Raw genomic sequence first — 288,358 nt, 5'->3', positions numbered from 1 at the left:
CCCAGCATTTACTGGGCTATGAGATGGCAAGGGAAGCTGAGAAAGACCAATCTGAGAGGTCAAAGAAAAACCCAAATGTAGAAAGAAGACCAAAAGCCAAAATGACAAAGTATTTCCATAAAGAGGGAGTGGTGAAGAGAACCGAACAAATTGAGTTGAATTTGGTAACACTGAGGTCATAGCTCATATAAGTAAATTAGCAAGCACTGTTTTGATGAAGCGATCAATGTGGATGGATTGGAGTGGGTTGAAGAGTTGGAGTTGAGAAATTGGAGATGTTGAGTAAAAGAAACCTTTCTCAAGAGTTTGGATTTGAAGGGGATAGAATACAGAATTAGGAAGTGCAAGTAAGGGAAGGTTGGGACAAATATGATTAAGAAAACTCAAAGGTGATGGGAAGTATCCAAGTGAGAGGAAGAGAGCTTTATATCCAAGAGAGATAGATGGCATAAGAAAAACTAAGACGCTTCAGAAAACAGGAAGTAATAGGATCTACATATATCTATATCTATATCTATATCTTTATGTATTCATGTTGCTCAAACCTATATGTCTATATATCCTTTTTTCCCATGAACTATTGAAACAATACATAATTGGTTGCAAGGAATACAATGCCCCACCAACAGAGTATTAAACAATAAAGACATTTAATTAATGTGCATAATACACAGCTTGGAAGTTGACAGTTTCAGAGTTCTTTCAGTGGCTCACATATATCACCAAACACCTGGGCTTGGTTCTTTCTATATCTTCCATTCTGCCTCTTCAGTGTGTCAGTGATATGTCTTTTCATGGTATCCAGGTGTCTGGCACAGCTCTAAATCTCTCATCCTCATTCAAAAGCATCCAGAGCAGAAAAGCAATTGAGGGAGACATGATTAACTAAAGAGCGCTCTATATCTGCCACTCTTTTTATTAGAAAGAAATCTTAACCTCAAGCCATCAACAGACTTCCCCTATATCTCATTGGCCAGAACTAGGTCCCATGACTACCTCTAAACCAATTGCTGGCAAAGGGAAATGAGATTTCCATGATTGGCGTGGATCCATCCTTCTTCATTCCTGGGACTGGGCACATTGCCACCCAAAAACATCAGAGCAAGAAAGAATGTGGACTAAGTCTGAACTGAAACCTCCAAGAGTGGCTACCATCAAGAATATTTGCCTCAGTAGCTATATTAATTGGTTCATGTTTGTGTGTGTATGTGTAATAATAAAATGAGTTCATAATATTGAAAATCTGCATAATAGTGAATGATGAATAAAGTCAAACTAAAATAATGTGCAGTCCCATTAATCCCCAAATAAACAACGATAATTAACTTTTAGCATAGAAACTTCGAGAATTTTTCTTTTTTCTTTTTTTAAAGTATTTTTCCCTCTCTCAAAATTGGGATCACACTCTGTGTATGACATAATCTATTTTTTTCACATGAAGCATATTTTTTGAAATGAGATGTTAGAATTGTAAACTAGATCTTCCTAAATTGTGCATTTCTTTTATGTTTATGGTTGTTCCATATTCTAGCAGTATATGAGCATGCTCATTCCTACATATCCTTGAAACAGTTTATATATTAATCCTTGAAATCTTTGATAGTATCATGAGAGAAAAGTGATGGATTTATACTTTTTGTTTTAGGTGAAAAAAACATTCAATTAATACATTTACTATTTGAATTCTTTGTTCTTTTCTTTTGCTTATTTTTCCTTATTCATTTGTGTGAATCCCTGTATATACTTAAGGACACTGATTCTTTGACATACATATTTCAAGGTTTTTTTTTCCTTCTGATGATTTGGGAGATATGCAGAAATACTTAATTTTTAAATAAATTCATGAGATCTTTCTCTTTTGGTTTCTGAGGCAGTACGCATAGATTTTAGTATCTGGGTCTTGGGATCAGACAGACTAGGACTTGAATCCTGGCTCTTTCCGTGATCTGACTGCAAAGACCCTTGAGAAAATGACTCAACTTTTTTTTATAAATAGGTTCCACACCCAGCTTGGAGCCCAAAGTAGGGCTCAATATCACCACCCTGAGATCAAGACCTTAGCTGAACTCAAGAGTTGGATGCTTAACTGACTGAGCCACCCAGGCGCTCCCCCAAAGGACTTAACTTTTCAGATACCTTGTTTCTCTACCTATAAAATGGAGATAATGTCTTCTTCAAAAGACCATTATGCAAAGTATATGCAAATCATGTACAAAGAGTTTAGTCCAGTGACTGGCACATTAATGATTGATTCATTTTCATTATTGTTATAATAATTAATATTATGATTATGATTGTAAAGGATCTTCCCTGTCAAATTTTTAAAAAAGATTTTCTTTATTTATTCATGAGACACACACAGAGAGAGAGAAGCAGAGACACGGGCAGAGGGAGAAGCAGGCTCCAGGCAGGGATCTTGATGTGGGACTCCATCCCGGGACTCCAGGATCACGCCCTGGGCTGAAGGCAGGCGCTAAACCGCTGAGCCACCCAGAGATCCCCTTCCCTGTCAAATTTTATTATACACATGGATTTTCTTGTCTTTAAATGCAAAAATGAAAACAAATCTTTATTTAAAACATAATGAGAACACCGAAACAGTTTCACATAAATTAAAATTTGAGTAATACAAATTCAAGGACTATTTTGGGGGATTTTGAAGTTTTGTAGAAATATAACCTACTGAAAGTTTATTTCTTTTAAGCATAGGCTCTATTTAATGGTTGAGAGTTATTTTGTGGAGTTATTTTTTCTTTATACAACCATTCCACCTTTCTCTATTTTCAGTGAATCAAATGAATTATTGACTATGGAAGAAGTCAAATAGATATTTTTCATATTCACGTTTGGTCTGATGGTGTTAATTAAAAGATAACCTTGAAGGGGCCCCTGGCTGGCTCAGTCTGTAGAGCATATGACTCCTGATGTCGAGGTCATGAGTTTCAGCCCCATGTTGGCTGTAGAGATTACTTAAAAAGAAAATCTTAAAAAAAGGTTAATTATTATGGGGCAGCCCAGGTGGTTCAGCGGTTTAGTGCTCCCTTCAGCCCAGGGCCTGATCCTGGAGGCTGGGGATCGAGTCCCACATCAGGCTCCCTGCCTGGAGCCTGCTTCTCCCTCTACCTGTGTCTCTGCCTCCCTCTCTCTCTCTCTCTGTGGCTCTCATGAATAAATACATAAAATCTTTAAATAAATTTTTAAAAATCTTTTTTAAAAAGATTTTTTAAAATCTTTAATTTTAAAGATTTCATGAACACAGTAAGAAACTATAGTGCCCTTGTCAGTGTTTTCCTCCCATTTGAGTTAACATTCAGAGGGATGGCCATGTTCTTAAGGTAGATAACCACAAACTGAGTTACTGATCTTGTCATGGATGATGAAGAGTTATATATATATCCCATATATATATGTTTTTATTAATTTTAAAACATTTTATTTATTTGATACAGAGAGAGAGAGTGTGTGCACAAGCAGGGGGAGGTGCGGAAGGAGAGAAAGAAGCAGACTCCTCACTGAGCAGGGAGCCTGAATGTAGTAGGGCTCAGTCCCAGGACCTTGGGATCATGACCAGCCAAAGGCAGACACCCAACTGATCCAGCCACCCAGGTGCCCTATATATTTAATTCTAAAGTGCTGACTGGTGATGTGATGATAACAGAAATCATTGCTTTGAGAATGCTGACTATCTAACAAGTTCTTCTGCTGGATGAAGCTGTGGTTCATGGTGACACAGACAGGGTGGGAGTGTCCCAGAATCCTGTGTTCCTTAGACAGGAAGTGTGGCATGGAGGTTAGAGCAGGGCTCCAGACTGCCTACATGTGCATTCCAGCTGTGCTGCTTAGTAGCTCTGTGACCTGAGGCAAGTTAACTAACTTTTCTGTACCTTGGTTTCTTTGTTTGTATGATCAGGATAAGAGTAATACCTAGGCACCTAAAGGTATTGTGAAGATGCCATGACTTAATAGCTTTCAAGCACTTAGAACAGTACCTGACATAGTGAGCAGTCAAGAAATATTATTCTTATGCTCCTGTCCTCTACTACACAACTTCTGTCTCACCCTGTGGCATTTACCTTTAAATTCTAATATTGAATACAGCTATAGAAATACTTGGAATTTGTTGATTGTCTTTATGGAGAGGAAATCCCAGGATCTTTCAAGGTTTCATGCTTCAACCTGAATAGAGAAGCAGGATGCAGATGGAAGGTAAGGAGAGCATTTGCTCTGCATCAAGATGCAAGATGTCACTGCTAGTGCTTCTCTCTCTCTCTAATGAAGAAAGGCACTCTTTTATTTAGTATACTAAATACAATCTATTTCAGGCATTCATAAGATAACATTAAAATCCATTTATGATATCCGTGGGCTATTGTGTTATGCAGGTATCTGTTGGCATATTTCTTTGTATAACTGAATAATGAAGCACTCATTCAATTTGCAGACTTGCAGTACCGTGTATTTAGAGATTAGCTTAATGTTTCATCAGTGTTTGTTATGAAAAGGACAGATAATGGAAAGATTGCCCTGCTGTCTCATAGCAGAAGACTCTCCAGTGATAGCTGAATGAGGTACAAGCTCATTTGGAAATTCAGGTAATTTTCTTCTCCTTTCTTTTCTTTTTAAGATTTTTATTTATTTATTTGACAGAGAAAGAGAGAGAGAGAGCACAAGCAGCAGGAGAGGGAGAAGCAGACTCCCCACTGAACAGGGAGCCTGACTAAGGGCTCCATACCAGGACCCCGGGATCATGACCTGAGACAAAGGCAGATGCTTCACCAACTGAGCTACCCAGGCGCCATTTTCTCCTTTCTTACTTCCCCTTTCCATGAGAGTTTCTTCCATTTCTTTTGAGCTAACTATGGCACAGAGGTGCAGGAAATTATCATTAACCATGGAATTAAAATTTCTGGCCTCAATTACAGTCTTCCAGAATTAAACAACAGCCCATTAACTAGAGAACTATCTACAGAACCAGCCCCAAGAACATCAAGCACTGACATTGTTCCTGTTTTGAAGATGCTTTTAACACAGGGAGGAAGTTGAAATCTTAAAGGTAATGCAGAATACTTGCTAATAACCTCAGTATTGAAGCAAGAGAAAAAAATTCAACAGCAGTCAGCCTTTCTTAAGGAAAATGCCAATTTCTTGGTGACTTGAAAAATAATCCTTAGGTTTAATAAAGTTCAACCTTTCTTTTTTTTTCTCAATTCATTATACTTCAGGTAAAATTCTTTTAAAGACTCTAGCTACACAGTGCATTTAGAACCAGATTTAAAATAATAGCACCCTAGATTTGTGTAGATCAACCTGGTGTCTATGAGCACTCACCACTTGAGAAAATGTAGCCTCATTGGCAAAGGCAATGAGCACCAAGTGTCTTAGGGCCCCATTGTAGGTTTAGCAGTACTAATGTTCACCCTCATTCAAAGGCAATGTGACCTGTTTTTTAAAAAAAGATTTTATTTATTTATTCATGAGAGACACAGAGAGAGAGGCAGAGACACAGGCAGAGGGAGAAGTAGGCTCCATGCAGGGAGCCCAATGTGGGACTCGATCCCGGGACTCCAGGATCATGCCCTGGGCCAAAGGCAGCCGCTCAACCACTGAGCCACCCACGCATCCCAATATGACCTTTTTTACTCAGATGTAAAGGGAAGGATGTGGCCTGGCTGTTCCTCCAAGTGGCCCCTTCAGCATGTGGCCTCTTCCTGAATGGAGAATGAATCCTATCCCAAGATGGTTGTGAGGGTGAAATGGATCAATCCATGTGTGAGCCTATTGTTCGCTGCTACTAGTGCTAACTTGTCTTATTCACATTCTTTTTTTATTGTAGTGAAATATACATGATGTAAAATTTTACCATTTTAACTATTCAATTTTTACCATTTTATGTGTGTCTTCCAGTGGTGTTGACTACATTCACATTTTTGTTTGCTTTTTTACTTTATAGATTCTATTTATTTATTTTCTTTGCAAGGGGGCTGGTAGGGGCAGAGGGAGAGAATCTCAAGCAGACTCTCTTCTGAGTGCAGAGCCTGATTCAAGGCTCAATCTCACAACCCTGAGATCATAACCTGAGCCAAAACCAAAGGTCAGATGCTTAACCGACTGTGCCACCCAGGCACCCCAACTACACTGACATTGTTGAGAAACCATCACCACTGCCCATCTCCATAACTTTTTCATCTTCCTAAAAGAAACTCCATACCCATTGAACAATAACTTCCCATTCTTCCCTCTCCCCAGCCCCTACCAACCACCATTTGGCTTTTAGTCTCTATAAATTTGCTTATTTTTAGGAACCTCATATAAATAGAATCCTACCATATTTGTCCTTTTGTGTCTAGCTTCTTTAATGGAGTATAATATTTTCAAGGTTCATCCACATTGTAACATGCATTAGAATTTCTTTCCTTTTTAAGGCTGAATTCTATTCCATTGCATGTGTGTACTGTATTTTGTTTATTCATTCACCTGTTCATGGACATTTGGATTAAATTCTGAAAAGGTTGCATACAGATGACTGGGTCCTCTGGAGTAAAGCTCTCAATCTTGGTAGATTGTATTTGCTTGTAATTCTTCCTTCCTTCCCCACTATTATCATGGTCCACTATGAGTGCAGTATATTTCACCACCCCATTGATGTTGGGCTTTACCATGTGACTTGCTTTGGCCAAGGAAATGTGTATGGAAGTTTCAGTGTGCCTTTCTGAACCAAGGCCTTAAGAGGTATTTCATATTTCTGTTGGCCATCTTGGGCTTCTGCCATTGTCATAAAAACAAAACAAAACAAAACAAAACGCAATGCAAAACCATGACCTGTAAAATCACTGATCCCTTAAGTAAGAGACACATGGAATAGACCTGAACTAACTCACAGCCTGGAACTAAGGCCAGGCAATCCCAGCAAAGTCCCTCACGACTACAGATAATCCACAGACCTGTGAGTCAGAAATATAGGATTATTGTTTTAAGCCACTGAGTTTGGGATGCTTACATAGATTTATTTCAGCAATAGGTGACTAATGCAGGTCTTAGTGAGAGAAGTGGGAAGCTTCTCTCCCATAACTCCAGGGCTCACTGTAGGTTGTGGGTGGGTAGAAATCTCCCCAGGAAAATTTCTTCCTGCTCTTGACCCAGCTTGGGTCAACCTGGCTCTTCTCTGCCCTCAGAGGCAAATGTGACACTTTGGGATAGATGGGTCCTGGAACCCCCAGTTCTTTCCTTGATGTTTTAATAAATGGAGTCCTGTCTGTTTTTTTTTCCATTACTGAGGCTCTGGTGAAGAGGGTAATCAGCCTATTTAGATTTCAGGGCAGACCTTTTCATTGGCTTCCACTCCTCCAAGGGCTCTACTCCTCCACTTCTCCTGAGCTGAATATTCATCATATGTGAGGCTCTTTTCAGCTTTGTTCTGTATTCTCCATCCTTCAGCTCATGGTCTTCAGGTTTGTCTTTTCTTTAAAATGACTTTGCCTTTAAGGCCACTATTAAGAGGTTGGTGGACCACCTGGATGGCTCAGCAGTTGAGTGTCTGCTTTCAGCTCAGGGTGTGATCCCAGGGTCCTGGGATCAAGTCCCACATTGGGCTCCCCACAGGGAGCCTGCTTCTCCTTCTGTCTATGTCTCTGCCTCTCTCTCTGCATATTTCATGAATAAATAAGTAAATAAAGATGTTGGTTGACCAAAGCCATCCAAAGTATCAACTACGGGACATTTTGAGGTGATGTCTGGCAGAGGATAAAATTGCCTTCTATTGCTCCATGACTACTGCTTACATGGGCCTGGGTCATGACTCCCAATTATGTATTGAACAGGTAGACCAAACTCATTGCTTGGAAAACATTTCAGATTAAATAAACATAGGTAATTCCAAATATAAGCTTTGTAGGCTAGAGCTTATTTATTATTATTATTTTGGGAAAAATGAGTTGCTAATCCTATTAGTTTAAAAATTTTACACACTTTCCTCATTCTTGCCCCAAGGTCTTTTCCTTCCTCCTCTTGCTATCTCTGCCAACTTTTCTAGTCCCATTGGCATGCAAATGTATTGTTCCTGAAATATTGGCCACCAGAGACATGAATTATGAATTGATTTGAACAGTTGATAGTATGGTATAGAAAACACCATCATATATACCGATAAAAATAGACTCTGCTTATAACTAAAGAGTTCAGGGGCAAGGTTTGAGTTTTATTATAAATAAAACTTCCTTTGGGTTTTTACCTAAAAATTTTGATCGGCTCCCTTTAAATAAACTAAAAGACAATATTTTAGTGCTTTTGTTAAAAAACAATCACTCTAATACTGTCTAAAAGAGAACTGAAAATATGCAAAATTTTCCATAGGAGTTAGGAAGCCTATCCCTGAAAGTTTTGCTTTACCTGGGTTCTGATGACTTTATCTGGTAACATTAGGTTGACTGACATTGTGTTTTTAGAGATTGCCTGTCTGTGTTGTGTTAAGGGTGAAATAAGTTCAACATTAGTATCCATTTTTCTTGAGACAAGGGAGAGAAAAGAAAGTGACATCACCTTTTGGTGACATCATGCAAAAATCAACTTTCATTTTGAATTGGTTCTTGAAAAAGCCTGCCTTCACTTAGAAGAATCTTAGAAAAAAAAAACTATGAGTAACATTGTATAAAAAGCAAGTTGAGAAATTCAGGACCAGAATATGGTGTTACTCAATGTGCAAATGTGGTTTGTTTAAAGGACTCTGTTGTTTAGGACACACACACACACACACACACACACACACCCCATTGCGCTGCAAAGTGTATGTTGCCTTTAGTACTTTGCAGCTTCTGACAGTTGATGCTTCAGTTTTATAGGAACTTCCAAGGGCTTAGTTTGGGGTAAATAATAATCATTTAGTGCATTAATCTTACATTCTAAAAAAAAATGCCATTTTGTTTCCTAGGGACAAGACTGTCAAATCAAATTTACTCATGGACTAATCTCCCTTCATGAAAATCCTGGTGGGCTAAAGACCCTAAAACTGAAACAATACAAAAAAACACACCAACTGAAGCAAAGCTGTTTACAATGAGGTTGTGTCATTGAATGACGACCTTCTGCAGGTTAAAGCTGGCCCACAGGCTCAATGTTTGACATTTATACTCTAGAATATTTCAGGTTTACTTCCAATAATCAAGGTAACACTGTTCCTAGGCTTTTAGACATGGAAGGGATTTTGAGAGCCCATTTATTGACAATGTAGAATAATCCTTTTCTTTGCATTGGGAACTTTTGTATATTTGCGATACAGAGGACAATATGGATCCTGTTTGACAACACTTTTGGAGAAAAAGCAAAAAGAAATAAATTTAAAGTGGAGCATAAGAAATTTAAGGTGGATATGAAGAAGTTGCTGATAGAACAAGCAAAACACATGAGAAACAGCTACCAGTGTTGGCTCGCGAATCTCTCTCATTTTGTGGTTGCCTATTTGTGCATGCAGTTTGTTAATGCATATTATGTAATCATAATTTTTGCATTTTCTTTTTCTGTTTATTCAGATTAAGCCAATTCATGGTGATGTAGACTGAAGAGGGCATAATGGTGAGCAAAAAGTTAATCTGGGTGAATGTAACTTGATCCAATGATTGGACCTGGCCCTTAGCCTTGTCAGACATAGTTCTAACACAAGGGAGTTGATTAAAAATAAACCACAAGAGACCAATATGTAAATGGAATGCCAACATATTACATTCCAGTGGGAAATATTCTCCTGCCGTGAGCAGAATGATCCTATCCTCCACCCAAGATACTCACCACCTAGAATCTGAACCAAATGTAGTGGGAAATGTTGGCTGTCATCTTGATATCCACCCTCTCCTTTTCCATTCCTAAATAAATCTCTTTTATCCACGTGTCATTGGCTCCCACACATAGCCCCTATGCCTCAGGGGGAGCTGGTTGAGACCAGATCTTGGGGTTCTGATTAGTCTAATCTTGTTCTTTCTGCCCTAGTTTGCAGATAGTCTGGCCCGAATCAATTTGGTTCAATGAGAAACGAAAAGAATTTTTCTGAGACTTTTTGGAAATGCAAGTGTCTTGTTAAGAAGCCTAGCTACAGGAAGCCAGCCTCTTGTTGTATATAAATGAGCAGACATTTAGCCTTAGTTGCTATAGGGGGCACCCCAAAGACATGAAGTGAATTGGCCTTTAGGATGAAGCTGACAGAGTTGGTGTCAAAATGGAAAGATGGAATTAATCTGTGTCATTGGTGAACATGAAGTGAATTGGCCTTTAGGATGAAGCTGACAGAGTTGGTGTCAAAATGGAAAGATGGAATTAATCTGTGTCATTGGTGAACTCCTTGGTCAGTTAACCTTAAAGCCTCTTCTACAGCTGGAACTTAGTTTTGGTTGCCAATATACTTAATCATTGTTACAGATAGTTTGGCTTAAGTTTTCAATTTTATGCAGCTTAAAAACCCTAACAGTTACAGAGCTTGTTACTAGAAGTGAGCTCCATCAAGAAACAAATTCTAAAAAAAGAAAAGAAAAGAAAAGAAAAGAAAAGAAAAGAAAAGAAAAGAAAAGAAAAGAAAAGAAACAAATTGTAAGCTATGGAATTGGCTGAGTGGAAGAGGTAAGTCAGAAGGAAGCCTGAGGTTTTTTTTTTTTCTATCATTGACATGCCAGAGAAACATTTGTCATTTTCTAATTAAATAACACACCTTCCATATCTGTAGTATGAAAGGATTTGGTAGAAAAATTTCAGGGAATTGATTACTTCTTGCATCTTCCAATAAGATCTTAGAAGAATAAAATAAGACTCCGTGCTCAACTCAGATGTTGCCATTGGAAGAAAACTGGGTTTCTTTTAGAGAGAAACACAGTGAGATGCTAGATTGGTTGACTCAGGAACTCCCTTCTCAACCCACAGTTGGGGCAACTGCCAAGAAGTGCCTGCTTATCCCAGCAGAGCCATAGGCAACTCACAGCATGAAATAAATACATACAATTTTGTTGTGTTTGGGGCTTGTGTGTTACACAGAATTATTGTAGTAATAGCTGACTAATATAGTGGGAATAAGAGATGAAGGAGAAGAAGCAGTTACTTAGATTCTGAAAAAGATACAGATTACCCCCACATTACTTTTGAGAATAGATGCAGCCCAAACATATTGGGGCTGTGGTGAGAGGAAGTAAGTTTGAGTTTTTAGGGAGCATTTTCCATTTTTATGAGAAGGAGGAGCTATAATTGCCTTGGAGTACCCATCGAGTTCTTTAGATATCCATTTGGATGACCAAACAATGAAATGGATTGCAGTGGAAGCAGGAGAGGAGAGAAATGGGAGGCTTCTGAGCTGTCTCTGTCTTTGCTAACAGTGCCAACAACCAGAAGAAGGAGGGGTTGTCTTTAGAAATGACATATGGCTAGGTAGGTTTTGAAAAATTAAAAATGGAAAAAACAATTTCTAGCGTTTCCAGCTTATTAAGGCATAAAAACAAGAACCAATTTGCAAAGATGTGGGCAGCAGCAGAATGGATAGTGGAGGCTGATTAGGTATGTTTGCTCAGGGCAACTCATTAAAAGCACTCGACTACAGCACTGAAACTGCTATAATTTCCACTGCCTCCCACCATTACCACTCTCTCAGCTTCAGAGGGAAAGTCAGTTTATTCTTCAAAAAGGCCCACTCCTGAAGTGTGTCATTCCCTTTTCTTGCTTTGTAGAAACACACCGGGATCATTCAACTGCTTTTGGATGGGGTGCATAGCAATGCCTCTCTTTAGCATTGAAGCAGCAGATTACAGGTTGACATTGCACTTCTACCCCTGATACTTCTCGGCCTTCATCTCTCTTCTAGTCAACAACATACCATTACAGATGAGGTAAGACACCATGTGCTCATTCTTTGTGTGTATTTAAAATGTGGATTCAGCAAGTTCATCTCTTCTCTTTGCTTTGGCAATGAGGAAGAGAAGACTGCTTTGATCTTCAAAAATTATGACTGTAAATAATGCCTATTCAAATATTGGCTCAAGATTAAAACAGTGATTGCTTTTGAGTAGCTTTTAGACTCTTTCATTTCCAAAGCCCCCTTTCTTCTGTCTTTGGATGTGTTAGATGCTGACCAAGTTCAAATTTCCACATTGTATCTATGTATCTGAAGTGTGTTTGATCACAAATGCTGGGTAAATATTTTAGGTTTTAGGTTTTTTGCTTATCATGAAAGTAATGCACGCTTATTATAAAGGTGTACTGTACACAGAAAAAGTGTAAATAAGGAAAAATTAAAAATCGGTAAACATACCACTCAGAAATACTGCTAGCATCTATATCTATATAGTTTTATAAATATGTGTATATGTAAATCTTATATATGTATATAAATTTTTGATGTAAATTATTCATTATATTAGCTATACAGTTTTGAATTTTCCTTTTTTAAATTAGCTATCATCCTGTGAACTAGATGGTGCTCCATTCAGTGTGTCTGTTGCATTCATGGTGAGATTTATAATTTTTGCTATGGGTGCTTTGTGTAAAGAGCTTTTTTACAGCCCAGGATTTTCACTCTGGCTTCCTACTATGTGGAGACATGCTCTCCGATATGTGTGAATGAGGATCTTGCATTTGCTACTCTTGCCAGAGAGAATGACAAGTCCAGTACCGCAGTTTTAGGTTTAGCTCCAAGATTGATGTGTCTTTGGCCTTAATCTTAAATGCTAGGTAGTCAGGCTTCCAACATGATTTAATCCCATGCCATCATGTGCAGAACATGGTACTAATTATTTTACAGCTTTTGGGGGATGTAGAAAGACACAGCCCTCAAGTGACCAGCAGTTCATAAAACAGTTGCTGAGAACAGAATGGGTTATGGTGGCATCTGGCACTGGTTGGTTTTGGGGTGAAATGAATAGAGGAGAGTGGCCAAACTCTAGGGTTCATCCTTAGAGCAAGAAATGCTGCACTCACAGGCACAGAGGCCAGAAAGGTCTTTACAAATGTAAGGAATGTCAAGCAGTTTCGCTTGGCAACAGCAGAGGAGCCATGCAGGAGAGAACAGACTGGAGGCTGATTTGTTTGGAGGGCGTGGAGACAGAGCAGACAACCCTGACTTGACAACACAGTTGGGAAGGATCCCCAGTAGGTTTCTTAGCAGGGGAGTGACATAAAGATGAGGACATTCAAAGCAGATTATTTTATTGCCTGGGTGGATCTACAGCTCCCATTATCCAGTGGGATCATTCTCAGAGCACGCTTGCTAGGTTTCTGCCCTGTCGGAGTCTGGCCATTGAAGTTGTGTGCAGCTTGTGCAACCAGGATCACATTCTGTCCCACTGGGAAGGTCCAAAGTGGGCCAATTCTGGCCCCTTGAAACAATGAGTTCTCACTGCTGTCTGTGTACAGAACTAAAAAGAATAATTTATTGGCATTGTGGGTAATTTTCAGAGACTGCCAACAGAATGTATTAAACTAACTGGATTGTAGGAGAGGACAAGGGGGATTCTTCTCCAATTACAAACCCAACTTGAGAGGGAGCACCTGTCTCACTTTACTCTCTAAAACTAGCATAAATTTTTACCGTACACAATTCATGCTCCTGCTCCCATACATTTCTGGTGGGATGCTCCTGTGAAGGAGAGCTTGGTCATTTCTAACAAAATTTACATATGCATTTACTCTTTGAATTATTAATCTCACTTCTACAAATCCATCCCAAAGATAGAATGGCAAAAACCATAGGAAGACATATCCCAGGTTATTCATTGCAATGCATTGCAGCAAAGGTTGGAAACAACCTACATTCCATCAATGGGAGATTGAAAAGTTGTCATACATCTATGCAAAGGAGTACTATGTGGCTATAAAAAGGAAAGAGTTATATTGCTATGCATTGCTGGGAGTAGTGTCCAGCACATATTATTACGTGGAAAAAAGCAAAGTGGAGTAAACTGTATATGTCTATTTAAGAAAGGGGTTTTAATATATATGATTCATATATATCATACATATATTTACTTTTATAAAAAGGAAGGATAAGCCTAAAGCTAAACATTTTAAGAAAGAGGTTACCAATGGGGAAGGAGTCAGGAAATAAGGAATCAAGATGAAAGGGAAGGGATAGAAGTGGGACTTCAGGGCAGCCCGGGTGGCTCGGTGGTTTAGCACCGCCTTCGGCCTAGGGCCTGATCCTGGAGACCCGGGACCAAGTCCCACATCAGGCTCCCTGCATGGAGCCTGCTTCTCCCTCTGCCTGTGTCTCTACCTCTCTCTCTCTGTGTGTCTCTCATGAATAAATAAATAAAATTAAAAAAAGAAGTGGGACTTCTCTGAATATACCTTGTTTTGTAGATTTGAATTTGGAAACACATAATTATTTTATGCAATTATAATACAAAATTAAATTTAAAAAGCAATCCCTAACAAAAAAAGAAACCAATGGGGAGCATCAGAAACAAACTATGTAACACGTTTTTGGATAACTATGGAGAGGAACTGTTCTGTGTGATTGCAATTAAACACAGTAATTTGACTTGACTTCCTAGACAGATCTATGCAAAGGTCAGAAAGAACTGTAAAAAGATCTCAGCCATGTTGGTGGTATAATTTTGACGTTGTTGCATGTGAGTGTGGGATAAAGTAAATGAATATTTCTGTTGGTGGTGTTTGGAATCAGTATTTTTAAAAAAGATTTTACTTATTTATTAGTGAGAAGGAGAGAGAGACAGAGAGAGACAGAGACACAGGTAGAGGGCGAAGCAGGCTCCCTGTAGGGAGCCCGATGTGGGACTCGATCCCGGGTCTCCAGGATCATGCCCTGGGCTGAAGATGGTGCTAAACCACTGAACCACCCAGGCTGCCCATGGAATAGTATTTTTGACATGAAAAGGAGATACAAACATAGTATGGATGAGATTAAGTAAAAACTTTGTATTTTTGAATTTGAAATGGAAATATTAGTATAATCTCATGTTGTTTTTATCTTTAAAAATATATTTTCTAATTTTGAATACTGAAAAGATCTAAAAACTATGACCAGCCCATTAGTGATGAACATCCTTGGTGTCCAGGTTATGGTCTTGAAGTGCCATCTTCCATTAATAGAAACTGGGCTCCTTGGAAAAATAGCGGATACCAGAACTGTGGTAGGAAATGTACAAGATAAGCCCAGTACATCCTGTTATACTAGGAATCAAGGAACCTTTCAATGACCATTGTGGGCTTCTTGAAAGGACACAAAAGCCACTTGAAGAGGGACAATGTGATCATCAATAAAAATTACAGTTGCGATAGATCAAAACATTTATGTGTTTAATCCATGTGACCATTCTGACTCAAAAAAAAATAAAGGTCACTTTGTCACCTTTGTATCTTGTTTGGATATATTAGAGACACAACAGATATTTTGAAAACTAGAACATAATGAGGAAAAAGTCCTGCTTTTGTCTTCTCTTCTCTACACGAGAGGCACTTTGTGATAATCAAATCATTGATAAGACCAAATTCTTCCTCAGAGAAGCATATTAGCTAGTAATTGAAGGGGGAATGATAGAATTATAGCACTACTATTTTGCAACCTCTAATGAAATACTGACAGTGATCATTAATGACTACTAACAATGCAAAAAGAGAGAACACCAGCCTTTTCTGGTCTTCTAATGGATGATCACAACACCACCTATTAGGAATTATTGCCAAAGAATTGAAACTGAATATCATCAAGACTTCAGTTTTAATTACCAATTTACAGGAAATACAGGGGACAGAAGAACATTTGCAGGAAATATTGGGGACAGGAAATCAACATCATAAGATACAGTGAGTAAAATCTAGACTGTGGAAATTAATATGCGACCCATGACTTAGTAATTCAACAGAAAAATTGCAAGAAAGAAAGACTGGAGAACTAAAAGATTTAAAAGATGTAAACCAATTACTTCATATAGATCTCATTTGGGTTCTGGTTCCATTAATGTATTGCAAAAATACAAATATGAGACAACCAGAGAAATTTGAATATTGATTGTATGAGGATATTAAGAAATTATTGTTAATTTTCACACATGATATTGGCATTATCTTTTCTTCAGTTAAACACTGAGATATTTGCAGATGGCAGGATAAAAAAGTCTTGAGTGTGCCTGGGTGGTTTAGTTGGTTAAACATCTGACTCTTGGTTTAGGCTCAGGTCATGGTCTCATGGGTCATGAGATTAAGGCCCACATCAGGCTCTGCACTCAGAGTCTGCTTGAGATTCTCTGCCTCTCCCTTTGCCCCTCCCCTCCACTCACATACTTGCTCACTTTTTCTCTCTCAAAAATAAATAAATAAATCTTCCCCCCAAATCTTGGATTTGTTTCAGTATAAGAGAATACCATGTGGGGCACCTCAGTGGTTCAGTTGGTTAAGTATCTGCCTTAGGCTCAGGTCATGATCCTGGAGTCCCAGGATAGAGCCCCTCATCAAAGTCCATGCTCAGCATGTAGTCTCCTTCTCCCTCTGCCCCTCACCTCCTTTGCACTCTCTCACGTGTTTTCTCTCTCAAATAAACAAATAAAATCTTTTAAGAAAAAGAGAGTATCATGAAATGGAGAGGACAGTGAAGGAGGCAGGGTATGAAACAAGATAGACCATGGCTTATTTTTTAAAAAAATTTTTATTGGAGTTCAATTTGCCAACATATAGCATAACACCCAGTGCTCATCCCACCAAGTGCCCCCGTTAGTGCCCATCACCCAGTCACCCCAAACCCCTGCCCACCTCCTCTTCCACTACCCCTTGTTCATTTCCCAGAGTTAAGTGTCTCTCATGCGTTGTCACCCTCAATGATATTTTCACTCATATTCTCTCCTTTCCCTTTATTCCCTTTCACTAATTTGTATATTCCCCAAATGAATGAGACCATATAATGTTTGTCCTTTTCCAATTGACTTATTTCACTCAGCATAATACCCTCTAGGTCCATCCTCATTGAAGCAAATGGTGGATATTTGTTGTTTCTAATGGCTGAGTAATATTCCATTGTATACATAGACCACATCTTCTTTATCCATTCATCTTTTGATGGACACCGAGGCTCCTTCCACAGTTTGGCTATTGTGGACATTGCTGCTATAAACATCGGGGTGCAGGTGTCTCAGCATTTCACTGCATCTGTACCTTTGGGGTAAATCCCCAGCAGTGCAATTGCTGGGTCGTAGAGCAGATCTATTTTAAACTCTCTGAGGAACCTCCACACAATTTTCCAGAGTGGCTGTAACAGTTCACATTCCCACCAACAGTGCAAGAGGGTTCCCCTTTCTCCGCATCCTCTCCAACATTTGTTGTTTCCTGTGTTGTTAATTTTCCCCATTCTCACTGGTGTGAGGTGGGATCTCATTGTGGTTTTGATTTCTATTTCCCTGATGGCAAGTGATGCAGAACATTTTCTCCTGTGCTTGAGGCCATGTTTATGTCTTCCTCTGTGAGATTTCTCTTCATGTCTTTTGCCCATTTCATGATTGGATTGTTTGTTTCTTTGGTGTTGAGTTTAAGAAGTTCTTTATAGATCTTGGAAACTAGCCCTTTCTCTGATACGTCATTTGCAAATATCTTCTCCCATTCTGTAGGTTGTCTTTGAGTTTTGTTGACTGTATCCTTTGCTGTGCAAAAGCTTCTTATCTTGATGAAGTCCCAGTAGTTCATTTTTGTTTTTGTTTCTTTTGCCTTCGTGGATGGATCTTGCAAGAAGTTACTGTGGCCGAGTTCAAAAAGGGTGTTGCCTGTGTTCCCCTCTAGAATTTTGATGGAATCTTGTCTCACATTTAGATCTTTCATCCATTTTGAGTTTATCTTTGTGTATGGTGAAAGAGAGTGGTCTAGTTTCATTCTTCTGCACGTGGCTGTCCAATTTCCCCAGCACCATTTATTGAAGAGACTGTCTTTCTTCCAGTGGATAGTCTTTCCTCCTTTATTGAATATTAGTTGGCCATAAAGTTCAGGGTCCACTTCTGGATTCTCTATTCTGTTCCATTGATCTATGTGTCTGTTTTTGTGCCAGTACCACACTGTCTTGATGATCACAGCTTTGTAGTATAACGTTAAATATGGCATTGTGATGGCCCTCGGTCTGGTATTCTTTTTTTAATATTCCTGTGGCTATTCAGGGTCTTTTCTGATTCCACACAAATCTTAAGATGATTTGTTCCAACTCTCTGAAGAAAGTCCATGGTAGGGGATCCTTGGGTGGCTCAGTGGTTTAGCGCCTGCCTTTGGCGCAGGGCGTGATCCTGGAGGCCGGGATCGAGTCCGCGTCGGGCTCCCGGCATGGAGCCTGCTTCTCCCTCCTCCTGTGTCTCTGCCTCTCTCTCTCTCTCTATGTCTATCCAAAATAAATAAATAAATAAATAAATAAATAAATAAATAAATAAATAAATCTTAAAAAAAAAAAAGAAAGTCCATGGTATTTTGATAGGGATTGCATTAAATGTGTAAATTGCCCTGGGTAACATTGACATTTTCATACCATTAATTCTTCCAATCCATGAGCATGGATTATTTTTCCATCTCTTTGTGTCTTCCTCAATTTCTTTCAGAAGTCTTCTGTAGTTTTTAGGGTATAGATCCTTTACCTCTTTGGTTAGGTTTATTCCTAGGTATCTTATGCTTTTGGGTGCAACTGTAAATGGGATTGACTCCTTAATTTCTCTTTCTTCAGTCTCATTGTTAGGGTATAGAAATGCCACCGATTTCTGGGCATTGGTTTTGTATCCTGCCACACTGCCGAATTGCTGTATGAGTTCTAGCAATATTGGGGTGGAGTCTTTGGGTTTTCTACTACAGGATCATGTCATCTGCAAAGAGGGAGAGTTTGACTTCCTCTTTGCCAATTTGAATGCCTTTTATTTCTTTTTGTTGCCTGATTGCTGAGGTGAGGACTTCTAGTACTACGTTGAATAGAGGTGGTGAGGGTGGACATCCCTGTCTTGTTCCTGATCTTAGGGGAAAGGCTCCCGGTGTTTCCCCATTGAGAATGATATTTGCTGTGGACTTTTCGTAGATGGCTTTGAGGATGCTGGGGAATTTTCCCTCTATCCCTACACTCTGAAGAGTTTTGATCAGGAATGGATGCTGTCTTTTGTCAAATGCTTTCTCTGCATCTAAAGAGAGGATCATATGGTTCTTGGTTTTTCTCTTGCTGATATGATGAATCACATTGTTTTACGAGTGTTGAACCAGCCTTGCATCCCGGGGATAAATCCCACTTGGTCATGGTGAATAATCTTCTTAATGTATTGTTGGATCCTATTGGCCAGTATGTTGTTGAGAATTTTTGCATCTGTGTTCATCAGGGATATTGGTCTATAATTCTCCTTTTTGGTGGCATCTTTGTCTGGTTTTGGAATTAAGGTGATGCTGGCCTCATAGAACAGGTTGGAAATACTCCATCTCTTTCTATCTTTCCAAACAGCTTTAGTAGAATAGGTATGGTTTCTTCTTTAAACGTTTGATAGAATTCTCCTGGGATGTCATCTGGCCCTGGACTTTTGTGTCTTGGGAGGTTTTTGATGACTGTTTCAATTTCCTCCCTGGTTATCAGCCTGTTCAGGTTTTCTATTTCTTCCTGTTCCATTTTTGGTAGTTTGTGGTTTTCCAGAAATGCGTCCATTTCTTCTAGATTGCCTAATTTATTGGCATATAGCTGTTCATAATACATTTTTAAAATCGTTTGTGTTTCCTTGGTATTGGTGGTGATCTCTCCTTATTCATGATTTTATTAATTTGAGTCTTTTCTCTCTTCTTTTTAATAAGGCTGGCTAATGGTTTATTTATCTTATTAATTCTTTCAAAGAACCAACTCCTGGTTTTGTTGATCTGTTCTACAGTTCTTCTGGTCTCTATTTCATTGAGTTCTGCTCCAATCTTTATTAATTCTTTTCTTCTGCTGGATGCAGGATCTATTTGCTGTTTTTTCTCCAGCTCCTTTAGGTGCAAGGTTAGCTTTTGTATTTGAGTTCTTTCCAGTTTTTGGATGGATGCTTGTATTGCAATGTATTTCCCCCTCAGGATTGCTTTTGCTGTATCCCAAATATTTTGAATGGTTGTATCTTCATTTTCATTAGTTCCCATGAATCTTTTAAATTCTTCTCTAATTTCCTGGTTGACCCTTTCATCTTTTAGCAGGATGGTCCTTAACCTCCACGTGTTTGAAATCCTTCCAAACTTCTTCTTGTGATTTAGTTCTATTTTCAAAGCATTGTGGTCTGAACATATGTAAGGGATGATCCCAATCTTTTGGTAGCAGTTGAGACCTGATTTGTGACCCAGTATGTGGTCTATTCTGGAGAAAGTTCCATGTGCACTTGAGAAGAATGTGTATTCAGTTGCGTTTGATCATAAAGTTCTGTTGGTTATTAATTGATTGATATACTTGGCAGCTCCCACATTAGGGGCACAAATATTCATGATTGTTAGGTCCTCTTGTTGGATAGATCCTTTAAGTATGATATAGTGTCCCTCTTCATCTCTTACTACAGACTTTGAGATAAACTTTAATTTATCTGATATGAGGATGGCTACCCCTGCTTTCTTTTGAGGACCATTTGAATGGTAAATGGTTCTCCAACATTTTATTTTAAGGCTGTAGGTGTCCTTATGTCTAAAATGAGTCTCTTGTAGACAGCAAATAGATGTAGACCATGACTTATTAATTCAAGTTTGGTGATGTGATGACTACAGGCATCATGGAATCACAATAAGCAGGTTTAATTATCTCAAGCAAATATAAAAAAAACAGGACACAGAGGCAAAAAGCACTGTGCATTTCTTCAGAGTTTGCAAATCTGCTTCAAAGTTCACTAGTAATCTTTAAGGATTCTAAGACTCTTATGATATCAAAAATACAGTTTATTTCATTTTTTGGCTCTATTAGAGTAATCAACCAGAACTGAGAACTTCCATAAAATATTTGAATTTTACCTCAGTATTTAGTGATGAATTAGACAATCCTGAATATATGGACTTGCTAGTAAAGGTGACATTTCTAATTGCAATATTTATGCATAAGTCATCTCTAATATTGGAGTACACTGTTGACAGTAGTCTAGGTTTTAGGTAGGTATATCTCCTGCAGACTGTGTTCTTTATTTCTTGGTAAGACTTGCTGGGTGTTAGCACAAACACTGCTCATTTGTTATCTTTTACTAAGCAAAACTTTTCTTTACAGACAGCACAAAAGTCTACTCTTATCCCTGACCTTCTTGGGACCTTTGTCCCCATCAGCAATCTTTTCCTTGACTGCCTTACTGTCATCTCAGAAAGAATCTACCAATCCCCTTATTTCTTCTGAAGTGCTTCTCTCTTGACAAAGCCTAGCACTTGACGACCTCAGTCCCAGGAAATATTCTTTGTGTTTGTCTTTCTTTGCCTATGACTGCAGGTCATCTGGGGGAACTGTTTACAGTTTCAGATATCACCAGGCACTACTGAAAAGGAAGAAAACTAAAACTCTCTTTCCTTTGAACTCTGTGGAGATATAGATATTTTAAACTCTGGAAGACAGGAAAGGTGAGCCTCATTGAAACCTTTTACCTTCATTGTCATAGTGGTTTCTACTTTTCATTCTTCTTTCAGGGTGGCTGCTGAATTGATTTAAATAGTGTCCAATTCGAGTATAATTTATGGTAAGTAGCGTCTGACTTATTTTTAGAATTTTATTAAATAGATGAGTAAAAATCACCAGAGCTTACTTGAGAGTTAGATAGTTTTTAATTCAATTTGATAATTTGTGCAACTAATAGATAAATCTATGCTGCCTTCCAAACAGAGATTAATTGAATTAATTTTGATAACCTTGTTCTTCAGACTTCTTTGTTATGTGCAAGCACAGTAATAATAGACATTAATAATGCCTTGGATTTGTAAAGCATTGCCATATTCAAACCATCTACATTGATGTTATCTCATTTTAGAAGGGGGCAAAGTGAATATTTGAGAAATTAAGAAATTTTGATCCAAAAATGTCAGAAGACTTAAAAAGCTAGTAACAGCCCAGAGTCAAGGAATGCTCTTTCTACATCTCCCTTCCCACTTCAACCCTCACAAAGAAAAGCAGTATGTAGGCTTGATCTCTACTTCTTAAAGAATCAGCTTTTGGTGTTATTGGTTTTATTTTTTTTTTTAGTTTGGGAATACACCCATTTATTATCTCACTGTTCTTGTGGAGTTTGGACACAGCTTATTTGACTACTCTGCTCAGGCACAGAGTTGTGGCCTCATCTGATGCTTGGTAATCTGTTACAAGCTCATTCAGCTTGCAGACAGTTCCTCGCAGCTGTAGAGTTCATAGAAGCTTCCATCTTCTTTGAGTACAGTAAGAAACTATCTCTGTAGTGGTGCCACTCCTCTTCCTCCTCTTCCTCCTTCTTCTATGAACTCCCTTAATTATATCAGGCCCACTCCAAATAATCTCCTTTTCTACTAATGCAAAATCAACTGATTAGTGATTTAATTACAGGAGTGAAATCCTACACCCATGGGGAGGAAGCTATATAGGGCATGGGGATGAGCTATATAGGGCTAATCTTGGGGCCATCTTAGAACTCTGCCAACCACAACCTGCATACTGAAAACTTCAAAAACATTGCTGTGAGAAATTTAGAAATAACTAAATAAATGGAGAGGCATCCTCTGTTCATTGGTTGGAAGGCTCAATGTTGGTAAGATATCAATTCTTTCCAAATTTATTTGTGGATTTCAGTGTGATTCAAATTAAAATCCTAGTAGGATTTTTGTAGTTGTTGATAAGCTGGTTCTAAAATTCAAATAGAAATGTAGAGGTCCTAGAATAGCCAAAACTTTGGAAAAGATTTAAGTTGGGGTACTAACACTACTGAATTTCAAGACTTATCATAAGATGACAATTACCAAGTCAATGTGGTACTGACATAAAGATAGACAAATGGATTAGTAGAACAGAATAGTGATTCGGGAAATGAACCAGGATATCTATAGACAACTACTTTTTTTAAAAAAAAGATTTATTTATTTATTTATTCATGATAGATCTAGAAAGAGAAAGAGAGAGGCAGAGACACAGGCAGAGGGAGAAGCAGGCTCCGTGCCGGGAGCCCGATGCGGGACTCGATGCCGGGACTCCAGGACCGCGCCCTGGGCCAAAGGCAGGCGCCAAACCGCTGAGCCACCCAGGGATCCCCCAGACAACTACTCTTTATGTTAATCTTCGTTAATCCCTTTTCTAATGCTCTTCTTTTCTTTATGCAATGTTTCTGACCTATATAATTTTCCTTCTTTATAAAGAATTCCTTAACATTTCTTGCAAGGGATTTTTCTCTATTTTGTTTTTCGTTTCACTAATTTCTGATTAGTGATTTTTCTCTATTTTGTTTTTCGTTTCACTAATTTCTGATCTTACATTTATTGTTTCCTTCCTTCTGTTGCTTTGGATTTAATTCTTTTTCTTGTTTCTTAAGCTTGAAGCTTGGATCATTAATTTGAGACCCATCTCCTTATAAACATTTTAATGTTGTAAATTTCCTTGTAAACACTGCTTCAGCTGCATGCCACACATTTTGATATGTCATATTTTATTTTCTTTCAATTCAAAATATTTTCTACCCATGAGTTATTTTGAAGTGTATCATTTATGTGGTTATTCACTTCTAGTTCAATTCCATTTTGATCAGGCAACATACTTTGTACAATTTCACTTGATTATATTTTGTTAAGCTTTGTTTTTTGATCCAAGATGTGGTCTATGTTGATGAATGTTCCATGTGCACTTGAAAATAATGTGTATTTTACTGTTGTTGGATGAAGTGTCCTATAAATGTCAATTAGGTTATGTTGAATGATGGCACTGTTCAGGTCTTCTATATCTATATTAGCCATCTTGGGCTGCTATAACAAAATATCATGGATCAGGTGGCTTAAACAACAGAAATTTATTTCTCACAGTTCTGGAGGCTATAAAGTCCAAAATCAAGATGCCACCTGATTTAGTTCCTGGTGAGGAAGGGCTCTCTTCCTGACTTGTAGGTGTCCCCTTTCTCATTGTGTGCTCATATGGCCTTTCCTTAGTGTATTTGGAGAGAGACAGAGAGAGAGAGCTTTCTCTTTCTCTCTTTCCCTTTTTATAGGGCCTTTGATGGTGTTAGGACTCCATCCTTATGAACTCATTTAACCTTAGTTACTTCCTGAAATAGTCACGTTGGGAATTAGGGCTTCAACACATAGATTTTGGGGGTATAGAATTCAGTCCCTAGCAACATCCTTGCTAATTCTATCTATTACCAAGAGAGAAATGTTGAAACCTCTAACTGTAACTGAGAATTTGTTTATTTCCCCATTCTGATATGTTTTTGCTTCATGTATTTGAAACTGTCTTAATAGTCCATTCAATTTAGGACTGTCAGTTGGTGAACTGACTGTCTTATAATAAGGCAACACCCCCTTTAGCCTTTTTCTGAAGTCTTTTTTTTTTATTAATGTAATTACTTCAACTTTCTTTTGATTACTTCACACAGTATATCTGGTACTTTGTTCCCTCTGTGTTTTGTTTTGTTTTGTTTTTTGCTCCTCTGTTTCCCCTTTCCTGTCTGCCTCCTTTGGCATCATTTGAATTCCCTTAGTATTCTATTTTATGTATTTTATGGCTATATATGTTTGTATTAATTTTTATGATTGTTCTGGGGTATAGAGCCATTCAACTTAGAGCTAATATCTCACTACTTTAAGTAGAATTTAGAAGTCTCATATCCACATATGTCTCCTTAGCTTTCCTTTTTATGTTGTAGTTGTCATATGTATCAAGTCTACATGTGTTGAAAACTCTACCAGACTTTGTTGTAGTGTTTGCTTTTACAGTCAAATACACTTTAAAGAATATAAGAAAAATAAGATCTTATAATTACCTTGATATTTATGATTGTCGTTGCTCTAATTTCTGAAGTTCTAAGTTTTACCCATGTATCATTTCTCTTCTAAAAAACTTCCTTTAACATTTCTTTTAGAGCAGATCTGCTGACAATGAATTCTCTTAGTTTTTCTTCATCTGAGCCTCTTTTTATTTGGCCTTCATTTTGAAGGATATATTTGTTTTGAATAGAATTCTGGGTTGACATCTTTTTCTTTCAGTACTTTAAAATGTTCCACTGTCTTAGAGCCTTAGTGTTTCTGATGAGAAATCTGTTGTAATTCAAATAATTGTTGTCCTATATGCATTGCATCATTTTTTTTTTCTGGCTGCTTTCAGGACTTTTTCTTTGTTTTTGGTTCTCAAAAGTTTTGGTATTATGTCTCTAGTGTGATTTTCTTTTTATTTTTTAAAATCCTGTTTAGGGTCTGATGAACTTCTTGATTCTGTAAATTTATATATTTTATCTAACTTTTAACATTTTAGGAAATTTTTTCTGCACCAATTTCTTTATTACCATCTTTTGAAACTCATTGACACAGATGTTTTGATATTGTCCCATATGTTTCTGAGTCTCTGCTCACCCTTTAAAATCTTTTTCTTTCTGTCCTTTAAATTGGATAATTTCTATTGACTCCTCTTCAAGTTCTCTTCTTCGTTTGTCTTTATTCTGTTATTGCACTCTATTGATGAATTTTTTAAGATATTGTATTTTCTGTTCTAAAGTTTCCATATATCTGTTGTCAATTTCTATTTTTCCATTCACATTAAATATGTTTTATCTTTTCATCAGGAAGTATAGTTATAAAGAGCTCCCTTAAGGTGTCTGATAATTTCAACATCTGAATCATTTTGGGGTGGACTTTCATTGGTTATCATTTTCCTTTGAAATGAGCCATATCTTCCTACTTATTTTTTTTAAAAGATTATTTATTTATTTATTCATGAGATATGCAGAGAGAGGCAGAGACATAGGCAGAGGGAGAAGCAGGCTCCCTATGGGGAGCCCAAGGAGGGACTCAAACCCAGGACCCCAGGATCACGACCTGTGCCCAAGGCAGATGCTCAACCACTGAACCACCCAGGTATCCCTCTTCCTACCTATTTATATATTGAGTAATTTTGGGAAATATCCTGGACATTTTTTTTTAATTTTTATTTATTTATGATAGTCACACAGAGAGAGAGAGGCAGAGACACAGGCAGAGGGAGAAGCAGGCTCCATGCACTGGGAGCCTGATGTGGGATTCGATCCCGGGTCTCCAGGATCGCACCCTGGGCCAAAGGCAGGCGCCAAACCGCTGCGCCACCCAGGGATCCCCATGGACATTTTGATATTATGTAGTGAAACTGAATCTTAGACTCGTCTAGAAAATGCTGATGTATGCATCTCTCTCTCTCTCTCTCTCTCTCTCTGTGTGTGTGTGTCCCCTGTGCGAGTTAATAGAGAGAGTTAAGAAATCCTCTTCTCCAGCCTTCTCCAGCTCCCTTTTCTGTGGGATTCTTCTATCTCATACCACTCCCTCCATCAGCTTGCAGAGATTACTTTTCTTGATCCTACAGCTAGAAAGATGGTGTTTTTCTTGGAGGGTTTATTGCCTGCACAACCATTGCTATCACTCCTAATGGGTGCCCATATTTGGTTCAAAACCAAGAGAGAAAATATGGAAAGACAACCTTGGGAAACTCACCCCCTCTATGGGTCACTTCTTAGATTCCTCTCCCCAATCTGCCTGCTTTAGTTTACTTTTCAGAATCCTTAGATAGTTGCTTTTTGTCTTACAGTTAGGGTTTTTAGTTACAGTTACCATCAATAGGCTTATTCCATCTTGACTAGGACTGGAAGTCTCTCCCACTTCACTTTTAAGAAGAAATGGAGGCTTCCTATTTGCTATAGATAGAATCTCTTGCCAGATTCTAGACCAAATACAAGCCCTTAAAACAAGTGATGATAGTCCTGTGTCCACTAGGAGGCAGCACTACCAAGCCCTGCTTGCGGGGCCTCTGCAGCCTCAAGAACATGGGTGTACTCTTGGCTGCCTGTAGCTTTAAATTTCCACAAAGAGAAACACTGGGGCCTCAAGCTCCCCTTCTGCACTCTACTCCATTCTTACATTTTCCTTGTGGGTTCTGGGTGGCTGGGGTGTTTGCTAATTGCAAGTTAGCTCATTCTAGGTCTGCCACCAGTGCTGTTTCCTTGTCCCCCTTGTAGTCCATAGCAGTTACCACACTCAGTGCTTGCTCAGCTGGCCATAGTTGCTTGGGTAGAAGTCTTTTCTCCCTGGTAGTGTTTACAATTTTTTCTGTAGACTCTCAAAACTGACTCTTTCAATATTTCAAAGCCTTTTCTCTTCTTTTCTCTACATATTAGGTTGGAAACTGGGAGTCATTAGCTTCTGCTCATCAAATTATTTCTGGCTCTTCAATTTCTTAGCACTTAGTAGGGTTGTTTTCTTGGCTCTCTTGTAGTTGGGTCAGGTCACATGATTAATTTTCTTAAAAACTGAGTGATACTTATCACTTCCAGGCTGGAACATTGAACTGCCGATGTGTGACCTCCTAGAGTTCTGTTTTCCTCATCAAAGTGATTGATCATGGTCTAAGTTGTATCTCCTCCATCAGTCTGGGTCTCAGAGTGAGAGCCACATGGGACGAGCCACCTGAACACCTACAATAGCCATGTAGTATGAGTGAGCATGAGTGAGGAATAGACTTTTGTTATTTTAAGCCACTGAGATTTGGGTGTTATTTGTTAATGAACCATTACTTAGCCTAGCCTAACTGATACAGAAACTGTGTGAGAGGGACTACTGAACATCATACTAAAAAGCATTCTTTCTTACTCACTTCAGGTAGGAGTCTCAGGGCAGAGACTTGTCATCTTGAATTGGTCCTAGTTAACTGTAAGTTCTTTGTCAATCCAGGCATTCCTCTTAGAACCCTAAGCCGTCTCTGTCTTGCTGGAGTTTAAATCTTAGTTTCCAGAAACTGACTGCCAGTCTTGAGGTTTATACCCAACTTTCATTCCATGAGACCAAGTGGGTCTTCATGCAACTAGAGCAAGTTACAGCCTACCATTGAAATCTGGAATTCAAGAGATGGGCTATAATTTATACTCCCCTCTCTCTTCCATTCTACACTGAAGTTGTTTACTTCTTTTTCTTTCCTTTACTTCAGCTATCTTTTTACATTCTTTTTTATTACAATTTTCTTATCTCCCTTTTACAATTTCTCACACGAAGACATCTGGTTACTTATTGTTATATTCCTTATTTAGATTAGTCTTGGTGTTATCACTTCAGGACCCGTTAACAGTTTTATTAAAGTTGATTCTGTGGCCCATGGTCCTTGCCTAATTCTTGCATCCCAGCCTAAAGAAGCAATATATTAAATCACCTGGAACAGAAACATATATACAGAAAGTATGCTACATGGCCATAACAGATAACTCTTATATAGCACTTATGTATCACTTATCATGTATGTACTTTTTACCTCATTAGGATCTATTAACTCATTCACAGCTTGTGAAAGTTCCATATACATACATGGGTATTATAATCTCTATTTTACAGATGAAGTAACAGGCACAGAGGGTTATATGACTTGCTCAAGTCACATAGCTAATAAATGACAGAGCCAGAATTAGAAATCAGTCAATCTGACTCCAGAGTCTATGTTTTAGCCATTAAATTCTCTTGCTTCTGCATATACACAAAAATTGTTTTAAGCCACAAGTCAGTAAATCATGATTCTCAGGCCATTTATGATTTACTGCATGTTTATGTAAATAAAGTTTTATTGGAACACAGTCATGTCCATTTGTTTAATATCATCTATGACAACTTTCAAGTGATAAGGGCAGAGTTGAGTATTTGTGACAGAGATTGCTTATCCCCCAACACCTGAAATATTTAGTATCTGATCTCTGTTTTAGAGAACGAAGAGGGATGTTCCACACGAAGTGTTCCTGGCAAAGGGAATGACACGCAGGAAAGCATGAGGTATCAATTGTAGAGTTTTTCTTCACCTGCTCCATAAATTTTTTAAGAGAAGAGACTAGCTTCTCATCATGGTGAGAATACCGCAAGTGCTCAATAAATTCTCATTGAAAATATTTATCCAGTTTACTCACATTGTTACAACACTCATAAATGTATTAATGACTGCTGTACTTATTTTTTATGTTTCCTGACATTATTGGTATGGCCCTATGGGGCAGGAACATGAGAAGGTAATGAGTAGTCCAGTGAACTGAGTATATTATGAATTCACATTACAGTAATTTAAATTACATTTATTCATCAAAGTATTTGTTGATAAGTGGTATAATTTGTTCTCAAATGTGGATTGTAATAGAAAATAATGCTAATGAATCTGATGAAATACCAAAATAAAATATTTGCCTGTGAATTTCTGCTGGTAGTGGTAAGGGAGTTAGAACATGTACACATGTGCACAACTGTGCACAAACATGCATGCACACACTCATGAAACCTCACCCTTCCCAACATCACACCCACAAACACATTTTAATAATTAGTGTTTTATTTAAGCCTTTTCCAAAAATGAACACTTTACTAAAATATAACTTAAAATAGAAATAAGATCAAATGGCTCTACCATAATGTGTTTCTTGCCTTAGAACTGAGGCAGATCATTAGAGGGACTCACATTGCTTATTCAGTTCTCACAGTTGTTTATTGTTTGCAGCAGTAGAAAGGAATAGTTTTGTGTCATAATAACTTCATAAGGCTTTGACACTTAGTAAAAGGGGAAACTGTTGCCTGAAAGAATTTTTTAATACAGAAGGAAATGATTGCATGTAATAAAATTTTTTTTAAATTTCATGTATATGTTAGATTGAAGTTTATAGGTAGAAAAGTGTTTGATCTCTCTGCTTGATAGATTATGCTTTTTTCTTTATCTGATGAATAAAATAGTGCTTCCCTTTGTACCTATTTCTACTGAATACCTGAGATAAATGATTCATTACATAAAATCTTAGGGTAATAAGATTCAAATAGATAAGCCCACAGTTCTTTAATTATTATCTATTTAGGACACTCTAATTTAGAGAGTAGAATATCTTGTTTATATAATATGACAGAACCAGCATTAGAAACCAGGCAATCTGACTCCAGAGTCTATATTTTAGCCATTAAATTCTCTTGCTTCTGCATATACACAAAGAGTTTTAAGCCACAAATCAGTAAATCATGATTCTCAGGCCACTTATGATTTACTGCATGTTTATGTAAATAAAGTTTTATTGGAACATGGTCATGTCCATTTGTTTAATATCATCTATGACAGCTTTCAAGTGATAAGGGTGGAGTTGAGTATTTGTGAGAGATTGTCACATAATATGAAAAAGTATTTATATAATATGCAAAAATTATTATCTAATATGTATGAATATACTAATTAATTAATATGAATGAGTAGAAAAACAACCTACTAATTGAAAAAAAGTTGTTTTTAATGTCCTAAGGATGTAGTAGCTTTTTTGTGTGTGTTTCAACACTACCGGGTCATTCCTCTCAATGGTGGTATCTAATAATCTGAGACTTCTTACACAAGCACCTTCATCATTTTCAGACGTATATGATACCTCAAACTATATTTTGTTTGTCCATACAGGTAATACTTTACAAAAATTTAAATGGGGCATCTGTAAGAAACACTGTGACCTCTCCCCCAGGTATTGAATTCTTGTTTACTTACTGTAGCTTAATTAATTTCATATGCTAGATTTGTCTATTTTTTAAGATAGACATTTCTTTTAGGTTACTATAAAGCAAATTAATGGGATGTATATTTTTCTTTTGGGTATAAAATAGAAGCTGGAAAACCTAAAATTTTTTAGGGAACAGAACAATTCATGCCACCACTTACTACTTTATCAGTCAATATGAATGTATTAAGCACCTACTATTTGCACTGGCATTGTGATAGGCCTGGGATCAGAGAAATAGAAGACACAGGAACTTACTGTCTACTTAAGAGACATGTAGATACCTGTACAGTGATAATAAAACATGATAAATGCTATCAAAGAGGTAATGTACTTATTGTAGGGCTTCAGACTAGGAGGTCTACTATACAATTAAAGTACAATATATTAGATAGAATGAAACAATTAATAAAAAAATCAAATAATTGGAAATTAGAAAACTCCTTCCTAAATAATTAATGAGTCAAAGAAAAAATAAAAATTTAATTAAAAATTAAAATATTAAATTGAAATAAAACTAAAAATTAGAAAAAAATGCTCAAGTTAGAAATGCAAGATTGAGGATTAATGAATCATATATCCAGCCCAAGAAGTTTTTAATAAGAACAGAGGTATAAGTCCAGAGGAAATACAAGTAAGGGAAGAAAAAGGACAAAAATAAAACTTTTAAAAATAGGAATCAAAGACACAAGAGTAAGCATTATCAACCAGTAGCTGGTTCTTTGAGAAGACTGGTATAATAGAGAAGTCTCTGGCAATACTGGTCAAGAGAAAAGAAGCCACAAGGAAGTATCTGTAAGAATGAAAAAAGGGGAAAACACATCAATAATGCAGAGACTGAAATATAAAAGAACATTATGAAAAACTTTATGCCAATGATTTTGAAAACCTAGACATGAGAAATTTCTAAGAATCTATCTTACCAAGACTAATTCAATACAAAATTTAAAAACCTGACTGAGATGATAAAATTAAAGGAACTGAATCAGTAAGTAAAAATCTACCTTTACTCCATGCACAAAGATATTTGACCAAAATTGTTTTACAGACAAAATACTCAAAGACCTTATCTCATACAAATGGATCTAGGATATAGAAAAACAAGCTACATACTCCATAATTTTTTTCATTAGCTTAATCAAGCTAAACAAACCCAACTTGGCCAAATTAGCCTCATGAAATGAGGGAATGAAAAGAGAGCTTAACATTAGCAGCTCTATTAATGTATAGGTTGAGCCGTATAAATTGCCCTTTTCATCATCACAAAACAGTCATATTTTGGCAGTTTCATATGACTCAATCTAATAATTCCCCATGCTAGTAGACTAAAGAAGAAAGACAACTTGATAATCTTAGCAGATTAAGAAATAAAGCTTAGGTTAAACATTAAACTTAGTGGTGAAGCATCATAAGCATTTTCTCTGAAATCAAGAAGGAGACAAACAGCCATTTTTGGCTTCTATTGGGCATTGTATCAATATAAATGGATTGGAAGTATAAATAAAAGACACACATTGCACAATGTATATTTTTCTATGTAAATAACCCAAGAGAATCCACAAATTATGCAAAGATTAATTCAACCATGTGCCTTAAAATGAGATCATCAGGCAAAAACTGAGTTTTTACAAACCAAAAATAAATGACCTACAAAAAAAAGGATGACAAACATAAAAGATCTAAGAGGAAAAAAAACTAACAAAAATACATAATTTTTTTTGAGAAAATGACAAACTCTTTAATGTAGGTCATCTTAATTGCTTGAGATGACCAAAACAAATGGAAAGCTATAGATAATACTACTTGGCATTTTAAAGATATTTATTATGTCCAAGATAATTGATATATTCAATGCCATTCATTTTTTTAAGTAATCTCTACACCCATTGTGGGACTCAAACTTACAATTCTGAGATCAAGAATCAGACGCTCTACCTACTGAGCAAGCCAAGCCAAGGACCCCAGATTCAATGCCATTCAAAGAGAATAGAGAGGTTTCTAAAAAGATTTTTAGTTAGTTATTTTAGAAGAAGAAAGTGAGTGAGCAAGCAGGGGGTGGGGCAGAGGAAGAGGGAAAGAGAATCTCAAGCAGACTCCCCACTGATCACAGAGCCCTACCCCATCCATCCCAGGACGCTGAGATCATGACCTGAGCCGAAATCAAGAGTTGGATGCTTAACCCACTGAGCTATCCATGAGCCCCAAATAGAATGGATAATTTTCATAGAAATTTACAACTTAGTTGTCAAATTTATGTAGAATTTTTAAAAAGAGGCCAAGAAGAGTCAAAACAGTGTTAGGAAGAAATAATTGGAGGACTTGCTGTATCAGATAACATGATTTATTAAAAGTGAAAGTAATTAAGATAACATGGTATTGTTTTGGAAATATACACATAGACCAGTGAAACAAACTGACAAGTGCAGAAATAGCTTCCTTGTATACAGGGACTTGATACATGATGGAAGTGGCAGCACAGGTCAGTGGCACTGTATTAATTTCCTAGGGCTCTTGTAAAAAACTACCACAAACTTGATGGCTTAAAACAACAGAAGACTGGGATGTCTGGGTGGTTCAGTGGTTGAGTGTCTGCCTTCAGCTCTGGGCATGATCCCAGGGTTCTGGGATCAAGTCCCGTATCAGGCTCCCTGCAGGGAGCCTGCTCCTCCCTCTGCTTATGTCTCTGCCTCTCTCTCTGTGCCTCTCATGAATAAATAAATACATCTTTAAAAAAAAGAAAAAAACCAGAAGATTAATCTCACAGTTCTGGAGACCAGCAGTTTGAAATCAAGGTGTTTGGCAGGGCTTTGCTCCCTCTGAAGACTCTGAGAGTCTTTCCTTGCTTCTTCCAGCTTCTGGTGGCTCCAGGTCTTTGGCTTGTGGTAGCATAACGTCAGTCTTTGCTTTCATCTTCACATGGCTTTCCTCTGGCGTGTCTGTATCTTCTCTTCTTGTAAGAAGACCTGTCATTGAATTTAGGGTCCACCAGCTAATCTAGAATGATCTCATCTCCAGATCCTGCACTTAATAACATCTGCAAGGACCTTTTTGCAAAATAAGGTCACATTCTCAGGTACTAGAGGTTAGGACTTGGACATATTTTGGGAGGGGGCACAGTTTAACCCACTACAAGGGGTAAAGGAGAGACAGTTCAATAAATATTGCTAAGGTAATTGGTGTTCATGTAGAAGAAAACCTGTATTCCTAAATCACACCATATCCAAACCAAACCTCTATGTGGCTAAAACACCCAAATGTGAAAAGGTGAATTTTAAATTGGGAAGAAAATATGTAGAATTTTCTTATGATCCGTGTAGAAAATGAATTTTCAAAAAAGGTCCCCAAAACACAGGCATAATGGAAAAAATTGGTAAATTCTATTACATCGAAATTTAAAATTCCTATATATCAAAGCTGCCATAAATAATAAAAACACAAGTCACATTAGGAGAATATATTTTTAATGCACCTGACTGATAATATGTAAAAAAACAAAATGGAAACAAAACAAAAGAAAATTTTTAAAAAATTAAAAATGGGCAAAGGTATGAATAGGCAGTTCAGAAGAGAAAACCCAAACGGCCAATAAACCTATGAAAATATTCTCCGATTCACTATCAATTTGAGAAATGAAATTCTAAGGAGGAATGAGATTCCATTTTATAAATAATGGGCTTGTAAAAGTTGAAAAGGCTGAGATACCAACACTGGGTAGTATAAATTGGTATAACCACTTTGCAGAGAAAATTGGCACTGTCTAGTAAACCTGAAAGTACATATACTTAGAGTCCAGAAATTCCCCTGGAGACATATACATTGCAGCTTTGGGTCATTAGAAAGAGGATGAATAATTTGTAGTATATTCATGCAATGCAATACTCTACAACAGTTGAAATCAATGAGTTAGTGGTATCTACATCAACCTGGATGAGTCATTTAAATACGTTTAAGAAAAAAAAGCAAATTTCAGAAGCATAGATGCAGGGTGATACCGTTTATATGGAGTTTTAGAAAAATCAATGGTATATATTGTGTAGGGATACCAACATTTGTAGCAATAGCATGAACGTCTCATGAGAATGCTCATCAAACTCTGGAGAGTGGTTCCTCTGGTGGAGGTGGCAGAGAGAAGGAAACTGAATAAGGAAAGGTGACATATAGGGTATAAATTTTATTTGCCATGTTTTAATTAGGCTAGCTCATGAGTATATGAGTATTCATTATATTATTTCCTAGACTTTGTATTTGTGAAATCTTTCAAAATCTTTCATAATTTCAAAAGAGCAAGGTAAGGAATGATTGAATTGTTATAAGGAAGATATTGTTCTAATGACTTGAGTCTTCTCAGATTTAAAATATGAGGAATATGTAACCAAAATTATAGCAAGATGGATTTATATATAAGAAAGAATGAGTGAAAAAATGAACATGAGGAGTCTTAGGCCTGGGGCCCCATTTTGATTCTCTCATCAATTAGCTCTGGTACCATGGCCAAAACTTTTCACTCCCCCCAAACCTTTGGATTGGATTGGGTAATGGTTGAATTGGATAATGGTTTTGATCCAAAATAGGTAAAATGCCTTATGTTTGCAAAATTTACAAAAACATGGCCATATGAACTTACAAATTAGAGGGCTGCATTGGACTAGGTAGGCAAAAGCTAGACCTCTTTTGATTAATGTTCCAGAATAGTATGATTCTTTTTTTGTATATTTTTTTATTGGAGTTCGATTTGCCAACATATAGCATAGCACCCAGTGCTCATCTTGTCAAGTGCCCCCCTCAGTGCCTGTCACCCAGTCACTCCAACCCCCCGCCCACCTCCCCTTCCACTATTCCTTGTTCGTTTCCCAGAGTTAGGAGTCTCTCATGTTCTCTTACTCTCGCTGATATTTCCCACTAATTTTCTCTCCTTTTCCTTTTATTCCCTTTCACTATTTTTTATATTCCCCAAATGAATGAGACCATATAATAATGTTTGTCCTTTGTCCTTCTCCGATTGACTTACTCACTCAACATAATACCCTCCATTAGAAATGACAAATACCCACCATTTGCTTCAATGTGGACAGAATACTATGATTCTTTGACATTAAGGCTGTGGCGGGGAGAAATTCCAACAGTTGGATAATTTTGGGACTATCTAGTGAAAATGCACATACCCTAGAATCCAGCAATTCCTCTGGAGACATGAATAAAAATGTTTACTGCAGCTTTGAAAGAAACTAAAGAAGAAATAGGAATATGGCAAAGATATTCTTCTAGTACAGACATTAAATGATCAAAGGCTGGACAAGAGAAATTGAGAAGGATTTTGTGTGTGATGTTTCTCATCTTGCCAATCATGTTACATCTCAAATAACATTTGTACTGACACTTTGCAAACTGTGTAAAACAAGATGCTATAGAATAAGCATTAACTACAAATGCCTTTGAAGGATAGACCTGGGAGGTTGGCCGGGTGGCTCTGGCTGATTCCTAAGGATCCTCAAAGAGTGACATTCATCATAGCAGGCCAGACACTGCTTCTTGGTCAGTGGAAAATTCTTCTAATCATTAAATGTGTAAAACTGAAGCTGAAGATTATTATCAATGCCTAATCATAAATGGAAGTTTTCTTCTTGAAAGATATTTTCTCTGAATCTAACAATCCTAAAAGTAAATAAATGGAAATAAATGACATTATTAAATTATAAGCTAAAACTTTTAATAATAAAAAAGTTTTGAACAGCCTTTTGAAGGAACTGAATTATCTTTCTATTGTCTCTGTTGAAATGATACTACAAAATAATTATCACATGAAAAGGCAATCAAAAAGTATGTACCAAAAATGTGGGATAAATATTACAGAGGTGGGTCAGGCTTTCAACTGGTAAAAACATATTATCTTTTTATTTTTTTTATTTATGACATTTTTCAGCTTTTTAAAATATGTACTCTGTTGTGATTTTTCTCATTCTAAATAAATGTTTACCTTCATGTGTAAATTTTTATTCTTAATTTTTGATTCTCTTCTTGAAAGGTGATCCCCCAAATTGCATCAGCTTCAGATGCCACAAAGCCCAATTTCAAGAGATCCTAAAATCCTAAATGCCAATTTACCACATACATTACGGATCCTAACTGTGTCAGGAATTATGATACTTGAAGTCCTTATGCCTAACCTGTTAGACACCTTGTATCAGACTTAATAGAATTATAATCATTATTTGAAAATGAACACAATCTGTTATAAGAATCAGAGTAGTTGAAATCCATATAACTTGCTTAAGAATCTATGTTGGTAAAGCTGAGTAGACATAGTAATTATAAAAATTATAATATATCTAACTTCTGTTGAGCACATCCTATGTGCCAAACTCATAGTGTACCCTTTATATCTATTCCAGGTTAGTCATCACATTAGCTTTATTAAAGTAGTTGTCATGTAAATAAGGGCAGATGCCCAGACAACACAAATGTTAAATCTCGCTGGGACAAGGATTGTTGGAAGGGATTCTCCTGGAACCAGGATCAGTAGCAAGTGTGCTGGTCCTCTCTTGCTTATTCATTCTAGGGAAGTGCATGGTGACTTAAGAGTCAAACATCCAATTCCAGGGAAGGTATCCTGACTCTTGGCTGTAGAGCTTTTAGGCTTCATGATTAAGTGTGAAGGCTTGGTAATGTGTCAACTTGACCAGGTTAAACTACTTTTCCCAGAATTCCTTTCTTGTATATTTCCAGTTAGAGTGAGCCACAATATAGATTCTGGAGAGACTTGGAGGACTGGAACTGAGGCAACCACCATTTTGTAGCATACACCCATGATACAACCACTACACCTTGATCTCAGTGGTTGCTGATCTACTTACTTACACTCATTGGCAGGAAGCATCAGCTGGGCTAAGCGTGTTTTTAGCTTTTAGACAAAGGGCCCTGCTTTCTCCAGGATAGCCTGCTGTCAAAAGCAAGAATAGGTATGAATTTTAGTCTTTCCTTGTCAGTTTCTCACTTATACTCATGGAGTTCCATCCTGATTACGTTCTTTCCTTCCTGACTGCCTGCACTGGGACTTCAAGATCCAGTATCAGACATGGAGACAGTCTTATAGAGACTGTTTAACCAGTTCCCACACTCATGTAAGCAAATCTTCTATAATAAATTCATATCTCTATTCCTATTATCTATCATCTATCTCCTACTTGTTTTGCTTTTCGGACTGATACAGTTCAAACCACACCCCCCCCTCCCTTTGACATGGCAAAGTAACGCTAAGATTCACCACTTCACTCTTTGGTTACAGAAGTGTTTGTCCTTTACCTGCAATTGAGCAGTGTTTATTGTGCTCATTACTGGGTCATAGCTGGTTTTCAGGGAGTTTTGGTAAATGCTAACTTCTTTTCTGAGAAGCCAATTTTCAGGGAATTAGTCTGAGACAAATGTGGCAAATTATATTTTCCAAAAAATGGCTGTACTAATATATACCACATTCCATGTGCTCTTCTAACCATGCAACATTGCTACTCTATTTAGAGATGTGTGTTCCCTCCCCTTCAACCTGAAAAAAAGTTTGTAATTTCCTTCACTAACAGAATGAAGCAGAAGCGATACTGTGTGATTTCCAAAGCTGGATTATAAAAGACAATATAGTTTCCATCTAGTTATCTCTCTTACACTCTCAGGACACTGGCTCATGGAACCCAGCCACCATTCTATAAGGAAGTCTATACTAGCCCATACAGGGAGACCATATGAAGCAATCCATGTGGAGAGAAGCTTAAATTCTCAACCTATATCCAGCATTAACCACCAGACACATGACTGAGTAGAAATTTCCAGCCTGCAGCTTTTAAATCTTCTAGATGAGGTTTCAGACATAGAATAGAATGGAACAGAGACAAGCTGTCCCCACAAAACCTTCCCTAAATTAAATATTCATGAGCAGAATAAATATTGTTGTTTTTTCAGCACTAAATTTTAGAGTAACTTGTTATTTGGTATTTGTAATTGGAAAAGATAAGTTAACCTTGTGTAATAGCTATCTGCTGCTGCATAACAAATTACTCCAAAATTTACTGATTTAAAAGCATATCTAGTATCTCATGCAATTTCTGAGGGTCGAGAATTCAGGAGTTGCATAGCTTGGTGGCTCTGGCTCAAGGTTTCCTCTGACACTGCAGTCAAGATGTTGGTTAGAGCTGTAGTCATTTGAAGTTTTGACTAGGCTAAGTGATCATCTTCCAAGATGGCACTCTCACATGGATATTGGCAGGAAGCCTTAGTTCCTTCCTAGATGTTGGCAATAGGCCTCAGCTTCTTGCCATGTGGACCTCTCACTGAGGTCCCTGAATGTCCTCATGATATGACAGTTGCTTTCTACTGCAATGGGTGATTTGAGAGAGAGAGTAAGAATGAAGTCAAAATGCCTCTTATGATCTAGTCTGAGAAGTTTCACACTATTATTTCAACCACATGCTATTTGTTAGAGTCATCAAGTACAGCCCACACTCAAGAGGAAGACATTTAGGCTCCACCCTTTGCAGGGAGACTGTCCAAAAACTTGTGGATATATTAGAAAACCACTACACCTTGATCTCAGTGGTAACCTCTATGCCTCCTTCTCCTGCTCTGTCAGCATCCCATCCTCTTTCAACGAAAGGGGGATGTGAGGTACTCATGCCATCTTCCTAGGAAACACTGGAAATAGTTTGGAAGGGTACAGATTGTGTCATCTAATGCAGTTTGGGAAAGGCCATTTGTAAGAAGAGCCCAGGGGGTATGCACTGTCTAATCTGGAAAGTGTAATAAGGCTGGCACCTGCAGCTGCTGTGCAGAGGAGGTTGAGAAAATTTTAACCAGAATTTGCAGTACTGTTCTTGAATCTCTTCCAATGACTGGGGAACCCATGTCATCCTGGAGGAAGAAATGAGCTCACCTGCACTGTTGCTCAGCCTTGGGTGTTCTGGGATCCACTGTTGATCATTTCATTGGTAGAGCTTGGGTGTTTTAATTCAGTGGAGAAAGCAAGAGGCTGGGAGCTACCAGTAGTAAAGTAACATGTTAAAAGAAACTTGAATGGCCTCCATTCTCAACTTCCCAACATCTCCACTACACCTGGGACTGGAAGAGGTGGAAGAGCCATTAACAGATTAAATTAAAACAACACTTCTTTGAGAGCAGGATTATGTGGGTGACCACTCTCCTGGAGTGCAAGACAGCTCAGGGGCACTGTCCCCCAAAACTCCTTTAACTACTGATGTTTTGACAGATTTCCTTGAACACCTAGAATTTAAAAAGAGAGAGAATAGAAGAATCTCACTCTCCAGCTTTCCCTTTCAGGCTTTCAACGTGTCTAATGTTTGTTTCAACTGTAATCTTTTGTCTCAGGCAACAGTGGATTGTTCATTTGCCTTTTGATGTTTTAAAGGAATACCCTCTATGTAGCCTCTTTGTAGCCTCAGAAAGTACTGACTCAGGCTAAACAAAGGCAAACATCTTGTGTCAGTACTTGAGTTGGTCACCCTACAGGTCAAACTAGACAGTTCTTTTTTCTTTCCTTTTTTAAAGATTATTTATTTATTTATTCATGAGGGACACAGAGAGAGAGGCAGAGACATAGGCAGAGGGAGAAGCAGGCTCCCCATAGGGAGCCTGATGTGAGACTCAATCCTAGAACCCTGGGATCATGCTCTGAGTCAAAGGCAGATGCTCAACCACTGAGCCACCAATGTGTCCCAAACCAGACAGTTTGAAGACAGGGTCTGCTGTCTTCTCTTGTAATAAGAGCCCAGAGTTCTCTACTGGGAATGTAGGCTGATGTCTTCAAGACTCACCAAGCCAGGTAGGGTGTGGGGCAAGGGCAAGTAAAAACATTGCAAAGCTCTCCTAACCATTTTACAATGGCTTCTTTCTTGATTCAATATGTACTTGGTTGTTGTGAACCTTTGACTATTTTCCAGAGTTCCTACAATGTTAATTCTGATAGCTTTTGCTCGTCTTTTAAGTGTTTCTGTGGAGGGGCAGGCTCTTTGAACTACCTGCTCTTCCATTGTTTAAAAAAGATTTTACTTATTTATTCATAAGAGACACAGAGAGAGAGGCAGAGACATAGGCAAGGGGAGAAGCTCCCCAAGGGGAGCTCAATGCAGGAGTCCATCCCAGGACCCGGGGATCATACGTTGAGCTGAAGGCAGATGCTCAACCACTGAGCCACCCAGGCATTCCCTGCTCTTCCATTTTTGCTGACATGTCCCCTTCACAATTTGGTTTTTATTCAGCTGTTTTTAAAAAAGATTTATTTGCTTATTTAGAGAGAGAGAGAGAAAGCATGCTCAGTGGGAGAGGCAGAAGGAGAGAATCACGAGCAGAGCCCAAACTAAGTGGGGAGCCCAATGTAGGGCTCCATCTCAATGGCCCTGAGATCCTGACCTGAGCTAAAACCAAGAGTCAGATGCTTAACCAACTGAGCCACCCTGGTGCCCCTCAGGCATTTTTTTAAATTAAATACTTGCTATTCACCAGGCTATGTGTTCAATTTTTACTTAACCCTCACAGTAATTATATGAAGACAGCACCATTGTCTCCATTTCCCGAAAGAAGAAATATAGACTCAGAATTGTCCAAGGTGATACAGATAGAAAGAGATACAATGAGCTTGAACTCAGATCTCTTTGATTTCTAACCTTAGGCTTTTAGCCACCAAGTTAAAACAATATGTTAAAATAAGCAGACAGCTATAATCAAAGGCATTAGCTGATCTGATTCTAAAGACAATTTTATGCTCAAGGTTTAATTATAGTTTGCTTATATGAAAGATTTCATTTTTTATTATTCGCACTTTGCATCTAAATGGTGTAACTGTGCGTGAAGGGTCTCAACAGAAATAAGAGAAAGAAAAATATATCCCGGATGATGCATCAATAGTCATGCAAAGTGGATGAACAGGCTTTGATTATTGTCTATGATAGTTTGTAATCTCTTTCTTTTTATGTATGTATGTATGTATGTATGTATTTTAGAGAGAGACAGCACACATGCTAGTGGGAGGAAGAGCAGAGGAAGAAGGAAAAGCAGACTCCATGTTGGGCATGGAGCCCAAAAAGGGGCCCAGTCTCACCACCTTGAGATCATTGAGAATTGGACACTCAACTGACTGAGCCATCCAGGTGCCTCATCTCTTTCTTTTTAGATCTAAGCTACAAGGATGGCCAAAGTCAATGGAAAAGGGCTAAGGGATCATGCTTGGATAATTGACATATGATTATCCTCTTCTTGTTCCTCATTCTTTAGATGGAACATTATTTGGGAAATGCAAGGGCTCTGAATCCAGATTCCTTGAGTTCAAATTCTGCCTGTGTTATTGACCACCTCTGTGACCTTGGGCAAAATTATTTAATCTGTCTGTACTTCATATTCCTTACTGTGAGGCATGTGGATAATAATGATACATACATCATAGTGTGCTTGAAGATTAGATGAGCTGGTAAGGCGAAAAGCATTAAGAACTGTGCCTGACATAAAGTAATCATTTAAAAAGCCTGGTTGTTGTTATTATTATTATAAAACTAAGCAGAAAAAAAAGTAAAAACCCATTTTTTTCCATTAAGAATTTAATGGTCATACTTCATTATCACTTCCCTTTGCCCACTTACTTATCCTGGTGGATCCCGATGGGGCACATGTTACTTCAGAGGCTTCTCTTGTTTTGCATTTGACCTTGTTAGGGTGACCATAAATCAAAGGAGGAAAAAGAAAATTGAATGTGTTTCCTATCAGGCCTCTTCCTGACAACTTCTTCAATTCTCCTTGATCTCAAAGAGGATGAAAATGTACAGACAGGCAATTTTTTTCATAACTGAAATTGTACAGACAGCTCTACAACTTGTACTGAAAGTTCCATTTTCATTTACCAATTCTTTCCTTCTTTCTAATTTTAAGTTACAAAAAATCCTGGATAATATTAATCTCAACAAACTTTTATTAATAGTGTTACCTCTGGTATACCATGATGATGAAGCTGAAGTATAAACAGAATTTTTTTTTAAAGATTCCTCTTTGAAAGTGATTTTGGGATCCCATGGACATGAAGATTTATATTATTTTTCCTCCATGATATATAATAAGAATGATCTTGGCAAGAGTAACACAGTCCCATAGAATCACATAAGAATTCCTTGCATGTGCTGACTACTGTTTCTGAGTCTTTGGTGATTTTTCTGGGAACCATCTAGAAATGGTGTAAAACACAACACTGAGACTTTTACTATAGTAAAATTTTAGTAAATTTTTACTATAGTAAAAATTTTAAAGCCAATCAAAACAAAAGGAGACAAAATATGCAGATTGATGCAATAACTCTTTGCATTGTTATCTTTACTATTTTTAATTTTTGAAAGGGTTGGGTTTATTGCCAAAATAATTCCAAACACTAGAATCCCATTAGTTGTTAAGAACCATTTAGGTGGGAAGTTGTCAATTTGTAAACTAATTTTGGACTTCTAAGAGGAAAAATAAACCTAATTATTTTAAGGGGCCACAAGCCTCTCTTATACTCCTAAATATAATTATGCCACAACAAACATAGAATACACTGCCCAAAGTGCAACTTTAAGATAAGACTAAACAAGAATTTTTAGGCCCTAAGGAAAATATTTATGAACAGTCTAAAAGAGGAATAATGGTAATTTATAAGGTAGATTGGGAAATGAGATTCAAAGGAATATTATGTTCAAACACTATATTATAGTTAGACCGTCCCTGAAGCTTATAAACAAAAAATATGAAATTAGAAAGCTAGTTCTTAGTAGTTGAAAGATGTGGTAATTATCGTGGTTGTGGTTAAGGGTACAGGTAATTCATTTTAAGTAACACACCACTGTATTTCCCTTCCTAAAATCTCAGAGAAAAGCAATTTCAGTAAGATGGAAAACACCAAACTGAAAAAGTGGTTGATTTGGCTTTTTTCATCACTTCATAGACCAAATAAAAAAGACTGTAAAACCGATTGCCCTGATTGTAAAGAAATGTATTGACTAGGAAAAATGAATTGTCTCAAAGTTATTTCAGAAGCAAATGATAAAATTGATGGGGTATTTTTCTTAATTCTTTTTCATTTGAGAATGGAGAGCCTATATTACTCAGATTTAAAAACAAAAGCACAAAAGAGAGAATTCAAGAATCACAACTGGACTGCCTTTATAGTGCAGGGAAACATTTCTAGGAGGTCTGATAGAATCCGGGTGGGTCATTGAAGACAGAAGACCTAGGGTAAGATACTTGGGATATCTGTGTCCTGTGTGTCCTTTTGTCTTGGAGAGTGAGAGATGCCATATGTTCAGTGGTGGGAAGACCTATAGCTTTCCTAACTCTGGCTTGCTGCTTTGTGTTAGCAAAAAGCTTTTTGGAGTCATGGCTACAAGATTTGACACTCCTATTAAGAATTTCAGAAGTAAGTATGCCACCTAGGTGGCATAGTCAGTTAAGTGTCTGACTCTTGGTTTCTGCTCAGGTCATGCATGATTCCAAGGTTGTGAGATAGAGTGCAGTCTGCTTGAGATTCTCCCTCTCTTCTGCTGTTCCCCATTGTGTGCATGCACACACACACACTCTCTCTCAAATAAATAAATAAATAATCTTTAAAAAAAAGAATTTCAGAAGTAAGAAACTTCCCATAATGTTAGACTAGGAGAAAAAAATTACCAATGGATGGTAAAAAAAATCTGGCCCTTTTTTGAAGACATCATAAATTCAGGAGATGAGAAGTACTGCCTTAATATGGCCTTACATTGATCCATTTGCAGGGGGAGCCACGTGTTAATGAAGGCCACCCAAAAAGTTGACTGTGGGGGATCAGCCCTCTAGTGCATGTTCACATTTGTTGGGCTGACCTCTGCAGCTGCCCCTGCCTGCTCCTGCCACCTCTCTGACAGGCCCAGTGTAGCAACCTCCTCCTGGGTTTTTCAGGGGCAGACACTGCAACAAAGTTTGAGGTACCCCATGTTTACAAATATACACCAATATCTGGGAAAGGAAAGGAAGAGGAAGTAGGATAAGGCAGAGGAAGAAGACAGAGTTTGATGCAGACCAAACAAAGGCTCAATCAACCCAGTGGGAGCTCCAGAGTAGATTTTGCTCATCAGAGTTGTCAAGCCTCTGGCCTTTCTATCTTACCTAGCATGACCTTGGGCATAACCCCTGGCATGAACTCTGGCAAATGGGTCTCTGTTGCCCTGGTAGATCCTGGAGGAGCTGAGAGTTGGGGCAAGTCCTTCCCTGGAAGGGGCTCTGGGTAACCCTTCTCTGTGTCTATCACACCCATCCTCCAGCCATACTTGAATTTGCCAATTTCTCAAAAACTCATATAGTGTTTGCCTGCCTCTTATCTTTGTGTCTGCTTTTTCCTGTTCCTGAAACACTCCCCTTCCCCACTATACACCTAGTTACTTCTCATAGCATGTCTCATTGTATATAATCTATACTATTTAGTGGACTAGATTATTTGACTATTCTGCATAATTATTTATATATTACTTATACCCCCTATTATATATAAGCTCCATGACAGTAGGATTGTGTATAGTTTATCTTCAGAGACCAGTGGAGTGCCTAGCATATAGTAAATACTCCTTAACCATTTGCTGAATGAATAAATCAATGTACTATTGAAAAGGTGACTGGGGTACCTGGGTGGCTCAGTTGGTTAAGCATCTGCCTTCTGCTCAGGTCATGATCCCGAGGTCCTGGGATCGAGCCCACATCAGGGTCCCTGCTGAGCGGGGAACCTGCTTCTCCCTCTCCCTCTGCCCCTCCCTCTGCTTGTGCTCTCTCATAATCTCTCTCTCTAATAAATCAATAAAATATTTTTTAAAAATTGAAAAGGCGACCTGGAAGCCCTGAGGTCTTACTGAAAGAAGTATCAGGAGGTGGGAGAAGGCTATTGGTGAAAAGATGAGACCACATTCAACTAGTACATAGAGCTGGCTCTTCAACAATAAAATATAGGTTCTCCTTTCAGGAATTAAAAATGCAAATCTTTCTATTTTTTAAAAAATCACCATCTTCCTAATGTCATTGAACTGAACACCTTCTTAGGAGCTGGTAAGTCATTCTTATGGCAAAATATCCTGTTCGGAATTCTTCTTCCCTAGCACTACACCTCATTGGAAGTTTTGTCCCAATTTATGACATTGTGACTATCAGAAAACTCAACAATTCTCCTTTCAGGAGCTTCTATAGATAAAGAGGTCTAATGCCCATAGTCTGACGAGCTCTGAAATGAATCAGATTTAGGTGCTTATATAGCTGCTCCACCCCACAGGGTCAGAAGGATCTTAGACCTGTCACCAAGACCCTACACCTATGAGGCCCAGCATGGCAGTTCATTAAGACCTGTCCCATGCATAGGCAGCATAGAAACATGTACAGTTACCAGCAGCCCAATATATGCTGGGTGTGGTAGAGTTTCCATATGGGATTTCTTTCCTGCCATTACTAAAGGAACACAAGGTTTCCAAATCTGGAATCTTCAGAAAAATTAGCTGAGAAATCAGGAAAGTGAGAACATGTATTATAATATAATTCCCCTGCAAGAATTTGAGCTTAGCAATCACCAAAGAGATATCACTGTTCTGAAGGAATCCACTGTCATCAAATGGAAAGCAAGAGCAGGAAACGCTGACACACTGGGTAGGAGGTTTAGGTCTACATTTTCTGGGCAGAACCATGTTGAACAGTGATCATGATCTCTTCAGTCCTGCTTATAGCCATTGTCACTGAATAAGTGTGTATTTGTGGCCCTATCGGCTGCCAGGGGTGAGTCATGCTTGCAAATCAAAGATATATCAGGCAGCTGATACACACAGTATACTTTAAGCAAATCCTATGAGTTATGGTTTAAGAAATAAGTTTTGAGAGCAAAATAAGTCCTTAATGTGGCAGTTTTGACATGTGATTTTATGTAGTACTGCTAACCTTGTTGAGAGACACAAATGTTATTTGAACACTACCCGATAATGTTAAGCTGGCATTTCTCAGTTCGAATATCTGCGGTTGGCTACATTTCTTTGTGAATGTTATAAAACTTAATATTTCTTATCGATTGATTTTGTTTCAGATATGAGCAATCATGAGGAAAGAGCATGAGGAATGTTGGAAGTATTTTAAATAGCTCCCTTTGGGTTAGATTTTTGGCCTATGGGCCAAATCCCACCCACCATCTGTTTTTGTACGTAAAGTTTTATTGAAGCACAGTTCTGTTGATCACTCATTTACACATTGTCTATGACTAGTTTCATCCCACAACTGCAGAGTTGAGCAGTTGTATTGCAGACTGTATGGCTCACAAAGCCTAAAATATTTACTACCTGGCCCTTTGTTGAAAATGTTTTCTGAGCCATAGGTTAGGCCAGTGGAGCCTCTGGAATTCCATCAGAGCTCAGCTCTGGCAACAATGGCATCTCTCCTGGCCTATTGCTCCCAGCAGGAGACTTCCAAGTTTATATCTCTCTTGAGCTGAAGGTCCAAGGATGATAATGGCTTCCTGCTAGTGCTAGTCTCTTGGTGACTCAATGTCCCTTGTTTGCTTTCTTAATTCTCACAGTTTTATAAGTAGACCTTAATAAAAGTCTTTTCATTTGAACCATCTGAGGTGAATTTTTCCTGCCTGGATCTGACTAATGCAACATGACTCCATGCCTCCCTTTGGCCACGTATTTGAACAGACCACACCAGCAAGAGACACCAGTTTACACTAAGTGTCTGCTGCACTGCCAGGGGTAAGGTGATTTACTTATTGGCTGATGGAGACCAATAGTCTTCACTGTTGAGTTAATATCCCCGGTCCTGGACTTTGCCTTTAAGAATAGCTTATCCCTCTCCACTGTTGAACCATCATCCTTAAAGTCCCAGCATGCCTGGTGACTGAGTTTTATACAAATTATACAAGAAGCCTATAAATCTTCTTATCCCCCTTTCTAGTAAAATATGATGAGTTTAGGAAATCTCCATGAGTTAAGCTTGTTTTAATTTCTTTCCTGGTGTCCAGATCAATTTCTTCTGAAAGGAAAGTTGAAATAGTTTTTTCTTTCAAGTTTATACTATCAGAAGTACAAGTGAATCTCTGTCTAGATTTGTAGGGTTTTGGTTGGGATGAGGATGCTATGACATCAGCTCTAAATATGGATTTTTACAGTTTTTATTTGATGAGGTGACTTACAAATTTCCTGTCTCACTACACAAGTAATCTGTGTTTGCTGGCATTTCTTTTTCTGAAAATTATTGAGGAAACTATTTTATTTTTTGCAATGTTGACTACAACCCAGGTTGCTCCAAAATTTTCCCAAGAATAAAAATATAATTTTCACATTTTCAATTACACTTGCCATCTGAAGTATTAACTACAGAACATAAATTTGATCAAGGGAGGTTATGGAAGAGCTAACATTTCATAATGAGAATTCCCAAAGCATGAAAATCATATATGGTGCTGTTGACTTCAATAATTTTGCTTCCCATCTTTCTCTTGGCTCTCTTTTGGATTATTTAAAATTTCTTATATGGGGTGCCTGGTGGCTCAGTTGGTTAAGCATCTGCCTTTGGCTCAAGTCATGATCCCAGAGTCTTAGGATTGTGCCTGAGTCAGGCTCTCTGCTCAGCAGAGAGCCTGTTTCTCCCTCTTCCTCTGCCTACTTGTGCTCTCTCTCGGTCAAATAATTAAAATCTTTTTTTAAAAAAGTAAAATTTCTTATATGATAACTTGTTAAATTAAACCCTGCACTTACATTCAAGGAATGTTATGTAAAAAGTTTAGGAATGTAAGCACTGCATCTACAGTATCTGTGGTTGTTAAATTGTTACTTATGAGAATAACATCCTGAGGATAGTAAGCACCAAGCAAACTTAATAACTAATGTTTCCTTAGCTCTTTAGGTTACAAAGCATTTTTCATGCATTGTCTCATTGATCTTCACAATAGCCTTGTAAGGTAAATATTATTTATTCTTAGTTTACAAATGAGGAAACTGCGGCTCATTTTTTTGCTCAATGTAATATACCTGGCAAATTTTCATATTGTTATCAGGCTCAAGTCCGGTGTGGAATTGTAGGGTTGACTGGTGGGACCTCCAACAGGAAGAATGGAAGGTTGGCAAACTGAACCAGCTACAGAGAATAGCCCCAGCAAAAACACCTGGGCAGGCTGATGCCAGAAACTACCAGGAAGAGCAAGTTTGGGCATGGTTTGGGCAATCATTGGCATCAGGCAGAGACTACTGTAGCAGGTAAATCTCAGCCGTGGACATAGACACTGGAGTTATTCTGGAATGTTCAGAGAGAATTCCAGGTAGGAACTAAGTGCCATGAACTGGGCCAACAAGGAGGGCAGGGAAATGCTTATCAGTGCTGTTAATTCTGGGTTTCACCCATGGGCTTACTGAAACTCCTGCTATATATCCTACCACCATGCTATTGACTGAATTTCTTGGTGGGCACTTTTAGTGGCAGGGACAGGGACAATGAGGGTAGGAGACATGAGGCAGAGGCTGAGCCTGGAGGGGCAATTCTTAATCCTTCTCTTTCAGAGCCTACATGCTTTCCACTGTACCTCCCTACCTGTCATGGATGGGACAGGGCAGAAAATGAAGAGGTAAAGAGACAAAAGTCAGGTGACCAACTGGTGAATAAACAGATGGGCCTAATCAGAAAAAGCTTCAAGGTGCAAGCGAGTTTTAAGCTTATTCTCAAAGGAAACACAACATATAGGGCCTGTTATCTATTGTGGCCCTTAAGAAAGGTGAATAATAATATTGATTGCACTAAAGCCCAATAGTATATTTTATCATCTTTTCCGGGGAAGGTAGTTTGCTCAACTTTCTTCCAGTCTGTGTTCTCTTCTAAATATCTATTCTTAGTTCCAAAGACCATTTGAAGCAAATTGTGAGCAAATCGTCTCACATTTTCCATGGATATAAACTCTTTAGAGCTGCACTCTTCAATATAGTAGCCATTAGCTATATGGGGCTATTGAGTACTTGAAATGTGGCTACTCTTAACTAAGATGTACCATAAATATAAAACAGATACTGGATTTTGAAGACTTAGTGTGAAAAAATGTAAAATTTCATTAATAATTTTCATATTCATACATGCTGAAATATTATTTTGGATATGATGGATTAAATACAAATATTATTAAAATGAATTCCACTTGTTTCCTTTTCTTTTTCTAGTGCGACTATGAGAACATTTAAAATTACATATTTGGCTAATGTTGTATTTCTATTGGACAGTGCTTCTATAGGGAGAAGCACCAGGTTCCTGAAGGGTTGCTGTCTTTCAACCTTTGCCAGATGATTCTCTTCCCTCTAGGCCAGTTCTAGCAAGTCAAATAATGCAGATTTCATAATTGGAAGGAAGGCTGCAAGTCATTTGGAAATTAGGTGATGAAAATGCAATAGGATCATAACTCCTGCATGACAATTTGCTTTTCTGAGTCTTTCTTATTCCAAATGGAATAGTCCCTGCTCTGTTCTCTCCTCTAGCTAATTTACATCTTATTTTCTTTCTGTTGGAAGTGTCATTTCCTGTGATTGATGAAACCGTCTTGGCTAAGTGTAAAAACAAGACCACCATGTTATTCAAACTGGATTCACTACAAATATTTTCCTCCTCTGGATTGGGAAGAATTCACGTAGTTGCTTGGGAACCCTTTTTAAAAATTGTAATGTTTGGTTACTTTCAGGAATTGTAATCAAGATTACAGAGCAAAAAATATCATTACCCTTTACAAATATGAAAAAATCGAGATACTATCTGGCAGAACAATTTTTCTTTAATCCCAGTCATGTCTATACGTGGCCTCTGAATTTGTCATTTTTTGACTCAAGGGTTTAGGGTTATCTTAATGATGGGTTTCTACACAATTAATTATACTGACTATGCAATAAATTTAATTCACTTGAGTTGATTCAGTTTTTAGAGATTATTTTAACAAGCCTATAGCCATCATTTCATGAACACTTCCAAGTCAATAATAACAATGTTAGAACTTTATAATTATTATCACTTGAAAAAAAGAAAGAGGTCTTAAACAAAAGGAAACAGACCCTTTCTCTTTAAGAAGCAGCTGGGACCAACTATATGGTAATATATACTCCCATGATGTCTTTTTCCTGCTTTGCTTGAGTTTCTTTTTTTTTTTTTTTAAAGATTTTATTTATTTATTCATGAGACACACACACACACAGAGAAAGAGAGAGGCAGAGACACAGGCAGGGGGAGAAGCAGGCTCCATGCAGGGAGCCTGATGCGGGACTCGATCCCGGGACCCCAGGATCACACCCTGGGCCGAAGGTGGTGCTAAACCGCTGAGCCACCTGGGCTGCCCTTGAGTTTCTTTTTAAAGTGTCTTTATCGAATTTATTAAAATATCAGTAGCTCAGACTTGCTTATTATTTTGCATTACTATTTTAAGCTACATAGAGTAAAATTCACTATTGGAGTTTTAACACATGCGTAGATTTTTGTAACCACCACTAATAGGATACAGAACAATTCAGTATCCCCGCAAATTCCCTCCTGCTACCCCTTTGCAGTCAAACGCTTGTCCTACCTATGATCTCTCGCAACCACACTGATGGATTCTCCGTCTCTGTAATTTTTGCCTTTTAAAGAATGTCGTATTAACGGAATCATATAGTATATAACCTTTTGAGACTGGTGTCTTTAATTAGCACCATGTATTTGAGATTCATTTACATTGTTGCAGCTATCAATAGTTTCTTCCTTTTACTTACCCACTACTTACCCACTACAACACCAGGTTTATCTATTCACATAATCAGGCATGTTTGGGTTGTTTCCAGATTTTCACAGCTACAAATCACGCTGCTATAAATTTCATGTGCAGGTTTTTGTGTGAATGTAAGTTTCATTTCTGTAGGGTAAATACTTAGGAGTGGGACTTCTGGGTCATATGTGTGTGTTTAAATTTATGGGAAATCACCAAACTCCTTTTCAGAGTGGCTGTACTGTTTTTGCATTCCAACCAGCAACATCTGAGAATTGCAGTTACTTTGCAGCCTCACTGGCACTAGATAATATCAGTATTTTTTAATTTTAGCCGTTCTAAGAGGGGTATAATGGTATTGCATTGTAGTTTTAATTTGCATAGCCTTAATGATTAAGAATGTGGAGCATCTTTTCCTGTGTTTAGTTGCTATTTATATACCTTCTTTGGTAAAATATCTACTGAAATCTTTTGCCCAGTTTTTAAAATTGTTTTATCTTCTCAGATTTTTGAGATATGTCTTTTGTCAGATATATGACTTTCAAATATTTCTCTCAGTCTGTGGCTTTTCTTTTCATTTACACTGTCCTTAACAGAGCGAAAATTTTACATTTGGAAGCTGTCTACTTTTCCAATTTTTTTTTCTGTCCTGTGACTTTGTTATGCTTGCTTATTACCTCCAGGAAACTTTTTGTAGTTTTTTGGGGGGTTTTATACATAGATAATCAAATCATATGAAAAAAAAATCCTTCGTTCCAATCTATGTACACTTATTTCTTATTCCTGTTTATTTCACTACCTAGGACTTCCAGTAGGATGTTGAATAGGAGTGGGGAGGGGGACCTCCTTGTCTTATTTCTGATCTTGGGGGAAATTGTCCATACTGAAGTACAGTCTCAAGTATGTTTGTAACTGTAGACACTTCGTAGATGTTATTTATCAAGTTGACAATGTTCCTCTTTATTTCCTAGTTTGCTGAGAGTTTTTATCAGAAATAGGTACTGGATCAGGGGCAGGGTGCCTGGGTGCCTCAGTTGGCTAAGCATCTAACTCATGATTTCAGCTCAGGTCATATTCTCAAGGTTGTGAGATCAAGCCCCACATCTGGCTCTTTGGTTGGCAGGGAGTCTGCTTGAGATTTCCCCCCTATACCCCTTCTCTCACTCTCTCTCTCAAATAAGTAAATAAATCTTAAAAGAATGGGTACTGGGGATTTATTACATGCTTTTTGGGTGTATATTAATATAATCATGATTTTTTTCTTCTTTAGCCTGCTGATGTGAGGCTATACATTAGCCTCACAATACATTATATTGATTGAGTTTTGAAGGTTGAACCAGCCTTGCATACCTGGAGTAAATCTCATTTCGTCATGGTGTATAATTTTTTTTATACACTGTTGGATTTAATGCTAATATTTTGTTGAGAATTGTCATGTCTATGTTCATGAGAGATTCTTGTCTATAGCTTTCCTTTCTTGTAAGTTCTTTATCTGATTGTGGTATTAAGTTAAATCTGGCCTCATAGAATTAATTAGGAAGTATTCCCTCTGCTTACATTTTCTGAAAGATATTGTGGAGAATTATTGTCATTTCTTCTTTGAGGATTTGGTGGAATTCACCAGTGAAATTATCCAGCCTGATGCTTTCTTTCAGAAGGTTACTAATTGTTGATATAGTTTTTTAATAGGATTATTCAGCATACTTACTCTCCTTTTGTGAGTCTTGGTAATTTGCACCTTTCAAGGACTTGATCTAAGTTATCATATATGTGGGCATAGAGTTGTTCATAGTATTCCTTTATTGTCCTTTTAGTGCTCATCGGAGTAGAAATGATGGCCCATCTTTAATTTCTGATATTAGCAATTTGTGTCTTCTCTCTTTTCCTTGGTTACTCTGGCTAGAGGTTTTTTAATTTTATTGATCTTTCCAACTTTTGGTTTTGTTGCTTTTCCCTATTAATTTCCTGTTTTCAATTTCACTGGTTTCTTCTCTAACTTTTATTATTTCTTTCCTTCTCCTTGCTTTAGACCTAAATTGCTCTTCTTTCTCTAGTTTCCTAAAGTGGATTCTTAGGTTATTGATTTTAGATCTTTATTTTCTTAATATATATTTATTGCAACAAATGTCCCTCTACACACTACTTTTGCTGCATGCCACAGATTTTGGGAAGTCGTACTTTTATTTTTATTTAGTTCCACATGGAGATCCTGAACATATTTTCTTAGATTTATACCTAAAAAATTCATAGGGAGGGCTACTGTAAATGATACTTTTTTAAAATTTTGGTTTCTGTTTGTTGTTAATGTATAGAAATATAGGCGTTTGAATGTTGATCTGTGAGCTTGCCAAACTCAGTAACTTGAAGTGCTTTTTTTGAAGATTACTTGAGATTTTCTATGTAGACAATCATGTCATCTGGGAATATGAATAGTTTTATCTATTCTTTTCCAACATGTATAACTCTTATTTCTTTTTCTTGATTCATTGCACTTGATAGTGCTTCCAGTATGATACTGCGTAAGAGTAATGAGAGTGGGCATCCTTGCCTTGATCCTAGTCATAGGGACATTCAGTCTCTCACCATTCAGTATGATGTTAGCTGTAGGGTTTTTATAGCACTTTTTAACAGGTTGAAAAGTTCTCTTATAATTCTTGCCTGCTGAAAGTTTTTATCATGAATGGATGTTGAATTTTGTCACATGATTTTTTGCATATTTTTTGATATAGTCATTTTTCCTTTAGTCTGTAAATACAATGGATTGCATTGATTGATTTTTCCAGTGTTGTACCATCCTTCCATTTGTGGAGATAAACCCCACTTGGTGTGATGTATTGTTCTTTTACCATATTGCTAGTTAAATAGCAAGATTTTATTGAAGATTTATTTATTTATTTATTTATTTAGTATTTATTTTAAGAGGGATGTGGTCTGCAGTTGTCTCTTCTGTTATTCTGTCTGGTTCTTATATCAGACTAATGATGGCTCATCAAATGAATTGAGAAGTGTCCCCATATCTTCTTAAATGCATAGCAGAATTCTACAGTGAAGCTAGCTATGTCTAGAATTTTCTTTTTTGAAAGAATTTTAGCTATGAAATCAATTCCTTTAACAGATGTAAGGCTATTCAAGTTATTTATTTTTTTTTGTGGTGAATAATGGTAGGCATTGTCTTTCAAGGAATTGGTCTAAGTTATCCAAACTGTCATATTTATGTACATAGAATTGTTTTTAGCATTCTTTCATGTCCAATAATGTCTGTGAATCAGTCATGATATCTCCTCTGTAATTCCTGATATTTATCATATATGTCTTCTCTCTTTTACTTGATTATCAAGCTAGAGGTTTACCAGTTTTATTAATATTTTCATAGTATCTTTTTGATTAATTGATATTATCCATTGTTTTGCTTTTCTGTTTTACTGTTATTGCTGTTTTCTCAGTTCTCAACTTTATTAATTTTTTCTCTTCTTTTTGTCACATCCTTCTATTTGCTTGCTTTAGGTTACTTGTATTCTTTTCATTTCTTAATTTGGAAGCTTAAGCTATTGATTTGAGACCTTTCGTTTCTTTCTGTTTTTAAATATCCTTTATTTGAGTATAGTTGACACAATGTTACATTAGTATCAGGCGTACAACACAATGATTCAACATCTCTGTACATGATATAAGGCCTTGCTTTTCTAATATAAGCATTTGATGCTATAAAATTTTCTCTAAGCCCTACTTTGAGTACATCTCACATATTGTAATATACTTTATTTCTATTTTATTCAGTTCAAAATATTTTCTAATTTTCTTGTGATTTCCTCTTTGAACCTTGGATTATGTACTAGTGTACTATTTAATTCCAAATGTTTAGAGATTACCCAGATATCCTTCTGTTATCAATTTCTAGTTTAATCATGTTATGGTCAAAGAACATATTTTGAGTAACCTTAATTCTTCTAAGTTTAACAAAGTTTATTGTATGGCCTAGCATATAGTTTAATTTGGTAAATATTTCCATTAGCTACATGAAAAGAGTGTATATTCTTTTGTTGTTGGGTGGAAGGTTATATAAATGTCAATTAGATCTAGTTAGTTGATGAAGTTGTTTATCCTTTAATATCTTTGCTGATTTTATGGCTACTCGCTCTATTAATTGCTTAGAGAGGAATGTTGAGATGCACTGATATAATTGTGAATTAATATTTCTCCTTTCAGTTCTGTCAGTTTTTGTTTCATTTATTTTGAAGCTTTGTTGGCAGTTGCAGACACATTCAGAGTTTTTATGTCTTCTCGATGCATCATTATATAGTGTTCCTCTTTGTCCCTATTTTTCTTGTTATGAAGTCTATTTTGTCTAATAGTAACATGCCTACTCCAGTTTTTTTCCTTTTGATTAGTATTTGCATGTTATTTCCTTTTCTATCCTTTCATTTTTAATCTACCTGTATCATTGAGTTTCAGATAGTTTTCTTATAGACAACATATAGTTGTGTTTTTATGTGTATGTGTTGTTTTTAAATCCAATCTAAATATCACTGTCTTTTAATAAATTTGTTTAAACCATTTATATTTAATGTAATTACTGATATTATTGCAGTTTGGTGTAGTATTTTATTGTTAGTTTCTGCTTTTCTCTTGTTTCTTTTTTCTTCCCTCCATTATGTATTTCATTCCTCTGTTTTCCTTACTTATCTTGTTTGAATTATTCAAATATTTTTTAGAATTCCATTTAAATCTCTCTACTGGATTTTTGACTAAATCTCTTTGAGCTGTGTTTTTTTTTTTTTTTTTTTTTTTTTTTTGTGATTGCCGTAGGGAATATACAACTAACTTTACACAATCTAGTTAGCATTAGTATCTTACCACGTCACAAAAAATAAAAAAACTTGTATCTAGTAATTTTTGTCTTTTTCCTTTAGAAAGTTTTCATGTTTTATGTGTATCTGCATTGAAAATTTCATCAGACAGCATTATGATTTTGCCTCTGACAAATATTATATTGTTACAGTAAGTTAAAGAGAAAAAATGATCCATTTTATTTAGGCAGATACTTACTATTTTAGTTGCTATTCAGTCATCACCAATGTTCCAGATTTCCTTTACCAATATTTCCTTTCTACTTGAAGAATTTCTTTAAAGCAAGTGTATTAGTGATGAATTCTCTTAGATATTTTTGAGAACATTTTTATTTTCCCTTTATTCCTGAAGGATATTTTCACAGGATATAGTATTCTGGGTTGACAGGCAGGTCCTTTCTTTTAGCACTTTAAAAATATTGTTCCACTCTTTTGGTCTCCATGGTTTCTGATGGAAAAAAAATCTGTACTCATTTGGATCTTTGTTCTCTATATGTAATATGTTGTTTTTCTGTGGATGCTTTGCAGATTTTATCTTAATCTTTGATTTCCAGTGTTTGTTTATGATGTGTATAGGCATGGTTTTCTTTCAGTTTATTCTCTTTGGGGTTCACTGAGATACTTAGATTTATAAATTTTGTTTTCCACAAACCTTGGAGAGTTTCAGCCATTATTTATTCAAAATTTTTTCTCTTCTCCTTTTGAAAATTTCATGATATGAATGTTAGACCTTTTGATATTGTTCCCTACACCCTGGAGGCTCCGTTTTTTTCATCTCAAATTTTTAGATTGCATTATTTCTGGTGAGATATTATCAAATTTACCAACTCTTTCCTCTGTCATCACCATTCTATTAAGCCCTTTCAATTTTTAAATTTCTGTTATTGTAGTTTTCAATTTTAGGATGCCATTTGGCTCATTTTCATAGATTCTCTTTCTCAGATGGGAACTTATATTTTTCCATTTCTTTCAAAATTGTTCACCCTTACTTCTTATAGCACAATCATAATAGCTGCTCTAAAATCTCATCTGGTAATTACAACATTTGGTTATCTCAAGGTTGGCATCTGTTGATTGCCTTTTCCCTTGACAATTATTCAGATTTGTCTGAATCTTTGTATGTTGAGTAATTTTGGATTGTATTTGGACATTTGAATACTATATTATGAGACTCTGACTCCTATAAAAATCTTCTAGAGAACGCTATTTTAAAATTTTGTTTCAGCAGGCATTCAATGCTGTTCCATCCGGACTGCAAGTTCTGAACCAGTTTTTGTAGGCTACAGTTCTGATGTCACTTCAGTTTTCAGAGCCATCGCAGTGCTCTTTCAGTTTGCACTTTTTTGCACGTCTTTGGTGTGTTCATTACAGCTGGTTTCACACATGTGCTATTTGGGAATGAGGTAGTACTTCATATAGAGATTTAAAAATCCCTATTTATAGCTATTTATAGCTTCATCATCTCAATAGCTCTCTCTGATTCCCAAGATTTTTCTTAGTAGTCTGGCTAGAAAGGCAGAGCTTTAATGTCCCTATGTTTTCATGCACTCCTTGTGACTGGGCCTAACATAGGACAAAGTAGTGAAAAAATAGAGCCGGGGGGCTGCCACAGCTGCTCCTGTTGCCACCACTTTTGTTCAGTGTAGTGCAGGGAAATTTTTAAAGAAAGGGCCTTCCACTCCACAGGAGCAGCCTCTGCTATACCAGTGAAGGATGGGGCTGTCTTTTCTTTGCTGACACTCAAAATAACTTGAGACCATCTCCATCTTGCTGGGGACAAGGGACTCTTACTTTGTTACTCATGCTGTCCAGTCAAAAGAGGTTTGTCCTCCACTCCTGCTTCTCTGGCTAGAGAAAGTGACTGGATCTGACTTTATTTGTGCCTGTTAGTTGCTTTGGTTTGGGGCTGCCACAGAGCTTAAGCCAGGATATAGAAAACAGGGGGAAAAACCCCAGGCAACTCATTGCTGGGTTGTCCTTGGAGTATTGAATTCTATATCTATCTACCTGCTCTTGTTCTTTTATAGTCTTCTGATAGCTGCTTTACGTATTTTGTGCAGTGTTCTTAGTGATAATCTGTTGGAGAGATAGGATAGAATGTATTTAGTCCATTTTTACTAGACTCAAACTCATCTGTTTTGATTTTATAAGCACATGATATTTATAGTATGAAAAGAAAAATATTTGGTTGAGGGGACTGGGTTTTTTCCCAAATTTTTGCTTAAATTCTAGTTAGTTAACATATAGTACAATATTGGTTTCAGGAGTAGAACTCAGTGATGCATCTTTACATATAATCCCCAGTGCTCATCATAACAAGTGCCCTCCTTAATACTCATCACTCATTTAGGCCATCCTGCATCCACATCCCTCCATCAACCCTCAGTTTGTTCTCTAGCATTAAGAGTCTCTTATGGTTTGCTTCCCTCTGTCTCTTTTCTCTTTCCCATATGTTCATCTGTTTTGTTTCCTAAATTCCACATGAGTGAAATCATATGGTATTTGTCTTTCTCTGACTGACTTACTTTGCTTAGCATAATACACTCTAGCTCCATCCATGTTGTTGCAAACGGCAAGATTTCATTCTTTTTGATGGCTGAGTAATGATCCTGTGTGTGTGTGTGTGTGTGTGTACCACATATTTTTATCCAATTTTCAGTTGATGGACGCTTGGACTCTTTTCATAGTTTGGCTATTGTTGATAATGCTACTGTAAACGTTGGAGTGCATGTACCCCTTCAAATCTGTATTTTTGTATCCTTTGGGTAAATACCTAGTAGTGAAATTGCTGGGTCATAGAGTAGTTCTATTTCTCATTTTTTGAAAAATCCCCATACTATTTTCCAGAGTGGCTGCACCAGTTACATTCCCACCAATGGTGGGAGGGGTGTTTTTAAACATGAAGATTCTCAGGCCCTGCCCCTAGATGTAATAAATCTGGGAGCGGACTGAGAATATAGATTTATGAGATATCCTCAGGAGATTCTGATGAAACAGCAAAGTTATGAACCTACTATTTCTCATCTGATTTGTAGCTGTGAAAATTGAGGCTTAGATTGTACTTTGTCCGCAACCCAGTTCATCCCTTATTATCCATGTTTTTCACCCTGTGTGTCATATTTTTGCTAATAAGGAATATTTTACTACTGCATTAGGGACCCAACTCATTAGTGCAACATTCATGTTTAAACCACAGGGTAATAGAATAGAAAAAATGAGTAAAAATGGCTACTTGTGACAGCTGGATCTGATTTCTTATAAATATTTTCCACCAAGAAAATCTTCATAGACAATGAGCAGAGAAAAATAAGCAGAAAAAAAAACTTTATAGAAATTCATAGAATTGAGAATCTGGGGAAGATTGCCCACACTGAGCTATTTGGCTAAGAGAACCCAAATTGAAGGAATGGATCTGAGTCCTAGATAGACAAGGAGCTAGAAGAGAAATTTCCAGGTTTGGGCTGAGACTAAAAGGGAAAGATGAGGATGAAAGACTGGTAAGCCAAAGCCTAAATGTAACATAAGAATTGAGGCTAGAACAAGATTGGCTGAACTACTTGTGAAATTACTTATAAAATAAAGGAAGACCATGATTAATAAGTTAAGCTATATTCATCTAGTTTAATTTAATGGGACTCTGTACTTGTTTGTTTACACACACACATATATATATCATCCTGTATACCTTTGATGGCTGTGCAGATTGTATACCACATAATTCCACATGGCACCTACTCACATATTATACATCTCTCTGGATTTGTGTACAACTGTACGTGATAGCCTTTCTTATATCCCTAAGACTTTTTTTTTTCTTTTTTTTGCTGAGCAGGAAAATGGTAACCTCTTCTAGATGAGTGAGTGTGTACTATGCTTGAAAGTCAGTTTGGGGAAGGGGAGGCTAGTAGTGAAAAATAAACTGGAAAAACCTGAGTGTAAATTGATTTTAAGATATATTGGTATCCAGGGATACCTGGGCAGCTCAATCTATTAAGTGTCTGACTCTTGATTTTGGTTCAGGTTATGATCTTAGAGTCATGGGATGGAACCCTGCCTTGGGCTCTGCATTCAGCATGGAGTCTGCTTGTCCCTCTCTCTCTGTTCTTCCTTCTGCTCTCTCTCTCTCTAAAATAAATAAATACAATCTAAAAAAAAGATGTATTGGGATCCAGAAATGGTCAGGACTCATAAGCTGCAATCGTTAAATTCTCTACTACTATAACCAACTTCCTTCCTTCAACATCTCCTTGATCACCCCCAGAATGTGTTCCCAAGGGAGACATTTGGCCAGTGGACAAGGCCCAACAAACATACATTCTTTGTTACTATCATTCCAACATAACTCCTGGTGAGCCAAATTGAATGACAATGGGAGATTTTTTTCCCCTAGGTCTAAACCCCTAAAACCATATTTTTATTATCCTTCTGTGTTAACCTCCAAATCCTTCAAATCTTACCATGTTAGTTGCCCATTCTTATGAAAAGTATATTCAAAGCAAGCAAGATGGAAGGAGTAATGGAAAATGGAGCTGCTGTGGAGTGGTATGAAAAATTTTATATAAGGCTTGTTTCTCAAAAATGCAATTCTTAGGACACCTGGGTGGCTCAGTGATTGGGTGTCTGCCTTCGGCCCAGGGCATGGTCCTGGGGTCCCAGGATAGAGTCCCACATTGGGCTCCCGTGGGGGGCCTGCTTCTCCCTCTGCCTATGTCTCTGCCTCTCTCTGTGTGTCTCTCATGAATAAATAAATAAAATCTTTTTAAAAATGCAATTCTCTGTATTAGGGTCAACTCGGGACTTTTCAAAAAAAAATTCTTAGCAGGTAGTATCTTTATATATCACGTTGCCACCTAATACTGCAAGGTTGTATTCCTGAGGGACTGTCTCTGTCCTAAAGAAAAATTTTAAAGGGTGTTTTGATTTTGTCAAAAGAAACATTTGCTAGTCACTTAGGGGAATCCAGAAAGTTAATTTATAAATTATAAAATAGTCTGTTACTTACCCTTTGACCTAGAAATTCCACTCCTACATAATTTACCCAAGAGAAATAAAAACACATGTTCACACACACACAAAATTTGTGACAATGTTCACAGTAGACTTACTCCCCCCAAAACTTGAAACAATTCAAATGTCCATCTTTTTTTTTTAAGATTTTCTTTATTCCTGAGAGACACAGAGAGAGAGAGGCAGAGACACAGGCAGAGGGAGAAGCAGGCTCCATGCAGGAAGCCCTATGTGGGACTCGATCCTGGGACTCTGGGATCATGCCCTGAGCCAAAGGCAGACGCTCAACCACTGAGCCACCCAGGTGTCCCCAAATGTCCATTTTTACAGAGTAGAGAAATAAATTGTGATGTATTCATACAATGAAATGCTAGTCAGAAAAAAAAGAGAGAAAGAAAAAAAGAAGGAATGAACTACTGGTATATGTGTCATAATGGACATTATGCTGAACATATGTTTGTGAGTGAAAGATCCCAGATAACAGCGTACACTGCATGATTTTGCTTATGAAGTTCTAGAATAGGCCAAACTAATCTGTGGTGTGAAAAAAGGCAGAATAATCATTGTCTTTGGGATGGGGTGTAAATAGACTGGGAATGGACATTTGGTGAGATGATGAACATGTACTATTCCTGAATAGGGAATGTGGCTTACCTAGGCATAGATATTCATCCAAATTACAGTTAAGAGTTTTGCTTCCCAATGTACACAGATTTTTATCTCTATAAAGAACTGTTTATAAATAATAATTGAGTAGAGAATAGAGAGAAGTATACAATGAAACAAGGATGGTCAGATGAGATTTATTATACTAGTCTGTTTACTGGACATTTTCCATAATAAAAAATTTAAAAAGTAGTCTGAAGGTCTTGGAATCTGATCTAATTTCTGTTTTCTGTGTGATTTTTTTTGTTGGTTTACTTAAACTTTTGATGTTTTCAATATGAATTCAATAAAAAAAATATCATCAATTCACAAATCCTGAAGTAATTGATGTTTTCAAGATTATTAGCACCATCCATGCTAGGTTTGTATACATACTAGCCTTCAGTTTGTATTAGTTACATGCTTTTATAAAATTGATTTTAAGAACCAAATAAATGAATGCTTGAAAGACTAGGAGGACATTATCAATGTTTCCATGAGGAGTTGGGTGGGAGGAGGGGTGCAAGTCTTGCTCTTAATAATAGCCAAACTCTAATATCTATGCTTTGCAACTGGTCATGACTATTATGGTAATCACTCAGAGAGAGAGAGAGAGTTAGACAATTATGGTTATATGCTTGGGTCAAGGCACAATGTTTTCAGAATCACATCATAGTGTCTGCGCATAGTAGACAACCAACTGCTTGTTGACTGACGAGCTTCTCGACAAGAGGAATGCTTGGACATTGTGGCTACCATAGGTTTCTGTGTGGTAAATAAACTCTCCTTTGACCTTATAAGAAGATGTTCTCAATTAAACTATATAGCCTACATCCCCACTCCCATTCATGGCCCTGGGTTGTGGTACCTCAACAGCCATTTATTGAATATTGGATAAAATATACATGCAAACACTTGCCAGCTGTATGAATTATTTAACCACTTGTTAGGTCTGTTTCCTCATCTATAATATGGAAATAATACTAGGACTTACTTCATAGGCATCTTGTGAGAATTAAATGAATCTATTTGTGTAAAGTACTTAGTGCTTAAAATACAATGCTATGAAAGATGATGATGATGATGATGATGATGATGATTTACCATGACTAATACTGATGTGTGCCATTTCTTTCAGCCAAGAGCTCTTATTGTCTGAGTTAAGTCCCATGTTCCCTTTTAGCATCCAGGTGGGTTTTTTTTTACTTTTCTCTTGCTAAAGAAAAGGGGGGAAAAACCCCTTCAAATCCCCACTGTATAGTATAATTCAATATATGTGAGTTTAAAAAAAGGCTTTTTGGGTCTAACATGGCGATAACTAGTGCGTATAATACTGTATTTGTCAATAAATGCACTAAGGTTCAAATAATTGGCCTATATGTAACATGTGGAAACATAGCATATTTGTTTCCTGGGGCTGTTGTAACAAATGACCACAAACTTTGTGGCTTAAAGCAACAAAAATGTATTCTTTCACATTTCTGGAGGCTAGAAGTTCAAAATCAGTTTTACTGATCTGAAATCAAGGTGCTGGCAGGACCATGCTTTCTGGAGGCTTTGGGGAAGAATTCATTCCTTGCCTCCTCCAGCTTCTGGTGGCTGCCAACCTTCCTTGCCTTATGACCTCCTCACTCCATTCTCTGCCCTTTGCAGTTACATTGTTTCTCCTGTTCCATGTGTGTCAAACTTCCCTCTGGCTCCCTGTTATAAGGATATTTGAGGATAATTCAGAACAATCTCCCCATCTCAAGACCTATAATTTCATCACTGCAAAGTCCTTGCCGTATAGGATACCATTCACAGGTTCTGAGGATTAGGATGTGAACCTAGCTTTTGGGACCATTATTTAGCCTACCACACATAGCTAATTTAAATTTAAGATCGACTGTAATACATACATCCCACTCACCTTTTCTTCATTCATAGAGCTCAGGACACTAAAATATTTACCATGCAAATATCAACCGAGTGGACATTGTCAGTGAAGAATGAAATGTTATTATCAATACAGTGATGTTAATAATTCCACAATATGCTTCCAAAACAGATCAGCTCGATCCATTATAACCATTTGTAAATATTGGGAAGAACTGCATGAGCATGTGGGTACCTCTGGGAATCATTTGGCCATTAAAAAAAGACAGCAAAACAATGAACCAATAGAAAAACTTGCGAAGTGTTTAGAAAAAGAAACATTGTTTATACTGGTTACCCACTTTCTCTCTGGTTTAAATTCAAGCACTAAAAAAATATGGTAAATAAGCACACTTAGCATACCTGGTTTATGAAACTGCCTTTTGTCATTTTGATGCGAATTTCATTGGAAGAAAAAAAAAACAATAAAGTCCAGAATTAATGTTCCAAATTGCAATTGCCAGAAGCAGAGAAGGACAGTGAAAAACCTCAATTAGAAATGACACTTAAAAATAAATCCTTGAGTGACTTCCAGGCTGTCTAATATCTATTTTCCAAAAGCACAGAGCATTTGTTGTCTCTCATCTGAAATAGATGGTTTTGCCTTGCCGGAGCTTACACATATGTACATTTGTTTATTCTCTGAAGGTGATTCTTCATCATAAGGTATTGGAAACAGATTCTTTAGGGAAAACATCTGTTCGGCTATAATGCTAGCATCTGCCAAGTTAGGTGTGCTAAGAAAAAAGAACTTTATCGTGGCGGTTCAGGACCTCAAATCCACAAGCTAACATAATATCAAAGACAGACAAGCTGCATCTTTCCTCCGTTGCTCCTGCATGTAGTCTGGCTCTGGCCAGAATGCACAGTGAGATGCTGTTCATTGGTCCTGGGGTCCATTCTGGAGGCAGAGGCCCTTTGGTCCGCTTAGCTTAGCAAAAGGCACTCAGACCAAACTAGACACCTGTTCTGCTTCAGCATTTCCTCAGAACTTACCCTGTTGCTTCAGGTGGGCTTGATACGTATGCATCCAAGGTCTTGGGTCTGGCACAACGTGAGTGGGATACAGCGTAGTGGATAGGAACGTGAGCCCTGGAGCCAGATTGCCATGGTTCAGGAGCTTGGCTCGGCCACCAACTGTGCTTACTTGGGAAGGTTCCTTAACCTCTCTGAGCCTCTATTTCCTTATCTGTAAAATAGAATTATTTCAGAATCGGATGTAAATAGATAAGAGGAATAAAATCACTATATGCAATCTGGAAATATGTGCTCTTAGCACTGTTTAGAATGAATAGCAAAATCACCAACACTGACTGACCTAGTAAAACCTAGGTAATAACTAACCCTTTGATAAAAGTCCCCTTGGGAGAGAGCTCTGAGCCTCCAAGGAATTTTAATCTACAGATGTCCCAACTTTACTTCAACTCTCTTTACTCCAACAGAATCTAGGGGCTTCTCTCACCAACCTGGCACGGGGACGGTAAGCAGCCTGAATACTTTCTGGAATTCGCAGAGGATTTGTAAGACCGGAGCTGACTGGAGCTTCAATTCCCATTCCACAAATGTTTTCTGAGTGTTTTGGGAAGGCAAGGCATTCTGGTGCCCAGTAGGATTTTGGTGTTGGTGAAAACAATTTTCGGTTCTAAAATCTGTGTACAGTCCCATATCTCTTGATCAACCCTTACCTGATTCTGCATTTTGCCTTTAACTCTGTGCTAACAGCTTTTTTTTTTTCCTTCTTCTCCATTGTTCCTAGATCCCACACTGCTGTCATTCCTGGAGGCTATAATGGGGTGCCAATTATAAACTTAAAGAGTCAAAATCAGATGAAAGTTTCAAGGACCTATGCAAGAGATCAGTGGGAAGAATTTGTTTCTTAAAGAGGCAGCATAGCTCTCGGACCAGCAAGACTGGACGGCAGCCAGACCTTCTCTATTAATATTTCTGAAGAACGAAACAGTCTTGGTAGTGCTGGGAAAGGTAGTCCCACACCATCAGGATCCATCTGAGCATGGTCTAGCAGAAAGGGAATCTGGGCTGAATTAGAGGGGCAGATAGAGGATCCTTGGCAAGACTCTGCCTGTGCTTGGTGAGAAGGCTCAGGCTGCTTCAGCTGAAGAATATCTCTCGGCTCACCTAAATTCCCTAGCTCTCAATTCATGGTCATCAAGACCTCTAGATCTCCTATACCAAGAGGGAATATACGTTTTCTGTTCCTCTTGACATTTGTATTTCTCATAGTATATGGAAGAACCAACATTTTGTTGGGTCTACCATTTTCGTTCCATGAGCTCGATGAACATGAGAATACATCTCAGACAGGGGGCCAGGAGCAATATCACACAAATCAGGTTCTTGAGCCTGCCGCCTGAGGCCTAGGCCTTGTTTGATGACAATGTTGCTCAGTGTTTTATTACCTTTGACTGAAAAATAATCTTTTACCTGGATTGACACATCACTTTCCTAATTAATTTCTTATGTTCTGTGTCTTAATTCTTTCCCTTCTAGTCCATCCTGTACCTGACTGCAAATACTTCTATCTCCAGATTACATTTAATCACATCACCTACTCAGGAAAGTACAAGGGCTTCCTATTGTTTTCTGAAAGAATTTAGAGTCATGCAACAGATTCCCATCAAAGAATGCTTTGTCCCATCCTGAATGCCGGCCTACCAGAAATGTGACCACCAGAGCCGGAGGGGGGGCGTGCGGGGCAGGGGGGGCGGCTGGGGAGCTTAGTCAAGTTAAGCATCTGATTCTTGGTTTCAGCTCAGGTCATGATCTCAGGATCCAGAGATCGAGCCCCATCGGGCTCGGCACTCACCTCGGAGTCTGCTCAGATTCTTTCCCACTCTTCCTTCCTCTCCCTCTGCTCCTGCCCCTGTTCACATGTGCTAGCACTCTTTCCCCTTTGGGATGCCTGGGTGGCCCAGCATTTGAGTATCTGCCTTCAGCTCAGGGCATGATCCTGGGATCTAGGATGGAATCCCACATCGGGCTCCCTGTCAGGAGCCTGCTTCTCCCTCTGCCTGTATCTCTGCCTCTCTCTCTCTGTGTCTCTCATAAATAAATAAACAAACAAACAAACAAAAATTTTCTCATTTATTTTTGTTTTTTAGCATTTAGACTATGATGTTCCAATGTTCTTGCTTCTCTCGTATTTACACTGACTGTGTGGGAGGCGTGTCATAGCTTCTGGAATATGTGGGTTGTTGGTTTTTATTAAATGTGGGAAAATTTGGTCAATATTTCTTCAAATAATTTTTATGTACCATTGCCTCTCTTGCCTCTATCTGAGAGTCAAATTGCACTTATGTTAGACTGCTTGATAACATCCCACAGGTCACTGTGATTCATTTCATTTTTTTTTCAAATTTTATTCAGTCTGTGCTTCAATTTTTTGGTCCTGTCCTGAATTTTTTTCTTTCCTCTGTTGGGTCCAATCTACTATCACAGCCATCAAGTACAATTTTAGTTTTGAGCTGAATTTTTTAGTTCTAGAATTGTTATTCAGATTTTTTTTCACAGTTTAAGAATCTCTCCTGAAAACTCCTATTCCTCTACTTACCCATTTTTCCCTCTAAATCCTTTAACAAACTTATCATAGTAATTTAAAAATCCTTTTCCATTAATTACAGCATCTGGATCATCTATGGGTCTGTTTATATTGACTGATTTCTTCCACATATTCCGGTTGGGTTTTTTCCTCACATATCTAGTAATTTTTGATGTATACTGCATAATGCATTATAGAGATTCTTCCTCTAAAGAGTGTTTTGGTTGATTTTGATTTGATTGATTTTTTGGAGGCTTGGGTTTATGTTTCATTAAGGCTCTATCTTGGTTTTGTCTTTTGTCCTTGGATAAAGCCCTTAATCTTGGGCACATGGCATATATTACAAAGATGCGACACAGATAGAATTATAGTGGGAAGTCCGAGGTGTTTGCCAAGCCCTTCTAACATGAGACTACCCAAACTCCAAACTCTTTCTCCTCTCTTGTGGACAGTTGTTAAAACTGCTACTCGGGGCAGCCCCGGTGGCTCAGCAGTTTAGTGCCGCCTTGGGCCCAGGGCCTGATCCTGGAGTCCCGGGATCGAGTCCCACGTTGGGCTCCCTACATGGAGCCTGCTTCTCCCTCTGCCTGTGTCTCTGCCTCTCCCTCTCTCTCTCATGAATAAATAAATACAATCTTAAAAAAAATAAAAAATAAATAAAACTGCTACTTGGTTTTCAGCTTTCCAGCTACTCTTTCTCTCTGAGGCTCCTTGGAGTCTTATCCCACGTGTTACAAATCAGAGACCACTCACAGATTTGAGGAACGTTGGCCGGCACATTTTGTGATTTCCTTCTCTAAGCTCTCTCTTTTCTGACGTTTCCCCCACTTCGATTTCCAGTTGCTTTTCCAGGTCTAATGCCATCCTCTAAATCTTCAAGTCAATAAAATTCAAGATTTCCACTCTGGTTGTATCTGGTAGATTTGTGAGGACTGAGGAATGCCCTTAAAAATGACAGATAAAAAGACATATAAATGTGATTCCCGGCCAGTGTGATTCCCGCTCTGTAGGCCAAATATCCTCCAGTTGCTTCCTGCTCTTGGTTATTGTCCAGTGCCTCCAAACGGCCATGTTATACATTTTTTTATAAATTTATTTTTTATTGGTGTTCAATTTGCCAACTTATAGAATAACACCCAGTGCTCATCCCATCAAATGCCCCCCTCAGTGCCCGTCACCCAGTCACCCCCACCCTGGCCATGTTATACATTGTTCAGAGTTTATAGTTGCTATCAGCAGAAGGGTTAGTCTAATATCAGTTCTACCATCATGAGTAGAAGTCCTAAGCTCCCTCTTTGATATTGTAAACTATCTCTACAGTGGTTAATGCCTGAAAGTCTTATTGCCTATGAGTACGTTTTCTAGAACAGCAGCTGGGTTCTCTTTGATTGCTTGACCATGGCTACTGGTCCCCAGTGACCAGCTATTCCCTGCCTGTCTCATCTGCCCACCTCTGGCAGCGATTTCAACACAGCAGGAGCTTGTGGGAATGATGTTTTTAAAGTGATGTGAATTATTGTAGTAACCGACCAACCACTATGAGGTTAACTGGGTGAGTATCAAAAATACACAATGTGCTCATGGAACTCTTTGGGAGGCCATTGTAACAATTTGGAACAAATGCTTTGATGTCCAGTATCCTAGGATAGATTTTGAGCAATTTGCTTAACTTTGGTGAGGCTCTGTTCTCTCGTGGTAGAATAGGGATATTATCTCACAGGGTCATTGTGAGAATTAGATAAACTGATAGATACAAGTATAGACATAAATGTATCTATAAATATAGATGTAGACATAAATATCAACTGATATATATGTACATATACAGTGTGCCTGGCAGAAAATAAGTGTTCATTAAATCTTCACTAAAAATTTGAAAAGTCAAGAAATCATCTTTGCTATCACCACACTGTTAGAGAGGGCGAAAGTAACAAATTCAGGATGACGTTTCCCGGGCTCACTGTTTCTGAGAATGTGATCAGCAAATTCCCTGCAGCAGAATCATCTGAGGCCAATTGTTAATAAAGCAAATTTCCTGGCTCCCACCTCAGAACTACTAAACAAAAACTAGCAGGGGTGGGGTCTAAGAATACAAATTTCTAATCAGCTCCCCAAGTAATTCTTATGCTCATTAAGTTGTAAAAACTACTGGATACTTCAGAGACAAAGACATTTCTTGTGGAGGGAATGGAAAGTCTGTAAGACTTTGAACTCCTGCCTCACCTTCCAGAAGTCTAGATTTTATTGCCATTTTGGCATTGATGTCTCTAAGCTTATTATTTTAGATGGAGACTGAAAAGTTTTAGTCATCCTTAAGTGTCTGGCTGGAGGGCGATTGCAGAATGATTAAGCCAAAAGAGGTTATAATTCATCCTTCAAATTCATGGTTAAAGGCATTCTGCTGTATAGCTTCTCACCTGTGAAGTATTCCACAGCTCTTAAATCATCTTTTACTAAGTGAAATCCCAGCTTCCTAAAAGAATAAATATTATTTCAAATCTTTCATTTCTCTCACTTTTCACAAACATGTTAAAAACAATTAAATGTTGGAGTACAATTTTCATTTCCTTTGTATTGTGGAATCATGGCAGGGTTTTTGTAATCTACTTAATATTGATTGAATCTGGACTTAACACCACATAGGGTAATTATAAGGATCTTGGATACAGTGTGATCATGGTTTTTAAAATCTGAGGGCTTTTTTTTTAAAAATCTTATTTATTCACTTGACAGAGAAAGAGAGCACAAGCAGGCAGAGTGGCAGAAGGAGAGGGAAAAGCAGGCTCCCCACTGACAGGTAGCCCAATGGGGGCTCCGAGGGTTTTTTTTTCTTTTGAAAGGAAACCGAAGTTCTTATTTTTAGTAAACAAATGAGACTGAGTGTCACCAAAGTCAGAGGGAGGAGAGTCAAGGATAAGGACTCACAAGGATGAGTATCTAGTATATTGTCTGGCACTGTAGATACTCCCTAGAGAGTTACTGCATGAGCAAATGAATGAATGCATGTGAAGTGCTTATATTTGGAATTGATGGAATCCCACTTCTGAGTAGGTGAATGGGTGCATCCTGCCTTATGAACCTCCTTCCTTCACAGTTTCTCAACTTTCAACCAAATGTGCTGGGATGGAAAGACTTATACGAGTGCCGATTGCAGAAGTTGCTGAATGGCTGCCAGGCTGGGACACAGTTGGAGATGATCTATCAATGTGCCCCTGCCTGTGGCTCCCTCCATGGGCAAGCTTCTTCTTATCCCATCTCTTACGCCACAAATCGCTTCCCAGAATAGTCCATGATTTTTTTTTTCCAGTTTACTCATCTATGTTGCCTTCTGGACTGCTACTCAACTCAGGGTCCTTCCCTACTGCCCTCCAAAGGAACCTTTCTGAAAATCTTACCACACAAGTGAGTAGCAGAATCTATAACCAGCAAACAAACCCCTTTGATCTGAAAAAAATAAATCCGACACCGGCCAAAACCTGACAGACGCTGGCTCCTGAACAACAGTGGTAGTGCTGTGGATTTGCTTACTAGCTGTTTCACTTGCTGAGGGAATTGTTTTAATTTTGCAGGCTATGCCAGACTTGGAGAAACATACTCTAATATGCAAGGCACAGGCCCCAATTAATGTTTCACCCATTGCGTGCAGCTTGACAGTCCTCCTGACTTGTTGCCGTCATAAGTGTGAAACTCTGGGGGTTTCAGTTAAATTATTTTGTGACATGCAGCCTAATTTCCTCATTCTACAATCTTACCTTCGATTGCAAGGATTTCAGGGCACTGCCTTTATGCAGTGATTATCTGTATATGCATATATAAATAGTAAACCATGTTTTGCTCACAAAAAGGTTTGTTGTAAGTGGAAGGGACACCCCATCCCTGTTGTTGTGGTTGCTGCTTTTAAAGATCAATTTATGTCTGAGAAATAACCAATAAAATGCACAGCTCCATATAAGGCAAGTGTTCACATGATGAAAAGCATGTAGCAGAAGAGGCAACAATGTTGGCAGTTAACACAGCCTGCTACAAAACTGAGAGCAGATCTCTGGTAATGATCTGTCTTGGTGGGCCAGGAAGAGAACAGGTTGAAGGGGATTGTTAAAAATTCTTAGATTTCAGCAGGCACTACTGCAATTGAGGTCCTGCTTATAATCTCTCACTCATACCACCTGTAGTGGGTTGAATAGTGGCCTCCTACAAGATATGTCCATGTCCTAACCTCCAGAATGTACAAGTGTGACCTTGTTTGGAAAAGAAGTCTTTGCCAATGTAATTAAGTGAAGCCTCTTAAGATGAGATCATCTTGGATTGAGGGTAGGCCCTACATCTCAAGACAAGTGTTTTTAGAAGAGAAGTGGAAAAGACACACACAGAAAAGGGTGATGTGAAAACAGAAGAAGAAACTGAAGTGATGCACCCGCAAGCCAGGGAATTCCTGGAGCCTCCAGAAGCTGGAAGAGGCAAGGAAGGATCCTCCCCAAAGTCTACAGCAGGAGTGTGGCCCCGCTGACACCTTGATTTCAGACTTCTGGTCTCCAGAACTGTGAAAGAACCAACCCATTGCTGCTGTGCTTAGGCCCCCAGTGTGTGGTCATTTGTTATGGTGTCTCTAGAAGACTGGTATGCATATATCTTATATGCTGGCAGGCTGGACTCCTGGGTGCCAGAACCTGTATTTCTTTACCCAAAGCCTTTCTCTGCTACCAAGACCCACTCTACCCCCTTATTAAGCAGGGTAGGCCAGGTATGCTGGAGAATGAATGCCCCTGACTCAGCAGCTCTCATGTTAAGATTGATGGGAGTTGGTGGATGAGGTCAAACTTGGCTAGGGTGACCTCGAGGCATATAACCTCTCCTGGCTCCTAGAGTTCAGCTCTATCTCTGCACAGTGGTAACTAGTGTGACAAACTCCATACTGACTTCCTTCCCTTCCCGAGTTTCAACTGTCCACTCCCATATCAGTTTTTGCTGGTATTGTCTCCTAAATAAACTAAAATAAACTACTTCTACTTAAATGTTTGTCTCAGGGGCTGCTTCTGGGGTGGAGCCCAAAGTGAAACATGAATATAAAGGAAATAACACATTGTCTCAGTAGCTTAGAGATGTGATGCCTTGGACATTTTCCTGGATTGTTCTATGAAAGTTGTCTGATTCTAACCTGATCTGTACCAACAGAAACCTACTGTCATTAAAAATGATCTCTTGGGACACCTGGGTGGCTCAGGGGTTGAGAGCCTGCCTTTGACCCAAGGTGTGATCCTGGAGTCCCAGGATCGAGTCCCACATAGGGCTCCCTGTGAGGAGCCTGCTTCTCTCTCTGCCTATGTCTATGCCTCTTTCTCTGTGTCTCTCATGAATAAATGAATAAAATCTTCTAAAAAATTTAAAAAATGATCTCTTAAGATACATATCTATCCACAATCTCCTTTTGAGAAGGATTTGAGGTAGCATTTGAATTGTGATATTTAATATATCATGTCATATTCTTTTGTTCTTTCTACTACAAAAACTATTATGGTTCCCTGGGACATAATTGGTACTCAATAAGTATTTGTTAAATTAATGATTTACTTATGATATACATATTTGGATATGGGATCTCAGAAAGCCTACCATATATATTATAAAAATTATTTTAGAGAATATTATGGAAATGAGGCAAACATTTGCATTTCCTTTCTAGTGAAAATCTGATTGATACTGTTTTCTAGACCACTGTTCAGTGTAAAATTTACCTTAATCTAGCTAATAGCCATAAGTAGTTTATCATATTTCAACTTGCAACTGTTCATCAGCCTATGTTTTATGTGGATAAATGATTAATAATATCCCTGCCCTCGAGGTTGGGGACAGTGTTAGTGAATGGCAAGTGGCCGTTTTTATTTTATGCAAACTTGCTTTTCCCTCTGCTAACAATCTGCTGCTCTTTTTCAGAGTTTTCAAAATTCCTTATCCTCAATTGTCTGAGTCTAAATTAGTTACTCCCTCCATACGCTCTTTTTTTTTGTGTGTGTGAAAATTGAAAAAAAATTGACTTAATAATAAGTAAAATACCATAATTTATTTTCCAGATATTATATTATGACTTTCACATTGCTTTTATTTGGTATGTCCTCCCCTTCTTGATTCCCAAAGACTCACTTTGCTTCCGTTTAGAGAAGTGAACCAAAAATTCCCAAGTGGAGAAAAAGGTGACTATGTTCTCATATAATTTTCACTGAGTGCAAAGCCTGTTCAAAAATACTCTCTTGTTTGATATTTGTCTAAAATGGTTAAGTGACTCAGCCATTAGAAATGACAAATACCCACCATTTGCTTCGACGTGGATGGAACTGGAGGGTATTATGCTGAGTGAAACAAGTCAATCGGAGAAGGACAAACATTATATGGTCTCATTCATTTGGGGAATATAAAAAATAGTGGAAGGGAATAAAGGGGAAAGGAGAGAAAATGAGTGGGAAATATCAGTAAGGGTGACAGAACATGAGAGACTCCTAACTCTGGGAAACGAACAAGGGGTGGTGGAAAGGGAGGTGAGCAGGGGGTGGGGGTGACTGGGTGATGGGCACTGAGGGCGGCACTTGATGGGATGAGCACTGGGTGTTATACCATATGTTGGCAAATTGAACTCCAATAAAATAAATAAATAAATAAATAAATAAATAAATAAATAAATAAAATGGTTAAGTGAATCTTCTCCAAATATTTGATAAAAAGTTTTTGAAACCACTGACTTTATTGTCTTTAAAAAAATTTTGTATTTATTTGTTTTTGCAAGAGAAAGAACAAGAATGAGCACATGGTGGGGAGGGGAAAGGAGTGGAGGCAGGGCAGAGCAAGAAGCAGACTCCCCACTGATCAGGGAGCCTAATGTGGACTCCATCCCAGGACCCTGGGATCATGACCTGAGCCGAAGGCAGATGCGTAACCAACTGGGCCGCCCAGGGGTCCTTCATTGTTTTTTTTTTTTTTTTTAATCTCTTAAAACACTGAGGAGATAGATTGAAGGTCAAGTAAACAAGTTTATAAACAAAAAGATCATAAGTGCTACAGGATTTTATTTTATTTTCAAATTTTTATTTAAATTCTAGTTAGTTAACATATAGTATAATATTGGTTTCAGGAGTAGAATTTGGTGATTCATCACATATAAGGATTTTAAAAATAAAAACTTTTTAGTGTAGTTAGACCTTGGTGTAGCCAAAGTGTTTTAATTTCAGAATTATCTGGAAATAACTACATAGTCCACTCACTATAAAAAAAAAATTTGACCTTTTAAAAAGATGCTGCCCACAGTAGTGACATTTTTTCCTCCTAAGAAAACACTGAAAATAATAACGAGTTTCCAGTTTGTTGAAAAAAAAAAAGACAACCCGACAATGGAAAAATCTGCTGAAGTCATACAACCAAGAAATGACTATTTCCCTCCTTCCAAAAGCAGCAGTCTCCCCGTAAATTCTTATTACTCATTTCTTAACAAAACATTTTGTGGGTCCTTGCATTCAATCAAGAAATCTTTATTGGAGGTTTCGTAAATCTTCAGAATGAAGTAGATAATCCTTCTTGCTTCCATTTATTAATTTACTATCAAAACACTATTCGCTGGAAAAATATGAGCATATTTTATATTAATATAACCAGACAGTGTATTAACTTTAACCTTTAATAAAAATTTACAGAGTGGGACAGAAACGTGATAATATTTCAATAACCCATTCTTATTGTCTGTGTTCACAGTGAACCAAATGCTTATTCCAGAGCAGGAAACAAAGTTGTTTTTATCAAAAGGAGGCCATTTGCTGACGTGGGGATTTGTGTGCGATTTTAAACATGGTCAGAAAGTACAAAGTCTGGGGACAAATATCATAAAGAAAGAAATTAAACTGAGCTATTTTGTATCGAAGTGCAAAATCCAGGCATTACGAAACAGATTGATCCAAGAATAAAATCTAAGTTGAGATTCCATCATTGTGTCAGTCTTTGAGGGAGGGGGAAAAAAACCTCATCATCTAGATTTTATCATAAATGCTGGTGCAAATAAGTTTTCAACTGAGAAAAAAAATAAAAAATAAAAAAAAATAAAAGTTTTCAACTGAGGTTGTGAACTGAATTTAAAGCAGCACAAAGTACTTTATTAACAACTTTTAACTATATTATTACCATTTGGGTTATAGGGATATAATGTTTCTTTCCAAGTAATCTTTTGCAAAGGACTTACTATCCTCGATCATCTAATAATTTGTAGATTTGCATGAGATGGTGTCCTTACATAGATCTGCCTCATTCAATTGCTTACGCTCACCCACTAGGATCCCCGATTGTTGTTTGTATTTCCTGAGTGAGCACTGGGTGCTGCTGCTGCTGGTGTGTGTGTGTGTGTGTGTGTGTGTGTGTGTGTGTGTGTAAAGGCAGTGGCCGGCATGGCAGGGCAGTAAGCAAAAGCCAGTTGAGACAGCTCAGGGATTCTCAGGCCTCAACTGTAGGTTTTAGGATAGAAAGCATTATCTAATTGTGGTTTTGATTTGTATTTCCCTGATGGCAAGTGATGTGGAGCATTTTCTCATGTGCGTGTTGGCCATGTCTATGTCTTCTTTGGTGAGATTTCTGTTCATGTCTTTTGCCCATTTCATGATTGGATTGTTTGTTTCTTTGCTGTTGAGTTTAATAAGTTCTTTATAGATCTTGGATACTAGCCCTTTATCTGATAGGTCATTTGCAAATATCTTCTCCCATTCTGTAGGTTGTCTTTGAGTTTTGTTGACTATTTCTTTTGCTGTGCAGAAGCTTTTTATCTTGATGAAGTCCCAATAATTCATTTTTGCTCTTGTTTCCCTCGCCTTCATAGATGTATCTTGCAAGATATTGCTGTGGCCAAGTTCAAAAAAGGTGTTGCCTGTGTTCTCCTCTAGGATTTTGATGGATTCTTGTCTCACATTTAGATCTTTCATCCATTTTGAGTTTATCTTTGTGTATGTGAGAATGGCAAAAATTAACAAGACAGGAAACAACAAATGTTGGAGAGGATGTGGAGAAAGGGGCACCCTCTTGCCCTGTTGGTGGGAATGTGAACTGGTACAGCCACTCTGGAAAACTGTGTGGAGATTCCTCAGAGAGTTAAAAATAGAGCTAACCTACATACGACCCAGCAATTACACTGCTGGGGATTTAGCCCAAAGATACAGATGCAGTGAAACGCCGGGACACCTGCACCCCGATGTTTATAGCAGCAATGTCCACAATAGCCAAACTGTGGAAGGAGCCTTGGTGTCCTTAGAAGGATGAATGGATGAAGACGATGTGGTCTATATATACATTGAATATTCCTCAGCCATTAGAAACGACAAATACCCACCATTTGCTTCAACGTGGATGGAACTGGAGGGTATTATGCTGAGTGAAGTAAGTCAATCAGAGAAGGACAATCATTGTATAGTTTCATTCATATGGGGAATATAAGAAATTGTGAAAGGGATTATAAGGGAAAGGAGGGGAACTGAGTGGGAGAAATTAGAGAGGGAGACAAATCGTGAGAGTCCCCTACTCTGGGAAATGGGCAAAGGGTTGTGGAAGGAGAGGTGGGTGGGGAGATGGGGTGGCGGGGTGACAGGCACTGAGGAGGGCACTTGACAGGATGAGCACTGGGTGGTACACTATATGTTGGCAAATCGAACTTCAATAAAAACAAAAACAAAATGAAAAAAAAAAGTCTTATCTAGCCATCTAGCGCAGCAGTGGAGACATCTATGTGGAGACATCAAGATACATCTATGAAGGCAAAGGAAACAAAAGCATCAGGAATATATAGCATTCTTCCCGCTGGCTCAACTCACCAGAAACTATGTGCTCATCTGGCCTCTCCCCTAGCCAAGATGTAGAGTCAGGGCTCCTGGGCACTAATCCAGAGTCACCAGCACAAGCCGGGGTGGGGGGGGGTGCTGCGGGGAGGGAGACCAGTGACAAATCTCTGCTAGCATCATATCCTGGCACGCAGTAGTTTGATTTTCAAAGCTTTTGCAAAGAGATTTAAAAAGAGAGAAAGTCCCAGCTTCTGGCACAGAAGGAGATGGGCCCACCATCCTGCGTGGGGGTGGATGCCGCAGGGAGCCACCCCAGCAGGTCCAGCTTCTCCATGGGACTGGGTCCTTGCGGAAGCCATGTGTGAAGCAAGCTTCGTGTCAGCCCTCAGACACGAAACACTGCGCTTTGCATTAGGTGGGATAGCAAGAGCATGTGAGCTGGGACTCCCTGTCACCCAGGTCGGAATGGGATGTTTCCAGGGATTCCACTGTTTGTCACTCCTCAGGATGTGCGTGATGGAGGGAGACGCTGCACAGGAGCCTCAGACACCCTTGTACATGGAGTGGGCTTTAGCAGATTACAGCGAAAGCCATCCATCCTTGTCAACAGCTTGTAGAAAGAAGGGCGAAAGGGAGACAGCGCTGTGAGATTGTCACCAGCTTTGCTTCTCCGCCCGCTGCCTTTTGTGAGCCTCACACGCATTACAGCAGAGTTACAGACGCACTTCGTGTGCTTAGAACGGCTGCCTGCCAGGGAAGTGTTGGTGAAAATTAAAAAAAAAAAAAAAGTTTTTTTTAAAAAAAGCCAAGCACAATGGAGGTTGTTCTCAGGGCTTCTGCAGTCAAGCAAATCCGTTTATAAAGAGTGATTGGTTTTGGAGGTTATGTGAGACACTGTCGTTCAAGACGTTTCCAGACACAAACTGAATGATAGCTTAACAATTCAAATACACATGAATCTTGTCCCCCCTACAGATTTCAGCGTTATGATACTAAAGACGTCAATACTTGTGTTTGGCGAGAGATACTCTGTCTACAGTACTAATGATTTATGGCAACTCTATAATCCCACCAAACCTGGCCACTGTCTTCTGTATTCCTTAGGGAGCTGGGCCCCCCCACATAGGATGACAAAGAGCAGAAATTCTATTAATTTGTCCAACGGTCCTTGTAGCTCTCCACGACATGACTCCAAATTACATTTATCCCTTGGATCAGCTGAGATGAACTCCTTTTACCTTATCAAAGCCTACTTACGCTGTCAAAGTCTAATTTTCAAAAAGTTAAAAACCCGACTCATATGCATATGGTATGAATACATGTTGAAGATATATTAACCCCTTAACGAGAGAACTGGTAACATGATAAAAGCTGGTTGAAAGAACATTTTTGAGGGCCTGAGTATTTCTAGGCATTTAAAGAGATATTAAAATAAATTGCTATCAGATATAAAATGGATTTATAACCTCCAGGACAGAGAAAAGCCATAACCTTCGGATTTCCTTTTCAACTGGATAGAAATTATTTGCATCGTTCCTGGAAAAGATCTATATCAAGTTAACATATAACTTCACAGGATGTGAACCAGTAATTAAGAGTAAATAGCAAAGTCAAACAAAGGCACATTCCTATAGATAAGTAAACAGTCCTTGGGAAACTTGTTCCAATATGGCACTGAAAGGATTTTATTACCAAGGTTTAGATATTTTTTTCTTTAATGACTTGTGTTACATTGATAAGATGAATCTAGATTTCACTTTGTCCTGCTCCCTTCCCAACCCTGCCCCAATTTGACTTAAGGCCTTCGGGTCCCGCAAAAATATCCACTTCCCTCTGCCAATAGGAATTTCAGGAACTTACCAGGAGGAGAAGAGATCATCTTTTTGACCAAATATAGATCTACTCTGCTGGGCACCTTGGCTGCTACTTCTGTCTCCCTGGCCATCACAGTATCGGTTGTTGCTGCTCAGTTAATGATGGGGCACCTGCAGCCTCTTACAGGTACCCCGGAACCTTTGGCACTATTGTTGAGTGCCTGGTAGTTTCTCCTGGGGGAGAATCTGCACTGTGCTGATATATGTTTAACAACTGGCTTTCAGAAAAATTGAAAAAAAAAGAAAGAAAGAAAGCCCCGAGTTGTAACATTTGGCAAGTTTCACGGTATAAATGCTTCCACCATGGCCAATTTCAAGCTGCCAACATGATGTCAACCAGCTAAGCCTACACAAGCCAGCTCTAGAGGCAGGAGGGATGCTGCTCACCATCGAGATAAAAACTGCTCGAGAATCCCACAGCTGTGTTCCTGCAGCCATTCCCAGGGTTTTAAGAAAGTGACTCTCAGCCTTTTTTCCGTGTTTGTCTGGATGACCCAGTGGGAAAGCCTAAACCATGTAGGGAAGAGGCAGTTTCTGTGAGACACAGAGCGATCTGATGACTGGCTTTGCCCAGCTTGGCCAGCGCTGGGTTTACCGCTGATCTTGAGAATTGGAAAGCCACAAGGGGAAAAAACAAAAAACAAAAAACAAAAAACAAAAACAAAAACAAAAACAAAAAAAAACCTCAGAGCTGTTTTACTAAAATCCTGGGACACACTCAGCCTCAGGATCACTACCGTGAGACCGGCGAGTAGTTGGAACTTGTTTGAAACTGCTATAAACTAGAGGTGTTTAAATGTGTACAAGCCAAATATAAATGTACTCAGGGTTCTGTCTTAAATCTAAGTAATCTGCTCCACCATTCATGCCCTGCTATTATATCGGATATCCAAGCTCTTGCCAGTGCTGAAAGACAGAATAACCAATAGAGTTATGCTCCATTGTTGTGGCTAAAATTGACCAGCCTAAGGAATGCTTGTCAACCTCATCTCCCTTGAGGAATTGTTCATTCAGGATCCTGCTTCACCTCCTCACCTGGAGCATTTTGTTTTCTTGCACCTCCTTCTGGACCTTTAGGTACTTCTTGAGAGCTCTGATCAGAGCTGCACACCATGTCCCAGCTGGGGACACATTCCATTTGGTACAAAGAGAGGAATAATTTCTCTTTTAGTTTATATACTCCTCCAGAGGTGCTACAGCATCCTTGCTAGTTTCTCTCGTTTGCAGAAGCATGCCAACTCGGCATCTTCAGGAATCAACCAGGTGTCTACATGTTTTGAGAAATGTGTTTGTTACACCTTCCCCCCACCCCGTGGACAGGGACCTAACTATGGCTCTCCCTAGCCTTATCAGGTCATTTGTCCAAAATAAAGATGCCCCTTCCTCTAAGTGGAAGTAGCTCTGTGCTGAGGCCCAAGACTTGTTGGGAAGAACACGAGCTGAATTTCAGCATTCATTCTTGGGGTGTCCGACTGCATTCATTTTCCTACCTGGAGCAATGCCGCACATCCATCCTTGTCCACTGCCCCTAAACCAGACCTTTAGCCTCTACGAGAGTCCCTTCAAAGCAGAACTTTTTTTTAGATCCCCTTCTGAAGGACAGATGCTATAAAGATAGTTCATTTTTTAGAACCTGAGACATTAAGCAAGCTGAGCATTATTAGCTCCATGAGGCTGAGATGCCCACTCCCTGCCCTAGCCCAGACCTCTGTACCTGGCAAGTGGTCCTCAAACTTTTTATTTTTTTTTTAATTTTTTTTAATTTATTTTTTATTGGTGTTCAATTTACTAACATACAGAATAACCCCCAGTGCCCGTCACCCATTCACTCCCACCCCCCGCCCTCCTCCCCTTCCACCACCCCTAGTTCTCCTCAAACTTTTTAAATTTTTGCCTGCCTCTTAAAATAAAAACCATTTCAATAAAAGCAATGTGGCCCCTAGGACCTTTCGAGGTCGCCATGTAAAATTTTGTATCTTAAAACTTAAACCCTGCAAAGGATGTCATTTGTGGTATATTACACTTAATTGACATTTGGAAAGGAAACTCTTAGCATCTCTCTTTTGAATGTGTCTTAGTTTCTTTGGGCTGCTCTAACGAAACACCAGAGACTGAGTAGCTTATAAACAACAGAAATTTATTTCTCGGGGTCCTGGAGGCTGACAAGTCCAAGATCAAGGTGCTGGGAGATTAGATGTCTGGTAAGAGAGCCCACTTCCTGCTTCACAGACAACCACGACCACCGTTTTGCTATGTCCTCACAGGACTTAAGGCAGGAGGGAGCTCCCTGGGGTCTCCTTTATGAGGCCACTGATCCCATTCACAAGCATTCTGCCCTCAGGAGCTAATCACCTCCCAAAGGCTCCACCTCCAAACACCATCATGTTGGGGATTGGGTTTCAACATTCAGGGGTTGGGCTTGGGAGAACATTCAGTATTATCCAAAGGAGTCTAAATCTCATAGTGATTCGATACCCACCATCCTCCTTTAAAAAATACACAGATAAGCTCTTTAACAGAAATTTGACCTCTTCCCTTTATCTCCTTTGAGCCCCTCATTCCATCCTGCTTCCCTTGCAGGATTTTATTCCAATGTGATATATTTTTGCTTTTGAAAGAATTTTATTAACCACTGTATTATAGTCTCCCACCATGGAATATATATAAATTAACATTATTATTATTATTTTTATTTCCTATGATTACAAGACTCTCGGTGTTTACAAACATCTTCTGGAATGAGTCATTGTTATAAAAATTAGTTGTTCCCAACTGATTAAAATAACATAAATATACTACAAATTTTGATAATCATTAAACATAAAATGTAAATTTTTATCAAAAATACATTTCCTAATACAGCAAATGGGGATCTTCACAATAATATTTCATATATTTATGGGTGAGTTTCTTTTATTGCCAAAATGAAATAGGGCTTAGTAGGAGTTTATTCTTATTTTTTCTAAAATAGTGTCAGCCATAAATAAGATGAAAGGAAGGGGTTTGTTACAGTAATTTTACTCAGTTGTTTGAACTCCTTCCAAGTTAGATACCGAAAAATCACATGGAAATCTATTTTCAAAAATAATCTTAACTGATCTATCAGCTGAGAACTCAATAATCTGATAATAGCTGGAACCACTTGACTTGCAAAGGTTTGGTGACCAAATCTTAAGAATCCTCTTTTTTTTTTTAATGCCAACACCAGTTATATTGAATTGTACCTTTGGCATTTTGGTGCACAATGCACCAGAGTCCTACTCAGGAAGGGAGAGGTACCCCTTCCTTCTATAAAGCAAGAGATTGACCACTGTGAAAATGAAGTCAAGAGCAGACATAACTTCCATCACAAGCCTGTTCCTGGGAAGATCACACTTGGAAAAATCGAGATCTGACATGGTGTCCATATCATGAAAAGTTCCCATGTGCTCCCAAGGTATGTACCAGTTTGAAGACCCTTGTACCTGCTACCTATAGTTGCCAGATTTAGCAAACGAAGGTACAGGACCCCCAGTTACATTTGCTTTCATATAAAGAACAAATACTTAAGTAGTGTAACTTTGTCCCATAGACTAACTATGACATTGCCATATTCAGGGCAGACATACACTTCCAAGTATTCATTGTTTATCTAAATTCAGAGTTAAGGGCAGTCTCCTATTTTCTTTGGTAACCTTAGTTACCATTCTAGTGCAAATTACTGTTACAGCTCTTGGGAGGTGATCCCTTGCTTGTAGACAATGAAACTTCTCAAAGGCAAGTTCGTCTTACTCTTCTTTGTACTTTTTGTTTCCTCCACATCTACCGAACTAGTAAATATCAACAAGTACTTGGTGAATGTTTGAATAAAGGAGTAGTTGGTATAAAATAGGTGGTCCGTACTTTATTGAATGGAAAAGGACAGAACTGGTTTCGGCCTTGAATGATGGGTTTCTGGATTACCCTTTCAATAACATTTGGTGCCTTCCACATGAATAACTAATGGTTCCTGACCTTGCAACTTACCCAGCCTCCTGCTTCTACATCTTTGATTGACTAATTCTCATGCCCAGATACTCATTTCTTTAATCTTACATACTTAGCTAGGCATATCATCATTCTGCTCAGTTTTCATGCCCCTACATATGGAAGAACCTTCCAATGGCTTCCCAACCCACTCTGAATAAAATCCATATGCCTTATGATGATTTATGAGGCTATAAATGATTTAGCCCCCTCTGTCTCTCTGATCTGATCTCCTACTACTCTCCCGATCCTTAGATCTCTTCTAACCACACTGATTCTTACCTCAGGGTTTCGCATTTGTAGTTCTTTCTGCCTGCAGTGTTTTCCACAAGGTCTGTACATGTTTTATTTACTTATCTCATTCAGGTCTTTACACAACTGCTGCTTCCTCTGGGAAACCTTTGGTGACCACCCTGACTGCAATAGTTCTCCTCCTCCATGCACCTTGAAGGCTGCCTTGGCTCTTCTGATTGTGACCAGACACTGGGGCTTTCTACTACAGATACTGGAGGAAAAAAAAGCCCTCAAATGCTTCCATGCCTGAGCTTGCCAGCCCAAACAGCAGGAGACTCATGGGCAAGGGTTCTCCCTCACTTCCATCTTTCAAACCTCATATGAGTGCATTGGACTAGTAACCTTAATCGTAGCCAAAAATCTTAGTTGCGAGGGAGTCTAGAAAATGTAGTTTTTAGCTTTCCAGTTGCTGATCTCAGCAAGATACAAAAGAGAGAGAGTGGAATGAATGTCATAGCCATCACATCTACCACAACTAGGTAGCCATTACATACAACGTTTGGAAGAATATATGTGAAAACATTTGGAAAAGAGTAAGAAAACATACTATTTTTTTTAAATCAATATGGTGTCTATGTATAAAGAAACTGGAAGGATACATACCAAAGTAATGGTATTTCTGAGTAGTGGCTATAATATGTTGATGTAATAAATTCTTGAATAGGATGGAGGTGGAGATGGGGTTCAAACATGTGATGAGATCAGGCTGAGGACAGAGGGCCATCTTCTAAGATAAGGCCAAATGTACAAAGACATGTTGTAGATGGGGAAGGAAACATTGAGGTGGTTCTTAATTGTTGGCTCATTTTTGCTGTGAAGTAGAGGCAAGGTCATTACTGGGAGTGAAGGTGTTACAGAATTTTTGTCCCTTTAGTGCCCTCAGTTCTTGGTCACACTGCTTTGAAGATTTGAAGAGGTGGACCACACGAAGAGTGGTGGGCAGCAAAGCAAAGTTTATTGAGCAAAAGTATAAAGCTCTCAGAGAGGGAGGGGGGCCCGAAAGGGTTGCCCGTGGAGTTTTTACCTTTAAGGGTTTTTTATGAGCTCTTCTGTGGAACTATCTTAAGAAATTGGGGGTAGGGGAGCTGCTGAGTCGTGCCAATCAGGGCTTTGGTCAATATCTGTCTACCTGATTAAGTTAACATCCACACGCTAATGGTCTTTTTTTTTAAGATTTTATTTATTTATTTGATAGAGAAAGACACAGAGCACAAGAGCGGGGAGGGGGTGGAGAGGCAGAGGGAAAGAAAGAAGCAGACCCCGCTGAGCATGGAGCCCAATTCGGGGCTCCATCCCAGGACCCTGATATCATGACCTGAGCTGAAGGTAGACGCTTAACCAACTGAGCCACCCAGGTGCCCCTGGTCTTTTGTTTTTGTTGACATCTGGGGGCTTAGGTCTTAGCTATCCCTTGCCTGTGATATTGACAAATGCTTTGTGGTTAATTGCCTTATTTTAGGTCGTTTTGCTGAAGTCATTTCTGCAAAGGCTGCAAAGCAGAATGTCAATGTGGTCCTGTCTAAGCAGCAAAATGGGACGTCAGTGCTTTTTTATCTTAGCTGTCCTGACTCCATATTTTCTTGTTGGACACCCCGGCCCTGATGACCTATCTGCCCAACTAACTCCTAACAAAGGGAGAAGCTGTGAAGTTGGCGATGCTGGATTAATGGTGAAAGTTCCGGGGATCCCTGGGTGGCGCAGCGGTTTGGTGCCTGCCTTTGGCCCAGGGCGCGATCCTGGAGACCCGGGATCGAATCCCATGTCGGGCTCCCGGTGCATGGAGCCTGCTTCTCTCTCTGTCTGTGTCTCTGCCTCATTCTCTCTCTCTCTCTGTGACTATCACAAATAAATAAAAATTAAAAAAAAAAAAAGAAAGTTCCAGACTACAGATACGAGGAATGGCAGAGACAGCTGGTCGAGCTCAGACACAGTTGTTTCTAGTGGGTGATGAGGGCCCAGCTGATGTAAGAAACTGGTTTGTGCTGTGGAGGTCATTTCTCTAGTAGGATTCAACAGCCCCACAGGCTGGTTTGGGATGTTGCATTTTCAGCCTACCTGACATTTCTTGAGTAAGGTAAAGCTTCCTTTCAATAGTCATCGACTTTGACCACATCAGACTTGACTAAACATCAATAAAGTTGTTTTTTTTTTTAAATTAGGGAAGCAGATATACTGGAAGCAATAAGAGTTTGGGTTCTCAAGTATGACTGCCTTAATTCCAAATCCAGGCTGCCTCACTTATGGGAGTCGTGTGCTTTCTCTATGCCTCAGCTTCCTCATCTCTATAGTAGAAGGCAATAATTGTATGCATTTCACAGAGTTGCTGTGAAATTTCAATGAAATCATACAAACTGTTAAGAACCATATCTGCCACATAGTAAGCCCTTAATATATCTTGTTAACCACTGCTATTACTATTATCTGTTAATATGGAAAACAAGAAGTGTGATTTAATTTATTACCTATTTCCATTTGCCCACTAGCCCTGACTTCAGGCCTGCTTGTTACACCGACATGGTTGAGAATTAAGGCCCTTTAATTAATCAAATATTCTGATTAAGAGATCATGGACATATATTGATTAGCAATTTCCAAAGCAGCGCTGCACAATAAAATATGCAAAACATGAATTTTTTTCATTGTGTGTAATCTGTATTACAAGGGTCTAAGTACCTGTTATACACTGGCTTCCCCAGGAAGCAGATTATGCGATGGAAATTAACATTCGGGAAGTTCATGAGGGAGAGCCCTTGGGATTAACAAAAGAAGGGGAAGGAAGCAGGAATGAACAGGGGAGGGAGTCGATCAGTAATGCAGCTTTAGTGAAACAGCCCATCTCCTGGGGGAGCTGTGAGCCTTGGATGGCCTTTCAGCATTGTCTTGAATTGAAGTGAGGGGATCCAGCCTTTGTATTCTGTGCATTTACCAAATAGCTGATGCAGGTTACCCCTGGAAGGAAGCAGACCATGGGCGAGGTAGTTTACTTTAGCACAAGCAATCCTCGGAGAAGGATGACAGTGGAGGGCCACCGTCCAACAGCACCACCAACGGCCAGGGGAATAGCCTTTCCTTCCTTTGGCAGGCAGATCTGGAACCCCCTGATCAGCAGCCACATCAGAGACTCCACCACCTGAGCACCATCAATTGAATGTGTCAGTTACCGAAATATGGAAGATGTACTGTTTCATTAAAAGAGAACTTTGGTCAGTAAAAGGTCAGGTGAAAGAGATCCCATGGTGCTTTGACTTTCCAGGGAAACAGAATTCAAGTGGTCTAGGTATTGCCTGTGAAGTGATGTCATCCTTCTGCCGTGGAGGAGCTGGGAGGGAGAGAGGAGTTCTCTCTCTCTCTTTTTTCCTGTAAACCATCTCTCCCAGTCTTGCTTGGTCTGTCTCTTCTGTTCGGTGTTTTTTAATACTACACTTCCTTGTAACAGAAGAGCATGCAAGCCAGAGCCACAGGGGATTTGACCTTCTTGGGTTGTTTCTACAGATGCTGAGGATTAGCTGAAACAGGCACTCTTGAGAGGAAGGATTATGTGGAGGACATGGTACTTTGCCGGAGGAGGGAGGTCAGTGTTCCGGCAGAGATGATAGTCGCAGCAGCTGGTGTCGTATGGCAATGGTGGCCTGGGGACGGTGGGGTGAACACTGGGCACTGGGCCTCTGTTTGGGAATAATGAAGGAGTGGCCATATTTGTAGCAAAACTATAGTATTTCGCTGTGCCCACCACGTCCCCTGGGGGCTGGGAATTAAGTGTGGAGCTGGCCCTAGCTTACACCTTCCTCCACCTTCATATTAACTTGTTCTATCTGGGGCTTAAATTTTTCTAGGCTATTGAAAAGCATTTCTCTTGCCAGGGCAGCTTGTTAGTAAGGGCCCGAGGAGGAAGGCAAGACACAGTTATTGCTTCTACCACTATTTCAGTCCTGATGGTGGTGTAGGTGATTACTCCTGGAAAACATTTACTGTAAAGCAGAACGGAGAAAATCTCAGCAATCTTACCTGTAATGAACAGAAAATGATGGCCGTAAATAATGGTGCTCAAATGAAGGGTTCTAGCGTTGTTCCTCCCACTCCCCTCCCGCCCCCGCACCATAGCCCCATTAGGCATTTCTTACTTTCTTCTTTTGTACATTAGTATTGAGAATGGAGAACTGACTGGTAAAATGCATTCCCTTTTCACAGAGGGAAAAAATACTGGTTATGATGGAGTGGAGGATGTGGTAACACAGGGCGCCAAGTCTAGCTAGACAACAGGGATATGTTGAGTGTTGAGTGGCTAGGCAGCACCGGGCACAATGAGGATGCACAGGAAAGCAAGGGGGCTTGCAGTTTACATGCTCTCCCTGTAACCTTGACTTTGCTACTCCAGTGCACACAGGTCCCGCTTACCATTGTTGGCCTGTGTGCTTGGTCACCTGAGATCTTTCTCTGGCTGTCACAGCCTACTAGGCTGCATACAGGGCATTCCAGAAGTACTGGGAATGAATGGTCCTATGAGCAGCCCTCAGTCATGATTGACGGGAGTGGGTGTGTGAACAGCCTGCTTCCATCTCCCCCTACGCTAGCTTCTGTAGGTCCCCACTGCATGAAGCTTAGTGTGGGTTGCTTGATAATGGACCTTTTTATTGGCTGCCTTGTTTTTCTCTGGCTCACTTCCCCACTCCTGTGTGGGTGTTTCTAGGGATCACTTCCTAAAGCAACCACTTGTACTCTGGCCCTTATCTCAAGGTCTTCTGGGGGAACCTGCACTAAGACCCGGTCTGTTGGTGGGGAAAGCAGACAGACTGACCAGCACGAAGAGTACTACAAGAAGTCCAACTGGCTTCAAGTTACGATCCTTTGGCTTAATTTTCTGTGTGACATTCAGATTCCTCTGTCACGAAGAAGAGCAAGAGGTAAAGAAGCACTTATTCTGCTCTTCATGGTACAAGGAAGAGGTTTCACTGCTTTCTTGAAGAAAGGGGAATACGATTAGGAATCCAGCCATGAGCATGATGCTTCTGCCCTGCACGTTAAGAAGGCTGGGGATGCTGCAGGTGTGCATTGCCGAGTCTGGTGGTGGTGGGGGGGGGGGGGGGACTACAGGACTCTGTTGGGCGGCAAGGAGAGGTGAAATGCAGGTCATAGTTTCAAGGCCTTTGTGGTAGGTTCAGTAACCTGAAGCACACGCCTGATAAGTTGATATGTCATGCTCTTTGTTAGCCTTTAAAATGAAAAGCAAAAGGATCCAAAGTAATAGGATCGGGGCTAAGGAAAAAAAAAGAATCCTGGGGATACCCCGGGGGGCTCAGCGGTTTAGCACCTATCTTCGGCCCAGGGCGTGATCCTGGAGTCCTGGGATCGAGTCCCCACATCGGGCTCCCTGCAGCAAGCCTGCTTCTCCCTCTGCCTATGTCTCTGCCTCTCTCTCTGTCTCTCTCATGAATAAACAAATAAAATATTAAAAATAAAAGAATCCTTTTCTGGGCAGTTACTGACCATTACAAAGGGGCTTCCTTGTGTTAATAGTGACAAGCCACCAGTCTCCAAATTATTTATTGCAGTCTAACAGCTGCAAGTCTATGAGTATGGATGTATTTCGTAAAACCTCTTAAGCCTTCTTTCAAATACTGATTTTATTAGCATCAGTGATCATGTCTGTTGAGTTGTTCAGCACAGAGTGAGCTACACTGTGTTTAGCCAAGGCTCAGAAAACGTGACTTAAGCAACGCGGAGGAGAAAGCCATTGTGTTTGGGGCAGCCTGGCTCACATCCCTGGCCCCTCGGTTAACCTGCGATTTCCCTAGTGTGGAAACGGGGCACTGCAGCGCAGAAGTGAGAAGTGGGATGTGAACCCCCTTGGGCATCCCTGCTCAACCTCGCCACCCTCTTTGGCCGGGAGCAGCTCCTTCCCGGGGGAACCAGGAGAGAGGTGCTAGTAGCGTGGGGGGTAAACTGCGCTCGAATCTCGCTCTCCGGGCCCGCTGCAGGCCTGCGCAGCCTCCGAGGACCGGGGTCTCCTGTCCCCCCCCCCCCCGGCTGGGCCAGAGCGGAGTCCCAGGCTTCGACCCGGCAGGGAGAGGAGCCGGGAGGAAAAAGACGAGGCTCGAGCTCCTTCTTGAAGGCTGGCCAAGGCGCCGCAGACTGCCCGCGTCCTCCCCACCGAGAGGATCTCCGCAGGCACGTCCCCTCTGATCCAAATAGAGGGGCGCGCGGAGGCGCACAGCTCGGAGCCGGCACCCACAGCCCCTTAGTGTCACTTTCAAGAAGAACCTTTCCTCTTCTGAGAAGCAGTAGAAAGTGGTTACTGTTTGCTCGCAGGGAGGATAATGGAGATCTTGATGCGACAGAGCCACGGATCCGGCGTCATGGGGAGCCCTGGCAAACAGAGGCTGCCGATTTCACAGCAAATGATTTGATTTCTGAAATTGTTCCTTAAAGAGCCCATCTTTTTTTTTTTTTTTTTTTAATGAGGATTCCACCTGCTGTACAGGGAGGGAGGAGTGAAAGAAGGTCGCCAGGAATTGAAAGCCTGGTGAGGGAAATTCGAGATGGCGAAGTATTCTTAAGGAAGCGTAGCTAACGCTGGGCACAGAGGTTGGCGCTGGAAGGGGGCCAGCCTGAGCCACAGGAGCCCCCTGTCCTCCTCGCCGACTCCAGTGGGCACAGCGAGCGGAGGGGAAGCTGCAGACGAGGGCAGTTGAGGAGGGTAAAAAGTGAATAGAAGGGAGCCTATTAATTCAGAGTCTTGAGGAATCATTTGTGCTTTGACACGGCAGCTGTTAAGGGAACCACAGGGGAAAGAAAGGATAGATTCCCAAGTCTCCTTCGAGAAGAGTTACCGACAAACAGCACAGACCTTTCTCTGTTGCTTCTTCATTAAGCTTTATTTGTTCCCCGCATAATTCTCCCTGGGCCTTGCTCCTCCACCGAGATCTGATGCGTTAAGCTACGCTGGTGTGTCATCCAGGGTTGCATGCTCGCTGCGTTTCTCTGCTCAGGTAGTATGTTTGTATTTAAAAGGGGGTCTAGGGACACCTGGGTGGCTCAGCGGTTGAGCGCCTGCCTTTGGCCCAGGGTGTGGTCCTGGAGTCCTGGGATCGAGTCCCACCTCGGGCTCCCTGCATGGAGCCTGCTCCTCCCTCTGCCTGTATCTCTGCCTGTCTCTCTCTCTCTCTCTCTCTCTCTGGGTGTCTCATGAATGAATAAATAAATAAAATCTTTTTAAAAAATAAACGGGGATCTAGACTGGAAGAAATAATTTATCACGGGGGACTGGTAAACTCAATTAGGCCAAAGCCAAGTTTTCTCACCCCTTTCTTGCCACAGAGCCATTGGTTGTGAGCTCAAGAAATACCATCTCTCTGAATTTCTATTGAACTATTCATCACATTCCTTGAATGTGTGGAATGCAAAAAAGGAAATATCATTATAGAAAAATGTGAAGAAATAACAAAAGCAGGTTCCAAGACCGAATGGCAGAGAGCTTACCAACGCCCTCACCCCAATCAGCCCCATGTTTGGCTGCGGGCATCCTCGGAAGCTGCAGGTTTTACTATTGTGTGGGATCTGAATTGAACCGCATCAGAAAGCTCCACCTCCAAGGGACTCAGGCCGAGTTGGCCTCTTGCCAGAATTTTCCAGGCTACAATGGCTTGTCCTGGAGCCTCTCTATGCCTGTGGCTCTTTGACAGGTAACCACCCAACTCATAATTTACACCCTGGGGTACTAGCTGAGGTATAAACCCCACCAAATTCCAGTCTGTAATGCACAGATTTATTTCAATGCACTCTAAGGTAGACCAGCCCTGTCCAAACTTTCTGTGATGGTGGAAATGTTCTGTGTCTGTACCGACCAAAACATAGCCATTAGCCACATGTTATTGGAGCACTTGAAATGTGACTAGTTTGATCAGGGAAATGGATTTTACATTTAATCTAATTTTCATTAATTTACATTTTAACAGCCACATGTGGCCAGTGGCTGCCGTGTTAGACACAGGACAGAAGCAAACCTTGGAAAATGATAGCAATGCTTATCTTTAATGTCAGAGAGAAGCCTGGTACCATGGAGTCACCCATTTAAATGGCCTTTTTTTCTGGGTGGCCATGTCTGTCCCTGACTTTGAGTGGGTGTCATGCTACTGTGTCTTTGGGGAACATGTAAATTTGGTGTTAAGGGTAGAGTTCCCATGTCCTTTTCTACAGCCTCCAGATCAGACTAACGCATAGGGCTGTTTTCTCCTCCAGACAATAGGCATTGCCTCTTAAAGCTGGATCTGTTCTTTCAGTAAGAGTGAGAAGCTGGAGTCTTTCCAAGGCATAAAAGCTTTCCTTGAAGACAAGACATTTTGCCTAGGAATGACAGCATTAGTGGTTTGAATACGTTAAAGGCCAGATCACTCTATGCCCACTCCAGGCGGATCATATATATACATATTTTTAATTCCTTGCCCTTGGTCAGCCAACATAAGGGAATTGGGACTGAAATCCCACGTGAGCTTCCTTGGAATTTAAAGCCCACTTTGCTAAGACAGGATTAGGCAAGATAAAGGAAAAAGCAAGAAAATGAACACAAACACAATTAGACTAGACCAGCCCCCGAGTCAAGTCATGTGTAATTTCCAATACAAAAAGATTTAATTATGCCATCATGACCAAAATCACTTATTAAGTGCCCATTTATATGTGATGCTGGACCAGGAAGATATACAGAAAAAGTCAGCTTCAGTCTCAGCCCACTAGACAGACAATAATGAAACAGAAAGATACTCAGGATGGGAATTAAATACATTAATGAATATTTACATTCAGTGCAAATGTAGCCCCCACAGAGCAGGCTTGAAACTCCAAAGACCAAAGAACAAAGCTCTGGACTGTTCTCCCTTGGATGCAGAAAGTGGGGGAGGAGGAGAGAGAAGGCTGTATGGATCTCTTATTCTCTTTGCAGTGTGCATGAACAAGCTCTTTGTCCTTTGGGAAAGGTGTGGGGCGGGGGGGGCAGGGGGCGGGTTCAGGATTTTTGCAGCCTGGAAGCTGTTCTCTTCCTGCTCCAAACCAGAGAGACACAGTGAACCACCACCTCTCCCTGCAGCATGCACGGATATAGGTCACAGAAGGTGAGTGGATGAGAGAGAGAGAGAGAAAGAGAGAGAGACAGAGACAGAGATACAGAGAGAAAGAATGAGAACACCGGCAAGTGAGACAACAGAGGAACTCCTTTTGCTACACACCACCGGGAGTCCCTCTGGACTGAGGGTGAATCAGGGATTTTCTTGCCCAAGGTGGTGAAGGTGAGATGGGTAAACTAGACTTAAGGTCAGCCCTGGTAAGAAGCACAGAGCCAGGAATCCAGAAACCAGAAAGATGGGAAAATTAATATAAGGAGGAAAAAGAGGAGAAATTGGGGGCAATTTCTTAGAATAGTCCCAGTTGTTCAAAGCTTGTTTTTAGGCTGGCACATGCTGCGGTGGCTTGGCTAACTTTGAAAAGTTTGATGGGTCGGTGAGGTAATGACAACCAGTGGCTTTGTAGCTTATAGATGGGAAGTTCCAGCATTGCATGAACCTGTGCAATAGCCAATTGGAAACCTAGAGCTTTAGGATAATCCATATTCAAACCAAAGTGGCTTCCTTGAGAGATTAGGGAAAAAGTGTGAGGATTCTCTAAGTGCGATGACTCTGATACAAAGAAAGTGGCAGGAGAGGTGGAAAATGGGATGCAATGAATTGGCATTTTCAAACACCAAATGGCCTCTTGCACAGAAGAGCTAGCATATTAGTTGTAAGAATTCGGCTGGTCTGTTTGCAGTTCAGTCTCCACATCTGGTGTACAGTGAACCAGTGCCTTGCTCATATTATTACTGTTCTTAAATAGTTGATCTTATCCCTCATCTCACGTGATGCAAAACTCTTCTTTGAGCACGCTGCAGTAAAGTAAATCTCAGAGCATGCTCCAGCTACCTGTCATCCCAAATTCCTCTATCTGCCTGCCCTAAGCTTCTGCCTTATGGTAGAGAGATACTTCAGGCTGGTTATTATGATTACAGCTGTTATTTATTACTAACATTTATTGACTTCTTACTATGTATGGGGACTGTATGTGTATTTGTTTTTAAAGATTTATTTATTTATTTGAGAGAGTGTGTGTGCAAGTGTGTAGGGGGAGAAGCAGAGGAAGAGGGAGAGAGAGAATTTCAAACAGACTCCTTGCTGAGCACAGAGCTCTATGCAGGCTCAATCCCAGGATCCTGAGATCATGACCTGAGCCAAAACCCAGTCAGACACTCCATTGACTGGGTCACCCAGGTGCTCCCATGTATTCTTTCATTTAATTTTTACAGTAACTTCAGAAGGGCAGTACTATTATCTACACTTAAAAAAGATTTTTTTAAAATTGTTTATTTGAGAGAGAAAGAGACTGAGTGGGTAGGGAGAGGGGCAGAGGGAGAGGCAAACTCCCCACTGAGCAAGGAGCCCGACCTGGGGCTCGATCCCAGGACCTTGGGATCATGACCTGAGCTGAAGGCAGATGCTTAACTGACTGAGCCACCTAAGCATCTCTCTTATCCACATTTTACAGGTATGGAAACTGAGGCTTAGAGGGAGTAATGGGTTGAACAGTGTCCTCCCACCCCCAAATCCATGTGCATCCAGGACTTCATAATAGGACTTCATTTGGAAATGGGGTCTTTGCAGATGTAATTAGTTAAGATGAGGTCTTATAAGAGTAGGGTGGGCCCCTAATCCAATGATGGCTGTCACCGTAAGGAGAGAGCACATGGTGATACAGAGAGAGGAACCCATGTGAAGACAGTGACAAGGATTGGAGTAATCAAGTAACCACCACCAGAATCCAGGAAAGAGACATGGGACTGATTTCTTCCTTAGAGCTTCCAGAAGGAATCCATCCTGCAGATGCCTTGCTTTAGGACTTCTGGGCTCCTGAATTATGAGAGAAGACACTTCTGTCATTTTAAGTCACCTGGTTAGTAGTAATTTCTTATGGCAGCCCTGGAAAATTAATACAGAGGTGGTAAGTCACTTGTCTAAGATCACACTGTTAATAAAGATCACATTGTTCAGGCCATGGCTTGAAACAAGGTCAGTCTGATTCCAGAGCCACAACATTGAACACATATGCTCTTTTTTTTTTCTCTATAGTACATTAAAACCCTTCCACAACCCAGAAATTGTCCCTTTTATGTCATACTAAGAAAGCAGTAAGTATTCTCCATGGCCCTGAGAACCTGGGCTTTGCTCTTGACCATTTCATACCCACTTTGTGTGAGTTATACCAGGTCCTCTGGTTAAAAACATAGGTGTAAGTACAGATGTACGTGTAAATACAGATGGAGAGAGATATAACGAAAATTCAGTGTAGAGAAGGTTTTCTGTCCTAGTTGCCAGGTACATGGTATAGTGGTCTCCATAGGTGACCAAAGTTTGATAAAGTTTGTTAATTAATTAGAAAAGAAAGAATGTATATCTTCTCTTGAGGGCCTTGTAATCTCATTCCAAAGATAAAGTAAACTGCGAATCCCAAGTCTGTGCATCTAGTTAAATAAAGTGAGGAAAGCTTAGAAATTAATTTTTTTTAATATGCAGCAGTGAACAGCATGGGCTCTTGAATGGTCCTGGGTTCACTCTCATCTCCACCCCTTCTTAGCTGTGTGTCTTTAGGCAAGTTGATTTATCTCTCTGAACCTCCTTGTCCTTATTTTCAAAATGATGCTCATTATAGCCACTGCATAGGGTTTCATTAGTATTAAATGAGTTTGAGTAGAAAACACTTGGCCCAGTACCTGGCTCATACAAAGAGATCAGGCATGGTGGTTCTCAGAGTTGTAGATGTAAATAAACTATGGCAGATGCCTTACTAGGATTTTAATGAGATTTTATATATATAATATATATACACAGAGGACTATATGAAGAAAACCCAAAGGTTCATTGAAAATAACTGAATCCAACTTTAGTAGCAATTAAAAAAATATATATATATGAACGTATATTTTAATTGCTACTAAAGTTGGATTCAGTTATTTTCAATGAACCTTTGGGTTTTCTTCATATAGTCCTCTGTTAGCAAATCCCTCTAGGTCATATTACATATAGAAAGCTCCAGATCTACCCCAAAGATACAGATGCAATGAAACGCCGGGACACCTGCACCCTGATGTTTATAGCAGCAATGTCCACAATAGCCAAACTGTGGAAGGAGCCTCGGTGTCCATCGAAAGATGAATGGATAAAGGAGCTGTGGTCTATGTATACAATGGAATATTCCTCAGCCATTAGAAACGACAAATACCCACCATTTGCTTCGATGTGGATGGAACTGGAGGGTATTATGCTGAGTGAAATACGTCAATCGGAGAAGGACAAACATTATATGGTCTCATTCATTTGGGGAATATAAAAAATAGTGAAAGGGAATAAAGGGGAAAGGAGAAAAAATAAGTGGAAAATATCAGAAAGGGAGACAGAACATGGAAGACTCCTAACTCTGGGAAATGAACTAGGGGTGGTAGAAGGGGAGGAGGGCGGGGGGTGGGGGTCACTGGGTGGCGGGCACTGAGGTGGGCACTTGACGGGATGAGCACTGGGTGTTATTCTGTACGTTGGCAAATTAAACACCAATAAAAATTAAATTTATTAAAAAAAAAAGGAAAGCTCCAGAATGGCAATTGCTGCTAAGTTCTTGGTGTACTGAGTGGGTGGAGGAGGTAAGCAATCCCCAGGATCCTTCCTCTCCCAGGAAGCTGGTTGCCTTCATTAACTACCTGGACACCCATGGATGATGTCCCAAACCTTGTGCTATCACAACGCCCGCACGTAGCAGATGCTGTTTCAACGTGTCTGTGCCTTTAACTGAATTCTTATTAATACCAATCTCTCCGAAAACTGTTGGTTGGAAATTGCTAGCAATTACATATCTAAAAATTTCTCAGTAGGGGAGAGTTGGGTAATATCATATAATTGGAAGGTACTAGTGATCTGGCTGTGACTGCTTTTGCAGAAGGCCTGGCATCTCATCCATTTCTGGGCCTTCTAGATGAAGCCAAGGGCTCAAGTTCTGATGCTCCGAATGCAAACCCCTTGGTCAGCCAGTTACTCAGATGCAGGCCTGGATAAATCTCCAGAGCTCTGTTTCCCTTCCTGCGAAATAACATTCTTCTTCCTCACCTCTCATTTCTCTTGCTGAGTGGGGAAAGTGATATCTTTATGACCCTTAGAGGCAATGCATGATTTAGAATGGCTAAGTAAAGAGAGCTATAAACAATGGTTGGGACGCAGAGCCCTCACCACCTCCTAATTTATTTTCTCTCCATCTGACTTCCGACGGGAAAGGAAAAGTTGCTCTTTATTTGCAAGAACAATATTTTTATGGCTCAGCTTTATCAAGCTAGGTTTTGAGTCTGTTTAACATATAGATGTCTCAGAGTTAAATCTCAATGGCATTGAAATTTGCTCAGGTGGAAGTTTAAATGAAGTAAAAGTTGGGCAGGACAAATATTTTGGTCAAATCATCTCTATATGCCCTCTGTTGAGGTTTTGGCGCCAGATGGGCGGAATATACCTGGAGGAAGGTGGGTAGGCCCTCTCCCCCGGTCCTCAGACTCTGGTAAATGGGGCTGTGTTGATCCTACAATATCTTTATACCATGAGATGTTTCCTACTTCAGACTTGATCTCCTTCTTGCCAGTATCATGCATGTCTAGTCTACTGTCTTGGTTTGGATCATCCTCTACCACTCCCCAAAGCAGACCCTGAGATGGGGATTTGGGGGCAGGTTATTTGGGAGGGGACCCCAGGAAACAGCATGAGGGAGAGAGAAGAAGTGAGACAAAGAGGTTGGGGGGGGAATGCCAATAAACGAGGTGTAAGCAAACAGGTTACCTCTGTGGGCAGCTAGGCAAGTTCCCACGGGGGAGCTTCTAAGAGATCGTGGGAGGTGCCTCAGGATAGAGTGGCAAGAAATGGGGGTATTTATCTGCCAACTTCCATCTCTCTTTGGTTGATGGCTGCTCCCAGGGACCTTAGTTAATTTCTTGACACTTGGGGCCTGTCCTGCGGTTGGGCTGAGTAGTCTTTAAGCCGGAGAAAGCCGGCAGGCAGGGGGCCTGCTGCAGCAAAGGCCTTGGAGGTGTGCAGAGACACGCAGGAACTTGTCCCCTGAAGCAGCAGGTGACTTCCTGGCTGGGTCACCGGATTATGGCCGGGGAATCACGGAGGTTTTAACACCTCATAGTTTGCCTCCTGCATCTCTGCTCCATCCTCTCTCCAGCCCCACAACTCCAGGCCACTCACCCTGCCTTTTGAATCTCATTCGCGTCAGCTCAGCCCCACCCAGCAGTGCCCACTTGCTATTGTCCCATGCAGCCCCCAAATCGCATGCTCACCTTCCCTGCTTGGCTTCTGGAAGCCTCTTTCTTTCTTTCTTTCTTTCTTTCTTGATTTCTTGCTTTCTTGCTTTCTTCTTTCTTTCTATCTTTCTTCTTCCTTCCTTCCTTCCTTCCTTCCTTCCTTCCTTCCTTCCTTCCTTCTTTCCTTCCTTTCTTTCTTTTTTTTTTATCCTTGGAATAATTAAAGAATGGACAAGGCTGATAATGGATAGGGTCCGGGGAAGCGAGAAGTACTTGCTGTGCCTGTGGGTTAGAGTGGCCGGAGCTGCCCGGGTGGCTCAGCAGTTTAGCACCACCTTCGGCCCAGGGCATGATCCTGGAGACCCAGGATCGAGTCCCACATCGGGTTCCCTGCATGGAGCCTGCTTCTCCCTCTGCCTGTGTCTCTGCCTCTCTCTCTCTCTCTCTCTCTCTCTCTCTGTGTGTGTGTGTGTGTCTCGTGAATAAATAAATAAATAAAATCTTAAAAAAAAATAAAGAGTGGCCAGTGCTGAAACTAGGAGAGGAGATTGGGGCCAAATCATGAGGCTTTGGAAAACTTGCCAAGGACAAGGTGGCTCCATCACCTTACAGTGGTCAACTGAATATCAGGGGCAGGCCGACTCAACATTTTGGGAGAGACCAAGAAACTGCTGTGAGCTCTCCACGGGAAACCTTTCAGTTTCGAAGTTTCTCACTCACAGGACTCATGGGCTCTCTAGGACATAACACCGACAGCATTTAGATACTGTGCATTCAATGGGCATTTCAGTCGCTGCCTTTCCTTATTTGTTTTCATTGTTGAAATAACAAGCTTTGAAAATATCATTGATGTCAGAGACATATGCCTTGACCTTCACCACTGGTTCCTGGCAACCCACAGGGAAAGCAGACAGTACAGTGAGCAAGGGCTCAATCCAAAGCAGGATTGTGATTTATCCTTTCTGGAACACAGATTGAAATGGACGCCATGAAAGGTACAAGTAGGTATGATTACTGCTTGGTGAGTTGAACCACATGCATCTTCTTAGCAGTCGAGCAAAAAAAAAAAGTCACCATCTACAACATTTTTTAAAAATATTTTATTTATTCATGAGAGACACAGAAAGAGAGGCAGAGACACAGGCAGAGGGAGAAGCAGGCTCCATGCAGGGAGCCCGACGTGGGACTCGATCCCCGGACTCCAGGATCACGCCCCGGGCCTAAGGCAGGCGCTTAACCACTGAGCCACCCAGACGTCCCTCCATCTAGAACATTTAAGATAATAAGCCATGAGAAACAATAGTGTAATGAAATGCACTTTCTCCACTAATTCTCCAGGACTGCTTTTCTCTTCACTATGGTTGAGTAGGAGGAGAGTGGTTTTTAGGAGGCTGCTTTGTTCACTCTTTAGATGTTTACTGAGCACCTACTATGTACGAAAGATTACTCTAGACCTTGGGCAAACCGCAGCAGCTCAAGGCCAAGAATAAAAAGGGAAAGATGGCATTCAAGGAAAGGGGTGGGAGTAGACTCTCATTTCTCCCATCCTTTGTCTTGTGCTGGTTCTTTTCCTTCACTGATCTGAAAGGATAAACCAGTAATTGACAGCCTGTGACGTTCCTCCTAATCCCCTTGTTATTTCTGTGGCAAAGAAGTGCTCAGAGCTTGTACTGAGTGTAGAGTGGTGGCAGCCTCCTTGCAGGTGACATTCCCCTAAGGCTTGGGTGGTGGTGGTGGTAGGGGGAGAGGACTGAGAAAATACCACTTTATTGCAGGAAGTGTTTGAATCGATTTTGGTGTGCCCACACCTACTTCGGGAGCACACCATTGTCTAGAGCACAGGCTTTCTGGGAAAAGTCAACTGCGGTGGATGCCATGACGCGCAGATCCCCCTTCTGGAACAAGCTTTTGCTCCCCCAGCCACCTGCAGGCAGCCTCCAGCTGGTAGTCTTTGCAAGACTGCCCCCACTGAAGAAAGCTGCCTGGCCCAAGATCTTACCCTCTTCTGGGGGAGCCAGCATCTGATGACTGACTGGTGTGCAGATAGGAAAGCACAACCCACTCGTCCTCATCTGAGACAATGCTGAAGGCCACCCTGACACCATGGATCCCTGTGGGGCTGACAGACTCTTGTATGAAAGGCCAGGGGACCGTGAAAAGCAAAAGAGGCACAGAGATTAGTGAGCAAAGTATTCTTTGCTCCTGTGTGCATTTGGAGAACACCTGTGTTACGCGCAAGTGGGTGGGAGGCTGCGGGTGTACATTGTTAATGTTTTCCCCTCTGCATTGGATGACAGTTGGCTGATAGAGCTGGAGGTAGGGATGGGCATGAATATAGGACTTTGCCAGAGTATTGTCTATAGCTGTTTGCAAGCAGAGACTCCAAAAACCCTATGGCTATGTGGATGCTGCGTGTGCCTTTCTGGCTGGTGTGTTTGTCAGTTTTGAGCATTGCACATGCATTCTGATGTCTTTGGCAGATGGCATTGGGAAATGCCTATCAAACCTCTGGCTTATTTGAGAAGACGAAGGGTTCCTCAGTGGAGTGAAGGAACGAAAGAAGGGAAAGAACTACCTCTAAAAATATCAAAGGGCAAGGGGACATAGGAGAAGTCTAATGCAATAATGCAGGCAGGCACCTGCTATGTTAATAGCTGCTTCAAAGCCAGTAGCAGAGAGTATATGAGGGAATCTGGGCAGAGAGGTTGAGCACGTGTGACAGGGAATGAGAACATGCTGCTGAAAAAGTAGAGAACACCTCTGATTTATTCATCTCTCCATCACTAATGCTTAGCACAGTGTCTGGTACATAGTTGGCGCCCATTACATGTTTATAGCAGGAATGAACAAACACACTGCTGTGATAGGTGAGTGTAAGCATATAAGCGCTGCAGGGGAGGAAAAGAACATATAGTCGGGATTGGTTTAGGAAGGCTTGCTGGGCTTTGAGATGGGCATAGGTGGGACTGAAATATTTGGCATGGTATAGAACAGTATCTTAGGTGGAAGAAACTGTAAGGGTCAAGGTAGAGAGGCCGGACTTTCAGGGTAGAAAAGGAGAGAGGTCTGTAGGAGGACACATTCTGGGCTGGTGACCAAACCAAGGAAAGAGAAGGGTCTAACGGTAAAGTAGGACCATTTAATGTGGGACCTTGAGGGCTTCATCTGGCTTTGATGTGATGATCAGTGAGGAACCATCCAGGGCTCTTGAAGAGAGGACACAAAGGGATATTTTACAAATGTAAGTATCTTTATCTTGCTTTACAGGATTTGTGTTTTCCCACCACCATCACTATCACCACCTTCAGCTAATATTTAATACTCAAATATGTATATAAAAAACAAGAGTCAAATGCCCCTTTACATTTGATGAGTTGAGCACATGCATGTGCTTCCTCTTCCTCCCAACATCAAGTGACAGAAGTGGAATAAAAATACAGAAACTCATGGCAATGAAGAGAATGAGAAAGAGAGAGCTGGGAGCAGGTGAGGTAGTGCAAAACATCTCTGGAAGGCAGAAAATATACAGAAGAGTTCGTCACACTAAGGAAGCAGGTGAAGGAGGCCAGAGAGCCCATAGCATGCATGGAAGGGCTACAGCAAAAAAGGTCACAGCCTGCCCTGCAGAACTACAGACATAACAGAGGGTGATCAGGGGGAGACATTGAGGACTTGTTGGTAGTCTGAATATGAAACAGAAAACTCCCCATCCATCTTGATTGTAGCACATGTATCATGTCTATCACTCAAGCAAAAAATAGGAGACTTCACCTCAAAACAAACCTAAGGTCCTGAGATAAAAATTTTTCTTCATTCTGGTATTTAACAGCCACACAGTCTGATGGCAGAGGTTACAGGTCAACAATATCCAGATATGCAGGGCTCCCCTCTTTTACTCCCTCCCCACCTCCAGCAAGCATTTAAGGAAAAACTCCAATGTGAAAAGAAATTTAGATAAACAAATAGAAAAAAAAAAGCAGTTGGAGAGGCGATAGAGAACTGGAGGAAGAGAAAAGAGTTTGAAATCCAGAAAGAGTAAAGTAAGTATTGTATTAGTGAAATAAGTATAGGATACTATGAAAAAGGGAATGTCTGAGAACAAGAAAGTATACTTAGAAATTGAAGATGTTATTGCTAAAATAAATTACATGGAAAAGAATTAGAAGAGGAGGTGAAGGAAAATCTTTCAAAAAGTCTAATTTAAAAGACAAAAAGATGGTATGTGTGTCAGGGTTCTACCAGAGAGAACAAACTTTATATATATATATATATATATATATATATATATATATATATATATATATGAATTGATTTGTGTGAAGGTGCTTCGGAAGGTCATGAGGAAGGGCAGGCGGGAAATCTTTGATAGGAGCTGACCACAGGTAGAATTTCTTCTTCCTCAGGAAAATTCCAGTTCTGCTCTTAAGGCCTTTCAACTGATTATGCCAGGCCCACCCACATTGTGGAGGATCTGCCCCTTTACCTAAAGTCAACTGATTATAAATGTTAACCACACCAACAAAACACTTTCACAGCAGCACCCAAGTTAGCATTTGATTGAATAACTGAGTACTGTAGCTTAGCCAAGCTGGTACAAAAAATTGACCATCACAATGTAAGTGATAAAACACTGAATTATACTCCAGAAACCAATAGTGCACTTAATGTTAACTAAGTAAAATTTAAATAAAAAAAATTAAGTCCTCAAAAAAATTTGACCATCACAGATGGAAACCACAACAAGAGCAAAAAAAGAAGATCCATTCAGGAGGTCCAACATCTGACTGATTAGGAGTTTCAGAAAGAGACGATGGGGAAAATGAGAGGGGGAAGTTATCAAGCCAACAATGTGGAACCTGCAGATCAGGAGCATGAGTATCCATGAAAATGCCTGCTATGTGTCCAGCGTAAGGCATATACAGACAACCAATCAAACAGAACCCTGATCTAAAGAAATCTCCAGGGATACATTTAAATTCTTAGAAATTTTCAGAGAGTAAAAAGAAATCACTCCCTACAGAAGACAAGAATAATATTGGTATCAAACTTTTCATTGTCGATACCATATGCCAAAGGATATGGTACATTGCCTTCTAAGGGATGAGAGAGAGAGTAATTTTCAACATGTGACCTTTCACTCAGTGAGGCCCAATCTATTCTCATATATGACAGTAAAATAAAGACACTTATAGAAATTTCAGAAAACTTGTCCTCCACACACCTCATCTTAGGATATTACTTGAGGCTGTATTATGGCAAAGCAACGATGTAGATAAGCAAAAATATGGGATCCAGGAAATGGTGACATCCCAGGAAAATGGGGAAGGGAAATCCCAGAATGACATCTGTGCATTGCCCCCCTACCCCACCCCGCCCCACCCCACCACCTCCAGGGATGGGGGGCGCAATCCTGCAAGATGGTGCAGGAGGATGGAGAACTGAGGGAGGGAGATGTTCTTAAAACATACACACTTACATGTACACACACAACACTACACAATACAGCAAGACATCCTGATTGGTTGGAGAGTTTAACCATTTGTCTGGGAGAGAGATGTCTCAAAGGGAATAGGGGAAGTCTATTATAAGTATAGTTTGGTTTCGTCTTAGAATTCGTATAATTTGGTTTCATCTTAAAAGCTCATACATGCCACCTGGGTGGCTCAGTTAAGTGTCCAACTCTTAATTCCAGCTCAGATCATAATCTCAGGATCATCATCCTTGGAGCACTGGGCTCCACACTCAGTGCAAAATCTGCTTGAGACTTTTCTCTCCCTCTCCATCTCCCCCTCCTCCTCGCTCGGGTGCTTTCTCTCTCTCTCCCTTTGTCTCCCTTTCAAATAAATAAATAAATAAATAAATAAATAAATAAAATATTTTAAATATTTTCTCATATATGATACATTACAGATGAACTGTGAAGATACACTAAGTGAAAGAAGCAGGTCACCAAGGGTCACATACTCTATGATTTCATTTATATGAAGTGTTCAGAAATCCATAGAGGCAAGTCCAGGCAAATCCATAGAGATAGAAAGTAGATTAGTGGTTGCCAGGGGCAGAGTGAGGTGCGGTGGGGCATGTGTGTGGGGAAATGAGAGTGATGGCTAAGGGGTGCACGGTTTATTTTGGGGGTGAAAAAAGATTCCAAAACTGTGGTGGTGGAGTCACAACTATGGAAGTCACTAAAAGTCATTGCATTATATGCTTTAGATGAGTGACTTGAGTGTAAATTATACCTCAATAAAAATGTTAAGGAAAAAAATGCTCATGAAGACTAACTGGAAGTTCCTCAAGGGAAAAACATGTTGTTATCTTGCCAGACTGGCACAATATTTACAAAAAGTGTGCTACCATACACAAACAATCTTCCATTTTTCTCTGAGCTTCTATCAGCCACTTTCCTAGGCTGCTCACAGCAGGTCTGCCTTGGGATGAACTCTCCCATCTCAGACCCAGCCTGTCCCCCCAGCTGACTTTGGTGCCTTGTCCTGTCAGACTGGCTCCACAGTTTTTACCCTCATTTCCACCAGTCCCAATAGCATTTACCCTCCCTCTGCCTCAGTATATCAAGCAATTTCTAGCACATCATGAAAGTAGCCTCCCTCATACCCATGCAGATATATCCTTTTTACAAAATAATGTCCACCATCCTCAACATGGGTAAGGCTGGGAGACCACCTGCCAGAGATGCTTGGGGGGAGGGGTTCTCCCACTGAGAGGAGATTGGATTCGAATAACCAGTGCTCCTCTGAATTTAATGCACACATGAATCAACAGAATCAGATGGGGATCTTGTTAAAATGGAGATGCTGATTCGGCAGCTCTGTGTGGTACGTGCCCAACAAGCTCTGGGTGGTGTTCCAACTGCTGGTCCTGGGACCCCACGTTGAGGATCAAGGAGATAGACTGTCTGTGAGGTCCATTTCATCTTGGACTTTTCATCTTATACCTGACCAAACTGATAGGAATCCCAGATACATCTCATCTGACACTGCTAATGTAGCTCGTAAACATGAGCTCTCTCTGGAGGTCCTGGAAGCATAAGTTAAACTTAACAGAAAGGAAAATAGCTTTTCTTTTAGGAAGGATAACCTTGCTAGCATTAAGAAGCCTATGGGCCAAATATGGAACATAAAATAGGATTAAAATACCATAGAATCTTCTCTGACCTATGGAAGTTGATTATTTTGGGGGGAATGTTTCTATTTGACTTATATTTAAGCATTATTTATGAATGAACAGTATATAAACCATTTTTAGAATCTGGCAGACTGGGCCAGGAGGAAGAGAATACACCGTGATCATTTTTATCTCAACCATGGAGTCATAACTCTGGAAGTTCAAGAGAGTAAAACCTATAGATTTCCAGGTTACACTAATTATTATCATCACTGATTTTGCCTCTGTTTTTTTTTAAGATCTATTTATTCATTTTAGAGAGAGAGAGAGCAAGTGCAAGTGGGAGGAGAGGAAGGGGGAGAGAATCTCAACCAGACTCCCTGCTGAGTATGGAGACCAATGCGGGGCTCAATCTCTCTACTCGTGAGATCATGACCTGAGCGGAAATCAAGAGTTGGATGCTTATCTGACTGAGCCACCCTGGGGGCCCCTAACATCACTGCTATTATTAATTTTATTGTTATTATTTTAAATCAGAGTAATTAGTGAACATAATTGAAAAACTCAATTTGTGCAGGAAAGTGTGTGTAAAAAAATGCTCAGTAATGGCATCATTCCTTCCCAACTACATCTACTTTTAAATGATTTTGCCCCTCTTATATTGTAGTTAGCTCCACCTTGCTAAAGATAATATATATTTTACTATTTCTTGATTTATCAATTGTATGCATCATATATTGACTCTCTGCTATGGGAAATGAGAAATTTCACTCACTCAGGTGTTTCTTCTCTGCCAACCAATAAATTCATATCTCCCTTTTGTTAGCTCTGTGGCCTTAAATAATGTATTTTGGTTTCTCTTTTATCAGCTAGAGAAGAAGTAAATATCCTTGACTTCACTTTTTAAGATGAGGATCTTAGTGATGCTACCCTTCCACAACTCCATTGCAATGCCCACCTCCTGACTTTTGCCATTTATACTTATTTACATTTACTCTTGCCTTTGAAGGTTGACAACAACTACAAGTACAAAATTCAAATAAATAAATCCTTGCTTTTTTTATGAGTTGGTTCTATGAATGGAAAATCAAAAACAGTTACATTATCGTGCCTATGTACATATTATTCACTGTTGGCAAAAGAGTATCTTATGACACCTTCTTTCTCCAAAGCTACTTCTGGAAACTTCTAATTGTTTTTGTAGTGCCCTAACAAACAGACCCTTAACTTATGGAGATATTCTTAGTTGAAGAGTGCTTACTTTATCAGTTAAAAGTGTCAGAAAATTCCCAGCTCTCTTTTTTTTTTTCTTACCTTAACATGTTTTGAGGGCCTGTTTTAATTTTGTTTGGGACCTGACTCATCCTTGTCTCTGGCTCTTAATGAAGGCTGAGCTCAGGTTGCTCCAGGAAACAAGATAAGAAGGAACATATGGTTCTTCAAAGCTTGCTCTAGAGTGAAAGACCCACAAACCTTAGATTACTAGTCAAATGCCAAAAGGTCAAGATTCCCTTCCCTTACATCAGTATTTCTTTAGGTTGAAGTATAATTGACATGCGACATCTTATTAGTTTCAGATGTACATCATGGTGATTTGATACTTTTACACATGATAAAATGATCCTCATGATAAGCCTAGTACTTACTATCTGTCACCATACAAAGTTATTACAATATCATTGGCTATGTTCCTGATACTGTACTCTTTTCTAACTGCAGGTTATTAACTCAATAGTGGGTCATGAAATCAATTTACTGGGTCACAACTAACAGTTTTTAAAAAGTGAAGTAGAACAGAATAGGCAGACTTCATCACCTACAGTAAAGTTTAAGCATCATTTAAATAATAGGCATGTGTAGATATTCGTATGTGTGTTCTGCTTGCATGTGAAATGGAGGCTTTGCTTATTTTAGTGCTGGTTGCTATTGAAAAAGCTTGAAAGCATCTATCTGGCATGCTGAACCATTACTCCTTTTAGAGTAATTTCTAGTCTGGAAGTTGCCTTCCTCAACTCTTCGTGGTTTAAGTTGCTGGGACAAAACCTCCAATGTGTCTAATGGAGCTCTGGGCTCTGCTCCCCTTTCTCTGAGATGTATCTTCCTAGGTGGGTTAACTGAGTGAGACCTGTTATGGCTCAAATTCATCTTGGATTTTTAGATCTGCAGCTCCAGTGGGACTCCTGGTGGGAAACTGCTGGTCTCCATCAGCACTGTGCCTTGGTGTATTGACAACCAGAGCAGACCATTTCTTGACAAAATTATCTTCAGGAATAACCATGAAGTTAAATGAATAATAATAATAGCTAGAAAAGAAATGTAGACAGGGAACGTTTCTTTTGAGCAAATGTTGGCTATCTTATACCAATAAAAAAAATAAATAGTAAGATAAATTTACAGTACAAAAAAAAAAAGCCAAAGGTACCAGATTAATACTTTTAAATGACATTATTGTCATTTAAGAAAAATGACAAACAACAAAGCAGGGAAGACACAGTGAAGAAATTTGTTTACGGCCCTTGAATAACATTAGGGAAATAAATGTGTAAAACACAACTCAGTGATTCTTGCTCACAACTAGCCCCTTATTTTCTTTTGCTGGACTCTAAGCCAGGGAACAGGTTTATGGATTTTTCCTGGCCCTGAGAGAGCACTCCCTGTGTGTGTGTGTGTGTGTGTGTGTGTGTGTGTAGAGCAGATTGCTGGGGAAGGAGGGTAGGCATTGGGTAGAATGAGGAAAACACAAGACAACAGATATGGCTACACAATGTACGTAAGGTATACATATATGCTAAATGGAAGGAAAGCCTTGAGCATTCCCTAATGCTTTTAAGATAATTTAAAGTATAACCAAAATCTTGGTTTTGTTTTGTTTTGCCAGTATGCAGTAGTTCTCACTTATCTGTGGGGAGATAAGTTCCAAGACCCCGGGTGGATGCCTGAAACTGCGGATAGACCCAAATTCTATTATGTATTATGTTTTTTCCTTTATCACACCTGTGATAAAGTTTAATTTATAAACTAGACACAGTAAGAAATTAATGGCAACAATAATAAAGTAGAACAATTATAACAATGTATTGTAATAAATGGGATGTGAATGCTCTCTCTCTGTCTCAAAATATCTCATTGTACTGTATTCATCCTTCTTCTTGTGATGATGGGAGATAATAAAATGCTAATGTGTTGACATGAAGCGAGGTGAATGTCACAGGAATTGTGGGCTAACGTTAGGCTACTATTGACCTTTTCATGATTCATCGGAAGGATCATCCACTTCCCAATCAGGATTGACCACAGGTGGCTGAAACCTTGAATAAGGGAGGACTACCATACGTGTGAGTTCCCCTGGCCATCCTCAGGGACTGTGTCTCTGCTACCCACACCATCCCCAGTTGTTTCTCTCTCTGTTACAGAAAGCAACTCAAAATAAACCTTCCTCAGAATCTCTAAACAGAGCCGCAATTCCATTTTGTTTGCCCTTGCCTTATTTTTCTTCACCTTTCAAGTATGAGAACATTTGAGACTGACTCACTTTGCCTCCAGCATTATCCTTCCCCTTTACTTGCTTAGGTCTCTCAACAACAAAGGTTTCCTAGCTTTGTATGCATGCAGCTTACCTGTGGCTTACGAGGTTTACCACACTAATTCCCCCCAGCCTCACCTGGCATTCTGAGCCCAATGGAGGGATTTCTTCCAGAGGGCATGCAAGGCTGAAAATGGAGGAACAGCTTGGTGCCAATGAAATCTTTTGAAACGGTAACTCTCTTAGAGTGGCTTTCCCATCTTCTTTCGAGCTCACCATTCTCTAGGTAAGAATCAGCCTAGACTTCTTGATTTCTCCTCTTGTTTTATACATATTTGTGGCCTGAACTTCAGGTCCCCTGGACCTCCTCCAGTCCTTAGGGCCAGTTTAGCCTGTGCTCCTGCTTCAGCTTCAACTGGTGAAGAAGGTCTTAAGCCTGTTACTTTCTCATTGCCCATGTGATTTGCCCAGCTTGCTGCTCTACAACGGCGATATCCACCTGGGGGTCTTACATAGCCAATGAACTATAAGCCACTTGAGGGCAGAGTCTGTACATCTTGAATGATTTCACATCCACCATTGAATTTCATATCCAATGATATGCTGGTGTGCAGCATATATCCTTGAGCATACTGTATATGGAATAAATTTGCCTAGTAAGAAAAGTTTAAAAATTAGAAAGTATGAGAGACTTATAAAATGTACTCTTGTGTTCATTTGAGTACGTGTGTGTATGCGAAGTTACCATTTAAGAATCTTTTATGATTTTGTCACTATAAAGCAAAGACTTTCAAAACAACAAGAAAAAAAAGCCCACTCTAATAAATAGTTTGGGAATGATGTGAACATTTTTTTCATATGTTTACTGGTTATTTGTTTTTCTTCTTTTGTAGAATGTTGAGTATCAAGAGCAATCAAAGAAATACAAATTAAACAATAGCAAGAAATCGCTTTTTGATCTACCTAAGTGGCAAAGGTTTTTTAAAAATGTGTAATACTGTTAGGAAAGGTTCCACTTGGAGTCTCATATGCTACTGAGAGACCGTAAGGGCAGAGAATCTTTGTGAATGGCAGTTTTCATCAAGAGACTTAAAATGTGCATATTCTACAACTTCTTTGGAAAGACTGACAGTATCTACTGAAGCTGAACATATGCCGTCTTTTATGATCTAGCAATTCCATTCCTAGGTACATATCCAACAGAAATGTGTACATATGTTCAACAAAAGACATGTACTAGAATGTTCATAGCAGCACTGTTCATAATAGCCCTAAATCGAAAAAGTACTCAAATGCCCATCAACGGTAGAATGGGTAATGAGGGGTGGTATGTTCACACAATGGAATACCATCTAGCAAACAGAATGAAGAAATTATTACTATACCCAAGGACATAGATGAAGTGCACCAACGACATCCTGTTGAGTGACAGGGCCCAGATAGAAAAGAATGCATGCCATATGAACTATTCTTCTTATATGATGCTAAAAAAAAAAAACTGGCAACACTCATTTATTGTGTGAAAAGTCAGTATAGTGGTCACCTTTGGGGTGTTCAGAAACTGGGAGGATGGCTTCTGGGATGCTGGTAATATTTTTTTGATCTGAGTATTGGTTCTACCAATGTGTTCACTTGCTAAAAATTCATCAAGCAATCCACATATGATTTGTGTACTTTTCTGGATATATGTTATACTTTAATAAAACTAAAAAGTCTGCATACTCTTTCACTTAGTAATTTCACAATTACTGTGTTTATCCTGCTGAAATAATTATAGATGTTCACAAAGAATTTATATGCAAGGCTTTTCCTTCAAAGTGTTACTTTTAACAATGAGAAATTGGAAATTATGGAAATGTCAAATGATTGTAAAATGGTCAAATACATTATGGAAGAATATTTGCAGCCTTGGAAAGTCATGTTTATGATGAATATATAATGACATGGAAAAATATGGTTTCATGTAAAGTGATAAAAAGCAGGATGCCAAACTGTGTGCGGAGAATGATCATAATTTCATTAAGAAACATATCCATATTCAACGCCAACACCGGTTATTTTGGAGTGATAAGTTTTTCAGGTGGTCTTATTTTCTTCATTATACTCCCTCTCATTTATATTCTGTTGTGTGCAGTGATTACATTATTGCTTTGTAATCAGAAAACATATTTAAAATTTTTATAATTTCATGATCCAAAGAAGATTCTCGTTGGTCCACACTTTTTCAAAGCCTATGAAAGCAGAAAAGCCGAACAGGCAAACTCCATTCTTGTTACCTTGGCACTGAAGCCAATTTTCTCTCTCCAGGCCTACTGACTCCAACAAAAGTACTTGAAGTCCATGGAAAACCTCACAAATCCTCCAGGAAGTTAAAGAGGTAAGTGAATAAACCTCATTTCTGAGTAGCAAGTGTGGACTGGTGGTGGAAGACAGAAAATGCTGGAGGCAGGAAGCCAGTTGAGAGAAATATGGTATTTGTTCCTTTCCCAGGCTCACAGGGAAGTGAGCTCGCTGTGGGCTTGGAAGAGCACTGTTGCAAACGGCTGCTTGTTCCCTTTGTCCTTGAGCCTCCAAAGTTGGAGAGTGACAGTGGAGGACAAACTTTGGGTCATATTTTCTGTTTGTGAGGCTGAATGACAAATTACCTTGTGTCCATGTTGGGGGAGACGATCTGATCTGAATTGCATTCTTGAAGCCAATTGGAGGCAAAGGAGGGTGGCATTTCTTAGACCCGGGTAACAAGACTTTATCAATTGATTGCAAGCCAAACATTCTACTTGTTAACTGTAATATAGCCAGTTCATCTTAGATATGATAACTCACAAGGCACCTTGAAAATCAGAGTACAGAAGTTTATGGTAATTCACAGGGCAGTACGCCATACCTGATAGTTTGTTGTATGGGCAAAGGGATGCTGTAGGCAATTACCTGACCAGAACATTTGTCCAGGTCACAATACCTTTGCCAAATGGAAGGTCTCATCCCAAAGCATCAGAGAATGTCAAAAGTATTCCTCTTCAAATGCTCAACATCTGCGATTTTGTTCCTTGCAAGCATTATAATCTTAAATAGCATGTGAAAGATGTAACCACGTGAGGTGGTACTCAAGAACTTGGTAAGGAGGTATAAAGCAGGGTACTCTGTGAGAGATAAACAAGCAAAATATACAGATGTATACTAAATATATTTAGTTAAAAATGTTTCCTTAATTTTATAAATATATCTTACATTATATTAAAATATAATATATATATAAAGCAGTTGGTGAAGATGAACGAGAAAGGAAAAAAATGCCCTTCCAGCTGACAGGAGCACCAGTCTGCCTGCAGGTTATAGGTTTCCACTGTGGCAGGAATACAGAAGGTTCTTGAGACCTGATGTCATCAAATCATATACCTTCTCACCAGCTGCTCTGATGCTTTGTGGAGATGGAAGCCACGTAGTTTTGGTTACCACTATATTCCTCACATGTACACAATTGGTACGCACCTGGTGGCCTGTATTAGTTTCCTATAACTGCTGTAACAAATTGTTACAACCTTGGTGTCTTAAAACAGCAGAAATTGATTTACTCAGAGTTCTGGAGGCCAGAAGTCTGAAATTGGTATCTGGGGCCAACGTCAAGGTGTGCATGAAATCAGGACTGCGTTCCTCCTGGGGAAAGTCCACTATCTTCAAGTCCCCCTCTGCTCCATCCTTACACAGCCTTCTCCTCTGTATATAGTCAAATCTCCCTCCGGCTCTCTCTTATGTGGAGACTTGTGTTGCATTTACAGCCTACCTGGGTGGTATCCCCATCTCAAGCTCTTTAACTTCATCTGTAAAGACCCTTTTACCGAATAAAGTAACATTTACAGGTTCCAGGGGTTGTGGCCTATTATCTTTGGGTGCCATTATTCAGGCTACTACAGCGCTTAATAAATATTTGTTGAACCAATGTTGGTTCTACCAATACGACTCTTCAGTCCAGCTCGAAATTTCATTTCTCACTGCAAATTAAATTTGCACTCTGAATTTACACATCAATCCCTAATGAGCTTTGTCAGTGGGAGGCAGCATCCAGCATAGAATCATCTCAAAGAACCTGGGAAGTCTGGGTTTGCTGAGGAACACGCTGGGCTGCAGAGAGATCACTAAAGCTCCTCGTGAGCACCAACCACATTCTGAATTTTACTGAAGATAGCTTTCCTCAAGAAAAGATCTCCTAAACTGAAAAGTCTATTTCTACAGTTTTGTATAAAAGAAGCAATTTGGAAAAAATGCTTTAGAGAAACTTCACTGCTGGCTTGACATTGCTCAAAAATTAATTTTAAGTGATTTATAAAAGTCATAGCAAAATGAAAATGAAAATACATGTATGTACTTTTTTTTTCCTTCAGGAGTTAGCATGAAGTTCATCTTTATGTTAGTTGGTAGGATCAAACTCCTTATGGCAAGCCCTGCCCTTTGTACATGAAAGCAAGCTACAGGGTTGGGTATCGCTGGGTCCTTCTGCTTTCAAACATGAAGATCGTAACTGGGCTGGGAGAGCTTGGCATGTAAGTAAATAAAAATATAAGAAGAACAACTATTAAAATATTCAAAGCCGAAGGGAACAAGTTATGATGGATAAGCGACAGTCCAAACACACAAGAACACAAATATGCATATTAAGAGCTTCCTGTTAATTTATCTAAGCTGTTCCTGCATTTATTCTGAGACTGGGCTAGCCTGAGCCGAATCAAAACTAAATGGTCTAAATAGGCAAGCAGGCAGGTGCCTTGGCATGAGCCAACAATGGCGATCTCCACCTCCTGATGCAAAGCATTTGTGGTCATTCCTTTCAAGCAAATGCTGGTGACTCAGGCATGTGGGGGAGAAATGCTCTCTTGTACATGGATTTAAGCCAGAAAATGGTGTATTCTTTCCTTTCCACTCTCATCCTTCCCAGAAGTCACATTGAAATGTTGGTTAGAAATGGAAAATACGGGATGCCTGGGTGGCTCAGTAGTTCAGCATCTGCCTTTGGCTCAGGGCGTGATCCTGGAGTCCCGGGATCCAGTCCCACATCGGGCTCCCTGCATGGAGCCTGCTTCTCCCTCTGCCTATGTCTCTGTCTCTCTCACTCTCTGTGTGTCTCTCATGAATAAATAAATAAATAAGATCTTAAAAAAAAAGAAATGGAAAATATTCTATTAACCATTTATAAGTGAAATATTACTTTGAGATCAGAGAGACCAGAGTTTAACTTCAGCCTCTCAGTGGCTATGGGACTTTGTCCATGCTGTAGGCATCCTGAACTCCATTTCCCCATTTGTAAATTTAATTCAAATTAGAAATTTATAAAATGGAGATAGTGATGCATATTTGTGGTGTAAGGCCTACAATTAAGGCTCGATGTTATGCGTTGTCTTGATATCTGGTAAAATTGGGAGAGCTTGGGACAGCCTAACCACGAATTCCCTCCCTACTCTGCTCTGATGGATAAGGTTCCCTAGGCAAACATATCATAGGGACCACGCACAGTTCTTGCTTATCTCTCAGGAGTGGATTTCAGTTCTTGCCAGCCCATGATATTATAGAAACAAGCCAATCACATTCTTTTGCAGGAACCAGATGGTATCCCATTCTCTTGATACTACAAAGCCTGCCTCCTATAGCACCTGATGGCTCACTCATTTGAGAACATCACTCAGATGTTCTCAAATGCAGTCCCCATATGGCCCCGCATGGCATGGTGTCTTCTTCCTCTGGGCTGTGAGTGTATGTGACTAGTAGACTGCTATCAATCTCATCTGTGCAGTGTTGGGTGCCATGTACTCAGCCATGCTCATTACTCTAGTGTAGGAATCATTCCCTCACCAATGGGGTAGATAGGAGACTATTACAAAAGTATCTCATTGGGCTATTATGACGAATAAATGGAATTAAGTTACATATTTGGGGGAAAGGTCTGTGTTACTTCTCAGGATATGTTGAAGTACTGAAGAAGAGAGAAAGAAGGGTTTCTGCCCTTAAGGCATTCGACGCTTAGTGGAAGAGAGGTATCACAGCACTGTAATCCCTAATTGGCTTGTGAGAGTGAAGGTGTAGAGGCCAACCTTGGGTTCTCTGTGAGCCAAAAGAAGGCATACAACCTAATAACCTTCATCACTTCTTCTGTAAAATGGAGATAATGATACCTGCCTCTTAAAGTTGTTTTGAAGATTTAAATAAACAATGCATAAATCTGGGACACCTGGGTGGCTCAGTGGTTGGGTGTTTGCCTTTGGCTCAGGTCTGATCCCGGAGTCCTGGGATCGAGTCCTGCATCAGGCTCTCCGCGAGAGCCTGCTTATCCCTCTGCCTATGTCTCTGCCTCTCTGTGTCTTTCATGAATAAGTAAATAAAGCCTTAAAAAAATGCATAAATCCCTTATCCCAATTTCTGGCAGGTAGTAAGGACTTAATAAACAGCAGATCGAGTTGAATTTGAAGGACCAATAGTCATTACTAGATGAAAAAAAGCATTTTCTGAAAAAGATTTATTTATTTATTTTGGAGAGAAAGAGTAGGGGAAGGGGCAGAGGGAGAGGAAGAGAGAAAGTCTTAAGCAGACTCCACACTGAGCGGGGAGCCCGACATGGGGCTGGATCTCATGACCCCGAGATCACGACCTGAGCCAAAACCAAGAATTGGACACTTAACCGACTCAGCCCCTCAGGTACCCCTGAAGAAAAGTTTTTTACAAATGCAAAAACCCCCAACTTATTGCCAGGGATTCCTTTATCTCCCCAGGAATATCTTTTCTAGGGGAAAATGGCCAATTAAGATGAACAAAATGATGCTGTTTCTTACACTAGGCGATGCCACACTTTAGGTCCTATTACCACTGCCACAGAAGTCCCCAAAGAATCTTACGAAAATACGTGCACATCAATCATTGTGTCAGTCCTGGCATGTTTCTTAGGCAACTAGGACTGGTTGATTCCTGGATTTTGTTTGTTTGTTTCCTTTTTTCCTTTGGTTTTTAAAAAGGCTTCCTGTAGTCATTGCATCACTTTGTTTTTTTTTTGTTTTTTTTTTTTTGCATCACTTTGTTAATGATGAAAAATATGGGCAGTGTTCAGGGTGCAGTGATAAATATCACTCCCGTCTTATGATGCCTCCTCAAAGATGACCCATATGCAGTGGATCTTGTAATAAAGCTATCTTATTGTGAACTTAGGTTTAATTGGCAATTACTTGCAATCCTTGACTGTTTATTCCCCACTTATTAGATGAAAGGGCAGCATGAAAGAGCAGAGAGTGACCGATTCAGGTGTCACCAGACAGTGTCTTTTGTCTCAATTCTGCCCCTAGCAAATTGTAGCACCTAAAGAATGACCCTTAATCTCTTTGGTTTCTTCTTCCGTGGAATGAAGTGAAGATCCCTTGTAACTAAGAGGTTGGGAACGGGAGGGTCAGATTTAGGGATTTGGAGCCTGACAGATTTGCCTTTAAATTTTTATTTGTCACTCATTAGCTTAGGGACTAGGTAAGATCTCCTTGAGGATCAGTTTCCTAATTTCTCATGAATTGTATTACCCTTATTTTCCTAAGGATTGTTATAAAGGTTAAATAACATAACCAATCCATCGGCAATCCTATTGGGTCTACCTTCAAAATAATTCCAGAGTCTGATGACATTTCATTACCTGAAAGCTACCATCACGTCTTGCTTGGATTATTCCCATGGTATCCTCAACAGTCTCTGGAACTTCTGTCTTGATTTTCCCACCCCCCAACAGTCTGTTTTCAATGCAGCAGCCAGAGTGATCCTCTTAAAATATGTGAATTCATGTCCTTCTTCTGTTTGAAAATTTTCCAGTGGTTTCCAATCTTATGCAGAGTGCAAGCTCAAATCCTTACCGTGGCTGACGAGGCTGCACATAATGAGGCTTCCCACTGCTTCCTCTCCTGTGACTGTCTCTCATCACTTCACTCCAGCCATACTGGCCTTCTTCATGTTCCCTAAATACTTCTTCAGATATCCTATCGGAGTACTACTTCACTTTCTTTGGGTATCTTTTCAAATTTTATTTTATCAGAGAGCCTTTTCAATTTTTTGGTAAGGGGGCATTGTCTTTATAAAGGTGTAGTGGATATGCCAGGGATCAAACCCAGGGCCTTACACATGCAAATCAACCAATCTTCTTTAAAATGGCATTCCCTAACCTCCATCCAATTATTCTCTATCACCCTTACCCATTTTTACTTTTACTTTCTAGCACTTATCATTTTCTTCTGTCTCTCACTGACTAGAATGGAAATTTCATGGGGGCAGGGATTTTGTTTTGTTCCCTGAGGGGGCCTCATCTCCTAGAATATTACCTGACACATAGCAGGCACTCAACAATTATTTGTTGATCAAATTAACAAGATATATAAATTTTTAGGCACTCAACAAATGTCACTTGCCAATGCCTCTCTTAGAAACATAATACTCGACATCCTTTAGTCATGGTATTTAATTAAAATTCAGTGCTGGACAGAACCTGGTTTCAGCTCTGACATGTAAAGAGCTTGGAAGTCCTCTCTCCTATCCTTATGAAAAGAAAAATCTATACAAACTGAAAATCAACAACTTTTCTCAGCCTCACTAGGGAACTGAGTTTCCGGGCAAACCATCGCTCCGAAGTCCGTACAGACAGGTGCATCCACATAGTCACAACTGAGATCTATTAACCTGGGGTAGAAGCCTCTAGAGATGTAAACTTTCAGGAACATTTAGATAGTAATTTTGATGAGTTGCTGGAAGCTTGAGTGTGAACTAGCAAGAGAGTAAGAAAATCCTTGGGCTGTAGTCTTAAAAGGCCCCTCAGTTTTGTGGGATTTACCTCTAGGATCCCACTAGATTCTCCTGGTGAAGATTGGAGAAAGATTCCCCTCTTGGTTTGACAAGGGAAGAAGAAGAGTAATCATTGCAAAATAGTTTCAGGGTCTTCTCCATAACAAAGACCTTCCAGGGGACAAGACAATTCCTGAGCCTCATTCCTCCCACATCAGCCAGGTCCCTCTAGTCCTTCTGGATCACCTAGTGGGGAAGGGGTGCATAGACCACAATGGTCAGGGCTTCAAGGAAATAGATTGTGCATGCTTCAGCCAGTAAAGGAGTAGGGGGCAGTGAAAAAACAGCTATGCCACTGGAGAAATATTTGGGAAGACTATAGATATGAGACACAGGACCATAATAACCCTTAGATTTAGGCAGAAATTAGACAACTTACCTCCCACATACTTACCACCACACCAACAAGTTTCCAGTATAATAATGTTAAATTATAGCTGAAAGCAGGGAAAGATAGACTTTCTCTGAGAAGGAATACTTTGGGAAGTGTCCTTGTTTTGTCTTTGGGAAGGACATTAGAGGATTTTGAAGTCCTTGGCACATAATGCCTAACTCGTAGCCAGATTAACATTAGTCCTCACATTGAAGACCACTTTACCTCAATTACTATTACCCAATATAATGTCTGGTGTTCAACAACAAATTCCAAGGCATGCCTAAGGGCAGATAAAACACAGTCTGAAGAAATAAAGCAATCTTCACAACCAGAGTCAGAAATGACACAGTTGTCAGGATTATCAGACAGGAAGTTTAAAGTAACAATGATTAATATGTAAAGACTTTAATGGGAAAAGTATGCAACATACAAGAACAGATGGGTGATGTTACGTATAGATATGGAAACTCTAGAAATAATCAAATGGAAATGCTGAAAATAAAAAGCATTGTAACAAATAAAAAGTATCTCTGATCTGACATGGCAGAGGAAAGATTCAATGAGGTTGAAAATAGGTTAATAGAACCTTCTCTAACTAAAATGCAAAGAGAATAAAGAATGGGGAAAAACAGAAAAGAATTATAGGACAATGTTAAAAAGTGTAACATACATGTAATTGGAATACAAGAAGAAGAGACTGGAGCAGAAGAATAATTTGAAGAAATAATGGCCGAGAGCTTTTCAAAACTAAGACAGATAGCAAACCACAGATCAAGAAAACTCAGAAAACATCAGCAGGAAAAAATACCAACCTCCCAACCAAATGAAAAATAAAAAATAAACCCATACCCAGGCATATCACATTCAAACTGCAGAAAAACAAAAACAAAGAATCTTCAAAAAATCCAGAAAAGTTGGGATGGGAGGAGGGGAAATCCTTTACCTAAACAGAAACAAGGATAAGAATTACAGTGGCCTTCTCATCAGAAACCATGCAAACCAGAAGAGAGTGGAGTGAAATATTTAAATTGCTGAAGGTAAACAAAATTCCCCGATCTTGAACTCTATATTCAAAGAAATTATCTTTTAAATGTGAAGAAGAAATAAAAACTTTCTCAGACAAACAAAAACTGAGAGCATTTATTGCCAGCTAACTTACTGCCTGAGGAATGTTAAAAGTTCTTCAGGCAGAAGGAAAATAACATAGGTCAGGAACTTGAACGTACATAAAGAAAGGAAGAGCAATGGAGAATAAGTAACTGAAATTACAATAAAATCTTTAATTTTTATTCCTAATTGATTTAAAAGATAACTGAGGTAGTAACAATAATAATGTATTGAGTGATCAAAACACATGAATAAATGAAATGAAATCTGAAGTGAAGTTAATGAATGACAGAAATGTTACCAAAATGGGAGGAAAGAATTGGAAATACTCTGATTTAAGGCACTTGTATCACTCTTAAACCTAGTTCTTTATAAAGATCAATGACACTGATAAAACTATAGCCATACTCTAACCAAGAAAAAAAAGAGAAAGGCACAAATTGCCAAAATTGGAAATAAAAGAGACTCATTACTGATCTGATCTCATGGACATCAGAAGAATAATAGATACTACAAACAGCTCTATGCCCACATATTTCTTAATTTAGATGAAATGAATCAATTCCTTAAAAGACACAAACTACTAAAACTCACAGAAGGAGAAATAAATAATCTAAGTAGCCTTATACCTATTAAAGATATTGAACCAACAAATAATAACCTTTGAAAAGAAAGCACCAGGCCCAGATTATTTTACTGGTGAATTCCATCAAGTATGTAAGGAAAAAATGATACCAATCTATACAATCTTTCCAAGAGAGAGAAAAGGAAGGAATACTTCTTAAATCATCCTATCAGGCCAGCATTGCCCTCATACTAAAACCAGATAAAGACATTACAAGAAATAAAAACTATAGACTGATATCTTTCATGAACAAACATGCAAAAACCCTCAACAATATACTGGCAATTTTAATCCATCAGTGTGTAAAAAGAATCACATACCATAGCCAAGTGGGATGTATTCCTGTTATGCAAAGCTCATTCAACATTTGAAAATCAGTTAATGTATCCATCACATTAACAGACTAAAGAAGAAAAGTCATATGATTTTACCAAGTGATGTAAGAAAAACATCTGACATTAAATGACACCAATTCTCTACAATCTCTTCCAGGAAATAGAAGTGGAGGGAGCACTTCCTAATGTATTCTGAGGCTAACATTGTCCTAATATCAAAACCAGATAAAGACACTGCAAGAAAGAAAAACAGCAGATTGATATCTCTCGTGAACAGAAATGCAAAAATGCTCAACAAAATACTAGCGATGTGAATCCATCAATGTATAAAAAGAATCATGTACCATAGCCAAGTGGGATTTATTCCAGTTATGTAAGGCTGATTCAACATTTGAAAATCAGTAAATGCAATCCATCGTATCAACAGACTAAAGAAGAAAAATCATATATTTTTATCAATTGATGCAGGACAAGAATTTAACATGATAAAAAACCTTCAGCAAACCAGAAATAGAGGGGAACTTTCTCAACCTGATAAGGCACATTTACCAAAAAATCTACAGCTAAAATAAGATCTGATGGTAAGGAGACCTCTCCTCTGAGATCAGGAGCAATGCAAGGATGTCTTCTCTCACCGCTCCAATATCATATTGGAAGATCTAGTTAGTGAAATAAGATAAAAGGAAGAAATAAAATGTATACAGATTGGAAAAGAATAAATAAAACCATCTTTATTTGCAGATGACATGATTATCTCCATATAAGATCCCAAAGAATCTATAAATAACCTCCTAGAAATAGTGTAGAGGTTGTAGGGAACAGGGTTAATATACAAAAGCTAATCATTTTCCCATATACCAGCACTGTACAAGAGAAATATTAATGGCATTAGAATCCCCAAAATTAAATACTAAGATAAAAATATAATATGTATAAGGTCTATATGAAAAACTACAAAAATCTGATGAAAGAAATAAAAAAAATCTAATAATTGGAGCAATAGTCTGTGTTCATGGATTGAAAGTCTCAATATTATTAAAATGTCAGTTCTTTCCACTTCAATCTATGGATTCAATGAATCCCAAGCACATTCTAGCAAGTTATTTTAGAAATATCGAAAACTGGTTCTAAAGTTTGTGTATGGAAAGGCAAAAGATCTAGAAGAAGTCAACACAATACTGAAGAGCAAAGTTGGAAGACTCATACTACTTGATTTCAAGACTTACTATAAAGTTATCAAGATTGGATGGTATTGGCCAAAAGATAGACACATACATCAATGGAACCGAACAGAAAGTGCAGTACTGATTCTACACTAAAAAGGTCAACTGATCTTTGGCAAAGGAACGAAGGGAATTCAGCACAGAAAGAATAATCTTTTCAAGAAATAGTGCTAGAACAACTGGACATCCACAGGCAAAAAATGAACCTCCACTTAAACCTTACACTTTTCACAAAAATTTACTCAAAATGAATTGGACCATAGACTTAAATTTATAATGAAAAACTATAAAACATATAGAAGACAAAATAGGAGAGAATCGAGGTGACTGTGGGTTTGTTTATGTATTTTTAGGTAACACCAAAACATGATCCACAAAAGAAAGAAATTGGTCAGTTCCATTTTATTAAAATAAAGCCACTCTTAAGAGGATAAAAAAGACAAGCCACAGACTGGGAGAAAATATTTGCAAAATTCATATTTATAAAAGACTTGTATCCAAAATATACAAAGAACTCCTAAAACTTGAAAAGAAAACAAACAACCTAATTAAAAAACGGATGAAACGGCAACTGGGTGGCTCAGTCGGTTAAGCACCTGCTTTTGGCTCAGGTCATGATCCCTGGGATCAAGTCCCACATTGGAGTTCCTGCTCAGCAGGATGTTTGCTTCTCCCTTTGCCTCTGCCCCTCCCCCTGTTTGTGCTCTCTCTATCAAATAAGTAAGTAAAATATTTAAAATAATAAAAATAAAAAATGGATGAAAGGTTTAAACAGAGACCTTATTAAAGAAGATATATAACTGGGACACCTGGGTGGCTCAGCGGTTGAGCATCTGTCTTCGGCTCAGGGCATGATCCTGAGGTCCGAGGATTGAGTCCTGCATCAGGCTCCCTGAGAGGAGCCTGCTTCTCCCTCTGCCTATGTTTCTGCCTCTCTCTCTCTGTGTCTCTCATGAATAAATAAATACAATCTTTAAAAAACAAAAAGAAGATCTATAGCTGAAAAAAAAAGAGATAAAAAATACTTGCTATCATTTGTCATTAGGACGATACAAAGTACACCAATAATATAATACTATGACAGAACTCTTAGAAAAAAGGTTAAATCCAAACTCTGACAAAACTGATTGCTGGCAAGGGTGTAGAGGAGAATAACGAGAGCTCTCATTCATTGCTGGTGGGAATATCCAAACTCTAGACCCAACATGGGGCTTGAACTCATGACCCTGCGATCAAGAATCTCATGCTCTACCGACTGAGCCAGCCAGGAGCCACGGTACAGCCATTTTTGAGGACCATTTGACAGTGTCTCACAAAGCTAAACGTAGTCTTACCATATAATCCAGCAATTGTGCTCGCAGGTATTTACCCAAATGAGTTGAAAATTATGTCCACATAAAAACCTGCATGTGAATGTTTATAGCTGCTTTATTTATGCATAATCATCAAAAACTAGAAGCAAACAAGATGACCTTTAATAGGAAAAGGAATAAACTGTGGTACATCACATAATGTAATATTATTTAGCAATAAAAAGGAATGAGCTATCAAACCATGCAAAGACATGGATGAGTCTTAAATGCACATCGCTTAAAGAAGCCATTCTGCAAGGTTACATTCTGTATGATTCCATTTATATGACATTCTGGAAAAGGCAAAACCCTAGAGCCACTAAATAGTAGTAGTTGTCAAAGTTTTGGTGGGAGTACAGTGGATGGGATTGGGGGAAGATTGAATAGGAGAAGCACAGGGGATTTTTTTAGAGCAGTGAGACTCTTCTGTATGAGACTATACAATGGCAGATAAATGATATTATGCATTTCTCAAAACTCATAGAACTGCAGCCCAAAGAGTGAACCTTGATGTATGCAAACTTTAAAAAGTCATTTAGGAGGTCAGTGAATCCCAGGATGAAATGCAGAATGTGACAAAAGAATCTAAGTATTATAAATGTATTAAGCAGCATAACCAAAGAGGATGGAAAGGAATGTACTAAGCTAATGAATAAAGTTTATAAGACTGAAGACAAAAGGCACTATATATAAGCACTAGAGTGGGTAAAATTGTTTCCTATTATTGGTTAACAATTTGGTTAACTATTCTGAAACCACTGTCCATGTATACTGGGATTAAACAAGTAAATGGATGGTAGATGGTGGGAGCTGGTTTCTCATTGTTGAAATGAGAAAGTTATAGAGAAGCAAGGAGAAGAAACTAGAAGTGTCCATGTGGTAATGGATTGGAGTTGGAAACATTAGGATGAACTCATGTTTAGCTTACTATAGATACAGACGGCGACACATAACAATATTTATAGGTATGTGCACACACATGAGTTTATTTCCTTGCACTGTCTGCTGAGAAGGCCTGGAAGCTAAAACACCCCAGGTGAAGTCATCACATCCAGAATCCAGGTCTTGGTTTATAGTACCATTCTCCAGTAAAAGAAACTAAACCTCCTTGAGAATTGGCTGGTTCTAGGACTGGGGTAGGAAATATGCAGATAATCCTGGAGCATCTCTTACTGCTGGAAAATAAGGAAGTTTTTAAGAAGATCCACAATGATGGTGATATGTCAAACAGACCCAAGAACTAACTGAAAGAGCCCTGTGCTGGCTAAAACTGTAATGATTTGAGGAACAAAATAAAGTAGTATTGGATTATAAGCCAAAGTATAAAATAAATATCCATGAGTCCATACTGACATATTCAATGATTGAATAAACAAATGGAGGGAAATAGACAAACATCCCCTGCAGAATCTATTTCAAACAATTTGTGTAGGTACTCGGCCCTCTGATAGGCATAATTCCCCTTTCTCTAAGTGTGGGCTGCATGTAGTGACTTCCTTCAAAGAGTTCACTGATGGAAAGAGGGGAGGAAGAGAATAAGTACAGTAGAGAAACCTGATAAATACTATCTTAGCAAGGTGATCAGGGTCAATATCAACAGTGGTAAGTCATATTGATAGTTGATATCACACCCTGCATATGGTATGACCTTGGTGCTTTATCTCTGTGGTCTTCTTCCCCAAAATTTATAATCCCTGCCTAATCATGAGAAAAACATCAGAGAAATCCCAGTTGAAGGACATTCTACCAAATATGTGACCAATACTCTTCAATAGTGTCCAAGTCTTTTTTTAAAGATTTTATTTATTTATTTATTTATTTATTTATTTATTTATTTATTTATTTATTTATTTATGAGAGACACACACAGAGAGAGAGAGGCAGAGACACAGGCAGAGGGAGAAGCAGGCTCCACGCAGGGAGCCCAATGTGGAACTCGATCCCAGGATCCCAGGGTCACGACCTGAGCCAAAGGCAGATGCTCAACCACTCAACACCACCCAGGTGTCCCTGTCCAAGTCTTTAAAACTAAAGTCTGAGAAATTGTTGCAGCCAATGGGAACCTAAGGAGACGTGATGATTAAATGGACTTTGGTAACCTGAATGGGATCTTGAAACAGAAAAGGGATATTATTTGAAACTAAGGAAATCTACAGAAAGACTTTCATAAGTAATGATGTATCAATATTGGTTCATTAATTGTGAGGAAATGTATCATACTAATGTAATGCATTAATAATAAGGAAAACTGGGTGTGGAGTATATGGAAATTCTCTGTACCATTTTTGCAATTTTTCTGTATGTTCGATACTATTCCAAGAACTTTAAAAGTTTATTTAGAATGGCAATGTTGATATAGAGTATTCAGTTTTTTGAGGCATAAGACCTTTATTTTTTAGCACAAAGGAGTGTGCTCAAGAATCTGTTACGAAAGCAGAGAATTGGAAATTCAATACACTGGTATTATTCACTAAAGCCCAGATTTTATCAGCAAAGTCTTCTCATTTTGTTCCTCTGCCTTTATTAGCATTTGCAACACTCTCAATTTAGCATCGTTTGCAATGTCATTACCATACTGGTTATTTCCTCTTCCAGATCATTAAGTTAAAATAGACCAACTCTGATACCACACCCTGTGGCAGTTCTGAGACCTTGTCCTCAAATGGCTGCAGAACTATGAAGTTAGAAACCAGCTAAATAATAATTATCTGCAAATGGCAATTTCCTAACTTAATTGGTTGAATTTCATTCTGCAGGTGGTGATATTAAAGCAAACGCTTTCCTGCTGTCCAAACAGACACGCTGTGGTTCTGAATTCTGATGGAAAGGTAACGAAGTGAGCTTGTTGTGGCGTATTGTTTGTCACTCCCCAGGGCTAATTGTTTGTATCTCAGAAAGCTCACTGCTATCAGATCAGTATTTCCATGATCCTCCTTTATCAGTTTGTACTGTTTTCCTGTGGGTGTAGTGGGTTTGTTTTAGGTCTCCCCAGAGTAGAAACTAAACTAGGTATCTTTCACCCACTACTTTCTTCCTCTGGAGTCACCAGCCATAGAGAAAGACATACATATGGCAGATGTACATCTCAATTCATTTTCACAAGGTTGAACACATTATTGTAACCAGGACCCAGATCAAGAAATAGAACATTACCACTACCACCCAGAAACCCTCTTATGCCACCATCCAGCCTGCACCCTCTACCACCACCTCCCAACCTCAAAGAGTAATCAGTACCCTGATTTTAAAACCATGGATTCATTTTGATTGTTTTTTTTTTGCATGTTTTAAATAAGTAAATTGAGTCATACATTATGTGTTCTTTTGGGCCTGACTTCTTTGCTCAGCACTGTGTCTCTGATAGTCATCCATTTGTGATGTGTAGTTGTAGATAATTCCTTCTCACTGCTCTATAGCCTTCCACTGAGTAAATAGACTTCAATTTGTTCAACTGCTGATGTGGATTTGGATGCTTTCTAGTTTGAGGCTGTTAAGAACAGTGCTGCTATTTAACTTTCTAGTTAGTATGTGTCTTTTGATGACTATGTGAATGCATTTTTGTTGGGTGTTGCTTAGCTATAGTAGATACAGGAGGCAGTGAAATGTAAAGTACTTGCAGCTTAAATTCAGATAAATCTGATTTTAAATTTCAGCTTGACTACTTACTAGGAACTTGGACAAGTTACTTAACCTCTCTGAGCTCACTTTTTAAAATCTGTCAGATTGGGGTGCCTGGGAGGCTCAGTCAGTTAAGGGTCCAACTCTTGATTTTGGCTTAGGTCATGATCTCAGGGTTTTGAGATCAAGCCCCCATTGGGTTCCATGTTGGGTGTGGAGCCTGCTTAAGATTCTCTCTCTCCCTTTGCCTCTGCCCCATCTCTCTCTCTCTCCCTCTCTCTAAAAAAAAAATTCTGTCAGATGGGGATTCAAATAGTCCTTGCCTCATCAGGCTGCTGTTCAGATTAAAAGAAATAATATATGACCAAAGTGTGATGAAGTGCTTGGCATAGAACAAGTACTCAATAATGTCTGCCATTGTTATTTGTAAATATCATTTATTGAAAAGTAACTCAACATTATTTAAGCTTCACACAGAGGTGAAATAAGCAGATTATTTACAGATTTTTTATTAAATTGTAAGATCCTGAAAAAAATGTGTACAGACCATAAAATTCTATTTAGACCTCTCCACTCAGCTACATCCCAACTATTGCTCCTCATTCTCTCAAATTCTGAGCACACAGAGATATGCCTGCAGCTAAGCCTTCTCCATCCCACAGGCTCCCATGAAAACTGAACATAAAATAAGAGAAATAAGTCTTCATTTCTGTCACAGTTTCCTTGTGGAAAGAATCGAAAGAATATTTGATACCTGGGACTCACTGCCAAATTTGTATCCATTTGGAACCCTTCATCTCTTCTAGATTATTCAGACCAGATCTTTATTATTAAAAATATATTTCACAGTATTGTACAAATACTATGTTGAAATAAAATGTCACACACAAGAGATAGCCCTGTCTTCTGTGGGTAAAAAGAAACTTTTTCCCTTTCAATAAAAATAATTCATGCTGTCTGTAAAGATATGGAAAAACTACAGAGAAGCATCGAGACAAAAGTGAAGAATGTTTGTAATCTTATTGCCCAGAGATTTCCGGGTATTCTTTGCCATTGAAAATTAATAAATTAATAAATAAATAAATATCCAATTACAAAATGTGGAAAATTTTTTAAAACATTGAAAAGCAAAATGAAACAGCAAATAAGAAGTCCCTTGTGGTCTTACCCTTCTAAGATACCTCTGTTGCTATCAGAGTTTGCTATTTTGTTGCTGTTTTTTTCCCTTATCTATACTTCTTCCTTCTTTTCCTTCTTTTTTTAAAATATTTTATTTATTTATTCTTGAGAGACAGAGAGAGAGAGAGAGAGAGAGAGAAAGAGAGAGGCGGAGATACAGGCAGAAGGAGGAGCAGGCTCCATGCAGGAAGCCGCATGTGGGACTGGATCCCAGGACTCCAGGATCATACCCTGAGCCGAAGGCAAGCACTAAACCGCTGAGCCACCCAGGTGTCCCTCCTTCTTCTTTCTTGAAATAATGATATCAATTATAATACTCTTTTGTAGTCTTTTTTTTTTTTACCTCTTTTGGACATATCAAGTATTGAATGTTTCATTAACTATTCATCTAAAGTTTGATTTTTATTTTTATAAAGTCTGATTATTTAATGACTATGTGGCATTCCATTTTATGAATTATTTGCTTAACAATCTCCAGGCAGGGATCCCTGGGTGGCGCAGTGGTTTAGCGCCTGCCTTTGGCCCAGGGCGCGATCCTGGAGACCCGGGATCGAATCCCACGTCGGGCTCCCGGTGCATGGAGCCTGCTTCTCCCTCTGCCTATGTCTCTGCCTGTGTGTGTGTGTGTGTGTGTGTGTGTGTGTGTGTGACTATCATAAAAAAAAACAAAAAAACAAAACAATCTCCGGGCATTGAGTATTGTTCACAATTTTTCATTAAGAAGCGTATGAAGAGGTTCACTATATATATATATATATATATATATATATATATATATATATCTTTTGCATCTCTGATTATTTCCTTACTATGATTTTCTAGAAGCAGAGTTACTGATTCCAAGCCTATGCCCATTAAACAATGTTTGATAGCATTTGCCAAATTGCCTTTCTAGACATTTTACCATTTTGTTTTTATTTTTGAGAAAGAGAGAGTATGTGAGCATGAAAGGTGAGAGACGTGGCAGGGAGTGTGAGAGGAGGCAGAGGGAGAGGGAGAGAGAATCTTTAGCAGGCTCCATGCTCAGCACAGAGCCTGGTATGGGGCTTGATCTCATGACCCTGAGATCATGACCTGAGCCAGAACCAAGAGTCGGATGCTTAACTGATTGAGCCACCCAGGCACCCATTGAAGTTTCATCATTTTAATTGCTACCATCAGTTTTAGGGAGAGCCATTTCATCATGCTTTTGGCAGTATTGAGCATTATGATTTTAATTTTTACAAATGTATTAGGGAAACATTATTTCAGTGTTTTTATTTTTCTTTGACAGTGCGGTTGGATAGCTTTTCAACTATTTTCCATCTTAATTTCTTCTATGAATTAGTTTTTTTATATCCTTTGACTTTTTTCTTATTTATTTATGTTTTTCTCATTGGGTTCCTAGTTTGTATATGTTCAATGATTTATAGATTTTTTAATATTTTTTAATATATTGACTAATCTTTGTTTTTCTTATTTACTGTTAATACATATCTTAGTTCATCATATGACATTCATGGTATCCTTGGACATAGAGAAATTCAAAAATTTTAAGCCAAGAACCAAATCTTTAATCATTCTATTAGCTGTTCACAGTATGATGTCTTACATTATATGTAGAAATCCCTTGTCAGTCAGAAGTTAATAAAATTTTAATTTATAGTTTCTGCCTTTTTAAAAATAATTTTGTTCTTAACATTTGACTCCTTGATTCATCTAGAATTTACTTGACATTATAAGATTATATTATGAATCTAACTTGATTTTCTCCAACTAGTTAATTTTCCAAACCCCTCTGTTAAATAAACATCTATCCTTATTCTTTTTGGGATTCCTTCTTAGTTGCGTTTGAGATTAAAATACATACAAAGGTATGTTTCATGGTTATCTATTTGTTCCTATTGATCTTTTATTTATGGGATAAATCTCTATTATGTATCTATACATACTGTGTCCTAGACCCTGTGGCAGATACTGGGACATATAAGCTCCATAAATTCAAGTCTTCTTATCACTTCTTATTTTTTCCCCACTTGCTTCTTAACATCCAATTAATTTGAAAGCCTTTGGACCGTAGGAAACAAATCTTCTTTTTCTACTCATTCCTCCATGATGTTTTTGCCAAGGCCAGATGCATTATAGGGCCTTGATTGATTGGGAAAACCAATCAAAAAAATGTTCTGCTCCTTCCATTCCACCTTTTTAAGCAAAGGCAGAAAGATTCTTTTTCAAGATGCAGCTATGGCAAGTGAGAACATTAAACCTAGTCAGAAAGCCTTGCGTTGTGATTATATACTAACTTCATGGCTTTAGAAAAATGTGTTCACTTCTTGGACTTTCAGTTTCCTCATCTTTAAAATGGAATTAATAGGGATGCCTGGGTGGCTCAACAGTTGAGTGTCTGCCTTTGGCTCAGGGTGTGATCCCAGGGTCCAGGGATCAAGTCCCACATCGGGCTCCTTGCATGGAGCCTGCTTGTCCCTCTGCCTATGTCTCTGCCTCTCTCTCTCTCTCTCTCTGTCTCATGAATAAATAAATAAAATATTTAAAAATAGAATTAATTGCACTTGTCTTATGGGAATCTCTGAGGATGAAATGAGAATAGGTATTATAAGTCTTCAAAAATTGTAAAATGGGGATTCCTGTTAAGCATCTGCCTTCAGCTCAGGTCATAGTCCCATGGCCCTGGGATCAAGCCCCACATCAGGCTCCCTGCTCAGTGGGGAGTCTGCTTCTCCCTCTCCCTCCACCCCTTCAGCCCTGCCCGTGATCTCTCTCTCCCAAATAAAATAAAATCTTTTTAAAAGTTGTAACATGTCATGAAAATATAAATTATTATTGTTATTTTTAGTCAAACTGATGTAAAAATAACCTGAAAGCAGGGCTTGTGTAGTGTTGCCTTTGTGATCTCTTGTCGACGAACACTTTATTTAGTACTTATACTCATAGGGAGCCCTCAGTAAACACATCAATACATTTCTCTGCTCAGGTAGATGCTGTTCTAAGATGACCTGATGGAAACATTCCCTGCTCAGAAAATCCAAGCAAATAACTCATTATTTGCTATGGATTCCAGTTGCCTTTAGTAGCTTATACGAGCCTCCTGCTATCTCAAAGTTTGGGGACCATCTTAAATATTGTTTAAAAGAATAGAGAGGATCTATAAGATAATACACTAAGCCTTTGACATTTGACAAGGATACCTCCCTAAACACTCACAAATCTCCGAATTTGCAAATACTGTGATAGTGTACACTTTCCATCACTGAATACATGATAATGTGACTGAAATATTTGTGGTCATATTTTTGGTGATTGTATATGTCTCCTGGACCCTTGATCTTGAGTCAAACTGGTTGGACTTTGTTTTGCCTTAGGAGGTGGTCTTTCCTGTTAGCTCCTTGACCTGCCCTTAAAGAGCACTCAGTAGACTTCCTGAGTTGCCCAAATGTTGAACCCAGGATGAGCAGAGCTTATGCCCAATTGACATCCCTGCTCAAACTTGAATCTTTTCTATCAGGAGAACAATTCAAAGACTGCAAAGTGGGTGAGGCCAAATGGATAGTGGGAAGATTCGGAGACTTGAAAACTCCAGCTGAAAGAAATGGGTCGATGGAGTTCATTGGGCCTGTCAGGGTTTTCATTTCATTTTACAGATGAGAAAAACTAAGACTCAGGGGTTTTTAATAACTTGCCCAAGGTCAAAGAGCTTAAAGAGTCAGGATTTCAAGCCCTATTAGAATCTGTATTTTATACTCTAAACTACCTTGCTCTATGATAATGCCAGAGTCTTTTGGATATCAGTTTTTGCCTGGTAGGCACTCAATAAATGTTCAGATAAACCAGGGATTGTGGGGAACAGTTTGTGCTTGTTATGTAATTGGAAGGTAAATTTTATTTTGCCTCAAATATCTCTGTGAACAATGGGGAGGCTTAAGCAGCTGGCAAGCAATTAGGGATGTGGACAGCTGAGCTCCACACTGAGCAAGAAAGGCTGGCTAGTGGCTGTGAGGGCAGGGACTGGATGCTCAGTGCAAGCATTATCTGGCAACTTGGTGACCCCAGGATTCTGATCCCTGAAGCCCCACAGCACCTTCACTACTATGCTTAATTAATTCCTGCATATGTCAGCAGATGCCCAGGCATTTCCAATCCCCCATGCTGATAGCATTTTCTCTAAAGAGAAATCTGGAATGAGGAGGGCCAGCTTGGAGCCCTATCTAAGAATGTTTAATTTTGTTACTGTAGTGCAAGAAGGTTCTTTTTTTGTACCTCTTCTCACCACCTGGTTGGCCTGTTAAAGATACAAAATGTGCCTCCCCATCCTAGTGCCCCCTCCTTAACCCCTGCCCCATTGTCATCTGTCAGGGAGGCCTCCCCCTCTTCCCTTGTTCCCATCAAGCCCAGCCCTCCTCTGGGACCAAAAAACAAAACAAAAACAAAAACCAACCAACCAAACAAACAAACCCAAAAAGCCATCTCAGGATTTCCCTTCATTTGAATTTGGAGTCATAGACATCTTCCAAACATTCCCGGGATTATCTATTTCCCGTCAAGATTCATTGTTTTTATTACTGTACACTAAATACACATTATGGCCAAATGCTAAAAGGCCAGTATCTTAAAAATCATATTTGGTCTAAGCTAAAGCCAAAGGTGAAAATCACTGTCATAAAATGAACTTCTAGGTCATAAGGCTAAATCTGAAAATGCACCAAAATATTTATTATTAAGAATCTAATATTCAACTTTTCCAAGACTGACATTGTAGATTAGAGATAATATTTTCTCAGGGACAGTGAGCTGCTTGCTTGATTGTGTCATCACTATAACGTACATTTTTGATACCAAATGGGTGCTCCCTTTCAAACGAGGTTGAGGGATAAGCAAGATATTTTGAGGCTTGTTCTCTTAATATAGGATTCTGCTAGGGGAAGGCTGCCATCAGATTGCTAAGTCAGCCTTCCTTTCTACTAGCAACCAACTAAGGTTAAGAAAGTTTCTTTCTCATCTGTTGGACTTGAACTTTGGTCAAGGTGAGGTATGAATTGAAGCAATCCCCCCACCCCCGCCCACCCCATGAAGCTCTGTGAGTTGCTTGAGAAAGATGCTTTTTTAAATGTTCAGAAAGAGTCTCCTATGTTATCTTGTTTAATAGTATAAGTGATAGCCCTGTAAACAATCTCTCAAAAGATAAGCTTATGCTGTAGTTTAATCTCTATCAGTTGGACTTGTATTATTTCTGAATTTAAGTGTTGGCAAAATGCCTGTGGGTTCAGAAAGGAATTAATGTTCTTCTGAAACTTATCAACTAATACTCTATTAATCTGGTATAAACTGTCAATCTAAATATCTACTTATTGAACTATTTGAAAGTTCTTAATAACTGTTTTGGAATATAAAATTAATGGCTTTCACATCATCATTAACTGTAGTAATGTTTAACTTTTGCAAAGATCAATATGCATTTAATACTTAAGCGGTTTGAAAAAATTTCAATGTGTGAAGCACATGAGGAGAATTTTTTTTACTCCAAGTCATATATAGAATCCCTATCTCCAAAGTACATCTCAAATTTGAATACTAACATTCTGATAATAACAATAAATAAGAATTCCGTGTCTTACTCATTTCACAAACATCATGTTTACCAAATAGGAGACTGATCCACATTATACTAGCATGTGATCTTTGTGCACAAATTTAAGGATACCAGAAATGTTATAGCTCTTTAAGCTTTTTGGCCTTCTAAGGGCCAAGAGAGATGCAGATTTTGTCTTTAGACTGAGTCCAAAGCATACTGTTGAGTTCCTCATTAGTTTCCAGCTTAGATTGTTTTAGGGCCAAGTTCAAACCAGCCTTCCTTTCAAAGGTCATCCCTTCATTTGACATTAGAGCTCTTTCTCACTACAGTTCTACTACTTTCCTTCTTTTGTGGCCATACCGCTCAACAAAGGTCTTCCCCTTTTCCTTCTATTTCCAGGCTACTCCATCTCTCATCCATCCATCAAAGATTCTCTGAGCTAGTACAGTATACGAGCAGGTCCTGGAGGTACAGCTGGGAACTAAACATTCCCTTCACTCAAGCTGCTGCTACTTTAGAGGTGGAAAGATGGGTAAATATGGGATTAATGTCTATAGTGTGTGATTAAATGCTATGTGGCAGGAGAGCACAGGGAGCTGAGGGAACTCATAGGAATGTGGTACCTTGCCCAGCCTAGAGAGGCAGAGGAAACTTCCTGGGGATGCCCAATGAACTAATCCCAAGAAGCTGACTGAAAAAGAGCTGGGGGGAAACAAGCATTAGTTTGGGTCTTATCTCCCTTGCTCATCCCAGTTGGTATTTTGAAAGACCATTAAATGACCTTTTCATTAAATCCAATGGTTCTTTTTTTTTCTTTTAATGGCATCCAAGACTCTTGACCATGACTATTTTCCCTTCACTCTCCTGACATGCTGATTGTCCTGGCTGTCATAGTCTCATCTGCTCCTGCTTTTCCCTATCCTTGCTGATGTCTCCTTCCGTGCCTTGTTGTTTGACCCTCTTTCCCTTCCATACATCTTTGTGTGCAGTTCACTGAAGGGTCAACCTAGAATTCTTGGAGTTATCTTCTCCTTCTGGGAGAGTTCATTAATCCTTAAAGTCTCTATATCTCTAGCCTAACTCTTTCTTCATTAAAATCACATACACCATACCTCAAACTATGTAAAAACTGACCCCATTCTCTGTCTTCATATATCTACATTAGTCCTATCATAGTCCTCCTTCTACTGCAAAACCCACCTAGAGCATAGATATCTGTAATTATTAACACCTCAGTTAGAATTTGTTTTCTCCTTCTGGTAATGGTGCCAATGATTACACTTTAAGTCTCATCTCAAATTGTAGAATATGGATTTTGTCCCTTGTTAGGGGAATCTTAACCCCACTACACTGAAGGAGATCAGAATATACCACCTCAAAATATGCCACTTTGGCATAAGGATTATTTTGAGCTGAAGGCAGTTGAGAAACAGCAGATATGGAGAAACATTCTCTACCCTCCCCTTTCTGCCTAAAGACAAAGTATAAATTTCCCTTTGTGAAGATGTCCTTCCTCCCCGCTCCCATCCCAGGGAGAAGAAAATCACCAGAGATGCTCTTATCACCCCAGAGACTGTATGATATTGAATCTGAGTAACAAAACTCACTGAAGTAACCTTTGTCTTTTATTAGTTTTTCCCATATATTTATCACCCACAATTTACCACTTCTAGAGACTCAAACTGTTTTTCTTTGCCTTGTCACTTCTCAACAAACTTATTACTGTTTGTTAAAGTGGTATATAAGCTCTCAGGCCTACCCACTTGGGTTTTACTTCCTTTTCTGTGAGGTCTCATGTACATCTAAATGTAATATTAATATCAAACAAAACTGTATACACTTTTTCTTGTTAATTAGATTTTTTTGTCTGTTTATTCTGCCCAGAAACTGAACTTAAGAGGGAAGAAGGAAAAGATTTTTCTTCTCCTACAAGATATATGGAGTTATTAAAAAATTTTGGGGGGGCGCACCCAGGTGGTTCAGTGATTGAGCTTCTGCCTTTGGCTCAGGTCATGATCCCAGGATCATGGGATCATGTTCTGCATCAGGCTCCCTGTAGGGTGCCTGCTTCTCCCTCTCCCTATGTCTCTGCCTCTCTCTGTGTCTCTCATGAATAAATAAATAAAATCTTCTGAAAATTTTTTTGGAAGGGCTATATGTAATTTCTGACTGTTAAAATCATCACTGAGGATACATATGGAAATAAGCTAATGATATATTATTAATAATAAAAAATGAAGAGGGTTACAAAAAGACACGTAAAGCATTTTCCCATTTGGAGGGAGAATATATATAGTGTATATTGTGTATGTGTGTGTGTTGTATGTATGTATATTAATTATTTATTACTGTTTAACAAATTACTTCAGAACTTAGTGACTTAAAACAACAAATGTTATTATCTCATAGTTTCTATGTGTCTAGAATTTGGGAATGGCTTGGATGGGTGGTTTCAGCTCAAGTCTTTGGAGTCAGAATGTTGGCTGAGACTATAGTCTCTGAAGACTTGACTGGGGCTGGAGGATCTCCTTCCAAGATGGCTCACTCGTGTGGCTGTTGGCAGGAGGTCTCAGTTCTTCACCATATGTGCCACTCCATTGTGCTGCTTCAATGTCCCCATATGGCAGCTGGCTCCCCTAGAGAGAGTGATGAGACAAAGAGAAAGGGAAGGAGGGAAGGAGGGTGGGAGGGAAGGGGAGAGAGGGAGAGACAGAGACAGAGAGACAGAGAGACCGTTTTAGAAATCACATACCATCGCATCTGCCACATTTTAATAGCTAGAAGTGAGTCGTTAAGTCTGGCCCACTCTCAATGGCAATGGAATTAAGCTCCACTTTTTGAGGGAAGGAGTGTCAAAAACTTTCTTGGACGTATTTTAAAACTACCACAATTTGTGGGAAAATATCTGTAAGAATAAATGCACCATTTTTAACAATGATTATCTCTGGGCGGAGGGATTATGAGTTATTCATTCATCTGTATTTTTAAGTTTTTAAAAAACGATTTTATTTATTTATTTATTTAAAGATTTTATTTATCTATTCATGAGACACACGGAGAGAGAGGCAGAGACATAGGCAGAGGGAGAAGCACACCCCTTATAAGGAGCCCGATGCAGAACTCGATCCCCGGACTGGGATTGCGCCCTGAGCCAAAGGCAGACTTTCAACTGCTGAGCTACCCAGGTGTCACGATTTATTTATTTACTTAGAGAGAGTGCATGTGAGCTCCTCAGCTCAGAGCTGAGCATGGAGCCCCAACCCACACAATCCTGTGATCACAACCTGAGCAGAAATCAAAAGATGCTTAACCAACTGGTGCCCCTTATGCATTATATATGAACATGAATATATTAAAATTATACACATTTTTAAGTAGACTATAAAAAATGTTATATGATGCTGATGTTGTACAATGCTGAACACATTTCTTGAGACATTCTCCATTAATTCACTTAAAATAACTTGACCACAAATGGTTCCATGACACAGAACTTCTGAGGTACATATCACATAATTTTCAGTTTATAAAAAACCAAGGCATAGAGAGGTTAATTCAGGTTAAATAACTACCCAAGGTCATAGAGTAAGTAAGTGGTATAGATGGGATTTGAACCTAGGCAGCCTGTTCTAGAGCCCACGCTCTTAAATTAAATGAAGCATCCACAGTACGTATTGGACTGTATGTAGTCACACCACAGATCATACAAACAATATGATCAGAGAAATGAAAGAGCCAGAGCTGATCTATGCAGGAAAAGCTTCACAGAAAAAGCAAACAGTGAGCTGTGTCTTGGAGAAAAAGTGGGATTTGGAAAATCTAGAGATGCCATTCCAAATGAATGGAACAGCCTGGCCAAGGTCCAGAAAAAGATTGGAGCCCGGCCTTTCCAAAGATGTCCCACTGAGAAGAATAGTTCTAGCAATGGGTTCAGGATGGGTTCAGTAGTTCAGGATCGGTTTCTGGTGAGTTGTGCGAGTTAAGGCAAAATGGAGTAAGGTAGCGGTGGAAGTGGGAGGCCAGAATCAGAGGAGCCTTGGTTGCAGTTAGGAGGGCCTACCTTTAATTTATGTTCACACACAGATTTGGAGATCTTGGTTCTTTACCACCAGGAGGGAACTTAGAGATTTTCCAGTCTGTACCTTTTTACTTTAAATAAAGGAACTGAAAGCCTGTAGAAGAAAAAGATTTACTCCCTACCAAATTTATTTTATTTACATACTGTGTTAGAAATAGTTGGAATGCTAGGGTGTTTTTCCTTCAAAATTCCTAATTACTGTTTTTTATCATTAACTTTTTTTCTAGTAAAAATAATAAAGAATCCATTTTCTAAAATGGGCCACTGCAAGCTATAGCTTATTCTGCACTAATTGAACTTATATAAAGTCTGCGTTCTAGACTACAATATTGCCATCAAAGAAAACCCAGTTCCAAAATTACCCAGGGCATTGCATGTTGATATGGGAGATTTACTTATTTGTTTATTTGTTTACTTAGTACATGTTCTGTATACAAAGTCTTTTTCAAACCTGATATACAAAGCTGTCCCCAAAGGATTTAACAGTTTATGTCCCATGGAAACTTGGAAATCACTGAAGTTAGACCTGCTCAGGAGACATTGATATCTTATTAACTCTCAAAAATAATTTCCAGGATGGAAAATATTAAGATATTCAAGTAACAAAAATACCCTGTTTGCTTTCCGTTCCGTTTATCAAAGTTTATGTTGAAATGAAGCACCGAAAAAGCGGAGATCAATTCTACGTGGTACTTAGTACCCATTTCACACCACAGGCTCTTAGATGATGTCATGTCAATTACCCAGAAAGGCTGGATGAAACAATTTTTTTCCTTTGATGACTGATGATAACTGGTGGATTCTACTCTGTTCCCCATGTTTATCCAACAAGGAGTTTTTGCTATAAATTAATTATGGGTTCCAACTCCTGGATCATTTTGAGTCCCCTCATTGAGACTGAAGATCAAAGTAATTCAGAGTATGCGCACATGACCCTGGGAACTAAAAGGGACATCTTTACCTTGCTGGGTAATTCCCAGCGTATCACCACTGCTTTACACATGGGCTCCAGGAACTACCAGGAGTGAATTATAGCTTGGTCTTTGCTCCTCTTATCTCCTTCCTCCCACCCTTGCTCTTTTCCTTCCTTCCTTCCTTCCTAGCAATGAGATGAGACAAACAATATGGAATTATTGCAGGGGCAGGGGCACTCCAAAACCAATCCGGGAAAAGAACCGTATATGTGACATTATCAAAGAGGTCAGGCTATTAGCAGGGCGATTAATGTACCCAATGGTACCTCTCATTGAGGGTCAAGTCTCCTTAGTAGCTAATGTGGGCAAAATGATCTTTGAGCATCCATTAAGGCTCTCAGATAAATGCTCAAAGGAGTTAATTCAATAGCCACCTCTATTTGGGCCCACTGTTCTCCCATGACCTGGGCCTTCTTACCCAGCTACTGTGCTAGCCTCCCCTTGGTGATGCGTCAGGCTCAGATCTACATGAAGGGCACTGCTCAGATTTTCACTCTTCTCACTCTTCCTGCACCTTCGGGGACCTCTTATCTGTATACTCACATGGTTAGCTGTTCGTCTTGCTGAGCTTCCTTTCCTGAACCCCAAATCATTCAATCAACTTAAATTGTCTCCATTTTGTGTTACTTTTTCTCAGGCTTCTTATTGAGTGCCATACTGTCAGCATTTTTTTTTTTTTGCCTTTTTGGTTTTTCTTCAGTCATAATTTTTATTCTTTAAAACTTGACTATGGTCTTTTCTAAAGAAAATTGCCCCCACTAATGGAGATGAGGTTGTGGGTAGATAAGACACACATTTAGCAAATGTTTCCCAAAGACAGCATACATGATTTCCCTCTTCATGTGTATTTATTGGTGAGTTTTTCAATTCATGACTATTTTGGAGTGAAATTAGGCTATAGATGTTATATTAGGGGGGAAACACTTCAGCTCAATATCTGGTCATTCAATTACAATTTCTGCCACATATTAGTCAGATTTCTGTTGAGATAATGCTGCATAAAATGCAACTTCCCAAATCTCAATGGTTTGCAACATCAAGCATTTTTTTCTCACTCTTTGGTCTTTAGGTTGGCTAGGGGAGTAGCATATAGATCCTTGTGATTGAAACACAGACATGGAGAGAGGACCAGCAGGAAGCAGTTGGAGGGAGATTAATTTCCACGCACAGGCAGGTGGTAGGTTTAGAAGGGCCTCGGGCAACAAGCAAAGAATGGGGAATCCCAGAGCTTTATTTTTGTATTTTTTTATTTTTATTTATTTATGATAGTCACAGAGAGAGAGAGAGAGGCAGAGACATAGGCAGAGGGAGAAGCAGGCTCCATGCACGAGGAGCCCGATGTGAGATTCGATCCCGGGTCTCCAGGATCGCGCCCTGGGCCAAAGGCAGGCGCCAAACCGCTGCGCCACCCAGGGATCCCCCAGAGCTTTTAAAGTAAAGAAAAGGCATGATTTTATCCTAGAGCATAGATAACATTGATGCTGTGTGGAGGACAGGTTGGAGCTGGAATTGCCTAGAATCAGGTGCCCACCTGGAAGGCTGTGATGGAAGTTGAACCAGGAGCTGGTAAATCTGTGAGATAAGACCATGGCCATAAGAGCAGAACCTAGAGCACAGATACTAGAGATTAGTTTCAAGAGGCAAAAATTAGCAGTCTATTTGATATAGGGAGTAAGAGAGAGGAGAGGCTAGGATGAAACCGAGGTTAAGAGGTCATCTGGGAAGAAAGTCATGCAGTCCTGGAGAGTGGATGAACACAGGAACAACACAGAGAAAAATGAGACCCCTGGTATCCTGTGCCTACCTCTTCAGGATATAATAGGACAGGCACTCAAACGCGTTTCCTTAGCCACAGAATTAGTGCAAAATGTGGGTGATGATGAAGTTGACAATTACCATTGATATTGACAATGACCCCAACACTGTTTCCTTCCATGCATTATCTCATTTGATTCCTCCAACAATCCTATGGAACGGGAATGTTAACTCTCCTCATTTTACAGATGGGGAACCTGACGGGTAGCATTTTGTGAGGATCCAAAGGCACACAGCTGGTAAGTGGTAGAGTAGAAATTTGATTCCAGGTATGCATGTCTCCTTTTTACGTCCACTTTGGTGAGGTGATTGTTAACCAACCCCAAAGCTGGGCTGATATTCAGGTAAGGCTGGCTGGCTTATGCCCAGAGGGATGATGTCACACTTGCCTGAAGTCCTCCTGAGACTGAATCATTGAAATCAGTGTCTTTATTTTACACAATCATTGACTAAGTGATTGTTGTGGTTTCATGACGATCATCTCCCTAACTAAGAAAGTTACCTCTTTCATGAGTAGCATCTTTTCACTTCACAAAGATCTTTCCTGTGCATCTTCTCCTTTGTTACTTACAAAAATGGTGCAGGGAATGTAGAACAGATATTGTGATCGCTAAGGGTCAGCAAACTTTTTCCTTGAAGAGTCAGATGGTATATATTTTAAGCTTCCTGAGCCATGTAATGTCTGTTTCAACAACTCAACTCTGCCCTTGGAGCATGAAAACACCCACAGACAATTCATAAATGAATGAGTATGGCTGCATTCCAATAAAACATTATTTTCAAAATTAGGCGACTAGCTATATTTGGTCTGTGACCCTTAGTGTGCCAGCTCTTATTCTACATGAATATGCTTCCATTCAGAATGGTTAAATTGGGGTGCCTGTCAGTGGAGTGTGCAACTCTTGATCTCAGGGTTGTGAGTTTGAGCCCCACATTAGGTGTAGAGATTACTTAATAAAAAAATTAAAACAAACCCCCAAACCCCACAAAATGACTAAAAAATCCTCCCAATTTCATTCAGCTTGTAGAAGTAGGAATGGAATCGAGGTCTCCTGCTTGCTTTATTCATTCAACGAATATCTGAGTCCCTGTTATGTGTCAAGCACTCTTCTAAGTCGTGGGGACAAAGAAGGTCCCTATTTCCATGCAGCTTACATACTTTGGGGAGACAGATGATGGACAAGTAAATGAGCAAAGGAGATAACTTCGGAAAGTGAAGAGTACCATGGAGAAAATAAAGCAGTGCTAACTGGAGGACGATGTTAGCTATGGGAATCAGAGAAAACCTCTTTGAAACAGAAAAATTTGAGCTGAAATCTGAAGGAAGGGAATAAGTCAATTACACAGAGATTTGGGAAAGAGGATTCCAGGCAGGTGGAATAGCTAGTGGAGAAAAAACCAGTGTGGCTGGAACAAAGTGAACAAGGGGGCGGATAACACCTGAGAAATAGACAAGGGGCATAACAAAGGTAAGAATTACAAGCCATGGCAAAGCATTTGAATTTTATTCTAAATTAAATGGGCAGCCAGTGCTTTTTGACTATGACATGCTGTTCTTAAATCTCTTTGTGTCTCTTCTGCTGTCTAAGCACATGGCAAATGCTCTCAGAATATATTCATTGACTGATGGTTTCTGTCACTTAGGTTCCCTCTAGGCATGAAAGACCCATCAACGTGCTGAGATCATTGAAGACCCTTGTGAGGGGACATGTTTAATAGATCCTTTTTAAAAAAGATCTCTTTGTTCTCTCCTGGGGTGGCACTGGGCACCATCCAGACCATCTGCTCTGGCCCATGCTCCCTGGCCATAGGTTGTGCCGCCATTTGCCAAAACACTCCAAAAGCCAGCCATGAGATGTCTGTGACATCACAGCCACTTTGTCGGGATGAGCCATCATGGTTGATGAGTTTTGCGGCCATCTAGTTCTAAGTGTACAATGGAACGGCTGTGGATAAGTCTTCTGTCTCCATTTTCTCATTTCTAACCTCAAGCTGGTGAAAGAAAATTATGTATGTGAAAGGTCTGAGCCAGAGAATGCTCAGCATGGCAGTTCTTTTTCCTTCCCAAATGTTCTTGTGTTTAGTGATTATTAGCCAAGTCCCATCAAAAGTAGTGATTCACTTAGCAGCCTCATTTTATTAGAATTTTTAAAGTACTAAAAAATGACAACAATCCTTAAGTTGGACTTAATAATTGGAAATGTTCTCGAGCTGTGTAGCCATCTCTGGTACGATGGACTTCAGAGAAGATCATTGTGGTAGACCCTGTGATACTCCCCAGCTAGCTCACCCCTTCGATGAAGGATGGTTTGCTGCCAGCAGTCAGCCTTCAAAGTCAGCCTTTCAGAGACTGCCTCAGGCTGCGGTACCATCCTTCCAAGGCCATCCCTTTTCCAGGTGGCCCACTTTCAATCTCTGATTGATGAGGGGGTACGACAATTTGACTATCTTGGCCCAACTTGGGAGGGCTCTGAAGGCTCTGATCTCCTCGAGGGGGTCAGCTGAGGCTGTTCTTGGTCCTGAATTTTCAACTCTCCCTCTACTCAATTCTGCTGCTTTTTCCTTCTTCCCACTGTTGTTCATCCCAAGATCACTCCCTAAAAACCATTGTGCACTGTAAGCTCCACGTCAGCCTGTTTTTCAGAAAATCCAGTTTATAACCATTGTGTGTAGGTGTTTTGCCTTCTTAGCATTTCTGTGGCCATCTATTAGTGAATCTGTTGCTCATGTATTGTTAACACTTTATGCCCTATATCCATCTGGAAGGGGATACGACCCATGTGTTGTTGACAAAAGCTTTCTTCTACAAAGTTTAAAAAATGACAGAGAAGTGAGACATTCGCTCAAGTATCTGGAACATATAATTTGTCCAATTAAAGGAATTTTAAAGGATCCTTGATTACTAAATGCTCATTAATGAGGCATGAATGCCATGAGATTTATCAAGCGAGAGATTAATCACAGAGTTAGCTAATGAGGTTATGTATCATAACAATATGCAAAGGAAGAAGGAAATACTGGCATTTGAGGGGTTAAGTCAGGGTCAGAAAAATTAAGAAATTTAGAGAAGTATAAGAATGAGGGTTTCCTATATTTGTTTGAATCCCAGACAGCCTGAGAATTTTGCAAATGATTTTAAATACATGTGTAGGGTGGTGTGTGCCCTTAGCAGAGAGTGTCCTTGGGCAAATGAGTCTTAGAGAGGTTAAATGAGGGTTGTTGTGGTGATTAAGTGAGAAAATGGATGGATGGTACTTGGTAAGTGCTCAATAAATGTTAGCTGCTGCTGCTGTTGTTACTCAAAGTGGCATCTGGCTAACAGTCCCCAAGGAAGCCTCTCTCAACATCTAACAAAAACCACTAATGAAGGCCTACAGGGAAAAATAACGCTCCCAACATGGAAAATAATATTGATAGGTAATATAACACCAGAATGTTGAAGAAACTGGAACAAATTTTTGGACAAGAAGCTGGGTTGGAAAGCCAAAGACAGCTTCATAAAAGGTAGAAAAGTATGTTGTGCTCCAGTCAGTAGAGATTCTCCCAGAGATTCAAGATTTGAACCAGCCAAATACCTGGGTACCTTTGTTTTTTTTTTTTTTCACCTGGGTATGGGAAGGAGCAGTACAAATGTAGAACATAGGATTATAAGGCAATATTTATATGAAGCCATTGTAGGAAGAACCCAGCGGGCAGTGCATGCTGGGAACTGTAGTTTGTTCATGTAACACATCAGTTCAGAGAACTAGATGGTGGGGTGGTAAGAAGATATCCCCCCTCATATGGTACAAATGTACACAAGGTTAAGTTTTGTTAATAATTGCACATCATTTTCTGGTTAGTAGGAGAAGGTCGTTCTACCCTTAGCAGGGGACAGGGTGCGGGACCAAGGACTAAGATGAATAAAGAGGAAAGTAACAAAATCTGTGAATAATACTTCAGAATGAGAAAGAGATGTACCTAGAAGACTCAGAAGAATAACAAATTTCTGATAATCATCTACCAATGAATCCAGAGGAAAATTTCAAGACACTACCTAACATTTACAACAGAGCACTGGAAGACACAATCATCATAAAATAGCTGTAGAATGGAAGGATAGCATATTATATAAAAAAATCTGACTATAAAACCAAATAAAAATATCAGAAATCATTCCCAAATGAGAAGATACATGATTATTTAAAAAGATAGTGGACCTAAAATTCTTTATTTTGTTATTAATAAAAACAGGTAGCAGGGGCCAGGTGGTGAGGGTGCAGAATGTAAGATTGTGTTATACCCGTTGTCTCAAATAAGGGAGACTCAAATGTTATCATTTCATTCCTCATTTGTACAGATCAGATAGACTGTAAAGTTGTTGATAAAAATAAGCTCTAAATAACTGCTCATGGAATTAAAGTCAGATATTGTCAAGGAATGGAAAACAAAGGAAACCGGAAGGAGGAATTAAAAATATTAAGGTAGACAATAAGATAATCAGGGAAATACAAATCAAAACCACAATGAGATGGCACCTCACACCAGTGAGAATGGTGAAAATTAAAGACAGGAAACAACAAATGTTGGAGAGGATGTGGAGAAAGGGGAACCCTCTTGCACTGTTGGTGGGAATGTGAACTGGTGCAGCCACTCTGGAAAACTGTGGAGGTTCCCCAAAGAGTTAAAAATAGGATTTACCCCAAAGATACAGATGCAGTGAAAGTCCCAAACACCTGCACCCCAATGTTTCTAGCAGCTATGTCCACAACAGCCAAACTGTGGAGGGAGCCTCGGTGTCCATTGAAAGATGAATGGATACAGAAGATGTGTACAATGGAATATTTCTCAGCCATTAGAAACAATGAATACCCACCATTTGCTTCAACGTGGATGGAACTGGAGGGTATTATGCTGAGTGAAGTAAGTCAATCAGAGAAGGACAAACATTATATGGTTTCGCTCATACAGGGAATATAAAAAATAGTGAAAGGGATTATAGGGGAAAGGAGAGAAAATGAATGGGAAAAATCAGAGAGGGTGAGAGAACATGAGAGACTCCTAACTCTGGGAAACAAACAAGGGGTGGTGGAAGGGGAGGTGGGTGGGGGGATGGGGTGACTGGGTGATGGGCACTGAGGGGAGCACTTGACAGGATGAGCACTGAGTGTTACACTATATATTGGCAAATGGAACTCCAATAAAAAATATACAAAAAAAAAAAAAGAAAGATGACTGAAGCCACATTAGTAATAACGACAAATGTCAGTAGGTTAAATCGGTAGATTTCAAAATTTCAAGCACTCGAATCTTATTTTCAAATGAAGTCATACCAAATTACAAAGCTATGCTTTTTCTTAGTTGCCTCTATTCAGTATAAAGGCAATTAATGTGACCAAAGATAATGAAAAAGTGACCTCAACTGTTTGTAGGCCACTATCTTGGGCTGTCAGTTTATCTGACAGTTAATCTACAGATTAAGGCAATTCCAATGAAAATACAATGCAATTTTTATCAGAACTTGACAAAATGAGTCTAAAGAACATTCTGGAAAAGATGAAAAAAATCAACAAATACTTAAACAGTAGGAGTAGTGTGAAATTGCTATACAAGATATCAAAATGTACTAAAAAATCTCTAATGATTAAAAGCATGATGCTAGCCCCAGAATAGCAATAGCATTTTAAAAATCCAAGTATGTGTGAGGGTGTCCATATTTTTTAATTTAGAAAAGTTTGCAAGTCAATTCAGTTGGGAAAGTATGGATTATTCAATAAACAATGTTAGGCCAGGTGGCTAGCCCATTTGAGAAAAAAATTAAATCAACAAAATTAGGTATAAATGTATTAGAACCAGAAATTTAAGAAGTGAAGCCATAAAGGTAAGAATAGACTGTGACTAGAATAGAATATGGAAGAATATGTCACTGTGGTGGAGAACCACTTTCAAAGCATGGCATTGAGAGCTTAATGTCAAGGTGGACAAAGTACTGCCCACTCATGGCCAAATTTTGAATGAAGACACATGCATTCATTGAGGTGTCCTCTATGGCCACTTCTGCTCTGCAAAGACAGTATTGGAACGGAGACTGGCTGGCGAAGCCTGAGATATTTATTCTCTGGCCCTTTACAGCAAACGTTTGCTCACCCCTGGCATAGATCATAAAATCATTTTACATGGTCAAATCTTAAAAAAATTGAACTTCGGCGTGGAAAATAACATCATAAACCATCAGGAACTGGGAAGAATATTTGCAATACATATGACAGATCTATAAATAGATCTATTTTAGAAACAATAGAAGTTGTCCAACAAACCAGTGAAAAATGTCAGCTCTACTAGTAATTTTTTTATTGCCTCTTTAAAAAATATCACAAATAGATATTAGGCAACCCAAAAGAGGGAACATACTTAGCATGGGCCAAACTGCAGACAGACTCTCTTGGGCTATTGGTGGGTGTGTAGACTGGAGGGGAATTCATAGCCTAGAGGGAAAGCTTTGAGTGTATATACCTTTTGATAAAATGGCTCTGCTACCAGGATTTACCAAAAGGAAATAATGAAAGAAAGGTACAAGAATTCAGTTCTAGGGATATCCAGTGCAGGGTTATATATGTATATATGTTGGTAAGGCGTTGGAAGCACCTCTAAATAAGAAAGGTCCTGACGTTGCTTGAGACCTTCAACCCATAGGATAAAACATTCTAAGCGATTGCAAATTATGTTATACCCCTATTTTAAAAGTTTTTATTTATTTCTTCATGAAAGACACACAGAGAGAGGCAGAGACAGAGGCAGAGGAAGAAGCAGGCTCCCTGCAGGGAGCCCGTTGTGGCACTCGATCCCAGGACCCCAGGATCATGACGTGAGCCGAAGTCAGACACTCAACCACTGAACCACCCAGGTGTCCATGTTATAACCCTCCTCTTTTTTTTAAGATTTTATTTCTTCATGAGAGAGAGAGAGAGAGAGAGAGGCAGAGACACAGGCAGAGGGAGAAGCAGGCTCCATACAGGGAGCCCGACGTGGGACTCGATCCCGGGACTCCAGGATCACACCTCGGGATGAAGGCAGCGCTAAACCGCTGAGCCACCCAGGCTGCCCCCACCCCCCCTTTTTAAAATCACAACTGTTCAGAATATATTCTTGAGAATAAAAAGATAGGTTAAAAAAAAAACAGCGAATACATTGTAACTGCATTTTTGGAAAGACATTCATGTAAAAAGCTCCCGCAAACATCAGTTAATATTAGTTATAGCTGCCTTGTGGGATAACAGATGATTTTTATTTTCTCCTCTTTGCTTATTCATAGTAAGTGTTTTATTGAACTGTCTCAGCTCTGTGGGATACAGAGAGGAAATGGTTTTATTTTTCACCATTCCCAGCCGTCACTCTTACAACGGTGCCATATGAAAAGTCCCTCCCCTGCTGGGTCACAGACCCCCTTAAGGACATTTGGGGAGGATGCCTTGACTTCTTTTGTGGATGCTATTAAAAATCTGTCCATTTCATTTACCCTTCAGAGATTTTTTTTCCCCATTCCCCAGGGCTTGCCAGGTCTGTGGCTCAAGATGCCTGGAGTGAGCGTGGTGTGTGGCCGGCTTCTCCGGGATGCCACTCCTCTGGCCCTCATTTTTCTTGCCGCTCCTCTGTTGTGTGGTAGGGGAAGGAGGAGGGATTAGGGGAAAGGGCAAATGACTTAGCTGGGCTCCCTGACAATCTGCTGTCAGCGGCTGCTACTTTTCCGACAGGTGCCCGCTACCTGCTGTGTGACGGGGTCTAAACACCTGCTCTCGCACAGGGCAGTGAGAGGTTTACCATCTGACTCTTGTTTGAGCCCTTTCAGATCCCACCTCCTCATCAGCCCTGCTTGGCCCCCAGCCTCCCGCTGTCCACGCCTCCCCTTCGGGTGGAGGCACCTGCAAACTTGCTGGAGTCTGGCTTCCTCCAAGCCGTCCACATGACACTTGTGAAACGCAGGCATTAATGCCAAACCTGGGTGGTGCAGACCTCTGCAGGGTCAGCCCTGCTATCTCCTCTGCTGCCCTCACCCTTGCTCAGAAGGGCGCCAGGGAAAGATCTGCAAGTCCTCTCCCCCGCTGGATTTTAAGACAGGACCTGGTACTGGCCTCCACCTCTTCCAGGGACCCATAGAATCTCTAATGACCATTCCCTTGGAGCCTCTTCCCTGGCTTGATGATCACTGTGTTTTGCTCAGCTTTGGCTGTGGGGAAGACTTCAGGTTATTCGGGAGAGTGGAGAGAAGAGAAGGGAGTTCAACAGCCCTCCTCACTTCTGCAATGGTCAAGGACTCCAGCAATGCCTTCTTTTCTCCTCCCTGGACCCTTATTATGGACTGGGAATAAGGTGATTTTTTAAGTCCCAGTGGAGTTATCTTCTTGGAATATTACAGGAAGTCCTTTGTGAAGAAGGCACTGATGAATAATGTTATGGAACGTGAAAGTGTGGGCAGTTAGAATGACTTGCTTTACTGGATTCCAAACATGTTATAAAACCACAACATCATTGCAACCAGAAATATGGAATGATCCACACGAGAGAACAGATCGCCCTCAAGCAGATCCTAACATATGGAAGGACTTAGTGTATGCTGAAGTAAATATCACAGACTGATGGGAAGGGACGACATACTCAACAAAAAATGCTGAGAAAACTATTTGGGAAAAAATATCATGTTACAGTCCCATCTTCTATCATACATGGAAATAAGTTTCAGATGGCTTTAGAGTTAAAAATATAACCACAAGATTTCCAGAAGAGCATTTATCATAGTGAGCACTGAGTAATGTATAGAATCATAGAATCACTATGTTGTGCACCTGAAACCAATATAACATTGTATGTCAACTATACTTAAAAAAAAAAAACCAACCCCAAAAGATAAAATAGGTAGTATTAGAACTGATCTTGAATTGAGGAAAATATTTCTCAGCCTAAAAGCATTGGAAGAAAACAAGAGGAAAAATGAATAATCATTTTGGGTTAAATGAAAAAATAAACATGCAAATGTTTTTTTATTTTTTTTATTTTTATTTTTTTATTAAATCACAAAGCCTTTATCAACAATTTGCTTAAGTAGCTGTAATTTACAGAATGTTTATTTATTTTATTTTTTTAACTTTTTAATAGATTTAATGAACAGATTTCTTTTTTTTTTTTTTTATTGGTGTTCAATTTACTAACATACAGAATAACACCCAGTGTGCAAATGTTTTTTTAAAGATCTATTTATTGGGCAGCCCCGGTGGCCCAGCGGTTTAGTGCCACCTTCGGCCCGGGGTGTAATCCTGGAGTCCTGGGATCGAGTCCCATGTCGGGCTCCCTGCATGGAACCTGCTTCTCTCTCTGCCTCTGTCTCTGCCTCTCTCTCTCTGTCTGTCTCTGTCTCTCTCTCTCTGTCATAAATACATAAATAAAATCTTAAAAAAATAAAGATCCATTTATTAATTTGAGAGAGAGCATGCATGAGTGCAAGTGGGAGGGACAGAGGGAGAGAATTGCAGGCAGACTCCTCGCTGAGCCGGGAGTCCCTCCTGCACCTGGATCTCATGACTTATTAGATCACAACCTGAGCTGAAACCAAGAGTCTGAGACTAACCCACTGACCCACCCAGCTGCCCCAACATGCAACTATTTTCTAGGTATACTGAAAACTCCATTAAAAGAGGCAAGTGAGAGATGTTGGGTACATTCTGGTATATTAGGGAAGACAGAAGGTTAGTATATTCAATACATAAATATATTACCAATTAGCAATCAAAGCATTAATGTCTCTGTAGAAAAATGGGCCAACACACAAACAGAGAAGAAAAATATACTTATGGTCCCAAATTCTATCTGAAACATATCTGACTTCCCTAGTAATAGAGAATACAAACCCAAACAAGATACCTGTTCACCTATAAGATAGCAGGAGGTTTTAAAAATGTACAAAGATGTTGATAGTCCAGTGAGCTGATCATTTTTAGCCACTGCTGATGAGAGAACGAATTGACCTAAGCGTCCAGGAAAACAATGGCAAATAATGTAAAAAGAGCCTTAAGGTTGCTGGTTATCTTCTGCTCAGCTGTTTCACTCCTAGGAACGTATCTCAAGGGACCATCTGGATGCACAAAACAATTTAGGCACAAGAATATTCATCATATGTAATTTTTTAATAAACCATCAAAAGTTGGAAATAAGCCATTATCCTGTTCTTGAGTCCTCAGGTAAATGAATGACAATCTCTTCATTGGACAGTTTTAGCATTTGTGAGATATCCCAAACATTCCATGTGTTGGGGAATTTTAATTGATATGGCAAAGTGCTTCTGTGAAAAAAAAGCTGAATACAAAGCTATTTATAGCATGACTGATTTTTTTCCCCCTAATCTCACAAACATGGCTCTGATCACTTTAGTTTTCATGCTGTTAGGTTGTGCTTTTCTCTGGACACACAGAAAGAGATGACCTTCCCAAGGTAGGAGAGTTTCAGCCGAAAAAATAAACAAGGAATTCAGTTCTACATTTCAGTTATGACGATCATTCCTACCTCCTTCACTCTCCTTTGTCAATGCGTTCGTTGCCAAAGGTTCTTTAAAATTATAGTGGATTCAAATACTCTATTTTGATTTCCTTAATTATATCTCTAAATAACTTGTATTTCTCTTTATATTGTTTACATTTTAAAAACAACTTAATGGAGGTATAATTGACACAATAAACTACATGTATTAAAGTGTGCAATTTGATACATTTTGACATATGTATAGGCCTGTAAAATCATCACCACAATCAAGATAATGAACATAGCACAATTGGAATTTGAATACGAAAACATATGGCCTAGAACGAACTACTCTACAAAGCTCAGATTATTTATATTTAGAAAATTTTATTTTACTCTCTTTGGATGTATTTTCAAAAATTTCTGCAATCTACATGTGTTAATTATTATGAGCAGAAAATCCCTGAGGAAAAGTCAGTGACAGTGACAGAGTGGGTGGTAGAGTAGTAGGTCAGGAGATGGTGCCTTATGGAAACCAAAGAAAGAGAAACTTGAAGTTAAGGAAGGCTCAAGAGCCTTAAATGCCATATACTGGATCATATATAATATAGATGATAATATATTAAGACTCTACCAAGAAAGGTCCAGAGCTGTTTTGGGAAAACTGACAGCAGAGGTGGAAAATAGCGGGTTAAGGAATAAATGGGATTGGCAGAGTGGAAGAGGAGGGATCAGAGCCCAGGTTGACAAGGTAAGCCTTGACCATGAAGGAGACACATCTCTTTTCTGGAGATCAGAAGTAATGAAGCTAGAGAGAGGGGTGCGGTATCAGACAAAATTCTACATTGGAGGATGGAGAGTTGACAGCTCCACTTTTGCCTGTGGTGCAAGAGGTAAGATTGTGCCCTACCAATAATGTGTCTTAGATGGCATGATGGAGAATACTGGTGACTTTTGTCAATGGCAACTAAAAAGAAACAGGTATCAGCAAGGTATATCTGCATTGAAGAACAACCCGGGGGCCCTTTGAACCAATTTCAACTGGTTGAAATGGTTCCTATTTCCCTGTGTGTGTGTGTTTTTTTTTTTTAATATTTATTTATTTATTTGAGGAGAGTACGTACAGGCAAATGGTGGGAGGGGCAGAGGATGAGAATCTTCAAGCAGACTCCCCACTTAGCGCAGAGCCGGATTCAGGGCTCCATGGCACAATCCCATGACTTCAGATCATGACCTGAGCTGAAACCAAGAGTCTGATGCTTAACTGACTGAGCTACCCAGGAGCCCCACCTATCTCCTTGTTTTGATTAATTTTATTAGTAGGCTAGGGACAGAAGAGGAAAAAGGAGTTGTGGGATTAATTCAGTGTGGGGGAGGGGATTGACAAAGAAGGGGGAGGAGGGTAAACAAAGAAACAAAAATTAGGGATACAAGTTAGCTAAGGGACACTTTATTATTGGAAAAGCAATCATTAGCTTTTCCTAATATAAGCTAGGAATGCCTGGTGTTTTAAAAAAGCAGAGGTTATACGTTTTTAAAATTAAAATTATTATTTTTGGTACATGGTTGACTTTGGTCATACTCCAAATTGGATTGATTCTTCACCAATATCATTTACTTCACTTTTTCTTAACACTCCTGCTAACTCATTCCGTTGTTACAATGTAGCAGTTAGAATAGTTCTTGTCTTTCAGATCAAATGTCAGAAGTTTGTCTGCTCATGGGTAAGCATTCAACAAATGTATGGAATAGATGAACAGACATTCTTGTGTGTCTATAGCCATACATAAAGCAGTGCATCATTGAATAACGGCTTTGAGATTCTTTTAAACAGACCTAATAGGTAAAGATTGTGAACATTGGCTGTAATAGGTATTGGGAAGAAAACTAATTCATAAGTATTCCAAGCAGGGTCTCCAAAGTGGAAAAACAGCCCACCCAGTCAAATCAATGGCAAATCCTGTATTGTCCTCAGTTCTGTGCAGATCAGATGACAACTGCAAATGGGTATTATCTAGTGAAAATTTCCCACCGTATTATACTCGCTTGCTTCAGGCATCTCCATGTTTTATTAACGTACTAAATAAATTGCCATTTCCTTAACTGGCTCTTGGAATGTTCTAAAGTTTCTGAGAACCATTAATTTTCAGAGAGCACATGAAATAATAGAACTTGTTTATCAGCACTAGGTATTTCCTTCAAGGGTTGAGCTTTAAGGATAGCATATATTTATTTCCAGCAATCATGAAAGCTAAGGGATATTGTCAAGGACTAAACAACCTATTTAAGCCCACCTCATCGTCGAAGAGTCACTGTCTTGAGTTTATATTCTTAAAGTTGCCAGTCTGTTGTTGATTTATCGAGTATTTCTGTGCCTGAGTTTTTGTTCTAAGTTTCATCTTTTTTTTCCATGAAGAACTTCCATACAGTGGTTGGGTGAGGTGACCTTCATACTCCATTGCTACAGTGATATCTCACCAAAGGCCTCAGTCTTCCTCTATAAGACAGTAGTAGTATCTTTGGTTTTAACCTGCAGAACTTTTAGAGGCTCATAAGATTTTTATGGATAAGCACTTTGAAAAGAATTCAGGACAAAGTAAATATAGGAGACTTTTCTTCTTAGAAGGAGAATTCAACTCAGTGTCAACAAAGGTTCTGTCTTCTAGAGCATCATTTCCTTCTCTCAATATTTTGTTGAAGATTTCCAGTTGAACCACTCTTTCACTCACTGGGCAGTATCTCTTTTTAGTCTCTTCTAGGTGGTAATTTCCATTTCCCTGTCCCGGGCCATAAACATTTGGGGCAAAATGGCACCCAAGACTCCAAGAGATAACATTTAAGTCTTTTGAAACTTCGATATTTGGATATCATTAGTCTCCTGCTGAAGGGGCAAAGCCATCTTGAGTTACTGGAAAATAGTTTTTATGTTCAGTTTGATTTCATTCCTGATAACTTAATTGTTATACTGATTTGTTTATAATATTGAAATTACCTCTCAGCTCAGTCAGTAATGATTTATTTTGATATTACAAAAAGTCATTAAAGGTAAGATAATACTCTTTCTTCTATTATTTTGCTGCTTTCCTAAAGATAATTGCCTTAGGATTTATAGTTCTCCTATTCCTAAAATAAGAACATTTGCCCACACAAAACTATTTGCCTAGCTCTAAGAAAATATTATCTATATAGACTTTTTTCTGGAGAAAGAAATATACTTGAATGCTGAACACTTTCACTCTGGACTTAATCTCTACTGCAAACTACAAAGGTTGTCAGTGTGAAGATGAGTCGGTGTAGTAGAATGAGTATTAGCATTTAATGCCTTGGCATGGAATGATGGGTGTAATTGGAATTGTTAGGACTTTGCATGAGGACTTATGTCTGTTTCTTTTCTTTTGTAAGGGCTGCGGAAAGGGCTTTTACATAGATGCACAGGGCTACCAAATTACACCTGATTGGTGGAGGCAGCAGATGCTGTCAAGGCCCCACCATATCTCCTCGGTCTTAACCATTTCATTGCTTGCCAACCCAACTTTAAATGCCAGAAATTGGGATGCCTGGGTGGCTCAGTGATTGAGCATCAGCCTTTGGCTCAGGTTGTGATCTCGGGGTCCTGGGATTGAGTCCTGCATTGGGCTCCTTGCAGGGAGTCTGCTTCTCCCTCTGCCTATGTCTCTGCTTCTGTTTCTGTTGCTCTCATGAATGAATGAATGAATGAATGAACAAATGAATTAATAAATGCCAGAAATTGCATCTGAGGGCTTTCTCAGACTACTTGAGTCCATTCTGAGGTGTGTGTTCTACACTATTTCCCCAGAGTTCCCAGTAGAATTGAGCCCACATTGCCTCCAGTGGTACATGATAATGCCACTTCCCCTTGGCTTCCTTTCCCTTCCTCTCTCACTTCTCCACTCCCTTTCTGATATTTTCTGGGATCACTCCCCAAAAAACTAATTGCTCTGAAATCCTTGACTCAAAGTCTGTGTCTGGGGGAATCCAAAGTAGGGCAGTTGGGAATCTAGATTCTCTGTCCATACAATTATGTTTCAGGAGGGAGGGATGAGAGCTGAATCAGTAAAAGGGATCATGGGAGGATGGTGAACCATCTTGTCCATTCAGATCAGATAACTGTTCCTGAGGAGTGATGCCATCGGGGAGAAGGCTTTCTGCCCTTAAGTAAAGGGGCAGGTGGACAGATGACTGAGTTCATGCAGCTGAAAGGGAGTGTTAGTGGGGCAGGAACAGAGCTTGAAGTTGGCGATGGCACGTGAAGGCCTAGGAACAAGAGCTCTCCTCTCCCCAACCCTATGATACCACCACCTCATAGGAGGTGGGGCTAGGACTTGGTTTCGGATTCCCATGTATCTCTCCCCAACTGTGTGATTTGAAAAACAAATATGGAGAGACCATTATGGTGGGAATGAGAAATCAATAGATAGTTAGTATTCCCAGTTAAGGGGCAGCAAGCAGCACTGTAAGGGGAGCAAGATGTTGTTTGACATTTAAAAATAGACCTAACTCTACCAATTAGTCTGTTCTGCCCGCGGTAACCTTATTCAATGTTATGGTGGTAATCGCTTCTGGAAAGCTTTGACATATTTTATAATTGAACTGCCAGGTTCACACTTAGCTATAATTCATTCACAGATAAGTGTGTCTTGTTAACCAAATTATGTTGACTCCCTTGGAAAGCTGGTGTGAGGACTTTCTTGTTTGCTGTCTTCATGTGGTTTTACAGTCTCATGACAGACCATTAGCATGATGAAAGATTGATTATTGTCTTGGGTACCAAACTGTAATTTGGCCCCATTTTCATTTTTCTTTTTCATCAGCTGCAGAATCATATGCATTTATCAAAATGGGTGTCATCTGTTGTGAAATTCATGAAGTTAGATTGCACACTTGTCAAACTTTTTTTTCCTGGCATTGACAAAAACATCAACATCCAGCTTCACTTAAGCTATTTAGAAATAGAGATGTCCAGGTGAAAGACTGGTGGAATCAAAAGAAAAGACTAGGGCCTCGAATGGCTCATTCATGTCACCACCATTTTCTGAATGCAACCGGTGTACACGGCAAAGTTCTAGACATGGGCTGCAGTCTGTGAGGGGTTGGAGGAATGTGAGGCTGGCTCATTCATTCAAATGCGTTTAGAGCCTAAACTGCTCGACACTGTACAAAGCTCTAAGAAAATAGCAGTAACAAAATACTTGAAGCCCCTTCCTTCATAGAGCTTATATTCTAAAGAGTTTCCAGGAGATAAAAGAAAGGGACTATTTTGCTCTTATCCACAAAGCACTTACAATCTATGTGGAAAGACATAGGATGCGCACCAAAGTTAAAATTCCAAAATGATGTAACAATGAGACAACTGAATAAAGAATGCATTTCAGATGTAGGGAATTAATACAAGCACAGTAAAAGAATGACCCAACACTGCCTCTGCCAGACACTTGCCAGGACACCTCAAGGTCACTTAATGCCTCATTCTGTTTCCCAAAGCAGTGCTCTAGGGGCAGTTGCACTGCTGATTAGCGCCTCCAACGATCCATCTTGAAGGCCATTCATGATGAGTCATCTGGAAAAGAGGCAATCCCTGAATGCAACTTTGAAAAATCTACAGCAAATACCATCCTAAATAGTGATGCCTGTGTTCCTTTAAAATGTACTAATGAGATAAGAAAGCCTGTTTTCACTGCCTTTAACATGGTATTAGAGGCTGTAAGCAATGCAACAAACAAGGAAAAGGAATAATGGTTTTAAGAATACAAAGATAGAAGTTTAATTGTCATTATTTTCAGAAACCTAATTGCGTACATCGAAAATTCAAGAGACTCAACAAGCTATTAGAACTAATAAGAAATTTCAACAAGGTTAGTGGATAAAAATAAGATTTAAAAAGTCAACAATGTCCTGATACATTAGCAACAACCAATTAGAAAATGTAATTGTAAGAATCCTATTCACAAGAGCAATGAACCTTACTGACGAATAAATCTAATCAAAAATACATACTACTTAATGGAGAAAACCAGGTGGAGAGAGTTACATGTTATTTCAATAAAAATCCCAACAATTTTGTACGTGCATACATGTGTGCCCGCGTACGTGTGTGTGTGTATTGATAAGATGATCTTAAAATTTAAAGAGAATGGCAAAAAGCTAGAAGCACCAAGACAATTTTGAAAAAAAGCAAAATAGAAGAACTTGCCCTACCAGGTCTATATCTATCTAATCTATTGCAAGACTACATTAATTAAGGCAGTACAGTGTTTGTGCAGGGATAGAAAAGTACACCATTTGTCATAGGAAACTACAAATATTTCTGTGTGAATGTGCTTGTGTATGTGTGGTTCAGGGTATGTGTGTCCTACTGTAAAATGGGACTATTTTTTTAAAGATTTTATTTGTTTATTCAGGAGGGACACACAGAGAGAGGCAGAGATGTAAGCAGAGGGAGAAGCAGGCTCCCCCCTGAGCAAGGAGCCTGATGCAGGACTTGATCCCAGGACCCCAGGATCATGACCTGAGCCAAAGGCAAATGCTCAACCACTGAGCCACCCAGGTGCACCTAAAATGGGACTCTTCTTGTCTTAGTTTTGGTTGAGGCATGAAGACAATTCATCCTGTACTCCAGAGGCACTCCTGTGCTGACATTTCAAAGTCAAAATAGCAGAACTGTGTAGGAGGCTCTGGAAGCCCTTACTTTCATAGAGGATGGAGAGAAGAGTGGAGACTCAAATGAGGATTTGTCAAGAAAATGTCTCTGGTAGATGCTGGCTATCTCACTTCTAACCCCTTCTAATGCAGGAGGGTTGAGTGCTCTCTCTTCCCCTCATGTCCAAGAAGAGGAGATGTCTGTGAGAGGTTGGCACATACCATCCATGGTTGGCAGGGCTCAGTGAACTGGCATTTGTCCCTTTCCAGCAAATCCAGAGGCTCTGCGAGGGGTCACTGATCTGCCTTGGTGGTGGAGCAAGGTCGTGAGCACTCCTGCACCAAGATTGGCCTCTACTAGAGTTTGCTGGGACTAAGGAGGCAAAAGTGGTTCTGTGGATGAGCTGGACGCTCATGCAGAGGAGACAGCCAGCCTGGAGCTTTCTACAACTCTGTCTTCGAGAGCCGTGAGCAGAGGCAAAGGAATGACAAAAGAGGGTATCCATATGGAGTGGGCAGCCTAAAGAACAGTGCCACGAGGAAGCCCACCAGTTGGAGGAAGGGGTCAGCACTTGCCGGCTCATATAAATGCCTCACGGAGAAGCCTCTGTAAAATCTAAGGAAGCCAGCTTCCTGCAGGACCCCGTGAGTGTGAGGACATCTTTCACTTCCTCTTCTCTGACCTGCTAGAATCAGAGAAGTAGTGAGGAAGGCAGGCGGGTGGAGGCATTAGGTAGAGAGTGAAAGCAAAGTATTATATATATTAGACCTGAACACACACACACACACACACACACACATATGCTTATAAAATATGCATTTGTGGAAAACCTCTCATGCTGCAAAAGCACACTCTAAATAACTGCTTTATAGGGAAAATATAGTTGGGGCAGACTGCTGAAAACATATGTAAATTTCTTTTTTTTAAAGATTTTATTTATTTATTTATAAGAGACAGAGAGAGAGAGAGAGCGGGGGGGGAAGCAGAGGGAGAAGGAGGCTCTATGCAGGGAGCCCTATGCAGGACTCGATCCTGGGACTCCAGGATCATGTCCTGGGCTGAAGGCAGGCATTAAACCACTGAGCCACCCAGGGATCCCCAACATATGTAAATTTCTAACTAGACTACTAACAAGACCCCTAACAATCCTACTTAAAAATACTGACAGTTCAATCTCCAATGATATTAACACCCAGCCCTCACAATCTGATCCTTGCCTGCCCTTGGCCAGAAACTTCTCTTTTCACCTTTGAGATGTAAGATATTGGGGGCATTGAGTTCTAAGGAGAACAGTTTCATCAAAACTAAAACTCAGATGTAGGGTGGTATGGACATTCTTAAGGTCTTTCCTTCCTCCCTCTTTCTCTTCCTCCCTCCTTCCCTTTCTCCTTCCCTCCTTCCCTTCCTGGAAACATAGGAAGAGATGTGTTTGCAACTTCTCTAGACAGTTTAACACATAAAAATTGTGGTGGTTTTTGAATCCACTAAAGTAGCCACTGCTTGCACAGCCCAAGAAAGACACTTGGGATGATTTTTTTTTTTACCTTTTTTTCTTAGGGTTTTTGTGATGGATTGAGTGCTATGTCTCTTCAAGATTCATATGTTCAAATCTTAACCCTCACTGTGATGGTTTTAGGCAATGGGCCCTTTGGGAGATGATTAGGTCATGAGGCTGGAGCCCTCACGAGGAGATTAGTGCCCTTACAAAAGGGATCCCAGAGAACTCTTTTGCCCTCTCTTTCCACCATGTGAAGATATATAAGTCTGCAGTCTACAATCCAAAAAATGATTCTCACCTGAACCCGACCATGCTGCCACCCTGATCTTGGACTTCCAGCCTCCAAAACTGTGAGGACTAAATTTGTGTTGTTGGGAAGCCACTCGGTCTGTGGTAATTTGTTTTAGCAGCCTGAACCGCCTAAGGCTAGGGCTTTCTCTTTAATTAGGAGAGAACTTGCCTCTGATCTTTTTCAAGTCATTAGCATGCTAGGAAAAATCACATAAGCACCCACACAACTTTCATATGATACTGGTGGTTTCCCCTATTTGCTTATTATATTTGAGCTAAACGTTGTTAAGCAACACAAGCTCTAATAGAGTGTACACAAATAAAAATGTGCCAACAGCAAGATATTAAGATGAGATATGGTTTCAGGTCTGGGCTGGGACCCCCAAAACAGTAGGGGAGGTGAAGAGCCAGACCACCTAAGCATCTCCAGCCTATAAAAGAGTTTGGAGGAGCTGAGAGAGTCGGAAAATAAAGAGGCTTTTTTAGAGGATGTTACTATGCCCCATGAGGCTCCGTCCCCAAGGGAAAGTGATAGAGATCCTTTCCCATCACCTCAAGTCTTTTTTGAGAAGGCTATCAATGAAACCACTTCAAGATTTTGTATATGTCCTGTGGTGTTTGGGAGGCACTATGGTACCCTTCTGAGGAATCGAAGGTCCTAGGGCTTGGCTGAAGCAACCAGCAGCTGTGGCTGGGAGTCAGTGACATCTATTGATGATAGATCACAGATTTGAGTTTCTGATGGACTAAACATGGGTCAGAGAGTAGGTGAGCCTAAAAGGAGGGCATCTAGAGGGGTAATGGGAGAAGGAATATGTGTAGGAAGAATTCCAAGAAACAGTGAATCCATGATAGATTCATAAAAGGCCAGGTGGAGAATGCTTCCCCCATGTCAGGAACCAGCAGGTGGAACATCCTCAGTGATGGGAGTGGATGGGTTCTCTGAAGAACCCATGGAGCATCCCACAAGAAAGATAAAAGTAAAAATTCACCACAACTAGAGGAAACCAATACTTGCTTTTAATGCTACCAGTTAAGGCCTTTTTGGTTTCCTTTATTTCTCTTAGTCACTCACCAAAATTTGACCCTAGAGTGGTCAGAAACCATGGTTAGCAAGCTGGAGGCAAAGGGGTAGATGTTCAAAGTGGTACAGTACAGAGAAAGCAAACCTTGGTCTTACCCAAAGCAGGTTTTCTACCTGGATTATGTCTCAACTGGGACAGGGGAGAAGCTCTGACTTTGATGAGACTTTTAAATTTTGCATATTATTTCAGAGTAGAATTACTGAAGTGAAGTTGTTTTGGGAATTGAAGAGGGCTTTTCAACCTGAAAGTGAAAAGAAAAATTATGGGTCCTGCCATAGTTTTCCTGTAAAAGGCAAGGGAAATGAAACAGAGAAGCTTATGGGGTGAGGAAGGCTACTGGTAATTGGGTGTCTGCCATGGTGGTTTTCATGGTGTGTGTGTGTGTGTGTGTGTGTGTGTGTGTGTGTGTATTTGAAAAAGCTCGAAATGAAAAATCTAGCAAAGGAACATAAAAAGATCGAATGACTTCTAATTATCAGCTTTATATAATGTCTTGCCTAAGGCAAAGAATCTCAGTGTCAAATTTTGGAAAATTCTAAGAAGTTATTTAATTGAAATTATTGAAAGAAAAATTTTGGTGAAACCATGAAGGATGTTCGCCAGCACATTGATCCATCCAGGCTCTTATTTCTACATCATCACTTACTTGGCTTCGTTGATGGGTTATCTCACCAGCCATCCTTTGCCTTTTGCCTGGCTCTCCGTCAACTACTCAGCTGTCAGGCCCAATGCTCCATGGTCTGTGTCTGATTTGTGTGCTGTTTCTCTTATGTCTTCTTTTTTTCTCTTTGCTTCCATGGGTTTTTGTGTGGTACAGGTATATACATGTAGAACAGAAAAACCACTAACTGAACTATAAAATTAATAAATACCTCCAAATATCAGCTAAAATCTCTAACACTGTGGCTGGGACAACTATATCTGGGAAATGATATTACGTAAAATTTCAGAAATTCAATTCAACACCAAAAATGTACTTGATGCTTGAAAAAGAGAAATACAGATTTCTCTGACATTGACTACTAACTATAGGGAGCCACATCTATGGCAGAAAAGAGTCAATGGGTGCGTGTGTGTGTGTGTGTGTGTGTGTGGGGGTGACCAGAAGGAAAAAGAGATGGATAATAAGAAAAAGAGAGTATTGGGCCATGTGGGTGGCCAAGTGGATTAGGCATCCAACTCTTGGTTTCTGCACAGGTTGTGATCTCAGGGTCATGGGATTGAGCCCTGTGTCAGGCTCCGAGCTCAACAGGGAGTCTGCTGGAGACACTCTCTCCTTCTCCCTCTGCCCTTCCCTATTCCCTAAAATAAATAAATAAATCTTTTAAAAAAGAAGGTATCAGCTAATCAAGCTGATTTACAGAAGAGTCTTTGTTGAAGCCTTTCCTTTCTTTCTGCCCTCATCTCAGTCTACGCCTCCAACAGGGCACCTCTTTCCCTGGTGACCAACAGGTCACTTGATCTCAGGACCCAATCAGGACCCAAGAGATCAAGTCTCTTGGGTCCATTGCATACTTGTTTAATATGTATCGTGACTGCACTAGGTTCTGTTGACTGTGAATTTCTGGCTTTTCATAGCAACATTTCCAGCTTGTAAAAGCAGGGTGATTGAAAGAATTACAGCCCCATGTTTCTAAGAGATCTACAGAGGTAAAGCCAACTCTTGGGGACACTGTTTCTATTGAACTATGTAATTTTTGTGGTCCCATGGGATCCATAGGAAATCTAACCTTGTGATTTCGTCAGTGATCACATATTTAAATCCAAGATGAGTAACTGCTGGCATTCAGGCTTGATAGAGCATGATGGATTTAAATAATTGCTGAGGCTAATCTCTTTTCCTTGATTTAAATGAAATTACTTATCATTGGCCAGGGGTCCACGTTTCCAACATATATCAAAAAATGGAACAAGTATCAGGGTTCCCATCCACTTGTTCCCAAAGTCCAGGCTTAAGTAACAGATCATCAAGTTCAGAATAAGGAACACAAGTTTGCTAGGGAGGTTAAGGATGTGGTATCTTTGTGATCTGATAGGTAATGTAACGCTACAAAAGGAGCAGACTCCCTGTGTGCTACATGAGATTGGAATCCTAGCAATGATTCTTACCTGCTATGACCTTGGGCAAGTTTCTTAAATTCTCTGAGTTTCTACAACTGTATAAAGGGAGCGATGATTTGTACTTTGTGAAATTGTGAGAATCTAATGAAATAATGTAGGTAAACTACCTCATACAATGCTCAGAATAGTAGTGACCAGTCAAATACCTTGCTACCCCATTTTGAGCTCCATATTACTTTTCAGCTGACTGGCATAAGTATTAGGCAGCAGAGCAGCTTCTTTTTTTTTTTTGTTTTTTTTTTGTTTTTTTTTTGTTTGTTTGTTTTTTGTTTTTTTTTTAGCAGAGCAGCTTCTATCCAGAACATTATTGCCTGTAGTTGTGGCAGGAAAGAGAACATGGTGAGGATGTTGCTGGCCATTCAAGTCTCCACCCAGAGCTGATACTTATGTTCATTCATTGGCCAATGCAAGTGACTTGGCCATACGTAGATTCAACAGGATGGAGAAGTATAATCATTTCCTATGGCTGAGCAACAAATACTGGTGAAGAATGGCAGTTGACCACAGGGCTGATTTAGCTGAGTGCTTATTTCCCTGAACTGCACAGAAAAAAGTGGAGAGATAATGAGTATCTAATTATGTGATTATCTATTCACTTGAAAAGTGTTTATGTAATCCTATTTACTTATCCTTTAAGTCTCAATATGAAAATGCTTCCACCTTAGCCTTCCTGGACGTTTTGCTGAAAAATAAACTCTTTCCATCATGGTATGCCATTTTTCTTCCAAGAGCATGCATCACACTCTGCTATGTTATGATGTACAAATTCATACATATTTTCTTTCTTGATGGTATTTACTTTCAAGGAGTTTACAATCTGTGTCTTACTCATCCTTGGGACTCTCTGATTCATGCTTAGTTCAGTGTCCTGCACGCAATTGATTGAAATATTTGTAGTGATCAGTTGAAGAGCTGAAATGAGAAGTGAACGAACGGTCTAGGTGGATGGGATGGAGAAAGTGAATAGTCCTGTGTAGTGAACATGGAATACTGCTGGAATGTCAGCTGAGACTCCTGAGAACCACTGTCACTGGGTTCAGAGAAGACAGAGGCTGTTAGAGAAAATTAAAGCCACCGGAGAGCTATATCAGCTAGTTTATAATTAGCAGTTACTGCAGAAAAGAGAAATATTCATTCCATTCTGACAACAAAGATTGCATAATTGTACCGAAAGTGTCCACACCCTTTCCAGGATGCGTTAAGCATTTACAAACAGAAACAAATGGTCTTAGCACTGGTTGGAAGCAGCAAGAAAATGGCCTTTCTTAGACTGCCCACAATCCTTGAGCATCGGACAACAATGCGTAGTATGCTATGTTGCCACATGGTTGCATGAACCATGTCTTCCTGTGCCTTTTCTTTATCAACAATCTTTAGGGCTAAGTCATGTCTGAGAAAGAACCAAGAAAGATCAATTCTTCCTTAGTGACTAGGAGACATTCAAGGAGTCACTTGTATTTTTTTAAAATCTGACTGCGATTTATTGAGAGTCTACTATATGCCAGATTCTGTGATAGTTTGAGTCTGTTAAGTCCCTCGAGCAATCCTAGAGTCTTGTTCTCAACATGTCTTTATATATGCTGTTTCCTCTGCCTGAAATATTCTAATCTCTGCCCTGAATAACCGCTACTTACCATTCTTGTTTTGGTTTAGACATCCCATCGTTTGAGAAGAATTTCTAGATCTCCAAACCAAGTTTTTGTTTCCCCTTCTGTGCTCTTTCATAACAATATAAACTTCCCTTGTCACAGCACCAATGGTACTGTGCTTTCTTGTTTAATTGTCTGTAGCTTCTATCGGCCTATATACTTTGGGAGGACAAGGCCTGTTTCTAGCTCATTGCTGTATCCCCTGCATCATTGTAATGGCTGAGGAAAATTGATTAATGTATCATTATATTTTTATGGCCATCATATGATTATATTGTTACAATATATTACCATGTCAGTGCCCCGTCATAGTGCTGAATGCCTGTGTACCTTTGAGGGATTTAGCCATTTGTAGCTAGCCATAATTTTTAAAGAGTTATCTCCAGAACTTCTATGGGCTGCTTTGTCAGAGCAATTTGAGTAAAGTGCTCTCTTTCAGTGAAATGAACAAAGCCAGGAATCAAGACCACTGTTCTAGGTTTGGCTCTGCAACTATCTTGCTGTGTGCTCTTGGGAAATAACTTCACCTCTCTGAACTGTTTTACTTATATGTCAAAAAAAAAAAGAATGTGGAATAAAATATGTCGTATGTTGGACATTCTGTGACTACCATTTTGTAGTGGTTTTAAAACATAACCCAAACATTCTTTGACTATCCTCTCACTGAGTGGTGGGGTCTATGTTCCCTCCTCTTCCATATGAGCACTGTGACTGATTATTCAATAAAATATTATACGAGTGAGGCTGTGCCAGTTTCCAGGCCCAGGCTAAGAAATCGACAGCTTCTACTTACTGCCTCTTAGGATGATCACACCTGAAACCCAGCTACCATTCCATAAGGAGGCCTATACATCCCATGGACAGTCCCACCATGGAAAGAAACTGAGCTACCTGGTCTCCAGCCCCAGCTAAGCTCTCAGCTGACAGCCACCCCTAAGTTACCACCATGTGAGTGAGCCATTTTGAAAGTGAATCCTCCAGCCTCCACTTGAGCTGGTCCGGCCAATCCTGCACAGAGGAGCTGTCCCCGCCCAGACCTTCTGAAATTGCAGATCCAAGAGCAGAACCAATGATTATTACTGTTTTAAGTCATGACTCTTTGGAGTAGTTTGTTATATGTCAACAGATAGCTGGTACACCTTTTGTTACTTCATGGTGTCTTAGACTTTTTATCCACTAGAATATCCTGCTACATGTAAAATTAGCTCTAGACAATTGACAAATCAATGTTTACTCCAAATTTATAACAGGAACAACAGAAGCAAGGAGAATATGCTATTAAGTGATCAAATGTTGGTTGAGTAGTGCTCCTTCTGGGCTTCTCAGTAGAGCTTAATGGAGAAAGCTTTGGTTAAATTAACTGATGTAAGTGACAAATGGGCCAACCACTCTCCTTTGGAATTCTATGACCAATGATGACTCTTTGCAGGACTTTCTGGAGACGATTGCCAATTATGGGTGAATTCCCAAACCATAATGAAAACTTTCTTTTTATTTATTTTGTGTAAAGTGATGTTCTCTATAGTGGCACTGAAGCGTCCATTTACTTCTATGGTCCCCTCAGTGACCTGGGGCTTGGAACCCTGTTTCTTTAAAATGGCCACTGAAATGAGTCATATGCTATATGTTAGTTAATTGAATTTAAATAAAGTTTTAAAGTATATCTAAGAAATGCATTGGGCTGTATGTGAAATAAGATTTTTATGCCCCCAATAAACAAATCTCTAGCTAAAATAGTCCAAGGTTTATAGTGAAGAGAGGTTTTTCTTTCTTAGTAGCTAAGTAGTTAATAGTGGGCTTGGAAAATGAGGATTGATGGCTACCATTGCAGTTCTTGGGAATGGTGGCTTCTGGACTGAGCACCAGGACTCAACTTTTGGGATGGTCTCTCTTCTAAATGAAGGCAGTGTGGCCTTTTCCTTCATAGCATACTGATCATGAGCAACAACCATGGAGCCAAATCATCTGGGTAAAAGCCCAGCTCACTAGCTACATGACCTTAGAGAAATTACAAGGCCTTTCTATGCCTCTATTTGCTCATCAAGGTGATAATGGTAGTGACCATTTCATAGGATTTTTTTAAGGTCAACTGAGTTAATGTGTATAGAGAACTAAGAACAATGCTTACAACCATAGAAAGCTCTATATAAAAGTTGAGTGTTATTGTTATTGTTAATAATGCGTTTGGTTACTATAAGTTTTATTTCCTCATTATCTTATAGCTAAGAACCCTATCTAGAATTAAAACCTTTATGTGTGGACACCAGACAGCCTGCCATAAACTAGGAGGCCATTTATTCATTTTGAAAATCTTTTTTAAAAAATATTTTATTTATTTATTCATGAGAGACACACAGAGAGAGGCAGAGACATGGACAGAGGGAGAAGCAGGCTCCCTGTGGGGAGCCTGATGTGGGATGTGCCCCTCATTTTTAAAATCTTGAGCATAGCATTGGAACAGGGAGCATGTTTGGGTCTCCTTTTTCTTCTCTTATTCCTGGGTCCCTGACCCAAGTAGCATGCCTCCTTCCAGTTCTGCATCCTTCTAGGAGTTGCCCATTCCCATCTCATGAATAAATAAATAAAACCTTAAAAAAATGAAAAGAAAGTATGATTTCCCACCATCATTTAATCAACATGGTTCAGGTAGATTTGGATTTTGAGGCCTAGTGGGTGTTTGCTGGTTTTCTCTAACATTCAAGTTTAAGTCTATGCCTTAGATGGAGTTCCCTGGAAATTGTGAGACAGGGTTGTGTGCGAAGATTTATTCAGGATGCTCCAGTAAGTGAGGGGGGCAGGACTGGGCATAGGCCTCAGCTGATCCTACAGGGAGTGCTAGAGCTGGGAAGGGCTTCCAGAGTTGTCCCAGATTGAGGTCGAGGAGACCGGGCCTTTGAATCTCCCAGTCAGAGACGGAGGAAGAACTCACTCACTAGGGGGTTGTAAATTTGGGCAAGGCTGCTTCCTGTAGCCAAGGGCACCTCCCTCTAAGGGACCCAACTGTGTCTGCAGCTGATAGTCCCAGCAGCTGGGGATGGGAGCACCAGCTCTGACAAGAGGACCTGGATAGAGCCCCATAGTATCCACTGAGTGGAAGCAACTTGTTTTCAGAATGATACATGTTTAGTGAAAAGCACTTTGTCTACTAACAAGAGGCAAACAACTCAGGCAAATTAGTCTCTGAGCCTCATTTGCTCCTGTACATTGGAGATGAGATGGTTTATAAGGGCTAACAGAGTGCTACTACTGGGTCTTTCCCACAGGAGGCAATCAATTCTAGTTCTTGTCTTACCTTGCTCAGTTTCATGAGACCAAGAATCTCTGGTCCAGAATTCCAGCTTCTATACTTTCTTTTCATTTTTTAAAAGATTTTATTTATTTATTCATGTGAGACACACAGAGAGAGGCAGAGACATAGGCAGAGGAAGAAGCAGGCTCCCTGTGGGAAGCCCAATGCGCGACTTGATCCCAGGACACTGGGATCTCGACCTGAGCTGAAGGCAGATACTCAACCACTGAGCCACTCAGGCACCCCCAACTCCTATGTTTTCAAATGACACTGGAGGCCTGTACTTTTTTGCTTTTATTCAGCGCTGGCTCTGAGGGCAGGAAATGAATGTCACGTAAACACCGACAATGAGCCAGGCTTTCTGCCAATTCATTTAACCCTCACCACGACATCGATGGGCAGGCATTAGCATCCTCATTTCACACAACAGGAAAGTGAAGCTGAGAGAGGTGAAGTGGCTTGCTCAAGGTTCCATGGCTAATAAGGGGCAGAGACAGGGGTCCAATCCAGGTTCACACACCGCTTCATGTCCTGCTGCCCTAGCCTAGGCAGGAGTGCCCTTTGCTTTAAAGCTCAGGCTTCCAGAATGTTGCTGGGAACAGGAAATTAAAATTTTAAGGGGGATTAATATTTTAAAAATATTGATGTAATATTCTATTCCTCCTTTCTTGAGCATGTGATCTTACCCTAGTTGACCCAAGATACTGAACTTTCTAGAAAAATTTTTGAGGAGGTTTTGTGTGTGTGTGTGCATGCACGTGCATGCAATAGAAATGTGCAAGAAGGAGTATGGAAAAATCAAGATCATGTTCGCAAAATCTTGTGCGGCAGGACAACAGCCTCATAAGTTTGGTTATGGTCTTCAGAAAGGATTTGCTTAGTTTTAGGGCAGACCCTTCTGTCTCATTCCCTTTCTGCACTACAGCATGGCCAGCCCCAAGGACCTAGAGTAGAACAGAAATCTGCTGAGTCCACACAGCCAAGCCATGAGTCTTGCTACTCTGCGCTAAAGGGAGAATGTGACCCAGGGGAAGGAAGAGACAGCTGGGCCTTTTCCCTCCCAGAGGAAATGTGGCAGGGAGAAAGAATGAGAGAGAAACGGGAGCCCGGACTAGCAGTTGTCAGTCCCTGATTCTTTTCTCTCTGGGCTCCAGTGACGGGATGGGGAGGTGATTTCAAAAAACTAGGGTAATACCGCGAATAAATGAGGCCCAGCATGGCAGGGTGGGGCACTTGGCAGAGACCTGGGGACCAGTCACTTAGCAGCCTGGGGTTATAGTGTGCACAGCCATCAGTGGATGGAGCCGCAGGGCAAGCCAGGCAGTCCAAAGGGCTTTGAGTGAGGGTTTATTCCCCTTGGTGGCTTGGAGGCAGAAGCCACCGTGCCCGAGGACCTCAAGCCTCTCCTGTCATCATGATGATCCATCTCCACTCTTTTCCACCTTGCTCCTCGCAAAAGGAGGCTGGTTTTTATGGACTGGGCTCCCTTGCCCTCTCACTTCCGGATGTCTTTTGCCAATGGAAAGTACTCCTGCCCCCAAGAGTCCAGAGGGTGGGTGGGGGGGATGTTATTCACCTCCTCCTCCCTCCCTATCGGCCAATGGGTTACAAGTGACTGCATTCCCCTGCTGAAGGTCTGAAGGACAACCTTCTCCCATGTTTATAGGTCTCACTAGGCTCTAGCACCTTTTGGATTCTTTTATAGACTTAGGGGTGGCCCTCCTGCTGTGAGCCCTGGGTCCTTCTCCATCCCTGCTCAGCTTAGCTTACCCTCATGGACACCTTTGAAAGCAGGCCCTCACTCAAAAAATCCCTTTTGTGTGTGGTTTCCTGCTAGGGAGGATGCCTTTCCATCCTGGTTTGCCCCCAGACAGTCCAAATCTATCCCAGTTGTTCCAGTGTAATGATTGCAGCATTCCCTCCTTTACTCTCAAAAGATCCTTGTTTGGCTAGCATCCCACTGCTGGCACCCTACTGCTGCACCATCTTGGGGTGGGGGGCGGGGGCGATGGGGTGGTGGCAGGAGGAGGTGCTGCTGAATAGGGTTCCATGTGAACCAGATTGGGTCCTTAGTGAATTGGCTCTCCTGCTCACTCTAGGGAGGGTGTCAGATTCGTTACAGACACAATCAAAGAAGCTAAATTTCCTCTACACTTGCAGGTTGTGGCGCGAATGATTTTTCAAGTCCTGTTGCTCAATTGTCACTCCTGGGGGACAGGACTCTACCTTATGCATCTTTGCCAACTCTGCTCTATCTAGTGCCCTGCCTGGCCTGCGGTTCATAAACACTGTCTGAATGAACAATAAGGGAATGGAGTCACTATGTTCAATCAGTGTGACAACTCATTCACACATGGAGGTAACCATGGCACCAGCTCTCACAGGGGCTGCATCGACTTCACAGAGGGAGCTGCTGTGAAAGGGAAAGGAATTGGCAGAGTGATCGTGTGCGCGCACACACGCACATGCTTCGTGTCTATGGTTGTGTATGTGTGTGCTCGTGTGTGTGGGTAGTTGCACATGTGTTTGTGGGTGGTTCTGTGTGTGCAGTTGTGACTGCATGTTTGGACATGAGATCACAGTCTAAATATGAATGTGTGATTAGGATAAGCATAAAGTTTAGGGGAACAGGATGCATTTTATATTTTAAAATCCCCCCCGCTTTGCCCTTCTCGCTGCACACAACAGAAGGAACGGGGCTGCCCACTGCATCGCCTGGGCCTGGGCGGTCTCACTTCTGTTTGATTTAGCGAGCATTCGCTGAGCACACGCTGTGTGCCAGGCCTTGAGCCAACAGTTGTCTCCTAGGAGGTGGACCTTTAGATACTGTGGCCTCAGCCCTGAGCACCCCTGGGGCCGGTCGATTTCCTTGCATCTCAGGTTCTGACTCACTGCCTCGACCTCCCACCAACTTCATTTTCTCTTTGGATGAATAAATAGGAAGATCTCAGTAGATTTCCTTGTCCCGCAGGAAGCCGGGCCCATTGTACTCAGTAACCCCACCACTGCCTGTGGCAACTTCTCAGAAACCCAGCCTGCAAACAGCTGCCTCATTTCTTTCTGGGTGGCTTCACACTTCTCTTAGGCAGCGGTGTTGGTGTTCATCAGTGAGACCTGAGTGGTGGTGATCAGAGGTGGGCACTGTGACAGGAAGCCTTCTGTGTCCTCGGGACAGGTCTGCTCCCAGGAAAAGCCCTGAGATGGGTCTGGATGATAGCACAATCATAATCCTGAAAGCAACACTCTCCCTTGCACTCCTTGGGAGGCTCTCTGGGTGCCCTTTGCCTTTGATTACCACCTCTCTGGGCTCCTTCCCCCTGCCACAAATGGGTCCCAGTCCACATTAAGCAGACTCTAGCCTTAGGTTGGAGTTTCCTGTGGGGTCACTGTTCTACTGCAGAGACTGGTGCTAACTTTCCTTGCTCTTCTATGGGCTCCTTTTTACCTTTTCTCTGGTTATGGCTTGGTTTGAGTCTCTTTCTTTCTGGGGACCCTCTCTTCTAGAATCCAACCCAGATCCCGGGAACAAGGCCACACATGGATGTTCCAGCTGATAGCCAGCATCACTCCCCAGACATGGGAGAAAAGTAGCTTTCGTGACTACTCCTGCCCCAGCCACTGTCTGACAGCAGCCACATAGGAGAACCTCGGGGGATAAACCAGCGAGCTGAGCCCAGTCTGCCCCCCTGGCCCACTAGAGAAATATTAACCAGTGATTGTTGCTGTTTTAATGCCATGATGTTTAGGGTGCTTGGTTAGGCAGCGGCAGACAACCATAAGGAGAGGCCAGAAGTACTTGGAGAAAGTTCACAGAGAGCCAGAGGGGGATTTAAAGGTTATACATAAAACACAACAACATGCTGGGGGCGTCTGAGCTTTTTTGTCAACCAGAGGAAAGATCAAGGGGAAAATGTTAAAATGTCTTTAAAAACACAGCAAAGGAGCTTAAACCTTCTGATTTCCAGTGAGGGCAACATAAAAGGAAATCAAATTAAATTGCGGCATGATGAATTTGAGATTGACGTTAAACAGTGCTTTCTTGAGTGGGGGCGAAAAGCCACGGGTGCTCATATTTTAACAAATCATGTATGGTCTTTATTGCCCTCTCATTTGGTTAGGTACCTGCCCTCCCTTCATGCGCCCTGTGGTCTCTAAGAAACTATTAATACAAAATGTAGTTAATACATACTGAAGATGAAATGTATTAAGGTATACATTATTTTGAGATTTAAAAATCAGAAAAGAAAGAAATCATGCCCAAACCAAATGTCCTTAGAATGGTATCATCTAAGTCCACAGCAAATATCATTCGCAATGGGGAAACACTGGGAACCTTTCCCCTAAGATTAGGAACAAGACAGGGATGTCCACTCTCACCACTGCTATTCAAACATAGTACTACAAGTCTTAGCCTCAGCAATCAGACAACACAAAGAAATAAAAGGCATTCAAATGGGCAAAGAAGAAGTCAAATTCTCCCTCTTTGCAGATGACATGATACTCTACATAGAAAACGCAAAAGACTCCACCTCAAGATTGCTAGAACTCATACAGCAATTCGGCTGTGTGGCAGGATACAAAATCAATGCCCAGAAATCAGTCGCATCTCTATACACTAACAATGAAACTGAAGAAAGAGAAATTAAGGAGTCAATTCCATTTACAATTGCACCCAAAAGCATAAGATACCTAGGAATAAACCTAACCAAAGAGGTAAAGGATCTCTACCCTAAAAACTGCAAAACACTTCTGAAAGAAATTGAGGAAGACACAAAGAGATGGAAAAATATTTCATGTTCATGGATTGGAAGAATTAATATTGTGAAAATGTCAATGCTACTCAGGGCAATTTACACATGTAATGCAATCCCTATCAAAATACCATGGACTTTCTTCAGAGAGTTGGAACAAATCATCTTAAGATTTGTGTGGAATCAGAAAAGACCCTGAATAGCCAGGGGAATATTGAAAAAGAAAACCAGAGTCAGGGGCATCACAATGTCAGATTTCAAGTTGTACTAAAAAGCTGTGATCATCAAGACAGTGTGGTACTGGCACAAAAACAGACACATAGATCAATGGAACAGAATAGGGAACCCAGAAATGGGCCCTCAACTCTATGGTCAACTCAATATTCAACAAAGCAGGAAGACTATCCACTGGAAAAAAGACAGTCTCTTCAATAAATGGTGCTAGGACGATTGGACAGCCACGTGCAGAAGAATGAAACTGGACCATTCTCTCACACCAGACACAAAGATAAACTCAAAATGGATGAAAGATCTAAATGTGAGACAAGAATCCATCAAAATCCTAGAGGAGAACACAGGCAGCACCTTTTTTGAACTTGGCCACAGCAATTTCTTGCAAGATACATCTATGAAGACAAGGGAAACAAGAGCAAAAATGAATTATTGGGACTTCATCAAGATAAAAAGCTTCTGAACAGAAAAAGAAACAGTCAACAAAACTAAAAGACAACCTACAGAATGGGAGAAGATATTTGCAAATGACCTATCAGATAAAAGGCTAGTGTCCAAGATCTATAAAGAACTTATTAAACTCAACAGCAAAGAAAGAAACAATCCAATCATGAAATGGGCAAAAGACATGAACAGAAATCTCACAGAGGAAGACATAGACATGGCCAACAAGCACATGAGAAAATGCTCTGCATCACTTGCCATCGGGGAAATACAAATCAAAACCACAATGAGATACCACCTCACACCAGCGAGAATGGGGAAAATTAACAAGACAGGAAACAACAAATGTTGGAGAGGATGTGGAGAAAGGGGAACCCTCTTGCACTGTTGGTGGGAATGTGAACTGGTGCAGCCACTCTGGAGAAGTGTGTGGAGGTTCCTCAAAGAGTTAAAAATAGAGCTACCCTGCGACCCAGCAATTGCACTGCTGGGGATTTACCCCAAAGATACAGATGCAGTGAAAGACCAAGACACCTGCACCCCGATGTTTATAGCAGCAATATCCACAATAGCCAAACTGTGGAAGGAGACTCGGTGTCTATCGAAAGATGAATGGATAAGGAAGACGTGGACTAAGTATACAATGGAATATTCTTCAGCCATTAGAAACGACAAATACCCACCATTTGCTTCAATGTGGATAGAACTGGAGGCTATTATGCTGAGTAAAGTAAGTCATTTGGAGAAGGACAAACATTATATGGTCTCATTCATTCGAGGAATATAAAAAATAGGGAAAGGAATAAAGGGGAAAGGAGAGAAAATGAGTGTGAAATATCAGTGAGAGTGAGATAACATGAGAGACTCCTAACTCTGGGAAATGAACAAGGGGTAGTGGAAGAGGAGGTGGGCGGAGGGTTGGGGTGACTGGGTGACAGGCACTGAGGGGGGCACTGGATGGGATGAACACTGGGTATTATACTATATGTTGGCAAATCGAACTCCAATAAAAAATATACAAAAAAAAGAATGGTATCATCTTTCTAAACAGTACAATAAAAATAAATAAATAAATAAACAAACAAACAAATAAATAAATAAGTAAAAAAAAAAAGACCCAAACACCTCTGGGTTAATTGGTTCGAAGCTATGTGATATAAGTTGCCAAAAAACGCACTTAGAAGTGGGTGGGCTTGAGGGGCTTGTGCTTCTCGGCAGTCTCATTAAACACCAGACTATTTTGCAATTTCATCGTTTTCTTCAACCTGGAAGGTTGCCCCAGTCTCTCATCTCATCTTATCTGCCTATCAGTGACTGATTGCTAAGGAATGACCACTCCCTGCCCCAAGTGAATTATCATGTAGCCTCATAACTATTTATATAGCTCAGGAGTCTGCAGGTTGGCTACATCACATCACCTCCTATGATGTCTCTGAAACTTCAGTCTGAGACTGATGTAGACAATTTTGAGACATGTTGAGCCATGCAAAATGTGAGATGCTCTGTAGCTACCAGGAATATGGCAGTTGAGGCACCAACAGAGACTCAAGAGCCCTTGATTATTCTCCCCATCCCCACCCAGTCCGGAAATAGACATTTCTTCCTTTTTTCCATCCCTTCGACGCTTATCCACCCACTGCCACTCTTTGGGCAGGGCAGAGAGCTAGGTTTTACAGAAAGCATCCAGAAGCCTCTTGGAGGAACAAGAGCAGCCCTCCCTCCGTGCCCTCCGTGTCTTAAACGTAATCACAAAAGCCGAACTCAGAGCATTTTTTCCCCTACTGCCTCTGCTGCAATTTTTGATGCTGGAGGGCATTTATTCAGCTTTTATTATTTTCTTGTTAAAGAATATTTAATCTTACTGGTGGGTGGGTGTGGGTGGTGATCACATCAGAGGGAAGAGAAAGAAATCCAAGCATGTTTCTGAGGGAAAAAATATGTATTAACCATTATATGGTAGGGCATTCTTTGTAGTTAATATGCAGCTCAGGAAAGAACATAATAGAATAGCTTCCAAACTATGCAAAAAGCAAAATCAACTCTGTGTGGATGTACCCTGTGTTAACAAACTCAGAGCTGTATTTTCTGGGAAACTAGATTCCTTTGCTGGGGATGGTTTTCAGAATTAGCCTATTGTTTACAAAGTGCCTTGGGGCTAGAAAGTAACTGGCAAAGCAATGGATCAGAGGTCCCCTTGACTACAGAGTTGAAGGCTCAACACAGAAAGCCTAAGAGAGCAAAGAGAGGGCACTGGAACGCTAAGAGTATCAGTAACGAGGCCAGAATCTGGGGGAAAACATCTAAATGACATTGCCATTAACCAAATCACAGTTCAGGAAAATCCTATTGATCTACATCTATTATTTATTTATTGTAGTGGAACAGACCCTTTTAGTTTGTCCTAGGAAATGCTACTCCGTGATGTGTTATTTATTTGTTATCTTCTGTACAATGGGAAATAATAATCATACTTCTTGGTGAGGCCACTGGGAGGATTGCATGAGGGAAGATATGTAAAGCTCTTAGCCAAGTGCTTGGTCCGGGACACTAGCTAACATTTAGAATAATTCTTATCATGACTGCTGGAAGGTAGTAAGTAGTACAGTGGAGGGAAGAACGTGGGTTTTGAAACTTGATGGTGTTGGATTTTAATCTCAAATTGTGAGTGGCAACGTGTCCTTGGGCATATCGCTATAAAATCGTGGTACTGTGACATACATGGTTGCTGTGAGGCTGATGTAAACTAACGTACAAAGAGAAATGAGTGCAGTGTCTGCACATGGAAATTGATGAATGAATGATAGCTGTTATTACTTCATGGAATGTTCGCAGTCCCTAGAGGGATGTGTTTGGCCAATGCTGTACCCGATGCAATTCAAGAATGAACTGCTGTTCTTCAGGATTCGCAGGAATTATGGGCCAAGTTCATTCAGGCCTTCCTAGAAGATGAGGGCGGGGAATGCAAAGGAGACTTAACTGGGAGAGAAACTGTGAAGGATAAGGGGGGCAGGAGTAGGAGGGGAGAGCCTTCAGACTGTGATGCAAGTCTGACCCTTGAGGAAAGAAAGGGAAGGAAGGAGGTTGGGGGGGGGGATGGGGAAGGGCTTCAGACACAGTGCAGCTCTGAGAAAGTCTCTGCCAGGCCAATGGAGAGCCCCAGAGCAAAGACTGCAGAGTGACCTGGCGCTGCCCCTCCCCCCATCATCGTGCTCAGTCATTGGGTGGGAACAGCCTGGGCAACGTGTGGCCTCAGCAGGAGAGCTACAGTGGATCCCAAAGGGAAGATGCAGCAGCTAAGGGTGGTCAGTGATCTGTACTCCTCCAAGCAGGGTCTCTTGAAGGGACCTCTGAATGGCATACCTCTATGAGCACCACAAGTGGCCATGGTAAGGTCCATCCCAGTCAGAATTATCTTTGCTCATATTAGTTAGTGCCTGGTCTGGGTCAAGTCCTCAAAACAGATCCTCTATAAATGTGGAATTGAATAGAATTTTCTAAGAAAAGAAATACTGCCAAAAGTAGTTCTGAAGAATAATTGAGGCATCCAATCAACCAAATATGAGATATTTGCTGAAAAATAGATTTGTTGAAAAATCAGCTTAATGGTTTCCATTTGGAAAAGAGCAATACAGGTGTCAATTTGTCCTGTTTGATTCCTCAAAGGGAACTGGGCCATAAGTCTTCACATGTATTTAACTGAAAAAAAAGTATATTCTTAAGTGACATCTTGTAGTTATGAAGTTTCAATAATTCATTCTGCTTTCCCTTCCTGCCTAATTGCATTACTCAGATCTATTTAAATTTTTTGTTTTAGAGGGATCTCAGGAAAGAATAGTGGAAGTAGATTGAAAGGGTATAGCAAATTTACTTTTAGCTTTAATTTCCTCTGTGATGAAACTATTGCTTCTTCCATGTTTCACCTTTATCTTCCCCTTCATTTGTGATATCAGAGAGGAAAGAATTTTCATCTATCCTCTTAAGTTCAGTGTTTGGGGATTGTGAATTAAACTGACAAGAAATAGATTAACGAAAGAAAAGACAGATTTAATCATGTACATAGGGGAGTTCACAAAGAAATGTGAGTCAAAGGGATGATTAGAATTTGGGGCTTATCTATCATCTCAATAAGGGAAAGGGAGATGATGAACACTTCTGGGAAAACAAATTATGTTTTGGAAAGATAAATGAGCCCTCAGGAGAGAGAGATATGATAGTTTTGTAACAATGTCTGTTTAGGTGTGTTGTGGAGACTTCTTATGTCCAGTGATGAGTCAATCTTTCCCAGTTGCTCCTGGGGAGGGAATATATGACAATTGAATTCCTTTGAGTTCTTTTGGGAGGCTCTGCTTTTGGGCAGATAAGAAATTTCCGGAACTCAAATGCCTTCCACTCAAAATAATTTTTATGGCATATTTTGGACTCTCAGAGATAGGAATGCTGAAATATTGGTTTGTCACATAATTTGAGGGCCCAGACCAAAGGTGGTACATAAACCCCAGTAATAATGCTCGTACTGTCTCAATAGTTCAGTGTTTCTTCACTATTTAATGGTAATGGAAAACAAAAGCTAAATGACATTCGTTGATGGCATGAGTCAGAAAACCAACTCTTTGGAAAGAAAAAAAATAACAACCCTTCCAATTAGAGCTTAACCATGTTAAGAGAGAGGCATTGGAAATGAGGACAGGGGAAAAGGGAATAAATAAAATGGGAAACACCAGACTGGAGGCTTGGGGCCAAAGGAAGAACTGGTTTGTGGCTGAATCCACTCATTGCTTAAGAAAAGCCAAGGGGCGCCTGGGTGGCTTATTTGGTTAAGCATCTGCCTTCAGCTCAGGTCATGATCCCAGGGTCCTGAGATTGAGCCCCACATTGGGCTCCCTGCTCAGCAGGGAGCCTGCTTCTCCCTCTCCCTCTGCTTGCCCCTGCCCCCCGCTTGTGCTCTCTCTCTCTTTCTGTGTCAAATAAATAAAATTTATTTATTTATTTATTTATTTATTTATTTATTTATTTATTCATGAGAGACACAGAGAGAGAGGCAGATACATAGGCAGAGGGAGAAGCAGGCTCCCTGCAGGGAGCCTGATGTGGGACTCAATCCCAGGACCCTGGGATCATGAACTGAGCTGAAGGCAGATGCTCAACCACTGAGCCAGCCAGGTGCCCAATAAATAAAATCTTAAAAAGAAAATGAATATCCGGTAGGTGTTGGATATGTGAAACCAACGAAAGCATCATGTCCCCAGGGAATCAACAGTGCTAATAAATCTGCAGTGGGCCTGGGTAAATTAAATCTTGACAGTGCAGGTAGAGGCCATGACTGCAGTTGCTACGACCCCATCTAAATTTTCTACCCCAGTTGAAAATGAGATGAGGGTGAAAATGAACATTGGCGTTTATGCAGCTGGTATCCTGTTGGAATCATTTTAAAGTTTTTGATTAAAAACAACATTGGGTTTTGTTGTTCTTTTCTTTTCTTTCTTTTTTTTTTTTTTAAGTAGGCTCCACACCCAGTGTATAGCCCAATGAGGGGCTTGACCTCACAACCCTGAGATCAAGACTTGAGCTGAGATCAAGAGTCAGATGTGTAACTGACTGAGCCACCCGGGTGCCCCTTGTTGTTGTTTGAAAGTCAGGCAACTCTGAGAAGCAAGAGCAACAGGGTTATGTACTGTATAAATTTGCTGACCAGACTTTGCCTTTGACCAGAGTGGCATAGGACTAACTAGCTGACTCAAACTTGAGTTGAGAGTGTGTTTGAAATTCACCAGAGGCGGGTAGCTACTTGGTACCTTTGACTGAAAAACACTCCCATACTGTCTGGGAATTGACCCACTTTGAACCAGTAGGCTTACATTCAACAGTATTTGTTACATCACTGTAGTGACGAAAACCCCAACCCTGTAAGCAACCTGAATATATGTGATTGGGGAAATTATTGAATAGACTGTACTATGACCATGTTATGCAGCTATTAAAAATGAATTAGATCACTACCTATTGACCTGGAGAGATAACTATGAAGAAGAAAATAGCCAGCTGTTAAAAATATTCAAAAAGTGGGATGCCTGGGTGGCTCAGTGGTTGAATGTCTGCCGTTGGCTCAGGTCTGTGATTCTGGGCTCCGGGGATTGAGACCTGTCTCGAGCTCCCTGCAGGGAGCCTGCTTCTCCTTCTGCCTATGTGTCTGCCTCTCTCTCTCTTTCATGAATAAATAAATAAAATCTTAAAAAATATTCAAAAATCATACTTGAGAAACTTTAAAACTTCTTTTGCTTATGCTATGAACTATATATGAATTCCTCATATTGATAATTAATAGCAAACATTAAATTGTAGTTTTTTGACTTTAGCTGTCAGATAGACGAATTCCTTACCTGGAGCTTGGCCCACTTCTCTATGCTTCAACATAGCTAAAATAATCCTCAGAAGATGAGGGTTATAATATAGAAATATCACTTTCTAAAAGTTAAAGGAGTAAGAGAATTTAGGGAGATGAAAGGTGGAGGGATAAATGCACTAAACTATTTGGTTAGGGTTAGGTTTTTGAAAAGAATTTTCTATCAAGAGAAGGAAAGACTAGAGGCTGCCTACTACTGCTTGAGTATACATAGAGATAGAGAAACAAAAGTGGTCAATGTGAAAGACCTAGAATTGCATATGCAACTTCATTTCTGTATAGAGCATTGAAGTTTTAAAGACATTTTTTTACATGCAGTTCCTCACTTGTCAGAGAGCTGGATATATGCCTGCCATTTCACAGGAAAAAAAAATAAAAATAGAACTTAGATTAGTTCTGCCTAAATTCTGTCTCTGAGTGCTAGCTAAATTGGATAATTGATAAAATCTGTATGTGGAGTCAGTCAAGAGAAAATTAAGGTTTTCTTCATTGGAGTTTAGAACTGAGATAGTCTTCAATGTAAATAAATGCATGAACTGTGCTATGGATGATGCTCTCAGCATTCCTGTATTTTACATGGGCTCTGACAGATTGGGGGCAGAATGAGAATGGAGTAGAAGGGACACCATCTGGGTAGTGATGCAGGGTAGGTGGAAACAGCAGAGAACAGAGTCAAAGGTCACAGAAGAATGGAGGTGATGATTGGGGTGATCTGCGGTACAGAATTTCTTCTTCCAGTAATGGTGGACTAATTAATGAAGACCAACCCTCCTGCTGAAGACAACTGAAAAAAAAGAAGCTGGGATCATTAAATTGATCGATCGATCGATCGATCTATCTATCTCATCTATCTGTATGTATATAACACACACACAACCCAGTATATTAAAAAAGTATTCTGGAAAGTGCTAGGTCAGATAGCTGAAACCAGAGTGGAGAATTACTGCACCGTGCACAAAATGAAAGAAGATAGATACCCAGGGGGCAAACCAGAGTTTGGGACCACTCTTCTGCTGGGGCATTTGCCAGTTCCTTCCCAGGTGACTGAGAGACAAATGCCTGAATCTTAGTAGCCTTGAATGGTGCTTTGGAGAACTTTACAAGGATACAGGTTCCGGGTTTGGCATAAAGACCACTCTGTGGTCTGTGCTGTATCCAAGGAGAGAAGGTACACCCTCAGATACCGCAACTCAACTTGTTCCGATCCTGGCATGGATTAAAGTGATCTCGGATTGCTTATATCCCCGGACCCCAGCAGAAGCAAACAGACCCCTGCTCTGGAGGAGGCTAACATGATACTGTGCCTCATATTCTTTCTATAAATACGTGTAAATACAATATCTGGCAAGCAAAAATTAACCATGTGCAGAAGGAGACAAGCCTACGTGCCTTGGAATGGCATCTCGAAAACGTTGAGAGAAAGCCACCACCAACCGGAAATTCTAAACTAGTGATCATTTCCTTCAGCAGCAAAGGTGACAGACACATTGTTTCAGTTGTCTATTGCAGCATAGACATAATACCACAAATTTAGTAGCTTAAAATAATAGATACTTATTATCTCCTAGATTATGTGGGTCGGGGGACTGGACATGGGTTATCGGGTGTTGGCTAGAACGGAGTTCTCTCTTCTTGGGGAAGAATGTTTCCGAGCTCATTTCAGGCTCACAGACTGAGAGTGTGTGTCACCTTTTCGCTAGCCTGCAGCTGGAGGCTGGAGGTTTTAAGCCCATGGATCAAGAAAAAGCCTGGAAATCAATGAGGTAAGCATGCCTCTCAGGAAATGAGGAAAATAAAGGCAAATTAATCTCAGAGAAAGTAGAAAGAAGAAAATGATAAGAAACAGAAATGAATGAAATAGAAGAAAAAATGCAAAAGAAAGATTCGGCAAGGATAAAAGTTGGTGCTTCCAATCAAATAAAATCAATAAAAATCACAAAAACCACTGTGCCTCCCACAGATATAAAATATATTAAGGAGCTATTATGTACAACCTTATGCCAAGAAATTTTAAAAATTTAGATCAACTAGGCAAATTTAGAGAAAGATACAACATTGTAAGCCTGACACAGAATAAGCAGAGAATCTGAAGAACACAACATTTTTTTTAAAATGGGACTTATAAGTTTTTCTATTATAAATTTTTCTACAAAGAAAATTCCCAGATGACTTCATTAGTAAAGTCTACCAAACACTTAAGGAAAAACCAATGCCAATCTGTCAAAAATTCATCTAAAATATAGAACAAAATGGAACATTATCTAACTTGTTTTACGAGAGCAGCAGGACTATAGACACTAAAAATCTCACAAGGACATGACAAGACATAATACTTTAGGTCAGTATCGCTGGAGAACATACATGCACTATCCAAACAATCATTAGATTGTCATTCAAACTTAGCAGTATTTACAAATATCATATATCTGAATCAAGTTGGTTTATTCCAGAAAGGCCATGTCGGTTTAAAAATAGAACATGAAACCGTGTGTTTCACCGCAAAAACAAGATTAAGAACAAAAATCATATGATTGTTTCCATAGAGGCTGAAACAAATTTCATAACATTCTCTATCCATCTATGGAGGTAAAAGCTCCACTGAGCAAATTAGTAATAAAAGGAAACTTTCTTAAACTGATGAAGTTATCTACCAAAAAACACCTACACCAAAACTCTACTTCATCATAAATTGCTGAAAGCTTTTACTTTGTGATGAGAACAAGAAAAGGTGCCCACCATCACTACTTCAATTCATCATTGTACCTGAAAGTTCCATCAGAGACTTTGGAATCGACATAGAGGAGAATGGAAATAACTGAACTTTACAAGTTTCCTTGGCATTACTCTTTTTTGGGGAAGGGTGTGGCTAGGACTATTTTGTTCTTGTTTTCATATATCTTTCTATTACCCTTTGCATCTCCTGAAGTTGGCTCTATGCAAGTGAAATAGAGCATCTGGGGGGAATATAGAAAAATATGTTTAATGGCAATTTGAGCTGACCTCTAAGGGGAGGAGACATTTGGGATCAGCCTCTCTTACAATCCAATGGGGCTTTCTGAGGTTTCATGAAAACCCGTATTTGTGCCCTATCCTGGGCCAAGGTGGCTGGAATATCTTCTTTTGGTTTCACTATGGTTGAGAACAAGGCGGGGGTATGCAAAGAATACTATTTTGGAAGACATTTTCTCTGGAGCTAGTTTTTAGTTAGGATGAAATCACCAGGGTACAGACATGTTTGGGTAGCTAGAACTGACTAGGGTACCTTTGGGTACGTCGATCGGTTTTGTGACTCATCTACTCTTAAAGAAAGTAACATGCATCCAGCTCTTGCACACATGAGAAAGTACCTAGGCCTGGCAAGCTTAGCTTCAACAATTGGGATGGTAATAAAGCAATTCACTTTAAAATTTGTGACTACCAGACAACTTAAAACAGCAGGGATCATCATATTAGAATGAATGAAGGTCTCTGCATGATAGACTGACAGGCCATGCCGAGACAAAGGAAGCAGTAGATGTAATTGACACAGACAGCAGTGCAACCTTGATTATATTAAAATTACATTCTCCTCCAAAAGATGAGAAGGAGTCTCTGCTGTTCTTAGTTATCTACTAGGAGGGTAATAGGAAGTAAGGGTCATAGAGGTAGCCAGTGCGTAAATGAAAATTATGAAATGAATCATGATGTGTCAAAGTCAGCATGACTATACTTGGGAATGTGTATACAGGCAATTTTTAAGCTTAGCTAAAGTAGATGATTGACTCACGTCACCAGTTAGCAATAGATACCTGAGGGTCTTCCATATACTGAAGTGCTGATCTTTGAATTCACCTTACCTTTCACAAACACATAAAGTGTGCTGAAGCTCATTGCCCCTGTAGGCAATGAAAGATCAGCCACACGCCACTGAAAAGACGTGAGCATAGCCATATGTTGAGCATTACTAGTCATTATGAAATGCTTTAAAATAGTATAGGTATTCATGCATCAAGATAAAAATTATCTTTAGATGTTTAGTTTCTTTGAGGCAGCCAACTAAACCAAATCTTCTTGAGGTTTGAGTTTTAAATTGATTTTATGATTTTAGAATGGTCACTGCTCCCCATTTATATCTTGCCCCCAATCTCTGTGTAAAGTTCAGATGGTGCACCACACAAGGTTACCATATCTAAGGAGGCATCATTCACATCATGGACCTATACAGAGTTAATTTGTGTGAGAACACCGCATATAAGTGTAGATTCTTGGCTGAGTCCTGGAACAGCAAGAGAGCCCTCTCACTTTACTTGCCCATAACCCTTTACTTGCCCACTTGTACCCATACCCCCTCCCACAAAGCCTTCCCTCTCACATTTACTTGGACACACATGTATGCACATGGTCATGCCTCCTCTTGACTGTGCCTTGGGTGTCTGGATTCACTCAATAAGCAGTCCCCCTTATTCTGAACTTGTCACAGTCACCTCATCTTGGGATAGAGTATGTGCATTCCTTCTAGCTTGTGTGCTGGGCAGGGTGTAAGCGTGTAGTAATGGAGGGTGAGTCTGTGCCTATGCACAACCAAGTGCTGACCTCAGACTCTGGAAAGACCTTCAGACTCAAATGGGGTGCATTTGAACAGGCTTTGTTCAATTTTTAGTGGGATACGTGTGTCTGGCCAACAAATTACAAAGTAGTTTACTTTATAAAGTCACTGGATGCTACTCCTTTAGCCATAGAGACCGTGTTCTGCTGCTTTCTTGTCTCCCTCTACCAAGCCTCCTGTTCTTTACACATAGGCACTTCTAGGGTCACTGTGGTAGCCTGAAAAAAATGACTCCCTCCAAATATATGCGCTTTCTAATCTCAAGAACCTGTGAATATTATATGGCAAAAGATTTGATTTAAGATCTTGAGATGTAGAGATTATCTTGGCTTATCCTGATTGGCCTTAATTGCAATCACAGGTATTCTTAGAGAAGAAGAGGGAGTTTTGAGACAGATAGGGTCACCTAGTGTGGCTGGAGGGATCAACAGCTGGTTGTGTATGATTGCTGAGATTGCACATTAATACATGTGTTATTTTTCTACTGTTGGATAACAAACTACCAGAAACTTAGTGGCTTACACCCACACACATTTGTTATCTCAGTCTCTGTGGGTCAGGAGTCTGGGCATGGCTTATCTGGGCCCTCTGCCATGCTGTAGTCCAGGTGTGGGCCAGAGCTGGGTTCTTATCAGGAGGCTCTCTTGGCAATGGATCTGCTTCCAAGTTCTTGTAATTATTGGCAGGATTCATTTCCAAATGGATATAACACCGAGGGCTCTAGCTTATGCTGGCCATTGAATGGAGGCCACTCTTAGGTTCTAGAAGCTTTCCACAGTTGCCTTTCTCCATATTCTCTTTACCACATGGCAGCTTGCTTCTCCAAAGCAAACAAGGGAGAAAGATAGCAGGTTTTCTAGCAAGACAGAGCCTTATATAATGTAATACAATTACAGGAATGACATCCTGCCATATTCTATTCGTTAGAAGCAAGTCACAGGCTCTGCCCACACTCAAGCAGAGGGAACCATAAAAACCTATGAGCTCCAGGAGACTAAGGATCATGGAACCACCTTAATGTCTACATGCTAAATATACTCATTTATTAAGGAAGTATCGAGGAAGGAGAACATTTTCTCTAATTCACACAAAGGTCTGGCACAGGTTAGCAAAGGCATTTTTTCCCATCTCAACCCTCTTTTTTGTTCTGGCCAAAGTGGTGTTAAAACGATAAGCTAAAGGACAGAAGTATATTTTATTAGATGGCAGAAAGTGACTAAAATCTGAGGGAATGTAATTGTGATATAGTTTTATAGGAATTCTTTTCATTTTGATAACATTTGCTAGAATGTGCCTGCTCTTGGAAAAGAGAAATCTCAATAAATAAATCACTACAACAGAAAATATCTTCTCTTGGCTCAAATTCTTTTTTCTTTTTATCTGACAAAAGATTTCCCACACAGGTTCTATAACGTTGTGTATTCACCTTTAGTGAGTTTAGAATACAATCACTTTCTAATGAGGTAACTCATTAATGTTGATCCAGTTTCTCTAGATTCCTCTAATTAACAATTATTATGAGCCATAGTGTGTTGGATGGGCAATTCTTGAAAATAATTTTATCCTTCAAAACCTTTTTCATTCCCATTGGCCCAGGCAGGGATTAGGTCTGAGTTACTGCTCGTCTTGACTGTTGCCACAGATTCCTGACTTCTTATTCTTGTCTATACCTTTCTGATTTGTTTCTCCATGGCTTAAAGCTTTTTTTTTGTAGTGCTTTGATCCCTTTATCTTAAATTATGTGCCCCTTTTCCTGTCCTCAAGGCCCTTCATGGTTCCCCTGCTGGCCAATCTAGCCTGTTGGTCCATTTCTCCACACTCTTCCCCAATAATCAGGGAAGCCATATTGGATGAGGAAAGCATGCTCTTCTATGTAATAGTCCTTTGTACATTCTGTTCCTTTGGCCTGAAATACAACTTCAACTCATTTCTTTAGTGCTTTGTTTTGTTTTGGTTATGTATTTATTAACTTATATTATGAAACATTTCAACTATAAAGAGAAATATAGAGAGCAATATAATAAACAAGTGCATTCATACCATCTGTTTTAAAGATATTGATAGCTTGCCTTATTTACCTCAGATGTATTTTTTTTTCAATTTTTTAGATGAAAATTTTCAAACATATAGAAAGTTGAAATACTAGTTCAACGGACACCAGTATATTTGGTATTGAGATCCAACAACTGTTAATATTTTGCCATATTATTCTCTCTCTCTCTCTTATTTCTTCTAATACCATTTCTTTCTCTACACACACATACTTTGAACATTTAAACCTATGTTAAGTTGTAGGCATCATTCATGATGCATCACTCCTTAATACATTCACTTGCACCTCCTAAAAATAAAGTGTTCTCCCACATAATCTTCGTATCCTTATTGGATCTAGGAAAATCAGCAGTTCCCTTACCTCAATGTGGTACTCTGTCCTTATAAAAATGGCAGTTTTCCCCAAAAGCTCTTTTTCATAACTTTTTGTTCTACCCAAGATCCAATCAGGTTTCACTCTACATTTTGGTTTGGTTTCCTAAAACTCTTATATTCTAGAATAGTCATCTACACAATCATACAATTTGTTCTTACGATATTGAATTTTAAAGTAATCAGGACAGTTGACTTGTGGCATATCTCGTAATCTGGATTTCTCTCACATGTTAATAATTAACACGTGTCTCCTGAAAACTGAAGGTTTTCCTCTTTCCTATTACCCTTTTGCCTAATGGTTTGGGTGTACATTGATGCCTGAATCAATGATACCATTTGTGGTTATGGAGTGATAATTTTCTAATTCTGTCAATTATTCTACATTTATTAGTTGCCTTTCTGCTGTAAAGAAGAGCATTCACTGATCAACTAGAAACGAATTTCAGCTCCTCATCTAGGGTGATTACTTCATTCTTCCCCTTTAATTAGCAATTTTCAGAGTAAATCATCTCCATTGATGGTAAATGAGTGAGTTTTTTCTCCTTTTTCTTATTTTGAGCATTGTCACAGGCTATCTTGATACCGATTTTCCCAGAAACAGACCCTGAGACAGGTAGTTATTTGAGAGGTGATTTCAGAAACATGGGAAGGGGGGCAAGGAAATGAGACAGGGAAGAGAAGGAAGATAATCAGGACTGCTGCTTATTACCCATTTCTTCCTGCAATGAACGAGTTGGATCCTGCTGCAGAACTCAGAGACCAGTGGAGTACATACATGTGCCATAGAGTCATCTCATTTTATAGGTATGTATCCACAACTTCGTCAGTCATTCTTTGAAGACTGCTCATGGGGAGCATTAATTTCCTGGCATTATCAGTCAAAAGGGCTTCAACACCCAGAGAAAATATGTAAAGAGGTAGAAATGGCGGCTAAAGTTTACTGACTAGAGGTTATCACTAACAGTCATCAGTTTGTTTTTTTTTTAAATAGATTTTAAAAGATTTTATTTATTTATTTGAGAAAGAGAAAAAGAAAGAGAGGGAATGAGAGTGAGAGAAAAACAGAGTAAGCAGGAGGGAGAAGGTGAGAGAATCTGAAGCGACTGCACTGAGTGCAGAGCCTGACGCAGGGCTCTATCTCACAACTGTGAGATCACAACCTGAGCCAAAACCAAGAGTCAGGTGCTTAACTGATTGAGCCACTCAGGTGCCCCAGTTTTAATTTTGATGCTCCAAGTCCAAGAATTAACCAGTGGGAACTCTTTGAATCCTGCTTGCCCTGCATCCTTTTGGCGCACTTGGATTAGTTTGAGCTCTTCCTTTCTGGACCGTGCCAGAATTAGGTGAACTTTAAAATGTTCTTGGCCCAGACCTGGCATTAAACATTTCTGCCAGGAGCTCTGATTCATTTTGGGGAGGGGGAGGGGAACCAAGATCTGAGAGCTAAAAGTGCCCATTGCCACTGGATTTGTGATCACTTCTTGGCCCTTTTAGTGGCCTACTTCCCAAGTTTACATACAAATTTTCAATTCAAATTTAACAAGACAGAATTTTTACTTAATATCTTTAATCTTACCTCTGCGTTTCTTTTCTCTCAGATGGAAAATATGGTATCTAATAACATTAACTTAAAATGTCAAAAGTACTATACCAATATTACTACTAACCGAAGAAAGATTTGCATCGTTTCTTTGCATTTCTTTTTGTTGTTACTATATCCCAATACAATCAGAGCACTATGTTCATTCTACAATCACTTGAAATAATTTTCTCCCTCTTTCTTTTTTCTTGTTTAACCATTTTGATATACAGTTAGGGTCATTTTCTTCTACTTGTTTTTCATTTCAGGGTTTTCCCGAACTCTGTTTCTGAAAACAGTAGAACATTTACATAACTCAGGCATCAAAACACATGCAAAGGAGTTCTCAGAGAAATCTGCCTTTTTTAGTTTCCTGGTTTATCTTTCTGGCACTCATTTTTGTATATGTATTATTTCCCTTTATTTCTTATCCATGACAGTCTACTATATATACTGTTACATATCTTGCATTTTTCTCTTACCAGTATATCCTGGAAGTTATTCCACTTCCACTCATAGAGATCTTCCTTGTTATCCTCCAAGTTGTATAACAATCCATTTTGTGGTTGTGGCATTGTTTATTATACAGCCACAATTGAAGGACTTTTGGGTCCCACTGAGCGGAGAGCCCAATGCTAGCTTGGTCAGAATTCTCTTTCTCTTTCTCTCATTCCCTCTGCCCCTCCCCCTGCTCACTCTTCCTCACATTCTCTCTCTCCCTCTAAAATAAATAAGCAAATCTTAAAAAATGAAGGACATTTGAGTCGATTCCAACCTGTGTGTATGTGTGTGCATGCTCACGCACATTCATACATAAGTGTGTGTTTAGGGAGGTGCCAGGTATGACTTGAGTAGATTCTCTGACTTGAGATTGCTTGGTCAAAGGGGAATCCTGTAAAGGGGCGCCTGGGTGTCTCAGTCAGTTAAGCATCTGCCTTTGGCTCAGGTCATGATCCAGGGGTCCTGGGATCCAACCCCGTGTCCAGCTTCCTGCTCAGTGGGAAGTCTGCTTCTCAGTCCCCCTCTGCCTGCTGCCTCGCCAGTTTGTGATCTCTCTCTCTGTTAAATAAATAAATAAAATCTTTTTTAAAAAAGTAATTCTGTAAAAAAAAAAGTAATTCCATAATTTGGTAATTTTATGTGACCTTTCCATATTCTTTTTCAAGTAGTACATTTTATTCTCCCACTTTACTGTCCGCAGCCTCACCAGTAAAGTTTGCTGTTGCCAGTGCATTTATTTATTCCAGTTGTACTCTCATGCTGTTTAAAAAGATAATGTCACATTTTTCTTTCCAAAATCCTTTTGCCTTCCAAAGTGTCCTTGTATCTAATTGCTTTGGTAAATACTTCCAATGCAATGTTAAAAGTAATGGTAATAGAATCCTTGCACTGTTTCTAACCATAGTGGGGAGGCCTCCAATGATTCCCTATTAAGATGTCAGCTTTATTTAATTTTATTTTATCATAAAGTAGGATCAGTTCCTATTTTATTAAATGTTTTCATAGGAATGGGTTTTGATTGTTGTCAACACTTTTAACATCCAAGTGGATAATATGATTTTAAAGATGCATTAATATGGAGCATTACATTAATGGATTTTTTTTAAATACTGAAACTTCCTTGCATTGCTGGAAAATTATTTGTTCAAAAAAATATATATTTAATATTAAAATGTAATATGTATAATACATGATATATATTTAATGTTCTATATTAGTTATAGATTAATAATATTAGAATATAGAATTAGAATATATTTAATATTTTACAGGATTCTATGTCCTAATGTTCTATCTAGGATTTTTGCATCAGAGAGATTGGTATCAGCATCAGGTGTCAATGTTATATTCATCACAAAATCAGAACTTAAACATTTTTCTAAGTTCTGGAACTTTTCTAAGTTCTAAAATTATGTAAGTAACACTAGGAGTATCTGACTTTTGAAGATTTGTAGAAATTCCCTGTGAAACTACTTGGTCCACTGATCTTTAGAGAAAAGTTCTTTAATAATTTTCTCTATTACTTCTATGAAAACTTATCTTTTTAAACTTGATGTCTCTACTGACATCAGTTAGAATGAATTACACTTTTTAAGAAACTTACCTATTTTATATAAGTTTTCAAATGTATTTATATGCATGGAAATATACAAGGTAATATCTTAAGATATTTTATAATTTCATTGGTTTCTATGGTTATTGTCATCACATTTGATGTACTTGTGCTTTCTGCCCTGCTTCTTTTGATTAGATTAACTATTCATGGTTTTATTTTATATTTTATTATATTAGTGCTGTTCATTTTCTCAGTTCTAACTTATGATTATCTGGTTTTATATCTCTAAATTCCTTCCTTCTGATTTCTTTGGCTTCGTTTTCATATTCATTTTCTAATTTCCATTTTCCTTACTTTTTGAATTTATTGTTAAAATCACTTGTTTTCTAAGTTTCGTTTTTACTGCTATAAATATTTAGGGTTATGAGTTTTCTTCTTAATGATGTAATTGGATCTCCTAATACATCATCTTCATTGTTCTGTCCCTCCCTGAGTGGCAGATCTATTTAGCACGGAAGACTTCCAATCAATATGAACAAAGGGAACATTTGAGACATATATTCCCCAGAATTAGGGTTCATCATCAGCCTAGGCAAATTGGAAAGAAAAAGATCTTAAAAGTAAAAATGTTCTGGGGCACCTCGTGGCTCAGTTGATTAAGCCCCCAACTCTCGATTTCTGCTCAGGCCATGATCTTGGGATCCTGGGATCAAGCCCCAAGGTGCTGGGGATCAAGCTCAGGCTCCATGCCCAGTGGGGGGGTCTGCTTGTGATTCTCTCCCCCTCTGCCCTTCCACCCCACTGTGCTCTCTCTCCCTCTCAAATAAATAAATAAATCTTTTTTAAAAAAGTAAAAATGTTCTCTCTTCCTTTACTCTTAAAGTCTCCTTTCGGTCCCCACTTTGCCTAGGTGAATGATGATCACTTATTCCCAGGAAGATATGTCTCATCTATTTCCCTTGTTCATGTTAATTGGAAGTCTTAGGTATTAACAAGGTTGTGATATGATTTTGAGCAAAGAGATACATGGGGTCTTCTTTTAATATGGAGTTCTGGGTGTCCCTGCAGTACCAGGCATTTTAGGACTAGGCCTTGTAATGTACTTTTAGTATATTTTCCTCATATAATAGACTGTTAACTTTTTTAAGGCATGGATTTGATTGATTGACTAATTAATAATTATTTATTTAGCTTTCTTTTTTGCAGTCTCAGCTCCTAGCAAAAGTGCTTAGGGGAGTAGTTTTCCAATTGTGGTCTGAGGACCACTGAGATCAAAATCACCTACAGAGTGGAAAAGAGAGGCTGTTCAAATGTACAGTTCTGGGTCCTGAACCAGATACACCGAATCAGAGTCTCTAGAGGGTAAGGCCTGGGAATTCTGCATTTGAAATAAAGTCACCAGGGAATTCTTATATGGTTTGCACATTCCTGGCCTAGAATTTAGATCACTCAATATACATTTGTTGAATTAAATCTGCTTACATAAATGACCAGCGTGGGAAATGAAGCATGTTGGAAATGTTAGATTCTTGCAGGTTTGCTCAGACTTTTAAAATGATTTGAGAATCCTGGAGATATCCCATCCCCTTGAGTGGTGAAAATCTGAATAGGTAACTTTTACAAAACCAATCAATTTAAAATTACTGAGTGGTGGAAATTTGAATAGGGAACTTCTTTAACACAAATCAAGTTAAAATCACCTATAGAGAGATACCACTGCTAAATGTTTGGGGCGGCTGTCATTAACTGATATTCTGAAAGCCACATAACCAAGACCTTGGTTTTTCATTTTGTTCCTCGTTGTCGGAAAAAACAAAACAAAACAAAACAAAACAAGAAAATCACCCTTAATTCGAGAAATTAGTTGGAATCTCTTATCTGTTAGAGAAATTCAGTTCTAGCAAGTCCCAGCCTAAGCTCACCAGAATTGATAAGCCATGGCTGACGTTTTTTACTGCAGGGTGCAGCGACAGCCTGTTTCCATGGAAACAGACGCCAGCTTGCTGAAAACAGAAGTACGAACTTTAGCATTAATGATTATTTCAATTTGAATTCAATTGATTTCAGGGTAAATCTGGAGACATCTTGGTGGTATCATTGTGAGTGCTGTAGGCATGGCCCACCCTATATTAAAACAGCTTAATGAATATAACAAGGTGCTGGGGGTTATAAAAGAAATCCAGAGCTCAGTGCTGAAGTAAGCATAAGAAAAGCATATACCGAAGTCTTAAAAGTCAATTTTTGCACTGTAGACATGAATAAGTGACTTGCTCTTAACGAATTTAAATTGCCCTTGACAAAGCAAAATCATTATGGAATTGGTTTGTAGGTCCCTCCCACATACACGAAAGGAAGAGAATACATAAAGAGGCAAAGAAAAGCAGAAGCCTGATTTGGGAGAGCTCTGTGCTTTACTCTCTGTGGTTTGAGGCTGACAGCATTAGGGTTCCTTAAATTTCATCTCTTACCTTCAGCATCACTTAATTTCACTCCTTGGCTTCCCCACCGTGTGTGTGTGTGTGTGTGTGTGTGTGTGTACACTGAAATGTCAGAGATCGCTTATCAGTTGGGTGCACTCAGGCTGGGACTTGCTAGCACTGAATTTCTTGAATGCCACCAGCTGTGAGATTCTAGCTTCTAGAATAGTTGTGGCCTCTCCCTATGTATATTCAAGAATTCCTACTTTGAAAGTAAATGTCTTCAGAAGGGGTTTCTGTATTACGACATTATTCGGCCCAGAAAGTAAGAGGTTGGGATTAGATGTAAGTTGACTCAGAGCTAGAAATTGTGACAGAAGAAGTCATTGGTGAGAGGTCAGGATAAGTGGCCCGAAGGAGAGAAAAAAGGAAGAGTGGAGTTTGCCGAAAGCCAATCTCATCCATTGAACTATTTCATTGGGGCTCAACTCAGACTATAAAATATTATGTACATATTTAAAAAATGAAAAAAAAAACAAAAACAAGATGGAGCCAATGTCTAAACTAGGACTTTGAAAAAATCATTATTTCTCCCTAGAGAAGTATGTGAAAGTGTACATTTCTTGGCCACTGGTCACAAAGCAGAGGATCTTGACAAAGCCAAAAGCCCAAGGTTGTAAGATAGGAAGCTTCAGGAGTGAGGATTCTATTTCAGGCATACCTGAAATAGAAGGACATTATTAAGGCTGCCCCCCGGATTCCCTCTGTTCCATGTCCTAATTCTCTGATCTCGTTCTCCAGCTTCTTTGTGCTTGAAACAGCCAACCTCTGTGACCCTCTTCCCATTACTATCCTTTGGGTTAATGGAGCTATTTCCTTTGCATAGAGAGCCAGAAATGCCTGCAAATTCATATGCCAATGCCAATACGTTCCTGTTGTGGGACTATGAAAGCCTAGACCCCTTTTGGGTGAGACAAACACTGGGATGTAATTAATGATCTAGAATTCACTGTAGCATCAGGCTGAGGCTGGGACTCTGGCTGAAGTCTTATCCTTGTTTGGCTTTTACCCCATCTTGCCCTGTGTTTTAACCAGCCTCCCAAATGGCGCCTGGGAACCCTCACTGGTATTCATGCCCTTGCGTGGTCATTTCCCACACTGAAGAGGGCCAACCTGTCTAACCATTAGGATATTGCGGAAATGATGGCATGTGACTTTCAAGGCTAGTGCATAAAAGGTATTGTGTCTTCCACCTTGCTATTTCTTGAGTTGTCTTTTTTAAGGGAAGCACTCAGATAAGTCTACAAAGGGATCTATGTGATAAGGAGCTGACCCCTCTCACCAGTAGCTAGCACAGACTTGCCATTCATATGGATGAGTCATTCTGGAAGTGGATCATCTAGCCCTAGTCAAGCCTTCACATGGCTACAGCCTTGGCTGACATCTTGACTCATTTTATGAGGGATACTGAGCCAGAACCACCCAGCTAAGCTGCTCCTGAATTCCTGCACCTTGGGAAACGTGTGCAACAGGAAATGTTGGTTATTATTTTAAGCCACTAAAATTTTTTAAAGATTTTATTTATGAGAGAGAGAGAGAGAGAGAGAGAGGCAGAGGGAGAAGCAGGCGTCATGCAGGAAGCCTGATGTGGGACTCGATCCTGGGACTCCAGGATCACCCCTGGGCTGAAGGCAGGCGCTAAACCGCTGAGCCACCCAGGGATCCCCAAGCCACGAAATTTTGAGGTACTTTTTTTCTGTAGCAATAGAAAACTGATATATCTCACTTCCTCCAACTTTCTTCCTGATTTCTCTTGGTACAATTTGCTTAATAGGTAACTTGCACCTAAATCTCATCTGCTTCTGGTGAACCTGACCTAAGACATTTGGATTCAAATTCCGGCTCTGCCATCTATTAACAGTGTGACCTTGGGCAAATCACAAATCTCTTTTGTGCCCCAGTAAAATGTGGATGATGACCGTGCTGACCTCTTAGAGTCGCGTGAAGATGGAAAGGCTCAGTGATTGTAAAGCACGTAGCAGAGTGCCTGGCATATTGTTAAATCTCAGTAATTTCAGCCCTTATTATGAGAGTAGGATGGAGTGGCACTTGTCAGCTGTGAGGGCCAAACAAATGGAATTTTTTCATAGCCTGTGTCCCCGGTCTTCCATCTTACTGGCTTTTGACCATAAGGAAGCATGACCAAGAGACTGTGGATGCTTCAGCCCAACTTGCAAAAGACAATTGGCCCATGCGCTTCTTGTGATAGGTCAATAGTGTCATCTTTATAAATGAAACTCAGACCGTTGCATTATTGCGATAAGATCTGCCATTTTGCCTTAAGTAAACAAACCTCGCTGCCTGATTCATCACTTGTCTTGCTGCAAAGGAAGCATGGAGCCGAAGCAGCTATTTCACCAGCTGAGTGACAATGCTTTTCTGGTGGAAACTGAAGACCAGACACTGCCCTCCTCCCATAGCTTTTTAAATCTGGGACAAAGCGTAGCAAGCCATACCCCAATTAAGACTCTTTAGAAAGGGAGATATTCTTTTCTTCTAGTAAGCCCAAGTCAAAAAATTCTTCATGCAATATTACCACATACATAGATAGTAGGCAATTGTAATAGACTGGAGAAAAAGATGATCATGTTCCAACAGCGAAGAGCTAATGAAGAAAAATCAGAATTCTGTGAGCAGAGCGGGGAGTGTGAGATGAAGAGATTCTGGACTTTAGACTCCAGCTAAGTAGCGAATGAGCAAGAATTCCACATTAATGAGAGGTCTAAGGGAAGAGCCAGATGAACTGGCTATGCACACAGGGACTCTGAGAGAGCTCTCAGTGCCATTCGTTTTTCTACCATGGCTGAGAAAAACGCCTTCCGCAGCCCCAGTGAGATTTCAGAGAACGTTTCCTCCTGAATTCTGTTTTAACCTCCGCAGTCTAAGTTGTAATTACCAGCTGTGAAGACTTGTTGATTATTTATCGCGAGACAAAGCATTTGGAGGATTTAAAGATGAGAGGTAGAAGTAGGAAGTGCGGTTGGAAAGAAGGCCAAGTACCACAACGAGTTTTGAGACTCAACGGTATGTAGATCCATAAGAGTTTGCTCTATTTCCAGGATTCTCTGAGGAATACGCCCTAAAACAGGCACGGCTGGTAATGTTGGTTATTCAGAGCCTTTCTTGAGCTTCCTGTGGAATTTGTGATGAAGCCAACACATGAAACTGTCAACCGATGCCAAAAGAGATGTTCCTTTTGGCTCAGTAATAGCTCTGTTTAACACATGTTGGCGAAGCCTGCCAATAGTCATAGGGATGATGCACTGGAATTTCAAAAAAGGAACTTTCGATTGAGAGCAAAAGTCATACAAGGAAGGTCCTCGGTCAGCTCAAGGATTGTTCTTTCATGGTACAGGGAGAGGGAAAAATCCTTGAGCGGCTCTGACCTTTTATCCATCATGATGGATTGACCATCACTGTGTGCATCATTGACTTTCAAACTACGTGTTAAGCTCTTGTTTATACAGTACTCCCTCTAGCAGTTTGCACAGAGTGGCTTAACTGGGCACTCTCACGCACTGTTGGTAGGAGGAAAAATGACTATAGGCTTTTGGTAGACAATTTCTGAATATGTACCAGAATTTAAAATGTATGGCATCCGTTAGGGTCTTGGCACAAAACAGATGGCACCTCCACACTGAGTGTTGAGAGCATACAGTAAAGGTTTAGGGAAACCAACAAGGGATGGTACAGTACCTGTGGCTGGCCAGAGCAGGGAACTATTGCCATCCTAGGACTGAGGGGTAAGAAGAAGGATTGGTCGACAGAACTTGGAGCTGTATGGCAGGACATGCCTCCAGGGGCTATGGCCCTTGGTAGAAGAATACAGCCATGTTTTCGTAGAAGTTTTGCTGGCAGGGAGAATTCCAAGAGAAACGAACACCTCAAACTCACTCCCCTACCTTCTTGCAATCTCTTGCCCACATCTCCTGGTAGCAAAACTCAACCAGAAGCCAGAGGCAAGGAAAGCCACAGTTACAGTCCATATAGGTTCTTCTCCTTGGGCAAGGAACAGTGTGCTGAAGGATGCAGAATGGGTCTTCCAGAACAAAGAAAAGATCTAGCACATACACATGCCTTTTGACTCTTATTTTTACAATACTTTCCAAAGAAATATTCCAACAGACTTTCAGAAATAATCAGTATAGAAATTTCTTCATAATAGAGAAAAACTGGAAAGGACCTAAATTTCCATTAAGAGGAGAAAGGTTTAAAAAAAAAGGCATATTCATCTTATGGAATACTGTGCATCTGTTAGGGAAAATAAGAGAGAATCAATATGGGCTGATATGGAAACATGGCCAAGATGTACAGTCATGTAAAAAAAATGCAAACCTAGCAAACAAAACAACAATGCAAGTTGCAGGTCAATGTGTCCAATATGACACAGTTATTACAGTTTTGTTAGTTTTGTTAGAGAGAAAAGTTTTATCACAGTTTTGTTAGAGAGAAAAGCCTGTAATCCCTGACATGTGCATCTAAATATTTATGCATAAACCTGGTTGGGATGAGCAGGTAAAAAGGAAATTTTAGTATTTTTCTGAGAGACATTTTTATTGGTTGAGATGTTTACCAGGATATGTTTATGAATTAGTCAGATGAACCAATAAGACAGAGCAAGTGAGAAACTTGGGCAAAGCATAACTTGCAAACTCATGGAAGGCAGAAATGGACCCCTTTCTGAGTGCCTTTCCTTCCTTACCTTTCTGTATCCACTCTGCTTTGTGGGCATTGAGAGTCCTTGATGGTCAGTCTTAGTCCTGCCCTTTGCCAAGCCAATGCCTGGCAACCCTGGGGAGTTATTGCCATCAGCCTGTTGGGCATGGGATATGCTCACTGATCTGTCTCCTTTCTCTTTGACCCTTGCTGTGTCAGCTGGCTCCTCAACCCAACCGTATCATGTTGAGACTTGGGCAAGATGCAGCAAATGCACCCTGCCCCATGCCGATACCTGTAGCTGGAATCTTTGGCCTTCTGATCCGAGCCCCACATCTTCTCTGTGGCTTGTTCTGTTGCTTCATCTCTTTCCAATTTCCTGATTGCTCAAGTTCTCCCATTTGGCATGCATGCTGTTTGGTTGCTCTAGTTTACCAATGCCACTTGCTGTTGTCATTGTTTCATTCTGGTGCTTTGTAATTGTGCTTCTGATAACTTGCCCCTTTGGCTACATGGACATGCCAATGCTGTGCTGCCTTAGCTGACAGCCCTGCCTGGTATGGCCCCATTTCTGGCCCCAGAGAAGCTCTTCCCTTGGGTTTCTAATATACTCAGGTTTCTTTGGGTCTGTGGTCCTGTCCTGGACCCAGCTTGCTTGGTTGGGACCTACTAGTCTTGCCTGGCTCCTATTGATATTCTCTCACTGAAGGACTTCACTTTGCCTCCTGTACATCCAACTTCTTCTGTCTTTTTTATTTATTTATTCATGAGACACAGAGAGGGAGAGAGAGAGGCAGAGGGAGAAACGGGCTCCATGCAGGGAGCCCGATATGGGATGCGATCCCTAGACTCCAGGATCACGCCCTGAGCCGAAGGCACTCAACCACTGAGCCAGCCAGGTGTCCCCAACTTCTTCTGTCTTGCTGTAAATCAAGCAGGCCACCTAGAACTACTTGTGGCAAATTCTTAAGTCTCATTATCGAGCAATTTTCAAAGTGTCATTGTCCCCAGACCAACAATGTCAGTATCACCCGGAAACTTGTGAAAAAACACAAACCCTTGACCTCACTTAGGCCTACCAAATTGGAACCTCTGGGTTCGGGGCCTAGCAATTCTTTGTTTTAATAACATGATTATTCTTCATGCCAAGAAAGAAGAAATAGTAATACATAGGAAAGGATCCCAGGTAGTCCTGGTAGTGCTTAAATGTGGAGTATGACATCAGAACTATCTGTAATACTATTCTTTTCTTTTAATAGTTTTTTTAAAGATTTATTTATTTATTTAAGAGAGAGAGCACAAGCACACGGTGGGGGGAAGGGGAGGCAGAGGGAGGGGAGAGACTCTCCAGCAGACTCCCCACTGAGCGAGGAGACTGATGTGGGGCTTGATCCCAGGACCCTGAAATCAGAACCTAAGCTGAAATCAAGAATTGAACGTTTAACCAACTGAGCCACCCAAGGGGCCCCTGTCTATAGTACTTTTCGGGTTGATTTACACATCTTTTCAGCTTGCATTTATTGAGCATTACATGCAATGCACTGTGCTGAATGCTATGGAAGATGAGTAAGAGAATGATATAAGGCACCCAACCCTAACTCTGCTGCCTTCAATGGGCTTCCAAGCTGTTTTGGGAGATGAGGCATATAGTATGAAAAAGTCCAAATGACAAGAAAAGACAATCCTGAAGTGCCCCATGAGGATCATTGAGTGATCATAGTGGGCTAGAATGGTCTGGGAAAATGGGGCTAAAGAAGGCTGGTGGGATTTAGATTACAGGCTGAAGGATAGTCCATCCAGAACACATGTAGATAAAATATGGAGTTGTGTCTATGGAAAGACAGATAGGCTGGACTTCTCAAAGCAGGGAAAGTAGCAACGTTGAGCTCCCAAATCTCCATCTGTGAAGTCATGGGCACTGCTAGTGCCCTTTTCACTTGCTCAACTATAATCTGGTTCCTGTGGCACTCAGCCCCCTTGGTTACCAGGTTTCTACCTACTGACCTGGGCCAACTGGTTACCTCCCCCATGAGTCATCTCTACTGGTAAGTGGTGTGTCTTCCAAATAGTTCTTTCCTTGTCTCTTATCTTATGCAGTTGCCTTTTGGGATTTGGTTATTCATATCCTCAGATTGCATGAGGGAAGAAAACTCAGGCTTCGTTCTCTTTATTCCCTACCTGGCTATGTAATTTGAAGCAGGTGGTGCTCCTTAGCTGTCCTCTCCTAGGGTTGCACTGTGTGTTTGGGGTACAAATCATCAGCTCCAAAGCTCTACACACAGTCCTTCATTTGGGGCCTAGAAAGTCCTCTATTCAAGGAGCCCCAGGGCCTGCCTGAGGACCCTGGGGCTTCCTGAGGTACACAGGCAAATTAGACCCAAACGGTGACACCAAGTGACACTTAATTTTTATTTGAGTTTGAGTACCTCTTTAAAATAAATGCACACAACATTTAGAACCACCCCTCAGGGACTCATTTGGACTATCTTTTCATGGAAATAACTAATAGATATTACAGCTGAATATTTTAAGAAACTATTTCAAGGAAGGTTTCTTGGGTATGTTTTTTCCTTCCTCAAGGACATTGTTGTGCTCTGCATAATTGGTAAATTAGATATTATGAAGAAAAAAGATCAATGAGGGCCGTGAACTGCCAAGAGGGCAGAAGTAGAAGCAACTAATGGTGAGGGTTGTTTCATGGGCTTGCATTGTGTGGGCACACTTCCTTTTCTGAGAAGAGCCAATAAATTATGCTACAGAGAGCCAAAACAAGCAAGTGAGCATGCTTGGCTGTTGGTGGCTGCTTTGCAAATATTTTAAGTACTGCATTCTTGACTCTTTTTCCTTTCCAAGGATATCACCTTGGTACTCTCATTTAGGTATTATTGCCAGGCAGCTTTCTGAGGAATGACATCTCGTTAGACCGGGCTCCTCTGGTAGAAATGTGCCAGCGACAGACATTCTGACTTCACTTCCATGAGAACTCTCAACCACAGAGAACCAAGATGGCCCGAGGGCTGGAATCAGAACAAGACCCACTGTGTGCTCCTCCGGTACGTCCCAGTTTCCTGTAGTAGCCACAGCAGGACTTGTGTTTCTAATGATTCAGCTCTTATGCAATCAGTGTAGCTCCTTTTAAGAACATTATAACCATCTTTTTTTTAAAAAAATCTTATTTATTTATTTGACAGAGAGAGGGGGAGTGAGAGAGAGCGCACAAGCATGGGGAGCCGCAGAGGAAGAGGGAGAAGCAGACTCCTTGCCGAGCAGGGAGCTAGACATTGGGCTCAATCTCAGGACCCTGAGATCATGACCTGAACCGAAGGCAGACGTGTAACTGCTTGAGCCATCCAGATGCCCCTGCAACCTTATTTTTTCCTTTCGTCTTTTTTTGCAAGGAAAAAGAAGCTGCTAGGGAGGGAATCTCAGGTACTCGTGGGGAGGCTTCAGCACATCAGGCAATGATAGAGATGGTTGCAAAGTGAGATGAGGATCAAAGTCAATTTAGACCTAAGAGGACTCATGATGTCATATATTCTGAGCCACTTCCCAAGGCCATTAATTCTTGCACAGAAGTTGTGGTTTGTAAAGGATAAATCCCATTTGCCTCAGTTGTGCTCACTATTAGAGGATGACGATCCAAGGGCCCTGACATATGAAACAAACCCAGGCTGCAGTGATGTTTACTTTGGGTTCACTGTGATGATAGGTTTTGAAACTTCTTTCAGAATCAAAAATTTTAAATCGAGGGATAAACAGTCACATATGGAGTATGGACCCCTCATAATGTAACTTGATTTTTATGTGTCTATCTGTTCAATCAGACTGTGAACTTCTCTGGGTAGGGGTATGTTTCATTCCCCTCTGTAATGCCAGGCAATAATAATCTAAAGCCTGCCACATAAGATACTCAATAAGAACATTTGTACCGATTGAATAAATATATACATAAAGGAAGGAAAGAATGTTGGGAAGAAAAGATGCAGAGAACTTGCAAATGTTTTGGGCCATCAGGAACTATACAAGAAATCCCTGGGATCTGCCGGATGGTAGATTGAACAGCTGGGTTAAATACTTGTTCTTGTGACACTTGAACTTTTGGACACTTGGGAAAAGATTCTGGAGTGGGTAAATTCTGGGGAGAGTAAATTTAATTTCCCCGCCCTAATTCTAAGTACTATTTTGCAAGCTTGTCAGTTCCAGATTTACTGTGGACTCCTTAGGGTATTGACCAGGTTTGTCAATATCTGGTGCTACGAAAGCTCTTAAACTTACTATTTGTTTACTCTTTGCTTTATTCCAAGGTATTTGGAAGTGTTTATGTAAGGAAAAAAAATATAACAAGTGATAGGAAAATCTGATTAACAGGGAAATGGATTAATTTATATGTTGAGATAATACTCTTTAAATTCTTTGAAGGAAACAGTTCCTTTTCTTCTGGTGCCAGTCTGGGGAGGGTGGGGGTCGACTGGCAATTCCTCACAGGGTACGTTGTGTAGGAGTATTAAGTGATAAGCAGCTCATGCAGAAGCAACACTAACAAGGTTAGATATTTCTTATAGTCACATTTACTAAAAATTGAGAGCATGACTTTAAAAATAATAATTCAGAGATGCTTGGATGGCTCAGTGGTTGAGCGTCTGCCTTCTGCTCACGTCGTGATCCCGGGGTCCTGGGATCAGCGGCATCGGGCTCCCCACAGGGAGCCTGCTTTTCCCTCTGCCTGTGTCTTTGCCTCTCTCTGTGTCTCTCAGGAATAAATAAATAAAATATATTTTTAAAAATATTTGAAAAGTTCTTAGTCTACTGCTTGGCTATATAATTGCTCAAAAGGTGTCAGCTCTTTATATCTTTCTTGTGGTCTCAGTGGTCTTGGTTAACATTTAGAAATCCAACACAGGAAAGAAGTAGTGTATCCCAGGAATATTAAGTTTGCCCAGTTTTGCCTCAAGTGTACAAAAGGAGCATATTATAATTTATAATTTAAATTTACCAAGGCTACATTACCTATTGTGTTGAACTATGTTCTCCAAGCATAAAATATTTCCTCGTGGGCAAGGATACTGAAAACAATTTATGGAAAATACTTTCAAGGCTAATTCATGTGAATCATCACAATACTTCAGGAGATGGAAATGCAATTTATTTTTTTCTGGTCAACAAGTAGCCCTAGAGTAACAAGTGTCCTTGCATAACACTGGGCAAAAATCTCTCCGAGGCTCTATTGTGACTGGAAAGGTAAGAACGATGAAAAAAAAAGCAGTGCAATATTCTATGAACATCTCTCATGCTAAACCTTATTGACTCCATTTTCTTGAGAAATTTTATTTCATTTTAAAAGAATCAACCTTGGATTAATGGCAAACATGTCTGCTCTGAACTGCATCTCACTTTTGTTAAATTGGTTTTATCTTCTAGTTTTCTGGTTGCATTGTACAGAGCCCTAATATCTATTTGTTGTCATGGTCACTGGTTTGGTGTTTCACTTAAATTATCATTTTGCATCTCACTGAATCTACAATGTTGTTGGTTGTAAGACATGCCATTATTTTATGTAATGGTAAAATGCTGCCATTTAAACGATGGCATAAATCTGTCTTATCACCTGGAATTTCCATTGGTACTATCTGAAAGAACTCTTTTAGACTTATGTGAATATAGATTTTATCGTATATCACACTTGTGCTTGCATAAAGAGGGGAACATGAGTGAAATAAACTGATTGATGTATTCCTAAAACATCTTCACATTTTGAGAAAGCTTGACTCTTTTGAATCACTTCTTGGCTCAAAGTTACTAATGTCCATGTGTTTTCTTCACATAGCAATATCCTCCATCCCAGCTGGCATGTTGTTGATGCAAAAGGTTTTGTTTTGTTTTGTTTTGTTTTTTACAAGCATGCTGCTCTACTGTCTTCAGAATTTTCTTCCGAAGCATTACACACATTCTGTAAATGATGATTTGATGATACAATGTCCATGGAAGATTTTCAGAGAGCAACCAGGACTCGTATTCCTTAATCAAGTGGTCCTTAATGATCTGTTCTTTGATATGTCAAAGGGCTGGAGTCGTACAGTCATGTCACTAAGAAAAGCGCCAAGTTTTCTCATGTGCAGTTAATGACAACTACACTGTGAATGCTGCTGATGGCAGTTGTAATATGCCATTTACTATAGGATATATCCATATTTCAGAGATTTTAAAATACGAAACTTCGTGTCTTAATATTAATAAAACATAGTAATAGGTACATACATGAAAATAACATTTTAAGCATCCTATTGCTAACATTAGACTTTAAATATTTCTACGGCAACACACGTCTTCCATATGGTTCTCTAGCTTAGCACTCAACTCTACACATGGAAGGATGCAATGTATGCTGGCTGCTGGTGCCTAGATGTCTTCCAGAGTTTTCACCTTTGTATTTCTACCAAGGAGCAATTTACTGTTAATGAAGGATTGGAGTTGAGAAATGCAATGGTCTGAATGTTTATTCCTCACCTCCCAATTCATATGTTCAAATTCAGATGTTGAAATGTGGTGAGTTAGGAAGGGGGGCCTTTGGGAGGTGACTGAGTCATGAAGGCAGAACCCTCATGGGAGGGGGGTTAGAAGGGGAGTCCTGAGAGCTCCCTCCACCCTGCTGTTGAGGGAGGGTATAAGGAGAAGTCTGCAGTCTGCAATCCAGAAGGGGATTTTCACTAGATCCTGAATGCACTGACACCTTGATCTGAGACTTCTAACCTCCAGAACTGTGAGCAATAAATGTCTGCTGTTTATAAGCCCCCCAGTCTATCTATGATATACTGTTATAGTAGCCCAAGCAGACAAGACAAGAAGGTAGCAAGCTTTTATTATTATTTTTTTACGATTTTATTTATTCATGAGAGACACACAGAGAAAGGCAGAGACATAGGCAGAGGGAGAAGCAGGCTCCTTGCCGGGACCCTGGGATCACAACCCGAGCAGAAGGCAGATGGTCAACCACTGAACCACTCAGGCATCCCGGTAACAAGCTTTTAGTTTAAGTCATTCAAACAAAATGAGCACACACAAAAATCCTACATATGTATATATGTTTGTGTGCATTCACCTGATCTTAGAGCCAGGCATGAGGATGCTCTATACATATATGCTAAATACAGCCAACTGGAGACAAACTTCTTGGCTTGTTTTTTAGAGGCCTCTGTTCTGTACAACCCTTGTATCATTATCCCCTCCCTGACTCCACCACTTCCTCCTCATCTTATTCTTTTCCTACTTTGTTGTTTTTCTTCCTATGTCTTTGAATCACTGTCTAATATTATTACATAGGGAAATATACATGATCAGAAATATACTCTATCAAAGGAGAAACCCATCTTTGCCAAGGTTAAATCACATTCATGCCATAACATTTATTTTTTGTGCTAATCTAAATTAATTATGTTGATATTTTGCTCACGATTTTTGCACAGCAGAGACAAAATGTACTACAATATTTCTGGAAGAACCCAGATGAGAGCAATTTCATAAGTTTACATAAGAAAATTTCAAAGAATTCTCAGTTCATCTGTTGAGTATTACCACTTAACAAGTGGTTATTGAGCACCTAGTATGTGCCAGATACACTATTCTAAAATTCTACTTATAAGTAACAAGAGATATAGAGTCCTACATCATGGAGTTTATAGTCTGGTGATTTCCAGTCTCATCCCTAACCTGACAACACTCAAATTTATCCACCCAGGACCTCTTCATTGAATTCCAAAGTTGTATATCCAACTATTTACTCAATATTTCCACTTGAATATCACCTGAAGGTCAATTTGTCCAAGACTGAACTTATGAACCTGAATGTATGGTTACTCCCCTCTATCTTTCAATAAAGAAAAGTAAATGTAACTGTCTTCCAGACTTTTTTATTTTAGTGAATCTTAGCTTTTCCAACAGTGTCTCAAGGAAGAAACACAAAGATAGAGATTATACTTCCCTTTTCTCAACCCAGTTTCTTATCTATCACCAAGTTCTGTTGATTTTACGTCTTAACGTCTCATAGCTCTGTTCACTTCTCTCCATTTCATCACTACCACCACCATTGCCCTAAATTAAACCAGCACTATGTTTCATGTGAACTGCTACAAAAGCTTATAGACTAGTTTCTAGACATCAGTGATGACCCCCATCCAATCTACCTTTTATACTGGAGCCAGAATGGACACAAGTGTGGTCCTGTATTTTTTTTATTATTCGTTGTTTTATCCTCAGATTCCAGAAGAGTATTTGGCAATGGTAAGCCCTCTCAATATTTGCCGAATGCATAAATACACATCTCTTTACATAAGATGTTAAAGACCAATATCTTTGACACAGCCTATATGATGCTACATCACTTGTCCCTGACTAGTGCTCCAGAAATGTCTCTCAATCAGTGTTCCTTTCCAAGGCTTCTTATTCTTTGTAACACACAAAGTAATTCTGTGTTTCAACCAAATAGGGTTTCTTAAAAGTTTCTCCAACCAGTCCGGCTCCCTCTCACCACAGGACCTTTGCACATATGGTCTTTTCAGTCTGGGTTTGTAACCCTCCTTAATGAGTTCTAATGCCTGCTTCAGCTCTTAGGTCACATGCTGCCTCCTAAGAAAGAAAGCCCACCTGTTCAGCACTCCCAGGCTGCACCAGGTTTCTTTGTAATTTACCTAAAAAGCCCAACCAACTCCTTTCTTTCACAACATTTTTCTCTATTTGGAATTACATATTCATCAGTGTGACCAATTGATTCATGCTTGTCTGGCTCCTCATTGAAATAGGAAGCTCCAAGAGCACGAGGAACGTTTTCTTTCGTTCCAGCATCATGCCTGGTCTATAACCAAAACAATATAGATGTTTACTAAGTGAGACAAATCACTTTCTTGAGAAATTCATTATTCATTAAGACTAAATGTGTGGTGCTTTATAAGACCTCTAAACATTATTGCAAATGAAAATCACTATTGGGGCACAGTTATGGTGTCCTCCACCTTTGCATAACTTCTTTCCTTCAGTGAAATCCACTATGGAAGGTGTTGTGTGTGTGTGTTTAATGTTTAATCGAATTGTTGATCACCTTTGGGAAGACAGTAATGAAAGTATTCATTTAAAATACAAGCTGTAAAAAAAAAAAAAAAAAAAAAAAAAAAAAAAACAAGCTGTAGGGCAGCCCCGGTGGCTCAGTGGTTTAGCGCCGCCTTCAGTCCAGGGCCTGATCCTGGAGACCGGGAATCCAGTCCCACGTCAGGCTCCCTGCATGGAGCCTGCTTCTCCCTCTGCCTGTCTCTCTGCCTGTCTGTGTCTCTCATGAATAAATAAATAAAATCTTTAAAAAACAAATAAATAAAATATAAGCTGTAGAGGAGGTGGGCCAAGACGGTGGAGGAGTAGGGCCCCAACTCACCAGGCCCCCCAAATTTACTTGGATAACTTTCAAACCATCCTGAACACCTACGAATTCGACCTGAGATTTAAAGAGAGAAGAGCCGGAATGCTACAGAGAGAAGGGTTTGTGCTTCTAACAAGGTAGGAAAGCAGAAAAAATAAAACAGAATCCGGTGGGGGAGGGGCCCCACGAGGAGCCAGACTAAGGGGGGCAGTGAGAGCCCCTGGACAGGAGAGCCCAGCCCCGGAGAAGCGGGAACTTTAACAATTCGCCCCGGATTCTTCCCGGACGGAGAGGCGCTTGCAGGGAACTCAGGCAAGATCACGGGAGGGGCAGTGGAACCTCCAGGTTCCTGGGGTCACTAACAGAGGAGGGGCGCCCCAGGGGAGAGCGCCCCACACCCCGCCGGCCGAGCTCGGAAAAGGGCTGGAGCGCCGGCCGGCGGGGCCTCGGGGAGAAGCCGGTGGGTCAGGCGGGGCTGGGCTGGAGGGGGCTGCACCTGCTGCCTTCAGGGGCCGCGACCCCGGAACACGATTCCAGCAGCGCAGGCCCCGGATGCCAGGGTGCGGGGGACACAGCCCAGGATCCTGCGCCCCCCTGGGACAGGCGGAGGCGAGGACGCTCCTGCTGCCCGGCGCCCCGGAGCTGTGCAGGTCAGCACGCCCCGCCCCCAGGAGCATCCAGGCCAGTGCGGACTGGGAGCTGCGGTAGTTACTGGAGGAGCTGACTCCAGGGCTGGAGACCTGGCTGCTGCCAGTGTTGTTTTTCTTCTGGTGTCACCCTGTACCTAGGATGGAGCGGGGGCCAGTGGACAGAGGCAGAGGCCTCACAGGGTCTACAGCTCCCATTGAGCCGTGCACCTGGCAGGGGGGCAGGGCAGCTCCCCCAGGTGCACACACCTGAGAATCAGCACAGTTGGCCCCTCCCCCAGAAGACCAGCTGGAAGGATAAGGGAAGAGTAAGTTCTTGGCCCAGCAGCACTGGAAAGTTCCAGGGGAAGTCGACATATTCACAGTATATAGAACCAGAGGGTACCACTCCTTCCCCCCCTCTTTTCCAGTACAACTAGTTTTTATATCAGACTAAAAATTTCCAATATTTTTCTCCTTTCCCACCTTAACTGCAATATTTTACCACCTCTTCATTTTAAAGTTTCTTCCTTTTTGACTTTCATATTTCTACAATTACAGGTTTAGATATATTTTGCACTTCCCTTCAACATACTCAATTTAATTTGGGGAGATATACAAGATATGCTTTGTGTGTGTGTGTGTGTGTGTGTGTGTTTTGTTTTCTCTTCCTCATTTTGTTCTACAATGGTGGAAGTTAATACCTTCTAAAACATGAAGAGCATGCACCAGGAACCAAGTGGTATACCATGTTGGTTCATTCTGTGAGATTATATTCTCTCTCCATTCCTAATCTGCCCCCCTCTTTTATCTCGTTTATTTTTTGGTGATGAATGTTGGGACTCTCTACAAGTATTTCTGGTTTATATAAACTTGGGACTGATCATCTTCTAACATACAGAACTTAATATACTCAGAACCAAGAGGATCACTCTCTAGGATCCCTCAGGTAGGCTATATTCTCCGTCCACTACAACTTGGTCACGACCACCATCTCCCAGTCCCCTCCTTTTTATTCTCCCCCTCCCCTTTATCTTTGCTTTTTTCTCTTCTTTTTTTTTCTTCTTTGGGATTCCTGGCATTTTATTTTTTACTACTTTGTTTTAAAATTTGTTTTTGACTTTAGTGCTCCTTTTGTTTTATGTCATTTTGATCTTTCTTTTCAATTTCTGGTCTCTGACCTCCTCAGAGTCATCAAGGGTGAAATTTACTTAGGTCATGGTTAATATTCTTGGCGCAGCCTGCTCATACAGCCACTCTGCACTGAGCAAAATGACTAGAAGAAAGAACTCACCACAAAAGAATCAGAAACAGTACTCTCTGCCACAGAGTTACAGAATTTGGATTACAATTCGATGTCAGAAAGCCAATTCAGAAGCATAATTATAAAGCTACTGGTGGCTCTGGAAAATAGCATAAAGGATTCAAGAGACTTCATGACTGCAGAATTTAGATCTAATCAGACCAAAATTAAAAATCAATTTAATAAGATGAAATCCAAACTGGAGGTCCTAACAATGAGGGTTAATGAGGTGGAAGAAAGAGTGAGCGACATAGAAGACAAGTTGATGGCAAGGAAGGAAACTGAGGAAAAAAGAGAAAAATAATTAAAAGACCATGAGAAAAGGTTAAGGGAAATAAATGACAGCCTCAGAAGGAAAAATTTAAGTATAATTGGGGTTCCAGAGGGCGCCAAGAGGGCCAGAGGGCCAGAAAGCATATTTGAACAAATCGTAGCTGAGAACTTCCCTAATTTGGGGAGGGAAACAGACATTCAGATCCAGGAGATAGAGAGGTCTCTCCTAAAATCAATAAAAACCGTTCAACACCTCAACATTTAATAGTGACACTTGCAAATTCCAAAGATAAAGAGAAAATCCTTAAAGCAGCAAGAGACAAGAGATCCCTAACTTATGTGGGGAGAAATATTAGTTTAACAGCAGACCTCTCCACAGAGACCTGGCAAGCTAGAAAGGGCTGGCAGAATATACTCAGGGTCCTAAATGAGAAGAACATGCAGCCAAGAATACTCTATCCAGCAAGGCTTTCATTCAGAATAGAAGGAGTGTAAGAACTTCCAAGATAGGCAGAAACTGACCACCAAATCAGCTCTGCAAGAAATATTAAGGGGGGACTCTGTAAAAGAAAGAGGAAGTCCAAAGAAAAAAGCCACAAAAACAGGGACTGAATAGGTATTATGATGACACTAAATTCATACCTTTCAGTAATAACTCTGAACGTGAATGGGCTTAATGATCCCATCAAAAGATGCAGGGTTTCAGACTGGATAAAAAAGCAATACCCATCTATTTGCTGTCTACAAGAGACTCATTTTAGACCTAAGGACACCTCCAAAATGAAAATGAAAGGTTGTAGAGCTATTTACCATTCAAATGGCCCTCAAAAGCAGGGATAGCCATCCTCATATCAGATAAATTAAGGTTTATCCCAAAGACTGTAGTAAGAGATGAAGAGGGACACTCTATCATACAAAAGGATCTATCCAACAAGAGGACCTAACAATCATGAATATTTATGCCCCTAATGTGGGAGCTGCCAAGTATATCAATCAATTAATAACCAAAGTAAAGACATACTTAGATAATAATACACTTATACTGGGAGACTTCAACACGGCGCTTTCTGCAAATGACATATATTCTAAGCACAACATCTCCAAAGAAACAAGAGCTTTAAATGATACACTGGATGAGATGGATTTCACAGATATTTACAGAACTTTACATCCAAACACAACTGAATACACCTTCTTCTCAAGTGCACATGGAACTTTCTCCAGAATATACTACATACTGGGTCACATATCAGGTCTTAACTGATACCAAAAGATTGGGATTGTCCCTTTTTATTTTCAGACCATAATGCTTTGAAACTAGAACTACAAGAAGAAATTTGGAAGAAATTCAAACACGTGGAGGTTAAAGACCATCCTGCTAAAGATGAAAGGGTCAACCAGGAAAGTAGAGAAGAATGAAAAAGATTCAAGGAGACTAAAGAAAATGAAGAAACAACCGTTCAAAATCTTTGAGATAGAGCAAAAGCAGTCCTGAGAGGGAAATACATTGCAATACAAGCATCCCTCAAGAAATTGGAAAAAACTCAAATACACAAGCTAACCTTGAACCTAAATGAACTGGACAAAGAATATCAAATAAAACCTACACAAAGCAGAAGAAGAGAGTTAATAAATATTAGAGCAGAACTCAATGAAATAGAGACCAGAAGAACTGTAGAACAGATCAGCAAAACCAGGAGTTCGTTCTTTGAAAGAATTAATAAGATACATAAACCATTGGCCAGCCTTATTAAAAAGAAAGGAGAAAAGACTCAAATTAATAAAATCATGAATGAAGGAGGAGAGATCACCACCAATACCAAGGAAATACAAATGATTTTAAAAACGTATTATGTGCTGCTATATGCCAGTAAGTTAGGCAATCTAAAAGAAATGGACACATTTCTGGAAAACTACAAATTACCAAAACTGGAACAGGAAGAAATAGAAAACCTGAACAGGCCAATAACCAGGGAGGAAATTGAAGCAGTCATCAAAAACCTCCCAAGACACAAAAGTCCAGGGCCAGATGACTTCCCAGGAGAATTCTATCAAATGTTTAAAGAAGAAACCATACCTATTCTACTAAAGCTTTTCCCGAAAGATAGAAAAGGACAGAATACTTCCAAACCCATTTTATGAGGCTAGCATCATCTTAATTTCAAAACCAAAGACCCCCACTGAAAAGGAGAATTATAGACCAATATCCTTGATGAACACAGATGCAAAAATTCTTGACAAGATACTAGCCAATAGGATCCAACAATACATTAAGAAGATTATTCACCATGACCAAGTGGGATTTATTCCCGGGATGCAAGGCTGGTTCAACACTTGTAAAGCAATCAGTGTGATGCATCATATCAACAAGAGAAAAAACAAGAACCATCTGATCCTCTCATTAGATGCAGAGAAAGCATTTGACAAAAGACAGCATCCATTCCTGATGAAAAATCTTCAGAGTGTAGGGATAGAGGGAACATTCCTCAGCATCTTAAAAGCCATCTACAAAAAGCTGACAGCAAATATCATTCTCAGTGGGGAAACATGGGAACCTTTCCCCTAAGATCAGGAACATGACAGGGATGTCCACTCTCACCACTGCTATTCAGCATCATACTAGAAGTCCTGGCCTCAGCAATCAGGCAACACAAAGAAATAAAAGGCATTCAAATTGGCATAGAAGAAGTCAAACTCTCCTTCGCAGATGACATGATACTGTACATAGAAAACCCAAAAGCCTCCACCCCAATATTGCTAGAACTCATACAGCAATTTGGCAGTGTGGCAGGATACAAAATCAATGACCAGAAATCAGTAGCATTTCTATACACTAATGATGAGACTGAAAAAGAGAAATTAAGGAGTCAATCCCATTTACAATTGCACCCAAAAGCATAAGATACTTAGGAATAAGCCTAACCAAAGAGGTTAAGCATCTATACCCTAAAAACTACAGAAGACTTCTGAAAGAAATTGAGAAAGACACAAAGAGATGGAAAAATATTCCATGCTCATGGATTGGAAGAATCAATATTGTGAAAATGTCACTGTTACCCAGGGCAGTTTACCCATTTAATGCAATCCCTATCAAAATACCATGGGCTTTCTTCAGAGAGTTGGAACAAATCATCTTAAGATTTGTGTGGAATCAGAAAAGACCCCGAATAGCCAGGGGAATATTGAAAAAGAAAACCAGAGCCGGGGGCATCACAATGTTGGATTTCAAGTTGTACTACAAAGCTGTGATCATCAAGACAGTGTGGTACTGGCACAAAGACAGACACATAGATCAATGTAACAGAATAGAGAACCCAGAAATGGGCCCTCAACTTTATGGTCAACTAATATTCGACAAAGCAGGAAAGACTATCCCCTGGAAAGAAGACAGTCTCTTCAATAAATGGTGCTGGGAAAATTGGACAGCCACAGGCAGAAGAATGAATCTAGACCATTCTCTTACACCAGACACAAAGATAAACTCAAAATGGATGAAAGATTTAAATATGAGACAAGAATCCATCAAAATCCTAGAGAACACAGGCAACCCCCTTTTCGAACTTGGCCACAGCAACTTCTTGCAAGACACATCTATGAAGGCAAGGGAAACAAGAGCAAAAACGAACTATTGGGACTTAAGATAAAAAACTTCTGCACAGCAAAAGAAACAGTCAACAAAATTAAAAGGCAACCTACAGAATGGGAGAAGATATTTGCAAATGACATATCAGATAAAGGACTAGTGTCCAAGATCTATAAAGAACTTATTAAACTCAACAGCAAAGATTCTGTATGTTAGTAAATTGAACACCAATAAAAAAAAATAAAAAATAAAAAAATAAATAAAAAAAATAAAAAAAAAAGAGAAAGTGAGAAAAAATAATTCAAAAAAAAAAAAAAGAAACAAATAATCCAATCATGAATTGGGTAATAGACATGAACAGAAATCTCACAGAGGAAGACATAGACATGGCCAACATGCACATAAGAAAATGCTCCGCATCACTTGCCATCAGGGAAATACAAATCAAAACCACAATGAGATAGCACCTCACACCAATGAGAATGGTGAAAATTAACAAGAGAGGCAACAACAAATGCTGGAGAGGATGTGGAGAAAGGGGGACCATCCTGCACTGTTTGTGGGAATATGAACTCGTGCAGCCACTCTGGAAAACCGTGTGGAGGTTCCTTTAAGAGTTAAAAATAGACCTGCCCTACAACCCAGCAATTGCACTGCTGGGGATTTACCCCAAAGATACAGATGCAGTGAAAGACCAAGACACCTGCACCCCGATGTTTATAGCAGCAATGTCCACAGTAGCCAAACTGTGGAAGGAGCCTTGGTGTCCATTGACAGATGAATGGATAAAGGAGATGTGGTCTGTGTATACAATGGAATATTATCAGCAATTCGACATGACAAATACCCACCATTTGCTTCGACGTGGATGGAACTGGAGGGTATTATGCTGAGTGAAGTAAGTCAATGGGAGAAGGTCAATCATTATATGGTTTCACTCATATGGGGAATATAAAAAATAGTGAAAGGCAATAAAGGGGAAAGGAGAGAAAATGAGTGGGAAATATCAGAGAGGGTGACAGAACACGAGAGACTCCTAACTCTGGGAAATGAACAAGGGGTAGTGGAAGGGGAGGTGAGCGGGGGGATGGGGTGACTGGGTGACGGGCACTGAGGGGGGGCACTTGACGGGATGAGCACTGGGTGTTATGCTATATGTTGGCAAATCGAGCTCCAATAAAAATATAGAAAAAAATAAAATAAAATAAAATAAAATAAAATACAAGCTATATAAATAGACAGAATCCTGACTTCTTCTATGTTTACGGAGTTAAGAAATTTATCATCTATAACTGTCATCAGGTAGCAAAACACTTTTAATTCGCATTTTGGGAACTACGAGAAAATGAGCTGAGTAAAAGCAAATAGAAAGAGCCATGAAGTTGAAGGGTTTGATTTTTCACTCTGCCAAGTGTCTGAGGGGGGGAATTATTTAACTCAGCCAGTGAGTCAACAAGTCAGTATAATTCTCTAAATCTGGGCTATTTTTCTTTGTAAAATGTATTTGTTCTTTCTACCACAAAAGCATATTTGCAGAAGGCGTTGACTATGAAATTCTCTTTGCCACAGTTATTGAAAAAGAATATACGGAGCCCATAATAATTAGACAATTGATGTTTTCAAAATAAGATTAAGGTTCTCATTCCTGTTCAAAGTCATTCTTTGTCAACTGAGCTATGAAAATTCTTTGTACCCAGAAGAGAGCCAAATTTAAGAACTTGTAAAATTTCTCTAACATAAATCCTGAAAACTTATGACACTTTTGTCATTCAGTGATATGTTCTTGCTGAAAATATTTGGAATTATTAAATATTATTTTACCGTATTTCAGAACAGAAAGCCCCAACTATCTTCCCATCCCTCCATATGTACCAAATTAAGTAGACTTTTTAAGTCAAGGAAAAGAACTGTGTATTATTCTTCTTGGTGGGCATCCCAGGTAATCAATATGCTATATAATAAGTATCCCCATATCACTTTACAGTTAACAACATGCATTGCCTAATTTGATCCTCAGAATAATCCCATGAAGACAGTACTTTTCTCCTCTCCTGCTATTCCCCGATGGCTAAGCTGAGGGTTGCCCATTATTATCAGATAGTAAATGATGGAGCTGGCATTTGATTCATGTCTTCAGATTTCAAGGCCCATGCTCTTTTGCTCTATACCTCCTGAAGAGAAAAGCTACCAATATGTTTAAATTGCTGGGAGATTAAGCCAGAATAAATTGTTAAAACTTCCATGATCTTTAAATTTCAATAAGGGAAGTCTGTGAAGTAGTGATAGTAATTTTCAGAATAAGAAGAAATTTCCAGAATAAGAAGAAATATACTTATCCAAAGAATAAAGTCAAGATCTTTCCTTCACTGAGCTCTCGGCATATGCCAGGCAGCATCAAAGGGTGCTGGGTATGGAAAGATAGATAAGACATGGCCTTCATGCCGTAAAATCTCACAGTCTTAGGAGGAGATGAACATGAAAGCAAATAATGCTAAATCAGTGTGGTCAATGAAGTGAAAGAAATACAAATACCTAGGAAGACTTTAAGAATACAGAGAAAACCACCTGTATTGGCCTGTGGTATGGCAGAGAGATATTCTGACTGAAGATAGCCCCCAAAGCCACCTGGACATATTATCATTTTGGCCTGTGAAGTCTGCCTTCCTGATTTTTACATCCCCAGCACGTGATATATGACTGGTGCTCAGTGCAAGAGTGTGTTTAACCACACTGAATGCCTAGGGTCATAGATTCTGAGAAGACTCATGAAATGCTGGTCCCCCTTCTTGGAAACAAATATGACTCTCAGGCCACATGATAAATGTCTTTTCAGGTTTTTAGTTTGTCTGCTCTCTTTTACCATGAAAGATTCTCAAACATTGAGATCCTAAGAAAACATGTGAAATTTCCTTCTCTTAAGACTTTGGGCCGCAGATTCTATCCTTTTTGAAAAGTTGTACTACCCGAGAGGGAAGCTCTCAAGGTTTCCTGCAGCCCAATGGTCTGTTGACTCTTGCTTAAGTAAGATTTCTCTTACTTAATAGGAAAAAATGTTTTTATGTGACAATCAGTGCTTCTAGTATCAAATGGCCTCACATTTTGTCAATGCACTTGATAACACCATAAATTAAATGACCTCTAATTTAATCAGTTACCAATTCCTGTCCATTCTACCACAAAATTGACATTTGGAATCTCTCCTTTATTTTTTTTAAATTGAGACTACCTAGTCATCCTCCTTTGCCTAGACTTTGGCATTAACATTCTAATCCCATGACCACAGAGCTTTCGATGTGATCTTGAGACTTGATTTTTCAAAAACCTTTGATAGCTCTCCACTGCTAATGGGATAAATTCAATGCCCTTTAGCAGAGTTTTCCAGGCCCTTAGACCCTGCAAAGTGATTAGGTTGAAATGAATGACAGTGTATTATTTGTAAACAAAAGAGTCACTGCCCATGATCAATTAGTTATTTCTCTGAATTGAAGTCAGTTTATAAAAACAAGGTCTTGCATATCTTAATTTCTTTCCCTCTCAAATACAGAGTTACAAAACAGTTACAAAGCTCCCCTGCCTGAAAAGACTGTCCCTGACAACAACAACACCATTGCTCTCTTGGAGAAGTGGAAGCTATGAAAATAACAGCTTTTTCTCCTAATGGAAGACCCCTACTGCATTCTATGATGGTGATACAGAAATAGTTATTTTAACAGAATTGAGATTATAACCATTTTCATGTATCAACAGAGGTTCAGGTGTCAGCCTCTTAAATTCTATTGTCAATTCTACTATCAATTGAGCCCTACCTTTAGATTCTCCAGAGTCTGCTGAAACTTTAACTGTCCAAAACTTTAAAGATATCAGCTCATTCAAAAATGCTATGTATGGTGCGAGGGGAGTAGCTCAATGGTAGAGCTTTTGCCTGCAAAAATGCTATACAAGACTTGCTGTGCTGACTGAACTCCTCTTTGTGTGTGTGTGTGTGTGTGTGTGTGTGTGTAAATCATGTTCTTACACTCTATTAACACACCACTGCTTCCAACAATAAAGGAAACATGTCTGAATTGTGCTCTATGCAGTCGTGGTACATTGTACTGAATGAATCCTTCACCTTCTCCTCTTCTCCCCATTAGTCGGGTTTACCTGTGGATAATAAAAAGACTTTAATAAAAAGGAAAATTTTCTACTGAGTCAGAGAAAATAAATTGATTGAATTCAAATCCCTCATTTTTGAAGTTGGAGTCTGTCTGGCACAACAGCTGGGGCTTAATTCAGAGGTGATAACACAGTAGTTTGGGTCTTGAAAAGTGAGGTATTAAAGTTCCCTTCTGAAAAATATCTGCTATTTCCTTTCATTTCTATGCCTTGACTCCTATTTTTTACCGTTCCAAGGTAATAGAAAAAAAAACCAATAAAGAGTAAGATCGGTTAATATAGTTCTGTGAAATGTAGAAATGAGTAAGGTCTCTTCCTGTCTGCTACGCTACTATGCTCTGCTGGCAGGATAACTTTGATGATCTAGGTTTGATTCCTGATTCTTCCATAAATGTCTGTGAAGTTGATTCTTCCACGGGAAGAAGGGATGATTGGTTGATATTGGGGGGACTGCCTTTGTCTCTAACATTCTCTACTCTGTGATCCATTCCTATAATCCTAGTAAGGATCTCTCTTTGGATGATGAAGGACTCTCCTAGCCTCCTGAACAAATGGGTAGAACACAGGAGAGAAGGGGGAGAAAAGGAGATATAAAAATGCAACTTGGGCCCTAACATTCTACCTTCAATTCTCTTCTCTGTGTCTCTCTGAGCTTTTCTGATCAAGCTTTCTGCTGGATCCAGCAGAGTTTCAGGCCTGAACTTACACTAAGTTCAGGACTGACCCTGCATTTCCAAGGGCAAGAGCCTGCAGGACAAGAGTGGGCATAATGGTGGAAGAGGAAGCAAATGTTTGTGTCAGATAATAGGTCTGCTCGAAGATGAAACACATGATTGGTACCAAAGATGAAGCAGAACTTGAGGTGGTCAAGAATGGAAAACCTGCTTGTGCTGTCAACAATAATGATTGGGTACTAAATAACTTACCATGTGCTGAGAATTAGTCTAGATGCTTCAGATGTGTTAACTGAGTCCCTTGACAACCCTATAAGTTAGTATTATTAATCACATAGTACCTGTGATGAAACTGAAGTTAACTAAGTATTTAAATAGCTTGCCTTGGGTCTCATAACTAATAAGTGGTATAAACAGGAGTCAAACTTTGATATAACTGTATTCTTAACTAATCTATCATACTTTCTGATCTTACATGACCATGATCTGATTTTCCCCTTGATTCAAGATTGTCAGGACAGCAGATGTTGCTTAAAACCAGTGGGGTTTGGAAATAATTCATCAGAAACATTTTTTGGCACTGGGAGATAGATATGCAAATATTGGAAATAACTAGGAAAGACTCTGAAAAGTGCATGTATGACTGTGAATATGAGCAGAGACCTTGGAAGTCCCCAGGAATGAGTTGTCAGGGTCCACCACCCTCATGCCACCCTTATGCCACTAAATTCTGATTACTCTGATCCATCCAGAGGCTCCTAGTTATCTCCATTAACTCTTTTATTCACTTATTTGCACATTCATTTACTCAACAAATATTTATTGGGTGCCTACTAGATGCCACATTTTATTGCAGGTGTGGGGCATATATCAGTAAACAAAAGCAGTCTAATATCCTTTCATTTATGGGGATCAAATTCTAGTACAGAAAGACAAGAACAAGCAAAATAAGTAAAATAAGGGATATATATATATATATAAACAGGTGCTACTGAGAAAAAAAATAAATTGGAAAGCACTGAGAGGGTATTGTACTTTTAAATAGAATAGTCAGGGAAAGCCTAAGTGAGAAAGTGACAGTTAAGCAAAAACTGAAGAATGTGAGAGCCAAGTATATATTTGAGGAAAGACTATTTCAGGCAGAGAGACTAGATAGTGCAAATGGCCTTAGATGGGGGCATGTGCCTATATATACAGGGAATACCAGGGAGACACTGTAGGACTGGAGATGAGTAAGCAAGGTTAAGAGTGGTAAGAGTAAGGGCCAGAGTGATAATAAGGGATTAGGTTGTGACTCCAAAGGCCATTGTAATGACTTTGCTTTTTATTCTGAGTGACTTGAAAAACCACTGGAATGGCCTGACATGTTTTAAAAACACCCCTCTGACCTCTGTGTTGAGAATACACTGGAGGGCTTAGGGAATGGAAGCGGGTAGACCTGTTAACTTAAAAAGTCTTTCACAATAATCCAAACAAGAGATGATGCCTGTGTTCATTTATTTTTATGGCTATGGAGCATTACCACTGACTTAGTGTCTTAATAACAGCCCAAATGTATTATCTTACAGATTCTAGGTCAGTAGTCAGGTACAGGTATCATGGGACAAAAATCGAGGTGTTGGTTGACTGTGTTCCTTTTCGGGAGTCCTAGTGGGAGAATTTATTTCCTGCTCATTTGGGCTGTTGAAAGAATTCAGTTCCTTGTGGTTGTAGGACCAAGGTCCCTGTTTTCTTGCTGTCTATAAGCTCAGGGCTTATCCTAGCTTGTAAAGGCCTCTCCCTAGTCTTTACCTGTAGCTTTTTACATCTTAGAACCAGCCACAGGGTGTTGAATCCTTCTCATGCCACCATCTCTCTAACCTCTCTTTCATCATCACGTCATTCTCTGACCCACCTAGGAAAGATGAATGTGACTAGGTTAAAGCAACTCAGACAATCCAAGTAATCTTCCCATCTCAAGGTTCACACTCATAATCACATCTGCAAAATCTCCCTTGTCATGTAAGATAACAGATTCACAGGTTCTAGGGCTTAGAGGGTGGCTGTCATTGGGGTGGGGGACATCATTCTGCTTATTACAGTGTCAGGTTGGATCAGGGTGTAGCAGTGGTGAGGGTGAGAGGTGGTAGATTCTGGATGTATGGGGACACCTGGATGGCTCAGCCATTGAACATCTGTCTTCGGCTCAGGGCATGATCCCAGTCCAGGGATCGAGTCCTGCATCGGGCTCCCTGCAAGGAGCCTGCTTCTCCCTCTGCCTGTGTCTCTGCCTCTCTCTCTGTGTGTCTCCCATGAATAAATAATTAAAATCTTTCTTAAAAGATTCTGGATGTATATATCTACAAATTACATGGGAACCAGATCTAGACCACTCATTCTCAATATCTGAGAGTTCAATAAATAATGTCTGAGAAAGAGAGACGGAAGATGTTGGAGGAAAAGAGGAACTTATGAAGGACCTCATCCTCAAGCAGTTGGGAGAGATGGGGACTGAGACTTTGAATCATCTAGAAGGAAGAAGGATATGTTCTCTTCCTGAACAAGACAGAAGGAAGTTGATGATTTAAACACAAATATCCTCTGAGATGATGGAGAGTGGTAGGTGAGGGAATGTAGGCGGGCTAGAAATTCCAGGAGTATGGACTTACCTTTGTTCATGTGCTGCCTCCACAAATTATGCTCTTTACTTTAATTCTGTAACTCAGTTTCTTCATATTTAAAAAAAAAGATAGTCTCAAAAGTCTCTTTCTGCCTACACAGGCTATAATTCCATATATCCCTCGGTGATGGGAAGGGTTGCAGATTAGGTTTGTGGGGTTCTAGTCAATTCCTGGGTAGATGGAGTCCTTTGTTTTTTTCCACTTTCACCAGTATTTCTCAGACATTTTCTTCCAAAGTTATACCTGGACAATATCCTAGTTCCTATACATGGATGGAGTAGGCTGTGATTCTTTCATATCCCCGAGAAGGGGCATTTTCACTAGGGAAATCACTTGATTGCACCTGATTTTAATTCCACATTTTGTCTCACCTTAAGGGAAGATGCTCCCCTGGAACCTGGACATTTCATACATAGGTATGAAATCCACAGAAGCATGGGACACAGCAAGCTGGGAATATGGGAGAAGAATACGTTCCCGTCGTGTTGTCAGGCTTAACCATAAGACTTGTCTTGACCAGTGAATCGCTGGAAGAAGTGATGTGAATCACCTTTGGCAGAAGCTTTAGGAACCCATGTGAGGTCCTTTTTTCCTTGTGCCCTGGTGACTGGCAATAGTCTACGTTGGTGGCTGCTCCATCAAGCCTGAGACTCAAAGTGAGGATGATGGCAACAGCAGAGCCCCAAGCCATCTTTCTCGAACTGTCACAGAAATGAGAAATCAACCTTTAGGCTACTGGAGCTGGAAGGTTGTTTATTACTGTGGTGTACCCTGGTTTATCCCGATTGACACAAAGACTCAATATTCTTCTATTGAGTGCGGGATTGTGTAATCCACCAAATACTGAAGAGATGCTACAGATGACATCCCTCTTTGCTTCTTCCATTTCAACATAAGGTAATATATTTGCAGAGACCATTGTGCCTTTAGCTTCACCCCCCACTTCTATTGTTGTTTCTCTATCTTCTACTATACCTCTTTATCTATTATGTTTGAGGTGTTAAGACTCATTCTTTTATTCTGTAGGAAAGCGTCACCCATGCTTGGCCCAAAGGTCTGCAAAATCACATATCATCTCTTTCATTATAGGCATTGAGCCATTTTTTTAAACACATAATATTCAACAAATGATGGTCTCACTTCCAGTGCATAATAAAAAAATAGAAAACCCAATTCCTTTTCTGCCTATGCCTGTAGAAACAGACAACCAGTGATTTATTTTATCATAATAAAAAAAGTATTTATGCTGTGATTCATGTCTCTAATGCGGTGTCATTATTCTGTGGCTGTGCTAACTATAGAGGAAGAGTTGTTTATAGTCACAGACAGAGCGTCAGACTGGGGCCCAAGAGTTATTCCAAGAATGGTGACAAGAACAGCGTGTGTTAGAAGAAACTGCCCAGCTGGAAGTAGGATTGTGTGAAGTAGAAGTAACCTAAATATTCCATCTATTATCTTCTGTGCTTTTCTTCTCCCAAGGGAGAATTTCTTTTGTCTGGTCTTTATTGGAGCAGCTAGTTCTTTCGTATTCCACTCCTTAATGGTGACTTTTAAAAATATCTAAGTTTGCTATGAAATCGCTCTCTAAAGATCCCTTCGGGATTTCAACAGAAAAAAGGAAGTACACATAGCTAGCTTGAGAGTACACACACCAGCATGGACAGGTCTAGACCAGTCACAGAACATGAACATTCAGTGTGTAGTCTGCCTACTTGACCACTTTTAACAAAACCTTATTTTCTTTCCCTGAGAAATAGAACTACTATGTTTCTAGAATAATGCTGGAGGACTTGAATTTTCTTTAGAAAGTCATACTTTTCAAAAGAATAATATACAACAAACACCCATTATCATGTCCCAGATTTTAAAACTGTTAATAATTTCTATATTTCCTTCTAGCCTTTGTATGTGTGTGGCTTTTTTTTAAACACTTTTTTTTTAAAAAAGAAACACATTTTATGTGCATCCTTTATTTTTAGAAAAAAAAATAGTAAGATGTAAGACTCCCCTTTGATCATATCTCCAGACCCATTGCTTTCTCCATATCCTCGAGACAGCCGCTATGATAAGTTGATATTTATCCATTTTAATACTTTAACATACATCAATAGAAATCCAGAAATGTGATTAATATTTCTATGGGTTTTGATAAAGATTATATAAGGAGTCTTCCTATGCATATATATCCTATACATTTTGCAGCTTGTTTTTTTTAATTTAATATTAATTGTTTTTCTGTATTGACTCATACACTCTGGTCCCTTATATATAGATAGCAATATGTTGCAGGAGGATACCATGTTTTTTCAAAAAAAGATTTCTTTATTTATTTGAGAGTGAGAGAAAGAGCACAAATAGGGGGAGTAGCAGATGAAGAGGGAGAAGCAGACTCCCCACTGAGCAGGGAACCTGATATGGAACTCGATCCCAGGACCCTGAGTTCATGACCTGAGTTGAAGGCAGACACTTAACTGACTGAGCCATCCAGGAGCCCCAGGAAGATACCATATTTTATCCATTTCTTTATCAATGGCCATCTGGGTTTATCTTAAACTTTTGGCTGTTTCCAACAATGCTGTGATAAACATCCATTTGTATGTCCTTTTTTTTAAATTTTTTTTCCATTTGTGTGTCCTTGTGTGCATGTGCAAATACTTCCCTAGAATGTACACCCAGAAGAGGAAATGCTGATTTTTAGGGTCAGCACCTTTCTCATTTTACTGTCATACTGGTCTCTGAAGTGGCTATTCCAATTAAAATCACCACAAGCACGGTAGAAGATTACCCATTTACACATCCTCCTCCTGTACACTGGTGATTGTCACACTTTAATTATGATTAGTCTGATGAGCAAAAGATGCTCTCTCATTGTAGTTTAAATCGATGTTTCCATGATTACTGGTCAGATTGAACATCTTTTCACATGTTTATTAGCCCCTTGTGTTTCCTCTAAATTTGTTCTATGTCTAAATTATCTCTGCTAATTTTGTCTTGCACACCAAAGAAGTACACTCAAAAGCATCTATACAGAAAAAGAACCTGAAGAAGGGGGAAAATACTCTTCAGCCTTGTGTACTAGAGCCATTCTCCTAAATTTACCTGGAAAGAGTGACTTCATTGTTCGACTTCATCCTTGGGAGAGGAAGCTATGGCATCACACTCATTCATCACACGGGTATGCTAGTCAGTTACATGGCACCTTCCAAGTGGGGGAAAAATCTATATAACTTCCTTCAAAATTAAAAAAATAACATGCTTTAAGTAAACATCACTGTGTAATGGGCTTGGGAGTCAGACTAAAGCATGGGCTTGGGAGTCAGAAGGAGGTTCCTTCCTATTTCAGCCACATCAATTTCGATCTGGGTAAGACTTGGGAAGAGCACTCAGCATCTCTGAATCTCCAGGATATTGTCTCACTTTTCTTTGGTCTTTCCAGCATCTGGCTCAGAGTTCCCTCTCTTTCTCAGAGAGCATCTCCTTCTTTATAATTGTTCCTGGTGATCTTACCATCCATTTTCATGATAATTCTGCAGCCTGGCCTCAGTCTTGAACTTTTCCATTTTGACACCCTTTGTCTCTCTGGTAGTTTTGTCAAATACAGAATTTGTGGTTGACCATCGTTTTTGTTTTTTGTTTTTTTTTCCTTTCTTTCCACAATTTAATGAGATCTCACTGTCTTCAAGGCTCCATGTCTTTCTCATGGAAAGTAGCTGTTGGGACCCCTGGGCGGCTCAGTTGGTTGAGCATCTGTCTGCCTTTGGTCATGATCTCAGGGTCCTGAGATGGAGTCCCACATCAAGCTCCCTGCTCAGCAAGGAGTCTGCTTCTCCCTCTCCCTCTGCCCACCCGACTCATGCTCACACTCTCTCAAACAAATAAATAAAATCTTTAAAAAAATAAACACAGCTATTAACCTTATTGAGGCTTTTTGTGTGTGATGATTGGCTTTTCTCTTGTTCCTCTCACTATTCTCTCTTAGCCTTTGACCTTTAACAGTGATTATAGTGTGTCTAGGTATGGATATCTTTGAATTTAGGCCACTTGGATTTCATTAAGCATCTTGGATATTTAATTTAATGTTTTACATTAAATCTGTGAAGTTTTCAGCCATTATTTCTTCAAATATTCTTTCATTCCATTTCCTCTCTCCTCCTCTTTTGAGACTTCCACTGTGTTTATGTTGGTATGCATGATAGTGTCCCACAGCTCCCTCAGACCCTGCTCAGTTTTCTTATTTTTTTTTCTTTCTGTTTCTCAAACTTGAGAAACTCAAGTGACCTTTCTGCAAATGTGCTGTTTTTTCTTTTACCAGCTCAAATCTGATGTTGAGCTCCTCTATCACGGTTTTCATTTCAGTATTGTACTATTCAACCCTCAAATTTCTATTTGGTTCTCTCTCTCTTTTTTTTTCTATTCCTATCTCTTAATTAATATTCTCTCTTTGGTGGGACATCATTCTTACACTTTTTAAAGAAGGATTTAATTAATTAACTAACTAATTAATTAATTAAATCCTTAATTAATTTGAGAGCGAGAAAGCAGAGCAAGATAGAAAGAGAGAGCCTGAACGGGGTGAGGGGCAGAGGGAGAGAGAGAAGCAGACTCCCCACTGAGCAGGAAGCCCAATGCAGGGCTCAATCCCAGGACTCTGAGATCATGACCTGAGCCAAACACAAATGCTTAACTGAGCCACCCAGGCACCCCTATTCTCACACTTTCCTTTAGTTCTTTAGGCATGGTTTCCATTGGTTCTTTCAATATGTTCAAAATAGCTGATTGACAATTTTGTATTTATAAGTCCACTGTCTGAGCTTCCTCAAGGACAATTTCCATTTACTGTTTCTTTTCCCGTGTATAGGCCATATTTTCTTGTGTCTTCTCATGTCACTTTGTGTGTGTGTGTGTGTGTGGAAAACTGGAAAGAATAGACTGTGGCACCTCTGGAAATCAGATGCTTCCCTCTCCCTGGGGCTTGTTGTTGTTGCTACTTGTTGTAGTTGCGTTATTATTTGCTTAGTGACTTCTATGAATGAATTCCGTAAAGTCTGTCTTCTTTGTCATGTGTGGCCATAGAAGTTTCTATTCTGTTAGCTTAATATTCAGCTAGTGATGGGACTGAAATTTCCTTAAATGCCTGGAACCAAAAATTCTCCTAGTCTCCGTTGATGTGTTTTGGGTCATACCTTCAACACTAAGCCAGGTGTTTTAAAATGTTATCACAGCTGTCACTTTCTGCTTGTAGAGAGCTTCAACATCAGCTAAAGGTGAGCATTTGGAGCCTTCTTAGGGCTTTCCTGGACAGAAGCACAGCCTCAAGATGATACACTGTCCCATGCACGTGCCTGTCTTTCTGGATTCTCAGGGCAAGTGTTAGAGCTCTTCAAAGTTCCCTATGACCACTTCATTTTCTAGCTTTTCCTTTTTTGCTTCTTGGCTAGCTTCTTGTTTGTTCCAATTGTCATCACTACCTCAGGCAGCTCCATTGTTCAACAATTGCTGCTGATGATTTTCACAAATGCCTCTAGGGAAAAGGCTGTCTGCACCTAGTGAAGTCTGAGTCAAGGCAAATAAATAAAGCTCTGAGAACGGGGATTTCTATGTATCTGCCAGACAAATCAACTAATGACAATTCTCTGAGAACTGTGTTTTGAGGGCCTCCTAACACAGTCTACCCCCTCCAGTGTGTGCTAGGCTGTTGGTTTTCTTTATGATCAGGAAGCTCTTGGAATGTGAACAGTGAAAGTAAAAAATGTCAAAAAATCTCACTGTTCTTCATGAGATTTAGTCCTTTTTCTTTAATAAGTGCTCTTCAAATTGTTGCAAACCTTTGCTTAATTTCCAGAGTTCTGAAAACATCGATTTTGACATTTTTTTTTGCCAGCAATCTCACTGCTTTTATTGGGGAGACTGGCTTTGTGGAGGTCCTTCTTCTGTCTTTCTTGCTGACATCACCACTGTTTATCTAATATTGATTGCTACATCTGTGTTCCCATTTCACTTGACCTTCACCTGAATTTCCCTCGATGCTTACCTCAAATTCACTATGTTTTAAATAGGATAGTTTCTTCCCACAAATTTGCTCCTTCTTCCCATGTCCCTGTTAAAAAGCTTCACTTCAAGGCCAGAGAAAATTAAGTTGGCAAAGCAGATGGAGGAGTCATTAGAATGATAGTAGAATCTAATTATAATTATCTGTTTTAATCTGGTACTGCTGGGTGTGAAAGGAATAAAAAGATTAGAAGTTGAAAGTTTAGGAATTTGACTCACAAGATTAACACCAAACTCTCCCCTGCCCTCATACTCTCTAACTCAATTTAATAATTCTCTTTCCTGTTCCATTTTTTGCTCCATAGACCAGGTGACTTGTGACCTATCTCATTAAATCCCATGAACATAGTAGGTGTTCAATAAGTGACTTTTTAATAATAGGGCAAAACTTAAGTAAATAACATAAAGTATTTATTTTTATTTATTTCATTATTATTATTTGTATTTACATTTATTTTTTATTTTTATTTACAATTTTTTTTATTCTCTCTCTCTCTCTCATCAAAGATCTGGTCTCCTTCCCAGCTAAATATTTCCCCCAAAAGTCATGAATATAATTACCTCTTTCAATATTTCATTGACATGTCAAACTGAATTATATACTGAAAAAAGAGACAAAATTAGAATTTGGTATAAGACATAAGTTCTAATATGATCTCATGCCTCCTTGTGGGCATTCAGTAAATATTAAATTGTGCTGGGAGTCAAATCAGCAAATGATGGCAAGTTTGACTCCCAATAACTCTGTTATTATCCAGCTTTTACATTTTATAGAAATTGACACAGACCACTGAAAATCAAGGACAAGCATTTGCTACAATGAGATAAATGACAAAATTATTAAGCAGTGAACTTGGCCCTTGGTGCTTACCTGAAAAAGCAAACACTATCACTTAGGTCTTTTTTTATAAGATTTTTATTTATTTATTCATGAGAGACACACAGAGAGAGAGGCAGAGACACAGGCATAGGGAGAAGCAGGCTCCATGCAGGGAGCCCGATGTGGGACTTGATCCCAGGACTCCAGGATCACGCTCTGGGCCGAAGGCAGGCCCTACACCGCAGAGCCACCCAGGAATCCCCTATCACTTAGGTCTTTAAGAAAAATTTGCACTGAGAATCTGAAGAAAAATCCATATAACACAAGTGTATCTAAAACAGCTTTCTATGGTGAAAATTTTTCACATTTCTTTATTATTTCCATGTATGTGTATGCTTCTATGCATGAAAGAGAGAGACAAATATGTTCATATTACATATTTACTCTTCAAGCTAAAAGCTCTATAGAATAGGACAATGGAACATAAGAATGGAAATTCATCGACACCTAGTGCAAAATATTTGAAAGTTTTAAAAACTACTTATAATTATTTGTTTACTTATAGCTAAGTAAAAAATAGAAAAGTACATTTCTCTGAGGAGATAAATTCTTGGAAAATAATAAGTTATTTATTGCATGAATGAATGGATGAATAGTAATTTAAAACTTTTTTTCTTAAGAAGTGGAAATATGATACTGCATGTTGGTAATTAAGTAAATAACATTTCTATCTTTTCAAAAAACATAATCAATTCACTGTCTGGTGTGTTACTCAATGTGCTTTAGTAAAGGAAAGATTTCTTCTTTTAGCCCCTTATAAAAATTGAAGCTGTAGTGTTATATATTAACTGGCTAAAGATGCATCTTGTTAAGATTCAAGCACACTATTTTTTAAATTATTTTTTAAAGCTAGGTATAATATACAAATTGTAAAGTGGGTAGATCTTAAGGGTATCCAACTTGATGAATTTTTTACCTATATTAAGATATGACACATTCCCAGTGTTTCATTAGACCCCCTCCTGTTCCCTCTCAGCCAAAAACATTGCCCAAAAGCAACTGCTTTCCTGACTTCTTATGACATGGATTAATCTTGACTCCTTTTGAATTTTACATAAATCAAATCACACCATATTTACTCTTTCATGTGTGGAAACTTTTATTCCACAATATCTATATTGTTATGCGTAGCTGTAATTTATTTTTTTGTTGTTGTGTTATACTCCGTTGTCTGAACATAACCCGAATTATTTGTCCAATCTACTGCTGATGGACATTTGGCTTGGTTTTCAGTTTTTTACTGTTTTGAATACTGCCTTATAAATATTCTTGTATATATATTTTGTAGATCTAAGCACACTTTGGGGGGGGGGGGCTAGAACTGCTGTCACATGCTGTGTGTATATTTAGCCTTAGTAGATACTACTAAACAGTTTTCCAAAGTGACTGTACCAATTTCCATTTTCATCAGCAATATATGAGAATTCAATTTGCTCTACATCACCCACATTGTTTTTTAATGATCTCATTCAGGAACATAGGTCCTCTTTACTCATTTGAGTTTTATTAGAAGCAAGTTTTTTTTTAAGTTATATTTCTACTAATTCTAAACCAATTTCAGTTGGTGGTAGGGAGGGTTGTCCCAAATATATGCTCTTTTATAACTGAGAAACCCAGATCCCTTTTTCGATGGACGTGATGCTACAGATTTCTATGATAGATTGTTTTGTCCCACAGGTCTGCAAATGAGGAGGAAACCCCAGCTGAAATTTCTTTTAAATACCCAGTCCATTCAAGGGAAATAAATCCACTGAAGGAGATTGCTGAGTATGGAAGATATAAAATGGCAGACTAGGGTACCTGGGTGGCTCAGTCAGTTAAGCATCTGCCTTTGGCTCAGGTCATGATCCTAGAGTCCTGGGATTGAGTCCCATGTAGGCTCCCTGCTCAGCAGGGAACCTGCTTCTCCCTCTCTCACTATTGCTTCTCATGCTTGTGTTCTCTCTCTCTCTCTCTCTCAAATAAATAAATAAAATCTTTAAAAAAATACAATAAATAAAACAAAATGGCAAACCAATTGTCTCTTTGTGATGGTCAAGTAATCAATTTGGCAAGTGAAACCTCAAGCCTAATGTTCTCTAGAATGGGCCGGAACCTCCTTGATGCAAGTCTAAGTCCTTCTTTTTGCCTTTGACAAACAAACCCCTTTCAGGCTCAGGGAAGAATATGGAGATCTCACACTTTGCAGCCTTTTAAGCCATTATCAGGTCTCATGGGAGTGGTTAAAGAAAAAAAAATCAGGCACAGATTCCATCATGCTGGGATCTTCACTTGAAGTCATGATAATTTTCATTAGATTTCATAAAGCAAAGCCTGATTTTTAATCTGGGAGTTTTAGGTCATTATCATCAATCAGGCTCCTTATAGCCTAGCTCCAACTGTTAATAGGTACTCATATTAGCATAATCATTATTTTTGCTTGCTTTAAACAATATATACTATAAACAGGAATATATCTGGTTAATACTTTGAAGTGCATCAGCAGAATTAGACAGCATTAAAATATACTTCCTTCCAAAGAAAGCATGTGGCTTTATATAATAGCAGAGAGGCAAAACTGATTAACAGATTAAACATGATTTCATGGTTCGTGGAAAACAGAAACACAATCCCAAATTTGGACGTAATTCTTAGGCTTTTATATTGCTCTCATAGTCTGTATTTTCTCTTAATGATTGATGATTATAAATTGGATGCTTATGTTTTAATTTATAACTTACATCTCAATGTGTCGGATGATCAGGCCATGCACATGTAGCCGTTACAATGGCATGAAATTGTATTTTGGGGTTTGTTTGACTCAATCACTTAACATTTTTTCATCTATCAAATGCCAGTCAGTCATGGCCCTGTCAGTATAATGTGGACAGTCTTTGAAGAATCCTTTCCTTTCCTTTCTTCATGAGCTTGTTTTTTAAAATAGAAGTTCTGTCTTCCCAGGGCCCGCCAGAATCACATAATATCCAGTAATATTGAAGGAAGAATGGTTTAAGGAGTATATCATCCTTAGTACCTCTAGTGCTAAATTCTGCTTTTGAAAATAGAAACATCTTCAAAAGATACACACAGTTTGGGCTTCAAGATACCCAGCTTGCGAATGGCCCGTAAAGATCCCGTTAACAGTTTATCTCATTAACAGCCTTTTGTACCCATCAGTTCAGGCTGTGTTTTCCCACTGGTACATCATTTACAGTGCCCTAAACATATTTTCACAACATTCACCTGACAACATCAGCTGAGAGAAAAATCTTCAGACTACAGGGAAACATCAGGAGGCCATGAATTCTTAAACAACACACCAAATGACAAAAATGGTGTATATATCTCTTTGAGAGTATCCTTAACAATAATTAACCAGGAAAAGAAATAGTAGGGAGTTCAAGGACTTTGACTCAGTTCTCTTCCCCAGTTGAGGGAGACGTTGGGGGTGTTTGTGTGGCAGTCAAGCTTTGTGATTGCTAGACAGCAATCTACCTTGGAGAGAATGGTTTTCGTCCTTTGAAGTTCACATAGAAGCAAAACCAGACTAATCAAGTATCATCTGGGGTAAGGTTTCCTTTAATGAGCAAATACAAGTGATTTATAACTAGTGCACGTACATGCTTTTTTTAATGTGTGCCCACCAAAAAGCCATCTATTCCGTTAATAGGTAAGTGAATAATTTCTCTTCTAATCCTCTTTAACAAAAAAGTGAACCTTTATAAAGTGACCCTTCAGCTTTCATAGGAGTTTCTGTATTATACTTTACTCAAATTGCATTTTAGTATACCGAAAACATGGAGATGTACAATATGATAACTTGAAGTGTGAGTTAAATCTATAGGTGTATCCCTTGGAGACATGATTGACACCCAATCATTGGACGGCATTTTGTTACGATCTAGGTCCTTGCTACTCTGACTCAAATTATAGTATTCAGACCGTCAACATTAGTAACACTTGGGAACTCGTTCTTATCTCCAGGGTCCCTAACCATACTTTTTAAATCACAATCTTGAGGAGAGGGGGAAGATCAGTAATCTTTATTTTAGCAAATATTCCAGGAGAACCATTGGCATGCTAAAATGTAAGAAGTACTTGTCTGGAATGTAGTCTTCATAGTTTTCAAATATTTATTCCACCATATTGCCTCATATCTCTTTGTCTTTGGATAGGCTGTTCCCTTTATCTGAAACTCCTCTTTCTTTTTCTACCATAGGAAAAAAAAGCTCATGAGCCTCTTTGGTAGCCAGTTCTTACCCACTCTAAATAAGTTTCTTTAAGGAATCATCTTCACATAGCGAGATGCATCTTCCCTTTCCATGAGGTTAGATGCTCATGACAGTAACCACATAAGCCCACTGTCAATTGTAACACAAGGTAAGGTCTTCCCTCTTACTATGGTGACTTCTGGAAGACAAGGGTTAGAACTTATTTTATTTTGTACCCCTGAGGCATAAACTAGATCTTGACTTTAATTTTTTAAAGATTTTTAAATTTATTCATGAGAGACACAGAGAGAGGCAGAGACACAGGCAGAGGGAGAAGCAAGGTTCCTGTGGGGAGCCAAATGTGGAACTCCAACTCAGGACCCCAGGATCACGACCTGAGCCAAAGGCAGATGCTCAACCACCGAGCCTCCCAGGTGCCCCAGATCTTGATTTTTAATAGGAAGAGGAAAGAATCAGTAAACTGGAAGATAGAACAATAGAAATTACCTAAACAGAACAATAGAAAGAAAATAGACTAAAAAAAGTAATCGAATTCCAGGGGCATGTGAAGACCATAACAGAAAATCTAAGATTACATCTTAAGAATCTTAGGAAAGGAAGAAGAGGGTGGGGTTGAAAAGAACTAGAAGAAACAGTGGCTGAAAATGTCCTAAGTTTGGTAAGGAACATAAACCTCCGGAGTCAGGAAGCTGAGCAAACTCCAAACAGGATAAGCCCAAATAAATCCATGCCAAGACATGGCATATTAAACTTTTGAAAACTAAAACAAAGAAAATAATCTCAAAAGTACACAGAAAAAGCCTGCTTTACTTGTGGTGGAAAAAACATTTGAATACCCCAAATTTGTCATCATGGAAACAAGAAGGAAAGAGAACAGCGAATCAGTGTATGTTCAGAGCAACTTTATCTGTAATAGCCAAAAACCAAACACAACCCAAATGTCCCACAATAGGTGAATGGTTAAACAAGTGGAACATTGCATACTATGGAATACTACTCACCAATCAAAAGAAATGAACTATTGGTACCCACAACAACTTGGATAGATATCAAGAACATCATGCTGAGTATAAAAAGAAATCTCCAAAGATCAGAAGCTGTATGATCTAATTTATATAATATTCTGCATGACAAAATCATAGAGAACAGATTTGTGGTTGCCAGATGCTAGGGATGGTGGAAGCAGGGGAGTGGGTGTGACCCCAAAGGGGTAGCATAAAAGAGGTCTTTGCAGCGATGGAACAGTTCTGTGTCTTGATTTGTGGTGGTGGTTACACAAATCTACACACGTGATAAAATAACAGAGACGATGCACACAATGCACACACATTGTATCAACATCAATTTTCTGCTTTTGATATTGTAGTAGAATTACATTAGCCGTAACCACTGTGGGAAACTGAGTGATGGTGTGTGGAGCTTCCCTGTATTATCTTTGCAACTTCTTATGAATCTATAATTGTTTTACAACAGAAAGATTTTTTGCAAAACCAATAGGCTTAATTACTGGCATGAGACAATGAGAGATGGAATGGAATTGAGGATGAGAGTAGGACTCCTAGAACCCAAATGTCCAGAGCCAGAGACAACTCAAGAATATGCACAAGCTGACTTGAAACTCAGAGAAAGGTAGGGGAACAGTTTTCTTTCTGTAAGTACTAAGATGCAGAGAAGCCCCAAACTGGACTATGAAATCCTTCAGGGCCATGATCATGATGTATTTGACAGTTGTTCAGAACAAAGAAAAATATTCATGGATTGAACAATTGAATCGATGAGAGTGTCAAGTCCCTTTAGCCTTAACCTTGACCCTCTAGGTAGCTGGATGTATGGTTTCTAGCATTTCAAACCTGGAGACAGGGAAGGAAGAGGATTGGGTCCTGAATTTTTATGGTCAAAGTGGTTGATTTCTGGCCAGACTGGTAGTAACAGGATCAGGAATCTGTACCTTGAGACACTTATTCTTTTGTAAGTTCCCCAATTCCCTTAGATTCTTGGAAGAGTTATTTAGAAAATTTGAACTTGGGATGCCTGGGTGGCTCAGCAGTTGAGCATCTGCCTTTGGCGTGATCCCAGTTCAGGGACTGAGTCCCACATCAGGCTCCCTGCATGGAGCCTGTTTCTCCTTCTGCCTGTGTCTCTGCCTCTCTCTGTGTGTCTCTCATGAATAAATAAATAAAATCTTTAAAAAAAGAAAATTTGAACTTGTCATGAATATCATGAAGTGGAATGAACTTCCTATGTCCAGAAGGGCTCAGAAGACAAGTATGTAGGCTGGATCATAGCAGTGGGAGATTTTCAAGCTGGACATCAGGAAGAAATCTAAGGGAGATGCAGTTAATGAGGTGGGCACATTAACTAGAGAGACAGAGAGAGAGAGACAAACAGACAGAGAAAGAGAGAGGGAGATGTTAGAGAAAGCTGTGACCTCTGTTTTCATCTCAAGAAATCTGGTCGTTTGCATTGGCCCTGGGAATTGTTCGGTATATAGATATATTAGCTTAATCTGATTTTCTTAGGCCTGTCTACAATGAAAGTACACAACAATAGAATAAAATATACTTATGACATGCCCACCCTCCTCCAGCAGGGATGAACACGCAATTCAGAGAGAATAGCAGATAGCGAGAATGTCCCATAAAATAGTCAACAACCTATAAAATTGCTTTGTGAGGAGTAACAAATAAGACTTGATTTATAAGCCACAAAGCTACAATGACCATTTGGATTTAAAAGCTAATACAAAGTGCATTAAGAAGCCATCTCCAAACATTTTTTAAATGAATATTCAATCTACATAAATTCAGCCAGTCAATACTTTTGTAACAATCATGTGAACTTTAGGGCATCAAATAGTCAGATGTTTATTGAATGCCTACCGAGGCAAAGGATTTTATGTCTTAAGGATCGTAGAAAGATGTAATGTTACTTGAGTTTTTTAAAAAGTGCATACGTGTGTGTGTGTGTGTGTGTGTGTGTGTGTGTGATGGGCCCTTCCAAACTTACTCCAAACAAAATATTCATTCTTCTACCTGCATGCCTCTGCTCCCACAGTCTTAAAACTCACTTATATATGGCCTTAGTCCATTTAGGTATTCATTCATTCTCCAGGATTGTATCCAGCACTAACTAATATGTCAGGGATTGTGATGGGATAAAGGGTTCCTAAATGACAGAGGAGAAATATTAAAGAAGAAAAATACACGCGAGCAGGTGAAGGAAAATGCAAGCCACGAGATAGCAGACTGGAAAATGCAATGATGCAGGGACAACAACAACAACAACAACAAAATGGTGATATATTTGGAGCATCCAATGGAAGGGGACTCTGAAGTCTGGAAAGAAGAGGTGTGGGCAAGAGCAAATGTGGGTAGTCCAGTGGCCATCCAAAAGGACTGTGAGCTTTCTCAGGTTGGGGATTATGTCCTTTGTTCCCCTCTGAGTAACCTATGCCTAGGATAAGATTTTATACATAGTAATATTCAGTAAGTACTGGTTCAACAAAGGAATGAATGAGGAAGTGGCACCTCTTTTCTGGGGAATACAGAAATATTTATGTGCTGTCTGACATAGCATTAGGGTATGACACTGCCTTCCTACAGAATCTGTCAAGAGGTATCAAAACCACTGGCTGCTACCCAAACAAGAAAGTAAGAAAGGTATGGAAACATCCCTGAGCCCTGGAGTCCTATACTTATCCCTGTTCCCTCATGCCTGAGGATTGCTTTCAAAGTCCTTAGAGAAATTATTCAATTTCTTCCAAGGTAAATGAGTAAAAATTGAAGCTTATGAATTTCAAAAAAAACTATCATAGCCCATTGTTCCTGTCCTTGAATATTTGGAAAACTATTATGGAAAATTGGAGGGTAGAGTGGGTGGTAATATACATATTAATGTACAGTAGGTTTTGGAGAAATGTCAGGGCTGAATATTGACACTTAGGAGTTCCCACCATGAGCTTGGTCTCAGAAGTTGGAAAAGAGGCTGCTCAGGGCATTTGAGACACGTGACATTCTTCCTATCAGTCAAAAGACAGTTGCTTCCCTTTGCTCTGTGTCTGTGTCAAAGTCACTAGAACAAAAGAAAAGAAACTCTCTTGGAGAATTTTGAACTGGACCATATGACCAAATGGGTGGAAGCCAGAGAAGCACATCATTAGACAGAAAGTATGTTTGTCATGCTATAAAATGCAGATTCAGGGAACATAGTTGAGGTGACTATTCTTTGGTGAAAGGAAAATGATATAGTTTTTAAAGATTTTATTTATTTATTCATGAGAGACACGGGGGGCGGGGAGACATAGGCAGAGGGAGAAGCAGGCTCCATGCAGGGAGCCCAACATGGGACTCGAACCCAGGTCTCCAGGATCACACCCTGGGCTGAAGGCGGTGCTAAACTGCTGAGCCACCGGGGCTGCCGGGAAAATGATACTAAAGAAAAAATACAAAAAAAGAAAGAAAGAAAGAAAGAAAGAAAGAAAGAAAGAAAGAAAGAAAGAAAGAAAGAAAGAAAGAAAAGAAGAAGAAGAAGAAAGAAAGAAAGAAAGAAGAAAGAAAGAAAGAAAGAAAGAAAGAAAGAAAGAAAGAAAGAAAGAAAGAAAGAAAGAAAACAGAGGTTCCTGGGTGACTCAATCAGTTGAGCCTCCGACTTTTTTTTTTTAATGAACTTTTTTTTTTTTAATGATAGTCACACACAGAGAAAGAGAGAGAGAGAGGCAGAGACACAGGCAGAGGGAGAAGCAGGCTCCATGCACCGGGAGCCCGACGTGGGATTTGATCCCGGGTCTCCAGGATCGCGCCCTGGGCCGAAGGCAGGCGCCAAACCGCTGCACCACCCAGGGATCCCGAGCCTCCGACTCTTGATTTCACTTCAGGTCATGATCTCAGGGTCCTGGGATTCATCCCCCAGTCGAGCTCTGGGCTCAGCAGATTTTCTCTCTCCCTCTCCTCCTACCCTGCCCCTCACTCACTCTCTTGCTCTGTCTCTCAAAATAAATAAATCTTTTTTTTAAAAAAGTCAAAAAAAGAAAACAATACATGCTAAACACTTCTTGCCTTTTCCATCCCTTTTTTTTGATATGTCTTCTAGAAGATTTTCTTGACTTTATGTACCATCGTCCACATTAAAAAAAAATTTCAGCCATGATTTTATTCATTTATTTCATAAAAGCTCCTGCTTGCCCTTTGTTCCTTTTGACGGTCTTCTTTTCCTGTTTCGTCAATCAAATAACATTATTCATCTTTTCAAAATACCAAGCGCTCTTGTTTTTCAACTTGTCCCTTTTCTCTTAGTTTCATTTTTGTTGCTGTGCGTTTTTCCCGATCTCTGCTTTCTGGCAGAAGCCCTTCTCAGATACCCGGTGATGTGTGGTAAAGGGAGGCAAAAGGAAAACAAATAACAAGCAGGTTTGGAGATTTCAGAACATCAGATTCTAGGGTAGAGGGTTAATTTTTTATTTATGTATTTTTTCCAAACGTAATTCCAATCACACCCATTGCTGATTACTGGCTTGTGACAGGCTGGCAGCAGAGGGATTTTATCTGGAATGAAGAACTTGCAAATCTGTGTCAAATCTTTACTTCCTTCTACCAGTTCTATTAATGTCTCATTTACTAACGATTGTTGGATAATTGCACTAGTTTTAAAAAGTCTTGCTTGCTAAAGACGGACTAAAAGTGTTTTGACAGTAACTTTATCTAATTTTGCTTAGATAATCCAACTTTTGGTGGTACAGCAAATAAATAAAATGTGTTACTGGTACCAGTTGCCTTTTTTTCTGTACTGCAAAACTGAATTGTCCATTTTGAATATTCAAACAAAATAATCAGCTTCCTAACAAACAGCAAGCTTGTTCATTTGTGTTCAAAATTGAAAAACAAATACGTTCATGTCTCCTGTTCACATTTGCTCACTACCTCTGCCCACTGTCCTCTACAGTTGCACATCCTAACTCTTGTTTTCTCTAACATGGAGATCTGACATTCTCTAAAACCTTTAATGAAAGGGTGCCTCTGTGGGAGTACAGGTTTACTATGACTCTGGAGCACTATGAGAGGAGATGGGGTTTGAGGACTCCAAGATGCTGACTCTGCTCCCTCTCATGAAGATGAAGATGTGCTCATGCTAGTGCTGAGTTTGTTCAAAACAAAACAAAACAAAACAAAACAAAACAAAACAACTAGGGTTTTCTTTGGTAAACATTTCAGAGAATAAAGGACAATACTCAAAATTGGCAAATGTGGAGAGAGTTTAATAAAGGGAATATTTACAAATGTGTGGGCACAAAGGATAAGAAAATCAACAAAGGGTAGTGTAGTTCTCTACATATGGCAATAACGAGACCCATGATCACCCTTCGGCCTCCAAGGGCAAGAGGAGGATACAGTTGTTGGAACTCAGAGAGAGGATCTACATGAAGAGGGCTGCGTGACAGAAGTTGTGGCCTTCAGTAGAGAGGAACCGCTGACCCATAGTGATCTCGTAGAAAGGAAGACAGAGAAATAAAACATCCCAGCCTCATTTTTCTCTCATGTCCCCATTTCAGTCAGTCTCTCCTATTGGCTGAACCCAGCTAGAAGCCAGAGGGCAATGGAGCCCACTAATGCTGTTCATACAACCCAGTTTCCTGGGGCACAGAGCAGTTGGAGGTCAGAGGGGATCTGGGTCAAGCAATGGAAAAATACCCAGTACATCATGAAACCCCCATGTTTGTAAACAATTGCTTAAATGGAGTAGCTGAAGGGTGCCTGGTGGCACAGTTGGTTGAGTGTTCGACTCTTGGTTTCAGCTCAGGTCATGATCTCAGGGTTGTGAGACCAAGCCCTGCGCTGGGCTCCATGCTCATCCAGAGTCTGCTTGAGATTTTCTCTCCCTCCTCCTTTTTCCCTTCCCACTTTCTCTCTCTCTCTAATATAAATAAATAAATCTTAAAATTTTTTAAAGTTTAAAATTAAATGGAGTAATTGATGTAAGTTCTTCTGGAATATAAAGTTTAAGTACATAAATTCAGGAGGAAGTAGTATAGCAAGATCTGGTTTATTTCTCAATTCTGGAGGGATTCTACTTGCATGGAGAATGACACAGGCAGTTCCATGTCCCATAGGAAAGCCAGGATGAGGGGAAATCCATGTAAATATATACTGCATCTGCTCATACTCTGTATAGTCATCTTTTTCTATAGCCTTAGTAAAATAATTGAGAACATCTATCCCAAGTGTACGTTTGTCTCTGCACTTTTTCTACCCATCAATTCACAACCTACCTGAAACACTACACTTTCATGTTCTCAAACACATAACTATTTCATGATACATATATAGTTGTCCTTTGATCATGGAAATAGATATTATTTAATTTTGCTAAGGGTTATTCTTTATGAAATATAGACGGAGTATAATTCATTTGATAACCATGAATTTGACAGTAATTCACAATTGACCCTAGCATTTAATTTCCACAACTAATATCCATGATCATTGAAGATATAAATAAAATTATTCATAATGTCTTTGGATGCAGAGGGAATCCTGGATAGTGATTAGATGAAGGCAAGAGAGACAGCTGGAAAAGATGAAAACTGATAAGGAAAGGGGAAGTATTTAAAGGGGAGCTTCACATTTGTATTGCTGTTGAGCAAATCCTGTGCATTACCTTGGAACAAGGGCTATTAGCCAGAGCCAGATCTGAGATTTGTGGAGCCTGAAGATTATCATTCCATTACATATCATTCCATTACAAACTCTGGCCCTGCACTGGCCTAGAGGTGCTGGGGGTATCTCGGGAAGCCATTCTTACCCTTGATTGACAAACAATAACTTAACTCTACATGGAAGTGACTATCTTCCACATAAATAGATTTCACTAACTCTACCTTAAACTTAAGCCCAGCTCAAGTTCCCTCTAACAGAATTCCCCAACATGTCTGTGGCCACTCCATCACTACATGATATGAGGGAAAATGTGACAGAAGGAAGGTCATTGTAAAAGGAGTCAGTGGTCTTAACCGACTGTGGTTAAAATATCTTACTTTTCAGTTTGTACAAAAATATATGCTGTGAATATATTGCTCAGGCCTCTTCTATGGCCTTGGAAGGGAACTGTGTAAGCTTTCCTAGCTTCGTGATAAGTCCATATTTAGGTAATTTTTTTGTGTATTTTTTTATTGGAGTTCAATTTGCCAACATATAGCATAACACCCAGTGCTCATCCTGTCAAGTGCCCCCCTCAGTGTCCGTCACCCAGTCACCCCATCCCCCTGCCCACCTCCCTTTCCACCACCCCTTGTTTGTTTCCCAGAGTTAGTAGTCTCTCATCTTCTGTCACCCTCACTGATATTTCCCACTCATTTTCTCTCCTTTCCCCTTTATTCCCTTTCACAATTTTTTATATTCCCCAAATGAATGAGACCATATAATGTTTGTCTTTTTCCAATTGACTTACTTCACTCAGCATAATACCTTCCAGTTCCATCCACATTGAAGCAAATGGTGGGTATTCGTCGTTTCTAATGGCTGAGGAATATTCCATTGTATACATAGACCACAGCTTCTTTATCCATTCATCTTTTGACAGACACCGAGGCTCCTTCCACAGTTTGGCTATTGTGGCCATTGCTGCTATAAACATTGGGGTGCAGGTGTCCTGCCGTTTCACTGCATCTGTATCTTTGGGGTAAATCCTCAGCAGTGCAATTGCTGGGTCGTAGGACAGCTCAATTTTTGACTCTTTGAGGAACCTCCACACAGTTTTCCATAGTGGCTTGAACTGAACAGGGCCTCACCCTCTGCCCACGGAGTTAATAGGAAAAGGATCCAAGGCCAAGTTAGTTCTGCTGCCTCTTCCATAGAATGAGGGTAGAATCTGGCAGTTCAAGTTCTCAGTCCTTCCCATTGACCACTGACCTGTAGTTTAGGTTAATGGGTGGGGGGAATGATTGTGGATAATGGCTATGATAACTTTCTCAACAAGTATTTGCTAATTGTCCATTATGTGCCAGGCACTATTTAATATGATGCGGATAAAATAGTAACTAAAACAGACACAGTCTCTGTCTTCAGTGATCTTCAAGTCTAATGGAGAATAGGCAACTTACTATTGCATCTTTTTTTAAAAGATTTTATTTATTTGAGAGAGAGAGCATGAGTGGGGTGAGGGGCAGAGGGAGAATCAGACTCCCTGCTGAGCAGAGAGCCCGATATGGGGCTGGATCCCGATGTGGGCCTTGATCCCAGGACCCCAGGATCATGACCTGAGCCAAAGGCAGATGCTTCACCAACTGAGCCACCCAGGTTCCCCTAACCATTGCATCTTTATGTAAAATAAGTATGTGAGAAGTCATAGAGTAATTCATCTATCATCCTATTCAAACCTTGGCACAGAGCACTAGTGATCCCTGAAACATAGTTCTCTTAAGTTCCAACCATGGCCTTGATATTTCCAGTCTCTTCTTGTTAATTAAAATGAAAGTAAGGGAAGGCAAGAATTTTGAGGAGTGGAGAATCTAGAAATGGAGAAATCATCCCATCTCCAAATCTTTGTTCTTTCTTTTAGAATGTTTAGTCTTGTGCTCCTTTGGACTATGGATAACATAGAGGAGGTATTGTCTTCTATACTCGACCAGTCATCAGTGATGAATAATAAGAGAATAGATACCAGGTGAGGTGACTTCTCTTTTAGGCTCTCCTATCATTCCTATCACAATGGCTGTAAAGCATTTGTAGGAAATGTAATGGCTGTCATTATTGAATGGCGTGATAGACAAAGATGTCACTCAATGTTCACACTTGCCTTGGACATTCAGAAAGCCATCTAATTTCTTAGCATCTCAGGTGCATAGTGGTGAAACGAGGTCAACTATACAAATTGCATACTTATCTCATTGGGATACAAAGTGCTGCAAGAATTGCAGCTGTGAATTAGATTGCCAGAGGGCTTGTCTATTGTTGAGAAGAGTTAAGCATGATTCCATGGGCTCTAAAGAAGGAAATTGTACATAACAACAAAAAAAAAGAATTAAAAAAGGAAATCCTACAGCAGAAGGAGAGTTTGATTAATATTGAATACTAAATCAATATTAACATCAACACTTTCACTGATCAAGCCAGGCACGCTCCACTTTCCTGGTCTTTAACTGCTTGGTTATTGTCTGTCTTCAGATAGACCTTCCCAGGAATATTGATGTTCTGGAAATGGTGATGGGAATTCCACTATCAGGTAGAAATTGCAGTGATGTCATAAATATGCAAATGATTGTTTCTGCCAAGTATTCTAAGTTTCTTAAAGCCTGTTAAGCTTTCTCTAGGCCAAACCTATATGATCTTAAGAAGCACTGAAGCATGGGAAAAGAACACTGAGTTTGAATCCTGGCTCTGCAAATCTCTGGGTGTACCTGACCTTGGACAAGTTACCTGACATCTTTGAAGTTCAATTTTCCTAACCTATGAGGCAAGGTTAACAATAGCTCTTGTTACAGAATTGTTTGGATGATTTAAAGAAATTTGATACTCACATAAAGCATGTGCCATATAGTAGATGCACAGTGAATGGTAGGTATTACGAATTATGAATTTCAGTACAATAATAAGCTATTTTTTATCACTTGTTCTTTCCAGTGCTTATATTTTGGGCTAAGAAAGACTTTCTCACAAGATTATTATGATCTGTAAACATAAGCCAACTTCTCTCTAGCAATTATTTTGCTGGGAAGTAAGCAAGGTCATAAATCAATAATGACTCTTGCAACCTCAGGACTTATTGATCTTGCTGTTTATCTTCTGTAATGTTCCTGGAAAACCCAATTATTTTGGGAAGTTACCCAAACTAGTTTACCCATTATTCTATATTAGTGTTATCAGTAACAAGTTATGAAAGCATTTGATTGATTTTCTTGGAAAAACAATCCCTTTATAGTACAACAGAGATATTACTTTATCCAATAAATTTCTTAACATATTATATATTTTTTAATAGAACAAATTGGGATAAAGAGCTAGGGATTCTTTTTAATGCATGTATTTATGATAAATTCTACTTTCCTGGGCACCACAATTGAGAGTTAAAGAATGCATTAGCTAAGAAAATTTCTAGGCATACAAGGGCCCAGTTCATCTTATGTGGCTGTCCACTGGCAATGATTTGAAGTAGAATATTGACAAATTCAACTCCTTCTCATTGTTCTTTTTTTCATTTTAGTCCATCTGGTTGACAAGAGGTAGTCACTGTAAGGTACAAAACTATCTTTTGTGATAGTGAGTAGCTTGACTTTGAGCTTAATATTTGGAAAGCCAAAGGGAAGTATTTATCAAAACAAAATGAGATATGAAGGAGGGTAGTGGTCCTCCAAACTGGTCTAAGAATCATGTGACATATATTGTCAAGTGCAAATTTCCAGCCCTCATCTGAGAATCTCAGAAAGGAATACAACCAAATGTTTCTTATGACCAGGCAGGTTGGGCAAAGATGGGGATAGGGGACAACTGTCAATTAACTTAACAGAAGACTGATGGGGCTTACTTGACCTAGCAATCTCCCTTAACTTCTATTTTGTCTGGTTTAATATAGAGATATCAATATCTCTCCGGACCACATCAAAGAATTTCTGTGAGAATCTATAAGAGGTTTAATTTCTGAACTTTCATATTTTATGCAAAGTTTTGAAAACTATCTTAAAGACACTAACAAATTCATTAAGAATACAATGCTTCTACTTACAAATCACTAATTCACAATTTGATAAATCCTTTCTAGCAATCCTCTTATGTGACCTTTCCAAAATCACTGTGACAACCTGCACTAGCCAATAGCTCCCAAAGTGCCCTGTGTCGCTATTTCCCTGGAAATGAGCTACTATATTCGTGCAATTTAAAAATATTGATTTTAGACATGCCTGGGTAGCTCAATCAGTTAAGCATCTGACCACTGATTTCAGCTCAAATCATGATCTCAGGGTCGTGAGATTGAGTCCTGCATCAGGCTCCATGCTCAGCTCAGAGTCTACTTGAGATTCTCTCTTTCCCTCTCCCTCTGCCTCCCAAACTTCCCAAACAAGTGCTTGTTCTCTAAATAAATAAATAAATAAATAAATAAAATCTTTAAAAAATATTCACTATAGAAATGAAAAACAGAATTACCATATGATATAGCAATCCCAAATACAGAACCATTATCTTGAAGAAATAACTGTACTCCCATGGTCATTGCAGCATTATTCACAATAGCCAGGGTATTGAAACATCCTAAGCATCTGTCACTGTGTCACTGGATGAATGAATCAAGAAAACATGATATATACAAACAGCAGAATATCATTCAGCCTTAAAAAGGAAGGAGACCCTGTCAGTTGACAACATGGATAAACGTGGAGGGCATTATGCTAAGTGGAATAAGCTAGGCAGAGAAAGTCAAATACTGCATGGTATCACTTATAATATGAAGTCTAAAAATTTTTTTGTTTTAATTTTTAAGAAGTCAAACTCTTAGAACAGTAGCTGCCAGGGCTGGGACTGGGGAAATATGGAGAGGTTGGTAAAAAGGTGCCAACTTTCAGTTATGAGATGAATAACTTCTGAAGATCTCATGTGTAAGATGGTGACTATAGTTGCTAACGTTGTATTATATAGTTGAAATTTACTAAAATAGTAGAACTTAAATGTTCTTAACAACAACTAAACAACCCAGAATTAAATATGTGAGGTGATGGATGTGTTAATGAACTTGGTGGGAGAATCTTTTCTATATATATATATATATATATATATATATATATATATAAAGTAAAAAAATTTAAAATGTGGAAAAAATGTATGTCACTGCTTCAGAGGAAAAGAATTGAGTCTACTACCCAGTTGCTATTAGGCATTAACCATTTGAATTGGGTTTCTTTTATTGGCTAAACTAATATTCTGTCTTTAACAAGTGTTCCACAGTTATATTGAGAAGAAAATCAAAATAACTGTTGCCATTGTGCTAATAGTCATTGTAATATTAATAACTTTTTCAACTCAATATGTATCTGGGCATTTTGGCTAGAGGCTGGAATTTGCATTAATAGAATAAGGCTTCTGTAAAGTGAAGAGGATAAATGCAATATTAATCTAGCCAAGAAAATATACTTGGCCCCCTCATGGTTATTGCCTATTAGCCACCAAGCACTGAGAAAGATTTTCCCTTTCTTTTAACAATAAAAAATATTATTAATACAAATATTATGGAAAAGCCCCGAGCTAAGTGTTTTACATGTTTTATTTCTTTTAAAACTCATGACGACTTTCTGGACTAACTATGATTATTATCATCATCTTGCAAATGAATACACTGAGACTCAGAAAAGTTATAACTTGCCACAAGTCTTGCCAGTATTAAGCTGCAAAGTCAGGATATGTATTCATCTCCATCTAACTTCAGAAGCCGAATATTTAATCACTATCATGTACTGATTCTTAACCAAAACCAAATAGAAATTTGATAGTTCACATTTCTCCTTTCTGAGGTAATGTATCTTCATTTATTTACACTTCCTGTTTTGATTTTTGAAAAAAGAAAAGAAATTCAAGAAATCAGGAAAAGTACCACTATCAATTGCTTTTAGGCCAAAATTTTCTTTATTTAATTGTCTCTTGCTAACTTCTATTACAAATGGATGTGTGTGCATGTGTGTGCATATGAATACACATCCCTATTGATGTGAAAGTCATAAAATTTAATTATGACATTGTTATCTTTGTTCTGAAGCCTTTCTTCTGGATCTTTCCAGCTTCAAAATTTGTCTCAGGAGCTGCTAGACACTAGTAGGTGGTGAATGATGCTGGGTTTGTGCTGAAATTTGACTGATCAATCTTCTCAAGAGATGACAAGATGCCTTTACCTGGGTTTAAATATCACTGTTGATGCATGATGGAATCTCTGGAAGCAGGCATTGAGATAGAATTTGGCATGAGAGGTACTTATTAGGAAGGAGAAAGAAGCAGGATTAGGCAGAGGGAGAAGTTGAACGGCTAAGCAGACCTGATAGTAAAGGAGGAGTTTACAGGGGGCTCTGGAGACCACAGGGCCCATCAGAGTTGTCTCTCATTTCAGATTGCCAAATTCAGCAAGTAAAAATATGGGACACCTAGTTAAATGTGAATTTTGGATAAATGACAAATAACTTTTTAGCATGAGTACATCCTATGCGATATTTATCACATACAATATTTTGTCTGACAACCTTTCCCCAGTTGGATTGGAACATCTGGGCCTTTAGACCCCAGTTTTGATCAGTCATTAACTGGGGGCCGGCCCAGGAAGGGCATGAACTTGGGAAATGTGGCTCCCTGCAGCAGACCCTGCTCAGGCAATCCTCTCTCAGGTAGCTAGAACCTGAAACAGTGGAGCGCTGGGGCAGCAAACCCTTCCTGGGAGGGAGATTTTGGGGGCATACACCCATGCTCTCCACAAATTCATAGTCAAGGGAAATCTTAGCATACCTTCAAGTTCCAAGCGAGGGTCTTAACAAAGGAACTCTAGCAGCTTGAAACTTGGCTGTGTGGTACCTTGCACTGGTCCTACAAATTAATCACTGGACGAGAAAGCTCTTTTCACCCAACTGTGCAAGCGATGAGACTGAGCAAATAGCCACAGAAAAGCTATGATAACCTGAGGAGTTCAGAGCAGGGTTAGCTTTATGTGTGTGTTCCTCTTGCAGTCATGCAGGGCCCGAGCTGTTAAGGCCTTGCACTTGGTTTCATGCTCTGTGGTTGCCGCCTTGAAATTTGGGGAAATTTTATCCTTGATCTCTTCTTTTATTAGCGAAGTCTGATGGGACCATGGAGCGTGCCTGTGACCAGAGGAGATGGCGAACACCGTATGCGTGTCTGCCACTGCGTGTGTCCCCAGTCACGACTGCTGTCAGAGACGTGAGTGTGGAATTCCAGTGGATCTGTTCTGCGTGAGAGTTCAGGGGGACTCCAAGGGTATAGAAGGCAAGGAGGCTACATCTGCGACTGATTAGCTGGGGCACTGACAGCCCTGAGAGGCCATGTTTTCTATTTAAACTAGAACTTTCTTTGAATGCAAAAAGGCAATAGCATTCTGGGCAGTACGAATGACCAAAGCACTCTACTTCATCTCCTTCCTCACATTATTTCGTAGTAGTCAGCCTCTTATGTTGAAAGTGATGATGTAGAAGGAAAGAGACAGGGCCCCCCATAGTTAATTCTCCTTTTCTCTCAGACCTTCCTAGCTCATTAGTAAGCAGGAGGTAGAGTGTTGGTAAATTGTATGTGTATCAAGAAGTGAGATGAAAACAGGTGAGTGGTTTTTTACAGTGTTCCCACTGTTTTGGGAGAAATATTTACGTGCCTATGAGCTACAAAACTTGAATTTTGGAGTTTCAGTGATTCTGTGTAAGAGTTAAATGCTCTAATGTTCGTGGTTGAAACTAGCACAGCACGATATAAACCTGAAGACTAAAATTCATACTAACAGCTTAAATTTTTTATTTTTCTTTGCTTCGAATGGCATCGAACAACTGATAACAAACAAACAAACAAACAAAAAGCACACGGCAAGTCCAGAGTGAAACTGCAGAAGAAAAGAAAAAGCTTTATCTTTGAGTATAGGCATTTTTTCCCTGTGTTTAGAACAGGGGCCCTACATTTTAGTTTTGCACTTGGGCCCGCAAATTATGCAGCCAGCTATAGGTCAGCAGAATTAGCAAGTACGAATGGAGTACCGAGTATAAATGGAGTGGGATGGGATCCTGAAAATCAGTTTCAGGAGGAAACACCAGTCTTCCAGGACCATGACTCTCCACAGATGAACTTGCACTACTTTTAACAATTTGTTTTCATAATGTGTGGTTTAGCTTAGCAGCAGTGATTCTCTCTCCTTATTTTGTTCCCCTTTTACTGGATATTCATTGAGAGGTCTCTTATGGATAGAGCAGTATGCTAGGGAACATGAAAGAGGACAAAGTGAATTGGACCACAAAAACACTAAGTGTCAGCCACCTTAAAATGGTGTACATTTGAATAATGGCACTTTTCTAATGATTTCTAAATTCTGATATATACCTGTACACATACACATTTACAAATACACAGTCATACCTGCCATTTTCCCTTTCTCCTCTTTTTTAAAAAAGAGTTTATTTATTTATTCATGAGAGAAGTAGAGGGATAGGCAGAGACATAGGCAGAGGGAGAAGCAGGCTCCCTGCAGGAAGCCTGATGCGGAACTCGATCCCAGGACCCCGGGATCACGACTTGAGCCAAAAGCAGACAATCAAACACTGAGCCACCCAGGTGCCCCCCTTCCTCCTCTTCAATCATATTTCATTCCCCTTCTTCCTTCCAGATCCCCAGTCATTTCCGCATGGTGATGATGATGATGGTAATAAACATTATTCTGAGCACTTTCCACATATCCATTCAGTTAATCTTTACAGCAGCCCTGTGACATATGTATCATTTTTTAATCTTCATTCTACAAATGAAGAAACTGAAACACAGGTAAGTTAAGTAATTTGCCCCAAGTCAAACAGCTAGAAAGTAGATGAGCCAGCATTGGAGCTAAGGTAGTTCCCCCATTAGGCTGTACTCTAGACTTTTCTCAAAGTTTTGGGAAAGAATGTCTTTGTGCAGTGGTCTCCAAATCTACATATGTGGTGTGGCAGATAGTGTATACTGAAAATTCTAGCAAAGTTTTAGGGGATGAATTTCCAGATCCTCAGCTTCACTGAGCTCTCTTTTCTAAAAATGGTCTGCTTAGAGCAAACTTATAATTGAGGCTGCTTCCCTGTCCCACCCCCTGTTCGCAACAGTCTTTTTCCCTTTTTACAGAAGAAAGGTCCTCATATTGAATCTTATTATGGTTCACTGCCCTGGGGTCTAACACACTCCAAAGTGCCAACCAAAGGGTAATTTAAAGAATCTGTAATAGTGTTGAGAAAGTGAATGACTTTTAAGACGGGGTCTTAAATTTATAATTTATAATTTAAGGGTTTCTGATCCTTGATTATCAGTCAAAATAAAGGACACCTAAACAGATTACTGGCTGATAGATTATTAAAAAATAACTTTTGATGACAGATCACTATGTGAATTTTGTCATAGAATTCTGAAGGAGTTGGGTGGTAGTTTTATAACAAATCTCCTTCTATTCCCATCCTCTTATTCAAGAGACAAGTTTTCTAAGTATATAACTAAAACAGAGTAAGCAAATTTATGTCTTACATAAATTCTAACAATAAAGTATCATTCATTGTTGGATGTATAAACTGTATAAAGATAATATTATTTACTTTATTAAGAAGTGCGACTTTCATTAAGGTTTTAACTTTTGTTTAAAAATTATTTGTCAAAACATGTAATATATTTGTGGTTGCTGATCATTTTTCTAATAGTAATTGTAATGACAATTCAATCCTTAAAAATACTTTTAATATGTAATGCTACCTGCTCAAAGGAAATTTTTAAAAATTAGATTTCAACTTAAATACATGTATTTATTGCAGAGAAGGTAAGTAGGTTGATTAGTAAAAGATTTTCCAGGATGAAATATATGATAGTAGGATAGTAGGTAGGAATTCTGAGGGAAAAATAACTAGAAAAATAGTCAAGAGGAAAAAGAAATAGTGTAACATTTCTGACAGTTAAAGAAGAGCTTAAAAAAAAGAAGAGCTTGTTCACATAATTTTTTAAATAAGTGATGGTGAGTGGCACTGTCATAACAAATTCTATTGGGTACCTTTAGGAGTGATGTAATAGTCTGTTTAAAGATATCACAACCTAGGGGCACCTGGGTCTCTCAGTTAGTTAAGCATCTAACTCTTGATCTCAGCTCAGGTCATGATCTCAGGGTCTTAAGATCAAGCCCCATGTCAGGCTCTGTGCTGGATATGGAGCCTACTTAAGATTCTCTCTCCCTCTTCCTCTACCCTCTGCCCCGCCTTCCCCCTGCTCACATGTGTGTGTGCACATGCTCTCTCTCTCTCTCTATCTATCTATCTAAAAAATGTCAGAACTTAAAATATACCCTTTGCCCATATTTAACATTATAATGAAAAAAGTTAAAAGTCAACTTAAAGAATTGGACAAGAGTATTTAGTTTAATAAAGCTTTTTGAAGATACACCAGCAAAAAGTTGGAAGACCTCATGACCTAGAAGAATTGTCTTGTAACCTAAGTATATTATGTTCTATTCATCTCCATTACACACTCCTTCAGCTCTTTTTAATGCCCAGAGCATTCTCTGAAGTTGATGAAAGCCTTGTGCCAAGAAAGAAGGAAGTATTAGAGAAAGGAGTGATAGAAATTCATCAATTGTAGTGTCTCCAGAGGGGATGTTTAAATGAGTAATCAATTTTATTCTCTTCATCATGTTCAGGGAACTTTTGGCCTGCTTACTTATTCAATTTCAAAATTGCATCTCTCATAATTGCTTTTGGGCCTCCATATAGCATTGATGAGTAATAAAAGTATTTACCTTACAACTTCCCAGTGGAATGGTTGTAGAAAAAGAGAAAAGAGAGTAAGATTTTATAAGTGAAAAAATGAAACAGGACAATTGCTTTCACCTTGGATATAGAAAGCAAAATGACCAACAGAGGTGTAATCATGATATAAAGAATAAGGAACCAAATCACTTGTGAGCAGCTGTGTGTGCCTAAAGTTATTTATCCCCTCTGAGACTTAGTATCCTCAAATAAGAAAAAGAAAATAATATGTGTCTTAGAGATTTCTGTCAGGTATGAGTGAGAAGTGTGCAGAGTTTGGCAAAATGCTCAATATAAAAAATTTAACAGAGTGATTTTATCAAGATGGCACTAAGTGGTTCCTGACTTTGCTTCTCTTCACAAGAACAACTAACACCTATGTAAAACCAAGACACACTGAGAGAATCCTAGAACACAAGGGTGAGTCTAAAGCCTGCTATGCACCATACAGACCAAGACCGACTGCTTTAGAAGGGTAAGAGAAGTGGCTACCTGTTGACCACATCATTGGCCCTCCCCCAGACTAGCAGAACACTATCTGGAAGGCCCCCCCTGAGCTTCCAGTTTCTGAGAAAAGAGAGTGGGAGACAGAGGGACACAACTAACTCCCCCAGCACTCTGGCTTACTTTGCAGGAACTCTGGCATGGAGTTTGCAGAGGAATCTGTGGGGCTCACCTGCTGGCAATCTGACTGATGGAGAAGAGGCAAGGAGCTTGCAGCAACCAGCACAGGGATCTTGGCAGATGAAGTTCATACCTGCAGTGCCCAAGTAGTAAGCCCAACCATCACTGCTCATCTGCAGGATCAAGTCGAGGTGCACTCTGACCACGGAATTTGGTGGTACACAGATCTGTCTGATTTGGATTATCAAATGAGGAGTTTGCCAACCCTGGAGCCTTGTCTGCCCACATCCAGGCAAGGAGCTGAGTCACAGTCCTACCGTGGAGAGTGCTTTCTAGCTCCATCTGACCGGAAGGACCGGTGACAGCTCCTGGAAGCATTGTGGCCCAGTGGCACTCCAGTCTGAGAGGTAAGCAGACGAAACTGACTGCCTCAGAGTGAAGCCAGTATCAGGCATGGAAGCTTCCCATGCTATACATGGGCAGGGGATTAATTCATAGCCAAGGCTGAGAGTGAGTTCTGCCCCTCTCAACTGGAGAGCCAGTTTGGGAAATTGAGAGTCACCAGAGCAGCTCCCATCCCGATCCCCCCCATTACCTGCTCCATAAAACTCTTAGAAAAAAAAAAAAAAAAGAAACAGGAACAAAGCTGCTTGACATGGGTCTTGGAAATGATTTTTTAGATATAATACTTAAAGTGCAAGAAACAAAATAAAAAATACAAGAGAAAGACCATATCAAACTCAAAGCTTCAGCACAGCAAAGGACACCCTCAACAAAATGAAAAGACAGCCTATGGGATGGGAAAAAATATTTGCAAACTACCTACCTGATAATGGGTTTGTATCCAAAACATATAAAGAAAAACCCATACAACCCAATAGCAAAGAAAGAAACAAAAAACTCAATTAAAAAATGGGCAAAGGACCTGAATAGACATTTGTCCAAAGAATATATATGAAAGGCCAACAGGTGCATGAAAGGGTGCCCAACGTCACTTACCCTAGAAGGAATGTAAATCAAAACCACAATGAGATATCACCTCACACTTGTCAGGATGGCTGAAATCAAAAAGGTAAATAACAAGTGTTGGTGAGGATGTAGAGAAAAGGGAACCCTTGGGAACTGTTGGTGGGAATGTGAATTGGTGCAGCCACCATGGAAAACAGAGTGGAGGTTCCTCAAAAAACTAAAAATAGAACTACCCTATGATGATGCAGCAGACTTGTGGTTACCAGAGGTAGGAGGGGGGAGAAGGAATGGGAGGAAGGTGGTCAAAAGTTATAAACTTCCATTTACAAGATAAATAAGTACTAGGGATGGAACGTACGACACGATGACTATAGCTTGCACTGCTGTGTGATACGTAGGACAGTTGTTAAGAGAGTAAATCCTAAGAGTTCTCATCGCAAGGAGAAATTTTTTTTCCTTTATTCCTTTCTTTCTTTTCATTTTATTGTAACTATATGAGACGATGGATGTTAGCTGAACCTATTGTGGTGATTATTTCACAATATATGTAAGTCAAAGCATCATGCTCTGTGCCTTAAACTTACACAGTGATATATGTCAATTATTTCTCAATAAAAGTGGGGGAAAATGTAAGACATATGTGAAGTTGGACATGAAGGGAAAGAACTTCTTCAAAGTATAAGGCCAGGTGACTCATTTTAATATACTAGAGTTTTCCTTTTTTAAGTAGTGCCCTTTAAAAGCATTATTATTATTTCAGAGATACTGTCATTGCTAAAATTTTTCAGTAATTATCTTCAAAACATAGTAATTTAGAATATCCTGTCTTTTAAAGACTTTTAATAACGTTTTTATTTTGATAGAATTATAGATTCACATGCAGTTGTAAAAAATAATATAAATCGAAAAAAAAATACAAATCGATCCTGTGTACCTTCCCCCTATTGTATAACATGTTAAAAAATCATAGTGCAATATCGTAACCAGGATATCAATACTGCTGCAATCCACTGATCTAATTCACATTTTTCCAGTATTATTTGTGCTTGTGTGTGTGTGTGAAGATATTTAATTTTTCAAAGAAAGTACAGATGAAACCTTTGATAATTTCCAATTATGAGGCCCAGCCTGTTTAATCAGGATCTAGATCAGAATTTGAGGAGCTTTGAAAAAGGAAAACAGATGGAAATCCACAGAAGCTTCCCTGCTTGGTAAAATGTCATCATGACCCCGGGAATGGAAAAACTTTCTTAATAAAATACAAAATGTACAAAACCAAAAGGAAAAGTTTGTTACACTTGTGGTGAGCAAATTATAATGAACAGACTTTTCAGGTCACTTAGCTGTACATCTGAAACTAAAGGAACATTGTGCATAAACTATACTTCAATTTAAGAAAAAAACTGAAAGGAAAAGTTTGATATCCTGGAACACATCAAAATTAAAACCTTCTGCATAAGAAAATACATATTAACAAAGTTTAAAGGCAAGATGTAGGCTGGGCAAAAAATATTTGCTACAGATATAAGAGACAAAGCCTTAGTATCAAGAATATACAAAAAAAATTCTGTCAATGAATGTGAAGACAAAAAATTCTATAGAAAAATAGGGATCCCTGGGTGGCTCAGCGGTTTAGCACCTGCCTTTGGCCTAGGACGTGATCCTGGAGTCCTGGGATCAAGTCCCACATCAGGCTCCCTGCATGGATCCTTGCTTCTCCCTCTGCCTATGTCTCTGCTTCTTTCTCTCTGTGTGTCTCTCATGAATAAATAAATAAAATCTTAAAAAAAAAAAGAAAAATGAAGGCTCTAGGCTAGCACCTGATTCATAGAAACAGGAATATAAATATAATTCATTATAAGTGAAAAATTGCTTCATCAGGGAAATGCAAGTAAAAATAAAAAGGGGCACCAGGGTGGCTCAGTGGGTTAAGCCACAGACTCTTGATTTCAGTTCAGGTCATGATCTCAGGGTCCTGGGATGGAGCCCCACTTCCCGCTCCATGCTCAGCAGGGAGTCTGCTTGAGGATTCTCTCTCTTCCTCTACCCCTCCCCCTACTCATGCGCTCTCTCTCTCTCTCTCTCTAAGATAAATAACTCTTTAAAAAAATAAAATTACAAAAATATTACTTTTTATTCTTTTTAGACATCTGAAAGTTGATAATATAAAGTGGAAATGCATAATAATATCTATTAATTGAGTGCTATGTGTGAATGACCACATTTAATCCTCAAAACGGAGCCATGAGGCATGTGACAGCAGCGTAAATTGGATCATCTGCGCTGGAGGGCAGTTCGTTAGTATCTATTAAAACTAAAAGTATGCATACCGCATGACTCAGCAATTTCACTTCTTAGCCCCTACCCTGGAGACATACTTGCTCATGCGCACGAAGAAGCACGTATGATGATGTTTACTGCAGCAGTATCTGTAACAGTGAGAGACTGGAAATGAACTAAATGTCCAATAAGAAGAGAATGGCTAATTGTCTATTCATACAGTAACTCAAATGAAAGCAGTTATAGATACGAATGTGGATAAGTCTCCAAAAAACATTAGAGAACAGAAAAAGCAGCTTATAGAATAGCACAATTTATGTTAAACTCATACACCAGCACTATGCATTTTACCATACTATGTGTATACATAATATATGTATATATGTATTTCTATGTACATACGTAGAAATAATATACATTAATCTTAATTAAACTTAATCTTCTTTAAGAAGAAACTATAAGCTCAGAGAGTCTAAGCAACTTTTTATTTGATATTTATGAGACATCTCAAAGCATTTTAATTGCTAGTTTTCTAAGTGCAACAGCAGGATACACACAGATACACCAGGCTTCTAATCCTAGTTCTGCTCCTAACTGACTGTATTATTATTGATAAGTCAATTACCCTGACTCTTATTATGCCAGTTGAAAAATGCCAATAGTAATATCCACCTCTTTTATAGGATTGTTTTCAGGGATAAAATAAGGTACCATCCATAGAGACCTTAGGACTGTACCTGGCACAAATAAGCCCTCAACAATAACTACCAATAATGGTAGTTATTCTTAATAATATTGTGGACCGGAAAGAAAAATAGTCTCAGTGATTAACTCTGGGGATGTTTAGGGGTACTTAGGTGGCTCAGTCAGTTAAGCATCTGTTTTGGGCTCAGGGGTCCTGGGATCCAGCCCAACATCATGCTCCATGCTCAGTAAGGGTCTGCCCCTCTGCCCCTCCTCCCCATCTTGTGCACACATTGTGCATGTGCACGCTCTCTCTCCCTCTCTTTCAAATTTAAATAAAATATTTTAAAAAGTAACTCTGGGGATGTTCAATGACATGTTTGTTAGGAAATAAAACCTTAGTTGAGTTTTTTTTTTTTTTCATAAGGATAGAAAGGGCACATAAACTGGGCAAATAGTGTACCTGCATACTAGAATGTAAGCAGAGGTGAAACACAATGGCAAGATCTATAAAGAACTTATTAAACTCAACACCAAAGAAACAAACAATCCAATCATGAAATGGGCAAAAGACATGAACAGAAATCTCACAGAGAAAGACATAGACATTGCCAACATGCACATGAGAAAATGCTCTGCATCACTTGCCATCAGAGAAATACAAATCAAAACCACAATGAGATACCACCTCACACCAGTGAGAATGGGGAAAATTAACAAGGCAGGAAACAACAAATGTTGGAGAGGATGCGGAGAAAAGGGAACCCTCATACACTGTTGGTGGGAATGTGAACTGGTGCAGCCACTCTGGAAAACTGTGTGGAGGTTCCTCAAAGAGTTAAAAATAGACCTGCCCTACGACCCAGCAATTGCACTGTTGGGGATTTACCCCAAAGATACAGATGCAGTGAAACGCCGGGACACCTGCACCCCGATGTTTATAGCAGCAATGGCCACGATAGCCAAACTGTGGAAGGAGCCTCGGTGTCCAACGAAAGATGAATGGATAAAGAAGATGTGGTTTATGTATACAATGGAATATTACTCAGCTATTAGAAATGACAAATACCCACCATTTGCTTCAACGTGGATGGAACTGGAGGGTATTATGCTGAGTGAAGTAAGTCAGTCGGAGAAGGACAAACATTATATGTTCTCATTCATTTGGGGAATATAAATAATAGTGAAAGGGAATAGAAGGGAAGGGAGAAGAAATGTGTGGGAAATATCAGAAAGGGAGACAGAACGTAAAGACTGCTAACTCTGGGAAACGAACTAGGGGTGGTAGAAGGGGAGGAGGGCGGGGGGTGGGAGTGAATGGGTGACGGGCACTGGGGGTTATTCTGTATGTTAGTAAATTGAACACCAATAAAAAATAAATTAAAAAAAAATTCAATGAGCTACCTGTAGGTGGGGAAAGGGTGTTTGGGTAACACTGTGAAAGAGCTTGGTTGCCTCACTATGATAGTTGGGCTTCATTAATTCTACTGATTAAGAGGAGATATTGAAGGATTTGAAATAGAGTCATGACCAGCCCAAGATGGTGGAACTGAGCATGTACTGTAGTGAGAACTAGTAGTAGTAGCAGGAGGAGAGAAGCTAAATAGAGTCTGAAAAACAGGTCCCTACCAGTCATTAAAAGCAAAGTACTTGCTACAACAAGACTCAGTGACTCATGTGTCATAAAACAGTAAGAAGAACCAGGTAAAGGCAAAAAAAATGAAAAGAAGAAGATCATACAAAGAATTATACAGAATATATTACAAATCCTGCTAAAACTACTATTATTCCTCCCAGCAACAGTCATATATATTTTAAAGAACATGAGAGGAAAAAATGTTTTTTTTTATATTTACTCAGATATTTACTATATCTATTGCTTCATTTCTAAAGATCCACGTTTCCCTTGGGTATCATTTCCCTTCACCCTGAAGAGCTTCCTTTAGCATTTCTTGCAAAGCAGTTTTCTGATGACAAATTCCTTAGTTGTTCTTCATCGGAGAATTTTATTTTGCCTTCATTCCTGACAAGTGTCTTCTGGATATAGAAGTTGGGGTTGAGGGATGCCTGGGAGGCTCAGCAGTTGAACATCTGCCTTCAGCTCAGGGCGTGATCCCAGAGTTCTGGGATCAAGTCCCACATTGGGCTTCCTGCATGGAGACTGCTTCTCCCTCTGCCTGTGTCTCTGCCTCTCTCTCTGTGTCTCTCAGGAATAAATAAATAAATAAAATCTTTTTAAAAAAGGAAGTTGGGGTTGACACTTCTTTTCTCTCAGCATGTTAAAAGATGTTCTACTGTCTTCTGGCCTCCATGGCTTCTGATTAAAAATCTGAAGACATTTAAATAACTGTTCTCCTATATGCCATTTTTCTCTTGCTGCTTTCAAGAATTTTTCTTTTTCGGGGCACCTGGGTGGCTCAGATGGTTAAGCATCTGCCTTCAGCTCAGGTTATAATCTCCAGGTCCAGGGATGGAGCCCTACATCAGGATTTCTGCTCAGCGGGAGTCTGCTTTTTCCTCTCACTCTTTCTCTCCCTTGCTTGTGCTTTCTGTCTCTCTCTCTCAAATAAATAAAATAAAATAAATTAATAAAATCTTACAAAAAATTCTTTCTCTATCTTTGGTTTTCAGCCATTTGATTATGATGGGTCTAGGCATATTCCCATTTGAACCTCCCTGCTTGGAGTTTGATGAGCTTCTTAAATCTATAATGTATGTCTTTTTCCAAATTTGGAAACATTTCTCTCATTATTTCTTATATTAAATACATTTGGTATATCAACTGTTTCCTGCTTAAGTTCCTGGATTCCCAATGACACCTATGTTACCTCATTTGGTATTATACCATGAATCGTGGAAGCTCCGTTCAAATTTCATTATTTTTCACTCTCTGTTCCCTAGATTGTATGTTTACTATTGATCTATCTTCAAGTTCATTGCCTCTCCCCTCTGTCATCTCTATTGTACTACTGAATCCATCTAGCGATTTTAAAATTTCAGACATTATTGTTTTCAGTTCTAAGAGGTCCATTTGGTTATATTTTACAGCTTTTATTTCTCTGATGAGGACATGACTTTTCCTTTCACTTAAAGTAGGTTTACCTTTACCTCATGGAGCACAGTTTAAAAATCTGCTCTAAAGTCTTTTTGATGTTGTTGTTGATACTTCCAACATGTAAGTAATCTAGGGATTGATATCTGAGTATTGTAATTTCCCTTCAGAATTGATTCAAATTTTTCTGTTTTTTTTTCCATGTTGAATAATTTTGGATCATACTGTGGACTTTGTAAGTATTCTTGTATACAGACTCTGGGCCCTGTTATAATTCTTTAAAGGTTTTTTAAATTTTATTTTAGTTTTAGTAAGGTATCAACTCAGGTTCAAACCATAATCTCTGTCTTATATGTTATAGGTGATGTCAATTCAGTCTCCTATGTCTTTGCTGTGCTGGTTTGGGCCCATTCTACACATGCATAGTCCAAATAGTGAGTCTGAGATTGTATGGGTTCATACATAGAATCAGGGGATCCCTTTCTTTGCTCTCTTCTCTCCAGAGTTCTCCCTACACACTATGTCCCACAACACTCCCTTTCCAGATTTCTCTAGCCAATAAGACTTGGTTATTGTGCAGTAAAAAAAAAAAAAAATAAAGAAGAAAAAAAAGGCCAACTTTTAGGGCAAGTCCATATGAAAAAAGAGATTTTAAAAATTCAGAAACTCAAAAAATAAATAAAAATAAAAATTCAGAAAGTCATTCCCCCCTCCAAGTCATTTCTCTAATTTTTTACTTCTCTCCATAATCTACCTGCTATTATTTCTAATAGCAGAGTCTCCAGGTAATTGGTGTGTGTGTGTGTGTGTATGTGTGTGTGTTTTGCCAATTTTCAGTTTTAACCAGCAGGAGAAATGGTCTGCCATTGAGATAAGGCTGCTGGGTCAAAAACAGAACCACATTTATCTTTTTTATCATACTAATGTTTAAGTGTTTGTCAAACTGTCCCATAATGTGATATTCATTTGCTAATTGTTGATTGTGCTAGTATTCTTTACTGCCAAAAGTTTTCTTCATTTGTTTTGAAATTTTGTTTTATAAATTCATTTTGAGAGGGTATCTTTGTTCTATTACTTCTTCTCATTTCATTAATGCAATCTGTAACTAATAGTTTATGAACTATCCTAGCAACCTTCATGTAAGTATAGTATTACTATTATACTAACGATAGTAATAGTAACTAACATTTATATGTCTTATACTACCTGCCAGGTTTTAGTTCAAGTGTTTTATATTCAGTTTTTGTACTTGATAATAACCTTTTACATATGTGCAAAATATCTTGCTGTTATTTTGATAGAAATGGTAATAAGTCTATGGCTGATTTGGGTAAGAACTGACATCTTGCTACAAGTCCTATACATAGTTTTGTTAGTTTTACACCTATTTATTTAATTTTTAAGTGATTGTAAATGATATTAGTTTTTTCTATTTTAATTCCAGTACAGTTAACATACAGTGTTATATTCGTTTTAGATGTACAATACAGTGATTCAGCAGTTCCATATATTACTCAGTGTTCATTACAATAAGTGTACTCTTAATACCCTTTACTTAATTCATCCATCTTCGCATCCACCTTCCCTCTGGCAACAACCAGTTTGTTGTCTATAGTTAATGACATTGTGTTTTAAATTTTGGTTTCCATGTATTCATTGCTAGTGTATAGCAATGCAATTGAATTTTGTATGTTGATTTTGTATCCTGTGACCTTACTGAACTCACTTCTCAGTTGCAAGAGTTTTTTGAGTTTTTTTGGAGGGAGGGTGTTGGTATATTTCTTGGGATTTTTGATATAGATCATCACCATGTCATCTGCAAATAGGAGTGGTTTTTATTTCTGTCCAATTTGAACATACTTTATTTCCTTTTCTTACTTTTTTGCACTAGCTAGAACTTCCACTACCATGTTAATTAAGAGTGGTGAAAGTGAATATCCTTACATTCTTTCTCATCTTAGGGGAAAGGTATTCAGTCTTTAATCATTAAGCATGCCTTTAGCTGCAAGGTTTTGTAGTTCTTTAAGTTTACGAAGTTCCCCATTATTCCTAGTTTGCTGAGACTTTTTGTCATGAATAGCTGTTGAATTTTGTCAAATCCTTTTTCTATCTCAATTGATATGATCATGTGATTTTTCTATCCAGTTTTAAACACATAAATACATGAAAATTCAGATTTGGTGAGGATAAATTAAAGGAAGCTAATAATTTTACACAAGGGTTGAGTTTCTTTAGTAAATAAATTTTCTAGGACATTTAAAGTTAAATACTTTTATTTTATTATATTCATAGGGGTAAATCAATTTTCACAGTCTTTTCAGCATCATATCTAATGCATAAAGCCAAGTACATTTTCTAGAATTTTCTAGAGTATATGATTTGACAAAGGAATTTGGAATATTTCCAGAGGTGAAAAGCCATCATAGATACACAACTGGAGTTCAAAATTTTGAATGTCTAGCACCTTTAGATGGCTTATGGATTTGCTGGAATAGAATATTTGAAATTAAGCCACTCCAGAAAAACCCATGGCCTATGGGCACATCATTGTTAGGATCCACAAGAACCAAATGACAGTAAGGAGCACCTCTTATCCTTAGTGTGTCTTATCAAGCTTTTGCCTGTTCTTGTGGTATATTAGGTCATCCACTGGAAATGTTTACTAAAATGCCCTGAAGTCTCTACTCAAACCACATTTTTCGTTTTAACACCCAGCTTAGAATTAATTCTGCCAATACAATGCTAGATTGCCTGAGGGCACATGCACATGTTCTTCTGTATCTTTTGAATTTCCAAAGTTGTACTTGCTGATGAATATATTTTTAGCTGGTGAATATTTCCACAACCCTGCACTTTCCAAGACTTAGTAATGCCTACTTATGATTAATTTTATTGGCCACTTAATGTAGTTTGAAATTAGACTTAGTATAAATTAGTCCCTCAGTTTTGTTATCTGGCAGTAAATATTTGGGCTTGTTTTGTGTGTGTGTGTGCGATTTTTCTTTTCTTCTCTTCTTTTTTTTTTTTTTTTGCTTCTACTCCCCCACCCCTTTTTTTAAGGTTGAATGACTTCCTACTTTTCAGCTTAGGGTGATACATAACCCTTGTTCATGAAGTAGGGCGTGAAAGGTAATGTCATAACAGTTTTGGGTCTTATAATTCACTTGAAATTTACAACATATGAATGGTTTGTCTTTCTAGTGTAAATAGAGAGCATATCTCTATACCAGTGATTCTCAAATTGAGCATGTATCAGAATTCCCTGGAGGACTTACAACACACAGAGTGCCAGACTCATCCCCTGACTTTCTAAATCTGTAGGTCCACGGTGGACTAGAGAATTTGCCTTTCTATAACAACTTCCAGGTGAGGCTGAGGCTGCTTTTTCAGGGGCCATACATTGAAAACTCCTGCTCTAGGAAGATGGAAAAATGGGTTTTAATCTTGGTTTGAGTACAGGTGATTTGAGTGAGCTTAAGCAAGTCATATATGTTCTATTCCTCAGTTTCTTCATCTAATAATTAAGATAAGTGTTACCAGTTCAACAGATTGTGTTGGGAGTTGAGAGTTATTGGGAGCAGCCAGTGGAATAATGCATATGAAAGTATGTTTGAGAATTAAAATAAACACTTGTGTGAAACTGTGACATGTATTCAGATGCCCTGAGAAGAGCAAATGATAATGTAAGAAATACTCACATGATATTTGTGATTTTATTTCCCTCATATTTCTTCCTTCTCCTTCCATTTTTATAGCACATCAGTGATTGCCTTTTGGTAATTATCAAGCAGCAGATAAGTGGTTGGTGAATCAATAAACTCTTTGGCCTTGAGTCTCTGATTTTTTTTTCTCACCCATGGTCTCTGTCTGGTAGCCCTGTCTTTTCTCCCAATGCTTATTGCAGAAATATTTCACAGGGAATGGGGTGACACTAAGCTTCAGGATATTGCTTCTTTTTCTTAAACAAACACTCTTATCACTAGGGGACAATCCTACCCATAGTTGATGACATATTAGTTGATATAAATAAAGGTATTCCTGTTAGGCTCTTTTAGCTATTCAGGTTTCCTACTTATAAATCAGTGAAAGATGCAGTTTGAACTGGATTGCTTAGAAAGACACAAAGGCAGAGAGGATAGGTTGCACTCCAACACTAAATATTAAATGACAAGCTTGCTGTCAAAGCTAGACCACTTGCTTCATTTGATCTATTGGCTTTACACTGAAGGGAGTCTAGAAAAAGAAATGGTCACATTGTGTCCACTGCTAATAAGGGAAATTTTTCATCATTTTGTGTTTCTATAAAATATAATAATGAGGTGGGTTTTTTTTTTTTGGTTTCCTATAAGTCTGTACAGCAGTCATGTCTTTCATTTGAATGCTAATTACATTCGCAATGTGTGAATTAATTATAACTTCTATTGACTATGCTGATATTGTTTAGAAAAATTATCTCTCAGATCAGATGAAAAGTTTTGCCCGTGTATGAAAGGCTCAAGTGACTTGTTCTGGCATATGGCATTAATATTCCTTGGTGTAAGCTTCATAAAACATTAAAACCAAATTAAACTCAGAAAGAGGATCAGCCCTGCTGATTTATGTATTTAAAGCCGAAAGAGCAGAGACCCCCTTTCCTTTAGTATGTGTAGATAAAGATATAGTCTGTCCTACTGCTGCCCATTTGTGGCATTTTTAGAGATTTCATCAAATTCACCTAAAATGATTATCTTCAAAGCTAGAGCAGGATTATTTAAACCCGGAAGTATTTGGGCAAAGGAAATAATTTTGTGTGAGCAAGCTTTGTCTAAAGCTGTTTTGAGCATTTGTTGTGCCAGAGAGAGAGAGAGAGAGAGAGAGAGAGATCCCCCCACCTCGCCAAATAGGGAGAGGCTAAGAGTAAATGAGAATTGACACTTTCTGCACAGATCTTGCTCAAAAAGCTAGAAGATTTTAAAGTGCTTCATTGCTCTTTCCTGCTTCTACCCCTTTGGGACTAAAGTGGAGAGTAGAGCAAGCCTGTGGTTTGGGGCACTAAAATGTAAAGAAATCCATGATGATAATTGACCCTGAGCCATGCTTCTGGAAGAGACACAATAGAATTTAACTTTCATTTGTTGTCATTCCCGTTTGGGTAAAAAAAAAAAAAAAGCTCCTAGCCTGGGAAGAACCATTGGGAACAGTTTATATACTGATAACTCCCAATTATATATCTTATTCATTTTTCATTAATCTATTTGACAAATATTTATTAAATGCCTACCATGTACCAAGCAGTGTTCTATGTGCTAAAGTTACCATAAGTAGTGGGTAAAGCAAAATCCCTAATTTTAAGAAGCTTACATAAGTGAAAGGAGGCAGATAATAAGCAAAAATGTGTGCAAACTGTGAGCATGTCAGATGTCATTGAGTGTCAAGGAGAAAAATGAAGCTGGGTGCTATGGTCTGAGTGTGTCTTCCCCAAATTCTTAACCCGGAGCATAACCCGTAGTGTGATGGCCTGAGGATGCGGGGCCTTTGAGAGATGATTGGGTCATGAGGGTAGAGCCTCATAAATGACATTAGTGCCCTTATAAAAGAGACCCTGAGAGCCCCCTTGCCCTTTCTGCCATGTAAGGGCACAGTGAGAAGATGGCCATCTATGAATTAGGAAGTGGATTCTCCTCACCAGGCACCCATCTGCTGGTGCTTTGGTCTTGGACTTCCAGCCTGTAGAACTGTGAGAAATCAATGCCTTTTGTTTATAAGCCACCCGGTCTATGGCATTTGTTATGGCAGCCCAAACTGACTAAGACGGGGAAATACTAAAGAAATATAATGTATCATGGCTAGAAGTGCTTGGAGGGTAGGGAAATAATGAGTGAGTGGTATACCAAGAAAATCTCCATGAAGTCTGAATTTTGAAATAGATATGTAAAAAGAGGGAGCTGTTTGAGAATTGTTTAGGGATGATATTCCAGGAAGAGGGAATATGGGAATACAAATGTAGGGAGATTGGGAACTATGAATTGAATAAAGAAGTCAGCATCTAGAAGTCTAATTTGGGGGGATTTAAAGACTGCATGCTGGAAGGTAGTGAGGAAAATGGCTGAGAGCAAATTGGGGTTCAACTGTAAAGGGCCTCAATGGTTAGCAAGAAGTCAAGAAGACAACAAACCATTTAAACTTTATTGACAAAGGTATTATTATCTGAGCTGAGCTTTAATGTATTACTTTAGTTGTAGGTGTAAATCGAACAGTTTAGTGGTTTTAAAACATGGTCACAAAATCTTCGACATTCCTTCCACCAAGAAGTGGAGTCTATGTTCCCTTCCTTTGAATTATCCAACAGCAACAACAACAGCAACATTGATAAGACTAGATCTTAAAAGGCTATACAGCTTTCCCCATATTTTCTCTTGAATTTTCAAGATACCACCTAAGAAATCCAACCTTCAGGCTACTGGTTTCCAACAAAATCCAAGCCCCCAAAAGGGGCTAGTTGTGAGCTCTCTGGCTGACAGTTCCAATTGAGTCATTCTAGCCCAGGTGCCAGGGTTATGAGTGAACACATCTTCAGATAATTCCAGCCTCCAGCTGTTAAATCAACCCCAGCCTTCAAGTCTTCCCTGCTGAGGCCACAAACATCATAGAGCAGATACAATCCAGCCCCACTGTGCTCTCTTCAAATCCCTGATCCACAGAATCCATGAAAATAATAAAATGGTTTACACTACCAAGTTTGGGGTAATTTGTTACAAGCATAGATAGTTGGAAGAGATGAAACAGAGAGGGAATGGAAAGCAGAGATCATCCTGGAGGATCCAGTGGTGGTATGCCTAAGAGACAGCTCTACTCCTATGGGATCTAGTTCAAAGATTGGGAAACAGACAGAAAATGTGTAATCCGTGAGCTATGGTGCCATATTTTAATTGAGCCTCATTGAATGTATTGGAACTCAGGGTTTTATTAGTTCCTTGAGTTATATGGGCTAGACAAGGGTGATGGGAAAATTGGCCAGCAATATCTCTGTAATGTAGGGACAGGGATGGAGTTCTTAGAAAAGCACAATTACATGGCAAATGACATCAAAATTAGAGATGTTAGGAGAAAAGGTTAATAGTAGGTTAAAAAACGAGAGAAGGTATTTGCTTAAAAACTGACATGGAATTAATATCTAGAATATACAAGCAGTTCCAGCAAATAAACAAGAAAAGATGTTAATCTTCATGGAAAATTGAGCAAAACATATGAATAAGAAATTTGCTGAATAAGAAACTCTAAAAGCCAACAAGCATATGTAAAGTTGCTCAAAATCAAGAGTAATCAGAGAAATGCATATTAAAACAATAATGAGAATCCACTTTACACCTGGCTGAAAAAAAATAAGGAAACTTGGTCTTGTTAAGTGTCGTTGGCGACATGGGAGTGTGTTGCTAATGGGAGCAAGGACCCGAGCAGCCGCTCTGTTGGAGAGCAATCTGGTGCTCCTTAGGCTAGGTATCAACATGCATACAATGTGACCTGGCAATTCTTCACCTGGGATTAATCAGAAAGAAGTTCTCACACAGCACCATAAGGGAAAAGATATGAGATTGTTAATTACCGTACTGCAGTTATAACCAGTTGATGCTACCTGAGTGTCTGTCCATTCACTGGGAGACCAGAGAAAACAAATGTAGTGGCTATTCATCACGGAGTATTGAGCAGCAACTGAAGCAAGAATTTAGAACATGTAGGGATCCTAAAAGCAGTGCAAGGCTTTTTGTAAAAGTAGGAGAAAAAACAAGATATAAAACAAAGTATCTGTTTCATAAATTAAAATTTCCTCAATACAAAATAATGATCCACATTGTACAAGAGCACGAATGAATCTCAAGAGAATAGTTGCTGAAGGGTGGAGTACAGGGAGGGAATAAGAGATGAAAAGGAAACAGACGTGTAATAAAATAAGAGAGCTTTGCATCAACCGATGATGATGATACACCATGAACTGAATGGTATGATGAATGTAACCTTCTGCATGTGAGATCCAAAGATCATAAATACAAACCAATAAACTCAGATAAGAGTTTATGCAATCTCTGATTATTCTGATTATTTTTAATTCTTCCTGGAGTTAGTTTCTTTTGTCCTCTCTATATTTCTATCTGGACATACACAATGAAGTCAGACTATATCAGGTGTGGGTTACTCATGTGCTATACATTTCTATCAGGAAATTTCACTGGAGCTCATTTGGTAATCTTATGATCTTGCACCTTGATTCAAGTGACTTAAATTTTTTCCTTGATTATGAAAATAATCCATATTCATTGTGGAACACTTACTAAATACAGGAAAAAGGTCAAGAAAAAATAATTTTAAAAAGACTCAAGAAGAAAATCTCCACGATTATCTCACCACCCAGAAATAATTACAATTAATATTTGGATGTATTTACTTCCAGTCTTTTTTCTAAATATGTCTATGCGAGTATTAATATTAAACATGCATATAGATATACAAATATATATGCATATGTATAATATTTTTGCAATCATACTATATGCAAATTTCACTGTTGTCAGAATTAAGTAGCATACCTTTTAAAATCTTTGCTTAGTTTACAGGTATTAATGGCATCTCATTATTTCAGTTTGCATTTCAGTGATTACCAGTGAAGCTTTAGTTCTTATGTCTTTTAGCTATTTTTATTTTCCCTTTTGTGAATCATTTGCCCCTGAACTTTGTTCATTATTCCACAGGATTTTTGTAAAAAATGAACTGTGTACTTTCTTTATATATGAGAATCATTAAATATTTGTCATGCCTCTTGTCATCATTTAATTTAATTTATGCCCAAGTATTATAAAGTTATTCTTTTATAGGTAGTCAAAATTATCACTTATTCCTATCTGTTTGTCCACATTATTTTTAAGTTTAGAATGTCTTTACTCACTTGTAAGGTCTTACCTCTTTTGCATGTGTGTGTGTGTGTGTGTGTGTGTTTATGTATAATTTTTAAAATGTTATTCTTTGACCACATCAGGAACTTATTTTATTATACAGTATGAGGGGAGTCTCTAAATTGATTTTGTCAGCCACTGTCATTAAATACTTTTTAATGTTTCTGTTAATTCTCAATGCTTCTTTTATAATGAAATAATTCACACACACGCACATACACATTTGTTTTTGTCTCTACTATGTCATTAATTGATTTGTCTGTTCTTACACCAGAATTAGAATGTTTTAATTATTACAGATTTTATAATATATTTTAATAACTAATATGGCAATTCCTGCAATACTTTTTTTCAAAAACAATATTCTCATCTGTTCACTTTTTTCCAAGTGACTTTAGAATTATTTTGTTTTAAAAACAAATTTAATTCAGAATTTTATTAGCAATTGCACTGAAACAACACAAACATCTGGGAATAGTTTAAATCTTCAAGCTATAGGATTTTTATCCACAAAGACATATCCTTTCATTTATTTGAGTCTTTAAAAAAAAATCTTTCAATAAAGTTCAGCCATTCTCTACATATGCAGGGGTCACCTTTTCTTGATTAACTTAGTTCTTGACCTCCACTCCTGTCATCAACAATCACACAATCTGGCATCACCCACCTCAGTGGTAGCCAAGATGGCCGTCTCTGATGGAATGCAGCAAGACCACTAGTGAAGACTGAGTGTTGGAGTTACTCTCATCTTCTTTCGAAGGAAGTTTCACTACAGGATTGCAATGGCTATCTATGCATATTTTTCTCCGTAGAGCTTACAACTCTGGGAGAAGATGGTGATGGTGGGTCAAAGGCCCAACTAACATTCTGTCCTTTAAACTCTACTGTTATTTCAAAGGAGAGGTCCACACATTTTTTCTTTTTTTTTTTTTTTACACACATTTTATTTCTAAAGGTAGTCCCCATCTCCATTGCATTTAGTGGAAATTCCTTACAGGATTCAGCAAGTAATTGAGTACCACTCACATTTTCATTGTTATTATGGCTCTCTATCTTATTTTGCTCCTTTGTGAGCATTTTAATGGAAGCCTAGATCAGGATAAATGAAATACTACTGCAGTAACAATCAATCCCCAAGTTTTATGAGCTTTATACCAGTCCATTTTTCATTTCTACTATTCGTCCAATACTGGTTGTTGGGGGACTGTCATTGTTGTGGGCCTATGTCATTCGGTTTCCTTTCATCTCATCACAGGCTTGCATTATCCCCACAGCAGGGAAAGAAATGTGGTGAATCACATACTGCCTCCTAGAGCCTCCAGACCAGAGTATCACCGTACCATTCTTTCATAGCCAAAGCATGTCACGTGGTCTTACCTGATTTCAAAGTGGGGAGGGCAGTGTGATTTTACCATGTGAACAAAAGGAGAGCAGGTTATCTGGGAACAGCCCTAATGATTAGCACACATTCACATTTGGGAAATCTCATTTCAGTGACTTTAAAAATGGTGGTCATCTGGCTTCCTTATCATCTACAATAAATAGACCGAGTCATTTATCAAGGGAGCAGTACATTAGAAGCAAAAATGTGTTAATCCTTGTAGAAAAACAATCCATTTTCAAAGGCGAAGACCAAATAAGATAGAAGCTATGTCTTTGATACTGGAAGGTTTTGAATTTCAGCATGTGGCATTCAAATGGGGATTGAAGGGGATAAACATCTCTGCTGTTCTAACCATGGAACAACTGTAAAGCACATGCATTCACAACTCTCTTTCATTGCCTGAATACTTTATTATGTATATTGACTTCTTCCTCTTTCTTCCAAAGGCGGATCTTGGAGCACGAGTGTAATCACTTGAATGCTGAGTGCCCTTTTCTACTGGCTTCTAGGCATTCGGTTTCCTTTTAACAACAGAGGAGAGGGAAGTCCTGTGGCTCTAATATGTCATTTCAAACAATCCTGGACTGTGAGACTGCCAATTCCGACATCAGTTAAGTCAGGATCAGGGTGCAATGGGTAATGAGTGGGGGGAGACTCTGCCGAATACATATCTCATAGTGATTAAAATAAATGAATGCTCTGTATCTCTAACTGGTGTCAAAAGACATTTACAGTTTTCCTAGCCTGTTTTCCCACGTCTGCTTGGCACAGAGACTGCCAGGATCAATGGTCCAATTTTAGTTCCACTCTCTTCTTCCATCATTCCCCGCATTCAGCTCTTCGGAAGTGAGTTAATAATGTAAAATCTGGCTGAATTAAATTCATTTAACTGTGCTGCCAATTCTCTTCCCTTCATGCATTTTTAAAGAGATCTCAAACCGGTGATGGATTTCTAATGCTCTAGGAAAAGAAAGCAAAGATGGGACAGTAAACCTGAATGGGATAGATTGTTTATTATAATTACTCTGTTGAATTATCTCACTTTGCACTCAGAAGGAAGAGGAAATATCAACCTCTATAGGCTTTGAGACTGGTAATATGAGTGGTAGGGAAAAAAATGGTAGAAACTGCTTTTTCAGTCGGTAAAAGAAGCGACACAGTGTGGCTTCACATGGAAAGCTGTGAACAGTAAAATATGAGGTGGGAGAGGGGTCTGTTTCTATAGCAACCCAGCGTATTCCAACTCGGAAGATGAATTTTTTTTTAACTTACAGTTAGAAACAAATTAGCAACCAGGCCTCAGACTGTGCCTGTGTTTGACACTGTATGTGAGCTACCTGTAAATATGGTGTCATTTGAACCCTATTTTTTGCTCTCCCATTGCCTCCAGTTCTCCCCAAAGCCTATTGACTTGTTAAATTGACTGATGGAATTGGAGCATCGAGGGTAATGCTCAGAAAAAAAGCAAAACACAAAGTGTCTGTGAAATGTCTAATAGCAAAAAGATTTCAGTGAGCAAAGACCTCTTCATGAGGGAATATTCCTGTAAAGGAAATGCCCGTGCATCTATTAACTTGATTAACTTGGGTGATTCTGTTGGCATCCAATTGTTAAAGTCATCTGCTTTCAAAACCAGGTGTTAGCAGAAGAGATTGGTTACAGAAGAGACTGGAATTTCTTCTAGTCACAAGATTTTCCTCCCATGGCCGGCAAACATCACCTGGAATTATGACTGTGTTTTATTTCCTACCTACCCACCTACAGTATCTGTCCCCATCAAGCTGCCCTGTTTATCCCAACTATAAACATGAGAGAGAGAGAGAGAGAGAGAGAGATCATAAGCGGAATGAGGGGGGATGTGGAAGCAGAGAGAAACAGATTCCCCACTCAGCAGGGAGTCCTACTTGGGACTTGATCCCAGGACTCCAGGCTCATGACCTGAACCAAAGGCAGATGCTTAACTGACTGAGCCACCAGGCACCTCTATAAAGTGGTTCTAATGGTGTCACCAGTGATCAACTCAGTCAGTCCTCTAATTTATTCAGAATTTAAAGATTTTGCAATTTGATTCTCCACTCCCATGAATTTTCTTCCTTAAATGGAACTGAGGACTAGCCTACTGCTAGGTATACTCATCACCACATAGTTTCTGAGACTTCATTGGTGCAATATGGATGAAAGTTACAACAGCTCTGGAAACCATGCTCCTATTCATTTCATGTTTAGCAAGACTACTCTGGAAACCCAGCCCCTGGCAGTAGTGAAAGGCTGGGTGGCTCATTCAGTCTTTCATCTGGCAAAACTCCACATTCAATGGCACTTTAAGAGTGCAGGTGCTCCTAATAAAATGGAAAATGTTTTTTCTATTAATAATGCAGCACACTCTGTCCTCTTGTCTGTGGATCCTTTTGCTGACTCAAAAAAAAAAGACAAAAAAAAAGAAAGCTCTGTGTTGTGCATTCACACAAATCCCAAACACCTCTTGAGAGAGCACTATATTTCAGCCAGTGACAGAGGAAAGATTTGAAATTTGAGATGCAGGATTTGAGAGGGGTTTTCTATGACTCTGGGTTTTTCTCTTTTTCTGCTATCCACTGACCATCTGCTACCTCACCCCTGAGAGTTAAGATCCTGAAAGTGTCTCAAATAGACTCTGAATAAATTCTTGGCGATTAGAACAGCTAGTTTCCCTTACTACTTTTAGAGCCAAACTCCACTGGAGCCAAATGGGGTTTTTATACTACATCAATGCAGAGATTGAGAAAATAAAGTTTGCCACTACAATAGCTCCTCCTGAGAAGCAACTTGAAACTTTGACATGACCATATCCTGACTTTTTCTCCAATGACTGGGCTATTGAGGTCAGCAAAACTGTCCAAGACCTCCATTTTGTTACCTCAAGCCACCATTCCAAAAGTAAACTCATCCAGTAACCTGTCTGCCAACATATACTTATTCCAATGTGTTCCTCTCCCATGATCCTTTACTTTGCTGCTGTCATGCTCAGACCCAACTTTCTCCTCTGAGCACAGAACTCCTGTTTCATCGTAAAGCTCTAGTCTACTCTTGGCCTTGTCATAGAATCCCTTACTACCTCCCGATTCTAACTGAAAAAAAATGCTTCTCTCTAAGGACTCTCCTGTAGTCTTCCTGAGTGGTGATGGTTTTTTCATATTCCTTGTTCCACCTACCTCTCACAGCATTAACAAATTATCCCAAAACTTAAGACCTCAAAACATCATTTTATTTTGCTAAAGAGATTGTGGCTCTGGAGTTCAGGACTCAGTTGGGCACTTTTTTCCTCTGGTTCATGTGGCATCAGCCAGGGGAGCAAAGGCTGGAAGGATCCACTTCCAGGTGGATTCTTCATTCACTTTGCTGGTGCTTTGGTCCCAGTAGTCTCAGAGCAGATAGTATTGTTATAGTGTGGATGAATTTCCCTAGAGTGAGTGTTCTTTTTTTTTAAGATTTTATTTATTTATTTGAGAGAGTGAGAGAGCGAGGGAGAAGCAGACTCCTTGCTGAGCAGGGAGCCCAATGCTGGGACTCGATCCCACCATCCCTGAGATCATGACCTGAGCCAAAGTCAGATGCTTAACCAGCCGAGCCACCCAGGCATCCTTGAGTGTTCTAAGTGACTCAGGTGGAAGCTATGAGGCTCCTTATGGATCAGCCCACAAAATCACTTAAGCCAAGCAAGTCCCTAAAATCCACTCGGATTTAAGGGAAGGGGAATTAGACTCCATTTCTTAATGGGAGGAGTAGCAAATAAACTGTGGCCTTTCATAACTACCAAATGTCTTTTATTTCAGAGGTTAGAGATTTTCTTACTTCCAATTCACTCCTCTATCCTCTCTAGTTTGAGTTCTGCCTTCATCCCTTCCCTGAAACAGCCCTTCTGGTCCTGATAAAGCTCTATTCTGAATCACTGCATCCAGTAGGTGTTTTCAGCTTATTGATCACAGCAGCATTTGCCATGTTAACCAATTTCTTTTTCTTTGGCTTCCATACTACAACACTCCTGATTTTCCTCTTCCTACATCTCTGGCCATATTGTTTCTTTTGCAAGATGATCCTCCTCTACTTGGCCATTGTATATTGAGTTCTAAGAAAAGTAGGGTCCCAGAGTCTCTTGTTGTATTGTAGAACAACAAGTGAACAGGGAATGGCCTGTTATAGCCTGAAGGTCCAGGCTCCTGCTTTTGTAAATAAAGTTCTATTGGAACCATACTCATTTATTTTGCATTGTTTATGGCTGTTTTTAATCTACAGTGGCAGGGAACTATATAGTCCATCAGCCTGAAACATTTACTATTTGGCCCTGTAAAAATAAAAAGGAAAAGAAAAGAAAACATTTGCCAACCCTTCCTCTAGAACCAGTGGTTGTCAAAGTACCTAGATAACCAATATTAGCATCCCCTGGAATATGTGACAAATGCAAATTCTCAGCCTCCCCCCCAACCGACCCTCTGAACCAGAAACTCTGAGGGTGAGGCCCAGTAACCTATGATTTTACAAGCACTCCGAGTGATTTAAATGCATGCTCAAGTTTCATAATCACTGCTTCAGATGGTAATAAAATCAAGAAAAGAGCCATACATAACAAATATTGGACACATCCACAAGATCTGCCATATTTGAGATGGCCTGGTATAGCCAGAGCATCGCCATTCACACGTAGGATCTGCAGCAGGGGCAAAGGAAATCTGCTCCAGCCCAGGGCTAAAGGCAGCTACCAGGACAATCCCACAGTCCCATTGGTGCTTCCTCTCTTCTTTCTTATTCTTCTCCCCCATGCATAGTGGGTGAAGGGTTAGGAATGCTGAGTAGGGCCCTCAGCTCTGTAGTTTAGGGGATTGTGTTACTGTAGTTTGAGGTTACTCTGTAACTCTACCTGTGACCTGAAGAATAAGCATTTTGACTTGTTGTGTTCCTGTGTGTGAGGCCTTTTATACATATATATTTAAGATTTTATTTATTTATTCCTGAGAGACACAGAGAGAGGGGCAGAGACATATGCAGAGGGAGAAGTAGGCTCCCTATGGGGACTCGATCCCAGGACCCCAAGATTACACCCTAAGCCAAAGGCAGATGTTCAAACATTAAGCTACCCAGGCATCCCGTATATTTTATATATACATATTTAACCACTGTAACTCTGTGATAGAAAGCATGAAATTTTTTTTTGAGATTTTATTTATTTGAGAGATACAGAGAGAGCACTAGCAGGGAGAGGAGCATTGTAAGAGAAAGAATTAGACTCCCCGCTGAGCAGGGAGCCTGATGTAGGTCTCAATCCCAGAACCCTGAGATTACGACCTGAGTCGAAGGCAGTTACTTAACCAACTGAGCCACCCAGGAGCCCCAAGAGAGCAGGACTCTTATATCTAAGCTCCTGACTTCAAATTCTGGCTTTGTGTTTATCTTTGTGTATGGTGCAAGAGAGTGGTCTAGTTTCATTCTTCTGCATGTGGATGTCCAATTTTCCCAGCACCATTTTTTAAAATTTTTATTTATTTACTTATGATAGTCACAGAGAGAGAGAGAGGCAGAGACACAGGCAGAGGGAGAAGCAGGCTCCATGCACCGGGAGCCTGATATGGGATTCGATCCCGGGTCTCCAGGATCGCGCCCTGGGCCAAAGGCAGGCGCCAAACCGCTGCGCCACCCAGGGATGCCCCCCAGCACCATTTATTGAAGACACTGTCTTTTTTCCAGTGGATAGTCTTTCCTCCTTTGTCGAATATTAGTTGACCATAAAGTTGAGGGTCCACTTCTGGATTCTCTATTCTGTTCCAAAGATCTAAATGTGAGACAAGATTCCATCAAAATCCTAGAGGAGAACACAGGCAACACCCTTTTTGAACTCGGCCACAGTAACTTCTTGCAAGATACATCCATGAAGGCAAGAGAAACAAAAGCAAAAATGAGCTATTGGGACTTCATCAAGATAAGAAGCTTTTGCACAGCAAAGGATACAGTCAACAAAACTAAAAGACAACCTACAGAATGGGAGAAGATATTTGCAAATGACACATCAGATAAAGGACTAGTATCCAAGATCTATAAAGAACTTATTAAACTCAACAGCAAAGAAACAAACAGTCCAATCAAGAAATGGACAAAAGACATGAACAGAAATCTCACAGAGGAAGACATAGACATGGCCAACAATCACATGAGAAAATGCTCCGCATCACTTGCCATCAGGGAAATACAAATCAAAACCACAATGAGATACCACCTCACACCAGTGAGAATGGGGAAAATTAACAAGGCAGGAAACCACAAATGTTGGAGAGGATGCGGAGAAAGGGGAACCCTCCTGCACTGTTGGTGGGAATGTGAACTGGTGCAACCACTCTGGAAAACTGTGTGGAGGTTCCTCAAACAGTTAAAAATAGACCTGCCCTACGACCCAGCAATTGCACTGTTGGGGATTTACCCCAAAGATACAGATGCAGTGAAACACCGGGACACCTGCACCCCAATGTTTATAGCAGCAATGTCCACAATAGCCAAACTGTGGAAGGAGCCTCGGTGTCCATCGAAAGATGAATGGATAAAGAAGATACAATGGAATATTCCTCAGTCATTAGAAACGACAAATACCCATTTGCTTCGACATGGATGGAACTGGAGGGTATTATGCTGAGTGAAGTAAGTCAATCGGAGAAGGACAAACATTATATGGTCTCATTCGTTTGGGGAATATAAAAAAAATAGTGAAAGGGAATAAAGGGGAAAGGAGAAAAAATGAGTGGGAAATATCAGAGAGGGAGACAGAACATGAGAGACTCCTAACTCTGGGAAACGAACTAGGGGTGGTAGAAAGGGAGGTGGGTGGGGGCTGGGGGTGACTGGGTGACAGGCACTGAGCTGGGCACTTGATGGGATGAGCACTGGGTGTTATTCTATATGTTGGCAAATTTAACACCAATAAAAAATTTAAAAAAAATTCTGGCTTTGCTGTTTTATAGTTGTATACTCCCGGTCAAGTTGCTTAATGCAAGTTAATGGTCTTCAGCACCATGAGCTACAAAATAGAGACAATGACAGTCTTTACCTCATAGGGTCATTGTGAGAATTAATGGATCTAATGTGCTTAAGTCACTGCCTGGCAAATAGTGACTATTCAATGAATTAGCTATTTAGTCCTATCAGTTCTCCAGAGTAGGTATTAGTATTCCCACTTACAGGTCATTTCTTTGGGCCTTCCATTACATAAGTACATTTTTTTGAGGTCACACATCTAGTAAGTATCAGACTAGGTTTCAAAAACAGATTTTTTGCAATCTAATGATCAAGCTCCTAACCACAACACACACACACACACACACACAGAGTCACACACACACACGCACATGCAAACAATTTGGGGCTCTCCAGAAATTAGTTTTCCTTGAGAGTCAAATTTCTAATATCTGTGTTAATATTTAAAATACTGGTCAAATCTTTAAAAATATAAATCATATAATTTAATTTCTCTTATTTCATCTCAGATAGCATTGCTTCACTTAACTGAAACTGTTTTCATAATTTGGCATTACTTATTGTTATACTGATGAATATTCATTAGCTAACATAGCAGTTGGTAAAACATATGACATGGGAGTCCATTTTCATCCAACCCTTAATACCTGTTTTCTCGACAAATTCCCTGTGGTAGTTTTAAAAATTATTATTTGCTATTTTCTCTTGAAGTAAAATGTATACTGGCACATGGTCCCTTCACTATCTTTCTGCAAAACAAGTTAGTGAAACAAAGACCAGAGCATTTTCCTCTGAAGTGATTTACTAATCTAGAGAATGCTCCAAATTCTTTACTTTTGGTAGCAGTATTCTAATACATTTTAGTACAGTTCAAAACACAATTTCATTACTATGAAAAGTGGAACATGCTCAACTGATGACAACACTACCTCCCTTGTATGTTGAGGGTATGAGGATGAGGTGGAAGTCTCTGGCCATTTAGTCATTTTAGAAATTTGTTCTGAAAAGGTGTATGAGGGACTTACGCAGAACTTCATTTGTTCTTTATGAGGACAAGAGGACAAGAAGTTTAGATAAACTGAACTGTACATTGACTGGCTCAGTATTTATAAAGTATCAAGCACTGGGTTAAGACACAACCCTTTCCCTCAAAAAATTAGAGTCCAGAAAATTAGAATCCTCTCGCCTATATATGGAGGTGTGTGTAGCAGGAAAGAGGGCAGGGGAGGTTGTACACAGTGGAGAGTAGACAGCACACAGTGCTCAGCGGCTGCTATACTCAAAATCCCATTGCTAGATCTCCATTGCCAGTCTGGGAATCGCCTTGTCGATCCTGAGTAGTGTGTGTGTGTGTGTGTGTGTGTGTGTGTGTGTGTGTGTTGGACCTTGGGTTTTATTCTTTGATGTCTGTGTACTTATTTCTTTCAATCATATTTATTTATCTCGTTATCTCTCTCTCTTTGCATTCTGGCAGAATTTCTGAAGCTTTCCACTGACATTGTAGATTTAATTTTCTGCAGAGTCAATTGTGCTAGTTATTATCTCCAGTGTAGATTTCAGTTCTATTGCTGCCTTTTCTATTATCTTGTAATCTTCTCACATGCAACACTTGTTTTCTTTTTATTTGATCCTACTTATCACAGGTCTGTTTTAGATGAACAGTAACAAGAATTTATTGAGATCAGACCAGAAATTTTAAAAATTTGTATTTCAATTTCCCTGACTGCTACATTTGACCTTTTTGTTTCTTTCTTTTCTGAACTTTCTGTGAATTATCTTCTCATATAAGTAGAAGAGAATGGTTCCCAGGCTCTGCATTATCAATTGTTTTATTTCTAATCACACCAAATAAGGAGAAATCTATACTGGTCTCATGTTTGCAACAGGTAGGGACTTGACCATCCTCATTCTCTTTGACTATCCACTTGCAAGCTGAGAGAATTCCCTTCTCAGCTCTGAAGCCAGATGCTAGTTTGATTTGCATAACCCTGAGCCCCAAAATTCATGGTCTGCAAGCATTAATTTCTTACAGATCTGCTGAACCAAAGTGGAAACTTTTTTCTTCAAATGTCTTCTTCTTTTAGTCTGCAAAATGCATGAGTGATAATGCTGTTGGAGGAGGAGGAGGCAGGAGATTGAAGGAAGGGGAGGAAGAGGAGGAGGAGGAGGAGGAATGGAGGAGAAGGGAGAAGGGGAAGAGAAAATCGGCTTGGTTACTCTACGAGGCACCAACACATGGAAATCTACAAGAGGAAACTGAAGTAGGAGTTGGGAAGATGGAGTCTTCTCACAAAGAGGCTCCCTATGGAGTAGAAGGGATGACAGTGGCTTTTGTCCTACTGTACCTGTGTGCTCTGAGCCAGAGGCTGAGAGTGATGGTGGCCCTAGTCTCTTTCCACTCACTTCCAAACTATGCTGTTCTGTTCAAGTTTGAACATGCTTTGGCTTATGATTGTTTTTTTTAAGATTTTATTTATTCATGAGAGACACAGAGAGAGAAAGGCAGAGGCATAGACAAAGGGAGAAGCAGGCTCCCCACAGGGAGTCCGATGTGGGACTCCATCCCTGGACCAGATCACGCCCCAAGCCGAAGGCAGACACTCAACCACTGAGCCACCCATGCATCCCATGATTGGGTTTTTTAATCCACACATATCTGTGATGTAAATGATGAGAGTTTCTCCTTGCTTCCATACTATACTGGACTCTCCATTTTGGTTTATTGTGCTATCTTATTCTCATAATTATTTTATTACACTACCACAATGTTTGCCTTTGGTCAATTTATTGTACATTTTTTAAGGGGAGCCAAGAAAAGTTTGAATCAAACACTTAGGCGAGCTATTATTTTGATGCTAAACCTCCACTCTCTTCACAGTTTGTTTTGAAATAATTCTCTAAGCAGAAAAAAAAACATTAAGAATTACTATCTTTGATGCTATTGGTGTATTGATATTAACTCAAATTAACAGATATTCATGAAGTACTAGGAGTACTTTATACAAAGTGTGATGCTCAGCAATTTGAGGATATAGATGGAGAGAAATCATAAGTTTTATCTCTTGGTGTCTAGTGAGAGGGACAGATATATTTACCACTCCCTGTGTCTTTTTTATATCTGTGTGATATTTTCTTTACTCTAACAGAGTGTTAAGGGAGCCCAGAAGGGGAAAGAGTTGTTTTCGATGGGGTCACTAGAAAAGGATTTCCAAGAAATCTTGGGTTGGATTCCTCTAGAAGCAGATGCCGAGAGTAGTATTCGAGCACAAGGTTTATTTGGGTGCTGATCTCAGGGAGCAAAACAAGGTGCTAAGCAGGCCATTGTTATGAGTGATCGGGGCTCAGTCCCACCAGGGATCTTTGGGAGACGGTGAAGAACACATCTCAATGTTGTTTTTGCTTGAGGAGGAGGAAGATGAAGATATTTACTTACCAAATCCTGTTCATCATTGTCTGAGGGCTCTGCCCAGGAGTGTTACCTTTCCAATACTTCTGAGCTGTCCTGCATGTGGGCTGAGTCCATTCCCGTGCGCCAGTGAAAGCATTCAGGCAAAGCATTATAAACTTGAGTGGTGTGTAGAGACAGGATTTGGCTGAGGGACACATAGCATCTGCTTCACTGGAGGAGGTGGTATTTAAATTGAACCTTAGATGATGAGAAGGTTCTTCAGCAAGTCGTGATATGGGGTATTTCAGCATGCAAGAGTAGGAAGGACTAAGGCAGCATTTGTGTGGTCCATGGCAAATATAATAAAGCACCAAAGTTTGAAAATGATTCACATTTTAAAATTAGAGAAAATTCAGAGTTGTCCCTATAAATATTCATTCTCACTCCCTTGCTTTGAGTGGGAGAGAACTGAGCTCCCAAGAGTTTGCTCAGAGGGAATCGTGCCTCACTCACAGCTTTGCTTCCTCTACTCAATATCTGGGTTGCTTTGACTTATTATACTTTTTTACTTCTCTGAGGAATTTTGGGGTTTTTGTCAAAAATCTGGACGTGGCTATGTGAGTTGTGTCACTGCACATGGGAATGTAATTCCTTATATGTGTCACTTTGGGGAAAAGGTGAAGAACCACTGATACAAGGCTTGGAAATGGGACAAATGGGTTCAAGGAAGAACAAATAGCCCAATGGTTAGAGCATAAGTTGTAGTGTGTGGGGATAGGGGCTGAAACTGGATAAGGAAGGGAAAGGAGAGGTCTACATGGGAGTGTAGTCAGATGGTCATCTCAAGTTTCTCTACTGGTAGCTAAGAAAGTAGCTGGGATGAGGCTATTTCAATATGAAATATGTATTATATATGAAAAGTAAATATATATAATATTTCTATATAATAAATTTACATAAAGTGTATATATTATAAAAATCGTACATACATTGGATATATCATAAACATTTATATAAATTGTACATTTTACGTATTATGTCCTTTCCAAACTCAATATTTGGCAAGTGTTTCCAGGCCTTAAACCCAACATCTCCGAAATAATGACAAGGAGCTGCACATCACAGGAGTGTGGATAAATCACGTGAATTTTCCTTTTACTTGCGTGGAGGAGTGAGGAAAAATACCCAATCACATTATCTACTTCGTAAGATGCAGATACACCCCCCCACTGAAGCCCATGCGAGGCTTCATTTTACCTTAGAAAATACCGAAACTTTTGACAAGGTAGGTTCTTAGCAGGTTGGGAGCCCGCCTGGAAGTTTGCACCTGTTCAAAAATGCTTCATTCCGGACAGACAGCCACCATGTCTAATTCACGCTGGTGAGCCCCTGACGCTTGAGAAACCTGAGTCCCAGCAACACCATGGCACTGCAGTTGTTAGCCTGAATTTCCCATGAGGCCCATGGCTGTCAACTGTGAGCAGATGAGGCTCGTTTAAAACATCTCCATTGCTGGTTGGCACAACTTGGAATAGAGCCTTCCACGTCACGCCAGAACAGGGACTATTATGCGTAGGGAGTGCTTGTGTGGGAGCGAGGCCTCGTTACACAGATCATCACACAAGTGGCAATTACATTCTTCTGAGGGGAAGTTAATGAAACAGTGCCGCGTACAGAAATTCGGTTGAGGGAGAAAAACAAAAAGATGGATGAGTCTTGTTCCAAATATAATATTACAGATAAGGGACAGCACTCAATACCCTAGGATTTGCCTCTTCTGCTTTCAAAGTTCGTCTTCTTGTAGGGTAAGAGGAAGTTTCACGTCACTTCCTTTGCAGTTGTTCGGCCCACAGAGAGCCCCTTGCCTTGCTCCTCCCAGGTGGCTCCACTGGCTGCTGGGTTAACATCTGGCCCCCTGACTGCTCGGGGCTGTTTCTTTATAAAAGCCAGTGGTGAGGGCGCAATGGAAGCCCTCCACGCTTCTTTTTAACACCCCGTGCTTCTGTTTGTTATATTTCCACATGAGGCTAGAAGGGTAGGATACATTTTATTTAAGGATAGGGGTCAAGAAGGGCGATTTAAGGTGGGAAAAAAATTCAGTGCCAGGCCATGATTTTTTCCACATTTTTTTTGAGATACCCAGGTAAATTGAAGCTCTCACAGGGAAATTACTAGTTCCATATCTCTTCCTGACCTATTTTCTCCAATTGTGCTTCTCCAAAGGAGAAAGGGAAATATTTTCTTATTTTCCCTGTAATTATTCTCTCTTCCTCAAATGAATTATTCTTTTCCATTAGCCTTCAAGGAATATTGAAGCCTTCTCCTTTATTCTTTACTTCTTCCTACCCAGTTACTTATGATTGGAACTGGTGGGAATAATAAAGAGGCCCCTTGTTGAGCTTTTTTGCCTTATCCCAGCTACTTTTTTAGCTACCAGTAGAGAAACTTGAGATGACCACCTTATTGGCCAATGATCTTCATTTTCTCCATCCAATCCTCTTGTTTTGGGGGACAAGAGAGGGAGGAGAGATTGCTTGTTAAATTTTAATAAAATAAGAAATGTATGGCTCTATCGGAGTGATTTTAAGGGATGCTATTGCTTTATCAACTTTAAATTAATCAGTGAACCCCACTGTGAGAACTGATCATATACTACAACTCTCCCCCCAACAGTTTTCTCATGTCTCCTGATACAAACTCTAATGTGACCCTCATCTTACTGCCTTTGATTTATCTATTCATTGGCTAGAGACCATAGCATACTCATTTTAGTTCCTCCAGAGCCCAGTATTGAGGAGGGTAGATAGATATTGAATGAAATTGAATTTAAAATGTCGTCCCACCTGCCAAGAGAGTCCCATCCAACAAATTCTAAACTAATGAGATTTCTATTTTGAGAAACTTCCAGAAACCTAATCTCACTACTGGGGAGAAAGGGGATGGAAAGAAGACGATCAACATTTGTGTAGTATCAACTCTGCATCAAGGACCAAGCGGAATACATCTTGTTTTGTTTATTCTCTACAACAGTCTTACTAAGTAAGAACTGTTAAATCTTCATTTTTACCAATGAGGAAATTGGGGCACTTAAAAGGTTAAGAGTTTTGCAGGTCACAGGTTATTATGAGATGTAACTGAGATACAAGCCCAAGACTGTCTTTAAGGCCCAACACTCTTTCCACCTTCTTTCCTCTTTGTCATTCTCAAGTAGAGAGAAAAACCAGTCTGTTCCACAGCACAGTGCTGGAGCAATGTTCTTAAACCTTTCCTTTTGCTCTCATATCCCTAATCCTTTCCTTTCATCTAAGATTAGAATCTATACTACCCAGCCTGAATAGCAAGGCAGTATTGCCCAGTGGCAAACAATTTCTGGGGGCTTCTGTGTGTCAGTGCCAAGGGGGGGGCTCTATAATTTCTTACTTAATCTTATGAAACTATTCCCTAAAATGGGTATAATAATAGTGTCTCAGGCAGTCTGGGCTGCTGTAAGAAAATACAGTGAGCTGTATTTTCTGTATCTACAGCAGAGATTCACTTCTCAAAACTTCCGGAGGCTGGAAGTACAAGACCAGGCTACCAGAATGGTCGAGTTCTGGTCAGGACCCTTTTCTCATTTGCAGATTGCTAAATATGTGTACTAGCTAACTCTCTGGCCTCTTATAAGGGCACTAGTTCTATTAATGAAGGCTCCACCCTCATGATCTAATTACCTCCCAAATGCCCTGCCTCCAAACATTATCACATTGGGATTAGGCTCTCAACATGAGAAATCCCTATGAATTTTGAGGGAGACAGAAACATTCATTCCATTGCAAATAGACTCTCTGTCACGGAGCTTTTTGAATATTAAGGAATAAAATACATATAAAGTGCTCAGCATGGTTCACAGTAAGGACTTGATCAATGTAAGCTAGCATAATGTGTTGTTGTTTTTTATGAATTTTTTTAAATTGAGGAATAATTGATGTAAGACATTACATTGGTTTCAGATGTACAATATACTGATTAGGTATTTATATATACTGTGAAATGCTCACCACAATAAGTCTAGTTAATATCCATCATCATATGTTCTTACAAAACGTTGTTGTTTTTGTTGCCGTTGCTAGTAGAACTTTATAATGCCCTTCCTTACTAACCTTTGTCTTTTTCTCAAAAAGTTCTCCATACCACAAACTTGCCTCCAGTCTGGCTGGGCTTCCCATACTTTGCCAAACTCTATGATTATCCCTGCCTTTATTCTTTTGCTTAAACTAACATCTCTTCCTTTCCATCTGCTCATGCAAATCTGATCAATTTTCTCACTTTCTCAGGCAAAGCTGGTCACTCCAAATAGCTATCTTGTGGATGTCAATTGGCTTCTTTCCCAAGCTACATCGTGGCAGATTGCTCAGTGTGCAAAGTGACTATGGCAGAAGGAATGAGGGTTAGGCATGGGCTCAACAAAATCGACTTTACCTTACTCAGCTGGCCTGGCTACCATCACTATCAATTGGCCAATCTACCAACAGCAGAAGTGATCCTGAACTCTGATATGGCACCATTCCCTAGAGGTGGAAGGGGGAAATCAGGGAAGACCAGCTAGTCACAATAGGAGATTGATCACATTCAACCATGGTGGAAGGAGCAACAATTTGTCCCTATGGGAATATATATGTATTCTAAACATAGATTGGTATCCGTGCCCATGATATGATTGCCAGTGCACCATTCATAGATTTATAAAGTGAATTATTCACTATCACTTTATTTCACATAACATTGCTTATCATCAAATATCTAATTTTTCAGGAAAAGAAGTGTGGCTTGGCCTCATGGCCACAAAGTTCACTGCTCTTACCATGTGTTCCACTACTCAAAAAGTAGTTGGGCTCACAGAATGTTGAAATTGCCCATTGAAAAGACAATTCTAGTGCCTGTTACAATGGGAGATTATATCTGAGGTTGGACAACTGTCCTCAAGGATGTGACATATACTTTATTTTTTTTTAATTTTTATTTATTTATGATAGTCACAGAGAGAGAGAGAGAGGCAGAGACACAGGCAGAGAGAGAAGCAGGCTCCATGCACCGAGAGCCCGACGTGGGATTCGATCCCAGGTCTCCAGGATCGCGCCCTGGGCCAAAGGCAGGCGCCAAACCGCTAAGCCACCCAGGGATCCCCACAATGGAATTTTTTCTTACTGGTCTTATTATACCCCCTTCCCCAGCTCAGTGGTGGCTACAGAGACAGTAGACCATATTCTTGGTGTGACTTCTTGGTGCTGGGGGTGAGGGTGAGCAATATGGATCTTGTTCTCCAAACATTTTGGATGTGCATTTTGACCAGTTCAGTGTCTCCCTGTGGGACTGACGCAAGACAGACTTTTGTTTGCCCCCACCTCCCAGGGTCTGGAGCAGCTTTCTAGGTGACAGCTACTGAAAAGAATTTGGAGATATGCTGCATGTAACTGCCCAGGGACAAGGGGCAGAAGACAGGGCAAGGGGAAGCAGACCCAAAATTCTGGAAAGGAAAAAACTGAGGAGGAAACTTCTTGAGGAGAATAACGGCTTTGAATGGCTACTACATTTACCAGGGAATTCAGAATGCAACACACATGCCCAGGGCCAGGTGGTGCTCACAAAAGACCTGAGAAGATCTTCAGCTTGCATCTTTGGCTTATCTTTGGGCTGTGCACATGCAGGATGTGACAGCTAACAGAAAATGGTAAGCAACCTGGCTTAGTGTTAAAGGAGTGCCCCAACACAGAACCAATCTGCAAAAACTGAGAAGTCATCTTTCCCACCTTTTTGGCTCCAAGTGTTTACAGCAATCTCCAGCATCATCCCTCCTCTTCCTCTACACATTTAAGCATGTGTTCACACTTTGTGTAAACATTCACTGAAGATTTTTCTCTTTGTGTATTGCTGACTGTTTAAACATAACAAGTATTATTAAAATTCAGTATTAAAAGAAGAGAAGTCTCTGCAGATCAATGGATGACCTCTGAGATAACAACAGAGACTTCTGTGACCACACACAACAGGGAATATGGTCTTGGCAAAAATAGTTTGGAAAAGTCATTAAACGGGGGCACCTGGGTGGCTCAGGTCATGATCCCAGGGTCCTGGAATTGAGTCACACATCAGGCTCCCTGCATGGAGCCTGCTTCTCCCTCTGTCTATGTCTTTGCCTTTCTCTGTGTGTCCCTCATGAATAAAAAAATAAAATCTTTTTAAAAAGGGAAAGTCATTAAACAAACAGATGACTGAGGCCCTCAATGATCAGAAAGAACAAACCCTGGGAAGGAGACGAGTTGCCTCTCCAGATTTACACCTTTACAACATTCAAAATTTCTAGTTTGCAACAGAAGATTATAAGGTATACAAAGAAATGGGGAAAATATGGCCCAGCCACAGGAAAAAATAAAATCAATAGAAACTGTCTCTGAGGAAGCCCATACCAAAGACTTTGTAAACAAAGACTTTACATAGCTGTCTTAAATATGCTAAGAGAACTAAAGAAAAATACAAAGAACTGAAGGAAATGAGGAGGAGAATGTGTGAACAAATAGACAATATCAAGAAAGAGAGAAATGAGTAAAGGGAACCAAAGAGAAATTCTGGAGGTCAAAAGTACAAAAGCTGAAATGAAAAATTCACTAAGTAAATTTACTAAACGAAATGGAAAATTCATCCACAGGGCCTCCAGAAAGAACAAGTGCTGTGGACACCTTGACTTTAGCCCAGTGAAATTGAGGATAAACTCCTGACCTTCAGAAATGTCAGAGAATAAATGTGTTATTTTTAGCCACAAAATTTGTGGTCACTTGTTACAGCAGCAATAGGAAACTAATACTGGAGCCCTGGAGCCAGTTCCAAGTGTTACATTTTTCTCTGCTTCAAACGTCTAGAGTGATATCTGTTTTCCTGACTGGATATTCATAAGTAGGTATTCTATCTATATTTCTGGAATAAATGACAATACAAAAGCTATAAAGTCTAAAGCAAGTCTGTGGACCTCCACTATCCTAGTGTGGGTTCCTCCAGAAACTGATCCTGATAAGGACTTGGTTGCAGTGTTTCCTGGAAAATACTGGTGGGGGGGGGTAGTGAGACAGGGAAGGAAAATGGCCAAGGCCAGTATATGCTATCGAGTGAGTTATCACTGTGTTAAATCAAAACCTAATCCCGTTGGGAAACTCTGTGAGCCAGTGTAGAACATGAACCTCAGAGTTATTCTACCTGAGGGACATTGGAGCTGGAGAACTTATACATCAACTGCCACCATCCTTGGTTGAGAGCGATATTAACTTATTGGTACTTCTGGCTGCCATTTTGTGGGGGCAGAACAGGCTCTGATGGTCAGGGAAGGCTCTCAGATCAAGGGATGCAGATCCTGGCAGCTGGAAGTTGAGTGAGCATGTCCTTGAGTGGTTAGGGCTAGGGGTGGGAGAGGGTTATCAGTAGTCTCAGCTATACCCACAAAGTCTATTCTAGCTCATTCAGTCCCAGTTATCTTCTTTCTATTAATCAACAGACACATATTTTATGCATCACTCCTGAGCAAAGCAGCGCCTTTGAGATAATAATAATGCATACATTTTGTCCTTTAGCAGATCTGCAGGGTTTTTGAGAACAAGAAGCATGACCTACTTTTCCTTCATATTTCTCACAGTACTGAGCAACATGTTAGGCATATTATAAGCACTCGATATATATTTTTGAAATGAATTGACTGCCACAATTATGCAATATCTATTTCTTACCCTTGAAGGTAGCACTCTATTGAGTTTTCTCACTGTTTTTTCTATTCCATAAAATCTTTCTACATTTTCCTTAACTGAAGCATTTTAGTTACACATTAATAAGTGACCACAATAACCAGGGAAATGATCCAAAGATTTTATTTTTAATGAAAGTATCTCCCTGCTACCTCCATGTTTACCTTTTGAGGTAACCAGTGTTCATACCATACTGTACTGTTAGCTTTCCACAGTTTTCTTCTATTTCCTTCCATTTTCTTCCTTCTATTTCCATTTCCTTATATCTTTTGTGTGTGTGTGTGTATGTACACACACATATTTATACATACTACATTTCTGTCTTTAAAAAACATGATTATCCTATGTGCCTTCCTTTACCACTTGCCAATTTACTTGACAGTATGTCATAGAAACCTGTAGGTCAAACGGCACTTGGGTAGCTCAGTCGATTAAGCATCTAACTCTTGATTTCAGCTCAGGTCATGATCTGAGAGTCAAGAGATCAAGCCCCACATTGGGCTCAGTGGAGAGTGTGCTTGAGATTCTCTCTCCCATCCCTTTGCCCCTCCCCCTCAAATGAATGAATGAACAAATAAATAAATAAATATCATTTCTGAAAAGAAAAAAATATGTAGATCAAAATAGATCTAGTTTTTTAATTTTAATAGTTATGGCATATTGTCCTTTGGATGTACTGCAATTTATTAATCCATTACTCTATTACTTCATTGATGAGCATTTAATTTCTTTACAGCTTTTTACCTCTTCCAACAATGCTGCTGTAAACATTCTAATACAAATATATATTCCTCACATATATTCTAATACAAATATATATATTATACATAATATATATATATTCCTCAAAGTGGTGTTACTACATCACAGGGGATGTACAGTTGCAATTTTCATAGATATTGCCAGATTATCTGCTGTTTCTTACCCATATTGAAAGTTCTCATTTCCCTTAAACACTCCTTATTTTATTTATGTGTAGTGAGATTTGCCTAGCCACTATTAATACATACTCGATTTTAACGAATAAACTGACATGGTGCTCCTAAGAGTCATTTGCATTATCAGTTGTCACTAGGATTTTCTTTTGAAGGGGCAAAAATCAAGGGGATTTCTACCTGCCCTGTGGGAGAGGAATGTAGCAGAAACTGAAACACTTCACTTGCTTTTGTCCAAGTGAAGAAAGATGATACAGGTTTGGGGAAGGAGACATTTGCCCACTTCTAAGAGGAAACAGTGTAGTTTTGTTGAGGGCAGTGGACTTAACCCAAAGATTCACAAAAAAAAAAAAATCTAAAAACCCATCAACCAACAACAAAAAATTCAATTGGCTTGAAACATCCTAGAAGACTAGCAGAAGAAATAACTGAGTTGTACTTTCAGAGGTCGTTAGTGGGCAGCAAGCATCAGTGAAACAAGTGTTGTTGCAATTAAAGTAACATCTCTCCTCCCTCTGCGTTTGTACTCATTGGCTAGCAAGTTGTGGGGAAACTTATATTACATGATCGGACTTGAATTCTCAAATTGGCCTCAAAATTCAGATCACTTTTAATAGACCCACTTCCTGAAATAGCAAATTATTTTTCTCTGTTGATCTTTCTCTACTGTGAAAATATTTTGGAGTTGAGAAATACAGTGACAAGATGATTAAACATCTTATAAATATAGTTGTGAACTTTTAAATTGAAGATTATGCTTAATATTGTTTGCAAATGAGCCTCCAAGATCATAGGCAAAACTTTCCTCTTTTCTGGGAAATTCCCACTTGAAAGCTAAAATGAGAGCCTTTTCTAAAAAGAAATTTTCAACAAAGAAACAGTGTTAATGGACATACCTAAGGACAATGTGGTGGAGTACAGAGGCATATGTATTTTATGTTCCAACCTAACTTTGCCAATTTTCCTGCTTTGCTGAAAAGTTCATTTTCAAAACATCAGTGCTCCATTATTTGACAGCTTGCTGCTTCTGAAACTCTAAATTTCTGGTGTGCAGCTAATGTATATACATTTAGCAGGCACAAGATCTGAATTCATATGCATGCAACTCTTGAATTACATGGTGCTGTCAAGTATTGACTTTTATGGTTGATAGCTTTAATATTACTATTTGTGTCTCTATAAATTATTTTTGCAGAAGCCAAAAAAAGAGAGGAAAATCCAAGTCTTATTAATAGACATACTAAGCATAACACTCAAGACATAATTGATATGAATATCAATAGCATGATTTTAATAACATCAAACATTTTAGTGTCATAGGGAAACATCTTCTAAATGCAGAATGTGAGTGGTGCAGTGAATCAGGAGCAGGATCTTAGGAGGAAATGCCTGACTTGAATTTATGAACAGAAGAGAAGAATCTGAAAACTATTAGAGACAGCAACAGAAATGGTACCAAAGATTCACATTTAACATAACCTTGAATTGCACAACCCCAAACAATAAATTGGCCACATTGTGTTCACCAAGATTCCTAGGAATATGCAGACAACATAACATTGTTATTCTTCTTAAATGTTTCATGGATAGAATTGTGCGGGTGGTGTGTCGGCGGGGGGGTGGAGGGGAGGCAGGGAAGAGAGTGATTGATTGAAAAGAGACAGTCCTTCAGAGAATTTCCTGCTGAGAGGAATTTCATATTTGGGGGTGTTTGTTTAGCTTCTCTGCAGGCTTGAGTCAAGGTTCTCCAGAGTGGTGGGTGTTAGAAGAGATGGAGTTTTTGACAGAGTTTGTAGGAGAAGCCAATGTAATGCTTCCACACATGGTATGACCATGTGTGGAAGATCCCATCATAGAGTACCTAGCTAATCATGTTTGAGAGAAGCTCATGCAAAGTAAGGAGCCCCACAGAGTGTTCAACCTCTCCATCATTGGACTCATGGGAAAAAGGACCATTGAATAAGCCAAGGCCAAAGGTGAGGTAGGGAAAATCGATCCTTAATTCTTCCCATTCAATCCTTTCTCTCCCTAACGTCTAGCTCTCTGACCTCAGTGTACTCTCCAATTACTTAGAACTTCTCAGTTAGTTGTTTCTTACCTGGATGTATCCTTCTTGGGCAGTACTGAGGTGGATTGAATGATATCACTCCCAGCCTTTGTTTCCTTTTGTCTTAATAAATCCTTACCCTTCCTGAAGTTTATTCCCTTAGAGCTTTACTCTGCAAATAAAGCAATCTGATTATTGGCTCAATATGATGTCTCTTATCCAATATACTTGTGTCCTAACAGAATCTCTCAGAGCCTCAAGCAAAGGATAGGTTTAAAATGTGGTCTTTTTAGTTAAGCAATATGATAGGGGAGCTATCATAGAGGTGGAAGATTCCTTGGTTTTCCTTATACCACACCAATGTAACTAGCTGCCTTTGCTTGACTGTAAGAGTATTTCTAAGAAAATGCCATGCTTTTCCTGTGGTCTTCAACACCCTGGCTGTCCCTCCTGCTATAATCAGAGAAGCTCCCATGTACAGCATTTACTGACAAGGAGAGACTTCCATGTCTGCACCCTGGTGGGTCTGGGCCCACAGAGGGCCTGCTATCTCAAGGTTTCCCAGAAGACTCAATAACTCAGCCCAGAAGTGCAGGTAAGTTAACTTTCTGTAGACTAATAAGGGACTAGAGATCGGAAGAGGCAATTGCTTTCCCTTTCTCCTTCAACAGACTGTTCTGAGACATAGTGGTTCCAAACAGCCTGTCTGGACACTTTCTATATGAACAGGTTGTGTTTTGCTATGAGGCTGTGGCCAGCCCCTAATGCACCACCTTGTATTTGCTTTCTTTCTTTCTCTGTCTCACTTTTTTTTTCTCCTTGCTTCTGTGAGATTACACTCCACAATAAAGGGTTAAGGTGCAAGCTTCTACCATTGATTCTTATTTCTAGGGAACTCGGTCTGAAACACATAGTAAAAATTGATTATACATGATGATCAAAGG

General features: G+C 39.5%; 1 long non-coding RNA gene across 1 annotated transcript; it reads left to right on the top strand.

Annotated features, from left to right (window-relative positions):
• Positions 1 to 92,308: 92,308 nt before the first annotated feature.
• Positions 92,309 to 220,012, top strand: LOC140627580 (uncharacterized). Its single transcript, XR_012026253.1, has 5 exons — positions 92,309 to 92,415; positions 110,617 to 110,686; positions 124,931 to 125,002; positions 198,940 to 199,139; positions 219,138 to 220,012. It is a non-coding gene; the product is annotated as an uncharacterized lncRNA (long non-coding RNA).
• Positions 220,013 to 288,358: the final 68,346 nt, after the last annotated feature.

Source organism: Canis lupus, chromosome X, assembly GCF_048164855.1.
Source record: "Canis lupus baileyi chromosome X, mCanLup2.hap1, whole genome shotgun sequence".
Taxonomy (NCBI): domain Eukaryota; kingdom Metazoa; phylum Chordata; class Mammalia; order Carnivora; family Canidae; genus Canis; species Canis lupus.
The sequence above is the reverse complement of the archived record's forward strand: the minus strand, read 5'-3'. Positions and strand labels throughout refer to the sequence as shown.